We start from the raw sequence: 276533 nt of genomic DNA, 5'->3' as shown, positions 1-276533 counted from the left end.
CAGGATTTTTATTGAGTCCCTCTAAGAAGAGCCAAGATTTTGGAGGAAATCTCAGAGCTATCAGAGGAGATTCCACACATATGGAGACGATTCCAGAGAGAAGCATTTTTTAGCACCGGATGGCAGCTGCAGAGCCTGTTACCCCAGCGAGGGGGCTGTGAACTGAACACGTACGTCAAACAAGGTAGGACTGAACTGTACACACACAAACAGCTCTGAGGAAAGGGAAAAAACATACCTTCCTGTGTACCAGTCTCACACTTGAGTAGGGTTGAAAACTGTGATACTTAAAGAGATATTGACCTACATAACTTGTTTTTTATTCATTGTTTTTTTATGTGTGCACAGTTTATTTTTAGTTTGTTATTTTCTGAGTGAATATGTGAATACAACTGCAGTGTAATTTGAACTTGGAGAGCCCAATTATTTATCACCTTTTCTAAGCATTCAGTATATGCAGCCAAAAATCTATGTATGATTCCTCTGTTTCTGTTCTCTGTGGTCATCCATCCTCTTTCTGAGTCTGGTCAATCTGTACACATGCTTTTAACATCCTCTTTCCCATACTGTACTTAGTGGTAACACATACTGGTTGCAAATGCACCCCAACATTTCATCATGTGACAACTCTTGAGGCCACTATTGGGCCAGAGCTCCAAAATGTGTCATACAAGGAGAGAGACAGGAAAATGCCAAACAGCTGTTGTGTAGCAGGTAAAACAAGGCTTTCAAAGTGAGATAAGTGAATATTTACTGTCCACTTTGGGAAATCTCTAAATGATGCTAGTGACAGTTCCAATAAATAGCTATCTAGTTGGAGTTAAAGGCTTCTGCAGTGCAGTCAGACTAGTAATTAACCAGGCTGGTTAATTACAGACAACACCTCACCCTGGATAAGTGATATCTGGATACTGTGTTGGGTCATTGATCCACGTTTGATGTAAGTGAATGCTCTGAACTGGTGCTACGGGATCTTTGTGCAGCTTTTGATACTGCTGATAATAACACTCTGACTGAAAGGCTTATGCAGAGGGTATGTGTCTAAGAGCGCCCTGGACTGGTTCTCCTCTAGCCTCTAAGAGGAGGAGTTTTTCTACGTCACTTGGTCCCTACTTGTCTGAATCTGCTGTTTGTCTCTGTTGTGTGCCTCAGGGTGCTGTCTTGCGTCCTCTATTATTTGCTTTGTATATGCTTCCCCTTTTTCCCATAATTGCCCAACTGCCGTTAAGGACTACATGGCTAACAGCGTTTTATTGCCAAATGCAGATAAGACTGAGGACCATATCATTGCTTCAGAAAGCATGAAGCTAAGGTTGCTCAGTTCCCTTCCCTCAGCTGTACAGTCTAAACTGAGAAATCTCTGCGTTAAATTTGATATTTATTTTGATCAACATATTTAATTGCTGATCTGAAGGCAACTTGTGTCTTCCATTTAAGAAACATCGCCAAACTCAGGTCTGCTGTATCACAACCTGAACCAGAGATGATCAAGCTTTGATATCATGCCCTTAACGTGCAGTGGCAAGTTGTCCCTTGACTGTCTACAAATGATCCAAAACGCTGCTGCAGACTTTTCTGACAGCATGGGACATTTGAATTTGAATTTCAGCCTATAGATTCATAAATCTATTTTCAATAATAGATGTTTTCAGTGTGAACTGGAGGCATTTCGGTGCAATCTGGAATACAAGTTATTGTGGCAGAGAGAGGAAGAGGCAGGCATACAAGTTCAGATAGCCAGAATTCTCATGGCCATGGTAACAAAAAAATTAAACAACAAAATAAACACATTTCCACTATAAATTTATTCAGAAAAGGCAGAATTGTTGCATAAAATTAATCAAAATGCAGGCAAAGTGTTTGACATTCAATATTTTCTGGTGTAGGACCCCCCTTATATGTTTCCCGCAATCTTGAAATGAAATGTGATCCCTTGCAAAAGATAATCACAGTTATTATAAATGAACATGAATATTACAGGTAGAATTGCTATTCGGGTATTTTGGAAGGTGCAGTGATCCCTGCAGTGAGGAAATTGTCATGAATATCAAACAAAATGAGCAGAGGCTGTGGAAAATGCCACATGATTGGGGAAAAAAGCAGTTGAAATTACAAATGTTTTATACATTTTGTTTGCATGTTTTGTAGTAATTGTTGAGTTGAATGTGAAATCTCATGACCAATTAAACCCCCAACCTAATGCACCAGTCTGATGTTTATAAAATAGCTTGGTTAAAGTTTCAGTTTGCAAAATGAATTATTGTCATAATTTAAAATAAAATGGTCATCAAATAATGCTATCATGTAAAAGAAACTCTCACCCAGAGTCTGCAGATGTCATTTCCTCAAGATTACGCAAGAAGAAACTAGAGCAAAATGCACCATTTAAAAAAAAAAAAAAAAAAAAAAAAAAAAAAAAAGAAAGAAAAATCATTCATTTGATCCCAAATTAGCTTATATATAAAGAATGGGACAACAACAGTAGTGCTGAAAATGTAATCATTACAAACAGTCATCTCATAATTGTGTTTTATTGACATTTTAAAAATATTGCGTAAGTTTTGCACAAATCTGTAAAGGACACCTGCCTTTTGTTGGATCCTTGTTTTGGTCGTGTGTTGTTGTGTTTGCGGTGTCTCCGGCCCTAGAATAAAGATTTGTTTTAGATGTCTGCATTCTCCTGCATGAGGGTCCTTCTGCTCATCATGACGTGAGGCAGTGATTTTGTACTCTAACAAACACTGATTTTTAATCACCTTAAACAGTGCAAACTATTGGCATTCCTGCAGTGCTGGTGGCCACAGCCTCAGAACCTGCCCCCTGTCGCCTGCCCTCCTTCTGGAAAGTGCACCGATTTGTGACATCATATGCAAAAAAGCTACAAACGTGTGTTAATACTATCTATAGACTGAGTGTTTTTCGAGTATAGACGGACATCATTTTGTGATCAAACATAAATTTTTGCGCAAGGAAACATCTCTAAGCCCAGGCAATTATAAATGGACTTCAGTGTCAGGTATGTAAAAATAGTACCTTAAGAGAACATAAGAGAACTTAAGAGAACATTTCTAAAGAAGAGACTTCAAAAGTCCCCATCAAATGACCACTGCACTCTGGAGTGACTGGGACTGCAGACACACTGCTTCTCAACATCTGCTGTTATCTTCTTTAACAGTCAGAGTGTATCTGTATCGAGGCTGCATGGCACATTCAGATATCAGTTACATCAGTGTAAAAACTGATAAGAGTCATATTGTGCAGCCTGTGACTCTCCCCGCAGAGGCTGAATGTGGTTTGAAGGAGCATGGCAGAGAAAGTTATCTCAACATCAAAACAGATCTCAGGGAGGCAGATTCAGCATGAGTGAGAGCGATACAGCTTTGGTCTCATCACAAGAGTCACGCAGACGTGGATGAAATAATGTGTGCAATCATTTCTGCTCACAGTCCGCGGAACATCAATACAGGTCCAATCAAACGGACAGTGGCAGAAGGTAGAGGCCACGAATAATTACGATATTACTGAGGAGATAAATGTCTACAGTCATTGAGAGTATTGACACAGAATTGATGAGACCTCTAGAAAGCATGCATGAAATTGATCGCTGTGTAAGCGTGAGTGTGCGTGTTTGTGGATGATGGATTTTGGGAAGATGTCAATGTAGCCCTCCATAAGTATACTTGTATGCAGTTGTGGTGTGAATGTTACTCAAGCTCTCGCACTACAAAATTGTAATGCGTTTTTTAATGCTACTTCATACTTTACTGCGCTAAAGATGGGGATGCATACCATTCACTTTACTGCAATATATATATTTTTTAATTTTAGTTACTGTGCATATTTATATTTTTTATAAAAAATATAAATTAACTTATAAATGATGACATGCTGTTATAGGTTAATCTAACCAGCACTATATACAACTATTAAATGTATCCCCACCTTTATGGAGCAACAACAGTGACAATACTTTTTGGCATTTAAAGCAAAATTTGGCATTCAAAACACAAGCACTGAAAAAAATCCACTGAAAAATAAGACAGGCATCAAAACTATTTTATTTCATTTTGATATTTTATGACTTGAAATGCTCAGTGTCAGTTTTGAATAATTTTTCACAAAATTTGCATTTCAATGTCTTTCTCAGTTTCAATTTAATCACTGTTTTGGTATAAAAAAGACACTTAAAAAATGAAGAAGAATATGAATGAAGAATAAATTCACTAAAAAACATTAAGCGATGCAAAATATATTCAATAATTATCTTTTTTTTCCAGTGCTAATATTTCCTTTTTCAATGTCCAACTGAACAAAAATGAAAAAAACATTTTTATTTTTGCTGCTATTTTTCAACAATAATATTATGTTAAAGATATATGGCTTCTTTAATGTCCTTAATAGAGATATTATTCTTAAATGTTGTTCACAAATTTGTAAAAAGAAAATCGATGTTGGTAGGCATTTCTCTTCCACATGACAGGTGGAGCTGATAACAGCATCATGCGCCTTGGATTGGTCATAATTAAAGGCCACTCTAATGTGTGCAGTTCGATCACAGTGCCAAAGATGTTACACATTTTTTAGGGAGCGTGCCTCTGGCATGCAGACTGCAGGAATGTCCACGAGAGCTTTCGGTGTCTGTGAGTTCGGCAGTACATCCAACCATGACAAACTGCTGTCAGGTCAAGACTTGGTGAGCATGTGATTTGAGCATAAGAACTTCCCAGAGACAGTTTCTGAAGGCTGGTGCAGAAATTCTTCAGGCGTACAAACAAGTTATTGCATCAGCTGTTAAGGTGACTGCTCTCACATGATCTTGCAGGTGAAGATGCTGGATGTGGAGATCCTGAGCAGGTTTGGATACATGTGGCTTGCTGTTGGATGTACTGCCAAATTAACATAAACAACATTACAGATTGCTGATGATGTGACGCAAAGACTGTGCTCATGGACAACAGCTCTGGTTGACATATTTGCATATTTCTTTAAAAGAATATATTATTTTTCAATTTAAAACTTTTTTACTTTTACACAAAAAAGAATTTGAATGCAGGAATTTTGCTTGTATTTCCACACTCTACTACTAATTGTACTTAGATATTATTCCATCACTGCCTGTTTGCTTGTCTCGAGGGCTGGTGACATTACAGACTTGTTTTGTTTGTGCCCACAGCTCTGCACATCAAACCCATTATTAAGCTCCACATGGCTGTTTTTAGTGTTTGAGAGTAAAAGGTGTGACGTGTCCACAGCCTGTTAATTCTGTAAACGGTCACACTGTTAATTTAAATCAGTAAACCATTTAACCTTGTAATACCATAACATGTTCTCCTGACACAGCCAGCAGAGCAAACTGCGCTGCTCTGAGTGACCACACGATGGCAGTGTGGAATCACATTTCACCATCAAATCCACCGCAGTGCACAGGAGCTGCACCGTGCAACAAAGCATGAAAGCAATGAGATGCACTCACATGTTGATGCACTGAGGAAGTATAAGCTTTTATCAGAATTTATTGGCAATCCTCTTTCAATATTTTAAGCGGATTACATGTGTGAGACTTGTGTGTGTTTCTTGTTAGGCTGTTGTTTAATTGTCAGTGTTGCCGTCCTGAGGGAGCTGCAGGTTCCACACACAGGGGGAAACATGCAGAAACATGATGCTTATTAAAGAGACTTTCAGCTTGGGTGATGGATGATTGTTTAAGCTGATTGTTATGTTCCAGTGTGGACAAGCAACCTAATAAATTGATTAGACTAAAAGACGAATCAATCGATTGATTGGTTGATTGATTTCTCTGATGTTTCCTGACAATCCCCTACAAATAATAGAACTGTGATGTAAAAGAAGATTTTTTTTTTTTTAAATTGCACTTCTGCCGCTTTAAAAGCAATAGTTGATGTTTCATTCATTGTACATTTGTGAATTTGTGATCTTATTGACAGTGGAGACTTATCTCTAGTAAAATATTATAATTTAAGCATTTTATTTGGTGTGAGTGCACTCTTATGTGCATTTTCTTTTCACACCTTTGACTTCAAATCCTTTATTCCATATGCACTGTTCATTAACAAATGCATGAGTGATTTGAAGGTGGTTTTCTGCTTTCAGAAAATGTGCACTGCATGTATTTTTTAATGGGACATTGTTGAACAACATGATATATTAAATATATTTTTCCTGAGACTGTGTTCTGAAGTTTAAGTGCAAGCAATAAACAATGAGTATGTGAAATCATCATCAGTTCTAAGATAAGCAGAACTTTTCTTCTGTTTTTCCTGCAAATAAGGCCCAACGTCTGCCCAGTCTTTAGAAGAGAATGTAGGCGTTGTACATTTCTGCTGACCACAGATATGTTAGTTTGCATGCTTCACTTATATCATAACGTTTAAAAAGTGCCGTAGTATACAGGCTGACTTTGTAATCAGGAGGTGGAGGAGATGCTGGATGGAGTGACACAGAGGTGAGATGCCCGCCAGCCTGCAGATCACTGTTTGGTCCCAACAGGGAACAAAACCTTTGGAGGTTTAGGAGGTCATTTCTGTGATTCCAGCAACTTTTTATGTATCAGATGTGACGAGTGGCTGTGCTTCTGGCAGCTTTTTAGTCATCAAATTTGGCTGTTTTGTAGCAACCTGTTGCTTTTAATGTGGCTGCTTTTTAGGCTCCAAATGTATGTTTTGTAGCAACCAGTCGCTGTGCTTCTGGTGGCTTTTTTGGGCACTAAAATGGCAGAATGGCAAAATCGAGTGTTGGAGATATCAGCTATAGAGATGTCTGCCTTCTCTCCAGTATGATGGAACTACACTCTGCTTGTGACACTCAAAGAGCCAAAAAAAATACATTTGAAAAACTCAACAGCAATGTCTCTTTTCAGAAATCATGACCCGGTTGCTCAAGCTGAATCCACAGATCTTGCAGTGGCCAGTTGCTGTGCCTTGGCGGCTATTTAAGCACCAAACGTGGGTGTTTTGTAGCAAGCCATCGCTTTGCTTCTGCAGATTTGTAGGTACCAAATGTGGGTGACTTATAGTGTCACATTGCTGTGCTTCCATTGGATTTTTAGGCACCAAATGTAGATGTTTTGTAGCGACCCGTTGCTGTGATTCTGCTGGGTTTTTATGCACCAAATGTGGGTGTTTTGACCTTCTGCTGTGCTTCTGGCAGCTTTTTAGGCACCAAATGTGGGTGTCTTGAAGTGACCAGTGGCTGTGCTTTCAGCAGCTTTTTAGGCCAAACATGGGTGTTTTGTAGCAATCCATGGCTGTGCTTTTTAGGCATGTACATCTGTTTTTAACAGATATTTCAGCTTTTCCTGCAGGGATTGTACCCCCAAATCTGGTAAATCAAGCCCAAACATGCTTTTTTTTCCTACCCTTGGTTTGCAGAAAGGTACAAAATTGTTTCTGGCGATTGGGTTGTCAACACACAATCAACCAGAAGCAAACACTTGAAGCACACAGTTTCACAGCAACCCTTTAAATGTACACTGCTGATACAATCTGAGCTGTTACATGACTAGTGCAGACAACCGAAATTGTTAAAATAGACACATCAAAAATGCTTTCTTTGTAGACACTCAGCCAGTGCAAAAATTGTGAATAAGTGAGTGTTGTAAGTATTCTCAAAATCATGCCATTCAGAAGTTAAGGCATTGGCATGATGAAAAGTTTTTAAACTGTAGCATAAGCTTTAATTTGTCATATTGCATTTGAAATGACATAGAATCAAATGAATTTAGACCAAATTGATGGAAATGTGCTGACAAATAAGAGTTACAAAGGGAATATCTAAGAAAACAAGCAGCAGTATGTCAAAAAAACATGTGGTACTCAGTTAAATTATTCACATATAGATTAAACTGTAAAAGAGAAAAACTGTAAAGAAGTCAAGAAAAAAAGCTGATCTGGTACAAGGGGCTCCAACCTTCTCACAGCTACAGCACTAAATGTAGTGTTACCCACTTCTTATAGCCCATACCCTGTCAATCAGATTTCAATGTAATTTGCAAATTCAGACCACTGGGACCATAATCCTGTAAATTGAATTTCAATCAAACCTTTTAATCACTAGGCGTTTAGCTCACTATGTTTAACACACACCCAAGTTTTTCATAGCAGTGTTACTCGTAGGTCTGATGATGCCCACGGGTTATTTGAAGGGCTTTCAAAAGCTCCCTACAAATTTGGATGTAAATTATACATTATTTATTGAGTTGAGGTTGATGGAGATAAATGTTCCAGTTTGGTAAGAAGGGCCAAAAAGAAATTTTAGGAGCCTATTTTGTAATTATCTGCTGTACTATGAAATGAAAGGATCTTTATCCAAACCTCACTGTGTGCCAAATCTTTACCATATATATATGTATCACCCCAGCTTTACAATTTAAAGAAATTTCTCACTTGTGGTATTCAAATGGATCTGATAAGGACAAACAGTTGAGGCGCATGTGGTGCTGTGTCACACTGCAGAACATGCGCTGCATCCTGCAGACATTCTGACGCGTCATAGTAGGAAAAGCACAGGTGTTACTAATCACATTAAGGATGGCTCCTTTCTATTCAGCTGTGCCAGTAAGCCAACACAGTGTGACAGTGAGCCAGCATGCACAACACCAGGAGTGTGAGACATAAGAGGCTAAATGTACTGCAATTTAGCCATCATTCATTTCATTATTAACAATTAATAATCATTATAAATTGTTTCTCTTACTCCAGATTTTCAGTGTATCTTTTGTGCAGAAAAAACAAGCACCGTTAAATGGCCAGAACACCCCCAAATCAAAAGCACAAATTTCCCTCTTACCAGTAGTGCTATTTATCAGTCTAGATTGTTTTGGTGCGAGCTGTCGAGTGTTGGAGATATCAGCTTTAGAGATGTCTGCCTTCTCTCCAGTATAATGGAACTACACTCTGCTTGTGACACTCAAAGAGCCAAAAAAAATACATTTGAAAAACTCAACAGCAATGTCTCTTTTCAGAAATCATGACCCGGTTGCTCAAGATAAATCCACAGACCTTGTTGTGAACAGTTTGATGTCGGAACAATTTTCCTTTTAGTGAACTTCAGCCGCCAACTGCATCAACACTCAGAAGGAAACATGCATCTTCTGCTCGCTCACCTGGAACAACATGTTCTAATCCCAAGTTGTCACATATTGCCACTTTGCAGACTTCCATATCTACGTTACATTCTAGGTATCCTCCTGTGTCTGCTGTTGATTTTTGAGGACTCCGCTATGGTGATGTGAACAAAAGCACATGGTGGGATTGGGATGCTGCGCTTTGTTATGTTTAGGGAACAAAAGCACATTGCATCCAATGCAGTGACGTCAACAAAAGCACATGCCTACGATCAGGCAGCACGATTGGTTAGGTTTAGGCAAAAGAGGCACATGGTAAGGTGTCAAAAAAAACCCAAAAACATCACTTTCAGATGTTAAGGGGACACTGGACACCTGGGTTAAAGTCCGGGGTTTATTTGATCCACCCGGCGCCCCTCCCACTCACCCTATGGGACCCATCTGCTCCTTTCATTGCATCATTACCGGTACCATTCAACCTGAAACCATCCAGAGGCGTATCATGCAGATGCAACAAATTCTGTCCGCTGGTGTTCTCAACTAACGTTGTCCATCTGCATATCAGGATTATAATATTATAACACCACAAATAGTTCTGTCCAGCCGCGTTCTCAGTTGACACCGCGCATCATAAAGTCGCGAAAGGTGACTTTTGGCATTGGGATCTTTTGCGGAAATCAGTGCAAAAGCAACAGTATCTTACAGCTCAGCCCAGGAGGACGCCATAAATGTTTACATCTCACACTGTCACAAGCCTCTCATCCATTAGTAGATCCACAATTCTGTCCTCATGGCAATATGATACAGACGTCTTTATGGCCAGTATCTCCAACACTCGTCAACTTACATAAAAAAAAATCTGGACTGACAAATAGCACTACAGGTCAGAGGAAAAATACGTACTTTGGATTTTGGGGTGAACAGTCAGGTAGCATGTTAATGATATTGCTTCTATTATTTAACACCAGCATTTTATTCCAAATCATTAGTTGAAGGTTAAAATAAAACTCCATTGTCACATAAAGGTTCAGCTGCAGACCTTGCATGTGGGGACCTCAGGCCTGTGAGCCAATGAGGAGAGAATAAGGTCCCAAAATGTGAAATGCACCACTTTCTTTTCTGCTACAGAAGTATAGATGCAAATAAGCTTCTTTTACATGGATTGAATTCTTTTACACTCTCAGTAAGTGGTCGACAGAGAATCAGTTGTAAGTATAAAAAAAAATAAAGAAAGCTGCACAGAGGGTGAAATGTTCAGGTTTTATTTGGGCAAACAAAACTTATAGACCTTTGTAACTAACCTGAGCATTTTTAATATTAGCAAAGAGCGGGAAGAAAAATACAGGGGCCAACCTAATGGTGATATTAAACACTAGTAAGCTAATATGCTGTTCAAAATGAGCTTGTTGTACATGGCCCTACGCTCACTTTATCCCCAAGGAGTACATGTGCTCTTAAATGAAATAATTTAGGCGCACACAAAGACATTTAGAAGCACAGTGAAAAATGTTCAAGAAAAAGATTGTAGTACATACTAACATTTTCTCATGCATATTTATACTTCTTGTGTGCTTTTTATCCTTGTGTTCAATTATGATGTGAAACACCAGTGTTCGACTGCTGAAGTGGAAGACTCACCAGGCATTGGCCTTAAAATATTGACATGGCTTTTTTTAAAACTTAAAAACTGAATTTTTGAAATTTTGACACATTGAAAACTGGGTTTGGAACAGAACTTTTTTGAAACATTGAAATTGTTTTTTAAATACTGACACTGATTTGACATCTGTTCTGTGGTACTGTTTTATTTTCCTTCACTCAGCATGTGTGTGTTTGTTTCAGAATAGATTTTTTTTAAGATTATTTTTTGGCATTTTTGCCTTTATTAGATAGGACAGGAGATTGCTAGTGTGAAAGGGGAGAGGGGATGACATGCACCAAAGGGCCGCAAGCTAGAATCGAACCTGCGGTGGCTGCGGCAAGGACACTGCCTTCATATATGGGGTGCCCGCTTTATCCACTGAGCCACACGACGCCCCGTTTCAAAATAAATATAATAATAATAATGATAATAATAATAACGATTTTGTTTTTTTTGTTCCTATATTAACTTACATGCTATCATACCAATACATTTTTTAATATTCACCTTTTTCTTTCTTGAAACCAGCTGTGTTATCACAAAAAATTGTGGGACTTCAACGATTAGCGGCATGGGGAAGAAAATTACTGCACAGGTTGTCATCTTTACCTGCACACTGTGCTCGTGGGTAATTTTCTGGTTTGCTAGAGCACTGCTGTATATAATGATTTTATGTTTGTCAATCAAGTCAAAGAGCTTTTGTATCTTTATCAGGAACGAGTTAAAGGATAGTGGAAAAAAAAAAAAAATATATAGTTTTATTAAAAGCAAGTCAATCCCCATAGACCTTCATGTTAAAATGCTTAACTTTAATGTAGATATAAACATATTTACAGGCTAGTACTGAAAACAGTTTTTATTTTAGGTAATCTCATCATTCATGACAACTATATGGGAGATTATTTTTTATATGACTCAACCAATTACATTTTATTAATGCTTAAAATTCTGTGTAATTGAGAGTATCACCAAATGTGTAGTCTCATACCCCCCCACACAAAATTCTGCTAACATCTGGCTTTTTTGATGCAATGGGAATGCGTATGATCAGCATTCAGACCCGGGTTTTTATCGCCTCCTGCTCCAATCGGCATTCATGAGAACACAAAACCCAGGTAATGTCAACTCCTTAACCAGCGAGCTGCAATGACCTGCCACAAATCACTGTCTGTCTCCTCATAAGCTGTGCTAAAACATTATTCCAAGTTAGTCTGCACCGAGTTTGAAGGAGAGACTAAACAAGTAAGAGGTATATAAAGAGATGAAACCACAGTGAAGTTTCCTCAGACCTCTGTTCCTGCTGCTGTCTACTGTTTACCTGTTCTCAGGCCTGTCTGTGACATCACACAAACACACCAACAAAAAACTACACGCACTCACACACACACACACACACACACACACACACAGACACACAGACAGGCTGACTTCTCTGCTTCAGCTGTGCTCTCAGGTCTGCTACTGGCAATAGGAATGTATTCCATCGCCTATATTTAGCAGGTTAAATTGTGTCTTGAAAACCTGCATGCAAATGCTGATTTTGGTGGGCAACGGGTATATGAATCAGATCGTTTTTCATGTGCACCTCTGTGCATGTGCACGTGGTATTTTGAGCCTTGACGTGTAAGATGATCATTGCAACTGTAGACGCATACTGACATGTGTAACCACATTGGTTTTGCTGCTGAAATTTGTCAGTACACAGACTAAATATTGCTTGATTTTTGATGCTATTGATGTACGTCTTTGTTCCACTGTGCAACACTCAAAGGAAAGGGAGGCACTTGCCACAGCTGCAGAAAATAAAAATAAATCATGAATGGTCACGCAAGAGCTCCAGACAGATTTTGTGAAACGTGTTTTTTTAAGGATTAAATTCAAAATTTAATTGGCAGTGGCAGCCGAAAGATGCACTTTGATATACAATGAGGCACGTTGTATATTTTATCTAAAGAATGTTGATTTTTGGTACTAACCACTTAAATTGTTTATTTCAAGGATTAATATAGTACAAACTGTATACAGCTAACATGTAGTACGACACATTACACCAGATTGCACTATTTATTTATTTACTCGTCAAGGATGTTTTTTATCTTAACAACTGCCAGATTGGTTGATGTTTCCATCCTAAAGCTTGCTGCGGTTGGATATGCTCACACTCCAATTTCTTTGACGTGTAACTATAGTAGGTCAACATATGAAGAATTTCGGCTGCTGCAATTTAGCAGACTTTGATGGACTTTGCCCCTTTTGATCATAGTATTATGTAATTTGGTTGTTTAGTCGATGTGTTTATCTCACAAGCTCCATGAAATATCATCAGCACCAGATTTGAAGCGGGTTATTGCAGTACGCCTCTGTCTGCACCCTTTTTTTTTTTTCTAATTTACCGTCTTCACAAAGTCAAACCTATCTTTTCAACCCAAGGAAGTCTGAATGTGGCCACTAAACAGGTAACTGTATGTAAAGTGAGGAAGCGGTTTCACAATCTCCGCTGTGGTTATCATGCCTTCTTCAGTTATTCAGTCCTACACAATCAAACAGTCCTATCAGATGGGGCACAAAGTCCTATCGAATGTATTTCCCCGCTCGTTGTCATGTTAGAGCCTTACTCACTGCCTCATCCACCGGCACATACACAGACACATACATACCTCTATCCGCCCCCCACTTTGACCATCTACGAGATCACATCAGAATGGCAACATTTAGTCTCTATTGAGAGCCCCCGTGCTGGGCGTGCTGGAGTGATCCCTAATCTGCCCTGGGATCTGTGTTTCTCCCCATGGCCTGTGAGCACCATGTAATTGGGCTCAAATTGGAAGCAGGATCTGAGCTTGTTTATGTAACAAGCATTTGGTGTGATAAGGCCACTGTGCTGTCTGTCGCTCTGTTCGTTTGTCTGTCTCTTTTTTCTGCTGACTTACATCCAGAGCTCCAGGCGAGTCTCTGAGGCATCAGGAGCGGCCACATTTTTATGCCTCTACGCCAGCGATAGCCATGGCCGGTGGCATTATATTTTCGGGATGTCTGTCCATCACAATATCTCATGAACGCCTTTAGGGAGTGTCTTCAAATTTGGCAGAAACATCCACTCGAACTCAACGATTAACTGAAAAGATTTTGATGGTCAAAGGGTAAAGGTCAAGGTCACTGTGACTTTGTCGCATTCTTGTGAATGTGATATCTCAAGAACACCTTGAGGGTTTGTTCTTTTTTTTTTTTCTAATTTAACACAAAGGTTTGCACTGAATGGATTTTGGTGGTCGTAGGTCAAAGGTCAAGGTCAATATGACCTGGCATCCATCTCATTCTCGTGAACGCCTTATCTCAAGAACACCTTAAGGGAGTTTCTTCAGATTCAATAAAAATGTCCACTTGGACTCAACAGCGAACTGATTTGATTTTGGTGGTCAAAGGTCAAGGTCACTGTAACTTTGTCTGTCTCGTTCTTTTAAATGTTGTATCCCAAGAAAGCCTTGAGGGAGTTTCTTCAAATTTGTCGAAAACATGTGATTAGACTCAGCAATAAACTGATTAGATTTTAGTGGTCAAAGGTCAAGGTCACGGGGACCTTGCATCCATCTCATTCTTGCAAACATGATACCTCAAGAACACCTTAGGGAATTTCCTCAAATTTTACACAAACGTCCACTTTGACTGAAGAAAAGAGCAATTTGGGTATTGTGGTTGAAGATCAAAGGTCAAACTCAGAAACAGAAGGGGAGACATTTGGTCAGATACTGAATTGGTGACGGTAATCTTGAAATTGTGCTGACTGCAGAGATTCTCTGTGCTGCTGGGGGGAAGATGTGTGTGAAACACTCTTTTTTCACAGAAATGGATGTAAACTGAAAGAGAAACTTGACTGGTGAGCAGAGGCATACAACCCCAGGGCAGTAATTCTTGTAGTTGGTGGAAATCATTTCAGGCGTAACCAACAGCAGAAATTAACAACGAGGATAAGTTTGTATGGTCAGGTAGCTTGGAAACAAAAGCTTTATGTCCTCGTGATGTCTTTTTCTCTGTGTGTCTCCCCCTCCTCTACCTCTTTAGGGGGATATTTTCTCAGAGGTTATTTTAGTGGAGCAGCTACAACCTGGCGGTGGATTTCAAGCCCATGTTCACGCGCTTGTTAAGCCTATTCCTCTTGGTATGTCTCTCTGCCGCTCCGTCTGCCTGTATTCTTTTGTGTCTGACCTCAGAGATCTCGCTGAGAGCCCATGATGAGTCATAGCTCAGTCTGGAGCCTCTGCATCACAGTGGGGAGCCGGGAATACAGAGCAGCGCCAGCGTTTTACCAACACACACATGCACATGGATGAAGGCGGACAAACACACAGAGGGGCAGGGAAACTGACTGGAGGACAGATTCACGAGCAACATGACAGTGCACTCGTCCAAATATGCAGAGAGGAGAAGTGTGTGTGTGTGTGTGCATTTCAGATGAAGCTACAGAGACGCTGCGGTAGAAGGAGCGTTTTCAAAGGTGAAGGCTTTGACAAGGTGTAAGCTCAGGAGCCATACCTTCCAATTAACAAAAAAAAAATATTCATGGACACACACACGCATGCACACTCACAGACATTGTTATTCATAATAATGCCTCATCCCCGGCAGCAGATTATCTTATTGTCTAACCCTGATCCTGTAATATGCAGCACTGTGACGTTCCTGTGATCTTATTCACTTTTGCTGGAATCGTCAAGAGCCCTCCGTGTCCCTGATTAATTTCACTCTGCGCCGTGATTGAAATTCACGCTACCACCTAACACATCGCTGCATTAAGACAGTTTCCGCTGTTGTATCCCTGCCATCTCTCGCCGCACAGTATTTGAGTTTCATCTCTCTGTGACTAAAGAGCGTGTTTTCCATTCTCCCACCCCTGCACCTCCCGAGACTGCAGCGGGATCTCAAAAGAACAGCATGCTGTGATGTATATTTCAGCTACTTCCTTCAGCAAACCCTATCTTAAAACCCCTCCTTTTTTCCCCCCACTACCGCTCTTTTCTCTTCTCCCGCTTCGCTCTTGTGCTGCAGTGGTGGCTATGTAGTCGTGACACCGACCCTGGAAACTGTTTAGCTGGGGAGCTTCTGCGTCGGCGAGGCTCTTTTCTCATCTTAAACAAGTTTCCGCCGCTACCCTGATCAATGACGGGGGTTTGAGCTATGTAATAGAACGCATCACAAGTGAATAAAGGGGTGCAGAGATGAGAACTGTCTTCAATTTACTCAGGTGAGCCTTACTGGGAGTTTGAATGTATGCGGCCTCCAGCAAGCGAAAGCATAGAGATGAGTCATGATTCACATTCTGGCTCATACTGTAATATACCAAATGTCCTGCAGCAACACAATACAGTCCGTGAATGAAGCCAGGTGGTCTACTCACAGTTGCATTTAGTAAACAAATCAGGTGTATTTGAGCATGCAGCACCTGGGTCTCAGTTGTAGAGCACACACTGCCTGTGAACTCACTTTAATACTGCAGTATGACTGCAAGGTAGGAAGAAAGGAATAAGGTTAAACCACCTTTGTGGATGTCAGCCTGCTCATGTCTGAGCACCTTAACGCACACACACCTGCAGACCAAGTTACAAACTCAAAAATGTAGTGGATTTAGAGAGGTGCTCCAGAAAGCTAGTATTGCACTGTAACAAAGTTTTAGGACTTGCAAGGGATAAATTTTGTTTTTTTTAATAATTGATAAAATTTGTGCAACAGAAGCTGAGATATCCATGTTTAGTTCCCAGCATGGGTTAAGTTCCAAAGCAGCTGGATCCTACATTTCCCATGATGCATCTCTGTGTTCCTAAATTGATTACTGCCTATGTCTTTGAGACTGCATGATACCACTTCCAAGCACCAAATCTTGGCACCACTTCACCCCAGTCATAAAAAAACCTTCACTGGCTCCCTGTCTCCCAGCAGATTACCTTCAAGATCCTGGTCCTCACCTTCAAAACCCTTCACCTTCTGCCCCCCCTTACCTCACTGCTCTCCTTCCCCCTTACCAACCCTCACGATCCCTCAGATCTGCCTCCGCAAATCTCTTCTCCCTCCCCCAAGAGATCCGTGACTTTGAGTCCCTTGCCGTCTCTCAGTCCTGCCTCACCCATCTCTTGACTCTCATCTCACTGCCTACACCCCACCCCCCCCACCCCACATCTTTTTGTTTGTTGTTTGTAAAGCGGTCTTGAGGTCAAGAAAGGCGCTATATAAATCCAATGTATTATTATTATTATTATTATTATTATTATTATTATTAAGCAGGCTTTTTTGGAGAATTAAAGGTTTGCCGCCCTGAAGCTAAGATAATCTCATTATGACATCATTAGGGTTAATTTTTTGGGATAGGGATATTCCCTCCAAAGCTGCTGAAGACATTATCAACAGGCTAGTGTGTACTCCTCATGACTTATCTATGCTGGTTGCATGGTAACATAGTAGTGACAACAAGACTGTAGGAAGTCGCTGTACCTGAAAAGAGTCGTCAGGCATGTCAATTTGTGTTTCCTAGGACACAGAGGAATGGCCCGTCCTCTGCCTTACTCTGCCTCTGATTTGCTTACTATGGTAGTCTTACTCAAACCCTAGCCAAGCTTACTCCTCGTGCCTGAACCTAACTCCCCAACCAACAAAGGCAACAACTACTAGCTAATCAAAGAAGAGGTAGGGCAGGCCATGCCTTCGCTATTCCAGGAAACACAAATTTGCTTCAGACACGTATTCCCCCATATATCACAAAATATCCTCTTTACACTTTATTTTTTTTATTTTTATTTTTTACAGATTAAATAGATCTGATACAGTGTGTTAATTAGTGAGCCTTAGAAGTGCTGGTAGGTTGATTTTGGATGGAGCCAGGCTTGCGGTTTCTCCCTGGTTTCCAGTCTTCTGGCTGAGCTAAGCTAATTGACTGTTGGCTTTAGTTGTATGTTGAGCTGAAAGGTATCAGAGTTGTAACAATCTTGTCATATAACTCTTGGAAAGAACACAAACCATGGTATTTCCCAAAATGTCAAGATATTGCTTTAAAGCTGTAATAAGTAACTTGTAATGAAGTCATGAAAAAAAAATCAGTCATACTGAAACTATATTCACACAGTAGTACACAAGGTACATAATCTTTGAAAAAAAAATATGTTCCTCTGCCTCCTCTTAGTGGAGGTACTTTAATTACGGTACTTGAACAAAAGCAAGTAATTAGAGCCAAGAAGTCTCCAAAGCTGTCAGTCATAAAAATCACTGCTTCTGAATTGTGGTGAAACTGAAAAAGAAATATTCAAAAACATACTTTAGTGTACTGTTTAGCAGTTTTACAGTACAGAGCCCTCTTGTCACTGGAGCAAACTCTCACTTTACAGCTAAACAGTAAACTCAGATATTTTTCTGAAACTCTTTTAGGTGAGAAATAGGCAGTGCAGCTACAGGGTCTTGATTAATATTCGAAGCAGTTCACGAGCAGTGATTGACATAATTGTCAGCTGCTTTGGAAACTTCTCTGCTTTGATTAGTTTTTTTTTTTAACATCGGCAGTAGAATTTGTTTTATGGGAATTTGGTGACAGTTCCATAAGATCTGACAAAAAGTTATTTTCATTTAAATTAACCAGTGTAACTTCTTTTAACCAAAACCTGGAGCCTCCCATAAGCTAACCTTCAAAAAACCTATGAGGCTTTAGTGCGAGGTTCTGCTTTACATTTTCACTCAGTGTTAGAAATCTGAACCATTTGGATAAAAATTGAAAAGGTGACACTATTTTGAATATACACCATTAGAAAAGCAACAGGAGCATCGTTTTTATGAGCTTTTCGCTGATTCAGAGCAGTTGTGGGACAGGCAGCAAGTGGTGTTAATGTTTTTCTTTCACATTCACACTGAACAAGTTTTGAACATGTCATTAAATCAGCGGAAGAGCCCTACTCACAGTAGTTGGTCAGAATAGAACAGAGAGTAAATGACCATACCAACTCTCCAGTACTAGGTTTATCCCTCTGGACAAGGATGAATTAATCTGCTGGGGCGGCCCATGGGCAAAAACTACCTTGAGGCCTCTATGGTCCCCTCCCCATACATACGTTCCCCCAGCCTATTCTGTACCATATTAATCCTTCCATCCATCCATTTTCAATGGCTTATCTGGGGCCTGGTTGCAGGGAAAGCAGGCTGGGCAAAGTACTCCAGACAACCTTCTCCTTCCCCCATCATTTTCTGGCTCTGCCTTCGGGCCTCCTACCAGTTGGACATGCCTAGAACACCTTTAAGGGGGATGATAGGAAGCATCGTGATCAGATGTCCAAACCATCTCAGCTGGCCCGTCTCCACAGGAAAGAGCAGCAGTTCTACATCAAGCCCCCTCTGTATGTCTGAGCCCTTCACCCATCCAATGCTGAGCTCAGCCATTCTCTGGAGGAAACGCATGTCAGAGGCTCATGATCTCATTCCTTTGCTCACTACCCAAAGCTCATGACCATAGATGAGTGTTGGGATATGTTGAACCAGTAAACAAAAAACTAGTAAGCAAAACTGTGGCCTTAGGCTTAGACGTGCTGACTCTCATTTCAGCAGCTTGACACTTAACTGCAAACCACCACAGTGCACGCTGGAGGTCACGGTGTGATGAAGCCAACAGAACCACATCATCTGCAAAGAGCAGAGATGCAATTCTGAGGTCCCCAAACTGGACCCATTCCTTCCCCAGCTGCACCCTAAGATCCTGTCCATGAATATCACAAACAGAATCAGTGAAAAGGAACAATCCTGGCAGAGGCAAACACCCCCCACAAGACTCCCTGTAGGATGAGGTCATAAGCTTTCCCACACATGTAGGCTGGATGGGCAAACTCCCATGACCCCTCCAGCAACCCTGCACGGGTGAAGAGCTGGTCCACTGTTTCACAACTATAGGACGGATTCCCCATTGGTCCTTCTGAATACAAGGGTTGACAATCTTAAAGCCTCCTTTAAAGCACAATGCCAAGAGCCTTCAGCATCTGAGGGTGAGTGCCATCCTCACCTGGTGTCTTGACACAGACGAGCTTTTTACTACCTCAGTGACCTCTGCCAGGTATATGGACGAGGTCTTCAGAGTCTTCACACTCTAGCTACTCCATGGAGGACGTTAAGACCAGGGTCAGGAGTTCCTCAAAATGTTCTTTCCACTTGTCAGCAGGTCTTCTCCTCTGCTGCAACCCAGTACCATTTTCAACCATGCTTCAATAGTGCATATTACCAAGCAAACAACATACATCTTGCTAGACAAACAATTTGGGGACTTTGGGATCTTTGGCTAGATTTGGCTCTGGCCAGTTTGCCTGCCCCCAAGGATGCACCTGTAAGGTTTTGCCTCAAGTCCATTGGTTTTGATACTACAGTACCATACGGCAGCAGAAATATTCCACTTACACACACTGTGGCTGTAAATATCTTATTTCCTTTATGCCAACTGCAACATGTTTCCATGCATTGCCTTTCTTTGAAAACTACATCTATAAAGAGACATGGAGTCTATGTAAAGATTTTTCAAGATTAAAAAAAGGGCATCATCATTCATCATTAAACAAGGAGCAAGACATAATTAATCGACTACAAAAATCTTTAAGGAAAATTTAAATTAAATTATAATACAATACTAGATTAGAGCACGGGTGCACATTCCCACTAGACACACACACACACACACACACACACACGCGCACAGACCTGTACTTCCCATAAAACACAGTCATTGGCTTCTATTTTCTGCATCTAAGTGGATTTCCCATGATTTATAAGAGGCAAACTGAGGGATAAAAACAATCCACAGAGTCGAGCTCCTCCAGATGACTACAGCTTTCAGTCTGAGGAGCTCTGTAGTAACTTCTTCTCAAGTGTTTACCGTACAGATCTTCATCTGTTTGATCCCACAGCATCATCAAACTCTTTTAGCTCAATCATGTTTAACTAAGAAGATCCTTTCTTGAGGAAAAAGGCAAACAACTCTGAAGATGCTCATAATAGTTGGGCAGCTTTTGATCAGCCTGTTTTTTGGGTTTCCTCTTTATACACCAGGTGCCCTGCCGAATATGGCATTTTTCCTGCTTTTATTTCATTTTGTATAAAAGGTTTTGCTGCTTAAATGAAAACTGTCGTAGGAAAGCATCATGACATGATGAAGATCAAGGTGAGGCATTTTAAGAGTAAGTAATAAGAGTGCTTTTCATGGAATTTGAATCTTCTTTTCATGAAATTCAAACACACATTTGAGGTTGCTGAGGGTGAGCAACGGCATCTTTCACGCCTGCGCAATTTCTCATAAAGAACCTTTCAAAATGGCTTCTTCCATGTGAGACACAGGAAGGTGTGAAATGTCAAGAGACTGGAAAAAAAAACAACCACAAGGAAAGCAATTCCACACCTGCAGAATTCATATGTCGTCTTTGTTGCTACACAGATGCTGTTGAGATTGTCAGCGAATGCAGCACACAAGGGGGTGAGGGCAAAGAGTGGCAGCCGAAGAAGAGAAAAAAAATCTATGTTCTTGAAATCTCTCATATCACATTTCATCGGCAGTCCGTGCCATGTGTTGAGCTGGAGAAAATGGAGAAAGTGGGTTTTTATGGCATACCCCTGTAGAGTAATCAGAAGCAGTGGCTAAGCAGAAGTGACAGCAGCGGTTTGGGATTAGGGTCAGTAGCTGCACACAGCTCGCTGCTGAGAGAGAGAAAAGAAAAGGGGAGGGGGGGTGTACCAGTGGGCAGGGGCCAGCTGGCGGAGGGATGGCCTCGAGGCCTGGGTTAAATCAGAAAGTTTAGGCGCCGTGTTTATCAGAAATAACACATCTGCAGCTAAGGCTGATTAACCACCCACTCGCTCGGAAAGGGAGGTGCTGTGGTTTTTGACTTGTGCGCAGGGCCGCGTTAATTAGCAGGTGTCAGAGGACTTTTTATAAAGTGAAGATTATGACAGGACCCTGTTTCACTCTGGACTCTGTGTGACCTTCTGCTCATTAATGGGGTGCTGCAATCAAATGTTAATGCTCCCGTGGGGTTTTGGATAATGTTCGGCCCATAACCAGGGCACTCATGTAATGCAGCCATAAATGCTAATATTTGGCTTTGGGTGACACTCGTGATGGGTCTAAATCCTTTTGCAATCAGTTTATTTTGGGACAGAAACTGCACAAGTTCAAGCAAATGCAAAAGAGTAGAACACTCTGAGATTAGAAACGGCACTAGCACTTCCTCCTCCACTCTACTTACCTCCCAGTGTCTATAAGTCTTTATTTTTATTATCTATTTTTTATTAAATCAGGTTAGTCCCACTGTGAGCACACTGACTTCCTAAGGAAGAAGAATAAACTCTCTTTATACAGTGTAGCAGACAAGATGGGACAAAATGAGGCAGACGAAAAGACACTCAAGAGCAACTGAAACTGCCTCTAAAGAGCGAACATAATGAAAGCCTTGACAGTCTCCGATGCATTCACCCGATGTAACCCGAACAAATACTTTAAATTTACTATGACTAGTCGGTTCTTCGATGCAGAGGAGAGGAGATTTTACTGTAAAAATAACAGCTGTCATCAAGTATTCAGTCTGAAAAACTCTGAGGTTTGATGTGTGCATTTTTAGCATCTAGAAATCATTACCATATTAAGAGAAATGGTGCAGAGAAACCATATCCCCCTCATGTCCTTTATGAAAGAAGCAATGATTATCCACATGGTGACTTTATTTGCACACATTAAATCTGCAACTGCCTGCGAGGTGAGTGGGGGGGTTGTTTGGATGACTTGTCAACAAAGGAGACGTTGGTCTTATTTGTCATACCTTACGACTAAATGTTATTTAACGTCAAGGTGACATTGGCACGAGGCATTTGGAGGACACTGGCTTTAGGTTACTTAACAAAAAAACCTAAGTATTCTACGTTATTGTGATGTTAGGATTAGACATGGAATTATTGTTACCCAGAGTGGAATCTTGTAAAACTTGACAACCCAAGGCACCCACTGGTACAAACTACGTCAGATTAGCCTGTCTGGAAGGGGGCTAAATAATGCTCCATGTGTTGGCCAAATTTTTTCGAGGTAGAGACCGGCATGTCTATTTTTAAGAATGAAAGTGGGTTTTATAGGTTCTCAAAAAAGGTTTTGTTCTTTACAATCAATGTACTGATTCAAATTAAAGCAGTACATTTTTATTTTAAAGAAGAAGAACAACCTGCCCTTTTTGAAGAAGATTGAAACACCTAACACATGAATAGATAAAAGATGATTGTTGTGGAACTCAAAATGTTAACTGTGATAGTATAATTGTATGTACATCAGATAATTAGTAATATTAACTGTAAAATAAGAAACAAAGTATATCAGTATGCGATTCCTTAACTCCCCATACTGACATATTTCTCAACAAGTCCATATACTTCACCAGCATAATAGAATTCCGGAAATTCAATTATGTCTTTTTGTTTTGGTGTACCACCCCAAGGTCTTTGCATACAGCCTCTTGCCTAAAGCAGCCGTCAAACCTTGAAGTGCTGAAGCTCGCACTCAGTGAGATCGCCGCACAGCAGGGTTGTAGCTCTGAGTTGCCAGGTCCCTGGAGAAAGACTTTGACAGGAAATGTTTTAAGCTGGTCCACACATCATATACAAACCAGGCTGTTCTCATGCATGAAAAGCCATGTACCTGAATTTGTACATATCCTACCTAATCAGTGAGCCAGTAATTTTAACATACTTACTTTAACTTTAACTTACTTAAACATACTTCAGCCGATTTGGTGGAGCAAATTTTGATTCACTACATCTTCATTAAAAATGTGTTGAACTCACTCAGCCAGACTGAGATACCTCTACCGTTCAGTTTAGATTTTTTTATGATAAAAAAATTCCACAAGATGTCGCTGTGTCTTTGAACAGTCTGGCTTTTCAGTTCACCTCTTACAGGAGGTTAATAACAAAAAAAGTCACTCAAGACATTAGCGCTGTGTGGTGGGACTGGGTGGAAATCATATTAGTGCTGGTAATGCTACTAATTCCATAGTTACAAATTGAGGGAAACATTTTACAACATTGATAACTCTTCTTTTTATTTGTTATTTTGATTTTTCTTTCTTTCTATTTTACCACTACGATGAATGACAATCTCAGCTGTTCGGTAGAGGCTTATGGGCCTTAAAACAGATTTTTCTTCATCAAACGGCATTTAGTCCGGTTGAACTGAAAGCAGCTCCTTGTGCTTCTGTCAGTATTTTCTTCCTGTCTTCAACCTGATCTCACAGCTTTCTTGTTAATTATGGGAGTATATTAATTTATGCTTATTACAACTGCAGACTCCTCCTTTATAAGTTACAGTTTGTTTGTAGCTCAGTCAACATTAACCAAAAATACCATGAACTTTGTCACAAAAATAATTAAAGAATCGATTTGGCAGCATGTTTCAACATTTACAGAACAATCATGACATTTTGCAGTGTATGTGAGACCAAGTTGGTGCGTTTATTCTCTCTCACCTGTTTGAGTTGAGGTTCCTGGTGACTGCGGGTGTCGCTTTCTTTGAGCTGAAAGCAACATTTTGATGTTTTACAAATTTGCAAATTCAAAGCACTTATATAATTTCTTTGAGATTTTCATGTCTCCTGTCGAAGAATCAGTGTCATTTAGGCTTTAAGACCAGTGACTCTCTACACCTCTCTTCCTTTAAAGGAATTTAATCAACAAGAAATAAAAGTTTTTATTTTTTATTTCAATAGATTAATTGCATAATTTATCAAATGTCTCTTCACTGTTTTCCCAGAACGTAAGTTTATGTCTTCAAACAAAAAAATCCAAAAATTAAACATACACTTTTCAATATTCACTAATAGTTGACAAAGAAAAGCAGCAAATACTTACATTTAAGGTGCGGTAATCATCTGTGACATTTTCGGTTGATAATTGCGTAAAAATCACAATTGTTGGCAATTTACTTAATTCCAAATAACTAATCAATTATTCATTTTTTTCCAACACCAAGTTAATTTCTTTTAAATTGCATACAAGTGTTTACTGTTTTTAGAAGTTGACAAGTTGTGTTTTCTTTTAACTCACTATATAGTTTTTAATAACCAGTGCAGAATTTTAATGTTACTTTTCAGTGCTCCTTCATAAAAATTGGTGTGAGGCATGTCAGAGTGTGCTCTTAGATCACATTGATCAGAGCAGTGTAGGAATATATGAATGTCGGATACCCGTGTAAAGGGTCCCAGCGGAGCTAAAACACAAGAATTTAATGATGCATCGGTGCAGCGTGGGCTTTGTGGAGACTGTAAGAACTGTGATTGGTCTTCTGTGGCAGCTGCATGCTGTCCCTTACATGTTTCCAGCCTTAGGGATTGTTTATCGCATAGACTTATAACTTCACCAACTTCGAAAAGCAATTTTCTCTGAAAGAACAGGTTGAAACAAAACAAGTAATCTTTACCTTTTCTGTATTGTATGACACATTTGCATTTAGTGATATAGCAGAGCTATTCCCAGTATAAACCCTCTCCTTGCCGTGATTGTCGTTCCCTGTGACAAAACGAATAAAAGCATGTAAAACTTCAGATACATAACAAATGCACAGCACTGCCTGATAATCCACAACACATCCATCATGTGTTGCAGCGGCGCTACAACAGCCAGCGGGTTAAATATCTCTCAGTGAAATGAATAGCAGAGTGGATATTGTGGGATTGGTAAAAACAAATGGGAGCTTTACTGTACACTGAAAACGGAATTGATTTTTTTTTTTTTTTTTTTTTGCTCCTGTAAATACAGCTAGCATTAAAGCTTGTTACAACATCCACAATAAAAGCCGTGCAGCTTTTTGTGCCACAGTATAGATTTAGAGGTACATGTGTTGGATTGCCAAAACAGGGAAAAAGAATCTAACAAAAACTGAACTAAAGCTTTCACAGTCTGTGTCAACAAGTGAAGGACTGAAGTGCTGATGGAAAAACATATTTACCCTCTTTGGTTAAGATAAAAACAGAGAAATAGTGGGTAAAATACAGGATACATACTCAAAATATTCTCCTTTGTTTGCAGTTATGCATCAAGTGTAATTATTTTGACAATAATCCACTGGACAGATGTGATTTTCCTTATACTATAGTGAAGGGAGTTTTTTCATTAGAGGGATAGTTTGGATTTTTTTCAAGTGGGTTTGTATGGGGTTCCTATCTATGTATATTCAGAGTATTACATACAGTAGTAGATGTTAGTCGGCACGCCTGGAAGCTAAACAATGTACTGTTGTGGTTGGGAGTCAGTAACAGAAGATATTTGAGACTACTAAAATATTCCCACCTAAAAGAAAGCATTACTGGTTTAAACGTACACTATATTAAAAGTATTTTCATTGCTTCACCTTTCTGTCAGACGGTCTGTTTTGACGGGAAAGCTGGTAACAGCCTCAGTGCTCCGTCTATGTTCTCGTCAAAGCCACTGGACTCCGTTGACAGAAATATCATTTTGGCGCATTGAACAAAGGAGCTGAAGGTCTACAACTGTCTCGATCAGTTAGTTCGTGTTATTGTGTGATTTTGATGAATCTGAACTAACACTTTGAAATGCCAAAATCACACAATAACCAGCCAGTTCTAATTCCAAAGTAATCAAATGCTTTTTCAGTTATTTTGGCAATGGACACAGATGCCAGAGCCATCTTTTGCGCTGTATGACACACTGCCAGGTGGTGTAGTTTGTAACATTGTCAGACGCAACCTTTTGGGGTGTTACAATCAGGGGAGTCGCCAGAAATTCTGGGCCCCATGAAAACATATCTCATTGGGCCCCATCACCACGGCCCAAGCCAACCTTGCACAATTGTTATAACCACACCCGCATTATACAATGACCCATTAAAAGCAATAAATAAATATAACTTTGTTTTACACCCCTGAAAATTGTGGATCAAAAGAGTTAATGTAATGTTTCTTCAGCAAGATCTGATATTTATTTTTACAAACACAGAGACACATTTTAACATTAACATCACATCCCTGCTGTAAGTTTGGAATATACAATTTACAACCACTAGAGGCCTTTATGTTTACCTGGACTGAAAATACCAACAAAAAAACAAATAAATCACAAGTTTGACTGCCTTGATATAGCAGTAATGAGTATATGCCTACCATGCATAATATTGCCCTTCAGACTGCCCACCTCTTTAAACAAGATTATTTGAAGCCAAGTGACTTGTTGAATAACGAAGGCTTATTTGTTATAATCTGACCCCTCAAGTGAAAAACCTCCAAAAACTAAAGTTTACTTTCAGTCAGATTGAGCCACACTTGATGCTATGACCCTAAAACTGGAATTATTCCCCTCAGCTCTTAGTTTACTTCTTTAACACTTATGGAAATAATCGTACTTGAAATTAAATACACTGTGTTTTGGGGCATTATCAGGCTTTTAAAGCTAGTGCAAAGTCAGTTATATCATATGACTCTAGAGATTGTAATGAATCCGTTGATATCAAATATGTTAAGCAAGTTCACCTGGAAATTGGCTAAATATCGTTTCAAAGTTGACTGACTTTACCGCGAGGTAATATTCATAAATATAATGTCATATGAGATTGCACCTATGATGCTGAGTAATGTATTAATATAATAAACTTTTATGCAACAGTTTGTTCCGGCCAAGTATTTTGATTAGTCGAGAGGCATTTCATGAGTGCTGATATAGGAGTACAGCATCACTGGGTTGCATGTATCACTCCGCTTCACGGCCATTCAAAATCTGTCACTTAGTTAGTGAGTGGACACACACACACTGCAGCGACAAACTGTCTGATCAAACTATCTGAATCTCACAAAGTGTCTGTTAACAGACTCTGATTTCACTGAAAACACAGAAATAAATGTTCATGATACGAAGCAGCTGCTCTGTGCAGAACATGAAGACCAAGCTAACACAGATCAGCAAGAAGCGTGCAGGAACACTCGAGGTCGTGTGTTGTGCTATATGTCATCACGTCTGTGATTCGGTCATAGGCATGAGGACGCAGTCCCAGTGCCGAAGATAATCGAGCACAACGTCACTCCCTCTCGTGTGATATTGCTTAATTATATAAAATGCAAACACAATCCAAGTTAGACTCATGCAGGCTGACTGCCTTGAATCTAAATTGCGGGTATTAGCTTAAACCATTCTTAAACTGTGTAAGGTGTGCCCACCTTTCTTTTGAAAGAAACTCCTTTTTTAATACCCTGACATCACTAACTCTCTCGCGGCTTCTGAGAGACTCCACATTTTTTCCAGAAAGGAATTCCTCATGTTAATTTATTTTTTCTCAGACAATTTTAGTTAACTATTGAAGTTATAACTTAGAGAGAAAAAAATGAAAATAAAAAAATAATTTTTATTTCAGGCCTATTACGCTGCTAGTAAAGACGTAGCACAAGGAGCTGGAAGGTCTTTACAAGGTGGGCGGGAGGGATGGTGAATGGGATCAACGAATCCTGCAGTTCCACCTAGGAGCCCACCATTCGCTTCCTGTATGAATGCAGAGCCAAACAGTGATATTTTTTTCTAAACCGAACCATTTGACCACCCATGTCTTTCTTGCCTAACCATGTGATTTTCTTGACATCTGCGTTGATTGAAGCATTCCAAAATGTCAACAGCAGATGCTGGAGGATACCTAGAACATTATATGAACATGCAAAAGTCCATTGACAAAGCAACGGTATGTGACGACTTGGGGTGAGAGCATGTTGCAATATCACAAAACGAACGGATAGAGGCAGCAGTAGACCAGCAGCTCCTGTGTTCAGTGACGTTAAATGACCATTTTTCTGAGTGGAATCTGGCTTTGAAGTGAGCAACATAACAGCTTCATTTTCCCGTTGGAAATCACTGACAGTAAGATAAAGCAGTTAAAATGTTCTTAATATAGCATGCACTCAAAGTGATACTGATTTTTATAGGTGGGACTTTTTATGGGAGGCTAAACCTCCACAGAGGTAGATTGCTTAGCTTCCATGGCGGACACAAGGCTGCTTCTCCAAACTAGGGGCATGCCAACCGCCATCAACTGTATGTAATATACTATCTATGGGTAATGACCTCATACAACCCCAGTTCAAAAATTCTGAACTGTTCCTTTAAGTTGGCAGTAACTGACACTATCTTCTACTGATGCTGGAAGAAATAAGCACATAAGATGAAATATGTGACTAAATCATTCGATTTAATTTTATGTGATACTTGGAGTGCAATACCCAGAGACAAATATCATGTTTACATTTAAATCTTATCCACCCTCGTGTGTTCTGACCCGGAGAAAACAAATCAGTCATCGCTTCCTCGCCGGCTGTGTCACCCTTGACTGTTACCATCTCGACAGCAATCTAAGTGAGATTTGGCAGCCGCTGGGCTGCGCTCGCCTCACCTCGCTGAATCATGATGTATGATGTTTATATAGCCATAAAATCCCCTCCAGAACTGCGATGCTCACTGCTTCCCCTAATTAAGAGCAAGTAGATATAAACATAGACACAACCTCACACAGCGAAGGCACACATTCACAAACAAGCGGATACACAACAATACGTGCGTGACATAAACACACAGGAGGGTGCACAAAGATGCACACTCACATATTATATTAGATAGATATCACAGTTAGTGAGCGTCAGGTTTCCGGTCTGTAAACATCAACAGAAACATATTAGGAAGAGACAGATGCCTCCCCTGGTACTCTTTATACTCAGACACATTAACATGAAGCTGTTGATCAATACAGTGTAAACCCTTTAATATTCCCACTCAAGTAATACTACCTGCCTGTCTCTTCAATTCATTATATGGGATTGCAGGCATCTGGGAACAGTAAAAGCAGGGTCAGTGTAATATTTATAGTTGGGGATGGGAATGTGTTGAAAGAGCTATGATTTTATTGTCAAAGCAGTGAAGTGTGTGCGTGCTGCACAAACACCTGGTGCCGACATGCCTTCATCACACACAAACACTCAAAGGAATAAGACCAGTTGAAGAGGAGCCATCGCTAGATTAACTTGTCATTGAAGTTGAGGGCAACAGTCCTCTAGGGGTGTCTTATCCTTGGGCAGATTGGCCTGCTGGCTGCTCCTCGTTATTTAGTGAGCGCTTATCTGCCACTCTGGGTCCAGAGAAGTGAACGAGGATGGGCACACATAACTGCTACCTTCAATATGTTACAACAAATAGACTTTAAATGCCGTTTAATCTCAAAGCCTTAATTAGAAAAGCGGTGTTTCCAATGTGGCATGAGAATATTCTTCAGTAAATAAGGGAATATGAGATGTACTACATGTCAGAAACGTTTGAGTTGATAAAATGTTGTTCAACGCCATTGATTATTTAAAAGTGGATGTTGAATCAACATTTTTTTGCACAATCAAAGTGAATATTTGAGTTGGTTTAGGTTTGCACTCATATTATTTGGAGTACAATTTATCAGTTAGTTTTAGCCACTTTTTTAAACCATGTGTCCATTGCATATAGCCAACTATTATACATCACCCATTACTTTTAGCCAACTTTTCGTAGTTACAATTTATTTTAGCTAACTATTTCACACGAATCATTACTTTAAGCCAACTTATTCATGTTATCCATTACGTTTATCCAACTACTTATCCATGATCTCATATTATCTATCACTCTTATCCAACTATTTCACATTTTTATTACGTTTATCAAACTATTTCACATTTTCATTACATTTATCCAACTATTTCACATTTTTCAATACATTAAGTCAACCATTTCACATTATCCATTACTTTTATTCAACCCATTTATACATTATTTTTAGCTGACAGTCTCAAATCCACCATTTCTTGCTGTAGCCAAGTATTTTGCATTGTCCATTATTTTCAGCCAACTTTCATTCACTAAATCCATTGCTCAACGCCAGCTATTTCACATTACCTTCTACTTTCAGCCAACTAATCCACATGTTCAATTACTTTTAGCCAACAGTTTTACATTATTCATTACTTTTACCCAACTATTTCAAATTTTCCATTATGTTTATCCAGCTATTTCACATTTGTCATTACTTTTAGCCAACCATTTCAAATTTTCCATCACTTTTATCCAGCTATTCAAACCATTTATCCATTTGTATTAGCCAACTACTCCAACCGATTTTCTGTTGCCAACTATTTTATGACTTTTTGCCATCTTTGTCTCATTTCCTATGACTTTTAACCAACTATTTCACATGATCCATTACTTTAGTCAGCTCTTCCGCGTTTTCAATTTCTTTTAGCCAACTATTTCACATTATCAATTGCTACCAGCAATCAGTTACATTATATGGTTCAACATGTAGATATGTATGTTTTAATGAGATCCTAATTTCTGTTTTTTAAAATTAGTTCTGCTACTCCCAAATCTATCTGCATACCCCCTGTCATCTGCAGAGGTAGTTGTGAATCCCTGCTTTAAGGCACCATGAGATGACACAGTCAGAAGTGAGGTACATCTCTTCTCAGCCCTGAGAGACAAGAGAGCCTGATGGGTGATAAAATGCCTCAGCATCCACTGAGTTGGAAAACTGCAACCTTACTTGAAACTGACAGGTGTCTAAAAGCACTTGCATGACAGAAGCACAGTAATAACATTTCAATGAAAATTGTGCAGCCTGAGTAAAGGTCAAGCTGAATTTTCCATCCCACAAGATGTAGACGAGTTGTGTTACAGGTGAGGAATGAATGAGATTAAAAAAAAAAAAAAAAAAAAAAAACAACAACTGAGATTCTGACCCACTTTCAGCTGACGGACGCAGTGTAACACAAACATTTTTTTGGCCTTTACTGTGTAGTGTAAGGGTGGGTATAAAGATACTGGGCAGCTGCTAGTTCATGTATATTTATCAACCTTCATTTAAATTAGCCCCACATATCAGAACAACACTTAAGCAGAGGAGATATATTTACAAGACGTACTGGTGGTGAACACTGAGGGAGGGAGTGTGAGATTTAGATCAAATACATATCAAAACAGATTATAAATGACTGGGAATCTCATTTATTCAATCACTTTGGATCAGTGATGACTCAGATGTGCAGTAGAACTTCATTTTTTCTGAGCTAATATGAATCAGCAACTTCTCTCGGATGCAGTTCGAATTTGTTTATCCATATGAGTCAGAAAAGAGACAGTTTTAGGATGCCTAAACAGATTTAGACGTTTACACAGGGGGCCAGGGGTTTAGTTTAATTTGGTAAGTTACCGAAGAGGAAGTGGGTGTACTCTCCTATATATTCTAACTTTTTTTTGGTTGACAGCTGGATATGTTGTTAATAGCCAGAAAAAAAGGTGTGTATAACCTGTAAACCTAAATCCTCTACTACAACACTGCCGAGGGTGTCAAATACACCATCTCTTTGTCAGACCCTTCAGGCATGGGATGTAACCACCCAAGGCACCCTTTAGACACACCAGGTGCCAAACTAACTTTAATGTTAACCAATCTGCTGCAGTACTAGACAAATTGAGCAAGTGATGTGGTATTAAGGACAGTCAACCTGCATAAACACAACAACACCACTGCTGAGGGCATCAAATACCATCCCTTCGTCATGCCCCTCGACATAGCATCTCAAAACCAAAGGCACCCATTAGCGTCAATATGAGATACACTGGGCTCTCAAATAACTGTAAAGATAACAAATCCGCTGCAGTACCTGACACTAAGAGCGACTGATGTAGAGAAAAGAGCGAGAAAATCAGTGTAGGGCGTGAGGAAGAAGAGGTTGATGGGTCAAACTTTCATCCAGAAGACCACAGTTGATGTCACTTTGGGTTACGTAATAAACATTTTAATTTCAACCCAAAGCATTTATAAACCTAACCAAGTATTTTTGTTGCCTAAACCTAACCGTCACCATCTCACAACATTCAACCACAGTGTTTTGATGTGTTTCAGCTGTGCGTCTAATAGATGCACTAAAGATTGCCCTCTGAGATGCTGAGGGGCGTGACAGTTTGCTGTTATTTGATGACCTGGAAATAAGAAGGGGTTCATAATATAAAGCCATGTCAAGGCTGCTTGTGACCTCTCATCACAGGTTGCATGTGCATGTATTTTGAGCAGAACGGAAGAGAGATTTTCTCCTCTTGGATCACTTTTTTAGAGTAGTTTTAGAGGCCTGGTGAGGTAAACCATGCAGAATGTAGAAAAGAGTTACAAAAAAAAAGAATATCTTGTTGATTATGATGATAAAATGATAAGTTAAGACAATTGTAAATTGTTTTTTAATGAAATTTAGCTCTGTAATTTCATTGTTCTCCTCCAACAAGGCAGTGCATTTTAAAAACACTTATAATAGATTTCCAGCACTCTGCACAAACTCCAAAGACCTGACACCTTTGGCCTCTCAGACTGTCGAAGGGCAAGCTAAACTGGGTAGACCTATTGTGTTTATTGTTCACAGCCGTCAGAGGATAAATGTGGTCAGCTTCGTACAGACAATCAGCATATTCAATTAGTCACATATCGTCAAAACACATTTTTCTTAATGTTTATCAATCCATGACAGAACTGGCTGTTTTTAGCTATTATCTCTTATGACTCATACATCTGGACTTAAACTCTGTTGTTGTTCTTATAGTTTTCCTCTAATTGTAAGTTGTGTTTTTCTTGGTGGACTGGGAGCAGTCAGAGTCTTGATTGGGATGTTACTGGCCCGCTTTCTCGTCTGTTCAGCTCTGTGTTCCCAACACAATGACAGGATGTGATGTCACACAGTACCAGTCTCCAGGCTGCAGGCACTTTGGGCTGGGGCCTGCTGGCATCTTTGGTGCAGTGGTGGCCAGTTACCCACAAATGAGGAACCTATAAAGAGCTCGGTTGCATACAAAACCAGTGTAGGGGAATCGAGGGCTCAGAAGGTTTATTTCAATCCATATTTAGAGTGTCTGGGCACTTCTCTGTGAATATGCTTGTGTAAATGTAGTTTATTTTTGAATGTTTAGTGAATTTCTTCAATTTTGTTGAATGAAAGGAGGTCAAGTGTGCTCATTTGGAGTCTTTCGATGCTGAATTAGTTTTTTTCCACTGGAGGCTCTGAGAATAGCTTGACCTCTTGGTGACTGACCAGCAGGCACATTAGACATGTCAAGCCTCTTTGAAGATAAATCCTGTTGGACCGTCTCCTTGGAGACTGGGACAGACAGTGCGGAAGTTATTTCAAAAAGTAAAATCAGAAAATGTTTTTCTCAAGCCCAAAAAAGACATTTATTTTTCGATTGGCATGTCCTGTCATTGTGCATCAGCAAGTTCTTAAAGGTATACCTGTTGTCTCTCGACAGCTAACCGTAGGTTGCTGTTGCTTATGTCCAAAGCCGAGGCCCTCCAGAACCAGCTTTGCAAGTGACGCCAGGGAATCAGGGTCAACATTTTGCTTGGCACTCTTCCAGTGTCATGAACTGGAGGGAGTGAAAGGGAAGGGAAAGGAATGAGGAGAAAAAAAAACGAGAACAGGAAAAAGAGCTAATATTTTTAACTCCTGCAGTGCGTCACTGAGATGTATGGGCCCGTCTGCTGAGGATAAGAGCCGCCAGAAGGAGAAGTATCCTCAGCCAGGATCTTTCATCAGCGTCTGAAGTCATTCACAACATGCAGTTTGCCTCAGGTTATGTTTCCATGATGTCTGAAAGAGGTAGTAAATATCTCCTTGTCCATTTTTATAGCTACATTTTTTATAGCTTTTCTCTTCTATGTATATACAAGCCTGAAATGCTGTGCGTGTGTCTGAGTGAGCCGTTTTCTGTGCATCGACTGTTGATTCAGCTGGAGCCTCCCGAATGCCTGACAGCCAACTGACATCCTCTGTCACTGGGCGCCGGTGCGCAATCATGACTCAATAAGCCCAGGAAATCAGGGGAGAGCGAGAGAGTGAAAAAAAAACACACATCAGGGCCGAGCAGAGCAGAGAGCAGCGGAGCAGAGGTTAGCCGGCCTCGGGGGTTTGAGGACTCCGGCGCTGCAGCTTCAAGTTACATCCATCTTGTTCCAAGACCTCCCTGGAGAGTACAGTATGTGTGAACATGAGAAACCCTTTGGGGTGAGTTGACTTTAAACAGGGTTAATCTGCTCTCCATAGGAACCTATTGCCCCAGAAAGCTAAGCACACTGCACATGTATATTTGGTCAAAATCAAATTACCACTCAAGTCTGACTTTTTGGCACCTGTTATATCACAGATTGTGCAATAGAAATATATTTTCCTTGAAAACAGCATTGCAGTAACTACAAACCAGCTTCAAAACAAGACAAACTGCCACTCTGACTTTGTATTGCTGCCCACTTTGCATTAACTAGTGTACAAGATTGGTCTAACTCCCAGGGCATCAAAATATGCCACTCGGGCATTGCTCCTGGTATCACAATAATAGCGCCCGGGGCACCGTTTAGTTCTGTGTGAGATTTACCGGGCTTGCCACAAACTCAAATGTAACCTTTGTGTTATTGGGAGACGCTCAGAGCAATGGATGCTGTTTTAAGAGTCTGCTGATGGTGGGTGGATGAGTCCAACAAACACCAGATTTTGATCCAGAAGACAAATGTGTGAAACCAGCAAACAGCATCAGTTGTGGCATTTGTGCCCCTCAAAACTGGGCATTAAGCATCACACCAGTATCTTTACAGCTGTTTTTTATTTTCTTCTTTCTTTCTTTTTAAGTGCCGCTCCAGTTGTTCTACTTAAAGCCAGGTGACACACCGCTGGCTTTCCAGCCGTGTTTCTTTCACTCAGAGCCGGGTGTTTCTGGCAACACAATAGTGACTTTCCAGCTGTGTTAATGCCTCTTAAATTCTGTTTTTTTTTTTTTTTGCAAATACACACCGGTACCTTTACAGTCATGGTAGTTACAATCAAAGCCAGATGTTTTGTCTTGACACACTGCTACATCGTTGACTGAGTTTGTGCCACTCAAAGCCAGGTGTTATGTAGCGTCACACCTTTCTAGGCGCATTTGTGCCACTCAAAGCAAAGATTGCAAACCTGCAATCTTTCCCTAAGCATAACAGAGTAGTTTTGTTGCACAATCAGTTTTTACCACCAGGCTTGTGCCACTTACAGTCAGAGTCTTTTGGCAACATCTGTACATTTCCTCCTTTTAATTCTATTTTTCATTTTATATTTTTTATATTGCTTCTTTATTTTTATCTCACATCTTATTCTATTTAAAGTTACTATTTTATTCTTTATCTTGTTTTGCACCAAAACACCAGGTTAAATTCCTTGTATGTGTAAACGTACTTGACAATAAAACCTGATTCGATTCTGATTCTGGTTTTGTTGCTGACCCCTTTTTTACTGCCGACCCGTTTTGCGTTGAGATACAATTCAAAAGGCTGCCCCAGGTATCATTTATAGGCTAGCGCCCGGGCTTCTGCTCGGTAGGGGAAGAGTACGGTAGAGATCACCTTTGGTGTCAAATGGACAAACAACCTGACAGCTACAGCAAGAGCTAACATTGTGTTTAGTATTAGCTAGCTGGTTTGTTAGCCACAACTAGACCTAACTAAATCTAAAATTTAATATCCTTTAGCTTTCTCCCTGTAATGTAATGTCCATTATGATGAACTGGCATTTTGCATTACAGTTTGTTATTTAAGAGAACTGCACAAGTTGGTACCCAAGTCCAAAACTAATAGGTACACCAAGCTAAACACCTGCTAGAGTAGCAGTAACCCCCCTCTGATTTTCAGTTGAATTCACATGACTTGGAGTGGTTAAGCAACCTTTGTATCTACAGATATATTCAAATTATTTAGCACATAGATTTCAATAGGCTATAAAAATCAGTACATGGACAAGCAGACACAACCAAAAACAGCTCTGAAGACAACAGACTCATAATTAAGATTGATCTAGCTTGTTAAAATGGATAAGAGAGCTAAAAGAAGGCATTTTGCTGGAAGAGCTCTTGCATCCTAAGAAGAAAATTCAGGTATTTTGCCGTTAACTGCAGATTTTTATGTTTTATGGCAATGATTTTTTGGGGGAAAATGGCAAAAAATGAAACAGTTTCACAGTTTCTGTAGTTACTGTTCTCTGCCTATGCAGGGCAGCAGATGTCAACGCAGGACACCATCAGGTGCTTGCCCCCCCCCCTTAAAAACTGAAGATGCCATTAGCCCAAAGACCTCAGCACCCATCTGTTGAAGCACCTTTTGCAATCCATCCTTCATTAATGCTGTTGCTCACCAAATTCCACGCTGAATTAGGACTCTCTTCTCTGTGGCGTAAAAAAGTGTTACTTGAGCCTGTCTGTGAAAAATATGTCTATTTCAAACTGCAACCATTAACGTTACATTTTCAGTGAGGTCAGAGAAAGTGTGTTATGCTCGATAATTCCAGCACAAACCAGTCGTAAAAATCCTACAGTTGCTCAGAGGCCCACTGCTATGGCATCCAAAAAGTTAGAGGGACTGACATCTTTATTGCCTCATGACAATTACGTAACAGAGGTAATAAATTCCCTGCTTATTCATGTGTTAAACTTATGTAGCTATTTTAACAGTGTCCATAAAGTCCTAACATGTTGAGAGACATATTTCATTGAAACCCTGCCTGGTTTCGTGTCTGTATTTTGTAGAGTGAAGGGAATTAATTGACATGAATAGTAAAACAAAAGAACGTTGCTAAAATTCTTGTTGCATTTCAGTCAATATAACATGTCAATGGTCCAGTAAGTGAAGAATGAAGCCCAGACAAGGGTCAATAGGAACTGCAGATTAGTAAATGGAGACAGATGGGCGGGGATTTCCTGCCTAAGAAACCAAAAAGAGACTATCGGAGAAAAGTACTCGGGAATGAGTTTTGTACATTTTCTGCCGGTGACAACATACTTAACACTATCTAGATTTTCCCAGTTTGGTAAATCTCCATCTGGTACTCCAAGCAGTCAAAATGAATTATTCACAACTGCATACAAGTCTGTTTTTACCTGTAGTCAGCTGCCAAATACTCAACACATGCTGAGTGCTCAGCAGCGCACTGATCTGAGATAGCCCGAGACACCATCCAGTCTCTGTGCTGGAAGTGGATTTACTCTTTTCTGCCAGTTTGGATGATTCTTGTTGGTACATTATATTGATATGTTCACTTTCACTGCAACTGTGCCAAAAGGCAACATGGGCAGCAAATAAAATACAGGTATGATAGCTGCTCTGCCTTCCAGCTGCAGAATCAGTCACTAAATTTAATAAGAGGAGCCGTCTCGATTTTCTCATAGAGGCCCTCAGATTTAATGAGCTCAGCTCTTCAAGGCTCTCTGCTGTTTTAGCTCATCTGGGAATGCTCTATGTATGACCCTCTGGGTTTCGAGGCCATGTTTTTTTTTCTTTTTCTCCCGGGCGATGCCAGCCACGCCCCTCCTCCTTGTGCCCACAGCCCGCTGCATCCTCCCAGTCTTTGCTGTGGCAGAGCAGCGGCGGAACATTCTGTGGGGAGGCCATGCCGCACGAGCCAAATAAGCGGTTTCGACCAATTAGAGAGCGTTTTGAGCGCTGGGTTCGGTTTGGATGGCAGACTGAGGGGCTCACGAGAGTGCGAAAGCGTTGCAGCACCCGGACGCAGGCGGTGGGGGAAAAAAAAAAAAAAAGGCCACCAGCTCATCCTGACCATGAAATGCCCATGAGAATGTGTCGCTGAAAAGCCCAGAGTTGCTTCGCTCTCTTGGCGAGCTGTCTCTTGGTGAGGCAGGGCTTAGCTGGAGGTTCCTGTGGTGAGAGACATATGCTTTCTTGATTTCCTCCTATCCATCCTCTTTGATGGGGGCGGAAAAACAGAAAAGAGACGTTTCTGTATGAAGGCTATGTCAAAAGATGAGTGGATTTGCAATGAATTAAGGATGGTTAAAAAAAGAAGCACTTACTGGGAGCGCAGTGTAGTGCAGCAAGCGGGGATGGGCCGTGATACTCTCCCACCAAAGTGTCCGGCTGTAAGCCTCGCTCTGCAGCAGCGAAGAAGACATCCCCAGAATGAGGCAAAGCATGTCTTTTTAATAGAGGAAGAGAGAGAGAGATGAAGAGAGATCCACCGACAGGCGTGAAATATCTGCCATGGGAGAGTCTCAGCTCTGACTCTGTGATGACCTATCTCACCACTGAGAACAAGTAGCAATTATGCTACAGAAATGGGCATGATAGGGCAGGCTATGGGAGCCCTGTCTGCTGCCCCTTGCTATTCTAAGTTTACAGCCGTCGAGGTCAGAGTTCACATGCAAGCCGGCCCTCAGGGCTGCTTTTAGATTCAACCTATCGGACAATACATCTTTGTTTGAACTAAGTCCAAAATAGTTTCTGGTAATATATGCTCAGTTGAAATATGTTTTTGCTTTTCAGTTTCCTGTTCATTGTTTGTACTTTAAACAACGAAAATCCAGTGAGACATAGTAAGAAACCCTTTGGTCTGAGCACCCCATATTCTAAACAAATGGTTCCAAGCTGGTCCAGCCACAGGGTCCAGATTTCCACAGAAGTCCACACATCAAAAAATGACCATATACTCACTTTTATTTCACAAAATTTAAGGAACACGATGTATAGAACACATTAGAAGAGCTAACAGAAATATCACTTCAAAGTAACAACTCTGTGGCAAAAAGTTTTTTAGAAACTTGACGTGTGTGTAAGTCACTTGCAGTCCAATCAGAATGAACCTGCAACCAGCATTTAGACTGCAACCCACCAGGTGGGAACCACTGTTTTAAAGAACACTGCAATTTAACCCTTTTAGAGTCCAATTATGTCCCAAACACAAAAAAAATATATTGTAATGGTGCATTTCCACTTTAAATTGACTGATAAATCATTAGCAATTTTTAGCAATCTCACCACATAACTCTCCTAATGGTAAAAATGACAATAAATGGATTTAGTAGACCTTTTTCAACAAAAAAAGTGAGATTATTTATTTTTTAATGGATGGTTAACTCAGTGGCTAAAGTTGTGTTTTAAAACACATTGAATGTTTTATTTTCCAGTCTTTGTCATCATGACTCAATACATCCTTTCTGAAGTATGCCGAAAAACATTCTGAGATAAATATTCTGTAAACATAATCAGCAAGATGCATTATAACCTGATTATTATTTCATTAAGTGGAGTCTTTAATGCAGGCAAAGACAAGTAAACATGACTGTCTTCTGTGAAAATGACCCATGTACGCTTTTGTGCATGTGATCGACGCTGCATTGGGGACTTGTCCTGGCTCTGATTGGTTGATTTCATTCAGGTGCAGTGAATTCTTGCAAATATATTGGAAGCATGAGGGAATCCGCTGTTTGTTCGCTTCCCATATGAATGTTGAGCCAAACCATGATGTGTCTTTCTACACCCGAACTACATGCTTTTTTTTGCCTAGACATAACCATGTCATTGTGTTGCACAAAAAAAAAATATAATTAAGTTGTCTTATTGACGTATAAGTTTATTTTGACAAGACGCAATGCATTCAACAATTCTAACTTGACAAGCTGCCCCAGATCATCAACAACGGATGCAGGAGGATACCTAGCACTTCGTTTGTAGAAGTCCACTTAACAAGCAGCAATATTTGAGTAGTTGGGATGAGAATGTGTTGGTTTGAGTGACAGTTCACACTAATATGACAGTGAGTTACTTTTCTGGATGATATCTACTGTAGCTTTTTTTCCCACACTGGTGGGACTGTTTGCATGTGTCTCTTTTTCTCTTTTTCTATGTTTGCATACATATCGTGCCCTTTCCCAGCTCTCTGACATAGATAATACTGCACACAGTCCAAGAATATCGCACATGATGAGTAAAAAACAGCAGAAATTTTATTTTTTTATACTGCAACAAAAATGTCAACAGAAATAAATCTGTTATTCTAAGGTCTTTAAAAAGAGAAAAAAAACCACAGGAAGACATCTGTACACCCAAGGAATGGCGTGATATCTTTCACAATCCTGTTCCTTGTTTTAAAAGAGAACTGAGATGAGCTCAAAGGTGCGAGTGTGTTTTGTGCTCCCTGCTGGCAGATTGTTTTCAATGTTGTGTTTCATAAAAGTCTTATTTTTAAGACTGGAAACATGATAAAATGACTTGTTGAAATAGTATTTCTTTTGCAGTGCCCTTCCTCTTCTTCCCCTCTACCAGGAAACGTTCCCATGGTACTTCATCTCCTCATTGGGTCCCCACTCACGCAGGCCGGATTATGGATGGAGACTAGAATACTTATAAGGCCGGGTTCACTGCTGCACCACAGACAGAGCCGGGCTACGTAGCCCCCATCGCTCCGCCAATACTGTGTGTCAAAACAACAAAATATAAACGCCACAGTAAACAGCCTTGGAGCACTTGGAGCCAAAATAGCTTTTATTTGTGTCAAACTTACTGTTGAGGCTCGGCAGACGGGAGCGGAGTGACCTCCATCGACGCTAATGATGACAAACGAGCAAGCTGATGAAATTTCACGATGATCGTATTGAGATGTGAAAACAAGCGAGGAGTTTATGTGCAGCGCCTTTATGAGACTTGAGGGGAAACAGTGATTACAAATGAATATACTCAACTTCTTGTCCGCAGCCTCCCTTGAAAACAATTTTGAGAAAAAGCTGTCATGTGCCCGGATTGTAAATGAGGTGAAAACGACTGGAGCTCAAACTCATTGTTGGCATCTGGTTTGTGATGCGGTGCTGATATTCTCAGGCGAGGGGAAAGTGGAAGACGGCTGTGTGGAGGCAATAACAAATCCACTCTCTCATAAAGGGCTCTCAGCAGATTAATTCCAGTAGTCTCTGTTTAGATCGTTATACATGTTCCAAACCTTTACAGAAGTCCTTGTGCCGTACCCTGGTGGTTGGTGGTCAGTGGGTCCACCCTGCTGCTGTAGGAACACTAACACGCCAGCTCACACCACACCGTCCTCCGTTCTCAAGTTTAAAAGTAGCACTGGTTTCCCCGAATCCTCTTGGCACCTCATTATAGTGAGTCTCAGTTTATTGATGGTAAATTCATCCCAGGACCCCCTTTAACTAGGAGAGGAAGCCAGATTGTCCAGCGCATAACATGTAATTAGCTTTTTATACCGCCTTGTCGCTGTACTTGTTGCTCTCTGGTTAGGATAAGCATTGTCACTTCCTTTTTTTAACACATTTTTTGTGTAGTTTTGTGTAGTGTACTGAAACAGCAAACAATTTTGGGCCATAAAAGGAATGAAATTATTTTGTATTTTTATTTTACTATTGCTTTTCAACTATAATTGAACCCCCATTGACCACAATTACTATTGATTATTGTTATTTGTTAACAAATATTGAGCAAGTTGTTGCATGCCATTTTAGAAGTTACCTGGCTGAGTTATCCTGCTAAATGCAGTACCTTCACCTAGACTTTAGTTTCTGGAATACAGGTGTCCGACAGATGGATATTGTATAAATAACTAAAGCAGACATTCCTGCACTTTCCCATGAATAGTAGTTTTTATTTTTTTAATTTTTTAAATTATTTTTGGTTAATGTACGACCTGTGAACAAGCAGGAAGCTTTTGCAATACACTCAGCTGAGTGGCATTTTTTGTCCCAGGAGTAGAGACACACTGTCCCAGGCACCACAGGAAATTGACTTCTTCTAACGGTATAACCTGTCCTACAGTCAAAACACATTATTCAAGAAATACCTAATGCAACAAGTAAAAATATGCACACATAACCTATGAGTTTCCAAACTGACTGCTTCTGTGTATTATTTGGTGGTGTTAAATATTAAGGCAAAAGAATGCCATTTATGTTAATCAACTAGTGATGCGCAAGTCGACCCACAACGGATTGGTGAGCTTTTTACAGATTTGGATGGGTCAGAAAGTGACAAAGCAACATTCCAATAAGTTATTAATAAATTACGGAAACAATGAGTGCAATAGTCCACTTTCCACCTTCTCTTTCCTTCTCTTTGCCACTCGCCCTCTTTCTGAAACGTGCCAACACCTTGTAGAATACCAAAAGGCTCAGTCTCTTTCCTTGTCCCTGTTATTGTCTCAGTCCAGTTGTTCTCAGTCCTGTTTGGGTGGTTGATTAACCTCGTCTACAATAGATGAATTTGGAGGGCCAAATGAGACTTACTGTGTTTCTGCTGAGTTTTGAGGATGTAAAGGACTTTAGTAAAGAACTGTTTTTTTTCTGCAGTGAAACATATATTTTGTAGGTGTCTTTTTCCCATCTCTTGTGATTAGTCGTGTATTGCAGGGAATTCTGTTTCTTGGGATTAAATTGTCATGCTGACCTCAGAGTCTAAGTCACCTCCTACATCTCCTCTTCCTTTGTTCTAGAAAGATGTTTTAAAAAGTGCTTTATAAATATATCTGACTTGATTTGACTTGACTTTTCTTGACCAAAATCCTCTGGGCTCTAAGCTGGTTAAAAGCCATGGGCTCATGTTGGTGTTCAGTGTGTCAAAACAATACATGTCACAGGTGCCCAGTGCCCATTCGCATTTCATCAAACTTCCACCAGCACATGTTAATAGTAGGGGGGGGAAAAAAGATTGAGTGAATATTCTGATTTAATGTCTGGACAACTTATTTCTGACTAATAAAACAAAAATAACCTTCATGACCTTCAGGGATTTAGATATGAACGTGTCTCACTTTTCACAGCTGAGGTTGCTAAGAATGAACAATAATCTACACAAACAGTTAAATTACTTTATTTTATGTGTAAGAAGCAGCAAGTTGTTGGTGTGCATGCGAAATGCTGACCAAGTGCTTTAGACAAGGCAAAGGAAGTAAAACAGGAAAGAAAGATGCCCACCTCATTGAATACAGGCTTTTATGATACAGGTCATGTCCTCAGTATTGTGTTCGGGAGTTTTGCACAAATTAAACATTGATTTCGATACTTTTTCGGGATCTTTTAAGCTGTGGTAATTTATTTTTTGTCTGCTTGGGGGCAGTTCAATAAACATAACACTGAGGAATTATCATCTTCAACACATAATATGATGCACATTTAAGCAAACAGTTGGCATTTACATATCTAAAGGACACATAGCAGCATTAAATCAGAACTGAATTCATGTTTTTAATCCCTTGGAGAATGAAGTCCAATATTCACTCTCTTTTTAGCTCTTGTTTTGGTCTCCACCAACTCCTGTGGGGAAATACTTCATTACGTAGTTGCTAAATGCTTCACTATGCTGGGTGGGTAGGGTAGAACACTTTTTTTTGTTAATAACAGCTGCCTAGCGCATCCATAATTGACACTGATGAGAACAGTGAGACTAAAACAAAAGTAGTGGGCCTTAAAACCAAAACAATGTGCTGGTAAAATGCACCTACAGCTGAAGAGCACTGTAGAGTTTGGTGAAAATAACAACCTTTTTGGCATTTTATTTTAAACTATTTTTTAAATATGAAATAATAACATGAAATAAAGGGACTTAGTATCTAATACCAATGATATGTAAATACTGTACAAACACACATTTGGTTTTAAAAAGTAATTTCAGCTTTGCATTTAAATTACAATAAAAAAGTGTGTCTTTACTTCCCCTGCAAATACATAAAAAACACAAAAAATAGAAAAGCTTCCTAAGTTCAGGTATAGAAACAGCGTGTCCATGTATTTGAACCTCAGCTGACTGTCTTCAGGCTGAAACACCGAGGGAGCGTTCTGGCCTCTTTTTACGGCTTCACACCCTACAGATAACACCACTATTAATGACCGTGCTATGAAACTACAAACCACCTGTCACATTTGCTAAAAGCCAAAACATCACCTCTTTTACACTACACCAACAACACGGTCCATAAAACCAGAAGAAGCTCAAAATGCCGCCGGCCTTTATCCCAAAAGTCATGGAGTAGTAATGAGAGTCTGTCATCCTGCTGTAGCCTGGCCCCTTCAAGTGGAGCAGGTAAATATTTAGTGAGGACTGTGATTGCCGCCGGCCATGGCCTATTCATCTCTGTCACCACGTAATAATGGAGAGCCGTGAACACTAATGTGAGAGAGGGAAAACACGAGAACATGCTCTGAGGAGGCTCACTGTTTGCATTGCTCCCATACAATTGCCTCCATCGCTGCATTGTGCGCTAATGAGTCTTGATCTTGAGTTTACGCCACGATCTGGAGTCGTTTTTAACGTTTACGCTAAACTGTAAAGTATTTTATAGTTTAAATAATGTTGTTTGTGCTGATTAGTGATCCCTTTCAAAACAGGCCGCCGGTGTGAAAATACAGCCGCTGCCAGAAAGAAAACCTTTATAGAACGGGCTCGTGTTCATGGTTCTGTTTTCCATTAAGAGCATACAAGTAGCTCAGTGAACAGCCATGGCGCTCGTCCAAGGAAATGTTTCTGCAGGCTCCATTAAAGATGGATCACTTCAAATGGTAATGTCAGCTACGCCGGGTGGCTTTTCTATGGCTTCCCGGGGGTCAGCTGGCGGGAAGATCCTCCTCTGCACTTACACTCACGAGGTAAATATACATCTGTGTAAACAAGCGTGAGTGACAGTCCGAGAGGGCGTCATGGGAGCACAATAAGGAGGGAATAAGGCCTCCATATGTGGATAAACACAGAGGTGAGGGATGTGTTCTCTCCTGCTCCTGTGGGGAGAACGGAGTCCATGTTTGCCTGTCAGAGAGGAGAATAGGGAACACGGTGGGAGCGGCTTCAAATCCTTCTTTGTGCTCTCAGGCCTGCGTTGGAGACAATGTGGATAATGAGGGAGGAATTTTGGCGCGGGGTGCAGCGCACACACACACACACATGCAGGGGAAGCACCTCTCCCTGGCCCCGGGGAGCCCAACCAGCCAGCTGTCTCAGCTTCTGTCTCCCCGGGGCAAGACACTTTATACACAGGATTCACCATCAGCATACATGACTGATGTCACTGAACACGCTGTTGTTCGAAACCTCCATCCTGTTATAGTAACAAGTGTCACTTCTGGGCGTCATTCTTCGCTTTTTTATGTCAAGAGTGCTGGGGCTGAAATGGTTTTTATTGGCACACAGTGGTGTAACAAAGCTGAAACTGCATTTCCACCTGTAGTTATACCTCTCTATCATCATGTATCATAGGCAGACGTGTTTATTTCCAAATCACACTTACTTTCTCAGACACTGCAAAAGGAAAAAGACACTTCTTAGACCATTAAAGCACTCTTATCTCTTTCTTTTTCGACCATTTTTCTAATATTTCAAGTTCAGCTCTAAAGAAGCGAGCCATTAATCACCCCCCACGAGTCCGGCCTTGTGTTACTGTGTCAACCTGGTCACTTTCCAACTCATATTCTTTATTTATTGCCATCGTTCAAAGTGAATGTCAGGTTTACAAGTGTGTCCTTTGCTCGTAAAGCGCCCGATGCCCGCAGCAGCTTCTCATTGCAGCTAATCAAAGTGGAGCAATATGGCTCTTGGTATATTAACATGACGCTGTAAAAAAAGAGAAAAAAAAGACTTTCTTCTGAAGGACACTTGGCAAAAAAGAACGATTTTAGGATTCTGCATTATTCATCATGTATCCTCTATTTAACCAGAAAGGTCCCATTGAGAATACAATATCTCTTCTGCCAAGTTCAAGGTCAAGATGGGCAGCCAATTTAAAAAAATTTAAAAAACGTACAGATGAGGACAGACAGTTTCACAAAAAACATACCAAGACCAAAGACTGTATAAAATAATGCATGTAGCTACCTAACAACACCCATTGTTTTGTGGACTGCTGTTTGAAAGCCTTGAGTTAGGCATTTCGGCTGTTGCCGTCTTGTTTTTTTAGAGCCAGAAGTGACCATATTTGGAACTATGGCAGCGAGACCGCCTGTGTCTCCTCCACTTTCACTGAAGTTAGTGGCTAAAAAGAATCAAAGGACATAATGGCACTTGTTAGATGCGATAACAATGGTCTGTACAAATTGATTTTAAAACATGTCTAGAGAGGGTAAAGGTTCAGTGTGCATTGTAGCTCATCCCAAATTTGCAATTGGCTTGAAAAGCAAAGGCTTACACAGCTCTGTTTGGGTGGTCAGGAGCATGAAAAGATCGTTCTGATGACCTATAGCTACTAGAGTAATATATCTTTAAACTGGATATGTATCGCGGTAATTTATCTAGTAAAGCAGGGGTGTCCAAATTTTTATGATTAAGGGCCAAACTAGATAACGTCAAAATAACTGGGGGCCAGCTGCTCCTCACATCATCGGGAGTAGAAAAAAAAATCACATACAAATAAGACAACCATAACTATTTCATCTTTGAGGGAAAAAGTATTTCAACGTTCCACTGCTCCTGAGAGTGCTGGCCCTGGCTGTCGACTTTATGACTTTATGCTTATTTTCTGTAGCATTTCTGTCTGCAACTGCGTAATCATTCATTTGCATGTTCACCTTCTGTTTGTGAAAAAATATTAGTCCCACCTGCGTAGTTGTTTATTGGTGCATTGTCTACATACTGTGTGATAGTCCTGCCAAAGAAAAAAAATGCAAGTAAACTTAACCGATTAAACAATATTGTGTGGCACATATAGTATATTTGAAAAACAAGCCACGTGCCATTTAAAATCAGTCCGCAGGCCCTGATCGACCCTGCGCTTTGGACATGCCTGCAGTAAAGCTTTTGGAAATAAACATTAGTGTATGGATTTTTCTCACAATAAAGTAGAAGGTATTATAATAGAAATATTTACAGCAGGGAGATAACCACTGTAGACTTGTTATGAAACAGTTTTGGAGTATCACAGTGATTCAGAGGTGATTTGAGGTTTAGATCATTTTCAGTTTGTGTACAGGCTGCAGAAAGTGGATACAAACAGTTCCTCCTGCAGCTGTGCCCGAGTAAATGAAGAGAATAAAACAAACAGCGACACTTTTCATCGGGGCGGTGTAAATGTTTGTGTCTGAGAAATCATGCCTGACACATGCGGTGCGCACTGCTGCAAAGTGGGGCCCAGGGACCTCCGGGGACCCTTGGGAGTGGCACAGTGGAGAAATAGATTCATTCCATTGTTATTTCATCCTGAGACCTGGATCAGATATTTGCTTTCACTTTTGCTCCATAGGAACTTATGTGAAAGGAATGAGAGGAAACAGGGTTGTGTTTTGTGGTTTATTGATTTCAGATGTTGTGAAATGTGTGTCTGTGGCCTCGTGTGTCTGTTTGGGGTATGGGAGCCCACGCTGGAGTCTGACAGGACTCGGCGGGGAGGGACTTTCTGGACACTGCGCAACAAGTTAGGGCGCAAGAAGTGGATGATAAGAGTGAATAGCTGCGCGGCATGCAGGAGCACAAACAGAAGACGGATCATTAGTGGATAATTAGGTACGATTTTACCACCTCGAGCACATTTTTCATTCACACATGCTGCAGCTTGGAAAGGATGTGTCGCAGGAAAGTTTGTCCGGACTTTGAAAGCGCGCCGTTGGAAGTTTTCCCGCATGTCACCGCACAGCAAACACTTTGGAGGACTTATTATGACACAGAATGGCAAAGATTCACCGTTTCACACCTCTGGTGATTTACTTTCCTGTCGGGTTTGAAAAGAAAGTTTCCAGCTGTTGGGCACGCAGCAGGTGACCGGCGGGGCATGAGGTTTGGACTGCAGCTCGATCACAGGCTGTGCTTGACGGAAGGCGATGTGAAATGGTCCCGATTTGTCCCAAAAGCTGGGAGGATATAACTTGAAAGTATCTATAAAAGAATCTCAGTCCACCATGAGAGTGCTGACTTTGCTGTGCGTAATAGTCGGGCTGTGGGAGTCGAGCCTGAGTAACAGAAACTGTCCGGATCTGATCGTTGACAGCTGTCACTGCTCGGCGGAGAGGTCCAAGGAGCTGAGCAGGCAGCACGTCCGAGTCAAAGTCGTGTGTGATGATGTGGACCTGATGGACACCCTTCCGCCCAGCTTCTTACCTAACAGGACCGTGTCCCTGTAAGTACGTTGCACTGCCCACCTTACCTCCTACCTGAATTAGAAGGACAGTGTGTGTCCCAGGGAGCCCAACCACAGGTCACTATATCAACTGTTTAGGAATATATAATGATGACAAGTCCAAAGTTTCGTGTTCTTTTTTTTTTTTTTTACTAAAATGGGGATACTGTCTAGTGGATGGGATTTTTCTTGGGGGCCTTAGAGCTCTCTAAAGGGCCCCCGGAGATCCTTAAACCCCAGTTATGGGACCTAAATGCATTAAGTGTTATAAATTGATTCCACAAGGTTCAAGAGTTTTGACACATTTCATTAGTAATCTTTTTTTTTTTCAGGTCAAGTGAGGTTTAGAAGGATGCCACACAAATGAAATGAATCAATAAACTGCAGCTTACTTAATATTATTCCAGAAAAATATTATAGTACAATGACACCCATAAGCAAGGGTGTACCTTTTAAAAAAAAAAAAAGCTGTGGGGGACATATGTGAAATGGAGGATTCTAGGGTCCTCCGCAAGAAGATTTAAGTTTCAAATACTGCATTTTGGTGAATTTTCTGCACTAATTTGTGCCGCTTCTGTATTAATTTATGGTCTAAATACCTTAAATTTGGTCAAAATAAAACCCCTCAGCTGCTTTTTATTGAGGGAGACAAATGCACATGTTCTAAATGTAGAGAGGGATGTGTCCCCTGCAGCTTCCATGAAATCTACAACATAGGTTCAAATACCACAATACTGATGCTAAATTCACCTCAGATGCCTCACATTCAGAAAGCATAGAAAAACTAAACTAAATGGATAACTTTAATTGACTAAGCAAAAGTTCAGGTTATCACAGTGGCATTTTGTTTTATTTTGTATTATACAAAATCAAAGAGCTACAAATAATTATATTAAGGACTAAATCTAATTTAGTTTCATAATTAAATGCCTTTCTATACAATGTAAAGCAATTAGTGATTTAATTGACAGGAAGTCCATTGACAGGAAATAAATTGGTAACAACTCTCTCCATTGATTAGTTGTTTAAGTCATTATATATGAAAAAAGCCAATGCCATGTTTGCAGCTTCCAGCCTTTTGAATGTGACAATCTACTGCTTTTTGTGTATTATATCATTTTTTAGGAATATAATAGAGTTTTGGGTTATTGGTCATTTAAAAAAAGACATTCAAAAGATGACACCTCAATCAGATTTATTGAAATTGTAGATTAATATTTCTATAATTTATCTGAGCAATCTCATTGAGATCACAATCTGTTTTGCAAGGAAACTTCACATTCAAATAGCAGAAACAATAACAGATATTTCCAGAGTGGTCCAGAATGAAAAGTTTAAATTCATCCAATGGTGTGTGATGTTATATGTAATTCATTCTTTTTATTTGGTGGACAGAAAATATAAAGGCGACCTTCCCAGATTCACTTGTGAGGTATCAAGAGTTAAGCAGTTCTGGGATCTGCTCTGATGAACAGTTTTGAATGTGGCAGCTTTAGTGGGAGACATTTATAAACTAAAATGATAGTGTGTAGTTCTCTTCTTGTTCCTGGTGAGGATCAGACTACTTTTTATATAGTCCACAGCCACTCTGTCTGCACTGTAAGATCTCGCTGTTATTACTGAATTACTGATGGCAAAGAAAACCACCCTTATTGGTCCCCAGAACCCACATTTGAGAAACGCCGTCCCCGTGTTCGCCACATTAGAGCCTCACCTGTCTTGTGTTGTTACCACCTCCACATAAATCTTTTGCCTTTCCCCGCGCTCTTTAGGGATATTATTTGCATTGTATTCAAAGTTATTCAAACATAGATCTTGTGCTTCGACGGGGACTTTGAGAAACCTCCCTTAGTATTCATCTGCGCCTCTCTTGTAGATGAAATAGCACTTCAAACAGTCGAGGGGTTGATAACTTTCCCCACACGTTCCCCCTCTCTCTCTCTCTGCAGGTGCACAGATTGACTGCTAGATTAATAGACTGTTTTATTCTTGGAAACTTGAGGTCTGCCTCTCGGAGTGTAAAAGCAAACGCTAAATGCAAAGGCCCTTGACAAGTTACAGCCGACCACTAATTCTGAACTAAGAGCACAGTTGATTAATGGTAGCACTTTGCTTACTGCAATTTATTTGGAGTGCTGTTTGCTTCCGTGTAGGCAGGGGTGCTTTTGTTCCTTTAAGTGGAGAATGGTTAAAGGCTTTGTTTTGTTTGCAGCATTTATCAAAGCGCGGCGGTTTTTGGAGCTCGCAGGTACTAACGAAGTTTGATTTTTAAATTGGTCGACAGAGATAAACTAAGACTTAAGGTTTTACCTGAAAAACATCCAGAACGTATCAAACCAACTGGAGCTTTGAGCGTCAAAGAATGACATTTTTTTTCTGCGTTCACTTGAGAAACTGTTGTGATTAGATCAGTACAAATAAGTCTATTCCTCACTCATTACTTGGTGAACTAAATCCGACAGCCGAGCCCTCTCTGGACAGGAAGCAGTTTTCCTGCGTTAGGAAATGTGACCTTTGTCAGGCTGAAGTGGCCTCCCTGTTCGCTCTTTTGTTTAGATGTGCTGTGCAAATAAACAGATATATCAGGGGAAGTATGCACATACCGACACCCCCCCCCCCCCCTTGTAGACTGCCCGACAAATCTCCCAAATATCTCCCCTCATGCTCCCTTCATTTCTCTCCTGATCTCGCCACCTCTGAGCTCCTCGCGGAGCCGTTTCCTCAATGACAACTGCGTCACGTTCAAATACACTCACCCAGATCCAAATGCCACCTCTAATTAAAGCCGCGGATCGGGCTTTGTCGCTTTTCTTTTTGCCTTTTACTATTGCGTCTATAAAATGTTTATGAGGAACAAACCTTGCAATAATGCAGCGCCTTGCAAATGCCAAGAAAAACAACTTAACAAGCAAATAAAAGAATATTAGCATAAACAAGAAAGATGAAAATGAACTGTATGTAAGAGTGTGTCAGTAAATCCAGCACAACGGCGCGGCTCTATGCTAACTTTTTTTTTTCCTTCAAGGAGCACATGTGCTCTAAAATGAAAAACTTTTTATGGGCACTCAAAGAAAATTAGCACAGTTTGAAAATGTTCCGAAACGAAGTTTATTAAACTATTGGTTCTACAATACAGTTTTTTAAAGATATTTTTTGGGGGGCTTTTATTGCCTTTAATTGACAGAACATTGTGAGCATGAAGGGGGGAGAGAGGGGGAGGCATGCAGCAGGGGGCTGAGGTTGGTTTTGAACCCACGACCGCTGCTGTGAGGACGCAGCCGCTGCACATGGGGCACTGCTCTATCCACTGAGCCACCAGGCGCCCCTGCATTCAGTTTTTTTTTTTTTCAATCTTATCCTTTTTTGATGTATATACACATTTGTTTCAGTACATTTCATTTCGATAATAGTGTATTATGTTGAAGGCGAATCTGAACAAGAGGCAAGAGCAAAATCTGAGGCAAAATTATTCAAATATATTGAACAAGTCATCACCACAGCCTCAGCATGAGAATACATTCCCTCTGGTAAGCTGTGATGCACTGCTTATGTCTAAGGCTTTTATTGTGAAGGGTAAGAGGCAATAAAAAGTCTGCCATCATGGTTCAAATTATAGAGCAGCCGTGTTATTATTTTATAATCTTCATAAATATGGATACAATGTTAGCTAGCAGCAGACAGACCACAAGTGATAGTTTAGGTTGATGTCCGGTGCAGAAAGTGGGGCAGCAGGTGTGTGTGAGTGTGTGTGATATGGGAGAAACTTAGGAGCAGCAGAGCTCTGCACCCTTAAATGACACCAAATCATAACAGAGACTTTAAACAAAATTTAATTACATGACTTTTTTGCCACAAATAGTAACTCTCCAGAGTGGCAGTTGACCCTCTGAGATTTTCTCGCCAAACAAAAAATATAATCGCATTTAGCACTTTTTAATGTCGGACCCTGCTCGTGAATATCCTTCGCCGGGTTCTTCCTCTTGTCTCCGCCAAAATAAAAATGAATGCGCTTCAGTTTTATCCATGTAGTCAGCTATTGTATCCTTACTGTTTTTGCAAGCCAAAGTCGTTTGTGCGTGACTGTGTGATGAAGGTGCTGTCACTGAGGTTAGTGTCCCCACTTCCTGTATCCCTCATTTCAAATTAAAAGCCCTTTAGTTTAAAATAACATTTCTGTGAAGGCGTTTCTGGTCTTCGCTTACTGTGCTTCCCACATTATTTTTCTTAATTGCACTAGGGGCTTGTTTTGGATACCAATCATTAGTAGTATTAATACGACCAATACTGGATATTTGGAACCAATATACATTTTCAATAAAAATCTAAATCTTTCTGTCAATATTTAGAATTTAGAATATAACAAACTCCAACATAAAACTTTGTTTAAATTCCTCTAGCAAATGTTTAATCAAAGTGAAACTTCATATACAGCAATTTAAATTGATTTATATACAATTTAAATAAAAATGAGTAAATAAAAGTAGCTCCCTGAGGTTTTACAAAGTAAAAGTTCCTCCCACACTGAAACTCTGGACTTTCTAATTAATTTATTTTATTGCCGATCATAAAGATAAAACGCCGATACAGATAATTGGCAAAATGCCAAATGTCGCCCCCAATAGTCTGCCAGGCTGATAATCTGTCAACCCCACATTGCACATATTAATTTTTTGGCAAATTTCCGAGTGAATTGCTCGCACTATAAAGCCTTGAATGGCCTCGATTAACACTTCTGACTGTTTTCCTTATCGTCCACGGGAGGAATCGGGAGTCGAGGAGTTTGAATCTGGGCCTGACAGCTCTGTTGACCTTGGGAACTATGTGGTGGAACGGTTTCAATGCAGCAGAAGCTCCTCCTCTCTGCAGAGAGCAGCAGCTGAGATTGTAGCCGACACCTGTCTCAGGCTGCGCTCTAACAGGAAGACGCCCCGCTTGTCCAGGAGAGACGAGGGACAGATTGTGGAAGAGACAGGGGGATAAAGTGAAGATGGGAGATAGACGTGGGGAGGCAGTGAAAGAGCCATGAGAGGAGTAGAGGGACTGACAGAGAGGATGCTGGGAGAGTGGGGATGGGAAGTGTTTGGTTAAAACGTAACCTGATAGCCGAGGCTGACTGAGATGATGTGGCAGCCACTAACACGTTGTTTGGTCGGGGAGGTGCTTGTTGCACAGTCACAGCTGATTGTAGCTGAGCGTCTGAGACTCTTCACTGCTGGAAACTGCATGCAAAGAGAAACACACTGCGCACTTACATAACTACAAACTTCTTACAAACTTCTCATAAAGTGCTACAGCTGCTGCTGCTTTCGCTCTTGCTGAGCAACCAGACCTGTTTGCATCATTTGCATATTATTCTGACTACTTGTTATTACCTGCTGAGTGTAGCCAGCCCAGTGTGTGGGGTTTGAATTGACTTTAACATATTTTTACACAATGGTGGCAGATCCAGGAGTATTACTCTGTGCTGCAGTCAAAAGTCTTTTAGTACAACACAGGGTAGTGTTAGTGTGGCACCTGGATTTGATATTGATCCTTTGAAAAATATCTATATTAGTTGAATTTAGGGTTGGGAATTGATAAGATTTTATTGGTGGCAGTGCTATCATCAATCATGCTTTTCATCTACTCTGTTATTGATCCCTGATAAACATTCTGCATGAAAAAAAAAAGTTTTTTAGTGTCTTTGCAACTGTTTTATTTTCTCTGATTCTAAACACGCGTAGTGTAGGATAGGAGGAAAAATGCATTATTATTTACAGTAACAACATTACAAGAAGTATTGTTTAGGTCTGAGCGAGAAAATAAAATCTGATATTTTTGACATTGTGACCATGTTGTGGGATTGACTATAAATGCTTTCACAAAATCTTTACACAATGAGATAATAATAAATAATCATCAGTAATAAATATGTAATGACCACATGGGTAAAGGCAGATAACAGAACAGCTGCAACTGTCTGGTAAGTTCAGAAAATTCAATCACTTTACTGCAATAAAGCCTTTAAAACCAGAAAAATACAACACATTATGTTATCCAAAATAGGACAATATATAGTCTTATATCATCATAATAATATAGCATCGATAAATTGCCCAACGCTAGCACTTTTCTCATCTTCCTCTCCTAAATGAAGCCAGTTTTTGGACTTTTTATTCCTCTCCATTATGATTCAGTCTTGCTGCAAGCTTCCAGCAGTGTTGACCCATAAGTTTGACATTGTTTTGAAACTGAAAACTGTCAGAAAAAACATGCAGACATCAAGAAATGGAACTGATAAATTTGAAGGAATCTAATTCTGATGAAATGGATATTGTGGAACCAGTTCTCAGCTTGAACTTCTTCTCAGTACCCATCCCTATTTGAAGTCAAATTTTAGTCATTAGATTAGTTACTTTTAGTCTTGAGACGAGCAGCTAAAACATCAAATATTATGCAATAATATTTCTTTTTAGTAAGATCCTAAAAGTAATGTAAAACTGACAGTAATCTCTATTTTTATTTGAAGAATAGGTCCCATTACTAATTGTATTCGACGAGGGTAGCTTGTGCTGAACCTATAGAGAATTATCACTCTGGTTCCCCCCAATTTGCTTTACATGACTTTCATTTTTTATTTTTAATGGATTCTGCTTTTATGTTTCAGAACTTTTTCCATTATGGTTCATTGTTACTGCTCTCATGGGCATTTTTGTCTGAAGCAGACAGGTTGTTCATAGTAATACAATTAAAAAAAAAAAAGTGGTGTATTCCAGCTGTAATTTAAAGTGGGATTGTGCACGTGTTTAAGCCTTTAATCTGTTTCCAAGAATTGGCAACAGGCCGAGTGGCAAAATCAACCTCTGAGAAAAGATACTCTCTGGGAGATGAGCAGCTGTTTTTTCACATCGTGGGCTGCAGACCAACGCACGAATCTACTGAAATATGCCAGCCATTGGGGAAAACTTTTTTTTTTACATTAATAATAATTATCGAGCAAAAAAATGTATTACTTTAAATCATCATTTACACTTTTTAAGGTTACTATTTCTTAGATTTTGTTTTGTTTCCTACTTGAAGAAAAAGAAATGACACTTATTTTTCATTTAAATCCTCCTTGAATTGTGGTGTTGCAGCAGTGCAGGAGAGATGCAGTGCTTCTGATTCACTGCACTCTCAGCTGCTGGAGGTGATTAATGCGTGTTCTCTGATAGAACCACGCTAAGCTCATCCAAAGCTCGCTTGTCTCCTTTTTTTCGAAGGAGTGAAAACAAGGGCATTTGGTCTGGACCCAACCCAAAATCTGGAGGTGTTTGGCATAAAGTAGCCTGCTCTGTGGGCCCTCATCACCGTCATCATCATCCTTCCAGAGACAGACAGGAGGGGCTGTTTGTGGTGTCTAGAGGGAAGCGATCCGGACGGGACCGTGGTCGGCTCCAAACCACTACAAGAACATGTCAGTCATCGTTGCCAGGGTAGAGAGAGACCCAGGAGGCACGGCGGGAAGCACTGGCCGTAAAATAGCTGCTGGTTTTACATCATGTGCTGCGGCGCTGTAGGTGGACACTGATATCATCTGTAGCATGATCAAAGGAGTCAGGGGCTAGTATTGATCCGTGTGAACAAACACGTCAGACCACAATTCATTTTCTTGTTTCCTTTTCCTAAAATGGCTTTCTGCATTCTCTCATCTTATTTTTTTTGGTATTGCTATAAATATAATTCTGTGTATTCTCCCCCCCCCCACTCCTCGTCTCTTATTCACTCCCTCTCTCTTATTTTCCCTCGCTGTTATTCCTTGGGGGCTTTTTTCTCGTCTGCCGAGGTGCTGTTTGTGCTCTACCCTCTTCAGAGTTCTGAGTACTTCTGCATGAATATTTCATTGACATGCACACATAGCCCGTCCATATTCTCCTGTGCATTACCTCCGCTGACAAATCCTGCCAGTGCGCACACATTCACAGCGTAAAATGCCCTAAATGATATGTCACGCGTATACATAGAGAGCTGGCTGTTAATCTAAAGAGACGTGACCAAAATGACCCCGATAGAATGTGTTGTATCAAACATCCCACACTGCGAGGAGTTCATGCCAATCTTCCCTTTCTCTCCCCGTCCCTCCGCTGGCTCCTCTCGCGCTTATCTCCACTGATATGGAAGATTTAAAGAAAGCAAAAGGTTCATCTTTAGATGAGTGCACTCTTCGATATCAGTCGACTAAGCCCCAGAGAGTATAATACTTTTAGATCCCCGGCACTCTCACCTCTGCGGTAGCTAAAGCCAGGAACATTTGCCCTTGAGTTATCCGTGCGCTCAGGAACCGTGGGGTCAGGGTCCGATCCTTAATGTTGTTGCATGTGAGAAAGTGTCTTAATAAGCATCTATTGATTAATCTCTTTAACAGCAAAGGGTTAGCACTCTGTCAAGCCCTCAGCCAAGCTTCTGCAGATGTGTATTGATACACCGCTCAGTGCGGGTCTGCCGGCCTTTAGATTGGCTGCCTGAAAAGGCTCTGTAACTAGCGCTCATGTGGTGTGCTTTAAAGAAACAGCTGATCGGTTTTGCTTTCGGCAGTAATGATTCACTTATCGAGAGTTCATGACCGCAGGGGGATGGAGGAGTCTGTAAATTCTGCCATACAGCCTTGAAAAACCAAGAATGTGTCCAAAGCCAGACTTACCGTCTAAAAATATTAGGTAAAGATAAATACAGCGTCTGCCAAGGATACGTCTGCGCTCTGCTATCCCTGCCTCCTCCCGACACCGCCGAGTAAAAGTTACTTAAAGCGGTCATAAATTTGAGAGCGGAGGAGGTGTAACTTACAGCTTGTTGTCTTTTCGCCGTTTTCCGACTCATTGTAAAACAAGGTGATTAAAACCCTGATGTGTGTTGCTTCTGTAGCAGGGTGTGATCACAGTGGGAAGCGTATTAGCTGTCTCACAGGGGCCTTGGCAGGCCTTTATCAGCGCTGCGTGCTGCTGTGTGTGTTCACGTGCTTGACTGTGTGTGTGTGTGTGTGTGTGTGTGTGTGTGTGTGTGTGTGCATGCTGTGTGAATAAGGGAGTCGCAGTGCATGGGTTTCGGGCTGTATATATAGAAGTCTTGGCAAGTGTCAGGTTGTATATTTGTCACTGAAAAGGCCCCCGCACCTCGACCACATGAGACCACGGTTCAATCAATGCAAGCCATTGATATTATGTGGTTCTATCACATGGTGGTGAGCGGGACACTTTTAGATCACTCATGACTCAAAGTTTCAGTAGCAAGCTGTAGGGTGTTAAGAAAATGCCCTTAACCCTTTGATACCTCAGTGAATTAGCCTGTTTCTGTCAAAAACATGGGACAAGGGCGACAAGCAATGGGACAAGATATGGGCCCAAAAAATAGCAAGAAAAAAAAAAGTACAAGAAAACTATCTGCAAATAGGCAAAAATAAGAAAAGAAAAGTGAAAAACAAAAATGTGGTGAACAGAGATTGGCTGTTTTGTTCACCTCACCAAAAAAAAATGTAAAACCATTTTTAAACAGGGTGATTATTATACGCTCATGCTGAAAAACAATTCTAGGGTTTATGTTCGGCTGTATTTCCTTAACCTGAACTCACTATTAAATTCACCCACTGTATGGAATCTGCTTTGGTTTAACTTTCACCACTTTAGTTCACTTCAATTTTAATCAACTAAATTCAAAGATGTAGAAATCTGAAATGATGTTTCGTTGTATACAGGCACTAAAAGACTGAGGCTACTGATGCAGAATTATTAATTTGCTGACTTAATATGGCAAGAGTCTGAGAGCATTGAAAGAGGCATGATGCGACCCCAACCCAAATTTGGGGCTACATTTCCCAGGTGTTCACTTGCTTCCTGTCAAGAGAGGGGAGTCGCTGCCTCTCCTTGTTTCCCCTTTTTTGATATTAACAAGAGCTCATTTTGTGCCAGGTGGAAATTCAGCAGTGGCACAAAATGTAAAACTGAAATGTGAAGGTCAGAAGAGACTCCAGTCTAAGTTTGCAATAATGTATTTCATCTGTGTACCACCAGCTAATTAACCACTTGGTTTCATTTTTAGCATCAGAATGTTATAACCTTAACAACCAACACATCAGTAGGTAACTCCTGAGGCAGTGTCTGTTTCCTGTCCAAGGTCAGTGTTAGTAGAAATGAAATATGTTGTTTTGGTTAGCTGTGTCTAGTAACTCGATCTTCTAAAATAATACATCCTTTGGGCTGTTTGAAAAGAAGTGGCTGGAAACCTTGAGGCCAACGGATCCAAATGTTTGTAATAGTTCACATTGCGATCTTTACTCCACTTGGTCCTCATGATTTGTGCGCTGGATGGCGTCCGTTGATGCTATTTTTGTTTCTGTTCTCCTGTAATAATATAGTTGGTTGTCTCTGGTGCATGGCAGCCTGGCTACGTTCTAGAGCGCTGACTTTTTAGTTGGACCTCACAGAAATATCCCAGCTGTGGTGTGGAGGGAGAATGAAAGCCAGAGCTCCTGTTTTAGGGATGAGTTGATATGGATCTCACTGGCTGTGTTTAATCACTTCTGTAGCCTCAAAGCTTAAGGACTGAAGCATAGTGTGACTTTGGATTCATGGCTGATTATATTCATTTTCAATTAATCTGTTGATTACTTTGTCTCTGAAATGTCATTAATAATATTTTTTTAAAAAAATACCCATCGTATCTCCCGAAAGCATAAAGTTAAGTCCTCAAATTGCTTGTTTTGCTCAACCAACAGCACTGGTTGGCAATGGTTTTTTAGTTTACTGTTATGTAATACCAAGTGATGCAGCAAGTCTTAACATGTGAGAACCAACTTTTTTTTCCCATTTATATTTTAAAAAAGTAGTTGAATGATGTGTTATTATCAAAATATGTGTTCAAATACTCATTATGTAATTTAATGCAAAAATGAGCATTATATGGCTCGAAAAAAAAGAATGTATCACAAGTGCAAAACTGGCAGAAAGGAGCAATACATTATATAAATAATAAACATCTTACAAAATCAAATGTAGTGGTTGTAGTTTCAAATTTTTCTTGGGGGGGGGGCAGACCCCCTGGCTCGCCCAATATGCCTCCATAGCTGTGGCCTTGGATAATCTGTCTGACTCCATGAACTTTTTAACCTTATAATTTGGAGCACAAACACATTCTATGGCATATGAGGGAACTGTGAAAGTGCAGCATTTACAAGCTGAACCTGTGGTCAGACGTCTTGTATGCTACACGTCTGGCTGTGGCTCCCGCTGACACGCAGTTAGCAATGACATAAACCATTTGCTGCAGCCCACAGAGACAATGCTGAATCCGTGCACTCCTCCCTCATTGAAAGCAGCTTATCCGCAGTGAGCATAATTGATAACGTAAATAGAGAGTTGGACGGACGCTCCAGAAGTTTGTCAGGGGCTGTTTACACAATGTTCAATTCTGTTTTTCCTGTGATTTCCTGGACGTTACGCAGAAGCCTGAGATAGGCATGCAGAGGTCGGCGAGCAGACGCGCACGCACAAACACACACACACATGCACGCAGCATAGCACAGCACAGGACACGCTTGACTTTGCACAAACAGAGGCTGCCTGTCCCTGAGTGGGACGTCCGTCCGCAGAGGGAGGTGTAGTGGTCTGGGGAACAGAAGGGAGACCTGGGACAAAACACAGTGACAGCACTGGTATCTCATGATCTCAGTGTTGACTACCTTCACTTAATCACACCATCCATATGGGGCTTAAAAAAAAAGGGCTTGAAGTGAGTCTATTTTACAGTTAGGCCCTGGAAATGAGTAAATTTCACTGGCTGCAGAAACTGGGACTATAATGAAGGCTTTGGTTATTTTTCTATAAATCTGTGTGTGAAATATTGTGAAATTGACCCACTCAGGCGTCCAAGTAGTTTCTCACCATGTCCAGTTGACTCCATGCTGGCTCATATCTGCTGCAATTTTCTGCTCTCGGAGAGCTTTGTGTCAAGATGAATCCAAACTGACAGAGCCCCAGTAGGATATTGATGTGTGGATCAACAACAATAAAAATCCATATGAATTGTTGCTTACTCACTTTTTGCCTCCCTAAATGGCTGCCTGTAAATCTTGCGGTTCATTCCCACACAGCTTAGGTAGAACTGTTCCGACTGATTTGTGGAAAAAGAGGTATTTTGGCTCACTGAAATTTACAAGCTCTCACATGTCTGACTCTTGTTTGCCAATCTCCAGTCCCCGAAGAGCCATTGTCCAATAGAAACTGTGACGAGCCACAACAGGCCTATGAAGCTTTGGATTTCTCAAACATTAGCACCTCTGTCTGAGGCCCCCAAGGAAGTGTGCTGTGCTTTGAAGCAAATTTTCGTAGTGGACATACAGTGGAATTACAACTTTTTTTTTTGTCACATGAAGCAATTGGGCCCAAGATGACTTTTCCTTGTTGACTGACATTGTAAAAGAGACATTTGTAAATCAGTGGACATTTGTGTTAAAATTTCAGACCTTTTCAAAGTGACTTGTTCATTATCAAATAGCGTTTCAAAAGTCTAGAAAAGCTGCAACCCATTAAAATCAGCAGAGGGCTAAACTGTTACACCTGGAATACACTGCATGTGTGAGCAGCACATGATGTCAACCTCACCAAAATGCAGCGCTGTAGCTGTGACGTTTCTGCAAGGCTGTCTGGTACTATGAGTACTGTATTTCCATATATTCCACCGTTTCTCTAGTCTAGCCGCTTGTCTTGCAAAAGTCTGCAGCGTGCCTGCCCTGTGGGCCCAATGATTTGGAAGATCTTGGTAATTTTGTACTCAGGATGTTGAACTTCTTTTGGCTACATGCAACACTGTGCAATATTCATTCGAGTGAACAATGCCCCTACCCGAATTCTGCAGTTCTCTTTATACATCCTTTATCTTGCTAATTAGCCTACCTCTTATAAGGTAAAAGGTAGATTTATTAGTCACTTTTTAAATGTAGTTGAAAAAAATGACATTAAAATACTATAATGAGGCTTTTGGTTATTTTTCAATAAATCTGTGTGTGAAATACTGTGAAATTGAACCAGACTTAAGTCTTCCAAGTAGTTTCTCGCCATGTCCAGTTGACTCCATACTGGCTCATATCTGCTGCAATTTCCTTCTGTCAGAGAGCTTTGTGTCAAGATGACGATAACCTAATATTATTTACAAAGACACGGGGCGTGATATCAGCTAACTATAAATTATAGGTACTAGGCCTAATCACGCCATAGGCCTACATGACCAATGCTGCTCCTTAGGCTACTTTATGTCGTCTAGATGTTAACATATTGCCTGTTACATTTAGCTTTATTCTCTGTCTTTTAGCATTATATCCAGTAGATATCTATCGTGTGCTTATTTGTAGACCTTTATAGATTCCTCATACTGAAACAAATCAGTGGAAAACATTAAAAAGTCAGTTGAAGAGTTTTCAGCCAACGGAGTCGTAGCATTTTTAGCTAAAGCAAATATTCTGGCAACATCCGTCATTTCAACCGATAAAATTGGTTGAAATGAAAAGCTTGCCTGAGTTTATATCTAAACCAATTAAAAAACAAAAACTATAAATTTTGAGTGATATTTCTGCCTGTGTTAACGCTGTAAACTGCACATGTGCCTCTTGCTAAAACAGGAAGCCTGACAGGCGTAGCAACAGTAACTAAGGGAGGCTGCGTGTAGGGATCAGTCAGTTATCTCATCTAACTGCTACAATTACATGTAGCCTATCTCCTATGTGTATTGATCTGGCTCTGCTGATTTTGTCCTGACATGCTCAGCACTATCTTTTACGATCTGACTTTTGGACACTAGTGCTTTTGTATATGTGTCTAATTCTGAGGAAATTGATATTCTCAGAAGTTCACTTTTGGGGCAGAACCAAATGTAAATACAACCTTGGATGTTGACATGAATTTGCTGACACAAGTTTGTGTCCATCCTGGCCTTTCGCTGAGAGGGGACTTCCTAGTTTCAGCCCTGCATCTTGTGCCAAAACAACTGTTATCACTCTGGGGGAGAGATGGGTACTTTCCCCCCAAAAGAATATGCAAGCTTGTTAAAGTAACAAAATATACTTACTAGAAATGTGCAAAATCTGTCTTTCTTGTCTGGTTTTGTGAGGAAAAAATGCACAATTTTCATACATTCCTGTGACCAAATTGACCAAATGTTTCTCATTCTCAGTCTATAACTAGCTCGCATGTGTGTTTGTGCAGTGTGAGTCTTCAGCGTGATGTTTTCAGAGTACACACTTCCGCTCTGCTCCCCTAGCAGTTTGGCCAGCAATTTGCCCGTTCAGCACAATGCATTGTGGGATCCCACTCCTTAATCCTAGGGTTAAAATTGAGTGTACGTTCTCTGCAGCCATAACGAGCGCTCAGTCGTCACAGAGAGCGGTGACACATCCCAATTACCCCTCTCTATCTAAACCTGAGCGATCACTCCCAGAACCTTGTTAAAAGAAGATAGGAAAGTGGTGGGGGATGGTGACGAAAGGATCTGACCTTGCGCAAGTGTGTGTGTGTGTGTCTGTGTGTGTGTGTGTGTCTGTGTGTGTGGGGGGGTGTGGGTGGTCATATGCTGACAGGAGATACGCGACATCACACATGCAAAGAAGCGCTCTGTGTTGCCAGCAGATCACATGGGCATGCACAAATCCACAGCGTCACGGAGACAGAGCAGCCCTGCAGCGGATGATTTAAGAGCTGGCTGGAGCAATCAATATTTCAGCAGATATGAAATCTAGAAACGCCGTCCAAGGTGTATTTAAAATGATGTGAATCTGGGCAGTAGAATAAGCGCAATATAAATCATTAGCCGCCAGTCCTGTTGGAATGTAGCTTACAGCTTTGTATGAAACTCTGTGTTTTTGTGGGGTGTGTGAAATGAGCAGAAATTACAGATCGCTTTGTCAAAGGTTACTGTGTCATAATTACAACAGGAGACTGTGAACAAACTGATATATGGATCTGATAAGATGTTAATGAATTGGAATCAAATCGTGCAGGATGTAAAGACCGAAGGCTGCTGGAAAACTCAAAAAACTGTCCGACCTGATTTTTTGTCACAACCTCCTGCTTTAGTCCTCTTTCCAGGTGAGGCGCAGTTCAGCTTGAATACCTGTACTATCATACTATATAGTATGTCAGAAAAAGATTTAGTATGTCCCAATACATCATTTTTCAAATGCAGTATGCCAAAAACACCATGATGTTCTTCCACATCCTGTCCGATTTTGCAGTAGCCTTTGTAAACCAGCATGCTTTTGTAGCTATTCTAACCCACAATCCTCTGCGCAGTGGAAGATATGTCACATCATCTGAGCTACAAACACATAAGAACTTGTTATCTAATGCTGTGACGATAGATGACAGCGCATGAAAGTGACTAATGACCAGTTGAATAGCAATGATAAGAATATAAATTGTTTAAGTGATCAAAGAAATCATAAAGATAACCAGTGACAAAAAGAAAAAAGGGAAAAGACTGATATAGAAATGCAGATGTTGGTTAATTTCACTGAATATAAATTGTTAGAATTTACAATGTATGCAGATATAACTTCAGACATACATTGCAAAGTAGCAACAGCAGAGCTCTGCAGGTTGACCTCAGTCTCTGACAAGCTTGGTAAATGGCATTTGGCTTTATCGTCATGGTAACAGATGTATGAGCGAGAGTGTCAAAGTTCAGGGGGCGGTGCTATGAAGAAGTAGCATATCTGTGTGCGTACTTCATGCAACAGTACATACTGTGTAAGGGCAGCCGCGGTACCTGCTAAAGGTAAAAAGAAAAACTGTGATTCAGAACACACTAATTGTCACTGTCATGATCATAGGTTTTGTTTGTTGTAGTTTATTCTGTTTTACGTTGAAGTCAAGATCCTCAAGTGTCGTTTCTTGTGTCACTTCCTGCTTTTGTGTGTTTCTCACCTGTTTTATGTCACGCCTGTCTTCTGTCAGTCTCGTTAGTCCTTCTCTGTTCCCAGAGTCTTCCCTGCACACCTGCTCTGTTTTAGTCTTGTATGCTCCACCCGCTGTTGCCTGCTACACACTTGTTGACAGCCAATCCCCATGTTTCTCTCCTTGTGCCCGTGCCCACCCTTCAGCCTTTCTTTTGGGTGATTAGTTGTTTTCTCAGCCTGCGTCACTACCTTCCTGAGTTCATCTTTGCTTTCATTCTGACAACCCCGTTTGTTTTCAGATTCATTTTTGGTTTTATTTTAAGTTTTCTCGCCTGTCTGTTTTGGAGTCCTGCATTTGAGTCCTCATTTCAACTGAGACATAACAATCACAGTAAGTTGTGACAGTGAATGTGCGCAAAGACTGGCACAGAAGTCATTTTAAGTCACTTAATGTTTGATAGCTTCACCATTAACGCATGCCCGAACGCACTCTTGTTTTATCTCTGTTTTGGTCTCCACAGCTTGCTTTTGTTGCTGTGTTTACCACTTATTTGTTAAATTTGTCTGTGTATTGTCATAGATACGTAAATTATTTTAAACAGTCTAATATGCATGCGTGTAGTAGAAGAAGTAAACTTTGAGATGAGTTAAATAGATCGACCAATACCTGATTCATCTATCCGGTGTCAGTATGGGATTGTTGAATTCCGACTGATTGGTGCACAGATGTACATGACGTCACCTATTTCTCACTGAGCGCTGCACCTCAAACCAGCGAGAAGAACTCAGACAAAACAGCACAGACTGAAAGCTCTCAAGAGAAACATGTGGTAACACTGGTAGAAAATGTTGTGAGAAGTGAGAAGCTGATCGAGAAATTCTATTTCATGACCTTTAAACTTTGGGTAGTTTATGAATGCAGTTAAAAAAAAAAAAATCATTGTTTCTGTTTTATTGAATTTCATCTCGTTCATTATTTGCCTTACGGAAAATATTTTGAATCGTTGGTAAGGATTTACACACAGCTAGCTGCCTTTGCCAGTAACCAAACACATGTCTTTATCCTCATGTGGTGCACGGCTCTACCTGTTAAGTCTTTTGGCATCGCAGTGTTTGGACAAACAGTGGAAGTTATTAACTGGGTGGACGAGTAGACCGGACACTCCAGCAGCAGGTAACACAGGCCTGATGTGGTCTAACAAGTCACTGTGGGATCAAATCTGCGGACTGTACTGTACGCACTGTAGACTGTGTGTTTTAGTGTTGTTAGACTTCCTGTTTAGTTAACAATATGTCATTCTCGTTTCTACAAGACTTGGGTTTTGTGGGTTAACCCTTTGAATTCTCAGCAAATTGCCTTTTTTCTTATAAAAGCATAGAAAAAAAGGCAATGAGAAACTTAAACAAAAATGACTTTTAAAAAAGCAAGAAATTGGTAACAAGTTACAAGAAAATTACCTGTAATTAGAAAACAAAGACAAAAAAAGTAAAAGTAAAACAAAAGACCTGAAAAATTCTAGAATAAAATACAAATATATGCAATTTGAGGATCGGGGTATGCCTTATCATTTTGTCTACGATAATATTGGCATGATTTCTAATTTGATGAGATTAATTCATATCGTGATAATGGCAGAATATTGGTGGGAAAATAGCAGCACATACAGGTCCAGGTGGAAAAAACAGCTCCGTCATGTATATATATACCATTTATAGATTGAAGACAATTTATATTTGGAGATTATTTGGATGTGTATTTTTTGATCAATTTTATTTTGTTGCGATAATATTTATACAGAATCTGGATCTCACTCTGAATTTCTGTTGTTGTTTACAAACTAAAGAACTGAGAGATCATTTTTGCTCATTTTTACTGATTATTTGAAGGTGATCTACATTTATGTTGACATTTACATCTGTAACACACTCATGTTGCAAAATTAATATTTAAATATTCTCAGTATTTTCTGTCATATTGTGAAGAATATTGTTTTCGCAAAAAAAACCTAGAATATCGTGATAATATTTCACAGCCATATTACAGAGACATTTCGTGTCATGGTGCTGATTCCCTTTTTTCTGCATGTTTTTGAGAGAAATCAAACCAATTTGCTCAAGTTTCAAAGGTTTCAATTCTTGTGAAAGGCGTCTGAAAACTGTCGATTCAGGTTTCAAAGGTTGAAGGTTAAAATTAGAGTACTCATGATTAAGGGGAGACTCGGGGGGGAAAAAAACAGAGAGACACCTCACAAGTATAGTCTGCATCGGTGCATGTGTGTGTGTCTGTGTGTCTGTGTTTGCACTCTGGTGTATTTGAGGGAAAACTCAAGTCTTGAGGCCCAGTGTGTTGAATAATGTGACACAGTTTTGTGTGTTTGTGCCTTGCAGTAACACTCAGCACGAAGTCCTGTCCAAGTTCTCTTTTTCGTGCTGGACAAATGCATAATTCAAAGAACATATAGTTTTTGTGTTCAGACATAATTCATTTAAAAAAAAAAGAACAAAAAAAAAAAAAAGGAAACAGCGACGACTGTCACTGAAATAATCACAATGGAGGCGCTGCATCGCCTCTGAATATTAATTCATCACTTAAAGATCCCTGCGGTGCGTTTCATCGATTCGTTTGCTGTTGTAATGTGAGCAATGGATGGTTGAATTATGCTGAAGCGGTGTTTCTGTAGGGCTTTTCTATCAGGCGGATATTTTGACATGGAGGAGTGGAGCTTGGGTGTAGGATCATTACCCATCTTAACCACCAACGTCCATAAACAAGACAGACGTGGTCAGGATGAGTAATTTGTATCCGCAATCTCATCAGACGTAAATCCTTGCCTTTTGCTGGCATATTGACAGTCAGAGGATAAACAATTTATCAGTGATTTTATAATTTCTCCCGCAGCTCTTTTTATATGTGCTTTACTTGTTCTGCATTCTCACCTCATCTTCTTTCCCTCATATCTTTTTTTTTAATTTTTGCCCCTAAACAGAAACCTGAGTAACAACAAGATCTCCCTGCTGAGGAATGGCTCCTTCTATGGCTTGGCTGTCCTGGAAAAACTGTGAGTACTTAAATCAGGCTCTCTTTGCTGCTTTGTCCTCCCTAGTGTCCTAATAATTGTTGTCACATCAGCTGTATTGCTCTGTAGCAGTGGTAGAAGTATTCCGATGTTTTACTTAAGTAAAAGTGCTAATACCACACTTTGAAAATCCTGTTGCAGTAAAAGTCCTGCTTTGACAATGGTACTTAAATAAAATATATTCAGGAACATGTACCATGCACCTTTTTTTAAGTATGCAGTATAGAAAAACTAAAGTACAAATCCAAAAATTCTAAATTATAAGGGAAATAGAAAAACACTCAGAAACCCCACAAAAATCTTTAAAAAAAATAGAAAAAAACACCCCCAAAAAAGCTCCTCAAACATTTTTGAAAAAAAAAACACCCAAAACCTGGGAAACTCAAAATACTAGTGTTACTCATAACACTAAAATAAAAAAAATTAAAAAAACAAATTAAAAAATAAGAAAATATATTTTCTGTCTATCTGCTAATTGATTAATCAATCTAATTTTGCAGCTGTATTTGTATAAACAGTTTGGTAATTGAATTTATAACATAAAGTCATATTTTATAAACTCTTTATGTTTTTAATGCAAAAATCTCACTTTGTAAAGTAATTAAAGCTGTCAGATTACTGCGGTGAGATAAAAAGTACCAAATTTCTCCCTTAGATGTAGTCCGGATAAAAGTATAAAGCAGCATAAAAAGTAAAATACTAAATTAAAGTACAGGTACTTCAAAATCATATATGAGTATATGTACTCAGATTCCACCACTGCTCTGTAGCAGGGAAAAGGCAAAGAAGGGGCACGGTGGGAATGAGGAGATCCTTGTTTAGGGGCTTACCCTGCAGAATTCTTGGTTTTCACCTTTCAGCCCTCGCGTTTAACCTCAATTGCCGCAGTAAATTTCTTGAAAGGGATAATATATAGCATCATATAAGGGCCTAATGCAGCGCGCTCCGACAGATGGACTGACAGCGCCGAGTCCATGTTGATGAGTCCACATCATATACAATGTCCCGGAGGGGTGTGTGCGTGCAGCCTGATGATGAGCTCAGTGATGGCTGTCTTTTCACGTCTGCACCCCCCTGAAGTCAACTATTGATTGCCTTCACCTCCGTCCAGCACCAGTGATCACTGCTCCTCCACCTGATGGTGACACTGACATGGGCTGATGATGAGGAAATCACAGAGGGGCCGAAATCACACAGAGAGGAAGGCTTAATAACTCTCCCCTTTCAGTCAATCATCCTCAGATGTATGCGCTTATAATCGTGCATATTAAGCTCACACACACACACACACGCACGCAGGCGACTGCTTTGAATATTATTCATCGGCCCCACGTCTCCCTGACAGTTAAATTCGGATTGTAATGTCAGTGGAGTAATTCTGCCCCGCTTCCACTTCTTTTTGGGTGGCTGTGTCACCGCTCGACCTACAGGATGATGTCACCTGTCTCCCCGGGCCTTATTAGCGCCATTAAACCGCTCCGCCGTCATCCACTCTAGCTCTGGAGTGATGGAGCTGATTGTGAGGCTTTAAAGGATGCTCAGCCAAAGGTTTGTCTAAGCTGACCTCTTGGAGCAGCGTTTTGCGGGGCCTATCCCTTCCCTCACCTCGCTCTCTGGGTACAGCCTGTCCATCCGTCCCGCCACATGCAGCATTTGGCAGAGATGTGTCCGTCGCTAGCAGTCGATGCCAAGCCAGGTAGCCTCGGTGAGTTGAAAGTGGCGGCCAGCTGTTCTCTCGTCTGGCCCGGCCGACTGCCTGCCTGCCTGGCCGGCTGGCTGCCGGACTGGATGTGAGGGTTGCGGTGAACTGGCAGCTGATTGACAAGCTTAATAACGCATGGGTGTGCGTTTGAAGCACTCGTGCTGCAGCTGTGGACCTTGTAGGGCAGGAATGGAAACATGGTAATCCCAGAAAGAAACTTTTTCTTTGTATAAAATGCAAATAAAACCAGGTTCTCCTGATTAAAGGGCTACTTTGCCCAAATTCCAAAACTTATTTTTGTATTTACTTCTGGTGGTATCTTGTTATGCAGATATATTTGGTTGAATTTTTTCGTGATCTTGAGACATGCTTCTTCCTCAAATACGAAGGAGGTGAAAGAAACTTAATTATAAGTTTTATTTTGTTTTTTTAAAGTGTGTGTGTCCCCTCTCTAAATTTGAAGTTTTTTTCAGGTCTGTAATCACAGTACAGGCAGAGCTCTTGGTCAGTTCTTTTTCCTTCAGCAGCAGTTTTTTAAGTTGCTGGGTGGATAATTAATCTGTCGATCCAGTCAGAGCTGATCACGTTGATGAAAGGAGCAGACGCATTGAACCGTAAATTTTCGCTTTCAATGAACCTGATGTTCTGCTGCTCCATCTGTGCACAGAGTACATGTTACGTTCCGAGAGTATGGTGCAGTGAAAAGTATATTATTTATTTTATTTTATTATTAGGTATATTTATTTTAACATTGACTTAACAGTCCAGTTGGTAAAAAAAGAAAATCTATTTGTGGTGGCAGATGTTTTAATCATGGCAAACTGGTACAAATAATTGTGCAGGAAACTGGGGGTGGAGATCTTGCATTGTTAGGTATCTCTAAGGGTAAGACGGAAAATGCTAATTTTCTGCTTATTTAAGCCTTAAATCAAAGGTCAGAGGGTGTAAACCTGGTAAAGTTGCATCATCTTTTAGCATCTAATCAGTCCTCACTAGTTGCTTCATCCATATACTTATCATCATCATCATCATCATCATCATCATCATCATGGCATTCAAGTCAAAAGCACATCAGCAACTTTATTAATCTCCCTCAGGGCGATGCTCTTAATGTGATTTGCCTCTATAGCCGAGGAAGTGTCCTCTTAATGGAGGGTCCCTGTATGTTGGATGATGGCCTGGATCCCCCCATATGGACACAAGCCCATTACCATCGGCCAAACTGGGTCCCATGGGAGCAAAGCGGGAACAAAGCCCATCACTGTTCTCTGGTCAGGACACTGAATCTAGCTTTTGCCGCTTCATCATGGGTTCCCACCGCAGAGGCGCTCAGTGTGTGAAGAATCTGTGAGAAACGGATGAGGCTGGCATATTTTTCATACTGATCACACTGCATCAGATTTGACGCTGGTGTGATGATGTTTCTGTAGATATTTTGGACTGGAAATGCATTGAATCTAGAAAATGTAGAATTATTTTTTTTTTATTCGGAAAGCTTGGAACATATGCAGGGTTTCCCACACATTCATTTATTTGTGGCACGACTAAAACATCTGCTGCCACGCAGTGAAATGTCCATATTTAGAGATGAAACAGAATGATCAAAAAAAAAAAAAATCACACAAGTTAAAAAAAAACACGTTTTCTGACTGTTGCACAATCTCACTATACTTTTAACCCTTTGATATGTAAGCAAATTTGCTCAATTTATCACAAAAACGTGAGGGCTGAAAAAAAGATAAATTAAATAAATAAAACAAATAAAATAATAAATAAAAAGAAATAAGAGTTATAAGAATATTATCTGAAAATAAGAAAAAAGGAAGAAAAAACATAAAATAAAGAAATTACCTCAAGAGAGTGCTAAAAAAATGTACTTGTTTTTCTGTAACATAATTTTAAATATTTAATGAAGAAAATTGTAGGAATAGTTTGCAAGGCACTTTTTGCCAAGGTGCTTGTTATGGTTTTTCTCATATTTTTTTGAAAGAAATCAAAGCAATTTCTCAGGCTTCAGAGGTTAAATGCTGATGTCAATCCATTTGTTAGACAACAACATAGACAACTATAGCTCAGAATAATATATTCATATAACCAAAACTGTGTTTTCAGATTGTCAAGTATTCCCTCTGATCCTTTTGGCTTACAAACACATTGTGTTTTTTACAGCTGTGGTTATTTTTATTGTTGTGGTGGTGGATGTGACAGCCGCTTCATCCTCGGCAGACCGTCTAAATGTTTTTTCATTGAGAGCAGCGGGCTCTGTGTGACCAAACATTACTTATCCAGCCTGAGGAGTTCAGAGGCTGGCTGAAGAGACAGAGTGGACCTCGACACGGGGCAGAGACACTATCAGGATTCAAAGTGGCGTTTGCAATTGCTCACTCTGAAAAGTAGATGTCAGAGGAGGCGTCCTTTAAAAAGTTTCCTGTTGTCCCCTTCGCGGAGGTGGCGTTTATTCAGTCTCCCTCATGAATGCGTCTCCTTGGGAGGTGATTGATGAGGGCATGGTGTGCGGACGCGTCCCTCTGGCTCATTGAGCATCAGAATGTGTGACAGATTGTGAGAGAAGAGTGCAGGCGGGACAAATTCAATGATCACATGATCAGAGAAAATCGTGTTGACCCAGAGGTTATCACCAGGTCAGAGGTCGGAGGTTATTAACAGGGCCAACGGAAAAAAAAGAGCATTATTGACCTGTTTGGATCAATAACACTTGATTAAGGAAGAGGATCACTCAATCTTAGATTTTAAATCGTGTGTTGCTTTGTCAATCAGAAATCATGCCCTGATATGTAAGTAAGAAATAATTTGTACTTAATTGAGTTTCCTAATTATAAAATATGGGTATTAACATTGAATTATTTTTTTATACTTACTTATGGATGTGTGCTTGCTCATTGTTCCCTAATGGTGCCTGTTTTTATTTTTTTTTATCTGTTTACCTGAGAGGACATGAAGTAAGATGAAGCATTTAATGGATCTAAGCATAGTCTTGAAATATGAATGGTTTTATTGTTGTTTTAGCATCGCTGGGTCACAGTTGAGGCAAAACATGTGAGCACCATTACTGACCATGTTTGGAGAGACAGAGAGAAGACTTTTCTGGGAATTTACACAAGGAGCAGTTGGATGCTGGAAGCCTGATAACTTCATAGAGAGATTTACAATATTTATTTCCATCTCAGGAGTTATTCCATGTTTTGTTTTGTTATGCTACTTAAAAAAAAAAAAAAAAAAATAGCAAGAGAGCAAAAGGGCCATGCATCAAAGGCATCTCCTGGAAGAATTTGCTTCACACTCTCCTTGAACTTTTGCTTTGTTCTGATAGAAATATCTCACACTGATGAGAACAGTAGTTCCAAAATAGGACACAGTTGCTGAGCTGTTAACCACGACTGCATCATCTTCACAGTTCAAGGTTTCTTGGAGCGTTTTTTGACTCCATCTGCTGTAAAATTGCCTCCGTTGGCTCCATGTGACTCATTTAATTTTGTGAGTTGGCTGAAACGAAGGCGCCCGCACAAAAGTGACGAGCTTGTTTTCACTCCTTTCTGTAATCTCGGAGAAAATCACTGCAAATATCCCATAAGCACTGCTCATCCACCCGCGAGGAATAAATTGCACTCCAGCGGTGTTTGAGAAATGTTAATCATCGCCCCAACTGGGTTCAGACTGTTGAGACGTTTAAGTGTCACAGACTTTTTTTTTTAAACCCTGTCTGACTTTACATATACTGTAAAAATGTATGCAAAATACTACTTGCTTTACTTGATTTGTGTTGACAGTTTCAAATAGGCTATTTGATTGTGCTGTATGTCTTGCCAAGAAGGTTGAATAATTAATGCAGGCCACAGGCCTCCAGCCCTTTAGTGTATGTAATGTTTCTATAATGCAAACACAGATAGAGTACAAGTCTGAAGCCATTTGATGCTCTGGCAGCGGCAGCCACAGGCCTGTCACAATGCGTACACATTCAGCCTGTTTAATTGGACTGAACTGTCCGAGTGTCCACCTTTTCCAGTGAGCTTTCAGCACATATTAATTTACAATCCTGTAGGTGGTTTTCTGTCTCGGTGAGTGTTTGCTGTAATTCGGACTGTGCAGCCAGGCCCGTCCTCAAAGCATCTTGCAAACTGACCCATGAATATTTAACACATGAATAAATGGTTTTAATAAACAGATTCCACATTAGCATCACAGTCGGTGCCAATATATATGTTACACTTAGGCTTGTTAATGTTAGAGTCAGTTAGAGATGAGAGAGGTGAAGTAAAGGATATGCTGCATGATTTTTAACTCCATTATTGTGAAACTGAAATATGTTGTTGCTATATACCGTATCTGCCTCTGTCTCAGTATCCCCACTTTGTGGAGAATCAAAGGTATGTACTTGTAATTAATAATCTGTGACTCTTGGAATTATTTGTTGATCAGTTATTTAATTCATAGCACAGTCTACCGCGATTCAGTTAGGGCTAAACGCTAACATCTGCATGCTAACATGCTTACAATTACAGTGTTAACATTTTGATGTTTAGCAGGTATAATGCTGATCACATTCACCATCGTAGTTTAGCTTGTTAGCATGCTAACATTTGCTAACCAGTACGAAACACAAAGTAAAGCTGCGAATGATCGGAACGTCAGTAGTTTGGTTAGGTATTAAGTAAGGTATTTTCTTTTGAACAAAAGAATCGCACAAATTAAGACTTAAAGTCTGATGAAAAGTTAAGGGATCACCAAAGTTATTACAGTTCAGCCTAGTGAGGACATGGTTACATATCATGGTAATCCATCCAATAACTGCTGAGACATTTGACTCAAAAAGACAGATGTCAACCTCATGGCAGTACTAAAGATAAATTCATGTACATATTTCACTGAAAAAAAACAAAAAAAGGACTTATAAGTCCGCTGCTGTCTCTTAAGGAAAAGTCAGACTATCGACCAAGTCAGTATGATTCATCCTCTGGTAATCATGAATGTCTGCACAAAATGACAAATCACCAGAAAAAAAGGTTGTTTTGTATTTCCTACAAACCTCAGATACATTACATAAGTATATTGTTCTGTGAAATGTTAAAAACGTAACGTTTCTCAACAGCACCGTGGAGAGAGCATGATTAGGTTAGGAACATAAAAATGGCTTTGACTGTGGTAGGGGGGAAAAAATCATGTTTTGGCTTAAAATACCCAATTTTTGGTAGCACAAAAGCTGCTGGGAAAGAAAGGTCAGGTGATTTAACAACACCTTGGTTTGGTAGGTTAACTGCTGCTAAAAAAAAAAAAAAACTCTACAATGTGTTGGTGAAAAACACACAGGTTTGGTGTATGAGTTTGCAGGGGAAAGTGGCCATGTGTTTTTAAAAACCACACAGGTTTAGTGGCTCAAATTCTGCTGGGAAATGGTGTAATGTGTCGCCAAAAAACACCCCGGTTCAGTGCCACAAAAACCGCTGACTAGTCACTGTAAAGGGTTGCCAAAAAACAACTGGTGTTGTTTGTTGGTTTTGAACCGTGGTCAGCAGCTTGGCAGTCTCGCAGATGTGACACAGCATACATCATCCCCTCCCCAGAAAAAGTCAGCCCATATACGATATCGCTTTAAAAAACATTGGTATGAAACATACAAATGTAATTTATCCATGGTTTGCAGAAACGTACAGTGCGAACCTTTCCTGTTACAGCTGGGCTGAAAATTTCATCAAACGTCTTTGAAAACTTGAGATTTTTCAGTGTGGAGGAAAGTAGTGGGCAGTCTGACCTTGCCCTCTCTAGAGTCACAGCACCTGTGTGCTGAGAACTCAAGGTGATGTCTTCAAATGTCTTGTTTTGTCCAACCAACAGTGCAAAAACCCCAAAATATTCAATATACAACAATTTTTAAAACAGGCAAATGGTAATATTTGAAGGAGCTGGAACCAGCAAATGTTTTGCTGGATGAAAAAACCAAAACAATTTATTATCTAAATTGCTTCAGAATTCTGTCAGCCGACCAAATGACCAAATTGTTTTGACTCTACTCTCAACTCTCCAGTCTGAAATATGTTATAAACTGGATGTAGTGTATGTGTGTGTGCTCTGACCTGAGCCCTTTACATAATGTGAGATTCTTGTTGTTTACAGGAAACAAGTTGGCTTCACAGTACATACACACATCCAGCTGTAGACCCCAACATGCCACTGAGAAATATGATACGAGTTATACTAATGAACGTACTGTATGTCATCGTCTCATTTCATTAAGTGCGCGTACAATGGAGTACATCACGCAGCATCACTTTCCATTTGGAAGAGTGCCCGAGTGGCCGCGGCAAGCTGCAGTTTTATTTGCTTACGTACTTCATGTAGAATGTGACCTTTTGCGAATCTGATTTTGATAATGACATCAACATTGAGATCTATTTAATGAGACTCTGCATGATTAAATACTGTTTGCTCACAAAGAGAGAGCAGCACCGTGTCTGGAGGCTTTGCCTGCAGTATTGTGTGTGGTCTGGTCAGTGTTACTGCGTGCATTTTTTACCCACACCCAACACATTTGTGTGCGCACACCTCTGCTTCAGTGTGACTGTGTGATGTGGTAATCATCTAGATTCAGGGAGGAATCTGCCCATTAGTGTCACATAGTGAGCAGGCTGATGTCCTCAGGGTCACATGGCTCGGGAGAAATTGAGCAGGCTAAGATATACAGTGCAGTTTAAATTAATTGGGAAGCACTTCAGTAGCTTTTCAAACATTAACCACAAACGTTGGAGTTTATACTGAGGGCTGCTCCTGCTCTTCAAACAGGCAGGGCCGGGGGAGTAGAAAATGGTTATTGTTTAAACATTCATCTCATTTGAGCTGCTCCAGCTGTATCTACAGTGGATATGTGGGGCAAGTCTCCCCAAAGGTAGTTATCATTTGTTTGTACGTGTGTGTGTGTGCATGTGTACCGTAAATTCTCAAATAGTGGCCAGGGCTTTTGTTTACCTCGGCTAAATAGAGAAACAGGTCTTTGTTTGACACAGACTATTATCAGAGGCACTACTTAGATTTTATTTCCCCTGTTCCAAAAGTATATTTAATATACTGCATTCAGAAGACTCTCTGTTTTCTGATTTGCTGCACTTTACTGTTAATATTCTGTTGCTTTCTGCTCTTACTGCAAATGCTGTGCTTTCTATGTCTGTTTTATATTTAAAGCCTCATATGGCAAATTCTCGTCTTTTCCCTGGAACGTCTGTATTGTGGTATATTGGAAATGTGGACTGTCATTAACAGCTGCATTTTAAAGTGCAACTGAATAATCAGATTGAGAATACAGTATTTCTGCTAAAAATAAGCCAAACTCAGACTAATGGAGTGGTGAGTGTTGTTGCACGGATGGAAATAATGTCGTGGAAATGTAGATTATGCTGAATTTATTATGCAAGTCGTAATGGTACCAGTCATTTTGCTTTTTTGTGACCTTTATAGAAGTGCTGGATTTTATAGGAGTATTTATGGGTATGCTTGTGAGCACGTGAACATCAACTGCAGAACATGTGTCATAGTGTGCTTTTGCATTAGACCCCTCTATAACTTGTTGGGGTCTTGTTGGAAAGGTGAAGTTGTATGTAAATGCAAATCAGTATGTATGCACAACAGTATTGGCACATCATTGGTATCAGCAGATGTTGGCTTTAAAATGAAATATTGGATATATCTATTGTGGGAGGACCACAGTTGGGTTACAAATCAGTACACTATCGATATTGTGATATGAGGCTAGACATTTTCTTAGATTTGGAATATTAGATTTGGGATAAAGAAAATTTGCTTTTACTCACCTCTGCAGCAGCTGCTCCTCTAATCCATTGACCTGATCAGATTAGATCAGCTCTGATTGATCTGACCAGAAAACTGATCAACAGGAAGTCTTGAGTGTGATCACCAAACAGTTTGTTCCTCAATTTTTCATCCAGTTACTGAAACTCAACAAACTGCTAGTGAGGAAAAAGTAAAATTCGAAGAGATCCGCCCTGCGCTTCATTCATGAACGCACAAAAATTCTCAGAATTTAAAAAGCGGACACAGAATCATCCGCAAGGAACAAACACATGCAAAAGATTGTTTGCTTATCCAGCAAACCCCCCAGTAGTCAGTCCTAGAACTATTGCAATATAAATATTGAGGTATTTGGTCAAAAATATTGTGATATTTGTTTGTCTCCATATTGCCATGCCATACTATGGATCCACTTTGTAAAGAAAGATATATATTTTGAGGTACTCATGTCTGCTGTACACTAATTGTACAGTTTTAAAGTAAAAGTACCCTATTGATTTGGGCAGTTTTAGATACGTTGTCCTTGTTTAGCATGTTATTGCTCTACTCCTGCAAGTAGCGATGACAGAATAGAAGCTAGCTTGCTCTACAGAACTGCTCAGCACAAGTATGACATACAATATTTCAAACTTTTACTTACACAAAAACAACCTAGTGTCGTGTATGCAAGGAAATGCTGGCATGACTTAAACCTACCTTGGCAGCTACTTTTCTCTGTTGTCTTTCGATTGCTTTATTGACCTTTTATTGTTGCCAGGCCCCTTCACAGGTTACTCTGCACTTTCAGAATCCTGCATGAGCCTAAATTAGACAGTTTAGTGGCTAACACAGCAAGGAGGTTCAGGGTTAACCTTAATTTTATTTGTTGAGTTCACAGTATACCTCCCACAGTCGAAAGACAAGCAACCTAGGTAAATTAAAAGCTCCGCAGGTGATCAACTGTGTGTTGGACTGGTACTGTATAGATGCACCCTCACTGGATGTGCTCTGGGATTGGCTCCAGCTCCTTGTGATCCTTAACAGGACAAATGGAAACAGATCTGAATGGTTGTTAAGGTAGCTTATGTGTTGAGTTTGATTAAATGAAATATGCATCCTCGAGGCCAGACCAGTTGGGAACCAATGGTAGTGTCCTTGTTTGTGTGGGTAATACAAAGTGAAAAGACAGGGAAAAGGGGAGAGAGACCTCATGAACTCATCAGTGCTGCTCTTTCCTAAATGCAAATTTGGTATTGTACCAAGGGCAAGTTAAGTAGTTAACGTGTTAAGAATAGGGCAGGAAATGTTATCAAATTCTGCCTAGGGTCCTCAAAAAGGGACAGTGTACATTTTTTCAGTTTGTTTCATCCTTTTTGTAGTACCAGACATGTGGAACTTAACTGAGGACATTATGGATCATGTAAGGGTTCCAGCAGATCCTTAAAAATTCTTATAAGGCTTTAAATGACTGTTAAAATGTCTTAAATCTATCTTATGAAAGTCTCAAAAATGCTAAGACATTGTTCTGACGTTGTGTTCAAAATAACTGCTAATATCTATATTGCAAATAATTTACTGGATGCCTCTTGCATTAACGTCATGCAGATCAGCATAGAAGAACCTTTTTTACATTTTAAGTAGATCGATTTACTTTTTTTTAATTGACCAAAACGGTCATGCTCTTACGTTAAAATAAACATTTGGGAAAATAGTAGTAATGTATGTCAGTTCATGTGTTTTCCTTAATTTTTTTGTCATTGTAAAAATCGGTCTTAATTTCAATTCCAAGTGGTATTAAAACGTCTATTGAAATGCTTAAATCTAACTAACCTTCAGCTGTAGAAACCCTGCATACAACACCATTAATCACAGACAAAGATGCAGAAAGGGGTGCTCAATGGACTTTCAAATAGTTTCCTCTGATTGTTGAATCTTTTTGGCACCCATTCTGTTGTATTATGTTGCCCACCCCACCCGTCTGGAACCTCAGCAGTTTATAACACAGCCATAATTTATAACATTTATTTGCAGATATTTGTTGGCTCATGTCTGATGGCTGTAAAAGGTTGTTATGTTGCCTTTGATGCCAAACTTTGTTTTATATGCTTTTAAAAAATGACCTCATGCAGGAAGCCAGTAACTCACTATTATTTTCTAGAGAATATTATGATAGTGACATATAATAGCATCTGGAGGGGACTCAGACATACATGTTTAAATTCCAAGGACCCAAAAGCATATTTCTGTTCATTCATTTTCAACAGACAGTAGTGCAAATGTCAAAGACCACTGGTGACTTTGGCAAACTATTTTCATTATAAAATAAGGGACATTTTTTATTCTATGAACACTGACAAAACACATTCCCAAAAGGCCACAATAGGCTCCAAAACTGAAATGCAACCCTTATGCTATGAAGCTGAAAATACTGAAATAAACTGAATAATGAAAGAAAATGTTGTGTGCATTAGAAATGTTTCAATTAGTTCCACCTTTGTGGTGCTCTAAGCTATAATCTGGTATGATGCATAAAATGGTAACATTTATTTTTTAAACTGTAAGTGGTCCCTTTTAAATGAAATAAATACAGTTTTTGGGCAGACCTTGCAATTGTAATTTTTGGTTCTTGCAACAATCTACATACTGTTTATCCTTTGTTGGTCTTCAGCATCATACTGTGACCCCTGTACAGTAATGGTTCAGTTCGAATACCTAGTTTTGATTAATAATAGTTTTGGTTTAGGTGAAGGGGGGTCTTTCAGGCAAATGGTAACCCCTAATTTCTACCAGAATCAACATCACGATAATTAATCCATGGAGTGAATGGAGTTGTTACTTCTTCTGTACTGATATAATGCGCGTGATTCTATAATTACCGTGGGAATTCCTCAGTCTCGCTGCTCCGGCTGATCCTCAGTCTCGCCGTGCTGGACTCAAATTGCAACCGGTGGGAATTGTCGGATGAGGGAGCATGGAGCAAAACCGCAGTGGAGCCATAATGCAATGCACATGCAAGTGGTGGAAATGGTAAATAGATAGCGATTGGTATTGCGCTCTTCTAGTTCTCTGACCACTCAAAAGTGCTTTTACACTTTGTGTCAAATTCAACTATTCATGGACTTTCATACACTCATGGCCGAGCTTACCATGTGAATGAACTAACCCACTAATGGTATAGCCTTCGGGAGTGATGAGGGGTTCAGTATCTTCGACAGGACGTTTGTCAGCCTTCCGATTAGTGGACGACCCGCTCTACTACAAAGGTCATTGGAGTTCTTACAAAGGTGTCCCCTATGATTGTCTCCGCTCTTTATGTACATTACAGAATTGGATTCAGCATTCCTGGATACTCTTAGTACATTTTCTGTTTGTAGACCCACTGAGCAGTGGCCTCTGCCCTGTCATACGGCCATCAGTCGAGGTGGAACCTTCGATAGGGTGGTTCTGAACATTCAGCACATTCAAAGAGGGTAGAGTGGTGAGCTGCAAGACAGTTCAGGATAAAAGGAGGTGCTGCAGGCACAGCGAATGACCTCTTGACCTCCACCCTCCGCCTGCTCTTTTGTATCGTATTGTACATGATCAAAGGCAACTTTGGATGACAGCGGAGATGAGAGCCAGCCCTTGGCCAAACTGACTGGACCGGGAGGTTAGTCTGTCAGGAAGGCAACTTCAGTGCTCTTCCTAAGGCGTGCTACACCTCGCTGTGTGAATGACGTCTCCTGGAGGATGTCTACAGAAAGTCTCATTAGTAATTCCTTCTTGTGAAAAGTCAGCAGAAATAGAAAGCTGGTGTATTCAGGTGCTCAAACCAAGCACACAGATTGCATCAAATGCCAGATTAAAAAAATAACTTGTTAGGTTGTTTTTTGTCAGATGACCTTTGGTGTGGTCACAACCTGGTTGGACGGCTGTTGGGGAATCCTAATGGTGTGTTTTAACCAATTTACACATGATACACATCATTAGCCTCAGATGAGAGTCATTTTTCTGCCGCTAATGATGGCTCGTCTTCTGTATGTGTAACGAATGCTTTACATTGACCAAAAGAAACACCAGGTATTGAAACACAACCACACTTGTGTGTTGTAGACATTCTTTATAGAAAATGGGCATTATTATATGGTTCCTATTAATCATTCACTCTACTAAGTGTATCCTGGTGAGTTATTTAGCTTCTGCTTGATTAGTTAGAAGGGAGCATTTTGCTACCATTGGTCAAATAAAGAGTTTAAGCATTACTTTTATTTTCACTTTGGGACTATGGTTATGGCTTTGATTGTCCTATTGGGCTAGTTTTGTTTCTTTTGGCTGGCCCTGGTCTGGCCTGTATGACTGTTAATTTAAAAAAAAAAGAAGTTTTGTTGCTCGCATTTGGAAAAAGGCGCTACCCTTCTTCACATTCTCATCACACTGGACGTACAGTGCAAAGTTAGAGGAAACCAGGGACACAATTTCAGGAAGTTTTCTTTGGCCTGCAGAGAAAACCAGAGAGGAGATTTTTCTGAGATCCATTTTTAGTAGCGTTGGAGGTTTCAGGGGTGAGCGGTGGGGGTGGATGAGGAGCGCCGGGCTGAATGCTCAACATGTGTGTGCTTTTACGTCTTGGCTGGATGTGGTCTGGGTCTTAAGCATGCAGGAAATAGTGTGTGCTGTCCAGCTAACAGGTGCAAGTTAACACAATAATAAATGGCCCAGTGTTTTGAAATTGGAATAATACATGAAGTAAGGTTAAGTGCTAATTAGAAGTTAATTAACGGATAGCAGTGTTACTTAACACTTTGAAACCTGGGCAAACTGCTTTCAAAAACACAGTAAGAAGACAATGGGCACAATGAGAAGAAATGACTCAGAAATTAGCAAGAAATTAGTAAAAATTACCTCACAATTTGCAAAAAAAAAACCCCATAAAACAAACAAAACATTATGAAAATAACATGGGAACGTTTTCAAAAAAAAAGAGGAAATGACCTGAAAAACACTACTTAAAAATTAAAATAATTCTGTACAATAATTTTATATATTTACTTATAATAATTAAAAATACATTTCTCTGAACAATTTCAAATCTAACCAATTTGGTCAGATTTCAAAGGTTTAATTACTTTTGAAAGGCGTCTGAGAGCAGCACAAGAAAAGTGATGTTGACCAAGGATTTAAAGGGTTAGTTGTCACTTAGAATAAGATAGGATAAGATAAGATTAGATAAGAACATACAAATAGTTTAAAAACTTAACAGGGAAAATGCTGTGGTCCACACTCGATATTGGTTCCAGCTGTCCTTACGCAAGACTACAAACTTTCTTGAGTCCATCCCTTTATTTCCAACTAGCAAGCCATTATTTCGTGCACTGTGCTCTACTGTGTGAACAATGTAAACATCCTCTTCTCCATTTCAATGAATCATGTTTCCTTGGAATGTTTATACGGTCAGCAAGCACGAGCTCAAGTGAATTTCGTGTCAAAACCAATGCCTGCCCGCCACTTAGTGTCAGTGCACAGACAGACAGAGACACAGGCAGACAGATATGTAGATAGATAATAATCACTGACTTAACTGTCGTCTGACTCTTTCTCTCTCTGTCTCTCTTCTCCAGGGACCTGAAGAATAATTTGATAAGTACAGTGGAGCCCGGGGCCTTCCGTGGTCTGCTGGCTCTGAGGAGACTGTAAGTATGATGAAGCCTTGTAATAGCCTTCTCCAGGGGACACAGGGACAAGTCCTCTGGCTTTAGAGACAACGAGAAGGAGTGTCTAAAGTACAGAGTGAAGAGAGGACTGAAACATTTAACTGATGCGAAAGTGTTGAAACTACTACTTCAGTTTTTTTAAGCCTTCTTTGTCCAGGCAGTGCTAAGTGAGGCCACAGTGCCCCTTCTCAAGCAACATTTCCATGTTAACACAGACACACTGACATCTCGGAGCTGCCTGGTGTGACCAGATCTGCAGGATTTAAGGGTTTTCATGTTTTGCTAGAGGGCACAACAGCAGGGAGATAATTTGTCATTCACTTTGTCCGTTGAGATTTTGGAGATTAGAACCACTGATCTTATGCCGCTTAGTGTGTCAAAGAAAGACTTTGTAACCCTTTGCTAAAGGCTCACTGAATTTCCCTCGATTTCCCATCATTCCTGATGCAGTTTCTCTAAGGAAAAATCAGAGACATGACTCAGTTAAAAATGTTTGACAGAAGCAAAAGTGGAAGAGATACATAAAGTCAGCAAGATGAAGCAGAAATCCGTCAGATGGCTAACACAAGCCACCGTGGAGAGACTCTAGATGGACTGCTGCAACCTGCAAGAAGAGTCACCAATGGAGTCAGCCGAGCTAGTGCGGAAGCTAGCAGTCTGATATGCTAGCATGCTTGTTTCTGCTAGCTGCCCACTATTCCGGTTTCCCAAAGATCATTTATTCATGGCAGCCCAGTCCAAAAAAATAAAAATCTGCCACCGCAAATTGATTTTCTATTTTTGGAGCCAGGCCATTCATTCGGAGTGCTGTTGAAAAATGTGTGCCGTTCAGTTATTCGTTTCACCACCCCTGGAGCAAAGAGCATACTCTGGGCACAGATGGAGCAGCAGAACATAAGGAGTATTGAAAGTGAAACTTAACTGTTCACTCTGCTGGGTCTAAAAGTTTGCATTCACTCACAGCAGCTGCTCCTCTAGTCCATCGGTCTAATATGGTCAGTTCTGAGGGAAGTGATGAACCAATTATCCACCTCACAAGTCACAAACTGCTGCTGAGGGAAAAAAGAAGTCATGGAGAGCTCCATCTGCGCCCGGCAAGAACCTCTGGATTTTGAGAGGACACAGAATAGATACACACACATTTCCAAAAAAGAAAAAAAAAAACAAATACAAAATTTGATGTCATTGTTCCCTACATTGGAAGCCTTTCATTCCTATGAAAGTTGCTCAGTGGTGAAGCATTAAGCCAAAAAAACTGATCTTCAATCTTAGGTTCTGGCTGAACAGCTAACTTCTGCTGGCTGGGCCAGCAACTTTAAGCCCTCAGCTAACTCGATTGGAGATAAAATCAAATCATGCACAGATGTCTCTTGCACAACAAAAGTCTATTGTAAAAAAAAAAAAAAGTCTTTTTTCAGACCCAGTGTTATCACGTGGAAATTGCTGTTAAGTGGTTTGGCCAAACTAACCCCAAAGTTGTGGCCTGGTCAGGCTTTATTATAGTAGTAGTTTTCATCAAAAAATAAATACATAAAATGGACACATTCCAGTGAGATTTGATTATAGAAAATGATGCTTGTTGTCCTTATTAATTTATATGGTGTTGACCTGTGCTGTCTTTATCCGTTTTTTTTCTTCAGCACACCTTTTAACTGAGCTGGTGGAAGTCGTTTGGTGGGTGACAGACCCAAATATTAACGAGTCAGTGATAATATCACTGTAGTATAGAAAATTATTCAACTTTTAATGTTTTCCAAATCTGATTGTATTCCGCAGGGAGGTTAGACCTTCTACAAATCATTAACTTGTTTCTTAAATATACGCTTCATTTGAAAAAAAACAAAGCATTATTCAAATGACAATTTATTGAAATTAAATAGAGATCTTAGAGAAGAGAGATATGGCAGGTTTAAGGACAATTTTGTTATACACTCTTCTACACTACAAATAGACAAGGCTAGTTAGAAATTAGCCTGCTGACATTGAGGAGCCTCCGTCTGTTGTGTGACCCTCACCTTGCAGATCGTAGCAGTCCATTGAAAGTCTCCCATCTACCATAAACTACAGGTCACATCAAACCAAATACTGTAATGGCAGCACCCCAAAGTGTACCTCACTGAATTTACCAAGAGTGAGTTTTTTCTCATGAGTTAAAAGTTTTATTTGTAAAAGAAAATTTGCATTATTTTCTCTTTCAAAAGCCTCTTTTAAGTTTGGAGTAAATATCTCCAAAAGGCAGCTTTACCACTCCACTGTTGAGAAAATGACAGCATGCATATTAATTGGAACAAAGCTTCTTTATTTCGTCAGGTTTTTATTAACAATTTCCAAACTTGGACTTTCAGTGTTACATAAGACTTGAAATGTCTCATGAACTTGCATTGTAAACATGCACAAAGTAATGATTTTGAAAGTAGAAAAAAGTAGAGTTTTTTTTCTTTGTTTCTGGTTTCTTTTACGAGAGTAATTTTCTCGACGATTGCTCTCGTCCTGGCTTTCTACATATAGGCATCAGAGTGAGTGACATGATTGCAGCCTGATAGTTAGTGGGATCCGGGCTGGCAGGGATGCAGGCAGTGAGTTAGCTGTGCTGATTCGGGGCGCGTGTGCGCCAAGCTCGGGGAGCAGCAGAGTGCTAATTTAAGTGCTCCCCAACTGGTGATTACTCGAGTGCTCTGCTTATTTTCCCACAGCTGCTCCAGCAAAGCAGCTCTTTAATTACAGAGTGCGAGGGCACGGAGCCACGGACGCGACAGTGCTTAGCCACTCGCACACGGAAGCCCACTGCATTTGCACGTGGGTGTGTATGTGCTTGTGTGTGTGTGCGTATGTGTGCCAACAACCGTTATATGAAGAGTAAAGGTTACAGAAGATCAGGACAAATATTCCAGGAAGTTTAGCAGATAAATGAACACGGTTTACTTTATTAAAAAAAAAAAGCAAACATAAACACAGACACTAAAACAGACACATATTCCAACTGCTGTCTCTTGTGCTGATTAGAATATCAGTAAAATTGATGGCCGTTCTTCTCCTTTGCCTTTTTTTTTGTCCTTGTAGGGACCTGTCCAACAACAGGATTGGCTGTCTCTCGCCTGAAATGTTCCTCGATCTGGGCAACCTCTCAAAATTGTGAGTGATCCCTAAATTAAAAACATGTGTTACGCTGCTTTATGCTAAATTTCTGTCTGTTTAGAATATGATGTTTGATGTGAATTTAGTACTACATGGCACAGCACAGGTGTGTGGCTTCAGTGCATGTGAGGAGTGACCTGTTTCTGGATAAATGTCTTTATGTCTTTGTGTTTGATCTTTTCCAGGAATCTATCTGGGAATATCTTCTCCACTTTGACTGTGGGACTCTTCACACATCTCGTGGCTCTCCGAGTGCTGTAAGGCAAATTTATCATTTATTTAATGCATTCACTCACCTCAAGTTGTAGTTTTAAAAAACATTTAAATTTCTGTTGTTATGTTAAGGATACAGTCACAAATTTAGGCTGTTTTTATGCCTCTGCTCCAATAATAGCCAAGGCCAGAGGCATTATGTTATCCGTCTGTCTGTCTGTCTCATTCTCATGAATGCAATATGTCAAGAGTGCCTTGAGGGAATTTACTCAAATTTGGCATGATGAACTTATTAGATTTTGGTGGTCATAGGCCACTGTGTCCATGCATCCGTCTCATTCTTGTGAACCCGATATCTCAAGAATACCTCTAGGGAATTTCCTCAAATTTGGCACAAACATTGACTTTGACTCTATGATCAATTTCTTAGATTTTGGTGGCCAAAGGTCAAGGTCACTGCGACCTTGTGTCTCATTCTGGTGTACTCATTATTTCAAGAAGGCCTCAGGGGAATGTCTTCTTGGACATGAGTGCCAAATTTGAATAAAAGGCTTAGAATTTGATGATCAAAAGTCAGTGGTCAAGGTCACCATGACCTCACAAAAGATGTTTTTGGACATATAAACTCAACAATTCATATGTAATTGTGACCAAATTTCACAAAAATGTCTTATAGGTTAAAATGATGAAGTGATGTCATTTTATATATAAAATCTCACAGATAAACTTCCCTGTATTGTAATGTTTTGCAAAAACGCTTTTCTAGCCATTATTCAATGTCATACCACTGGAACAGAGGGATATAGACATTTGGTCAGATACTGAACCGATGGTGTACATCTTCTGTGCTGGGGGAAGATGTGCGTGAAGCATTCATGTTTTCACAGACATGTATGTAAACTGTGAGTGCAGATACACCTGGAGTGTGAGGTGGTTATTCTAGTCATTACAGATGTTTTGACTGATTATAGCAGGGAAGGCACAGCTGGACTAATGACATTAATGATGGATCTGTCGGGTGGGTTAGTAAGCAGTGAGTCAGCATGCACAACGCATAAGTTAAATAAAACCATAATTTACGGTAACATTTACACCTGTGTTTCCCTGTTGCTGTGACAACACAGGATGAAGGAAGTCACTCAAATTCAGTAACACAAGTCACACAGGTTGTAGCTAACTGCACGCTGGTTTTCCCACCAGGCACTTCAGCACTGAGACTTTGTTCTGTGACTGTCAGCTGAAGTGGCTGCTCCTCTGGGCCCGAAGCAGCTCGGTGAGGATTGGCAACGACACGGTGTGTGTGTTCCCCACCCATCTCCACGGACTGGAGTTTCGCAACCTACGTGAACAGCAACTTAAATGTGGTAAGGAATCACAGTATTAGTGTGAGGTTAACATAGAGGTGCCATGTTTGGTTATTTTTTTAATTATTTTTTTTCTATTAAAGCAAACACTTTATTGACAATGTGGTGTGCAACATGAGAGAGCCTACTGTGTGAGTAAAAATGAGATGAAAATAAAAATACCACCAAGATTTTTAACATTTCTGCAGTTAAATGTATTTTGTTGCTGTCATTTAGCTTGCATATTAATTAAACTACAAAAGCTGTAGGGTTTGCACTTAAGCGTGTTACTTGCTGTACTCTTAGCTAGCTAATAGCATAGACATATATACGTAAACGCCGCATTGACAGTGTTGGCCCGTTGCTGTGATACATCACTGTGTCCGCCATATTGGATGTGGCAGCTCTGCCCTGTAAACAAATACAATTAGAGGTAAAAACTGTGGGTTTTCTGAATAAAAAGCATTAACGTTTACCTTTAACTGATTCTGATGAATCGTTTTTGTATTCAGTGATTAATATACAATAATTTAGACAAAAAAAATTAACAAAGTCTGCTAATCAAAATATGAAACTGCAACTGGCAGTGTGTCTGCTCTCTTTTTTTTTTTTTTAGCAGTGAAGTGATATACTCCGAAAATTAGGTACCCTTTTTTTATTCTAAAAAACAAATGTAAACAGGTAATGGGCTACTATTATAAGTATGCACAAAATTTTATGCAAGTCAGTTATCCAAAGTTTGGTCAATATCATTTTTTTGGCATTAAACTTGATTTTCAAGACAGCAAATGAATATAAAACAATAACAAAAAGCAAAGAACAGACAGCCATACAAACATTCAGCACCAGGGGATGATAAAAAAAAAGGAAAAAAAATGAACCAGCTGAAAATAGAGGAATATGAATTAAAAAGAATACATACACAAATAGAATAAAAGTAAAGTATATGTTAAAATTAAATTAACATTAAATTTTGAGCACAGATTTCTCGTATTCACAGCTTTTATACAGCTTGAGGTATATCGTGTTCTAATGTAGGATTCAGCTTCCTTTTTGAGGGGATGAAAAGAGGGTTTAGTTCTCAACTCCTGACATTTGTGGATATGAAACCTTGCCAGTAATATGATAAGGTTACAAAGTGCTTGAGATGATTTGACTGGTTAAACAAGTGAAGGGATTTCCGTTTCCTCTTCGAAATATGATGAAAAGTAAAAATAGGATGAAAAGTACCAGCATAATTAATACTAAACACTTTCTGATTCAAAATTCAAAATTACTTTACTTGTAGTGGGCATAAAGAGACATACGCAACATTTGTTTATATATATTCAGGTAGGAAGCTCTGCTCATGGAGATAAGTTAAAACCCTCGGAAATTAATCGTCTTGCACAGCTTTTTTTCGGTTTTCTTTCCAGCCTGGCAGATTGCTGCCACATCCAGTATGGCGGCACAATGACGTACGATTCAGTGAGCAATGCGGCGTCTATGTATATATGTCCATGGCTAACAGTAGTTTGTTTTAGATTTTGTAGCATGTTGCTCTAAATACAGTTTCGTGTGAAATAAAAACAGTCCAAATATATTCTTCAAAGAGAACAAATGTAATGTCTTAGCACGTCCACTTTTATACTCAATATTCTCACTAACTGATTGAGAAGTGTAATATCTTATGCAAGCTTGCATAAAAATTATAGTCATAATTGAAGTCAGAGAACTTAATATTTTTCCTGCGTCAGACTGAATTTGAATCATCAAATTGATATCCTGCCCATAGTCCCCAAATAATGTTCCACAGAATTAGCACTTTTGTTAATTAGTACATTAATAGATTTCCACCTGGCATCCCAGGTGAAAATTATTATTTGAGTGTGAGGCCAGAATGAAAGCAGCAGGTCTGTGAGTTTTGAAATCATCTGTTTAAGAGACAGCCAGATAGGAAATGCCTGAAAAGTTTACTTTCTCTGAGGGGAAATATTCTCACAATGTGAATTTTATCAAGAAAAATAATGACAGAATACAGCATATAAATGCATTTTGGTTTTGTTTATGATTCACAAAGGAGGCTGCAAATGCATCTTGATTTAAGATAAGCAGGTCGCAAATGTAATTGAATACAATTCCTGAAGGGATTAAGGCCTGGGAGAAATAATAGAGTAACAGTCAGGGAAGTGGATTCTTATATTTCAGAGAATGATGCCAGGCCTGTGTGGTTCTGTTTGGTGTTTATTAAACACATGTAAATATACAACATGATGTCATTTGGTTTCCATGAAATTCAAGATTTTTCCAGTAAGGGGAAACTCTTGACATGCATGTTAGTGTATCCCCTAATTTATAAGCAAGCAGAGAAACATTTTAAATCATCATACCTGTAAACAATAGATTGTAGGGGATATTTTTTTCTCTTAACTTGCTGCAAAAAAACTAGAGATGATGGCATATTTACATTTAATATGAAATTGACTTGTTTTTAGTATGTATATGGTAAAAAATGCACTAATAACTAAGTAACATACATGTTACTTGTTACTTGTCTTGTGTCAATTAGCAGTTCAGAACTAGTGGATATTGGGAACTATATGCAAAAGATACACAATAGCACATCTGTGTCAGGACCTCCCGTGTGACTTGACACTTATTTTAAGTTGTGAAGCTTCAAAAGAAAGACGTCTTATTTCATGTTTGAGTCTTTTGGCTTTCATGACGGTATGTTCTCAACTTTATTTTGGGGTAAAATATATGATTTTAAGGTTTAGACTTTTTGTTTGCATGAGTGTGCAAGGTCCTGTACGGGTCTGTGCCTGTGTGAAATTTTGTAATGTGGAAACAAGGATAGCACTAATCTGAGTTTAAGCAATTTGATCTGGCTTTAAGACTTCTAACGGGACATCCTGACTCATTTTTTTATATGGTCATCCCATCCGGGTGCATTACTGCAAGTATTTATATTTCATAACCTACTCTGCTACTTGTAGCTACATGCTAACATCGGGTAAAAATCTTACCTTTGTTGCCAGTGTTGTAAATTTGTCCTAGATTTGGGATCATATTCCTGCTGGAACATGTCTGGTTGTCACAATTTTGGTTTAGAAGCTCTTATCGTGGATTTTTCATGGTAGAAAGTGCTGTTATATTCAGGTGCAGTCATTCCTTGGCTGCAAGCACACTGCTACATGTAGCTAGCCTACATGCTAACTTTAGGGAAATACATTAGCTGATGTTGGTTGCACAGTTTTGTTGTTAATTTCCCCCTATTTCAAATCAAGTTTTGGCTGGAACATGTTCGCTTGTGTTAAGAAGCTTTTATTGGTGATCTTTCATCTTGAATGTGCCATCATACTCTAACTATTACAGTTATTCTCATGGCTGCAGACAGGGCTTTTTTGGGAGGGGGGCTTAAAGATAAAGGTGCTGGGGTGACCTGTAGCTCACCTGTTAGAGTGTGCACCCCACATGCTGAGGCCTTAGCAGCGGTCGGGGTTCGATTCCAGCCTGTGGCCCTTTGCTGCGTGTCACTCTCCCTCTCTCCCACATTTCCTGTCATTCTACAGCTGTCCTATCAATAAAGGGAAAAATCCCCCCAAAAATAATCTTTTTTTAAAAAAAGAGAAAGGTGCTACAAGAGAGCATTTCAGACAAAGGGTGAATACAGGTGTTTCCACACAGACAAAGTGTTGTTTGAACAATGAAGCCTGCAAACATGTGCTAGTAGAAACCTAAAAATCTAAGTATGAACCTAAAAATGAGCATAATGGGTTCCCTTTAAGATGGATGTTTTGCTGCACGCTAACAAAAAGCAATCTGTAAGATAAGGGGTATCTTTACACTTTAGGTACGCCTCCTGAGACTTCTCATTAACAAGAAACACTTTCATTTCACTAACATTGCATTTTCAAGTGATTAGCACAATTAGAACATGATTAAGTAATCTATTCTGATAATAGGTTCCCCTCTCCAGTGTTATCTCTCCACCTGCTGTGAACTGTTTGACAGGCCTGATATAAAGCAGTGATTTAGTGCAAAATTGCCAGAGAGAAAGCCCCAGGCAAAAATTGTGTCTTGATACCATCCTTGTGCAGTCTTTTCCATATTATGTGCCACTTGTGTTGGGGGCAGCAATAGTCTCAAGAGCCAGAGGAAGAAGCTTGTGCTACAGAAGTCACTCGTTCAAATCCTCAGATCAGCCGAGGAAGTGCCAGGAAAATAAATGAGCTGTGCTCTCCTCTGCCTCTCAAATTTCTGTCAAAGCTCTTTCAGTAAAACATATAATACTTGAACTGGTAGTCATACTGAAGTTGCTCTGTGGCCAGCTTTAAAGGACTGCAGTTGAGCTGGGAAGTTGCCAGTTGTGAAAATGTCTGAATATGCAGCAGGAGGATGGTGGAAAAGATCAGGTGTGCTCAGCAAAACCTTCCCTATAATTATAGTTTTGGAAAATGGGGGGGCCCTTTATCTGAAAACTACACAGCATGGTGTGTGTTTGCCCTTACCTACAGCAGAGAAGCAGAAAAACACAAGAAATGCTGAGAAAGACAAAAGGAAAGAAGACTGCATTGCAAGACTTGTCCGTCCTTGTTTCTTTTTCACAGGGGTGCAGACTTTTCGCTTTTAAGCAAAAGTAGCTGTTTTGAAACAAAAATAGGCCATTTATGTGATTTGTGCAGATCCGAGGAGATTGAAATAGAATGGGGGAGAAGGTCTGTGAGGACAACGTTCTGGGGTGAACCAGGTGAATGAGGTCGGGCTGCTGAAATGAGCATACATCGCTGCAAGAAATTAAGTCCATGCATTTTGTTTTGCATTTACCATGCATGCAGTAGGGTGGCCTTTCACCTTTCTTTGATTGACCCTCGCTGTTCACCGTCGCTGCAGTTATACTCGCTCTGTCTAGCTCACAGGTCAGCCTGATTAGCAGCAGCTCTGGTCGGGTACCACAGAGGAGAATTTGGCTGTTGCTGCAGAGACAGTCTGCGAGTATGTGCTGGCACTTTGCTGTAGTAGATCAGCGCAGTGGTAGTCCGGTTAAAAGTAAATTTACCGAGGAGCAGCGCTTCTCTGATAAGGAATAAGGAGAGATTGACAGCACCTGTACACTGAGCTGCAGTGGAGGAGAGTATTCAGATCCTTTACTCCAGTAAAAGAACTAATAATACCACACTGGGAAAATACTCTACTATACGTAGGTGGTCCTGCATCTAAAATTGCACTTAAGTAAAATGAACTATGCAAGTGCTATTACTAAATAGGGTTGGGTACCAAAATTCGGTGCCAACATAGCACAGATTCTTATACAACTGGTACCAACAGGAACGAGTCATAATGCAGATTTCGTAGCCTTATTTTGGTGTCAGATTGTGTGAATAATGAAACAGACTGTGAGTGTGAGTGAGAAAAATAGAGTGAGCTAGCAAATGTGTGTGCAGGTGAGCACAGATTAATAATATAAATATGTATGAATTTTAGTATACTTAGACTGAAAACTATGCTGTAACATTTTTTAAGTTTAACTTTGCCTTTGCAGATTTAGGATACCCAACCCTATTAGTAAAATATACTAAAAGTACTTAATGTAAAAGAAGTCAATGTGCAGCAAAATTGTTCCTATCATTGTTTCCCTGTTGTTTTTTATTTTTTTTGGATGACTGCCACTGCTGCATTAATTTGTATGTTGCGTTATACTGCCGTAAATGTTTAGAGTTGTGCTCATTTGAACTCCTTTGTATCAGGTGGTTTCATCTACAACAATGCATTGTGTTTTGTAAGATTATTACATGATTGTAGCGTGGCTGAGAAACACGGATCTCTAAAAACTCTGAAAAACAGCCCTGTTTTCAGCTTTGCTACAATTTTTCCAGCTGATCCAAGAGGGGTTTTTAGAAAAGTGATTTTTTTTTAAACATGCACACTTTATGCAAAAGACTTTTAAAGCTAAATTAATTTTAAGACTAAAAAGATCAATATAGACAATGTTGCAACGGGTGCATCAAACAGGGTTTTAAGCAGAACAAAATGACCTCTTTGCTGACTGGAAGCTGTTAGCTACAGTTAAGAGAAATCCAAGAGTCTTTACTTTCTTTTTTTTTATTTCTCTGAAAGACCGGTTACAGACAGGCAATCTCCCCATGCCTCCCTCCCCGTCTCCCCTCCGCTGCTCTATCTCCCCGCTCTGTGCCGCGGTCCACAGGGGAATTGTATCTCATATGTGATAGAATCATCCTCCTCTTCTCCTTACATCTGGTTCACGTAGGGGATATTGCTGTGGAATGAGAAAATCATTGGTTAGTAGTGCCTGTGTGTGTTTGTGCATGTGTGTATGTGTGAAGTGAGGGGGAGGGCATTATATGAAGATGCACTGTATGCATGATGCGAAACAGTTTGCAGCAAAGTAATGAGGAAAAATGTGTCCCAGTCTGCAGCATACACATGTCCTCCCACCTGAAGGTTTTTTTGCGTACACAGACGGCGCCGTCCCGAGACGTCTGCACCACAGACACTGTGGGGTTATTCTATGTAATCCTAATTGTATGTGTTTTTCATTTACACAGAACAATCCAAAGCAATTACAGGGTAATTCTGTGCAGTCCACAGACAAAGAGCCATGAGTGGAATCCAGTGGCAGGACGAGAAGCGCTCCTTTCAGGCCCTAAAGCGTCCATTATGGGATTACAATGATAACGTTCTGGGCTCCCTGCTCTCGCCATGCTTGGATCCATCCACCTCTCAGCACAACTCCATCTTACAATACCTCATTCATTCACTTGGCAGCAAACAGTTTTCAATTGGACACAGCATGGTGCTCTGACAGCCATATTTTTTAATGTTATTTGATGGTTGTCATTTTCATGAGGCTTCACTTTGTTAGGGAATGTCGTCCAGCCGCGTACACTGGCCAGGACCTTGTTAAGGCTGCGTGGATGGGATATTGCTCAGCACCTGATGCAAGGTTCTTGTTATCAAGAAAAATGATGGGATAGGACAAAAATATCCCTTCTCTACGCTCACACCTCATTGAAAATATTAATATTTCTCCGCAGAGATTTTCCCCCATTGTTTTTATGAAGACATGTCACACAAGATGCATCTGTTTCTTTCTCCAGCGGCCTCAGCGTGATGGGTAGCAGATGTCTGCACCGTACATTCCAGCAATGAGCCCTTGTCCCCGCGCTGATGCAGGTCGGGTGCTGCCTGCAAATGAGGGGGAACAGAGGAGCGCACGAAGCGTCCTGCTAGGATCAGGTGCTTCCTGTGTTGAGGTCAGGGCAAGCGTCTGTTGGACTCATCTAGCTACGGCCGTCTGGTTCTTTAACACCGCTGGGAGGGGAGCCGCAGCGCAGACATAAAGTCCGGAGCACATGGCATATTATGCGCTGCAGGACAAGCCTCTGCTTTCTAAAGCAAGTATTTATTGCATGATGACACAGCAGTGCAACTGCCCTTTATGGGCATTTTGTCATTAAATGAAATTTCACATGCAGGCCCGTGTCTTTTAGCCTGTGGTGCGCCTCTAATGATTTAATAACATTTAATATCATGAAATAACCTGACAGTCTGTCACAGGGGTCTTTGAAGTTCAGCCACCTTTTTAGGAGTCAGTTGCTATAAGAAAGGGATAATAAAGTGACTCTAGAAACAAGTATCAGTCTGAGAAACTATGAAAAAAACAACGTCACAATCACATTTCAAAACTGAAATCTTTTGTTGTGTTAATAAACAAGGAAAGGAAATAAATCCATCAATCACCGTTCTTCTATCCAGATTTATATCCATCCATCTGTCATTTTCACCCCCAAAAAATCTTTTCCACAATAACTGTAATGCTAACTGAGAATTATGGAGCCTGGCGTGTGCCAGCATGTGAGTAATTATTGACTTTTCAGAATTCAGGGATGATTAATAAATTGATAGATTTAAAATGTTTTTACAAATTGATGAATTTCATTTACATTTAATGATGCAGCACAGCGGGAGCTTGGATTGGCCTCAGACTCGAATCACATCAAGCTCCTGTTGTCTCTGTGGAGGTTGGACATTACATTTTCAGTTGACATTACTTGTTCATGCTATGTCATGACTTTAAAGCATGTAACTGTTAACTGGGACACAATGGCAAAAAACTGAAGGTGTGGCAGGAATGAAGGCAAACCGTTAAGTAAATCAGATCATACAAAGTAAAAATGTGAAAGTCTTTAGAACAGTTTTCATTATCCTGTTTTAAAATTCAAAGACATCAATAGACAAATTCAAGACAGAACGGAGAATTAGAATTGCTGCCTGGCAAATGTATTTATAATGTGTAAGACTGCAGTTAAAAATTAGGCCTATAAATAAGCTTTTTCTTGTTTTGCAGACACACTTTTGATGAACGATGGCAGTCAGCTTTAACTACGGTAACAAATACATTACGTTTCCTGTGGCTGCTTCACAACAAGAGCCGTTTAATGTGAAGCAGACGCGGTAGGATGTTTCATTTGCATCAGCAGTAACTTAATACAGCTGTGATATGGAGTGAAGAGAGCAAACAGTAAACTGTGAGACTGATATCAATGAGACTAAATAGATTACATGCATGCAGTATGAAGGCAGGCTGAATACAGAAATAGAATCAAACTGGGCTTTGGTTTAATCAGACATTAAAAGGGGACATGTTATACTCATTTTCAGGTTCATACTTGCATTTTGGACTTCTACTGGAACATGTTTTTATGCTTTAATGGCCCAAAAACACTTGAACCTCTATCTTGAACACTCCATTTTAGCGCCTCTATCCCTGAGCACCCCTCCCGAAAAAACCCAGTTGACTCTGATTGGTTATTGTTTCTCCGTCTTTCGTATCATGCCGTCTCTGCACTGCATCGCCATGAAAAATATCAAATTAAAGCTTCTCAACAAAACAGGACATGTTTCAGCAAAATTAAGATCCAAAATCGAGGAGATATAAACAACATCAGCAGCCAAGATTACATATTTGTCTGATGTTAGCGTGTAGCTACATGTAGTAATGGACTTGCAGGTGGGGAATGACTATAAAAGGAGAATAGCAACACTTTCTACCATAAAATATAGACTATATAAGCTTCTAAACCAGAATATTCACAACTGAACATGTTCCAGGAGAAAAATGAACCGAAACAGGGAGAAATTAAGAATATCAGCAACCCAGATTACATATTTCCCTGATTTTAGAATGTAGCTGCATGGAGCAGTGTAGACTACGTAATGTGAACACTTGAAGTAACGTAACCGGAGAATATGAGCATACAAAGAAATACATCGCAAACTAATGTCATCTTCACTTAAAAGTAAAAAAAAACATTGGAATGGGGGGCAGTATTTCCCCTTAAAATGTCGTTCTACTGCTGTGTCCATACAACCGCAATATACAGCCATCAGTCATAAATAAAGGCAACTCATGACTGACAGCAGAGCAAGAATACAGCCTCTTAAAATAAGGCTGCGATCTTATGATCTTCATGTGTGTGTAGTTAAAGGAACTTATGGATCGAACACTGTAAAAACACACACCAGGCTCCACTGAGAAAGACTGCAACTGGTAATTAGTTATCTGTATCCTAACAAAGCCCTGGTAGTCATGGTGCATCAGTGTTTGTCGCACATATTGAGCCACAGTGCTAATATACTCACGCTCGCAGATACAGGCATACATATCATTATGCCTCTGTCCCTTCCTTTCCTTCTACTACACACACACACACACACACACACAACCAATAATTGCATTTTGCTCTGGCAGTGTCCTACGGCTGAAGGCAAGCAGCCACACTCTGATCCTTGGCTCAAAGCGTTGTTTCAACAGTATCAGCATCAGCCAAGTCAACAGTCAATGGCCCCCATGCTGTTTCTGCTGTGTGCCACCCGCGGGAGATAACAAAGCCTCAGCCACTGTCGCCGAAGACTATCATAGAGTCTTAGCACTCTAACAGGGTCGGCTCGAGTAATTACACAGAGATGTCATCATGGAGGAGCCAATATTAGTGACAGATTTTTAATGTTACTCTCCAAAGCATGGCACTTATGATTATGCACCTGTGATTATGAATTACTTATGTAGAAAATTGAGGTCAGAGCTCTGCATGTGTTAATATCCATGATTGCTTAGCGGGTTATGTATTACCATAAATACGCTGGCTGCTCTTTTCGGCTCAAAAGAAGTGTTAAGTTGTGGGCTGTAGACATTCACCTGATATGGATCTTTTAGTGTTTTTTTTTTGTTTTTTTTCAAACCAATGCATGGAGCAATAAAAGACTTTATGACCCCCTATATCGAATTGCCTGTCAGCAGCAACATCCACAATTGATTGGTATACAAGCGAAGGCAAAGCGCTTGCTTACGCTGCTCTTTGGAGCACGTCCAAGGAAATGTCTTGTATGAACAAACCAAAGGAATTCCCGAGGTGGTAGAGGGAGCTGGCAAAGCACATGGCTAATCCTGGATCAAAAAAAAAAAGATACATGGCCAGTACAATGCTCACCAAGCCAGGAAACACTGGCTCATCATGATTAGGAACATTGTCTTGTATGTTCTGTATCCGCGGTATGATTAGATCAATCATAGCCTGAGGGATTTTCAATCAAAATCAAACCCCCTTTTCATATTCTGGCACTGAGCTAAACACTCTCTCCTGTTTTCTAATCTCATTCTTATCACTATTCTCTGGCCCAAAAAAAAAAAAAAGGCTTGAGGACTTAGCCAGCTGCTAGGTAAATAATCCTATCACTGGTGTTGCGGCAGGTTTCCATTGTGAACATGTAAGGAGTCAAGGAGAGTCCAGGGCAGCGCTCAAGGCTGTTCTTCTTTATCAGCTGCTGTTCATCTCACACAGCAACAGCAACAACATGTGGTAACGACGGGGGGGAGGGGTGTGACCTTGACAGAATGTGTCTGTGCATTCGTGGGTATGTGTGTTCACAATATCTCAGGTGCATGCACATGCGTTTCTGTGTAGGTGCATGGGTTAGGGTTAACAACAACACCAAAAAATGTAATTACTGTTTTGGCCTTTGACATGCTAAACACTGTCAATGCCCATTCAGCCACAGTGGTAGAATTGATATGAATCTGACTTTCGTCCATCCATGTAAGTCTGCAATTGACATTTTAACATATTTGCTAGATAGGCAAACTTCTCCAGCAAGAGCAGCTACATGAACCCCCCTCTAGCTACAGGACTCCCTACCGTACCTGAACACCACTCCATGATCTGCCCCCTTTGCTCCTTGGCCCAGAAGCTGGAGTCCGAACAAAAGTTAAGAAGTTAGCAATGAGCTATGTATGAAATATTACTTTAAAAGTGAGATGGTTAAGGTTAGGGTAAGGGTAATGGGAAGGATGCATCTTTTACTTATAAAGTGAATCATGTCTTCATGTATCATGAATTAGCCAGATCACCAGAGCTCAGTCTCTGGTCTGTTCTGGTGGAGCAAGCATAGCTCTACTAAAACACACAGCAACACCTAATGGTAGATAGATAATTACTGGACTGTGAACAGCCGGTGGCCAGCAACGGCAGTAAGAGACTGTGGGGAATAACAGCATGTTTTTCCACATCTAACTTGGTTATTTAAGGATTCATTTTGACTAAACTGGAGCTGGTGATTGTTGGAACAGTGAAGGTACTAACTAGATTAATAGCAACAGTAACGAAGATGGTTTGTGTGAGTTTTGTTTTGATTTTATCAAGTTTGAATCAGGAGTGTTGAGCTAACAAGGTTATTAAGCTGTGTCAGTCTTCTGTGCCCAAGAGAAAGATTAATTAAAAAGGTGTGTAGTTCTATTTCTCTGTTTTTTTAAATGAAATAGGTGTGAAGATATTACTTGTCTTCACAGTTTCTGGGTTTCTATTGTGTATTAATATGTTGTAAAAGTGTGCAGCTAAGTGGTGTGAGCTCCAGCGAAATTTAAGGAATGTGTGAAGATATGAAATATTGCATAACGTCCAAACGTGGTGGCTTTGTCTTATATGACTGGTGGGTTTGGTCTGAGGGACGTGTCGTGTACACGTGTATCTCAAATTTCCACCCAACACCGATCCTCTGAAACCTCGATTCTACATTTATCTTCTTCACCCAAGGATGGAAGAATGACCTCTGTCTGTCTTCCTCTGCCTTCTCTCCTTGTGAAGGGGGAAGGGAAGGTTTACAAGCTGACCTTCCTGTTTTATCCTCTCTCCGTCTTCCAGAAGGACCTCTGGAGATGCCTCTCTTCCAGCTCATCCCCTCCCAGAGGCAACTGGTTTTCCGTGGGGACCGCCTACCTCTGCAGTGCACCGCCTCCTACCTGGACCCTTCGGTGGAGCTGCGGTGGCGTCACAACGGCCACATCGTGACCACGCAAGAGGATCGGGGTGTTTACGTGGAGGAAACCCTGCTTCACGACTGCTGCCTGCTCACCAGGTACACACAGAGGAGACAGCAGGGGGAGGCAAGGAAGGAGGATGGATGGGGGGAATGTGAGCTGTGAGCTGATTAGCTGCTAACTGGCCTGTTGCACTGACACACGAGGGTGTTTTTAAGTCCAACCATGCAAGTAGAGTCAAAATACACCTGCAAATAATCTGCTGCATAAACAGTCTCATCATGTTACACAGAGAAACACGCACATGTGCACTTGCAGACAACGCAGATCAAAGATGTTCATTCATTCACACATGTTCACAGGGGTCACACACAGATGTAACATATATATAAACACAGAGAGACGTCCCTCTGTCTGTCCCTCACTCACCCATAGGGGCTGTGATTTACCTTTTGTTATTGGCGCCCTTGATAAGGATCTGAAAGGACAGGACAGAATTGGCTTGGCAGCATGCCAACACCTCAGAGCAATCTGCGGCTCGTCTCTAGAGGTTGGCCGACCAGCCGCTCCCCCAGCGCCAGCGCTTGCTGATCACACACTAAAGGGAACAGATGCTGAATCATAATTGCGGTGATAAAGTAGACTGGCAACGCTGGTTTTGCACATTTTTTTGATAGAAGACATTGCCGCAAGCCTCCATCCCCTTCCTGTCTTTGTTTTCTAGGTGGTCTGCGGCACGCGCGCGTGTGTGTGTGTGTGTGTGTGTGTGTTACAGTAAGTGCATTTGACGTAATGCTGTGGCAACAGGGCTCAGATGCAGGAGCACATTGCTGTTGATTAGTTTAACTGCTGCCTGCTCTTACTCGGCCACTCTAACATAAATATTGATGGAGTGCTGACAGAAATATGTATCCCTGTGTCAACAGGGCCAGGACGCCTCTTGTTGTGTGGTTTATTTGGCAACAAGAATGCCAGCTACTTTTCCGCTCCATTTCTGGGAAGGTGTACCATTCCCCTGACTAAAAAAAATGCTACAAATATCAATATTTTTTTCTTTTCATTATGTACCAGCTCTCTGTTTGACATTCTCAGTGATCCCTGTGGTGAAAGCGCTGCCTTGAATAATTGGATTACAGCGAAGAGAGAGAACTTTTAGTGAGCTTTCAGTGTCTCAGCAGTGATGTTTCTTGGCATGGACTTTTTATTGAGGCATTAATCAATAAGGGTCAATGTAATACTGTGTCATTCTCTAGTCATTGCTTGCCATTATCAACAGCGGTGAGACTGAAGTACTATACTTAAAGAGGAACACTACCTAAATGTAGAATCTCAATATGTTCATCCCACGGCCTTGGAAAGTTCAAGCAATATACTGTATGTGAATATGAGCTACTCTCTCTCAAAGCTAGAAACCAGAGAAGTGAGTCTCAAACTTGTACCCTCATTGGGTATTAAAGCCAGGAGCTGCTCCACAGACAATGGCTGGGAGCCTGATTTTGTGGACCCACAGAATAACTTTTTTCTCTTGTATACCCAAATGAGCTTCTTTCTATTGTGGTGTTCCTCGGTTGTTAAACATAAAAAGTTCTTAAATACTCAGAACTTTCCTCTGGCTGCTCTCAATGTCATCGAGAACAGCTTTCACCAATCAGTCTGTGGAGCAGCTCCAGACTTTATACCCTATGACATCAAAAATTTGAATTTTAGCACTCTATTTTGGGGATTTTGGAGAGAGTTGTTGATGTTTACTCATATTTTTGCTCTTAGGCCATAGGAGTGAAATGTTTAAAAGGCCCCCTTTAAGAACAATTCTTATTTTCTTGATTTTTTTCAACTTTATGCAACTTTATACTTAATAGCCTAATTGCATTTTAAAGACAAATATTGCACTTCAAAGACAAATATTGCACTTTTTAATTGCCGTTTTATTTGACAGCTTTATTAGCTAGTTATTCACAGATTTAAATTGTACATAAAAACATAATCAGCTTAGTAAATATGATGCATGTGATGAGTCACACCTAGAGGCAAACACTGCCTATCTCCACCACTCTCTACAACAACACCTGCTCATAGGTCTAAGCAGCATTAATATAACCTAAATGGCATTACATAACAACTTAATTAATATAATACACGTTTTGAATAATATAACACTGTAAAAGATACTTTCCTGAGTTAAGGTTTAGTTGACTATACATATTGCAGCGTTTCACGCCATGTTAAAGCTGCCGTTAATAAAGGCATGTAGAGATCTCAATAATCTCTGACTGGTACCTTCAGTGTTGGAGTCAAACACATTGTAGCATGGGGTGAAATCAAAGCAGAGACTTTCACAAACAAAATTATTGAATATTGATCCTTTAAATGATGCTTTATGTATTGATACCATTTTCAACAGCAATTACAGCAACAGTAGACTGAGATTTACGCCTGAAATTACTGTTTTCACACTCAAAAGTCCATCAGAGAGAAGATGAATCCTCATTGTTGATCATTATAAGGACTCCTTATGTAACTGACCCTCTGTGTTTTCTGTGTACTGACTGGTGACGTCTGTGGGCTCCTGTTCCAGCTGTCTGCTCCTTCAGCCCCATCAGCACAGACTCTACAGGTCCCCGTCTCTCCCCCCATTCAAAAATGAGTCTCCCAGAATTTTGACTCTACTTTTCCAGCTCGGTGTCCCGACGGACATGATGAATTTCTCATTGCTCACATTCTGATTAGGGCTCCGCTCGCAATTACCCACCGCTCTCCTTTTGTATGCACAAATAATGCAATTCTCTCCCCCCAAGTGGAACCCATTCGGGTCATGTTGCTCTTGGCACCAAAAATGTCTCCCTCCTGCAGAAAACCTGCGAGGAGCAGACATCATTTCCATAACTGATGAGTGTGTAACAGAGCTGGATCCAACAAAAACAATCTGCCGTGACTGGGCTGAACTTCACCCTTCGCCCTGAGCTCAATCTGAAATTGCAGCGTTGAGAGAGACGTGTGGGGGACATTAAACTCCTGTGATTTCACTGGTCCGGCACTCGTTAAGATAAAAAAAAAAACAAAAAAAACTTAACTAATGCTCTGACCTCTGACATGCCAGACGCTGTCAGTGCTCGTTTAGCCACGGCGGACAATATATTAGTCATTACGGCCCATGTTCATGTCGTTCACCTTGGATAAATGTCCTCTGAGTCAGTCAGCCTTGCCCTGCATGCCCCATCAGAGGGGAAAGACTGAATACACAGGATTTAGCGTGTGGCTTAAAGCCCTCGTCTGGATTTGTCGCACAGTGTTGCAGCAATGCGAGCGGAGATGCCAAAGCCTCAGTGAAGTGACCTCTTTGAAGGTGAACCCAAAATGTTTTGCGGCTGTTTTCTCAGCTAAATTCTGCTTATCCCGCTTTGGGCTGCATCGGGCAAACGGCCAGCGTAGACATTCAAAACATCACACGCTCACTCAAACGGGCATCATGTTATGAAATATGCTTTGTGGGGTTTTTTTGTAGTTTTTGTGTTTTATTATTGTATCTTTCAGCTCCCTCCCACTCTCACTCTGTGCCGTGTCATTATAGCCTCTTATTCACTGGCGCAGGTGGGCCGATAAGCTGATCCGTTTACATTGCTCACAGTGAGCAGCGGCAAAGAACCAGGCCCCATGAGGCCCGGTGGTTCTGCGATGTGGGCCAGACTCCTGCTGAGTAATGGTGTCAAGCCAAACTCCAAGTATTAGCGATGCTAGCGGCAGCAGTGGGACCAGCCTGTGATTCATGTTTCATTAATCAAACATTTTAGAGCCCTGTAGCTAGCTACGGCAGACACTTTGGATGTATCTTACTTAATCCTCTCCATTTTTAATCAGGCTAATCTTGCACAAAATGAAGAACCTGGTTCGGAAATATTACTGAGGGCAAAGGAAAAAAAGGAAAATGTATCTCTCTGCCTCTTTCCTGCTGTCTCTGCTGGTGTTCTCCTCAAAGCTCTTTCTGTTTTCTTCTTTCTTTTTCTATAAAAGTCTCTGCTTCTGCTTACAAACATTATTTCTTCAAATTTACCTCTCTCTTACATTTCTCTCCACTGTCAATGTGCTGTCATTAAATCCCCAATTCTGTTGCACTTATTATTTTTCCCTCATTTTCCATCTTGAATTTACTCTGTTTACAAGCTTTTTTGGTTCTTAGGAGACTAAGTGAAATAATGACCACATATAGAAAATTTTGATTTCTGGGTTTATTACTTTACTGCTCACCTGTTTATGTCAATAAACTCAAAAAAAGCTCTTTTTTTACACTGAATGTGGTTTGAAAAGGATAAAGCAACATGATGATTCACAGTCTGCATTATATCCTCGATAGCTGATACCAGTGTCGATTTTCTTTATTTGTTCCCCCTTTAGGGAAAGGCAAACAAATAAATTGACATTATAAAAAAATAACTGAACTGTTTCAAAGTAATTAAGTCCTTCATTACACTATTTTTAAATAAACACAATTTCAATCAAGCAAACTTCAAAATAACCCTTTATATCTTTATCATTAAAAAAACTCCCCCATAATCCTTTTTAATAGGGTTGCACAATAATATCGCCATGCCATCGGTTTGGCAGAAGTTGGCTTTAAAATGAAATATCAAAATCAACATGATGAGTTTTTCCAATATCACAAACCAGTATATTTTTTTATTGACAAAGTGAAGATGTACAAAACATCAACCCTTAGTTGAAGTTTTTTTCTTATTACGCACAAAGAATGAATAATACAGATATTGAAAAGCATTGTATTTTATGTCTCCATCTGACGGTTGGTCATCATGATCAGAGTGTGCATAATATGATGTTAATTCCACTACAGAAGAGACTTGATGATCACATAAATTGTGGGGGGAAAGTGTATGTATATATTGATATTGGTATCGGTTACTGGCCAGATGAGTTGTTTTATATCGGATATTGGCAAAAAATCCAATCCAATTGTGTATCCCTACTTTAACTGTTCAAAATATACCATAGTTCCCTTTTTGATACGGAATTTATGTTGTGAAAGCATCAACAAATTATTCTTTCAAATAGCTTTTATTATTTTATTTTCTCACCAAAAACTGCATTGTGCAAGAAGACATTTGAACACATCATGAAAACATCAGAATTATCTTCACGTAATACTCATTTTTCACTGAATAGAGTTTGAATGCATCATAAAGGAACTCAGTGCAACATCTATCAGCTGTTAGTTGCCACCACGGCTGCTAGCGGCTAATATTAATTAGCTCTCCTGCCATTTTACGCATGGATTTGTTGTAATTATCATTATCAGGGAAACAATAAGGTGCATTCTCCGACGCAGCGATAGTGAGTTTACTGCATACTTTAATCCCAAAGGCATTACAGAGAAGATCTATTATTTACATGACGTTATCAAAAGTGGAATTTTTGTGTTAGTGCGACTAAAACTGGACTTTTAAAACACGTCATGTGAGTCCAACTGAAATCATAACAAGTCGAATTACTTGAAGTCGGAGTGACACACCTAGATCATGTAGTTCTTACTCTTTTATATTTATACCTGAACTGGACCTGAACTAGTGTAGGCGTTCTGCGCATGCTCCACAGTTCCTGCACTGTGCTTCGACAGCAAAAATCAAACAGCATAAATTTGTAAAAGAAAGCCGTGAAAAACAAAAGAAAAGGAAGAAGGCAAAAAAAACAATACAAAGATATCAACAAAAAGTAGTAGAGAACGTACAAAAATAAACAGCGCAGAAAAGCTATCCATGTTGTCTCACAAGCTGTGATGAAGCACAAATTCACCACCGAGCAAGCTTTGCATGAAAATGCCCCAGCTTTGGAACATTTGTCGGGTAGAGGGGACAGATTGAAAGTTTACAGTCCCCTAAGCAACATTATGTAAACAAATTGTTAAATATCAGCGTGCAAGCATAAATGTTCCTAATGAGTCCTCGGGGAGCTGCTCCACAATGGCGCAGTGTTAGTGTGGATGTAGGTCAGTGCTTTGTGTATGGTTTATGTGTGCCCCTGCCCTACTGCTTTTCACATACCGGAGCCATTTCTTCATATGTTTGTTATGTGAGGATGACCTTTTTTTTTTCTGTAAACTGGACCGGCTGTTGGATGGTTTCCTCCGCTCTCCTTGTTTTGTCTGGGTGCAGCAGTTCAGCGGGGACGTTTGGGATCAGGCTGCAGCAGATTTTGCCTTCACTAGTGAAGTTCTTGTTTGGGAGGCAGGCGGTGGGAGACAGGGAGGGAGGAGCAAAGGGAGAGGAGTGGTGGGCAATGTGTTTGTGTGTGTGTGTGTGTGTTGGGTTGGGGGGGTATTTCCCTGTGTATTTCCCAGCATTCAGACAGTTGGCCCATGTTCAGCGATGATGTAACTGTCCCCTCTGCAGACTAGTCATGGTTAGAGAGGACAAGTGCAGCAGCTCTGTCACACACGCCTGCATGCATGTAATAATACTGTTGCAATACACATGCCAAGCACACCATCATCATCATCATCATCATCATCATCATCATCATCCATACAAATTCACATTAATCTGTTTTACTTTATGTATTATACAAGGTCACCCATTGTTCCATTCATCAATTATTATGTAAACATTCACCAGATGCTTTTGAATACAAACATTTGTGCTTTAATTTAACGTTGGTATTAATCCCAGAACCTTTTCGACACACCTGGGAAACTTTGTTAGCTTGGAGTGAAGTCAGAGTTCATTAACAAGTGTGCCATTTAAATGTATGCCCACATCCAGCATCTGAAATTAGCTCACAGATCACATTTTTAGGCCATGTAACCAGTTATCTGTAGTGGAATATATTTTAGAAGTATCCCACCAACGATGTGCATATGTGGGAAGTTGAAAAATCTATTTCATGTATCATATGCTGGAGATGATTCAAAAGTTCAACTAACAAAACAAAACACTACAATTCCTTTAAGTCAAAAAAGATGATAATATTGAATACTCACAAGAGCAGTCAGAAGGCAGACATGCAAAAACAGATAACACTTAACTTTGATAAAACTTTGGTCCAACAGGTAAGTTAAAGAGAAAATATAAAAAAAATCAACAAAAAAAAATGACACAGCGTATGTCTTTAAAAACAAGCAACACAGATAAATACTATACTGCAGTAAATGCTCACACATAAAGTTCAATCTTTTGTGACAGGATATATGAGCCATGAGGCCTTTTTATATTAACCCTAGCACCCCCGTCTAACAACACTAACAGCACTGCCGGGAGTAAACAAAACACTGCAGGAGCTTATTACTGTAGCATGTCTCAGGTGGTCTGTCCCCGCTGGTCTAAACATGTCTCTCGATGTCTACCCTCACCTGCTTATTTTCACTAGTTTCTGGAAAACCGACGAGGTCATTTAATTCTGAAGCATTTGTAGTTTGAGGCTGTGTTATCGATGTAAAGCTAGAATATATGGCTGTGACTCAGAGGTAGAGCGGGTCGCCCTCTAATTGGAAGGTCAGCAGATCCCCGGCTCCCCCGGGCATCATGTCAAAGATACAACACAATGAACCCCAAATAATTCCCAATGCTGCGTCGTCGGAGTGCGTGTGAATGGTCACAGTGCAGCAGGTGGCACTATGTACAGTAGCCTCTGCCACCAGTGTGTGAATGGGTGAATGTGACATGTAGAGTAAAAGCACTGAGTGGTCAAAAGACTAGAGAAGTGCTGTATATGTGCAGTCCATTTACCATTTAGAATAGTGTACTCAGAAGTAGAGTTTTTGTTCATTTCTGGTTTTTCTATGAGTGGATCCTATTCCTGTTTTTTGTTGTTTTTTTCCTGAGTGTGTCCCAGCTTTGGCAGGATTCGGTCTTAGCACCGTTGTCTCACAGCAAGAGGGAGTGTGTGTGGGGTTTGCATGTTAGCGTGCATTTTCTCCGGGTTCTTTGGCTACATCCCGCAATTAAAAGACATGCAGATTAGATTTTGGTGACTTGAAATTGTCCAAATGTGTGAAGGTGTAGGTGAGTGGCCGTCTCTATGTGTCATCCCTGTAATACTCCTGTCCAGGGTGTACCCCGCATCTCGCCCAATGACAGCTGGGATAAGCTGCAGCCCATGCACTCCCATGAAGATAGACACTCACTTGCATTGTCACTGCCAATAGTTACAGACTATTCCACTGATCTGCAGGTGGCGGTGATTTAGGGTGCAACAAAGCACCAGCAAAGGAAAGAAGATGACTGATTGCAAGGACATATGGGTGTAAACAAGGATTCCAAGTTTTGTAGAAAAGTAATAGAAAGAAGATGCATTCAGCTTGTTGGTCATCATCACTGATACACAAAATCCACTGAGGCCAATAACACTGAACTTTTGTTTAATAATGAGAGAACACCACGTGACACTTTTAAGTAAAATGTGCAGCGTTTATTGTGAGCAGCATCAAGTCATTCATTTGATTACAGTTTATAGAAGGTTACGATGAAAAATGTTAGCGATTTTAGACCAGATGATGTGGAGAATAAGAGAAACACCAGCCAGATACCGGAAATCAGATGCAATTCTGGATATCAAATGTCTGGCAATTTGTCGGCTGGGCTTTGCTGGAGCTATTGTAATCCCTAGCGGGGTTATAGCTCTATCAATCGCCACCCGAGCACCGTTTATAGAAACATTTGTTTTGATGAAAACAGATTTCCACTAATAATCCTCTGCAAATGATCTTTTTTTTGTTTGTTTTCAATCTTGTTGAGTCTGTAGAGGAACATCTTGAATGCTCAAATCCCTCAAGTTCCGCACCGCTAAATCGATAAGCAAAGTGAAAGATCTTGACTAAATATACAGTATCTGTTACAAGGACATAAACTGGTATTTTCATCCCAATTTCATTATCCTGTGTGACAATGAAAATCAGTTTCAGGGTTATTCTATGAATTACTGCCATCCGGATGTAATAGTCTTGTGCAAATAGAGTCTAATAGAGTCCGATGTGTCATCTACTGTATATTATCAGTTTAGATTAGGTTTTCAGACAGCACATGTCCTCATTGTGGTTTGTTATGTAACTGTTGCACTGCAGAGGCAGGCTGATAGCTCGACTGAGCCCAGAGGGTTTCAATTTAAAGCCCATCCACACTTTAAACTCAAGTTGCGTCCTGTGGAAGAGGGAGGGTGTTGTTTTAAAGAGGGAGGGGGACATAGAGACCGAGAGAGAGAAAGTGAGTGAAAGAGGGAGAGATAATGTGTGTATGAGGCAGAATGAGCATGTGAAAGAAAGGTAACACTTAGGGACATCATCACAGTTGGAGAGTGACTCATTCCTACAGTAAGATTCCTCCAGCGTGTCAAAACTTTTTTGAAAGCTCCTGTCCAAAATATTAAATGATTGTTGCAAAAACTCTTCTAAACTACCTTAAAATGCCCAGATGTGCTTTTCAGACAACTTACAATGTACTTACATGCGAGACGCCTCATATGCATTTACAGAGAGTCACACTTGAAACACACACACACACACACACACACACACATTTGTTCTCTAGCTCACAATGTCGTCATCTCAGTCAAGCGTTCAAATCTGATTTAGGGGCCTTTTAGAAAAGCACTCAGAAAAGACAGCTTTAGTGGAACACAGAAGATGAAATCAGGACTTATTTTATTCATTTTCATAACTTGCCTACAGAAAGTCATTGCGGCAAAGTCGGTACGCGCAACGTTAACAGCATTCTTTGATTCCCGCTTCTCTTCTCTCACAAAACAGACAGCGGTGGGATTTTAAGGTATACACAGGTTAGCTCTCTATTACATTCAACACCTTCTTTGTTACTTTGTATAGACTGAAAGCATTTGACTGACAGACTTCATGAAGTGTTAATTTCTTTTGTTGGCGTTCATATTTTGTTTCATATATAAACACATCAGATTCTTCATCAATCAATCACATTAGGGCTTTAAAACTGATTGTTGTATTTCGGGAAATTTCGATATGTATGTGTTATTATGGTACCTCAGGCATAAATTCACAAGGTAATTTAGGAACTCAGCGACCGCTGAAACCTTTAACACCTGGACTGACATCAATTTTCTTGTATTGCATTCGGACACGGTTTTGCAGCATTTAACCGGAGAAAAATTTGTATGGTGTCTTTCAAAAACACAGTAAAAACATAATGAGCAACTGGACAAGAAATGTCATGCAAACAGCAAAGAAATTGGTCTGAAAATAAGCAGAGAAAAAAAGAAAAGAACAGACAAAAAAATCAAACAGACAAACAGAAAAACAGAAGAAAATATTTATTTGAAATTGATTTAAGCCATTTCTGCTTTTGTTTTTGTGCTTATTTTTAGGTAATGTTCTTAGAATTTATTAATATTGGGGTCATTTTTGTTAATTTGCTTCTTGCCCTCTTCCCATGTTCAGGTTGCAAAGGGTCAGCTACATTAGTTATTCAATTTCCACAACTGTGACCCCTATAAGGACTTAATTTACGCGCCAATGTTGATTAAAATATATTCTTATTAAAAAAGTTAGTCTACTGTATTTGGTGCTGAGGAGAATGAGACTAAAAACACACGACAAAATGAAACGTGATTGATTTTTATCAAAACATTATGATGAAAAAAACACTGACTGACTTGTAATTTTATTCCAGTATTTTACATAAAATTGCCTGAAAATTTGGTGGTCACTTGTTGAAAAATCTGTGTAATTGGCCCCCTTCCATACATTCATATGGGTTGGGTTCTGCAGTTCTTTGCAATAGTCCAAACACATGGAGATCAGGTGAATCTGAAACTATAATATTTGTGTTTATGTGTTATTTCTAATGGGCCAGGGTGTTTTCCTGCCTTTCCCCCCTGTGCATGCTGGGACCGGCTCAGGCCGAAAATAGTTGTTCTAGTAATAAACATACCGAGAGAGAAACGGGTGGCGGAGAGAGAAGCAGACAAAAAGAAGGCATTTAATGTTTCTGACTAATATTTCTCTCCCATCCTCTGAGAATCGTTTTCTGGGATTACAGCTCCTCCACATCCGAGCCGCTCAGCCACTAATCATCTTTACTCTGAGAGATTGTACTTTCTTGTCCGGCGTGTCGCTTATAATTTTTAATGTCAACTGTCGTGCATTCTCGTTTGTGAATAATTGTTCCCTAAGTCGCATTTAAAAACTTTATACAGAATTGCGAGGGTATACTGTGACTTATATTAACAACACACGCAGCTTAATTGAATCACGAAAATAGGCATTAGGGGCAAAAATAGTGCACATAAAGCAAATTTGACTACAAATGAATTGTATGTAGAAATTAAACAGTTGGCATTTCTGAAGGAGGTAGTATTTCCATGGTGATAATGCTGGTTGCTAAGCAATCTCCGCCTTTTTTTCCACAAGGAGTAAAATCCTCAAGATTAGTCGCCTTGGCAAATGGCCTGCATTGGCTCTTTGTCACTGTTTCACCATCCTTTGTTTAATCAGGCATTTTCCATTGAGATAGAAATCGCTGTGACAAAGTAGGAAAGATAAGCGTGAGTAATGATCATCTTAAGTCACGGCCAACATTTTAAGCCACTGCATACTCATACAAGCACGAGGGTCTCTCAAATGGATTAGATTTTGTGAGGCGCACACATACATGCACACACATTTCCGTGGGCCCGTCCCGAGGAGGAGCATCCACTGACTGCAGAATCCTTTAGATGTCACCCTAACCTTAACCCTCCCACTGCATGACTAACTTTAATCCTTAGCCTTATCCCCACAAAATAATCCAAACCACCCCAAATTTAAGTCCAAACACAAAGATAATCCTCAGTCTACAGTTAACCCTAAACCCAGGACCAAATCCTAATCCAGCACCTTGTCCAAACCTTTTAAGGACATTTGAGGCTCATAGGAAGAAGTCCACTAACACAAACACAAGCGCGCGCACACACACACACTCACACACACACACACACACACACACACACACACACACACACACACACACACCACACGGACACGTAGTTCTCACACTCTCAGTGAAAACGCCTCTGTTCTCCTCCTCCAGTGAGGTCATCCTTTCCAACATTGACGTGGGCATTGCTGGCATCTGGGAGTGCCTGGTGACCAGTTCCCGTGGCAACACTTCTCAGGAAATGGAGATAGTTGTCCTGGAAACATCAGCGCCGTACTGCCCCACTGAGAGAGTCACCAACAACAAGGGGGACTTCAGGTGAGTCACCTCTCAGCGGTCACATATGGACGCTCGACCACGTCGGTTCAATTCCAAACACTGACACCTCCAGCATCATGAAACAAAGAGGTCTTAAAGGAGTAGTTTGACATTTTTGGGAAGTACACTTATTGACTTTCTTGGCAAGTGTTTGTTGAAAAGACTGATAGCACTCTCATGTGTGTACATTAAATAAAGCTGCCGGCAGCTTAGCAGACTGTAAACAGAGGTAAACAACTAACCTGCCCATGTCCAAAAAATCCACCTACCAGCACCTCTAAAGTTCACTCATTAATGTAATATATCGCTTATTTAATTTGTACAAAAACCAAACTATACAACTGGTTTAGGGGGGTTTATTTTTTTTTAGCACTGCAGCCTGCTAAGAAATGTGGCATGCTCCGTCAAAATCAGTCAACGGCTCTTGGTTTTTGGTCAATTTGGGGTTTTGTTTTTATTTTAAATTAACAAAAGCTTTGCTCTCATGAAACTGTTTTTGCCAAGCTCAGATGATAAATACAGTTTTGAAGCTTGAAATTGTGCAGAGCTAGGAGCAAATACTTTACAAAAGCAAAAAGCACTCGGGTCAGGTCAGGTGCACTGAAACTTTAAAACCCATCAGCTCCCCACCAGCGACTCACTGAAGCTAGTTCTAAGAGGCTTAACATCAAAATCTGAATTTCATGTTAAACTTTTGTCAAAATGCACGTCCTACACATCGTAAGCTCGGTTAGATTCTCTACAGTTCAGCTGTCATTCCAATTTACAAAAACCATGAGCACCAATATATCATTCATTTAGATTTACTGGTTTTGTAACAAAATAAAGACGCCTTTTTCTTGATTATCTATATTCCTTTAGTAAGCAAGTGTTCATCGATCAAAAGAATCAAAAGGGTTTTTAATAACATTGAATCCAAGTCGTGAATTTTGTCGTGTGAAGTTCAACCGAAAAAACATTCTTTTCTCGTTTACCTGCACTGTGATGTTGGGTATGCTTGTTTTTGTCAACTTTCTAGCTACAAAATAAAAGCATCTCCAGCTTTTCTGTGTATTTTCCACTCTGGGAGAGCCCCTGCAGTACAGCATGTGCTCCCAGTTTAGAAGACAAATGGGTTTGCTTTACTTTTGGCCCCTCTTCTTCAAACTTTGGAGTCCTTTTTCTCAAAATCATGGCTCAAGAACAGTCATTATGTGGTGTGATGTATTTTGCTTAATATTTGGAGTATAAAAACAATACTAAACAATACATCAGAAAGCTAAGGATTTACTCTTTCCAGCAGTGTATGAAATTGAAAATGTGTTTTAGAATCAGTGTGACTAAAAAATGATCAAGCAAGGGTCGAGTGCAACCTGTAACATGTCCTTTTTGTACACATCAATGAAAGGAGATACAATGTATTAATTGGTGAGCCGAGAACAGAAATAGACTAGCTGTTTCCCCATGTGTCCAGTCTTTGTGATCTGCTAACTGCTTCATATCGGTAGAAACATCGGTATCAATCTATCTAACTCAGAAAGAAATCAAATACGCCTATACTGCAATGATTTTCTTGCCTTAAGTTAAAAAAATAGGATGTTATAAATAAGAACATCCCCGAATCCTAAGTGTAGTTTTCATTTACCAGCTAGTTTTGTGTAATTAGTGGTAATGGACAGTAATAGCTGGTTTTCAAAGCTGATACCAGGAGGTCTCCAGCAAAATAAGGCAAGAGTTTAACCTCACTATAATTTAAGTCACCAGTTCCAATCACACAGTCTACTGTATAAAATTAATACTGTAATCAGTGCGCTCGCTCTCTGCTATTATCTCTACATGTTCAGTGCAGTTGAGGTACTTAAGTCTGTTTCCTGCCGCTGTCGTGCTGCTTTCTGTTCCACCTGTCAAGAAATCAGCCACACCTGGTCTGCCTCGCACCAGATGTGGCTCATTAACTCAAAGACCAGAAATGAGTGTGTAGTGGTTCACACTAGGAATTATTTTCCAGAAACCACATTTTTTTTCGGGTTTTTGTACTTTTAGCATACATCAGGTGTATGAAACAGCATCAAAATAGAGGATGTCCTAGAAGCATCCTAAAATCCTACAAACTTGGCAAAATCCAAGGAATTTCCTTGGTTTTGTACTTTTAGTATACATAAGGTGCCAGGGTGCATATAACAGCATCAAAATAGAGCTTATTTAACAAAAGAAAGTTCCAGTGCAGGATCCCCTGAAACCAGGATATCTTAAATCATAGAAACATGGTAAATCCTAGACATTTCCTGAAATACTAAAAATATCCTGGAGTCCTGGAAATGTGCTAAAATCCTAGAAATTTAAAAAAAAATCCTGGAAATGTTATGAAATCCTTGAAATCTCCAAAAATCCCAAAATCTGGCTAAAACCGAGAAATGTCCTAAAATCCTAGAAACATTCAAAAATCTTAGAAAAGTTCTGAAATCCTAGAAATGTTGTAAAATGCTAGAAACTTGCTTAAATCTACAAATCCTAGAAATTTCCTAAAATCCTTGAAATGTCCTGAAATCCTCAAAACATCCTAAAATCCTAGAAAACTGCTAAAATCTACAAAATGTCATAAAATCTGAGAAATGTTGTAAGTACTAGAAACATCCTAAATCCATGAAATCCTAGAAATATCCTGAAATCCTACAAACATGTATCGGGCTGCTGGGACTGGCCCCTGGCCTCTTGTTGTTTTGCAAAGTGGCCCCCAAGCAAAGCAAGTTAAGTATATCTGCAGTGAAGCCCAGACATATATTGAATAATAATTAGATATGTGATATGAAAACTCCCACCAACATTATGGCTCAGTATAGCACAGCTTTACAGCAGGACTATAAAAAAACAGGAGCAGTTGTTCCCATGACTCAAGTTTCACATAAAGAGGGGAACAAAAACCACACATCTTCCTGCCCTCCATCCATCCTCCTCTTTTCTGTCCTCCACTTCTTGTGACCACCTTAAAACCTTGTGGTTGTACACACACACTCTCTTGCTCCACCTCTCCTCCCCCGCAGGCGTGCTGCTGTCGTGTACGCTCCTTTGTAGCCGCTGTACTTTACAGCCCCCTTCCAGTGCAGCGAGCAGCGAGGCTTTGTTTCTGCCGGAGCATTGGAGTAATGGGCTGGAAAATGAGCCCCCTATTTTGTTGGGGGCGAAATTAACGCCATTTATTACTAAGTAGCTGCTGCCGCTGCGACAACATGGATGGAGACAGGGGAGAAAAAAATGAGGATGGGGGTGGGGAGCGGCAGCATGGCAGGTCTCTAACAGATTACCTGCCTCATGAGTGCGCTGCTCCTTTATTTTCATTGAGTTGAAGTCAAAAGTGTTAACATATTAAGCATTACTTCAGCTACTTTTGTGCGGCAGGATTTAAACGTTTGCTTAAGGAGAAAGTGTCAAAACACAAGATGCATGTTTTCTCCCCTGATTGTAGACAAATTGATCAGTATGTGTGTGCACAAACAACTCTTTCCTCAGGCTGCACAGAAATAAGACCTCTAATCTGCAAGAGAGCCAAGAAACAAAACCTGGAGGGTTTTTATTATCTTGGAAAATGGAGGCTAAAGTCGTGGACTCTGAATGTTTGGCTGACTTTTTACACTCAAACGAGCTTTATTTTATTGAAACACTAACAGGCATTACCCAGAAAATGAAAAATTCCCATTTCCCGTAAAATCACCCCAGCCCCTATCACAGGTTGGTCAGTAGAGCAGCTCATGGACTTGGCTCTTGACGACATTATTGACAAAGACTCATTTCTTGCTTGAGAGGAGACTTGCTGAACTTTGCATGGCCATATGAACAACACTTGTAATTACTCTTTTAGGCTGGATTTCTCCCTCAGGAGGGAATGGGCAGGTTTCTTCTGCATATATACATCTCTCTTTGTTGTTTTCCATCTGTGGGAATTTAGTGTTGCACTTTCATAAAATTCGGGAGTTGTGAGAGACAAATGAAAGAGTTGATGTTCAACTTTGAGCAGCAAAGGCTTAGATATCTTGACATTTATGACCTGGTATGACCCAGCCGTTTATGACTGCCTCCTAAGTTCCCAAGTCTTTCACCCTCCATGCCTCTAGTTTGTTACAAAAGCTTTCTGTTAAAAATATTAATCTTGGGGCACCCGGTAGCTCACCTGGTAGAGCTGAAGCCTCATGTACAAAGGTGGTGTCCTTATCCCATCGGCCGCTGGTTCGTCTCCAACCTGCAGCCCTTTGCTGCATCTCTTATCAAATAAAGGTAAATAAGGACCCCAAAAATAATGTTAAAAAATAAATAAGTAAAAAAAATCAAAGGCATAACCACAAAAATTAAGACAGCTAATTCAGAGACACAAAATTCAATATTAGCCCAGTCACCAGGAGAAAACGTTGGCATTGTAGGTTTCTGCAAACCGTGTATACATGACAGTTGTATGTTTCATATGTATTTTATCAGTTTCCAAAGTAACGTATTATATGAGCTGACTTTGTCATACGGAAGTGGAAGGGATGGTGGATGGCATGGTGCTAAGGCGAGACACCTGCCAAACTGCAGAGCAATGTTTGTGACCGACAATCAACTAAACCGTTTTTTTCACTGTTTCCAGCGGCTTTTCAACAACCAAATGTGGGTGGTTTAAGCATCCTATCACTGTGTTTCTATTAAGGAAAGTGCCACAAAAAAATGGTTGTTTTACTGAGTATTCACTACATTTACTGCTGGATAGAGCAACAAAAAGCAGTCGTTTTCTTTACTGAGAAATCGCTGTGTTTCCTCCCTGGTTAATGCCAAGAAAGTTGTTGTATTTTACAGACATCACTATGTTTCCTGCTTTGATAGTTCCAGGTGTTTTTACAGAGACATCGCTGCATTTATTTTAGCAGGAACAGTGCCGCGAAGAGCAGTTGGTTTTCACCAAGTCCTTGTTGCATTTCCAGCTAGATAGTGTCAGGGAAAGTAGTTGTTTTTTTACAGAGACATCGCTGCGTTTCCAGCGGGGATAGTGCCACTAAAAGCATTGCATAGTGCAGTTGGTTTTTGTGCCTAAACCCAACCACACGTTAACCACAGTGGTGTTAAAAATGTTAAGTTTCAACATTTCCGCTACAAAATAATGTATAATTGAAACATATTCATGTGCACTGCCAACATTTATTCTGGTGAGTTGGTTGGCATTATACAACTGTTTTCACAGGCAGTAGTCTCCCCCCATCACAACTGAACTAATCTTGATATGTGAAAATTGGTGCCGTTCTTCTTTTAGTGCATTCTGTCGTTAAACCAGAAACACAATGTTTAGTTTGACTGCGCGCAGAGTGGAAAGACAATGCAGTAGATTAATAAAGTTAGCAGCCAAAGTTAATTAAGTCAGAAATCATCACTAAGACAACGCATTGTTTCACAATCAACTATTAGAATCTGGCAGTCTTCTGCAAAAATAATTAGAGCTAGCTGTAAATCAAATATGCAAATTAATAATTTCCTAAGTACAGGGAGTATGAAATTGCCATCTGGTGCAGTGATTGTAGATTGCTAAACTCACTCCATTGCTGATATCTCGTGTGGCAGGTGGCCAAAAACTTTAGCTGGCATCCTCGCCTTCCTGCCGTGCGCTCCCGCCACCTTTGGCTCTGCCCCCCACCCCGCTGGCAGCGCTCCTCACCCCTCCGGCCAGAAGGAGAAGAAGGCGTGGCGGAGCTGCGACCGCGCTGGGCGGTGGGCTGAGGAGGACTACACTCAGTGCCCGTATGCCAGTGAGCTGACGCGTGTGCTGCACGAGCTCACACAGGTAGAAACACACACATATTCACACATTCTGTTCCACAGTTTTCATTCCATTGTCGGAGCATCAGCTCTGATTTTGCAAGTTAATGCTCCACATGTTGACTTTTACATATTTGCCAGCCTACTCAGAGTGTTTAACAGAACTATTTGATACCCTCATATTCCTAGAATACAGAAACAAACCTCTTTACTGATTCATGTATAGCCTGCAGGTGTTTGCAGATCTGTACGTGTAAGCCTTTATACACATAATGCAAACTGACTGATGTTTCACTCTACATTTCTCAGGGGATTGCTGTACCACGTTAAGTTCAAAACTACATGCATGACATCAAATGGCATTACGGTGATTTATTATTTATTATATGTTGTCGGAGCTTTTTCATGTTATGTCTCTGCTGAATTGTGGCGGTGGACTGTGTGATCGTCGTCTCTGAACGCTGCTTTGAATTTGCCTTTGTGTTCCAGATTACTATTAATACCACAAATGCTCAGCCGTTAGGCCAGCAGTTAGTGGCGTTCACCAGCAAGGCGGCGCACTTCACAGACGTCATGGATGTCATCTTTGTCACGCACCTGGTGGAGAGACTGACGAGGCTGGTGGAGAAACGTAGAGACGTAAGAGTGAACGCATAGATGCGCCATAGTTTTTTTTGTTTTTTTTTTTTATTTGATTTGTACTGACTTGATTTATTTTGGGCATGTACTAAAGAAAGTGGAGAGCTTCATACAAAAAAACGGACAAGAAGTAATGTGACAGTGAAAAACATAATGCAAAACAAACAGTCAAACACATGATGGCTTTGTTTACATACATGAGAAGAAGTACAATTTATTTAATCCCATCCCTTCTCCATAAGTCATTGAATTTTTAATAACATATTTTGTTATATATTTACACCCATAATTAACTTAACAAACAGTATATGCATACACCCACATACACAGAATCAGATATCTACAGTTTTCATTATTATATACAGAAAACAGAGGAAGATAAACAAATAGATAATAAATAATAAACCAGATAAATCAGTAACCCCTACAAACATACTGATGAATGCCGTAATACATACAAATTTCCAGTTTAAACACATCTGTTTCACTCAATCTGTTGCTGCTTTTTTCTGCTTTATGTTGGTTGCTGCTCATATTCTGACAATATTCATGACTGTGTTGAGTGACAGTTTTCTGAATGCAATAATTTGCCGTCGATGAGGTTTATCATGTAAACTTTTAACTGGAGCCCTAATTAGGCGCACAGGAAAGGACACTTCAGTGGATGTCAGCCACAGAGGTAGCGGGGGCTTCCCAAAAAGACATGACAACACGTGGTCGCTCTGGCTTCAATCCTTCAATCGATTCCAGACAGCTTAACTTTTCACCTCATGTGCTTTCCTCTTGCCCGCGGCGGCGTCGGACCTGAGTGGCAATCATAGTTATGAAGACGCATCTCTTTTTTTTTTTTTTTTTTTTTTGGCAAAGCCGCGTTCTACCTTAAGTGAACTCCCCTTTCCGTCTGTGGCCGGAGGCAGTCTGAGGGGCTTTACGTCACACTGAAGGTCAGCTTTTGCGAGGGGAAGGGTGTCGAGCTTAGTCAGTAAAAAGAATCAATATTAGCTCTCACTTGTCCAATTACTCTTCATAGGTCACTCGGGAGGAGATATTATTAGGAGATACTTAGAGTTTTATCATTCCTGAGACAATGCTGATGAGACCACCCTCATTCATCCAATAAAGAATAGTCAAATGAAGCAACAATGAAAAGTACAGTAAGTAAATAGCGAACTGCCATCCCAAGGAAGCGATTATGCCCCATTGGAGCCGCTAATCTAAATTAAATCTCTCTATAATGAATGAAGCCACCATTGCCTCCCTCACTATTCTGACTGGAGATTATAAATGTGCCTGTTGTTGCGGATATGATTGATGTGCACGATGAGTCTGCCTTGCCGTGTGTGTGTGTGTGTATGTGTGTGTACAGTTTGTGTAGTTGCATCCATATCTGCTTGTGTTTCCACAGCTCGGGGACTATATATCCGACATTGCCAGCAACATGATGCTCGTGGAGGAGCATATCCTGTGGATGGCGCAGAATGAGGCCCGGGCGTGCACTCGGATCGTGCAGTGCGTGGAGCGCATCGCCGACCTGGCGTTGACCGGAGACAACCGGGTCATTTCTAAGGTACAGCCAGGCTTTGAATCACCCACGCTTACGGCCACACTCAGCCAGGGCAAAGGTTGATTATCTGACTAAATGTCCCGTAGCTTTACCTTTTTTCTTGCAGCCCAGAATAATGAGAAGTTAATTTGGCTCGAGCAGATAGCTGGAATAAGGCAAGAGAAAGATAAATTGCTTCCTTTGTTTCTTCTCGCTTCCGTCTATTTTTTTCCCTCTGTGCTGTCACTTGGGATAAAAGCATCTGCTAAATGACTAATATAAAAATCTCCTTCCGCCACCACTCCCCATCTGTGCCCCACTCCCAATTCCTGGCCTCCCCCTCCCCAGGTGTCTGCTAACATAGCTCCGGAGGCCTCTCTGATCCGCCCGTCCAACTTCCTCAGTCTGTCCTGTGCCGCTCTGGACATTCTTCATGAGGCAGTGGTGGACAATAACATTGTACATTTACTTAAAGCCTCTAGAGGCGTGGCTTGAAATAGTTAGAATGTGCACATTATATTAAAGTTGCGTGTCTCATTAAGTTTCGCCAAAAATCTGAGTGAAAATAAATGTTCCCAACTATAAGAACCTCCTTGGATCCCACCTTTGTCATGAGGAAGTACAATATCCTCCTCCAAGGTGGAATGGAATAGAACTACTAAGCAGCAGAAAATGGAAATACTCAAGCTAAGTCCAAGTACCTAAAATTGTAAGTTAAATGCAGTACTTGAGTTAATGTATTTAGCAACTTTCCACCACTGATGAGGACAGGGCATTTTTAATGACTTGAAGACTGTAGGAACAGAAAAAAAACAGCTGTGTAGAGACTCACAAATGGCAAGTCAAGGTAAAAGGTAACATTAACTGTTTTAAATAGTGAGGATAATTGAAATGTGTACCTTTAAAGATAAGCTGTGACCAATGTTGTCTTCTTATGATAGGACAGGGCAAATGAAGAGTTTCATCTATTGTACATTTTTATTCCCTTTTTTTTAACTATTTGTTTTAACTTTAAAAACTTAGTGTCCAGGCTGATTGAACATTCTAAGCTTTCGGAATTCAACCCTTTGAAACCTGAGCAAATTGATTTTATTTCTTTCAAAACATGGGGAGGGGGCAATGAGCAACTTGCCAAAACATGACCCCAGCAGGAAAGCAATTTAAAAAATAGCAGGAAATTAATTTTCATAAATGTTATAAGAAAATAATCTGAAAATAAGCACAAAAAAAAGTGTTATAAAAAGAGAAAATTATGACAAAATTGTTTAAAATTCATACATACATGTTGTACATACATGTTTTTTTGGTATCACTTATATAAAATGATAGTAAATATAAATATAGTTTCTGTTGACGCTTTTTTTCAATAAATTTTCAACTAATTTTAAGGTAATTTCCTTGTCACCTTTTTACTAATTTCTTGATATTTTGTGGCATTTCTTGCCCAGTTGTTCATTGCCTTCCCCCCCAAGTTTTTGTAAGAAATCAAGTCTGCTCAAGCTTCAAATGGTTAGGAAGACAAGTTAAAATGTTACAGAATTACCTCAGCTTGTCCGTCCAAATTCTGTCAACTTGAAATTCTAAGGCAGCCTGGACACTAACATTTTTTAAGGTAAAACAAATAGTTTTTATGATGTAAATATGTCTGCCACTCTTCCCCGCCTCTACACCACTTCTAATTCTTGGCTTCCCCTCCCAAGGTATCTGCTAACATCGCTCTGGAGGCCTTTCTAATCCGCCCGTCTAACTTCCTTGGTTTGTCCTGCACCGCACTCCAACGCCCCCCCACATCCGCCACGTCGCCCGTCCCTGACAGCCACTCCCACGCCGACAAGGACGCGAGCCGAGAGCGTGATGCCGTGGGGGAATCGTTGCTCAACTTCAAATGCCACACTGTCAACAACAGCGGCTCGCCGGCCAGTCAGCTCAGCAAGGTAAGGCGCAAGTTAATAAACGGTGTGAAACTTTCCTAAAACATGCCACTCCGTTCTTCTCTCTCTTTACAAAATCCACCGAAACCAGCCCGAGGTCAGGAAACAACGTTCTCTGACTGCTTTGCTTTCTCACTCCCGGCGGGGTTCTTCTTTTTTTAAAGGCCACACACTTTTGTAATTTTTTGACACCGTGTTCAAATGCAGGAGTGGGAAAAGAAGGAGGGAAGATGTTCTTACGGAGGAGAAAAGAGTGAGAAATAAAATATGAGAAAGAGAGAACAGCTTGTACAGCAGCTCGTGGGCACAATAAAATGAATTCTCCAACACCACACAGTTGAAGCATGTGGGAAGGATTACCACCTGCCCTTAAGTCTGTTGTTGCCTATTTGTCCCGGCGATATGACACCTTGTTTAGATTCTTTGCCACGCCGTAGATCAGCTCGTGATAGGTGAGGTTGTAGCAGGGGCAGGGCCTGCAAATAGGATGGTAATGTGGGAGTCAGTGAGCTTGGGCCACTCCCATGTGATGAAAAAGATGGCCTTGCGTCGCTGTCACTTTAAATCACCTTGGCTCCAGTTGTGGCCGCACCAAATGAGAAATCAACAGACAAGGGGGGACTGTGCGTGTGCAGACAGCAGGCAAAACATTCAACTCCCCTGGCGCTCAAATGGCATAGTTGTGCAACATTTGAACAGTTTGCACCCTCTAGCTATTCAGTCTGCCAATGAATTCATCAGTGTGCATGTGAGCGCGCCCTGTCTGTGCATGGAAATGTGTGAGAGAGTGTATTGGGCGTGTGTTTGCCTTTCGGTCTGCCTGCTTATTTTATTTCCCTCATCTTCGTCTACTTCTCTGGTGCGACGGTGTCAAGTCTCAGCGGTTTTGTCAGCAATTATAGCACTTAGTTGCAGCCCCAGGCTGTGTGTAGAGTGCGTGTGTATATGTATATTAGTATGCGTTTCTAGGAGTTGAGCAAAGTCAGCTGCATCATGGGGTGGACGATGCTGCAGTTCTAGAGGCCACTCCACAAATTTGCTCAGAATCACTATTCGATGATTTCCAGATGGATTTTGTCAAATTAGGAGGCAAATGTGGGGAAAAGTTTTTCTTTTTGAGAGCACGTCTCCATGCCTGCACTTCATAGTTGTGACAGGTTTCTCTACACTCTAGTTGAATCCAGAACAAAAAAAAGCTGTTGATTTCGCTGTGCTAAAGCCAGGTGTAGGGCATAGCCTCCAGTCTTGGCACTCTGTGTACTGTGTGTATGATGGATTTGGCTTTTCACCAACTGTAAATATGACAGGATGCGGTGATGTCTGGTGCACTCCAAAGCTTCTAATCATTGCCTGATCTCAAAAAGAGTCTTTCTTTCAAAGCAGCCAGATTCATATTTAAGAAAAAATACTCCTATCTGTCTATTTTACAGTCTTTCTGTCAGTGCTTGCAGTTATTTTTGGTGTTAGTTGTTAAATATGTGACTAAAATGAAATGCTTCATTGCAAAGTTGCATTGTAAATGCAGTAGTAAAGTGCAAGCAAAAACAGTATTAATATTATAATTATTATTGCTGCGCAGGGGACGGTATTTCATATATTGATGTAGAAATTAGCATATTTAATTTCAAGAATTATCATTTTTGTTTGCTTGTTAAAATGGCTTTATGCAAAATTCAGAGCATATGAGTTGCCGGCACCTAGCAGCGAACAGTGCTAACTTAATAAACAGCACTAAACAAAAACAACAGTGCTGCCATTGCTAGTGGTGTTAATAAGGGGGGAAATGGGGTTCAGCTCTGCGCTTCTGTGATGATGCCGTTCCGATGTTAGCAATAGATAAACAATAAACACGGCAATGAGCTAGCTAATGGGAGACACGTGCGTTAACATGGATGAGCTTACAACAAACCACAGAGAAGCTCAGATTGCAACACACATAGGAAGTGAGACTTCATTCTCTGCTCAAGGTGCCATTCGTTCACTATATCTTTACACAGTGTTGCCTACAGAACCTTTCATTCTGATGAAGTGTGACTTGAGCTATGTCTGTTCTGATTCCGAAGTCATCAAATACCGTTGCTTTGTCAATGATTTGGCGTCAGACATCGATGCCAATAGCTACCTTTCGTGAGTAACGATACACCCCTGGGTAGCATTAGTTTGTAATGTGGCTGGACCACGTTTCCCATGATATGCCACTGAACGGCTGGATGGCGTCTGTCACAGTGATATGATGTGCCACTGGGCAGCGTTATTTAAAAATGCTGCCACTGATGACAGTCCCTATAGAATGGGAGGGAAGGAGGTGGTCCAACAAACCCCAGACTTTCAAGGCTGGTGTTCGCTTCCTTTATGTTCCTATATGTAATATGTGATGACTTGGTATGAGATCGTGTTGGCTATGTGGTGCTGGTGTATCTCTAGGTTGGTTTTGGTGGTCTGAGCAGGTCTTAGTCAAAGGACAGTGTACTTATTAATCCAGTTGTCAGTTAGTTATATAGCAAATATGCATTGCAATGTGAAACATTAGTGAAAGATAAAAGTGACTACCCTTGCTTAAAAACTGTATCTACTGTAGCATAGTCAAAGTATAACCTGGTGTCACTTTTCTTGTCCTCCACTTGCTCCGGCTCATGACGCTGTGCTTATAAATCCAGCTCGTCATGAGGATAAAGTCTTGCTCCAAGCTCATCGCCTTTTTGCTTTACTGCGTCAGATGAATTTCTCGCCCAAAAATTTTGACTTGTACACTTCTTTGGCTCAGTTCACGCTTGCTGTGTCCAGCTCACCAGTCTACATGCAGTGATGCTGCCTGTAATCACTTTTTTTAACCAAGTAAAATAAGACAAACGTCTGTGTCTTTGCAATTCTTGCAACAGCACAAATGTGCCATCTTAGATGTTTTCCATCATGTTATACAAAAAAGGAAGATGTGTATTATTTCTCCAGACAGTCAGTGATATCATGACTATATCACCTGTATTGCCAGTAAAAAAATAAAAAATAAAAAAAAACACTGGTCTTATGTATATATTGCCTACTTAAAAGACTATGATGGAGACTATTATTCACTGGGTAGTTGGCATGGAGGTGTCAAAATAATATGACTGCAGAACATTAGAGGCTAAAGCCATAATGTGTCTCCATTAAGTTAATCTCGGTTTAACAAGGGATGTTGACTAAGAACATCATATAAATGAAGTACCCAGTTCACAGCAGGATTTCCGGGGAGTGCTTGCATGTGGCAAGAGGGTCACACACATTCAATTTTTAATCAGACTTAAAAGGTGCTTTACTTGGCTATTGCCAGAGTGTGACTAAGACAATACAAGTATAAACACGTTAAGAGCTTTGAAGAGATGTCAATGCAGCATTTTTCTGCGCAACAGTAAATAAAAAGAGATATCATTGGGAGGAATCTTGGCTGTGCTTAGTTTTGGAAGTGTGCTGCTATAATTCTGCATTTTGGCTTTTATTTCAAGAGAGACAGCCAGGTTTTCTGGTTGCACTCTTTTTTTTAAAGGCTTGATATTTGGGTAGGTTTTTTTTTAAGAAAAAGAAGAAAAAAAACCTGGAAAGGTCAGTTTTTGAGCGTGAGATGAAGAAGTGTAATACTATTTCCACCTCATTTAGCATGCAGAATGAACACAGCTTGTCCTCCCTGGGCGATTCACACTCTCACACCTACAAGCTGCCTAGTTTCCACAGCTCCTGCTCCCCTGGAACAGTTGTGGGGTGAAGAGCGGCGCCCTGCTCGAGAGCACTTTAATGGTAATTGTTGAGGGACACGAAAGTGACTTCAACAGCTTATAAAAGGGCTCTAATCTATTGGATGTATCACCACCCTGCAACAATATCTCTCTCTCCCACCCCCCATTCCCACCTCTCTCTCTCTCTGCCGTTCACAGGGCATGTGGGAAAGACTTTGCCAATTACTGATAATCTGGGAAAGTCTCGTAGGCTGAATACTTAAGCTCATGTTCTGGCAACCAGTCACACATAAGTAAAGGCAAGCATAAGTACACAAAGAATTCATATCCAGTTCATTTTGTGCTTTGTAACTTTGCAGACCGTGCGTTGACAAATGTTGAAATTGCATCATGAAATACCTATATGAAGTCACATATAAGTCGCAAACAGGTAAATGTCCTCTTTTTGTTCTCCATCATGTTCTCATTTCGACCAGATATTCATTCATTCGTATTCATTCCTTCATTTTTCATATTTTCACATTCATTAATTCCTTGCTTTTTTTTGACGGAGAGAATGGCTTAAAGAGTCATTGAATTCATTTGTATGACATAGTGTGCACGACAGGAAAAGTTAAATCAATATGTAAGGAGTCTGAGGTGAAAGAGCGACAACGCAGCTCAGGATGTGTGTGGATCCGTTTTGACGTAGTCTGAAGCAAAATTTCTGATAAATTCACTGAACAGCTGGTTTTGATCAAGAACGGAGGTGGAAGGGTGGAGTCGGGTCGCATCGATCTGACTCTTGAAAAAAACAAGAAAAACAAACGGCAGCAGACAAAGGAACAGTATTAACCACAGAGGTCATTGCAGCATCTGGTTAAACTGAAAAGTGTCATCAGTCATCACACTGCGTTGGAAGCATGAAATGAAGAATAAAAACAAAGTAAACACAGTAAGCATGCAGATCATTGATCCTTATTGAACTTTTACTAAGCTTCACATAGACACGAGACAACTGAGGCTACCTCTCCTTCACCAACACACTTCTTATTAATGTTATATTATTACCGTACTGTGAGCAAATCAAGAGGTTAAATAACGTGATTGGGGGTTTGATGTACTGAAATGAAATTAATAATCAATTTTAATTGCATAATGCAAATGTCAAGAGTCAAGTGAGCGATGAGCTCCTTGCTCATGCTTTGCCACACATCAATTGAATACTACGTTAGTACTGGTAGAAGCTCAGAGTATTCCCTGCTTTAAAGGCTACAGCCTGCCTGATAAATGAGATTAATGTGACCTGAAGAGCTTTGCTTTAAAGACTAATCCATATCTGCTTTTTAATTGTGTTTGTTAAATGTTGATTCTTTAATTAACACTATGTTTTTTGACTAAACAATTGGATCCCTTTAATCAACATTTAATGCCTTGTTGAACTTTTGCTGCTGATCTTGACATAATTTAAGTTTTGGGTTTTCTGCTAGTTTCCTGCAAACAGTGTGCAAAGAAACTACAGATTAAAAAGTTTTCACAATCAGGCTATGTTGAAGGCAAGAACATTTAAGACCAAAGTATATTGAGACTGAGACCAGACCAAGACTTCCTCAAGTGGAGACAGAGTTCCAGACCCAGACCAGACCAGTGCAGTTCTACACTGCTTGCATGGTGTTACATTTGAATTTGAGAGTCTTAATTGCCACAGACATTTAATCTGATTTTATGTATTGATCTTTTAATTTCTAAAATGAGTTAAGGTCTTCTTTGTGAAAGTTTGCGTTTCTATTGCTACAAATCTATAAACCCATTATGTAACCTAATGCTTGACTTCACTTTACTTTAAACAACTACCTGTTGTTAAAATGTAGATTACCTAAATCAGTCTCATAATCATATTCCTACATAAAACTTACCTTTACACAGGACTACATGAATACTTACACTTAGTTGCAGTGTTGAATAGAAAAATTGTCCAAACATCAATCTCAAATACGGTGAAAATGATCTTGAAAAGTTCTTAAAAAGACACTGAATTTAAGTTTCTCATACCTGCAGACACCCTGGCATGTCACATGAACGATAAAATGTCGAACATACAAACCGTAGGCACTTCTCAAAATGATCTTAAAGATCCAATTCCCCGTAAAAACACCCACATTAATCACATGCTTATATGTATCTGTACCATTACAAATGTCTTGGTTAAATAACCAAAAGATATTGTAGAGGTTTATTTTACATGTTGGAATTTTTCTTTGTTTATCACAAGCAAATCACACTTCTACTAAAGAGCTGAAATCAACTGATGCATTTTTTTTCATCACTCATTTTTTTGCACAGGTAATTCAGTGATAATCCAGCAGTTGTGGTCTTGACAGGTCTTTAAATTAAATTCCTCTGTTGAGGACCAAGACAAGGCCGAGTACAAATGTGATTGTATCTGAGACGGGAGCGAGACCTTAAAAATAGTCTTGAAGTGACCATCACAAGTACTGCTATCAGGGGACCTATCTTTGGTTGGTACCCATCTTTCACCATCTTGATTATGTCAAACACAACCCTGAGCATGAGATACTATTTTTTAGGGCTAAGACTCATCTAGTGCTTCCAGGGCTGCCCATATGCGAACTTTTGTGTCCTAGAATGGGGAGGAAATGGCCCGTCTTACTCTGCCTCTGACTGGCTTACCCTGACATTCTCTCTCGAATCCTAACCAAGCCCACGTGTCTTTCCTAAGCATAAGCAATTAAGCCAACAAGGGCAAAAGGTACTAGTCAATCACCGAGAAAGTAGGGCATGGCGTTCCATTGCTATCCCAGGATTTACAAATTTGCAGTCTATATATATATTACCAGAGTGGGCGTCCTTGCTGCCCTGGGGTCAGCTCACTCTTCGTGGTCGGACACTGCTTAGTGTCGATGCTCCATTGACATTTCATTTTCAGAGTACTCAATTTCAATAACTTAACAAAATTTCATAAGGAAAAGTAGAAACCTCCACCATCCGTCTTCATTGTGGCCCTCAGAAACATCTCAGAAACGTTCCACATCATTCCTAATCGTCTCTCTTAATTACTTCAGCACGCCCCCTTTCAAACTAAACTGACTCTATGCCTACTCTATGCCCAGCCATGCAAGGCTGCCAATAGGACAGTTTGCTGTGATAATGACTTGGTTCCGTTGCCTTACAGTATTGTTGACACTGCTGCTGAAGTTGTTTCATCTCAGACTTTTTCCAGCGCTCGAGGCCTTACATAATCTTATATTAAAATGCTCAAAGTGTCATGCGTAAGTGTTGCCATGACAATAAGTAAACTTCACATCGTTCAGCTGAGACAAATCTCATAATTGTGGGTCTCACAGCAGGCTGCCTAAGCCAGTGTTAAGTTGAAGGATGAAGGAAAGCTTATACACCAACTAGTCTTTAAAAAGACGCATCCAATTTAAAACAGAAACCAATGTGTGTTTGAACGAGGCAGTAGCACAGATCTAGAGGGAGATATCATATCAGATCATCTAAAATAACAAAAGCAGCCACTCTGAATAAAGAATGAAGGTCTGTTGTGTGAAAGTAGCCATCTTTTCTCTCACCAGGAAGGTGGCACGTGTGTTCACAGTGCAAATTCGCGGGATAAATACATTTGGTGTATCAGGAGGAGCACAGAAATAAATGCACGTAAAGCACACGCACACGCTCTCCTATGACTCATCAGTCAGCCTGTCTGACACTGCTCAGTTTAACAGCACACTGTGAAGGCTGCAATAGACACACAGCACCACCGCTTGTTATCAAGCAAAGGAGATTCTACAAAGATGCAAACGGGCAGAAAACTAGGACTAAGCTGGGAAAACTCATCACATAATCATGACTCTTATCTAAAAAGTGTCGTTTTTTGGTAGTTAATCAAGTTTAAGCCAGTTTTTGTTTTTTTGTTGTTTTTTGCTTGTGTGGCGATGAGGTCGGGTGCAGTGCCTGATCCTTGATCGGGGTAGTGGTTCTGATTTTTACAAAAAGGGGACAGAGGATGTGCACCAATTATCAAGGTTTCACACTGCTCAGCCTCCCTGGGAAAGTTTATTTCAGGGTGCTGGAGAATAGGCTCTAACCGACTGTCGAAACTCAGATTGAGGAGGAGAAAACAGAGTTGGAGATGGACAGGTGGTTTGGGGCGGCATCCTGAGTGATGTAAGTGTTGCATGGGACTGGAAGGCAAAGCTCTTGGTTTAAAGGTTCATCTACATCCCAACTCTCACCTATGGTCATGAGCTTTGGGTAGTGACCAAAAGAATCAGACAACAGGCAAGCAGTTAAAATGAGTATCCTTTGTTGGCTGGCTGGGCTGAGCCTTAGAGATAGGGTGAGGAGCTCAGACATCTGGAGGGATCTCTGGGTAGAGCTGCTGCTTATTTGCATCGAAGAGTGTCAGTGGAGGTGGCTTGGGTGTCCAAACTCTCACCTATGGTCATGACCCTTGGGAGGTGACCAAAAGCAGTTCTAGTCTACCCTTGAGGTTAGACCTAGAACACGCTGGAGGGATTATATATCCCGTCTGGCCTGAGCAGGCTTGGAGATCTCCCAGGCAGAGCTGGAAAGCCTTCCCGAGGAGATGGATTTCCGGAGCACCTTGCTCTGCCTGCTGCCCCTTCGACATTGCCCCAAATAAGCCGATGAAAACAGATGTAGGACTGGATGCATGTTGTTTGCGACTATTGTATTGACATATTAGTAAATTGTCAGACTGTAATTTGTTAAATTACAAGTGAATTGTGTATACAGCGCAATAAATCAGTCAGTGAAAGCCAAACTGGTTGTGTGGCGTTGACATACATGTCTTCATCGACCGACGTGTCTTTGCCAGCAGCAGCAGCCAGGAGTCTGAGTGTCATTAACTAGAACAGTGGCACACAAACTTTTTAAGAAGGGCTTTAAAAGTGATTAATAGGCTAGCTCCTAAACCCCTCCAGACTTCCCCATAAACTCAGCTTCTTTTTCAGGCTGTTCCTTCCATCCTCATGTAACTGAGTGACTGGCTGAGTGATCTGCTCTCTGTCTCACTCTGGCAGAAGCTCAGCACCATTTAGAGCCATTTGGGTCCAACTGGACTAAGACACACAGCATATGGGCCTGCTGTGCTAACACCTTGCCAAAAAGTGGCATAATAAAACACAGCCTTATAACATCGGCACCTTACATAATGCACTGTATTGCAAAAAAGCGTTTGTCTCCTGATTGATTTTCTGTATTTTCACAGGTACATTTTGTCACATAGTTAAATATCTTTATAGAGGAAGGTCAAAAGAATCTCAGCTGACTGTATCTTTTTCCCTTTTTTTCTTAGATTCTTTTCCTAGGTTGAATTAAAAAAAAAATGCACCATAATGCCCCTGTTGTATATAAACCTGTATGGACATAAAATTGGAGATATCATTATCCTTAAAAAACAAACTTCAGAGGGTTTAATAGAAATCATAAATCACCTGAGTATCATGAGCATCCCAGTGGTCTGATGTAATGAGCCCAGTTTGGACTGTGTGCCATCTCCTCCTCCTTTTCCCAATGTTTCTTGTTGTTCTCTGTCAGCTATTAAATAAACACTAAAATACAGAAAAAAAGAGGAAATTTATATATCTCTCAAGACCACTGAAGCAGCAGAGTACTCCAACCTGTAAACACAATAAAATTTACTGAAGCTACCTGGTGTTAGAGGAACGCTTGTGCTGACATCTTCCCTCTGTAGATGTTAACAGTTGTAAAATGCAGATGGGTAGCAGGTATATTGTTAACCATGTCCACCATCTCAGTTTGGCATGTTAGCACTAACATTAGCTAACTAGTGCTAAAAACAAAGTGCAGCTGTGGACGATGGAAATGTAATTAGTTCAGCAGGTGTTTGACCCTTAACTTTTCATATTGGGCCAAATGTAAGCTTTTTCCCAATACTTTGATACTATGATGGTATAATCCATCCAGTAGTTGCTGAGACATTTCACTTAAAACCCACAAATGTGTGGCACAAGTAGAAAGGTTGGGGAATTATCAAGTCATTAGGGTTCATCCTTAAAAGACCGTGGATATCTGTACTAAAATTTTGCCAATCCATCAAGTAGATGTAAATAAAATAAAAGCAAACAAGCCTTATGCAACTGTAATGAACAAAAAAAAAGGAAGCCTATAAAGCAGTCTTGATAACAAATACTCAAGCCACTTAAACTTAAATATCACATGATTGAAAAGTGGTAGGAAGAAGTACACACTTATTTATTCCTACCTTATAAATACATTCACATCCTACATAACAGACTTCACAAAGTTTATATAAAAAACTCTGTAAACAACTATCCCTCTTTTATATACACCAATAGTGTGTATGGATCTTTTGTCTGATTGTAGCCTTAGAATGATTTTTTGATTCAGCACCTGTAAAAGCTTTAGGGATTTGTTTACCCTGCAGCTTTTTTGCTGTAATTGAAACCTTTGACTTGCTGCTTGAACTAGATAAAGAGTAAGGAAATCTCCAAAGTCACATGGATGCATCATCTTGGCAACATGGATATTTGTAAAAAAAAAAAAAAAAAATCCATAGCAGTTCATCTGATAGCTGTTGGGAAATTTCAGTTTGGACCAAAGTGGTTGATCAACTCACCGGATGACATTTCCATGAAGCCACACTACTGGCATACCCAAAACATCCATTTCTGTTTGTCTGTATGTAGGTCACACATAATTGAAGGAGATTATCTATCGACCTTGAAGAAAGCAATCAGTTTTATTGTTCAATCATCATCAATTTGTTATGAATTTGTCCTGATAAGTGTGCATACTCAAGTCATGCCTGAATATCAACCAGAATATTCAATTGTGCATTTGATTTTCCATTTAACTGCACTTAGTAAACTAGGTGTAGCAATTACAGTGTCAGACTTGACATTTGCGCATATTATTTATACCCTCTTTAAGGGGCTTCTTTCCTGTCTTTCAGTTTGAGAGCATGACTCATTGATTTCACATTCAGATTTTGAAATGTTTTCCCTCAAAACCTTGTTCCTGCACTGCCAGCCGCAGTGCTAGGACTAATCTGAGTAACAGCAGCAACTCAAATTGGCGGGACGGTCCGGGATGAGACCCTTGGCTTGCACTGGCTGAATTCGAGTTGCTTCGGCTTCTAACTGAAGCTCCGTCTCTGGAGTTGATCTTCTCCCGATGGGGAGTGAGGTGGAAAGACGTGCTTGCTGCTCTAATTCTTAATAATAATAATTGTTTTATATGTATTTATATTGTCCTTTTCTAAATACTTCAAGCTTTACATGAAATGCCAAAAGAGAACCAAGACAAATACAAAATAAAGAATACAAAATACTGAACGACACCTACATGAAACACAAGAACAAATACAAATAACAGAATACAAATATAGATGGTATTCTTGTCTCATTTTTGGTCTGGTGAACAGTAAATTCATCAAATTCAGTGCCCCATAACGCTGTTTCCCAAACTACTGCAGCTGCCATACTTTGCGGGACTTGCGTGAGCACTGTTTCCATGGGAACACAGCTGCTGAGAGTTAGGAGGACGATGTAGCTGTTATGGTTGAAGAAAAGCTACAGGCATGATATAATATTAACTTTTCTTTTAATGTGAAAATCGTAAAGGACGCAAGGGAGGTAAATACTGTATAATAAAGCATTGGAGGGTGAGCACAGATAAACCACGGTAAAGAGTTACCACCTGTTAGGGACGCTCAAAGAAGCAGGGCGAACATGCTAGCAACAAGGCAGAGATCATTTCATTGGTCAACTGCACAAAAAATCGGAGGGCAGACGAGAAATTTGATGTTTGATGAGGATACAGAAGCAGCCCGAGTGCGAGGAGAAGAGCTGAAGCCTGAGTGCAGGAAATCTGTGCAAGCAACATTATATCAGAGTGCAAGCATACCGTTTGAGCAGAAGCAGAGCAAATCTAAGCGCAAGCAGGGCTATTTGAGTGCGAGACTAGGGTTTTGAGGGAAAGCATTACAAAATCTGAACGTGAAATCAGTGAGTCATGCTCTCAAATTGAAAGACCACGCTCTTGAATAAAGATAGGGGGGGAAAAAGCCCCATACCTCTAACATCAAACAAATGTGAGAGACATCTTTTGTTCCTCAGATCCCCACTCGAATTTTATTTTCACATCTCTCTATGTAGAGTATCTCACCCACATATTAATATTACAACACCGCACAAATGTAGTATATGTAAATGAACACACATTTTTTTTCGATAGTCACGGAGTCGCTTACTCAGTTGCTTTTGATCTCAGGCCACATTCTTATCAAGCACATACTGTTTCAAAGGTCTGCTTTAAACCCTAATTGGTAGGGAAAAATCCGACATAACGAATGCTTATTGAACGTTCCCAAAAAGTCACCGTCAAAATCTGCATGCCTTCTCTGTCTTCACACGCGGTAGAAAGTTGGCTTTGACACTCCGGCTTCAAATATTTAAAATGTGAGCACTTTTCTGCGAGAATTTGTGAAACAAATTTTTGGCACAGATTAAAATTGTCACACTTTTGAAGCTTTCTTGGGTGTTTTGAGCTGGAAAAAAAAGGTCAGGTGCGGTGACGTGTTCGGTGCCAGGTTCTTTATATTAAGGTGATTGACAGTTTTCATAGGTTATTTATGTTGTAACTGCGAGAGTTTTGTGCGACTGTTCAAAACAGTCTAATGATTGATACCCAACACAAGCAGCAATAATTCTGAGGCACAGAAACTATATTCCTTCCTATTTCCTATATTTTCCAATATAAAATAAGATTAAATTATTAATTATATCCATTAAAAACTGGTATTTTTAATTTGATAACAGCATTTTATTAATCACCTCAGGACCCCTCAGATTTGTCTCCGAGTGGATCCCTACATGTAATGATTTAACAGTCGGCCTTGAACTTGTTGACATACATCAGGTAAAAATGTGATTAAATTTTTTTTAATATATATTGTTACTGAGCATCAAAAGTATAAATTATTAATATACACAAAAAGGGAAAGGCAGAAACACAATGCTTACTTTTTTAATCAACCCCCCTCCACACCCACTGCGCTGCCTCAGGCAGCAAACAGAACAAAACAAAGCAAATATTAAAGGAAAATAAAATAAGATAAGGGAAGATACTGTATCTAAAGGGGGGGTTAAAGGTTTAATTATAGGTTCAAAAGAATTCAGTCAAACTTGTCAGGCATAATATCAGGAGTGTCAAGGAGTGATTGAAACAATTTGCATATCTTTTCAAAGTTACTGAAGAACCTCGAAGACAGGACCTCAGTTTTTCCAGCTTTACATTGCCTCTATTGGGTTGGAAATGAGTGACTGCCTCAAGTGAAGGAGTTCAAGTATCTTAAGGTCTAGTTCAGGAGGGAGGGTAAAATTGAGTGTGAGATGGATGGGTGATTTGATGCAGCTTTAACAATGTACAGGCATGACAAAGGACCATCAAGGTGAAGAGCGAGCTGAGCCAAAAGGCAAAGGTCTCGATTGACCAGTTCTTAAACATTACGACCCTCCCCAATGGTCAGTGACCGGGAGAATGGGATTGCAGACACATGAGGCTGAAATGAGTTTCTTCTGTAGGTTGGTTGCACTCAGCCTTAGAGATGGGGTCACAAGCTCAGAGACGATGGCTGGATGGAAAACCTCCTTGAACCTTGATGCTGCTTACAGTTTAAGATAATTGAACACCTGACTGGCAAAGCTGTGAAGGTCATGGCATGCTGTGACCCAACTGAGAGCTCCTTGTTTGGTGGGATACCAAAAATGATTTAGATCTGTCACTCACTGAGTTTTTTTGTCATGTTCCAAATATTATAGACCGAAATGTTGTTAACATATTTGTACAAGGTTTGCTGGTGACTGACCACATCTGTTACAAACATCTTACATTGTAGTATATATTTAGTCAATCTTATAATAAATTCTGTGTGGGACCAGCTCAATGTCGAGCACAAACAGAAGACGTTCACCTGCTTCTCTAGCTGGCTGGGGGAAAACAAAGCAGGCAGAGTCCATGGAGTTGTAGATGTGTGAAAAATGTTTCTCTCTGATTGGTGTCTACAGTCAATTCATTTTTAAGAGGAAATTTGGGGAAAATAAAGGGGTTACTCTTTCTGAATAAAACGTTTAATTTAAAAGAAACTAAAAAGGTGAGATGTTGGTAGCTGAAATGTGGTCGCTCATCAGCAAAGTACATTAAGATTTCCTTTTTCATGACGGCTGTTTTGCCCCTGTTGAAACAAAATTAGAGGATCTGTATAGGTCAAAACATTTAAAATTGCCTCCATATTTTTTAACCACTGGACTACTGCTGATGGTAGAGACAGGCACAGGTTGGTGGGAGGACAGCTTTGACTGTAGTAAAAATCTCAGTTGAGGATGCTTTCATTTGGGTCAGGGCAGGCTGGTCAATGCTTCATTTACCCATCCAGTATGAAAGCTTTTCAATACTGGCTGTAATACTGTAAAAAATTGGGAAGGGCAAAGCTACCTTAGAATTTAGGGGAGGTGCAAGATTTTCCTCTGCCTACTCAACGGTTTATTGGCCCAAAGAAAGTTAGACCTTCCCTGCCTGCCAAAGACGTTGCCCCATCGGTCATCATCTATGCTGATCGCTGGATCCTGCTCCCATGCTTCTCTAGTTTGATTTGGGAAAAGTGAGCACTAAATATTCACGGAATTATGGACATAAGAAATATTCTCTCTTTGCATGGGGTCTAGAGTCAGAAGAGTTTTGATTAATGTTTTAGAAACACACTTTGGAAAATGTGGACACTGTTTCTGAATGAAATGTCTGAAATTTGGTTGACAGGTCAACAAACCACATAAAGATTTACTTGTCATATAAATTGTTCACTGATGATATGTCCTTGTTGAACCAAAACTGAAATGCAGAATCTATGTTACATGGCTGAAAACTGAAGATCTGTGTAGTTCAAAATGTTTTCTAAATTGTCTCAATATTTTAAGAGACTGAGTAACCTCTTGGATAACACTGATGGTGGAGAGAGACATTGGTAGTTGGGAGCACAGCTATGACTGTAGGGGATATCTGAGCGGAGGATGCTTCCATTTGGGTCAGGGCAGGCTGGTCAGTGGTTGATTTGCCCACCCAGTATAAAAGCTTTTGGATATTGGCTGCTCTATAATACTGTAAAAAAAAATGGAAAGGGCAAAGCTGCGAAAGAATTTAGAAATCTGCAAGATACTCACCGGTTTATTTGGATGCTGGAAGAGATGAAGACATTTGGTTAAAACCATTTTGATCTGACCTACCCTGCCGACCAAGGAGCAATCCCCGTATTTCACATATAACTCCTCATATTTATTTGTCAACAAAGTATTTTGTTTGTCTGCTTTACATCCAAAAATAAAACCCTTAAATCTCTAATTAAAATGAGCTTTAAATAAAAAGCACAACTTTTCTCTGCATCTTTTCAGCATCTAACCTGATGACAGCGCATCTGCCAGCTGACCTTTAGTTGCTATCACGCTGTTTGATACCACAGTGTCACTTTGTTTGGAACAGATTCGGAGCTAATTGTGCCTAAATTACAGAAACATATGGCATCTTATCCTATTTCCCAAGTCAGTGGGCATTATCCTTGAACTGAATTGCCGAGTGTATGGTTCATTGAGGATGACAGTTTGGGACAATATTTACCACTTTAGATCTCCCTCTTCCTTGTCATTGACAGGTAATTAGTGGAAGCCTTTAGGCTGAACGGGTGGAGTATTCCCACCTCCCTCTCTCCTCAGATAGCCTCTCTCTGCTCCACAGAGCTCCACTGCTTTTTAATTACAACCACCCGGCTGTGCGTGGGTGTGTGTTTGTGTTTGCCTTTTTTTATTTCATTATTTCGGGGGGGGGTATGTGGATGTTTTTGTGCTATTTGGTGTGAGGGTGTGTTTGGGATGTGTGTGTGTGAGTCAGCCACCCTCCAGGTTAAGACTCTATCAGGGGACACTGTTGCAGCAGAACAGAGCCGGGGGGCTGCCGCGCAGTAAACCAATCCTCTGTGTCAGCACAGGCATCTAAGACAACCGAATATGACCCAGTTTGTCCCGATACAGTAAACATGGTGCTGTATGAATGTGAATGCTTAATATCTCGATAATTTGCTTCTAATTGGAATATGTTAAGGATGCTTTGTGTACAGCTCGCTAATAAGCTACGGCGGATTTCAAGTACTTAACTCCGACACGAACAGTGCAAGGACTCTTCATTAGCTTGTGGACCTGCATGGAGGGGGCACAGATTGAGGGAATCTTCCCTCCATATTTGACATGCAAATGGCTGGGGGGTTAATTGTATGGGTGTTAAACTGCAGTGAAGTGTCAAAGTCAAATGGCAGCGGGCATTAACATTGGATGGGTATTAAGGTTTTATTAGTTCATATTATGCTTGATAATCAACAGTGGGTGCGTTGTGCGTGTGTGTGTATAAATCTGAAAGCTTGTGTGTGGCATTATAGGTAAAAATATTTATATATGTGTGCTTGCATCACGCCGTGTTTGCAAAGTTATGAATATGAAGCATTCACGTGCATGTGGCCCCACACGCATGCAGATGCATTATACTCCACAGTGAGAAGGCATATAGAAATTTTACTCCGTCCCTGAGGAATCGCATCTTTTTTCTTTTTCTTTTTTTTTCCTCTCTCTCTCTTTGCAGCTCGCTGAAACAAACAGGCCTGTGATGCAGCAGTGAGAGGCCTTGAATGCTAAACACATCATAAGAGAGGAAGGCAGTTGAGAGGAGGAGGAGGGTGGGAGACAGAGAAAAGGAATTGAAAAAGAAAGGATGCAATAAAAAAAAAGTGTCATATGAAGGGCTGGAGACAGACAGGTGGACATATCCAGGAAATAGAGAGTGAGGAGTGAGGTGGTGAGACTAAGCAGGGAACAAGGGAGAGTGATCAGAGCAGAAGAATGAGAAAGAGAAACTGTCCTATCAGTGGCTGGAGATCAGCAGGCCTTGGGGACTTTTGTCCATTTCATACTGAATGAGAGACAGAGATTTATTTCCTTTTGTAGAGGAGCAGAGGACTTGATCCTTTACTTCCTGAGTATGTCCTGAACAAGATGTCCACAACTGAATCATTTGTCCCAGCAGGGTTAGGGTCAGGGCAAAGGTTAGGGTAGGGGCGTAGGGGGTGGGAGTTACACTGTTGCCTAACTGGATACAACGCAAGCGAGTGTCAGTGACTTAATCTGTTTGATGACATTATTTCCTATTGGACTGTCATAACTGTCCACGAGTGAGACAGTGCGATACAGTGCAATGCGGCACGCCATTTTGAGCAACAATTTTGGGGCACGCCCTGTTTCTAATTTATTCCTGTTGCTTGCATTGACAGTGCAGCAATGGAGAAGAAATGGCTTTAAAATGAGGATATCTGCAACAACTTTCTCCATTTATCTGCATAAATTATACCTTTGTGCTATAATCTAGTGCTGCACCATGAAAGTTGGAGATTCGACTCATCAGTCAGAGACCCGTCAGTCGGCTAAGATTGCTTCAAGTCAAGCAGCCGTTTTCTGCTTCCTTTTTGCTAGTCAGCATGCTCTGTAGTGTACTTCTGCAGACAATTTGGTCCCCAGATTTTGCTGCCAAGTGAACGCTCTTGATTTTTATGACACTGATAGAAGCTGCAGGTGACGAGATGCAGGGGCACTAAAAGGAAGAGAGACTGTACTGAAAGGCTCTGAGGCTAAATTCTCTTCTCTCTTCTGCTTAGAAATGGTGAATTTGCAGCTCACAGCAGCTAAAAAAGATACAGTCTGGTTTTTGTTTGATAGCTAGTGTCGGCAAAAAATGTTGTGGACCTACTACCCATTGTGAGCACCATTAGCTTGTTAACTATATTAGGTGAATGCCACTGTCACGTTGAACATCCAACTGAGCCTGTTCAAAGTTTATATGGAAAAAAACTGAATTGTTGAATGTCTGTATTTAACAGCCGAATCTCATGCAACTTGTAAAATTCTGAGTCGGGTAGAGCCTTACTATAATCCCTAAAAAGGAGGAGAAAATACTTAGATAGTAGAAGAATGAAACATCTCAGTATTTAGAACTACTGAGGGATTAACCTCAGTCATTACCTTTTTAAATTCATTATATATGAATATCACATCACCAATATGAGGTGTAATAGCCAACTCACTAATGGTGTAAACTATAGGACCGACAGATTCTTGTCCTGGCCGATTATTGGGCATTTTGCAGATTATCTGTACCAGTGTATTATTTTAATGATTGCAGATAAAACTAATTAATTACAAAAAAACGTGCATAGAAAGTGTCACCATGGGAGGAACTTTTACTGTACAAAACCTCAGGGAGATATTTTTATTTATTCATTTTTCAATTAAAATTTTCACGACTTTATAAAAAATGATGCTGGAAACTTGCTGTATGTCAGATGTCAGTTTTGATTAAACATTTGCCAAATGCATTTAAACAAAGTTTTGTGTTGGAGTTTTTAATATTCCAAATTCTAAATATTGACAGAAAGATTTCCATTTTTAGTGTATATCGAGCCCAAATATCGGTGATTGGTTTCATGAACTACTAATAATCGGTATTGGCATCGGCCTTATCGTCCTTGACCATCATCTGTCGACCCCTACTATAAATTAATCAAAAAAAAAGATGATAATCAGCATAAATCACCATGTTCTCAATAGACACATTATTAACACTGGCAGATAGTGACATTTGTGTGTCGGAACATAAAACAGCAAACTTAACTCCAAACTACTCAGTCCAGCAAGAGGCATGATGGGAATGTGGGCGTCGTTACAATAAATTAGCATCTGGTGAATGTATTACAAAGTGAAGATGGTGGTATTATAGGGTGTGGAGGCTACAGCAATGATATTTTGTTATCCACAATAGTACTGTTATGAATATGGATAATGAGGAAGTACTCGCCCATCTTTTTAGTGGTAATGTCTTGTGCACATGTGATGGTGGTTTGTTTACATGACGTGACAGAGTTCCATTTTAATGGATGCAGTGTGGATGGAGAAGGTGTGATCAAACGCAATGTGACATGATAATCTGATGCTTGCATTTAGTTAGGAAATGGTGTTAGGGTCCAGGTTGACCCCTGACCCATCGTCTTTGATAATCTACCCATCTTTCTCTAACTCTATAATAAGAACCAATGGAGCACCCACACCTTTACTTTTCTTCCTGCCTCACCAGTTTCTTTGCTTTCAGTTGAATCACGCTGGATCCTCTGCTCTGAACTTCAGTGCAGTGCTTACCAAGCTACTCTGTTGGCTCTGTTGTCCAATGCAGTCTTTCACTGCTGCACAACAATGTTTTTTTCTCACTCTGCACCACACCGAGAAGATGAATGGAAGTATTTGCTCATCACTGACTGTCCTTTTTTTTTTTCATACGTTTAGCCAAGATCTAATTTTCTCTGCGATGTGCCACACTCTTATCTGCCGAGCCGTGCCACATTCCCAGCCAGCCACGTCCTGACAGCTACTGTAGAAGTGACAGCTCCGGCCTGCCCACCGCTTTAGGAAAAAATAATCCTTTGAGAAATAGGTCATTTTCAATTATATATTGTATCTGCATCTGAATAGTGTCTTCTGTAATCATGTCAAAGAGAGTATGGTAAAGATTTCCCCCTGCCCGTAGCCGCACTGTAAACCTGCATCACTCACAGCGGCATCACCTCGATTGAGCAGAGAAGTTTCACAGTGTAATATGAAATGGAAAACTTCAGCTCCGGAAATACCTTTTAAAACGGTTTTGAAAACTGGCAGCGGAGAGATATTTGGGTTCTGATTTCACAAATCAAGGCAGGTAGCGGGAATGAAAAAGCGGGGATGTCATTTCGGCTTTCATTTCAGTGCTACAGTATATTTATACAGGTCGGCGCAGGCCACAGAGTCGACTCTATTCAAAGTCAGAATGTTTGCTGGGCTCTGTTATGAGACAGACCAAGGGCCAAAAGGCAAACATATGTTTTAGGGATACTTACAGGTCCAGTGAATAGGATTCAGGGGAATATATCAGCAGAAAAGGAATATAATGTTAATAACTGTGTTTTTATTAGTTTATATTCACCTGAAAATAAATAATTGTGTTGTGTTTAATCGTAGAATGAGTCAGTTATATCTACACACAGAGCGGGATCTCATCCACAAATTCTGCAACTTGCACCACTATGTTTCTACAGTAGCCCAGAATGGACAAACCAAACTCTAGATAAGGCTATTAGCATTCTCAAAACTGTCATTTTCAGCCTGCAACCTCACTGCTAAATGGCTCTAAATCCTACCCCCTTGACCTTTAATTCAGCTTTAACATCATTTTGTGTACCTGGATCTCATGAAATTCAATAGAAATATGCAGTTGATTTTTTTTGTCATAGCAAAACGTTGTTTTTATGATATTTAATCAGAGGGGATTTTTTTTCAAATTTAACAAGATTTTCTATCAAGTTTGTTAACATTCAGTAGCTGAGGTAAAGACAAAAAACTCATATTATAACTGTAACACCCCAAGTTCTGCTCAGCCTAGGGATTTTTGTTGTCTGTTACCCTCCTCTCTCTTCTGCCTGCAACTTAAACAAATAAAGACAACGTAGAGAAAAAAATGTACCGTGTGTGTGCTTTAGCTTGTCTTTTAACAATGGAATATTATGTGCATGTAAACATAGTGCGAGATGGGGCATTTGCCCTTGGCGGGGGGCTTTCTGAGTGTCCCTCTCATTTGCATTGCTTGCCTGTTTAGTGAGTGTTAATAGTTAAAAGGCTAAGTGTCAGAACTTGTGTTGATGGCAATCGGCCGCAGCTCAGTCATACTGGACTCTCAGAAGCCACCAGCACCACCCACCCATCTGCACACCATCTCTGCATTACCACCAACAGATACCAAGCTGACAGCATGTGCCAGTCACATAATATCCATGAACGTCACTACTCAGCGCAGATGAACTAGCGGCGTTCCAGTACGGTGACTTGCTTACCGTCGTTGTAAGAGTGGCTGGAGCTAAACAGACAGGGAGCCTGGTTCTCTGGTCCTGTTGAGACTGCTTTGCCTCTGTCTGACTGGTAAATAGATGGTCTCGTGTGGCTAATCAAAACCAAACTGCTGATCAAGCCAGAAGCTCTGTGCTGTGTTCACCGTGCCCTCTGAAAATGATAATAATCACAGCAATGATGGTGATAGGAATCGTCGGCGGTATTATTACCATGAAAATGTTTCGCCACCAAAGAAAGGCATACTGGCACATCTCTAACTGTGATGAAAAATTACATGTGCTGTTTCATGTTTTCACTTCGCTTGTGAGATTACATGGTTGTCTATGAGATGAGATAATTATTCTCTGCCACCTGAAACCCGGACGTTTTCTCATGCAGACTGAAATTTGAATATTTTTTTTCGGGCTGAAAACAGGGCTGTTTTCCTGGAGAGTGGATGCTGATTTTGTTGATGCAAAGGTTTTCTGCCAACAGTGGCAATATGGTTCATGTCCCAGTGTAACTCTGAAAGTGAATGAGCAACATCTTTCCTCCCTAAATAACAAATGAAGCCAGCACTAGAAGACTGGCCAGCATTGGAAGCCTGTTGCATTGGGCAGCTGCCAGCTGTTTATGTGTGTCACTCCAAATGTGAGGCAAGACTTTGCAGTAAAATCCCATGTGTGCTAAGCAGAAATTTGTCTTTATATAAATATTATGGGGCTATATATTACATCTAACAGTGATTCTAGCACTATAAATGACTTTCTCAACTTCTGTGACAGCCGCTGACATTTCATCTCTGCAGCCAGTTAACCGTGTCTCCAGTTTGACATGACATTAGGTCATTATGGCCTTGTCATAACTTCCTCCTCTACTACAGTCAGATGGCATTCATCATCCCCTGCCCTCTCATTGGCACTTACTTGACCCTTCGTTCGAGTTATAAAGAAGCATGTTTAAGCATCGGCATTTTCCCATCTAGATGCCAGAAAGAGTCCCGCATTGCATACTTGCACACTTGTGTGATTTCTTGCCCTTTTTCTCCGTCTCATAATCCATCAAACGCACACTCATACAAATGAATACGTTAAATGCCAGATTTTAACGTCAAATTCAGTTTTACATGAGATTCAAATAGTGCAGAGATTAAAGAACCACAAGTGTGTGCGTTAGTGTTAAACCTTCAATCCATTAGATGCCGTTTAGAACGCTACAGAAGTCATGCTCTACTTCCTACACAAACATTTGGCCTTTAATATAGACCGAATCACTGTGATGTCGCACTGACAACAAAAGTCACTTCAGGGTAGAAAACTGGTTACTATTTTGAACTGCGGAGATACGTAAATTTGGCAAACTTTATTTCTGTTGTCATTTTTTTGTTGTAACTGTAACATACAAAGACCTATGATTAGACATGATGGTCCGAAACCATCTGACGTTTCTGTTGTGCTTATTTTATGAACTGTTTTGCTTTGCTAACATCTTTATAAACCACAGCTACCGCTACGGGAGCTAAGCAACGTATTGCTGTGAATGGGGCCTCAGAAAAACATATTTTAGCCACCTAAAAAATATATATAATTTTAATTGTACACTTAATTTAAATATTTGCTCTGCTTTACCTAACACACTAGCTGACCGAGGCAGCGGCAAAGCAGCAACTCCACCATTTGGTGGTGTAAAATGACTTTTTCTGAATGGGGTTATGTGGGGTTTTTTTTATTAGCTTCAAATCCCCATCTGTAAGGGCTGTCTTACGGCAAGGTTCAGTGTACGCCATTTTTCAAATATAGATACTCAAAGTAATCAATTAAGGCAGAGTTTATCTAGAGCCATTTGATTATATATATATATGTTACCTGGCAGTTTTCTGCTTGGAAGTAAATATTTCAAATGAACATTGTGATTCGGTCTGTTTACTGTTTTATAAACATTTATTACAGTAGTGTAAAGCACACAAATCCAAACACACACACACACACACACACACACACACACACACATTTCAACTATTCCTCTCACTCCCTGCTCTCCCTCCTGCTGCCCTCATCCTTCTTCTCTGGCTCTTTTCATGTGGCTAAAAGCAGCAAATGCTGAGCCAACTGGCTGTGCTTGCCTCCCATGCCTCCCATGCGCTAGTTAATCTGGCCTGTCCTGCTTTATCTTCCACCTTTGCTTCTGGTCTACAAATCACAGCTCAATTGACTCCCGTTTCTATCCTCCTTTCTCTCCTTCTACCCTCCCTCATGTCCTAGGTGCCTCCTCCTAAAACTAGGATGCAGCAGCAGGGAGTCCTTTGCTATTCATGTCTTCTATGTCCACGCTCCCCACACACCCCACATTACCCCCCATGTTTCGCTCAGTCTGCTGCAAGCTGCTTTTATCCTCTCATCCTACAGCCTGCGCTACGTGGGGTAATTAGAGGTAAATTAATAGAGTGTTAGGATGCTGTAAGAGCAGGTTGCCCAAGGTCGGGGCCAGCAGTGTATGAAGAATGCTAGAATTAACACTGACTGTTATCTTGATCTAATATGTATGATGTACTATGCTGCCTCAGGTGACGCACACAAAGACAGTCTGGCATACCAAAGCATCTCTGCAAATTAAAGCAGAACAGCTGTTTATTTGACAGCCAGCATCCAAAACCCATGTAAACACTGCAGCAAAATGAACGTTGAGAAGTTTTCAACATGTTCGCATCCCAAGCCGTCACATATTGCCGCCTTGCAGTAGACTTCTACTGTCTACCCTATATTAGGCTTTAGGTTTCCTTCTGCGACTGCTTTTGACATTGCGGGATGGCGCTACCATGATGCCAACACGAGCATACCGTGGGAATACACTGCATGTGGTTATGTTTAGGCAACAAAAGCACATTGCAACCACAACGCCTGGACAGCAACATAACTTGCTGGCACAGATGGTTAGGATTATGCAACAAAGGTGCAGATAGTTAGGATAATGCAAAAGAGACACATGGCAAGATGTAGGAAAAAAAGACATCAGAGGACATGGAACATCAGAGTCCTACATGAAAATCAAGGGATTGTTTGAGTGTTCTGCAGTCCCTCCCTCTCGACCTAAGGGGACCTTCGTACTCTTTATATTCTGTTGTTACAGGTAGCGTTTCCACCTCATGCAATCCAGCCACGTATTTTGCGGATGCGAAGGGTTCCATCCAGATGAGTTCTCAACTCATGCTGACCCTCACCGTATCATGCTGATGCAGCAGGTGCATCCGGCAGTGTATGTTAAACTCACAAACACTTTGGTCAAGCCACTTTGTCACCTTGCTCGTCCAGCAGTGTATTATGCAGATGCGAAAGGTGGCTTTGCTTTGCAATCACTGCAAAAGCGGCAGTATTTGACTAATTCAGAATTGGAATGGGCTGAAATATCTTTTGGACATGAGCGTCAGGTAGCATCCTGTATTGCTTGGGTTGATGTTGAACTGTGCTTCTTCCTACATGTTGCTATGAGATGCTCGCTGTAGAAGTTCAGACATATGGGAAATATATGTTGCACCTGCACTTTCGTCATATGTGTGATGCATGTGTCGGGGACAGCATATGCTGCTGTGTTAGTGCTCAGACAGTGCAGACATATGCAAAGGATCTAAACTGTGGGAAGAAGCCTGTCATTGACATTCCTCATCATTATGTGAAACTATACTTGCAAAGCTAGTCTGTCTTTGCATTTCATTTTATTTTTTTGTGTGAAACAACAGCCATCCCTGAGCTAGCGAGGCTAATGGGCTAACGCTGTCAATATTTCACGTGATATTTTGATTCCAGGGCTCACTTCCCAATGTGCAAATGTCCAAAACAAGTTCCCTTCTTACACTTTTTAGTAAGAGCACTGTTGCTGCATCCTGGGCTTAGCATTGCCCAAGCCAGTTTTGATATTTTTACCTTTGTGTAGAGGAGAAAGTTCCACCTCATTTCACTCTGCCCTCCAATAGCAGCTTGGGACCTGGCAAAACCTCTGTCAATATATATATTTCCTGTTTTAGATATGCTATGTGCTAGGACGCCTATTCCGTAAAGAGAACCAAAATTGAAAAGATTGTTAAAAGATGTTGCTGAAGGACTGTCACAGTTTTCACATTTTATTTCATGTGGTCACATCTTGACCATATACATCAGTGTTAGCAAAGTGCTGGTACATTAGCCAGCTAACTTACAGAAAGCAGCAAGCAGATAAATATTGCTGAGATATTTATGAGATGACATAAAATCGTCAGCAATAAAAAATCAAGGCTCAGGTTCTTTTGTTTCTATTATCTGTTAGACTATGTGCTGCCCTGAAGTAACTTCCTACAGTAAAAAGCTACTAGGTCAGCACCATGGTGCGTATTCAGTAATAAATTCACAGATAGAATACTATAGAAGGGGAAAGGGGGAAACATACCCAACTGTGCAGGAGAAATGTTGACTGATGCAAACAATGGATGTCTTTTTCCCTTTTTTGCTGAAAGTGAGTCATTTTGCCTTGTTCACAAAAGTTAACATTGTGAATTCATCCTTCCATTGCATGCTGTAGTTGTTGCTGTTCACTTCTTGAAGCAATATTGCCAGATGCCCAGGACCTTTCTAATACACACTGCAGCACTCGGCGAAATTGAACTGGCGTCACCATGTTTCTTTTTGTCAACCTTGTCCAAACTATTGGCGTATAAAGAGAACTGATAAAAGTTTCTGAGGTGGGACTCCACTAATCCCTATGAAAGGTGCTCAGGGGCGCATAAATCCCAAAAGGTTTGATTTCTGTATGTTAAAATTACCTGATCTTTAGCTCTGCTTCCACATTTTGGGGCTCACAGAGCTGGCACATAACAGACTTTTGCAATCCAAGCTGGTTTAGCCCTCTGCTAATGTAAATAGGGGTAAAATGGTGTAATCCTGTGGCTCTCAGAGACTTTTGAAATGGTTTTGGACTGAATCCCAATAGTGAATAAAGTCCATTTGTGGGGTCTGGCAGACTCAAAAAACAATCTACTACATCACTTTGACAGTGTAAGTCTGAGGCATCAAGTGACAAACCTGGATGTTGTAATTCCACAGTTCAGCCACTATATCAAATTGAATACTCTGTTCCTGTGGGCTTGTTCTGATAGCAATGATAACTAAGGGGGGCTGGACTTAGGATTGGCCAGTTATGGTGGTTTCAGCCAGACCTTTCGAGAGATAGGCTTGGCTATACGACACAAGATGTGCCACTTTGTACCTGCATGAATGGGAAGCACTGAAAATGCCTGCAGGCTCAGCTGCAGTCTTTTATTGGGGAATAAAATCTGAACATTTTCATGCACTTTTGAGAAAAACACATCCGTCATTTCTCACGTAAATCTTTTCACCTTCCTCCTGTGAATCACTCTCCTCTGCCTTCCTTCCTATCGGTTCAATCCACATCATGTGTTGGGGGCAGCAGTCTCCTCTAATAGCCGTGAAAAGGAGAGAAAGAAATGACTTTTTTTCTAATTTCTCTGCAGTGTGTTTGCATGTTGCACCATCTGTGGAGCTTCTGCCGCTCTCTCAATTAGAATTCTTAGATCAACGAGATTGGAGTTTTACTGCACCGCCAGTGTTTGCTCAGATGAAATCTGCTGCAAGAGCACCGGCTTTCACAAGTTGTAATTACAGTAACACTGTGCTCCTCTCTCTCTCTCCCTTTCTCTCTCTCTCTCTCTCTCTCTCTCTCTCTCTCTCTTTCTGTATATTTCTCTCTAATTATTGTCATTTCTCATGTGGAAACGGTAGTTTTCACCCCCCTACTGTATCTGTTACTGCACTGTGCAAAGCTGTAAATTTGGCATAGCAGTTACGAGTCCTCCCACGGAGTGTCCATAATTTGGGATTTACTGAAACAATATAAGCTGCTTATTTTTGATGAAACGTGTGTGTGTGTGTGTGTGTGTGTGTGTGTGTGTGTGTGTGCGTGTGCGTGTGTGTGTGTGTGTGTGTGCGCGCGTGTGTGTGTGTGTTATTCAGAGTGGAACAAGCAAATGGGTACACACGCTGAGTGCACACACACATAGTCCTTAACCCATGTTGTATGCAAGGTTCTGAAGGTATCCCTGCGTCCTTAGCGATGTTTTAACCAAACGCACCAAACCTGTATGTGCTTAACAAAACAGTTCAAACAAATTCATGTGCTCGTTTAGTCCAGGGTGAGTGCTGTGAGGACTCAAGTGGTCTGGTTGTTGTCCAAGTGAATTCTAGGGAGATTTGTTTATAGTATGAGAGGAAAGCAGACCAAACACACTTGATTTTCTAATGTGCATTTTTGCATGTATTCAAAAGCTGAACTGCTATTGAAACCATCTGTTCACCAAAAAGGGATCTCCTATTTCCATCTCCCTATTTCCATAAACAGTACACAGTATATGTTAGTACTGCCACAAGTACTGCTAGAAAAAAACAGGTACATGCGAAAATAAAATCCTCTTCAAGGTCTTAATATTGTAGCCCATGTTGTCATGGTCTCATCCATATACTTCCACAGTTGTTTCATTAATGTAGTGGATATGTTTAAACCGTTACCAGAAAAACACTGAATTCTGTTTCATGTTTCCTGCTGCGTGACAGTTCCTAGTAGGCATGTATGTTATGCCCTCAATTCATATAAGTATTTTAAATAATCTATGTGTGTTTGCTTATGTGCAGCATTAAGAAATATAATGCCTGGCAAACACATTTGGTTAGGGTTGGAGAAAGATTGTAGTTTTATGTGGTTTGGAAAAAGGAAATCAATAAATTCATGTCACACATGGGATCTTGCCCACCACCACAAACTGATCTGATCTCAGAGAAATAAATGAAATGACCATGACCTTTTAACACCACATTTTGTAGTATGTGTTAAAATTAGGTGGATGGATCAAACAAATACAGGACTTTCATCGAGGAGGCCACTATTCGTGCCCCATGTGAAACTAAAACTCTCCGTTGACTTCTTTTAACTTGACGTTCTTAGGTCCTTTACATAGTTACATCATCTTACGGAATGCACTTACATCACTTTAAGACATGTCTCATCCTTAACAAACGTAGTTATTTTAGCGGAAGCAAGCACAGGACTCTCAGATGGCTGTTGATGTGTGAAATTAAAGTCAATATTGACTTCTTAACAATGTACCCATGATGCATACATAAGACATGTAGTTATTTTAACAGATACCAAAAACACGCAAACAGCTGTTTGTGTCCTAAGTGAAACCAAAAGTCGAAGTTGACGAATTTTAAGTTAATATACCTGTGTCCTTTATGTACTTAAATCACTTTACGATGTACCTATGTCTGATACGTAACACACATAGTTATTTTAATGGAAACCACAATCTTTTTCTAAAGCTAACCAAGTTGTTTGGGTGCCTAAACCCAACCGTGCCACCGCCACATAAAGCGGTGTTAGGAGGCAGAGATCATTTCTATGAAATCAGGTTGAGAGAAAACTGCTTTTTGCATTACCACTCATCAAATGAATACTTTGACAGGCAATACCATCCTATAACATGCATACCTTCAAACTGTCTTTAAAGTTCATTTTTACAGCTCGTTTGATTTGTAATATACTAGTGTGCAAAACAGACCAAAACCAAAATATATTGTATAATGCATCAAAACAATGTCAGAGGCCTTCCTTTAGTCTGCTGTGTTTAGACAAGTGAGAACATAATGTGAAGCAAACATTTGAATTTTGGTCCTTGTGATATTTCTAAGAGAGTCTGTTTTCAAGAATCAGAATGCAGTCTTAACAAACTGTTATTCTGAGGTCTCGGGGTTTAATAGGAAATATATTGATGTTCGGCAGCCAGCAGTTGCTCACTCTTGGAAACCATAACATTAGAAAATGAACTGAGGACAAACCACTGTCTCAAATCCATCACACTTAGATTAAAGTTACAGGAGCCTGGATCAGATTTGTTTTGATTCCCTATCTACCGAGATGACAGCTCAGCCAAACTCTGTCTAGTTAATGAGCTTCTTCTGAGCCTGTGGACTTTTGTTTACACACAATGCTTAGAGACTAATTGTGATCCTAAATGAATTAAACACAAAAATATCTGCGCTTCAGGGCAAACAAAATGTAGGCATTATTGAATATTTAGGTTAATGCATAGCAAGAGCTGCAGTGCCTAAAATTAAAATTACAGATGAACATTATGTCAAATATTTTCTGTGACGGTTTTACAAACTGGCTGGTTTCTCTTAAATCTGTCTCACAGTAACACTTAAAGCATCTTAACAGTCTTAAATGAGGCTTTCCAAGCGTTGCGGACAGCTGTGGTGCAGTAGTTTACAGCTGTATAACAAATCCCCACCTTGTTTTCCTCTCAGCTCAGTAGCGCCATACATTATACAGAGGGTGATGCTGCATCCTCAGAATCCACAATACATGTATTATTCTGTGCTATGACGGCAGAAATCTGGAATCCTCAGTCTTCATTCACACTCACCTCTTGAGTTCATCGCTGCGTCTGCCCACCCACTCCTGCTGCAGTCTTCTTCTCCCACACACTCCTTCACAAACACCCTGTTATCACTTTGAGTCGGACTCAGAATGCACATTAGCTCTCCCCCGTAACACAAACACAGAGCCTTTGCTGTAGTTTTATTGTCCAGAAGATTTAGCGGTCAATATGTTTCAGGCTGCATCAGGGGAATACAACATGACTGTAGCTATAGGTAGAAGTGTAACATGCATTCAGGAGTAAATTGCCCATCCAGTTGTAAGTGTTTAACCTGCCATTTATTATCAGCGTCTCTGTATTAGTATGTGACGTCTTGTTTCTCTTGCGCCTTGCATGTCATTATGCATTCTGATCCAGATTCTGTGTGATTCTGGTGATACCTGCATTGAAATGGCTAGCATGTTGACTCTGTTCCGTGTAATAGCTACCTGCAGTAGATACAGTATGGAGCTGGAGTGGACCGCAGTAATTACAATAGAGGAGACTGATCCTGCTCCACAGGCCTGGAATGTTAATGCCTTATCAGGCCTGCTGCATACAACTGCAGCTGAAGGAGGAAGACAAGGGAACCGATCTATATTTTTTTTTCCAGCAGCCTTAAAAGTTGAAATCAGAGCGAACGTTTTGGGGTTTATGTCGTCAAAGCTGCATTTATCACCACGTTGGTGGATGTTTATTGTGTATTAAGAGTTTTCTCGAAGGACAAATAGAAATTGCAATGCTGAAAGATAACTCCCCTTGTCTTTTATTGAGAGCTGCCATCTGTCTTCTTATGCCTTGTGTTAAGTCACTTTCAAAAATACTCTAGAGCAAGCACAATTGCATAAAAAACACTTAGATTTTCTGGCTTGAACCTTACTCTGTGTCCTTTATTATTATTAGCTTGGTTAAAAATAAACATACAAGCGTAAATTACATTAAAGATAGTAATTTATGAGAAGTTTCCATTTATTTTTTCAAATTTAGCGTGCGATTTGCCGCATTTGCTCTGCTCTATCATACTCAAAGGTTAAGGTTATTTATTTATTTTTTTCATTGTTCCATGAAATCCCATTAAAAGACCCAAACCAATATTAAAATGATCTCTCCAGAATGCCTGTCACTCTCAGCTCCAAGCCAGTTCATTGCCACTGAAGATCTAAATCTTTTTTTTTTTGTATACTTTTTTTAAGGCCGTTTTGCAAGTGCATATTTACAGTTATGTCTTTTAACAGGATTTGTATACAGTTATAAAAATACCAGCACATTCTCACCAGCATACTGATGCTCTGTCAGTGGCCCTCTACATGAAAATCTGATGTGTTAGGTACCCCTCTTGTTACATGAATTGTGTCTTTAAAAAAAACAAACTCTATTTTCACTGGAAATGTACAGTCTCTGCTTCTTAAATGCATACAGTATCAAAAAAAATAAATAAAAAAATAAACTTAGAACATAGATCACTAGTATAGTATTCAAAACATAGCACACTATCTTGTCTTTAAAACAACTTCATTGACTTCTGATTTTACATGGGACATGAATAGCAGTCTCATGTCTGAAAGTCCAGACTTTGTTGGACCCATCCAACTCCACTCCTGCCAGCCCTGTGTGGACTTTCTTTCTCCCCATACTCCGGCAGTTGCCTGAAGCATCTAAAAATGCCACTGCCTGATGCGTCTCACATTGCCGCTGAAGGGTGCCTCAGTGCTTGATCAAGCATCATTTGACAAGTTGGGAGTGAGACCAGTAAAATTCACAATATCACCAGCCTCATCCTTAAATGTATCCATTCTAATCCTCAAAATCATACTGTTCAGCATTTAATTGCAGATAATCACAGACCTGGCCTGTGGTCTGATTTTCTTTGGTCTTTGTTGCGTCTGACTGCACTCATAAGACCTCTCCACATCTTTTACGTCAGGTATGATAATACTAAATTATCCACAATTCATTAAAAAACATAATTAAATTTCTGTTGAACAATATCTGCTAACAATCCAGATCACATTGTGTCAAGCAACAGGCCACCGTGATTAACTTCTTTCTTACTGCTAATTAAAATCAGAATCCTAGCGCACTAATTACCAAATTACAATAAATACACAGGAATTTGTCTTGGTGACGCAAGTGGAGAAACATAGAAAGCAGGGGCCAGGAAGTGGTTCATTTAAACAGGTAAACAGAGCCCGAGTTCCAATATTATTCCCATCCAGTCTACACCTGTCTGACTGTACTGTCAGAGAGAGGAAAGGTAGACTTCTCTAATTATCTTTGCTGCTGTGAGCTTGTTCTTCCTGTTCATCCCCCTCTCACGCGCATTGAAGTGTGTAACCTTTTCCCCAGCTGTGTAATCCAGTGTGGCGCTGCTCTGTGTTCTCCTGAAGAGCATAAGCAACTCCCAGCCCCACTAATCCACACTGGAGCTCTCAACTCTTTCTATGCACAGCGCCCGACTCCAATCCTAAGACGAGGGATCATCTGTATGTATTTGCCAGCAGCTCGGCTCATCTCGTTAGCTGACTTACTTTGCATTCACGCTGCTTCCAGCCATATTGTTCTGCTACAGTCTGATGACTCAAGGTAGCTGACAGCCTTCCTCACATTGCTAGGATTCCAATTCTGGTTGGGAAATACTGTATTCTCTACCTTTGTGTCCATCAAAAAAGTAGTCAAATGTAGATATATTCATTCTAAAAATATCGGAATTGGCAATATTAGAAGGTGTGACTTTTTTTGTCACATGACGTCAGTCCTTGACAGTAACTACCGCCCTCGCAGCTACTTTGTGCTGTAAAGCAGTTAAGGCTGGTCTATATATCGATATCTATCGTGATTTGAGACTTATCGATGTCGTCTTTTATTTTAGATATCCTGATATTGTAGGATTTGTCTTTTCCGCATTTTTAAAGGTTGCATTACCGTAAAGTGATGTGACTTTTTTATGTATTGGCATTGTGTAAATAATTCATTAAAGCATCAAAAGTCACCTTGATAATATGATTGCAATATCTATATTGAGGTATTTGGTTAAAAATATTGTGTTATCTAATTTTCTCTATATTGCTAAGCCCCAAAAGCACTCCAGCAGATTTTCTAATGAATCTGACTTTGTATGGGCTAACAATACAAAACTGACAAAATTAAGAATCCTTTAAAATATGCAGTATGGTAACTAAATGTGCTCGGCTTTTAGTGTGCTGTATATATACACTATTATCCCAAAATGCAATGAGAAAATAAAATGGAAGAAATACTACATTCAAATAGTCATTCACTTTGTGAACTGTGATGGTCAGCTTTTGCAGCTAACAAAGAAACAAGTATTTAAACTTTAAACTTTTTTCTTTGTCTTCATGAAGTTCAAAGGCTCCATGTGGAGTGTTTGACCTGTGGTAGCACCACAGAGCTCATATCGTGCACAAGGCAGCCCACGCATGTGTGCATGCACACAGATGGCACAAAGCACATTTTTGCCAAGACCATAGTCTATAAAAAATAAAGGACATAGAATCAGTATCATCACCAATTATTTTGTGGACTCAAGCTTTGAGTTCTGCATATTAGCCGCCCGGTCTATTTTTTCTTGTTTGGAGCCAGAAGTGATCATATTTGGATGGAGCGGGTGGAGTTTTGGAGGAGCCTGAGGATACCTCCCTGTTACTTAAAGCGCCCTGCCTTTACTTAGGAATAACTTCAAGTCATAATAACATGCATAATTGTGTAAAAATTCCCATCCCCCGGAGAATTGATTTGAATGTTGAAATAAAATATAGTGACCAATTTTTTATTTTGTTTTTGTACCAGGCTGTCAACATGTTTAATTTCTGCTCGGAAAATTGGTCATTTTAACATTGGTTGCTATGGGGATAGACTCACTTCTGGAGCCAGCCTCAAGTGGCCATTCACAGAACTGCAGTTTTTGGCATTTCTGCATTGGTTTCATTTTTTATCCCCGGAGACTGATACTGGGCCAATAGTGGTGCTTTGGGCTAAATACTATTGTCAGCAATGCAACATGCATCCATTGAGAGTGCTGACATGGTGATATTTCAAAGTTAATGTTTACCATGGTCCCCAACTTAGCTTTTAGGTAACAAACACTAAACATAGAGGTAAAATTTAGCGTGATGGCATTGTCAGTTTTACAGGTATTTGGTTAAGTATTTGGCTTGATGACACTAGATAACAAGCCAAAGGGTCACCAAAGTGCCTCCTAATCATCCTGTAGTGTTCATGAATGTCTGTGCCAGCTACAGCAGGAAATGTTGGAATATTTCAATGCAAACTAAGGTGGTGGAGCGACTGGCTAGCATCCTCCATCCCCCTGACTTCATGTGGGGCTGGCTAACAGTGAAAAGTCTTCAAAGAAAAAGAGGGATTTCCATGTAATTTGGCTTCATCCCTAGTGGCCTGCCCTAAAAACAGTTGAATCTTAAAGAACAAACTGTACGCTAATAGCATGTAGTATGAACTTAGGACTGTGTGATAGTGAAATGCTGTGAAACACTGGTAGTAGAAGATCATTATTTGTCCCAGTGATACTGGACCCGATTGTTTAGAGTTATTTCATTGTTTTGGAATTAGAGCAATACGATCAAGACTAGAGCTGATTTGTAAATGAATTAGTTGGTAGAACAAAGCTTCTCCTGTGGCAAAAAGTATGCTTAGAAACCTCAAATAACACATTTATTTAAATAAAAAAGGTTTTGATCCCAGCTGAATCTTTCTCATGACAGGTTAAGTTTGACCTGCAGTCAGTCTGCAGGCTGTACTTTAGTATTGACAAGCTCTCTCTGGTGACAGTGCTCGTGGCGTGTTTGGGTTGAGGTTTGGTCGGCAGATGGGTGATTTGTGTGCGTCACACACAAGTTTGGGGGCGGGTGGAGGTCACAACAGTTTAAATAATTCATCCCAAAGGTCTACAGAACAAGGTGTTTCTGACTGGATTGCAGTAGCTCTCCTCTCTGAGCTGCTTCGACAGAGAGCCAGGCAGACAGTGAGATGTGTTCCTGTCCAGGCCGCCGGACAGTGGACGTTCATAATTCATGAGAGTTTGATAAGGAACTAAAACCTAAAAGCTTTCCCTTACTTAGACAAAAAGCAGGTGACAGAGAGGGAGAGAGACGAGGAGCCAGATGGCGGAGAGGAAGGAGAGTCCATCAGGCGGATAAAATTAAGGCGTATAGAGCAAAGGCACCGAAAGGCAGAGGAAAGGTGAGGGTAATTATAAATGTGGAGGGCCGAGAGGAAGAGACAGGGACAGACAGAGGTAGGCATAAATAAAGCATAGATGAAGGAGGGAGAGAGAGTGAATTTAAAGTGTTTTCTCCGTCCCTTGAGAGAGCTCAGGTAGCCATTCCAACCACATGTCCCAGGATGCTGTTAGCACCACAAGAGAGTAAAATAGTCCACCACTGAGTCCTCCTGCACAATAAACTTGCACCAGCAATACCTCAACACAGGCCCAGTCTTAGAATGCTTTCAATGAGGGGGACAGTAAGAGATATTGGTGGGTAATATGAGTTATTCTTTAGGCGGGTGTAGATAAATGTAGATAAGTTGATAAGTTAATGTCCTAAAATCCAAGAAATGTCCAAAATCCTAGAAATATCCTAATATCCTAGAAATGTCCTTAAAATCCTAGAAATATCCAAAAATCCAAGCAATGTCCGAAAATCTGAGCGATGTCCTAAAATCCAAGAAATGTCCTAAAGTCCTAATAATGTCCTAAAATCAGAGAAATGGTCTAAACCCCCAAAATGTTCTAAAATCTGAAAAATGTCTTAAAATCTTAAAAATGTCCTAAATCCTAGAAATGTCTGCAAATCCTAGAAATGTTCTAAAATCCGACGAATTTCCTAAAATCGTAGAAATTTCCTAAAATCCTAATGCAAGTTGAGTATCCTTGCTTTAGTGACAATAATCACTCAAAATTAGAATGTTTTTGGGACTAAAGATGTCTGTGTTTGGCATTAGTGGGACAGGTGGAGCATTTGAGGGGGGGGCACTGCCTACCCATGCCCATACCTGGAACCGGCCTCCAAACACAAAATACATTTTTCACAAGCTGAGGGATTCTGAAGGACATGGCCCATAAGATCATCTCCAGTTGAATTTAAATAGGATGATTATTGTGGATGACAGATAGATAGATAGCCTTCAATACCCCTTTAAAAAATAGAGAAATTGTGATATTTTTTCCCCCGTCCTCTGTCCCCGTAAGCACTCTGGTTTTTCCACGTCTTTCTGTGCCTGCGTGTCCCTGGCTCTGCTTCAGTGGCAGTGGGCGATCATTAGAGCTCTTTGCTCCTGGCAGCCGCACAGTGGTCCGAGGATCTGGCTGTTGTCTGGAAAGCCCGGAGCACGAGGCCGCAGCCAATCCCACCGGACTACAGCAGGAGAGGAGGCGCGAGCCACGACTCCCTTTGCAATGATTGGTGCATTGTTTCAAGGCGCCCGCTGCCTGGCAGATTGACGAAGTGGGATGCATTGAAAGAGGCCGATAGGAAGGGGAGAAGGTGAGCAGTGAGGGATGGAAGAGAAAAAAAAGTGGCTGCTGCCTGCTGCTCTTTCAGATAACAGGTTTCTTTGCAATCTTACTCCCAGTTTTGGAGACATTTGATGAGACCCGGGTGATTATCAGTAAAGGGTCCGTGTTATTTACGGTCTTTCTCAAGAAAACAGAAATTTTAGGTTACTTAAAGGTTTGTTTTTTTGTAGTTTCGACCATTGTTTTACCATTATGATAGAATTGTACTCACCAAAGCAATTGTCCAATCATTGCTTAGCAACCATGACCAGGCATGACACGTTTTTTGAGATTACATCACTTGTAACTGCTATCTGTCATGTTTCAAGGTCTGATTCACAACAGATATTATGCCATTGATAATGCAGTGCAAACACACCCATAAAGTTGTCACCTGACTCCATTTTCCCTTTCTTTGCATCTGATATCAATCACCCATGTGTCAAAGTACAAATGTTGCCTTTGTGCCAAGAACACAGAGGGCAGAGTAACAACAGAGAGAAAAGTAAAACAGAATTTTTTGACTGCAAGCTACAGGACCTCATTGATGAGATCCACAGGTGTAAGGGCTGTGCATCTTCACTGGTCTCACGATTTGATTCGATTATAATTTGTCATTGCATCCATCTAATCCACTTTCTCCTCCTGCGACCGGACATTTGCCAGAAGAAGGCTTGGTAGAGGAACAGGTCTTGGTGGGTCATCCTTGCCCTGATGCTGGCTCTCTTCCATCTATTCTCCTGCCTATTCGGTTTTGTTTCTCTCCTCTGGTCTTACAGGCCGCCTGACGTAAGCTGTTGGTGGAGATCCTCTTACACTTCGTTGCATTCAGTCCAAAGCCCACACAACCTTTCAAAACTTTGATAAGTGCTTCTCTATCGTCGAAAAGTCGTGCTTAAGCAGAAGGAGCCATGGAAGCGAAAAAAATATAGCAAAATATAGCAAAAAAAGTAGGAAGGATTTGAGAAGCTGCATCTACATGTGCTGCAATCATTATATTAATGCACATGGCTAAACACAAGCAGTCACCTAGCTCTGTTCTCCCACAATTCTATGCGACGTTGCTACCATATTGTGCTAGTTGCTACCAGAAAGTTCTTTGAACTGTAGAACTGACAACTTAATTGTCCAGTCGCAGCCAGAAAATCAACAAGCAGTGTTACGTGGCTAATTTTTTTCGATTGTGTGCTGTCTCTGCATCGTTGCAGGATCATCCCCATTACATGCATTTTAGAAACGATTGATTTTAACACCCCTATCAGGCATTCCTCAAATCTTGAGGCAAGGTCTTTAAATGTGTGAGAGAGAAAAACAGTATTTGGGATTTAAAGGTTCAGTGGGGAGGATCTAGGGTGATATATTGTCAAAAAAGGAATATATTATTCATATTTATGTTTTCATTAGTTTATCACCCCAAAATAAGAATCATTGGGGTTTTCATTACTTAAGAATGAGCTGTTTTTATCCACATACGGGGCGGCTCCTCTTCCATTCAGTGTACCAGACAAACCAAACACTTGATTAGGTGACTCTTTATTAGGCCATTCATGTATTCTTCTTTATTTTTATGCTGGAAACTGCAGATTTCGTACATACTTGGCACAGGGCATACGTTTCAGGTGGTTGCAGTTTGTAACCTTACTGCTAAGAGCCACTAAATGCTACACACTTGATCTTTGATACCCTGGTTTGTAAGTGCTGTTGATATTTTCAAACCAAGTGACAATCTCCAGAGCTGAAAAATGAAGCCAACATGCAAGTGCCAAAAACTGCAGTTCCCTGAATGGCCTCTTGAGGCTTGCTCCAGAATCAGTCACTTCCTATAAACAGCCTGGTAAAAGTAACTGTTTGGTCTCTATAGGTCATGTCAGCATTTATGAGAATATTTGGGGGTGAATTTTTGTATAACTCACCTGTTTACTTTTTTATTTTATTATTTTTTAAGACTTTAAGTTATTCATATTTATATATTCTATGGTTACCACCAGCTCTCTGAAGATGGTAATAATTTTACATAACTCTGTTTTTCTAGATGCGCTAATTTTTATGATTTGGACTGTTTTTGCAAAGAGGCTTATTTGCATAGAAAAGGGGCAATATTGTGCCAAATTTATGGATATTACCCAATTTGAATACAAACAGCACAGGAGCACTGAGATGCAATTTGCTTGGCAGTGCAGTGAGGGGTGCATTTAGGGGTCATCGTACAAATTTGAGGGCATAAGTTTCAAGGAGTATAACATGAATAGGCTTTAAGCTGCAAGTGGGAGATTTCAACATATAGACCCAGGAAAACATACATTGAACATTTCACCAAGGGGAAAACCTTGCTGAGTACATAAAACGTTTTGCAATGTCTCCTTAATGACTCATATTATGGGGATATTGAGCTGGGGAAAATAGGTACGCTCCAATGCATTTCACACTTTGCTGGTGCTTTTGAGTATTACATGGTTTTAGCTGCCTCAAAAGCTGCACAAGACTGTTGTGAATTGGCCCATCGGCATTTACAGAGTTTAGAGGCTGGTGTCATCTTTTTAAGCTTTTCCAAAGGCCAAAACGCAAGAGAAAAAGTCTAAGAAAGGGATTAACCACATGTTTGTCACTTTAACCCTTAGAAGTACTTTAAAGTTGTAGTATAGTCATAGTAGTATACCAACATATATCAATTTGTGACAGTGGAACGAGTAGTATTACCAGCATTACTATAATTTCCAAGCATTTTTACAACTACAGTCCTTTGAAAATGTCTCAGAAATTATGAAAAAATCATACTGATATGATTTCTTTCACCAAATATATAATAGACTAACATTGAATATATGGTATTAACAACAGGGAATATTCATCTTTTTTTTATTTCATAAAAAATGTAAATTGATTATATATCATCACTACCTTTACCATAAAAGGCCAACTCAGTCGTTAGGTAAAATATGGTTTTAGACAGTAAAAAATCATACTTTCAAATTGTTTTCAACATATTTATAATGGATAACACTAAATGTATCATCTAACAAAAATGAATGATCAGAAGTTTGTTCATATTTTAACAAATAGTCATTTTAAATTTCAACTTTCTTTCAGCTTTGCTTCACTACTTTCACCATAGACGGCCAAATCAACTGTTGGGTGAAGCATGTTTTTGAAAAAAATATTTGACCCTTATTTTATTTTTATTTGATTTGATTTATTTTGTTTTATAAAGTTACATCAATCTGCTCATTAAGATCTCTGAAACTATAACGTGCCCAATTAATAGGCCTTTCCTTGAAAATCCCCTTCACACTCACACACACACACACACACACACACACACGCATACACACAAAGCCCTCGACTTCCTGTAGGAGGTGAACTAAAAAGACGTTGTTTAAAGTCGCAGCCACATCTAGTGGATTAGCATAACAAACCTAAACCGAATGGTAGAGATAGCTCAGTGAGGTTGAGTTGAATTCAACACATTTTTCAGTAAGATTTATTGACTTAAAATGTGCTCTACCAAATGGCTGAGCAGGATGTTAAAGGGTTTATGTAAGCCACAATCACTAGCATGTCTGGCTAAGTAGCTTACTACAGTAAGAACTGAACATTTCTGCAAAAATGATAATATGATACTGCTCTGTGCACGACTGTGTGTATCAGTATATGAAAGTCCATAATGCAGTCTTTTAATTCTGCGCTCATTGTTTAGTGTGTTTGCCCGGCTGCTCTGTGTCTTTATGGGGCAAGCGGCTGTATGAAAATGACACGGCTATGTGACACGGAGAGCTCTTATTTCCTCATTCCTCAGGACATGTACTGTCACATCCCATTATGGCGCGGCAGCATTGGGAATAGAACAGGGCCTGACAGACTGAGATGAATTTAGATGTAGCGATCTTGTCTGGGATAAGCTTTAATAGATTACATTTTATGGTGATGCGCCCTGTCCCTTGTCGCTCAATGTGCACTTATCCTCTGAGCTTTACACATGCATGGCCGCGCACACAAACACACAATCCCAAACAAACACACACCCGCCCACTCTCTATCCGTCCCTATCGCTTCCTCACTGTCTATTACTCTGTCTCTCACTTGTCGCTTCATCACAATATTACGCCGTGGTGTTTGGCTCGCGCTCTCCACCTGTGCCTCCTCTCTGATGAGATTTGGAAGCTCCCTGAGTGATGCGTCTGTTTGCTTTGACATTAAGGAATCAGGTGGGCTAATGTTAACGGCACCATAATTGCACAGATTGAATACGGTGTTGTTCCGATTCGCCCTTGTCTCTCCACTCTATTTTTATCAGGACAGGCCCCGGGGCGACGGGGTTGTTAGCAGCTAATGGTGGCAAAGCAACAAAAACCTCAAATTACATTTGGCACTGGGGATTTAATGGTTCAATAAAAATCAGTTTTACCCACCACTGCCCTCCTGCCCACCCGTCCCAACAGTCACGAGCTCTCCCACTCCACTCCAATGGCCTCCTCACATCTGTGCGCTCCAATAACACTCCTGATGTAGACCAGCTTTTTTATAGCCGTGTAGCTATCCGCACTCCAGATCGCTTTTCAATTAAGACAATTGGCTCCAGATGATGTGGCTTTAACTTGTTGGGGCATTGATTTTCAGCTCAGTGCCCCCGCTACCCTTAGTTCACGGTGAACTCCTTTGATATCAGTGAGCACCATATCAAATACCAATCTGTCTTCCCCGAGATGAAGCCTCCATCAATATTATTGTGGTGAATGGTTTTATTCCAGGCGTGGGTGAGTGACTTCATGCCTGTTGTTTTACTGTACCTGAGTGACCTTGGTGAAAACGGTCAAACCTCTCTCTATAGTGATTTGATTTATGTCAGTGTGTGTAAGACAGCATGAATAAAAATTGGATTTAAAGTGAAATTTGGAGGACAAAAAAACTCAAACTGGATCACTGATGTAATTCACTCAAGTACACATTCACCATATTGTTTTAAAGAATACTGTCATACAGGGATGTGTGCAGACATTTTTAAGGGCTGTTGCTCCAACCTGGAAATGAGAGATATGATAATGTCACTAACTACTAATCAATTTTAAATTTGAAAATTGTTTTCAAATTTAAAAATTAATGAAATTAAACAAATGCACACTGTTATATCTCTCTTCCATCAAAATTAGTGCATGTACCTTGTTTTTTTAAACATGCAAAACCAGCATATAATAGACCATAGACTTATTTCCCCTTTCCAAGTAGACCAGAACTGCCTACACTGCTCTGCAGCCCTGTTGTGTTTGTACTGGTGTGCCACATTCAAAGTCATTGAGAGGCCAGAATACAGATTGGTAAACAGTAGAAAGCAGCATGGAGGCCAGTGAAAAATTATGGTTCTTACTTTTTTTCTCTTTACATATTCAGTCTCTCACTGAAACTCGGTGCCAACTAATTTGGAACAATGTTCAAGTGCTGCTTGGGCGGGGACAAACTGTGTTTTATAGCAACCTGTCATTGCATTATGCCAGTGTCGGGGCTTAAATGGACACGTCCCCCTGGGTGTTGTTCCATCACTCTCAAATCAAAGTCGATCGACCTTTAAGCCAAAAAATATCTATGACTACAGCAGTTCAACCTGGGAGTGCTGGCAGTGAGAATGCCAATGGTAACCTTTTCCATTACATTAAGAAGCCAGATGATAGTGGGTGTTGTTTTTTTTTTTTTTTTTTTTTGTGCAGTGGGAGAAAGGGTGAGGTTGAAAAAAAAATCGCATCCAAAGTAAACCTGGTTAATTTGAAAAGTCTTTTTCGGTACTGTCAAATGTTTACAGATCTTCAGAGAACAACCAAATTATGCAAATATTGTGCTTGCTTTACTTTACAGCCACTCAATAATTGCTGGTGAAGCACATAAATTACACTGGAGTGGGCTCTGTCAAATTCTGAATTTAAAAAGTTTTGCTAGAATACAGAACAATTACAAAATGTCAGAAAAGATTTTATAATATTCTCTTGCCTTACCATCCCATATTTCACTTTATTATTAGAGGTATTTTAGTTAATCACACAAGGTTCCCAAATGCTCTCTGACTTGGAGCTTTTGGGGTTAGCCCGTTACAGCACATTCTTTAGCATCATGGTAAAGGTGACACCCATTCACTATACTATGGTCAACTTCCCATTAAATTAATTAATAATGTAGAAGACAGTTTCATGACATTTTCTATTCATGTTATCTGCTGGTAGTCTGAATCCAGCTCTGCAAAGTTGCGCTCCCCTCAGCTGCCTCCCTCAGCTGCCTCCCTCAGCTCTATTTTTGCTGGCTCTGTCTTGCATGTAGCTTGCTGGCTTTGTGTTAGCCAGCTAGCTCGCGAGCTAAGACTGGTACATGTGACAGCATAATATAAAGTAATAATACGCGACATTATGCAAATGTGCGAGCTGTGCATTGTTCGGAAGCACATGTGGAGATTTTTATTCATAGGGCATCCGATTGGTTAAATCCTTCATTGTTATTTATTCCCACAATTTAAAAAGACTCAACCCCCAGGAGCCCTCAACAGTTCTAGGCAGAAATTCTAGTGTACAGCCTCACATGACAGGGTCACTTTGCGTCACATTCCGTCATGTTTTTATTATTTTAGCGATTACTACTATTATTATTAATTTTATTTTGCAACAATGGCAGTAAATATAAATCTTTTTTTCCTTCAGTTCAGCCAAGGAGGTTAAACAGACTGGTGCTCGGACACCTGCACACATCTCTGTTATCATAGCTTCTGAACATGAAGCAAAAACTGTTGTTTAAGCACTCATTCACTCATTTTTACCTCCTGGGGGAAAACCCAGTGAGACCCCGTCCAGTCAGTCATAATTTATTCATTAAAAGCTGTTATCTGATTATCTTCATTAATCAGCATGGTGTGTTCCTGTAAACAGTACGTGAGGACAAAGAAGAGATGCACCTGAACTTGTTTCCAGCTCCTCACGCCTGCGGCGCAGGAGAAGAGCCAGCAAGATTTTGGTTGTGAGTGAGTGCGGGCGTCGATTAAGAATTTATAATGTGAGAAGTGGGGGTGGATAGGGCCCGTGTAACAGGGGACGCTAAACAAAACAAGCCAGTGCCAAACATGGAGCCAAGCCTCTCCTAGAGCCCATGAATAATGTAGCAGAGGAAAACACTACATTCTGTTGTCGCACCGCAGCGGCAAACAGACAATTAACATAATAACAGAGACGCACACACCCATGCAAACCACACAGTGGAAGGTGTGCCCTCACTGCGCAGGGTACTACTAATTGTGACTAAGCGCTGCAAATGAACTGGGTTTACATTCAGGTGAAACAGACCTCAGAATACAGTATGAAAAGGAACTTTATTTTTTCTCTTTGTTGGTCGTCTTTGCAGACTTTCAGTTTACCCCGCTTTGAAAATCTGTCCTCCAAAAAGTATCTTTGTTCTATATTTATCCTAATGCCCTCATTCTTATTCAGTCCAGGCCTTCTCATAGATTTCCTTATTCAGTACTTATTTGAATGGGATTTTCAAGGCTCCTCTCCTCCCACTGCCAGTGCAGGACTTTGGTTATCATCACTAGGCGGTGGTGTAGTATCGCTGGTGTTCTCCTCTTTTATGTGGGTCAATTAAGACATTAGCCCATTAAACGGGGTCAAATTTGGGGCAGGGTCAAATCCTCTTTTTCTCTTTACATCTTTGAAGTCCTAAATCTTACCTAAACATAGCCCAATCTAATATTTCTCTTTCTTTTATCCTTTTTATGCTTCTGTGCCTGCAATAATGGAGGCCGGAGGCATTATTTTTTTGGGCTGTCCATCAGTCCATATATACGTTAGGCAGTCCGTCCATCCGTCAGTCCCTCCTTTCTTGTGAACGCAATATCTCAAGAATGCTGTGATGGAATTTCTTCAAATTTAGCACAAACATCCACTTCAACTCAAGGATGATCAAATTAGATTTCGGTGGTCATAGGTCAAAGGTTTAAGGTCACTGTGACCTTGCATCCATCTCATTCTTGAAAACACGTTATCTCATGAACACCTCAAAGGAATTTTTTCAAGTTTGGCACCAACGTTCCCTTTTACTTAAGAATGAACTAAATAGTTTTTCGTGCGCAAAAGTCAAAGGTGAACATCAGTATGACCTTGTCTGTCTCAGTCTTATGATTGTGATATCTCTAGAACACCTTGAGGGAATTCCTTTAAATTTCGCACAAGCGTTTGAGTGGACTCACAGATGAACTGATTTGATTTTGGTGTTCAAAGGTTAATGTCACAGTGACCTTGCATCCATCTCATTTTCATGAATGCAATATCCTAAGATGGGCTTGAGGGGCGTTTCCCCAAATTTGGCTCGACCATCCACTTGAACTCACGAATGAACTGATTAGAATCTGGTGGTGATGGGTCACAGTCATGTGACTTCATACAACCTTTTTTGGCACAACTCAAGAATTTATACACTCAGATTTCATGCAACTATCTCATAAGATAAAACGATAAAGTTCTGTTTCCAGAGGTCAAATATCAATTGTGACACCAAAATGTTCTGCTAAAATACTTTTCTGGCTATTATTCAATGTCATAAGTCAGGAACAGAAGGGGAGATATTTTGTCAGATACTAAATTGGTGACATTAATCTTTAAACTTTGCTGATTGCACAGATCTTTTGTGCTGCCCGGGGGAAGATGTGAAGCATCCATGTTTTCACAGACATGGATGTCAACTGTAAGTGCAACCTGACAGGTGGAGGCATATAACTGCGTGACAGTATTTCTTGTTCAAATATGAGCTACAGGTCTACGATTGAGTGAATTAAACTGAATTATAAAAACATGTTTTAAGCCTCAATCCTCAAACTGAGATGATTCATTGTAGCATTTGATTTGTTTGTAATAAAAAGGATTAATTATCTGCATCTCCACAGTAAACAGCATGCCCTGAAAGCTGTTATCCTTAAGACTTCAGATTTCTTTTTCAGCAGCTACTTTGTCAGCAATACAACAGAGGAGCCATTAGTGTATCAGTTTTACAGTGCAACTAAACAAACTCACTTTGTTTAAATAAAGATTTCAAACACAATACAACTTCTTGCTGCACACTGAGCAATTAGTTTTCCACACAAAAGCTCCTTCTCAACTAATGGCATGCTACAGCAGCTCCTTCTTGTTCTTTTACTCCCTTAAACAAATAAAAAGTGATCAGCTGTCAAAATAAGATGTCCAAAAAAACTGTTATTTTGTTTTGTAGAAACATTTTAGACAAACAATGGTGACAATGGTGGATGCAAACTGGTGACAAATACATTTGTTTCCAACCTAACTGCTAGATAAAACATTGTGGGTAAAGGGTTTTTTGGGGGGAGTTATTCCTTAGTTGATGTGAGGGTCTAAGGGCAGAGGCATGTCGTATGCTGTAAAGCCCTCTGAGGCAAACTGTGTTTTGTGATAATAGGCTATATAAATAAAATTGATTTGACAATGGTTCTGCAAACCACGGATACCTCACCTGTATATGTTATTATAGCAGATTTGTTAGTTTCTTTACATTTCACAGCACTGTGGTTAACATATGGTTAAAGTTAGCAGCTACAGGAAAACTGCTAAGATGTGCCTACATCAATGCTTCCGTAAGCTGTTAGTCCGAAGAATGTACGCCCTCTCACCTCAGACACAATTTCTCTCTGGACCCAAAGTGTCAAAATTTCTAATATTTAATTTTGAACGGTGTCCGACATCCAGTTGTCTCTTTGCTGAAGCCACTCATGTCCCCTGGGCAAATCATAACTTTGGGTCTGCTCGTCTGCCACTCCATCATAAGCCCAAAAAATGTGGGCTCTTTCACCTTAGACACAATTTGTCTTTGGAATTAATGTGCCAAAATTTCTCATATTTCCTTTTGAATTGTGACGGACATCCAGTTGTCTATTCGCTTCACATCTGTTCATGTCCCCTGGGCAACTCATAGAGTTAGGTCTGCTCATCGTCCTCTTCATCATTAGCTGCTGTAAAACTCCACCCCGATGGATATGCCCCCGCAGTGGAAGTCTCTCACATTCAAGATATTTTATGACTCTACAAAGCAGTTTTAAAATTGTCCTGGCAAATTTCTGGTCTTTCTCAGCCTGTGCAGCCTGTCTGCACCATTGAGTAGCACCTGATGCTGCAAATCTCTCTCCAAGTTAGCTGCCCATGAGCTGACCCCATCCCTTGTACTTTGACCTGATGTGAAGATGTTATTTCAACAGATGGGAGAAATTCACACATTTAAAACATCTTTTTTTTCATATATTTTCTGACAGACACCTTATGATGTGCAAATGTCAAGGTAGCCCATGAGTTACAGTGACAAAGCCAAATATTGACAAACTGTGTTGTTCCACCACTTGTCAGTTGGGGGTGCTGCAGCATCCTCAGCCACCACCACCCCACACCCTTGGGTTTTGTTGTTTCTTGGTCTTAAATAGTGGTCTGCACTTTGGCATCTTGCTTAGACTTCAGGCTATCCACCATCCCCTCCACCTCTCAGTGACAAAGTCCAACACATTCTCATCCCAAGTTGTCACATATCGCCGCTTTGCAGTGGACATCCGTGCCTACATATTACCCTCTAGATATCCTTCTGTATCTGCTATTGATGTTCTGGGATGCCGTTACCGTGATGTCAAGAAATGCACATGGTGGTATTATGCTGCATGTGGTTATGTTTAGGCAGCAAAAGCACCTGCTGACACAGGTGGTTTGGGTTAGGCAAAAGAACCAATTGGTAAGGTGAAGAAAAAAAACATCCTGTTTGGATGGAAAGCGAACACTGGATTTCTGCAAGAAAGTCCAGAGTGTGTTGGATCCATCATCCACCCCTCCCGCCTGCCTAACAGAGACCTTCATGCTACTTATGTTATGTCGTTACAAGCAGAGTTTCAACCTGACGCTGTCCAGCAGCGTATTACGCGGCCACGGCAGGTTCTGTACACCAACTGTACACTTATCATGCTGCCATGGCAGGTGCCGTTAGTCAGCATATAATAACACTGTGAAAGCTTCTGTTCAGCTGTATTATAAGTTGACAATCACCAACGGTATATCATGTGAATGCGAAAGGTAGCTTTTGACTTCACCATCTTGCACTGAAAGACAAAGACGCTGGTACTTGAGGGCTACAAAGTCAGCTCATATACTACATCACTTTAGAGATTTTGATATGATACTATGAAACATACAAATGTAACAAACAGAAATGTACAATGCCAATTTTTTTCTGGCGTGTGGGCTTTTGTTTCCTGTGACTGATTCACAGTTAAAGCCACCCTGTGTTTTGCCAGTTGAACATCGGTGAGTGAACAGTGAGGCTGTTATCAATGAGATCAAATTACAACCATAACACTGGGTTACATGCATACGTTGTTTCCTGTGAACTGACTCTTATGTATGAAGGTTACTTGACTCCAGCTTGGGAATGGCGGATTCTGCCACTAACAATAAAATCTTCTATTTGGACAGGCAATTTCACAAAGTAAATGCAATGCTGAAAAAATGTCCACCGTAAGTAGTATCACAAACTGGGTTGTTATTTTGTGAAAATATTAGGGATGTATCTGTTATATTATTACAACAGTCTACACCCACATCCAGACCTTACACTAGAAATATTTACTCTATCGGCAGCTCACAGTTTGAGCTTACTCAGGAGCCTCTGGCTAGTGAGTAGGCCACAGCGAAGAGACAGAATATGGATAAAATATCTTACCATGGTTTTACACCGACAAGAATCTCGTCCCCTCTAGGAGCATTGATTGACAGCACCTGTTTACACACACTGAGCTGTTTGGGGCATGTATCTGGGTCCTGCAGCCCCCGGAGTGTACTTTGGCCTGGATTGGCAGCTCTGGAAGGAGGTGTAGTTGTAAATGAGAAGGTAGATGTGATCCATTGTGGCCTTGAGGAAAGAGATGGATGGCAGAGTGTGTTAGGTTAAGTCTAGTAGATATAGACCTAGGCTGGAGTTCCCATGGGGAGCCAACAAAGGTCGATGATGTTTGGGATCGCATGAGGAGTTAGTACTCTGTTATCCAGCGTACCTCTCTTTTTCTCTCTGTCTTCCTGCCCTCCCCTGCCCTGGGACCAGGGACTGAGGGCTGTCTATGGAAGGTCATGTAGATAAGGTGGAATGTTGTTCTGCGGTGGAGATAGGGAACTGCTGCAATTACTGCCGCATCAATGGAAAGGCCTTTAAATATCTGCTGCTCTCAGAGGAGAGGAGGTGGGGACAATTGCCAATTGCTCCCTTGTTGCATTGTAAAATCTCAACAAGTCATTTAATTTTCATTTCTCGACTTTATTCTCTGAGAACATGTGAGCGTGTCTGTAATTTCTCCCCAGATATTATCCAGTCTTTTCTCTTTAAAGAGTCTTTAAGAAGCATGTCATTTTATTGTATGTTTCCTATGTTTTATCAGACTCTATCGAGATGCAGATTTTAAAAAAAAGAAAAGAAACCCGAGCATTTACATAAAATGTGATGCAGAAATTGTGTCCAACAGCCACTCACTAGAGAAAGAGGACAGCAAATGCATTATAAAAAGGCAATATGAAATACATTATTAAAAAGCTAAGATCTCATTGCTTCAAAATCACTGTTGGGAATAAAAATCTCTCATTTCAAACAGGCTCTCTGTCTGTTCCATTTATAAGATGTCTGGCAGCAGTAAATGGTAGAAAAAAAAGACTAATAAGGGATGCACATTTTAAGGGATTTCTTTAATCAATTATTGGGTAAGTTAATGATCAATACTCAGCTAATCATTAAAAAAAGCACTAATTTCTTGATAATTAATCAATAATAGCAATTAAAATGCTGGCATGGCTGCTAATCACCACAATAGCTGCATAAATAATGTATTTGAGCAAATATGTAATAATAATTTAGATCGATAAAAATGATTGCCTTCACCAAAAATTGCAGTTGTCGCTCTCCTTTTTGTCAAACAATAAATGGCATGATAAGTTGAAAATATTTCATATAGCAAATGGTGCTGCACAGCTTGCAGGTTTCATTGTAGGACAGTGTAGATGAAAATAAAAATGCTGGTAAGATCTTGTATCAAAAAAAACATATAGCCTTCAACAGCATACAGCTGTTACTAGCAATCATAAAATAAGTTGTACCGATCTGTCCACTTTTACCAACCCAGAGAATCTCTGAACATTTCATGTCCAACAGTAAATTGGATTTACAGCTGAAGAGGTGGAATGTCTCTTCGAAGTCAAGTCAAGTCAATCTTATTTATATAGCCCAATATTACAAATGGCAAATTCGCCTCGAGTGGGCTTTACAATCTGTACGAAATACGACGCCCTTTGTCCTTAGACGCTAAGATAAGGGGGGGTAAAAAAGTAAACCCTTTAGCGTGGAAAACCAAATGGAAAATTGCTTCAGAAAGAAGGAATCCCTCTCCCAGGACAGACAGACATGTTAAAGATGTCCTGTATACCAGATAAACTAGCACAGACCCCCATTACAACTTGCATTAAAACACATTTTGTATGATTGGATTGCAATCAAATAGTGCTTGACCACATTGAGGTGGAATTGCACCCAAACTGCACTGAGAATGGATTATGCTTTGATCGGCCAAACCACCTTCAGAGTGGTCAGGGACACTTTGTGATCACATTGAACACAAGTGTAAATGCAATTGTATTTTCAGTCCACACAAAACAACTACACTGGCAGAGATACCTCACTGCACAAGTGTCTCCTTTCAATTATGTCAGACATAAGTATACAAGCAAAACCTGAAGCTAAGCCATTTACGAGGCAATGCCTAAGCAAATGGAGGAAAACAACAACTATTTGGTTTTCTGCGCTGGCCCGAGTGATCTGATCTCAATGTGAACACTAAAGACATATTCATAGAGAGTGCAATGTAATGAGGCTTAATCAATTCTAGATAAATTCTGGATATGAGATACACTCTTTGAAACCTGAGCAGATTGGCTTGATTTTTTTGTATAAACACCAGAAGAAATCAATAAGGAATGAAACACAAAATGACCCAAAAATTAGCAATAAATAAGTCAAAAACACATAAAATTACCTGAAATTCAGTTAAAAAAAATAATAAGAAAAAGTAAATTAAAAATCAACAAGGAAATGTCTTGGATGACATTATTTTATATATGTAAGCATGATACACTATGACACTATGAGTCACATCAACCATTTCACACACACATTCATACACAGGTGGCAGAGGCTACTGTACAAGGTGCGACCTGCTACTCAGTTTTTAAACATTCATTCTAACCCAGTGGAACAGCCATTGGAGGATGTTACAGAGGCACCACCCAAAGACCAACCTGGTACTGCACCAAATATTTCTGACAGCTCGCACTCACTTCTTAGATTGTGACTTTATATATTTTCAGTCAATTAAATCATTTACAATGATAAACAGTTTATTGTTCACATTTCTATAACTAGCATATAAATATTATCATATTATAGCACAGCATTATGAATATGTAGACCTCTCTGGAAACAGTACTGAACTTTTTAGACAGATATTTAGCTTTTCTCCAAACTCTCATAATGACACAGTGCTTAAAAGGTTTGGGGATCTTCAAGTCAAAATATTGGCTGTGACATTACTTTCGACTCCTCAGCGGTGGTCTTGTCTTGTGTGGATGACGGACTGCTGTAAATGTTCTGTGTATTGTGCTCATATGGGACAAAGTACAGGTGATACGGCACCTCTGCAGCATGCACTTGGGCGTGCCTGCACGTATGCATACAAGCTTATCCACCGATTGTTTCACACTGATTTAATTTCTCACGTCGTCTCTGTGCTGCTGTCTATCTCTGACTCTCACTCTCACACCTTAATCCTGAATCTGAGGAAAGGAGGTACCTGAGGTGCTTTAGCTGAGTGAAAATTACATTTACACTGACATGGAAAGGCAGGTCCATCCCTGGAGTGGAACTAAAGTCTGGCTGGTGCTAGCCGCTGTCAAGCATCCATTCTCATACAAATCTCCCTGGAGGCTGCAGGTTTGCAGCTCACTTTTGAGCAGCTTGTTTGAGGGAGACATGTCACAATCACCTCTGTGGTCTCATTCAGCCGCTTTCTCATTGTCTCACTCACAACCTTTGGTTGTTTATGCGTATGAGTCAGTGGATATGACTAAGCTGATGCAGCACAATGCAGCATTTGCACATTTTGCTCCTCTTCACCTGTCTGATATGATTGAGTTTGTTGAGATCTGCCTTGCACTATATGCACTAGTGAATTGCACCCACATTTATTTTGTTCATATTTAACCTTAGTATAAAAACATCCATAAATAGTGCAAAGAAAGAAGTTGTATGCCACATATAACTAACAAGGTGGAAAACAGAATTTCTGAAGTATAGTAAATTAGGTCTGATGTTATTTAAAAAAAAAAAAAAAAGAAAAAAAACCCATTACAGTTGATCATAGTACTGTAGTTTTCTGGAGTTTGGACCCATGCTGGGATTGCAGTTGTTAGAGATGGTTTAAAAAGCACTAATCAGTATGTTTTATCCGTTTTCAGTCAGATAACCTTTTGCAGTGTGAAAGGTGTCACTTGTAGTGATTAACCCACAGAAAATGATCACCAAATTCTGCAGTTTCCTTCAGTTCAATTGAGCCTTTTTTTCTGTTTTGGATCATTGATGTGTTTTTCTTGACATTAAACTCTGCTTTCATCAACCTGATTTCCATCTGCTGCAGACAGCTGTTTTCAGTGATAAACCAACTGTACACTACCTGCCTAGTGCCAAACGGGACTGGCAAACACAGTGGAGTAGATCAAGAGCCAGATATGTCCCTCTGTAGTTGGTGGAGACCAAAACAGAGCTCAAAAGAGACTGAATTGTAAAGCACTGACCAAATCGTCTGAAACACAACAACAAGTTAATGCAAATGTTTCTTTGTGTCAGCTGTAAATGAAAAACAGTTTGCTGACATTAGAATGATGTGGTTATGTGTGGTGTTTTCAGCTTTTGCTGCCTTGTTCCAACTGTTGTTCAACCAACAGTCCAAAACACTGATATGCAGTATAGTTCACAGAAGGAAAGGCAGTATATCTTCACATTTGAGAGGCTTAAAAAGTTTGGAATTGTTACTTAAAAAATTACTTTTAAGGTGGGGTGTGAAGGATGTAGTGGCATCTAGTCATGAGGTTGCACAACTGAAACTTCTCTTCTAAAGTGACTGATGCGAAAACGCAAATAGCCCCCTCCACAGATAGTGTCTGGTTTGTTTGTTCTACTCTGAAACGACACTGTGGACTTTGATATATCAAGAGACCAGGATACAGCATTGGAGGCGGGACCCTGTTTATTCCTATGAAAGTTGTTCAGTGGCACATGAAACCGAAAAAGCTTGATTTCTGGGATTTGAAGTCATCCAGATCTTTCACATTGTGGGGCCATAGAGCAAGCTTTAAGTACATTACATGTTATTTTTTTTGGATGTTGCATTCTACTGCTGTAGATGTTTAGGGTTGTGCTCATTTTAACTCATTTAAATTCTATTGGATAGTTTTAACTGAAAGCAATGCATTGTGTTTTATAAGATTATCATATGTTCGTAGTATGGCTGTCAGTTCAAGCACCGTTAAGGCACCGGTGTCATTTTGAAAATATCATTTCAGCATAGGTATTGGAAAACAAAGGATACCCATCCCTACCGTCACAGCAACGAACTTCCAGTTAAACCTTCTGCTAATTTGAATGGAGATAAAAATCCTGCAGCTCTTCCAGACTTTTTTAATGTTATCTGACCGAATGGATCAAATTCTGATTCTAAAATGAGTCATATTATGGGGTTGTGACGTCCCAAAAAAATGTTTCTACTGATTTGCAAATGTGTCTTCCTCAACTGGCCCAATGGCGTAAATTGTAATTCCATATTTGGCAACCATGTCTTAGGTAACGAAACACACCAATTATGAAAACTATATACTATATCTTCCAAGACATGCCCCTAAATCCCACATTGTTAAATGGTTGCCTACATTTCTGATGATTGAGTAATCACAGTATCAACTATTTTTTTCAGCATTAGCCTGAAACAAGTGATGCACGTAATGTTTACAGCAGCAGGAGCCATGGTCTGACTTGAAGAAAAAGAGGAAGAGCTGGGCAGTCAACATAAGCAATACCATGGCTGCACAGTCTAAGAAATATGTCAACTCAAACTATCAAAAGATAATTTAAGTAAAGTCCGCCGTAAACTGTTAGATTGACGACTAAACTATTGGAAAAGCACTTCACAAACTGGATAGCAAGCACTTAGCTCAGTCCTGTCAGCATTTTTTTAATGGTGATCTAGTGGACGACCTCTTTAAGGACACAGAAACCTAAAGTAATATCACTTGATTACAGGAGCATTAAGCAGCTAGATTGACTTTTAAATGAATTTGAGGTCGAAGCAAGGAGCAGATCTTCGTATCCGCCCCAACACAGCTACGGTCCGATCTCTCGCCGTAATGACGCCTTGATGACAGCGCTAACCTCTTCTGAAGAGAGTGGCTGAGACAGACTCACTGCCATAAAGTGACCAATTAGCTCCCACCCCTGAGATCCATGTAGCTCAGATGCTGGGACGTAGCAGCGGTCGCTGATGGCATATGGCAGGCTCTTTAGTCTGATGGAGCTGGAGATGGCCCGCAGTGGTGGCCGGGGGGTCAAAGGATCGCAGGCAAACAGCGAGATAGTGTCTCTCTCAGGACAGAGGGGAGAGCAGCAATGAGCTTGTTGGTATAAATCACCCCCCAACACACACCAGTGTTCCCTCCACCATTACCACAGCTGAATCCCACTCCAGTCTGACACTGGAGAGGAGAGTCAAGGTGGAGTATGTCTTGTGCTTCTTCATGGAAATGCCATGCATATGTCTATGCATACATTATAAGGTTTATTTAGCTGATAGTCTTATTGAGTTCAAGGAGCTCTCTAAGGACATTGCTGCAAAAATATCCATATTTGCAAGACCTGCAAGATGGATATTTTAATTGTTTCAAGAGACAAGTGTTTTCAGGATATCAATTACAGCCAACAAATTATGGTGGAGATTTTTTGAGGAGATACTTATGAGGCACCAATTAATTTTTTACCTACTGGTTTCATACTACTAGGTGCACAATATTATCAACATAAAAACAGTTTAATGTTACACCCCTCACACAGCAGGCTTCCATATAATGAGGGTTATCTCCTACATGTCTTTGTCATAATTGTGGTGAACTGTCACTTAAAAATAATGACCATTACTTGAGGCGAAATTATTTGTGCATTCGAATACTTACCCCGTATTTTGTCAAATAAACTTTGAAAAAAATATTGTGATCAGGTCAGCTTGGTTATTATAGTTAATTAAATATAAACAAAAGAAAAAACTAGGTGTAAAATATATGTTTAGTAAACTGAAATTAAAAATTAGGCTTTTAAAAAATGTACTAATGAAACTCACTAAAACAAAAATTGCACAGAAAATGTTTTTTGTCAAAGAATAGTTCTAGTCTTTGGTCATATCTCATCAGCACAACAAGCATGAGGAGCCAGTGGTTTTAGTGACTCAACCTCAACTCAAATCTACCTCCCTAACCCACGGGACCACTCAAGACTGCTTCCTTCTTAAATTCTGTCAGCGCATTGGTCATTTATTGCAGCCCTCCAAAATATGCGCGTTATTCACAAATTACTGGCTCACGGTAATGTGTGATATAGTCGAATTTTGGTGCATTTCTTCTGAACTTAATTGAGAATATCCACTTTGAAAACAAATTGAAGCTAAGCTGAACTGAAAACAAAACTAAAAAAAAAAACAATGAAAATAAATGAAATTTACAAAACCATAGTTGCTCTAACTGAGGTGTTATCAGTTAGATCCCAAAAATACCTGGCTGTTCCCCAGTATTTTATAACCATTTAAAGAACATAACAATTTTATGGCTATAGACCCCATTTCCCAGGATTACCATGTTTTTTTCACAGAATTGATCATAATCAATTTTTATGACAGTATAATTGCTTACAGTGTGTGTGTGTGTGTGTGTGTGTGTGTGTGTGTGTGTAAATATTTAAAAACATTTGAATGAATGATATTTTAACTAACGTCATCACACTGTTAGCATTTGTTGTGCACGTGATATTAATCAACCAGTGACCAGTGTGCATCACTTTACTAAAGCCAGGCAAGAGACTGGGGTTTTTAAAGAATGGATGATAGTCTTCAGTGAAAAAGAGGCTGTGTTCTCCAAACTAAGCCGGAGAGGTAAATCATCGATTGCACGGTCCAACTTGGAACAAGCACAAAAATCAATCAGAAACAATCGCTTCAAATCTCTTTGTTCTACCTTTTCAAGGCTCCAGCGCTTGGATCAGGGATGATTGTAGCATTCTGAAGCATATGTTAAGCAGGGCGAAGAGACAAAGGTCAGTGGGTTGTTAACACCATTACTTTACTTGTTTCCTAATCAGGGTGAAAACAAATCTCTGATGAATGACTTCTCCCCCTCTGCCTCCCTCCATCTCCGTCTCTCTGTGGTCACTATGTACACTAAGTGGGATGGCTAATAAGTCCCCATTGGGTTACATGGCCGGCTCCCAGCTAATCACTTTTTGAGACAGAATCTTCAAAGTGTGCCCTCTTGTCTGATGCTAATCTGGGCCAAGTGGGGGCTCTGTAGATGGATGAGTGTGTGCTGTGGGTAGATTGGCTCGAGTCAGCTCTGCTCCATCCAAATCATCTGTCTGTTTATTTTACTGATGTTATACGGGTGACTGTGTAAAAGCCTGATAAATGGACTTCTAACGCTGACGTTATTATGTGCAGCCATTAATTATAGATACTGACCTTGGGCCTTGGTCAAAGACAAGTAGAGCGTTGCATTCATTTTTACATGCCTGGAGACAAATACAGAGTACATAAGGATAATGTGTACAATTAAGTAGAAGTTAATTAAAAGAGTCATGATGGGATTGATCCTAACCTATAAAGAGACAGCACTATAAGGTTCCCACCAGAGAGCAAATAAAGACTACAGCTTGCAGAGACTGCAGCTTTTTGGACACTTTAGCTACACTTTGTGGCATTTTTGCAGTATAAATTGTTATCCATTGTACTACTTTGCATTGAGGCTTTGTATATTTGCAGAAATTGCATAGTTTTGATGTCCTTGTCATTTTTCATACTTGCAGATGTCCAATGGATAACATAGTTCTTCCTTTTGACACCTTGGCAGTGTCTCAACACTTGTCCATAAATACTCAAATGCTGCAAATAGATAGTAATGCATTACTTCTCCTTGCATATTGTTGCTCTGTGTAGTCCTTATACTGTATGTAGCAGATATGCGGCCCGTTATAATGACATGAAGAAGAATGTGTGTAGACTTCACATCAGCTGAATTTTCCAGTCGACTGAGAGAACATTAAGACTACTGTTTAATTAATGTAAGCATGCCTTTACATCAGTGTTCTGCTTCAGTTTGTCATTAACTCAGATGTTTTCAATACACTAAACAGCATAAAGACGCTCATGTTTACAATAAGTTCAATTGTTGCTCTTCTTATGTTTCTTGCTCATTTTTAGCTTGTGTTTGACAACTAGTGAGGCGTGTTTTGGTTGTTTAACAGACAGATTTCTGCCAATATCTTTTTTCGTCTACTCAAGTAGACGAAAAAAGATATTTACCATAGTTGCCAATTCATTTTCTGTCCATCAGCTTATTTCAGCCATGTTTTCAGCTCTGCTGGCTGGTATACAGTAGCTGCATAGCTCTCTCATGATGTGGCGTGTTCTGTCCGAATTGATTAAATTAATGGCAGCTCAGTGGCAAGCGATGCTGTCACCTTACAGCAAAAATGTTCAATCACGTCTGTGACCTTTCTGCGTGGACCCAGGGAATCAGTGTTGGCTTGGATTCCCTCCAGGTGAGCTGAGACAGACTTTAGCACCCGTTCACTCTGATCAGGAATATCAGGCATAGAGGTGAGGCTTAAGATGCTGAATGTGTGTTCCTAATCCCCCACTGTTTAAGTCTGTTCGGGGCCCTTTCTGGAATGTCATTCCACATTTGTCTTTCCCCTCATTTGCTGTTAGCTTTTTACTGTCTAATAATGTCATAACCCCCCCCCCCAAAAAAAAAAAAATACATAAAGAAAGCATTAATCATCAAAAGAGAATTAATGTTTGGATGTAGATATGTGATGTTTCCCCTATAGTGCATTTTTATCATCATTTTATGTATGTGAATCCACAGGTCTACTTACTGCCTACACAATGCATGTCCGGTTGTTTGGATCTTAGCTGGACATTTTAATAAATTTAAAGGCACATGAGCATGTCACTAGTTCAGCCCACCTCTATTAGCACATGGCCTAGGCCAGGCCATGTTACTGCCATTGTGACAAACAGGCAGTAGATTGACACCAGTTTATCACTCCTGTTTAACAGATTAAACGGCTGACGAATCGAGTGCAGATCCCGGGGGGATTTCATTTGCTCGTAGTAAGCTCAGATCATCATCTTTTTTTCATCTTATTAAGAGAATTGCCATTCCCATCATGACCATCGCCATTATGGCGCTGGAGAAATTGCTGCCTGCCGGATCGTTAGAGTGATGGTCCTGATTGAGAAATACATGCTTCCTTCTGCTCTTTTCAGTACATGTATGAGTCAATTGGCTCTGGTCCCACTGTAGCTGGAGGGGGGGCTGGGTAGACTATGGATGGGACCTTCATTGATCAAAACATTGAGGGGGATGGTAGAAAGCTGAAGAGTCAGAGTGAGCTGACTATGGTAATGCTTCAACAGATCGATTAAAGGGATGTGCGTTTGAGGCACAAGAGCGCTCCAATAAATCCCCCATCCTACCCTAGCTCACGTTGAAGTGTCTTGAATCCCTCAGCATGACCAAGACGGGGAGACTGGTACAGAATACCAAACAGTAGCTGTGGACAAACACATCAAAAGTGCATGCATTCAAATAAAATCTGGTAGATGAAACTACCAGTTGTTTAATGGCAAGATTTGTAACTGTTACATGAAAAATGTGCTAATTTGCTCACATCTGAATTTCATTTTTCCACTATTATATGCAAAAAAGAGAATTACATTTGAATGAGAGGAAAACTCAACTGCAAATCTGTCTTTTGGGTATCAGATTCTTACCACTTGTAGGCTATAAAGGAACAGTTTGACATTTGTGAAATATGCTCATGCCCAGAGTTGGATGAGAAGATCAATACCACTCAATCTGTCTGTGCAGTATGAAGCTGGAGCCATCAGATGGTTGGCTTAGTTTAGCACAGAGACTGCAAACAGCAAGAGAGAGCTAGCTTGGCTCTGTCCAAAGGTATAAAGATACACCTGACAATTCCTCCCAAACTTACTAATTAATAGGTTATATCTGGTCTGTGTAAAACCACATTTTGTAGTTTTTATGGGACTGCTGATTTGAACTCTTAGCAAGAAAGCAAATAAGATTATTTTTCCATAATGTCCAAACACTCCTTCAAAAGTGACAGCTTGTTCCTTCATCAGGGACAAAAGCAATTCAGGTTAAGGGTTGTCTACACAAGAGGAGTTTCAGTCGTCTGTCTCACGCATTTCTGACAGAACAGATAGGCTTCTCCATTAATCAGTACAGCTGTCTACACAGACTACATGGCATATTTGTACCCTTCGAGTCTTAGTTAGCTACAGTACTGCCAAATTGCAGGTGACCTACACTCAAAAAGTACTAACTGAAACCTACCAAAAACTGTGGTGCATAGATGATTAACCACAGGAGAACCAATTCAAAAGAGGTCCTGAGAATAGTCAGACCTGTTGAAAAACCCGAGGATAATTAAATCTGATCCAAAACACAACTGAACTGAATAGAACTGGTGACACTGGTGCAAACACTGGTTGCAGCACATTGCAGAGGTGGGACGAAGCCATTGGTTTGTAGATCACAAGTCTTTTTCTAGATCATCCAATGTACTACCAACTCTTAGCATTCCAGCCTTTGTTCCTCCTGCTTGCCTACCATTTCCTGAAAACAACTTTCCAGACTGATTTCCTTTTTCTGAACTCTGCCTTCAACTTTTTACCAAGCAAATGATTAATCGATTGCTTTCAATTGCTTTGCATGCGTTTGAGTCCATGTCTCCGTGTTGCAAAACCATTAAAAACTTGTTCCGAGTCAAAAGTATATTTGACGTCAAAAGCCATTGGACAAAGTCGAGTTGCAAGTCTATTTTGAGTTTGTCATGTCAAGTAATCAGATTCATGATGGAAGTCCTCAAGTCATGTGACTCTAGTCCACAACTCAAGTAGGATCTGCCACTAATTAACAACCAAGATCCACAGCAATTGAACAATGCCTTACATGGCCCTAGTTAGAATTAATAAATAGGGCCATCCATTAAACACAAAACACTGGGGATTTAAATCTTTAAAGAACTGTAAAACAGAAGTTTGCTTTGCTAAGCTATGAAGAACCTATTGTGTTTGCAACACATTACAAATCAAGCTGAAGTATTTTCTATAGATTTTACATTTTCTTGCCCCAACGTTTTGAAGCCTAAACTTTTCAACAGGATATTCTTTAATCTGTAGAAAAGTTAATAATATGTTTATGGCAATGACAGTGTGAGGAAACACAACCTTTGCTGACTTTAAAATGTGGAGGCTAGAATTTTAATAAAGCCAATGTTATGTGACTAAGCACAGTGGGCGAAAGCTTTATTCTGGGTGGGTTTGGCTTGTGAATAAACTTATTCTTTTTTGATTTGGCTTTGCATCACATTCACACTCTCACAGACACCCATGTCTACAGATTGCTTAACAGAAGCTTGTCTTTATCTGAGATGTTTGGGCAACACTGAAGACCGGCTCACCTCCAGATCCTGATTTGCTGTTGCTGTTACTCCTCTGTCTTTAATGTGTAAACTGTGAAGGGCTGCACATATTTTTCAGCTCTGGTGTATCATGACTGTACCTTCACAAACCATATGCAATAATAATGTACAGGCAGAGACAAACAATATAGGAGCGTAATAAACCCACCACTGGCCTGGGAATGAGTTAGTCATTTTTGCCGGCGAGTTCATCATCACCCTGATGAGAGAAAGATGACCACCAAAGCCATTACAGTTTTATTTGGTGCAGCTGAAGGATTAGTAGGAAGGGATTAATATGGTGAAAGGAGGCCATAAATATACGGCGCTCTCCTTCTCCCCCTTTCCTGTGCTTTAATTTCCTTTCCCAGATCCACTAGATTTGCCCTGGCAATGCCCATGGGCATTTCTTTTTCAGGCAAGAAGTTAAATGTAAAATAAAGGGAACAGGCCACTGAAGACAATCACATCTCTAGACAATGCTAATGGTAGCTTAAATACCTTTAAGATAAGCAATGCCTCATTTTTCTCTGGATTGATATTTGAATTTGCTGTGCTGGTTAACAAAATCACTCTTTAATTGACAATTAACACCTTTTTAAGCATGTAGCACTACCTAATTGTTCTCAGCATCATTACAGTGTAAAGACTTCAATGATGATTTGCCATTTAATATTCTCAGTGCAGTCTTTGCATTTGTGTGTGTCCCGATTGGTTCGCTGCCTCCCTGCTGCAGGGTTCAACTGGAAGCAGTCAGCTTGTTGCATCATCTACCACAATAATAGGACCGTCGACGTTATGATTCATTCCAAAGCTTTGTTCTCTCTCCTCAGTGTGATTTGTCTTTGCTGTGCAGACAGCGGCGACTCTCGGATCCAGCATCTTATTCGTTTACACAACAGCAGGTGTGTGTATGTGCTGTCACTGTTCAGCATTCTTGGTTACATGCTCTTTTATGCATGCCCAGTCACCTAGCACTTGGTCATTTATTTTCCATTCACACTGGTTTTCCTGCGCCTTGGCACTAGCCACGCCCACCTTTTCAAGGCAGCTCAGTTCACCTGTTCCTCATTTCTCACAGCCAGCACATAAACCCCAGACTCAAAGTCGCTTGTTGCCAGATCTGTCTTCGCCACTCCGGCAAGACTCTCCAGCACTTTATCGCAGACTGATCTCCCATTGCCAACCTTGCCTGCTAATGACGTGCCTGTTTTGTCTGATTCCGGGTAAACACACCAGCTGTCTGTCCCTGACCATGGGTGCTGCTTCTGTGTCCTTGACTCTGGTTTGGCTACAGTATGACTGTCCCTGTCTGTTTACTTGTGGTTTCATGTGGTCCAAAGATCTTAACCTACAGGCACCCTTGCACTCCTTATATTACATTGTTACTGGCAGCATTTCAACCTGACACTGTCCTGCCATGTATCATGCACACGCAACAGGTTCCATCCGTCCGCATATCATGCTACCGCTGCAGATACTGTCCAGCCATCCATTAGCGTATAATAACAATGCGACCAGTTCTGTCCAGCCTCTTTCTCAGCTGATGCTGAAGGGGTTTATCATGCAGATGTGAAAGGTGGCTTTTAGCATCTGGATTTTATGCTGAAAGCACTGACAAAGCTGCAGTATTTCACAACTTCAGAAAGAGAACGGACTGTAGTACTTACCTGCTGGCTTCTTGATCCTCCACCTGGCTTTGGCCTACTTTGCCTATCCTCTTCTGGTTCATCTGCTTGGACTTTTTACCTGGTTCCGGATTTTCAGCTTCCACAACTACGTCCCCTGCCTTCTCATCCATCCTACAGATGCCTATTGTTGAACTGAACTGTGTTTGTTGTTGGGCTAACACTACCGCTTACTCGACTGCCCAGTTCGGCCTTCCAAACCAGCCCGACTTTGTTGAGGCGCTTTTCCAGAGTATTGAACAGCATTGTGTGCAGTTTAATTGCCCTGTACCTGCTGAATTGTAACAGCAAACGTCATCACCAGCTGTTCCCAGTTTCCTCTGTGCTGCAACCTTGTCCTTAAACCAAGTGTTAAAGGTGCAATGCAAGAGTTGATACACCACCGCGCAGGAGAAATCCTACAGTGCTCAGTGCTTTGGCTTGTGTAAAAATACCGTCAATGAGCGTCTCTCAGACCACTCTATATCTTGCATCATCACAAGAAAATTTACCCTTTCCTTGGGGTTGATCAAATCACATATAAAAATTTAATTGCGTCTGCTTTTTTTTAAATCTTTGAAATCCTTACAGTTTGATCTCTGCTGAAGACAAGGTTGAGAGGGTGCTTAATAACGTTCCCAAGTGTAGGTCTGCAGCCAGCCATCTCACTGTAGCATGTTGGACTCTAGTTTCGCTGATGAATGACCCCCAGCTCCCCATAGTCATGCATATTCATGCATACCCATGTTGATGTAAAGGCACTTAACACACGAAGTGCCCGCTAGCCCCCTGCTCTGCCTCTGTGGAAGGAAATTGTTAAGTCACTCAGATTCATAGGCAGGTTACCATGGAGACACTTAGACAGCTCTATACCTTCTTGCCAGTGAATCATAAATGGGAGGAGGCACTATGGGCCAACATGCTGTATCTCAGTGGTTATTACTATCAGTGAACACACACTATACATCATGCCAAGGAGACAAGATCTTAAATTTCCTCTATGCATCTGTGTTTTTTACAACATGAACTGTTGGGGTTACACTCCGCAGCATAATTATTTCATTGCATTTAATTCATCGAGTTCACCTTTTCCCACTCAAACTGCAAGCACTGCAATGGCACATGTTTGCGAGATCAATACTCGGCTTTGGCTCGCCAAAACGGAGAGATTGTCATAAACACCACACAAGAGGAAAATCAAATAGCGGCTGAAAAAGTAATTGAATTATTCAATCTGCACAAGCGCACACACCAGTTCACATTCATTTCACCTCCGAGCCGAATCTCAAATTACAATCTGAGAAAGGGGCCCAACGAGACCGCAATTGTTCCACCCTCCTCTCTCTTCAAATGGAGATCTACTTTAATCACGTTGTTGGAGTGGAATGCACACTTTCTGGTTGAATCTACGCCGGCAGCGCGAGGGACGGACGAGCTGTGACATTTGATATTGGTGCAGTATTTCTGGCTTATGCAGCGTGTCTGAAATAACACCAGCCGACAGGTGCAACAGAAAAGAAAAATCTATTGATGAATTAGGGGCGCAAAACAACTTTGATTGTATCACTGTCATGTCCTTTTCTCCGGCGGATCAATGACCCAAAATAAGTGAAGGCTAATCTGGGAGCAATTGAAAAAACAGAGCTCTTGGATGTACTGAATTAAAGGGAACTCATACGTTTATCCCCATGGCCTAATCCAAAGTTATGACTGTGTTTCACCTCCCGGGCAGTGCTCGCACACCCACTTTGTGTGATATCCAACTGTTATTGCTGCACCAAATGACCGTCCATTAATCCTGTCTCTCATGCCCTGCAGCTGAATCAAACTTGAGAAGGATGAGCGTGGGAGAGAGAATGTGGTGATAGTAAAACACGACCTGGAGCGACTCCAAAAGGACCACACAACTGTTTGTGTGAGAGCTTGTGAAAGTCTATCTCAACCCACGGTAAAAAGGTATATTGTTGTGGACCGAACGCTTACTCTTTTCTTGGGATTCCAGTCAGTCTTCTTCACAAACACTCCAATTATAGCTCGTTCAGCAGTATTCAGAGAGAGGTTGTTGGTGAATAAACAGGTAATGAATGGTTTAGAGAGTGAATGAATACATGAATAGATAAAAGGCTCTGGTTTTGTCATTGGCTCTCTGTAGGCGCTTGGAGAGCTGTTTCTTCACCTCCAGTGGCCAGGAATATGAATGTTATTTACTCAGTGACGCATTCAAACCTTTATTCTGTCTGCTCATTAACAGTGAGACGATAGAGACAGATGTCATGTTTTCAGTATTGATTTCTTAAAACATAGTGAGATGTCTAAACAAAATACTTATTATGAAGTTTCTTTTATTTTCTGATTCAAAGCCTCCAACTAAAATCAGAAGAGAAAAAAGACTGTTGTCTTAAAAACCATTTCAGTTGAACTGAAATGTAAATTTTCCTCAAAGACAACAAAGATTGATTCATGCTAAAGAGTTATCTCATCCAAACTGCAAAAATCATATTCTCTCAAATACTCCTAGTGGCATCCAGCCATGCAGACAGTTTTGGTTTTATTCATCCAGGTTTTTAGAAAACCAATTGCAGCGGTCGTTATTAGAAGGTAATAAAAAAGGTAAAAAAAAAAAGTGTGGGTGTGTGGGTGTGTTTTACTCCACTAATCTCCAGATATGTACTCAGGATAACAAAGTGCATAAACCCAGTTACTGATAAAGAGGAATTCATGCATGAAGTAAGGAGACATTGGCAGTCTCATTTACATTTAAAAGTAATTTTATTTTTTATTAATGGATTTGGCCCGCTGACTACATTTTACAACATTGTACCTCTGTACCTACCTGGCCATATTGTGTTTTAATTATATTCTTAAAGATAATGTATGTCACAGTGATTGCAGACTAAAACTTTGTTATTTTTTTAAGTTTGACTTTAAAAAACAAACCCTGACAGTGTCATTGATTTCATCCATATTTGCAGCTATTCTTCTGACACTATCATTCATGGAAGTAGCATACTTTTTTGGCTGTATAGCAGGAAGATTGTGTCCGTTGCTCTTAATCAGGCCCACAAAGTTTAGATTGGATTAGTAATTTCCCAACTGGGAATCAGCCATCATCAACAATGAAGACAAAAACAGATCTATTGTAACTGCTGAAAAAAATGGAAATTTGGCCATTAAATCAGAGGTCTGGCCTTTATACGGTCTCGTACCCCCCAGAAATACATTCATAAAGGATGAATCCGCACTTTCTGATTAATATCCAACACCAACATTAAGAGGCCTCCTGCATTAAAAGCTGCATTAAGAACTGTTTTTTACTATGTTTCTAACTATGATGCTTCAGGTTCCCCTCTGGCATCAGTGTTTGATGCATTGGGATGGAGTGTTAATCTCTGGTTGTTATATATACTAAAGTGTCCTTTCAAATTAACTTCTGTATTCACTGGAAAGGCAAGTTTACATTTAACATAAGTCAAATGACATGTATGAGACATGATGTTAAGTAAAATAAATAACCTCAGCATTGACTTTTGGTTTTACACTGAGCATGAACACCAGTCTCTCGAGTGAAAGTCCTGCGTGTTCTTCGACCCATCCACCATCTTTCTATTATGCACACTTTTCATAATATGTCATTGCCACGGATAGGTTTACACTTGAGTTTGTTTCAGTTGTCCAAACCATAATTTAACCATGGTTTCTTTCCCATCACTACTATCTTTCCCTCATCTTAACTATTCTATAATTGTCATGCACAGACAAAAGAAAAAGTAATATCTCCTATCTTTAAAAAGGTTGAGATTGAACCTAAAATAAAAACATCGTTCATTCACACAATCCAGATTTTTTTTTTCCGCAGAATCTTCCGATATGAACATTTTGTCTGGCTTTAAGAATGCTTTCCACAAACCGTGTTCCTTTCACTGTGGATAAATCTACAGACCTCACTGTGAATAGCTGCCATTGTTCTGCTAGTTAAAGCTTAAGATTCATTGGGGGATATCTTTCAATCTTTGCACATTAAACAGAAACTATCTGGATGTCGTGATACCACCAAGGTAGAATATGTTATTTTGGGATTTGGGTGAACTGACCCTTTGAGAATGGATGGGCGATGACTCATATGAATGTTTGTTTTTTTTTTTCTTTGTGTGCCCAAATTGTTTCTTATCATGACAATGCTGAATGAAAATATGTGCTTTCAAGAGACACTCTGCACTGAGTCACAGTCATCTTTGCCTTCACTAATAATGGGCATGTCGGCTGCATTGACGTGGTATCAGGAGACTGATGAGACACACTTTTATGATACAATTCTAGGTACGCAGGAAGATGACAACAGCCAATGAGTTTCTGCAGAGAATCATTTATTAGCATTAATTAACACCAAAAACTTCCCTCCTAAGATCTGTTCTGTTTCAAAGACTTGGCTCCTTTTGGCTCATTATCTACCACCCCGCAGCTAATGTGTTAGTTATGCTTTTACACACAATAAACTCATTAATCTGTAATCCACAATGCCTTTTTAGTCAAACAATGTTGTCCATCTGTTGCAGCCTCTTGAATGGTTTTGTTCAGACCCATCGCTGCGATGTGACAGTTTGAGTCAGAGCTGACTGAGGGGAGTGCAGCTGACAGCTGAAGCACATCCCTTCCTTTCCAAAGAGCCTGGTTTCCTGCTTCAAATCTGCTCAAATACCAACCCCCCCCCAACCCTCAACCAGCGCAACCCGTCTGGAGGAAACAGACTCTTGTTGGCATGGCAACCGCGTAGGGCTGTGTTTAATTTCTCTTGATAAGTATTGCTAATAACAATACAATATAATAACACTCAAAAGGAGAACGCCTTTCATGCTGCAACCATGGCAATCACTTCAGTAGAATTATGTGTCCTTTGTTTGTATTTTTTAATGTCAGGCAATAAAAACGCAAAAGTAGCTCCTGCAGAGGCATGTGCACCAGGTCTCACTAAATGTGTGCAAACTGATTTATTGGTAGAAATGACCCAGTGAAGTTCTCCGATGTCTACCTGTTTGTCATGGTCACTGTGTCTTTGACCACGTCTGGGGTGACAGGACTGCCAATGACTACAAACACACACACACACAAAAAAAAAATTATGCAAATCTCCCATCCTGCTCGTCAGCAGTTCTTCTCGGCTGGGGCCGAGCTCAGCAGGCTGCCCTTTAAACTAAATTCATTTCATTTATAGTTAATTTTCAAGTTGCCGCCTGCGCAAATAAATAAATTTATCTCTCCCACAGATATATCTACAAAGGCACAGAGCCGTAGCTTTTTCTAATTTTGGATTATGCAATAAAAGCACACTCGCTGGCTCTTAATTCTCACCTCTTTGTCTAAACACACATCCACAGTAATCCCCCCTGTGAAGTCAAGGAGCCACGTTTAAGCGTGATGTTTATGCTGTGATTTGGTGGCTGCCCCGGGTCACACGGCGCTGTTGTGTTTTGCCCTGCAGGCTGTTTTGCAGCTTTGTGGTTCAATCAAGCAGGGCCCTGCATCACGGAGCAGGTGGAGGAGGATGGAGGAGAGAGGGAAGGAGGAAGTTGGAGAGGGAACAGCCTGAAATAGGAGCTGACATTCACCTGGATGCCCTCTGTAAGGAGAGGAAGAAGTGGAATAAAAAAGGGAGAAAGAGAACGATCCCGAGGCTAGAGCGAGAAACGGAGGGGAGCGTGTGATTATGGTTACTAAGGCTACAGCATGCTGCCCTGTTGGAAAGGCAGGGGCTCGGAAGAAGGTCAGACGGCTGAGGTACAACCAGCTAAATCAACTCTGAAGTGTGAGGTCCCTGGTGGCGTTGGGGTTGAGGAAATGTAGCTGTTTAGGTTGCTCAGGAGGAACATAGATTGTCGCTTAGAACGGGACCTTGCACACGCCGTGGCTTATAGCGCACCCTCTGGGCTGTAAATCCCTTTGATACGCTACATAAAAGGGGATAAAAGATGTAAAAAGAGATGAGGAGACAAGTATACGAGATAAGATTTCTTTTTGTGAGTCGTACGCCTTGAAACGTTCCCCAGGGGCGTAGGGGTCACCTGACGTGTGTTCGCCGTGTGAGAAGGGACCCCTTATATCTCCCGTCTCTCGATGGTCACCGAGGCTCAACCCCTCTCCGCCTCTGTCTTCTGATGTCTGTATCTCATGACGTCTCGGAAACAGACTGCCAGGCTTGAGCTGTTTGGAGAAAGGAAATGATGCAACATAAATTTCAAGGCAAGGATTCTGTGTCTTTCTTCCTCCCCGCACACATACACACACCGCAGGATGAAAATCAATAGCCTTTCAAGTGTGAGTCAATGCAGAAACTAATAGCGAACTAACCCGATGCTGTAAAAATCACCACAGGCTCTTCACACACGGTTGGTGTAATGTAAAGACATTGTGCTTAAGCACGCTGCTGCTCTTTATCACCTATGTAGCATTATTTTCCACAATAATAGAAAGGCCAGAGAAACAAAACAACCCAGACTCTTGTATCTGAGGAGGCCACAAAGTCTGTCATTGCTACAGTGTTAGGAATGTCAATGGTTAAGTGTTAATCGGTTAACCACCACTGAACTGCGCACCGCTCAGGTTTGGCGGGAGCTAGCTTGCAATGCCACTCATGTGCATTTGCCACTGGTATCCAGGCCAGCAGAAAGTGCGTTGGGCTTTGAAGCAAATTTTTTCTAGCTGCCTAACAGTGGAATTACAAACTCTGAGTCTGTCATTTGATGCTATTGGGCCCCCTACTTACCCTGGGAAAGGGATGTCTGTATATGAGTCAAATCCCTGCAAAATGACTCAATTGACTTATCGGGATCTGATCACTTTGGTCTGATAACACCTATTCCAGTTAGCAGAGTGCTAAACCGGAAGTAGTCAAACTGACCGGCAGAAGTTTCTAGTGCACTTGCTCACTTGGGCACTTTGTTTCTGCATTTTAACGCAGCCTAAATGCAGCACTAACGCTCACTGGGACAATGGAGCACTGAACTAAAAAGAAAGGCCTTTTGTATGTCAATTTTGTGTTTGTCAGTTTTTTTCTCCTTAAAATGTATCTGCTTAATTACCGATTACTGGATATTGGGCTGTTGAAAGCAAAATTAACATCCCTACACACATTTAACAAACACCACAACACTGTAGCCAGCACAAGAAACATAGGAATGGACAAAAGAGCTCTTGTTTAACTTGATTAAGAAATTTGGCCATCTTTCACCCTGACATTGATTGGGGCTGAACGTCTGACTAAGCAGCTCCCCATTAACTGTAAGGGCACTTTATGGGCATCTACATTCATCTTGGGCAGGAAGCTTCCCTCCCCTCTAGGCTCAAAGCGCTGATCCCCCTCACGCTGCGGGGTGACGTGATTGAAAGCCGAACAAAACATTTGAAAACACAATCATTATCTTTACTATGAACACATCATCAGCCTCGTCATTAGCATCATTCTCAATTAGGGCCGTTTAATGGATAAATTGTGTTTTTGCTTTTTCTTGGAAATTGTTCACGGTGCAAAAAATGTGTTAATAACTTCAGTTGATGAATAAACAATTTCAGTGTAATCATCAATAAAGAGGATATCAGCCTCTTCTGGGTACTGGAGTGTCTCATACTCTGATGAAGGTCACTGGCCAGAAGATTAGCAATTTTCTGAGTAAATATCAGCTGGGATCATGTGTGCAGAAGCCTCTACTTTCCAATAATGTGTTTTTGCCTGTACATGTACCTCTTCTATGAAATATTGAGCAGATCAGAGCCGGTGCAGTTCTATCACCTGATAGGATGCATGGAGTGTGTGCGGATCTTATATGCTGACAGCACCACTCTGAAAGCTTTTTTTATTATTAAACTTGATCTTTTGGTAGGGTTAAGTGCCGTCCGTACTGTCCTGTAAGTGCAGGTCCACACACACCCTTTAACAACATTTTGTCCACCAGGGGCGTCAGCTCACTAATGCATGTGGCAAAGTTCCTGCAGCTGTTATCATGCAGCTCCAAAAAAAAAAAAAAAAAAAAAAAAAGGCTGGTTCCTGATTTTTAGCACAGATTTTCTTGGGACAGGGAAGGCTCAGAATTCCTGACTGCTCATGTGCAGTTTTGTTTAAAATGCAAAATGATCACAGTGGATCTCGACTCTGATGGGATTTTTGGGTGCTCAGGGGATCCTTGGAGGGGTTTTAGTGACAGCAATAAAAAGCAAGTTTTACACTTTGGATTCACTTGTGCTCAAAGATGGCGAGTTGTCTACACCTTGACATACAAGCCATGCCTTCCTCCCAGAACCCCCTTTTCACCCATAATGTTCCCAAGGATGTTTTGTTTTTTTCTTTTTCGGGGGGGTTCCTCGGTGTTTATAGTCGGTGAAAAGAAGATAAAGTCAGACCGGTTGTCTCTTTAAATCAAGCTGCAGTGTTGATGTGCCCTCAAGCTGAAATGGTAAGAACCATTTCCACCTCTGCGGCAGGGAGCCTGACCAAATAGGCGCACTAGAGCGCTTCAAACGTGATTCTCATTCCCTTGGTCACTTGTGGTTTATGGTCGCCTCCACTCCTGGAGAGGAAAGCAATTTGTCAGTCTTTTTCTATGGGAGTTTGTTTTTTTTCTCTTTTCTCCCCCCTGCGCATCTCGGAGACATTATTTAATTTTTATTTTCCTCTCTTTTTTTGTTCCATCCGCAGAACTCAGTGGCAGTCGCCTCAATCCATTTACCGCTGGCTGGTACGCCTATCTCCTCCTCTGCGTTGCAATCTGTTGATAACTCCACTTGCAAGCTGCAGTTTATTGTGTTTCGCAATGGGAAACTCTTCCCTTGCACGGGGAATTCGTCAAATCTCGCCGACGATGGGAAGCGTAGGAGCGTTTCAACACCAGTTGCTTTCACCAAATTAGGTAAGAGGAAATCCATTTTTATCATCATGCCTGTGATGTCAACGCTGTATGTATTGCCGACATGCTTACACACACAGACACACAAACACGCGCACGCACGCAGTCTGGCAGTTTGTTCTGCGCAACATGTTGGAACACGCTTTGCAGACATAGTGTGCCAAAATACATCACTGTTTATTTGAAATGAATAAAATCACTGCATGCACATCAACATCACCGCTGCATTTCTATCCCTGGAGAGAGAGAAAGAAAAAAAAATTGAAAGTTCATGCACAACACTTCACACAAACAGTCTGTCAACTGCAGCGTGACACTTGAGTAATGTCTGCACAACGCGCGTGTTTGCATGTGAAACGTGCGCGCCTTGTGTCCACGCTTCTTTTGGCCACTTTCCACTTGGCTTCCTTAATTGAATGTGTTTCTTTTTTTTTTTTTTTGCTTTGCAGATGGGTGCAGCCTCGGGAGCGCCGTGCACTCCGTTACTATTGCTCTCAGGCACTTCGCACTGGGTGTAGACCCCACCGCAGCCTATTGGGATTTTGACCTGCTTGATGGACACGGTGGCTGGAGGGCAGAGGGCTGCCACATAACAGGCTCCGGGGGCAACACGACCACTATTCATTGCACCCATCATAATAACTTTGCAGTGCTAATGGTGAGTAAGTCTACTGTAGTGTCATTCTTCTTTTTTTTTTAAGCCCCACCAATGCCCCCTCACATAACGCGTCTCCCACTGCTTAGGGCCTTTTATGGATCAAATGCATCTTTTTTTCACACCATGGAATAGATGGAGTCACGTGTTTTAAGAGGCACTTCATGCAGGGACCTTTTAAAGGCTTCATTTATTGTTGCTCCTCAGCAGAGGGAAAGGATTTGTCAAATGCGCTACGGGGGATTTATTGGCTTTGGAGTGTGCGCTACGCTAAATACCCCCCCACCCCCCACCCCCCCATATCCTGGAAATGAGAAGTTGCGTTGTGTTGTATAGTCTGCCACCTTTTTCCAAAAAGCAGCACAGCAGCTGAAATAGCAGCGAGGCTCAAGAGAAGGAGCGCCTTGTCAGGAGCTATTCGCCTCCGAGCGCAAGTGGTGTGCTAATTGGTTGCAACCATCGAGCGAGCGAAAAATGTTGGACTGTAAAGCGTAGCATCGCTCATCTGTGTCGCTCTCAAGTTGGTCTCGACGGCGCCCGAGATGCCTTCTCCTGACGACGTCCCCCTGTTCAAATTGATTTCATGAGGATAATACCAAAAGCGCAATGGCATCGCATCGCCCAGTCGCTCCATAGAGCCGCTGCGCCTGGTCCGCTTTTTTGGATGAAAAGAAATCCTCCGGATGTTTACCGAAGAGTGGGATTCGTTAGACTGGGAGGTCAGTTCTCAGCAGAGCATGAAAAGTGATGTGCTGCTTTCCGAGTTACCTTTTTTTACCTGCATATTTTATGAAGCCGCTGTTCAATTCCGTTGTTGTTCGTGTGTGGAAATAAGCTGGCTCGGAGAGAGAGAGAGAGAGCAAAAAAAAAAAAAAAAAAGAGCCGCATAGGAATGAGAAAGAGTGGGGTTCAGAGGGGTAGAAAAACGGCATGGGGTGCTCTGAGGGAGAGAGCGGGGTGTCTGTGGAGAATACTAAGCTGTTGTCAGATGGGGAGCAGATGTCAGATTGTCATTGTGCATGTATTTGTCTATCAAACACGGGGTTTGGGGAGGCGCACCGTCAATGGGCACCTTTTGGCTGTCGGAATAAAATGCGAGATCGGTTGAATTTGTCAAATCTCCCCGGCTGCACGTTAATGATTTGAACTTCAAGACACGTCCGACAAGTAGAAGGTAGTCATAGCGATGGTGGAAAGCCGTCACAGGGATGTCCACATCGTGGTCTTGTGCGAGCGTTTGCGCCGGGGATTGCGCGTCTACTAATGCAGTCACCACACCCGCCTGGTCTCTGCAGTGCCCGAGAAAAGGACCCTTATTTACGGACTTGTGACATCATTCTCCTGATGGCCTCTTCTAAAACACTCAATATTTGCAACAATGACCCTTATGGGGTGGCTTCTGCAAGTACTAGACCTGTTGCATAATCTTTACATGTCAAACTGAGAGGAATTGCTGCCTGACTGCAAGTTGACCATTTTTTTTTAATTTACAGTATTTGCAAGTGAGGAGGCTCCATCAGTGAAGCTCTCATTTGTCATGAGTTTTAAATGAAAGCAGGCAATAAAGCAGCTTTGGTGTTGTGGAGAGAGAAAAAAAATCAGGGTAACAAAGTCTATACAACCAAAGTTGGATCTCAGCTGCTGTGACAAAAAGGTGACAGCAGCAGTGCTTGAGGTTTTTTTTTGCGAGTGTGAAGTGTGCTTTGTAGCCTGATCTTGGCAGTCACATCACTATCTAATATAGCTGTATCACCTTCCTTGCTTCTAAATGATACAGCTGAATTCCTCCTTAGATCAGCTGTCTGCAACACACAGAGTAAGAATCCATCTCATGGTGCATCTGTGATGTGGAGCAAACTGACAGAGGGTTTCGCCACAAAGCATGACAGCTTTGAAAGATGAATAATGCAACAAAATAATTTAAAAGAATATGTGTGTGTATTGGGGGGGTAGATGCCTTTCAATTTGCAATATCCAATTCCTGTTGATCCAGGCCCTTTCACATTCACTTCTTATGAGGCGTGTGTGTGTGTGTGTGTGTGTGTGTGTGTGTGTGTGTGTGTGAAGATGATTAGTCTACAAATGGCATGACAACCCAATACAATTGTCCCTGGGGACTGAGGTTTTGGGATATAAAAAGCACTTTAATGAGAATCTTTTTGACTTGGCTCAGAAAGAATTACATGGTGGAGAATCTCCCTCCCCTGGCTTTGTGATCAGAATGCCAAATAACTGACTTGGGACGGCATCTGTGTGGAAAAACTCAACAGCAAAGCTTTTGTTTGGGCATATATTACACTCCCCCCGCGTTGGATTTTGGAGCTCGGCAGGTGTGATAAATGCATCATTTTGTTTCTCTCGCATTAGAAAGCAGGTCAATTACTGACCTGTTACACTAAAACTGGTGATACTGATTGTTCGAGATGTGGGTCAGCTTTTGAAAGACAGCATGCCTCTGCTTTGGATTTTTTTTCCTCCTCCTTCCTGTACTGAGCTGAACTGTTAGAAAGCAGCCGTTCTAGATTTCAGCACCGGGGACAGTTCCCATGCATTTCCTCATCTCCCTCCTTCTGTCCCGCCTCCTCCTCCCCTCCTTCTGCCTCCCGCAGCCCTGTGTCTGTCTGAGGGGAGGGCTGACTCACTCGTTTACAGCAATGCAGCCTCATCATCTGTCTTCATCACATTGACAAGTCTTGTCCCCCCCCCACCACCACTACCCCCAACCCTCTTTTTGACCCCCTCCAAAAAAGACACACCTCTTCTCTGCAGCCACACTGTGTACTTCATGTTCTCATTGTCTCAGTAGTGATTAGTTATTTATTTATTCACTGAAGTGATAATGTAGATGAAGGAGTTCCTGCATTTGATTGCAGCAACGCTCCAGTCTGTTTAATATGCAGGAGCAGACCTTTACAACGAGAGACACACGGAGGGGGTGGCTGGCTTTTTGTACGCATCCAATCATAACAAAGGCCCTAAGGCTGCAGTCCAATAAGGGGTGAGCTTTTCAGAGATGTATTCCCATACACTGTACAGAATCTAATGAATATGTGAAGTGAAGTGGATTCCTGGAAGCAGGAGGCTCCTCTGGTGATGCCTCTGCATCAGTTACAGTAGAGCAGGTGACGTGTTGTGTTGAGTTTCATACAGTGGGGCTGTAACTGTGGATGAAGGTTGATGATGGTTTGCAGGGTAGATAATTGAGAAGACAGATAAAGAGAGCAAAGGAGAGTCTAGTGGTGGAAGAAGTACTCAGATCTTTTACTTCAGTAAAAATACCAGTACATTAATGTAAAAATACTACAAGTAAAAGTTCTACGATACGATACCATACAATATGATACGATACGATACTATATGATACAATATGATATGATGTTTATTTTGAGTTTACTCTGAAATTCCTTTTGTGTCCTTAGACCTTCTTATCTGGGCTTCTAACTGTTATTTAAAGGGATCCACAATCCTGCATGATATCTTAAAAGTTAAATTGTATGATATGATACGATACGATACAGTATGATACAATATGATGCAACTTTATTTTCAGTTTGCAGTAAGGTCCCCTTTGCATCGTTAGACCCATTATCTGTGCCTCTAACAATTATTCAAAGGAATCCACAGCTCTACACGATGTCCTACAAGTAAAAGTCATATGATATGAAACGATATGATACAATACAACCTTATTTTCAGTTTTCACTGAAGTCCCTTTTTCATCCTTAGACCCACCTACTATCTGGGGCTCTTAACAGTTATTTAAATGAATCCACAATCCTACAAGAAATCCTACAAATAAAAGTCATATGATACAATACAACTTCATTTTCCGTTTGCACTGAAATTAATTTTTCGTCCTCAGACTCACCTGTTTTGGCCTCTAACAGTTATTTAAATGAATGCAACTGAGAATTTTAGTCTGAAATTTTCTTTTTTTTTTGGTGGAATTGCCAACAACACATAAACATCTGAAATGTGACAAGGGGCTACAACTACACACTGCTGTTCCATAATGGGTCTCAAACCAAAATGTTTAGCAACCACTGGTTTAGAGATGCAGTATGTAAGTCTGGGAAAATATTGTTCTAGGTCATCAAATACTGATGCTTTTGGATGTTAGGAGGATGAAACCACCATCCCAAAACATTAGTGTTTGACAACCTGAGAATAAGTCTCACATCAACATCTTTCACCAGAGCTACAAGCATTACTTTTAATCATATATTGTTTAGTTTAAATCTATCTATGAAATAACTACAACTGTTAAATAAATAAGCTGAAAGTGAAGGTATTTTACGCAGAAATGTATTAGAGGTATCAAGTAGCATCACATGAAAATTCTCATGTAAAGTACAACTCCAAAATTGTCGTTAAGTACAGTACTAAGTAAATGTACTGAGTTATTTTTCACCACTGGACTGGTTTGAGTTGATTTTTAAATATTAGTAGGATAGAAAGTGTCAGTCTTATTACAGTGGCGATGTGGGTCACACCTGTTGTTTCTTAACAATAGGTCTTAACACTTTATTTCAAGTTAAATGTTAAATGTTACTGAAATCCATTAGCAACACCTCCTCTCTGTTTTATTAGTGGAGTAATTATGGGCTGTGACAAGTGATTATTTTCATTTGAGATTAACCTGACAATTATTTTCTTAATGAATGGTTTTGTCTGAAATGAAAACTAATCGTGAAAAAAAATCTAATTTTCTCAAAGCCCAAGATGATGTCCAACCAACAGTCCAAAACCCAAAGAATTTCAGTTTGCAATCAGAGCGAAGCAGCAGCTCCTCACATTTTAGGAGAAGGAACCAGAGAGAAATTGGCATCTCTGGATGATTTATGACTGAAACAAATATCAAAGTAGCAGATGGATTTCCTGTTGATTTACTAAACGACGATCAAGTAATTATTGTAGATGCTCACATCTTTGAAAGATGTTTTCTAAGCATCTAACCTCAATGTGAAATCATTGCTTCATTATTTCTGGCATGGTGCAACCTTGTCAGCTGTAATGATATTTTTTTTTCATTTTTCAGGTCCACTAACACGACTACTATGTTTTTGTTTGTTGGTGTCCGATAGCAGGACTTTAATAAATCTGGCCCACAGCAGAAAAGGCAGCTTTATATAGCATTTTAATAATAGGATTTTATTTCATAAAAATGTTCTCACATAGTCCTATTGAGCTCACTTCTCATTCAGCCCATTTGCCAGGATAACATGTTGTTATTGTACACTGCAAATGTGCAATGTGTTCAAATCCCGGATATTTTACTTTTGCACATTTCATGCATCTGATATTAACATTTATAGAGTGACATGGTTTAGATTACATGTACATATAAATTTCTCATTCAGAGAAGGAAGGTTATGGTGCAAAGCATGAGACCTAAGTGAGACAACTGACACATTTCCAGGCATGTTTGTAGCGACAAAACGGATATTTTTTCACAATTTAAAGAGACATTTACAGCTATGTTTGTGGTGACAAAACGGGTTCTCTTTTCACGACGGGTTGGGACATTTCTAGCTGTGGTGACAACACTGGGTATTTTTTAACAACATGTTGGAGAATTTCCAACTGTAGTGGTGGTTACAAAAACGGATGTTTTTATCAGCATATCGTGACATTTCCAACGGTGTTTGTGGCGACAACAGACTTTCTTTTCATGATATGTTTGGATATTTCCAGCCATGTTTTTTGGTGACAAAACTGGATATTTTTCAATGACTTGTTTGGACATTTCCAGCTGTGTTTGGGATGACAAAACTGAGTATGTTTTTCACAACATATTTGGGCATTTCCAGCCACATTTGTGTCAACAAAAGGAAGTATTTTTTAATAATACACATTTCTAACTGTGTTTCTGGCAACAAAGCAGGGTATTTTTTAACAGTACATTTCCAGCCCTGTTTGTGGTAATAAAACTGAGTATTTTTTCATAACTTGTTGAGATATTTCCAGCTGTGATGTAGCGACAAAAATATTTTTTTTTTCACGAAATGTCTCAGCATATCCAGCTGTGTTTGTGGTAATAAAATTTGGTATTTTTTCATAACTTGTTGAGACATTTCCAACTGTGATGTAGCAACAAAAGCATTTTTTTTCCACAATCCATCTCCATTTCTAGCCATGTTTGTAGTGTCCAAACAAGGTACAATGCTTAAATTGAAATATAAAGCTTCAACATATCAACTACAACATACAAATCTGACATATCCATATTTTGCAGAAAAATATTATTCCAGCATTTACTCTGGCCTTTGGGTTGTCTCATCCTGAGCCTTCATGCCCTCAGTTAGAGTATCTGCTGTTTAAAAATGGCCAAACAGGCCACATTTCACTTGTCTTCGCTGCTGCACCTCCATCTTAAACCAAACCAACCACGACAGGATCCCATCTTGATACATTAGTTCTCATTGGCTGAGCCTTCCACAGGCTCGATACCAGTGTGACATTACTGCTGACTGCTGGAGCTGACCACAAGGTCTTGTCTCCCGTGCAGAGGAACAAAATACAGCAGAGCGACTGTGAGAATCCACCCGTTCTTCAGACTGCTTATCTTGATGAGGAGGAACACACAAATAATCAGACTGCTCTTAACAATATATCAACTTATACTGTGTTTTGGTGCAAAATCTTTATTGCCTACTCAGTCACTGTTATTGTCACTCAAAGGGTACTAACTTGGAGGAAATGAAGGATGAATGGATGGCATAAGGGTAGAAAAGATGAAATTAAAAAGCCCTCTGTGCTTTGGAGGAAAGGAATCGCCAATTGATTGTGAGCGTATTTATAAAGAAAACATCCTTTAAAGCGAGTTGTTTATTCAAATTCAATCCACAACGGTGCTTTCTTGTTTAGCAATTTATGGCTGATAGACACATACTGTAAGGATATGTGCTGCTAATATAACCTCCCGGCAACCTTCAGATCTTCTCTATCTCAGTCGCAGTGTTTGTGTCTCATTTTCCCTGTCTGTTTTTCAGCATATGGCAATCTCTGAGCTGTGTGTCCTCATTAGTCCTTTGTCCACATCCTCGCCCAAGGCAGACATAATGAGACAACAAGCCAGTTTTTATTGTTCACCCACAAGCACGCTCCAGCATTGGCGGGGTCAACTTTATCCTCATGCTGTGGACTTTTCTGTCTCTGAGACATGTTCTTACTAAAGGAGCTTTGGTGTGTGTGTTTAAGGAGATGAAGGGATTTACAGTGATAATGATGATGACCTGTTTAGATATACAGCCGCATCTCACAGCACTGTGTTGGCATTTTCTTTTGCACTTTAGTGGCAAGGGAGGAGGAACGGGGCGATGACAGAGCGTGATATCAATAGAGAGGGGCAATGTCTTGTGGTTGTGTGTTTGTTAGCTGATAGTGGATTAAAACGAAGGAGGTTTGTGTTAGAGGAACAGGGAACACAATACATGCGTCTTAGCCTCTGGAGAAGAGGCTTAAGACCCTGACACACCATGCCGCCGGTAGGCTGGTGGTTAATGTCAGGCTGTCGGTGTGTGTCTGCCCTAGTTTTTACGGTGTGTCCCACACTGTTGGTTTTTTTGTTGTTGTTTTTTTGCTGACTCAGCATTTTCAATAAGGAGACAGCAGAGCCTTCTGGTGGCAGTACAGTACACAAGAAGAGAAAGAGAAGTTTGGTAAGAAAACAAACAACAAAAGTCAAGAGGAAGTGAGATCTTAACAAATACCTCGTATTAGGAGAGGTCTTTTTTTTTAAGCCATTGAGCTCTTTAGCTGAAACAGTTGTTTGTGTTATTGTTTACTAGCGCACAGCAAAAAAATTGTTTGTTCTTTCAACATCTAGTTGTGTTGTTAATGTGCTAACTGACTAAGCATCTTGAATACATCCAATCAACCTTACATTTTTAATAATGATTAAAGACTATGGCCACATGCTGGTATGGAGAGGTACTCTCTCTCAAGTAGGTACAAAACATAGCTGTTAATTTGCCGTTGGCTGTAGTCTTTGTGGTGTGTTCATGTGCAACATTTTGGCCATGACACGGGCGACCTGAGGCAATGCAACAGTTAGCGTTTATCACTAAGTTCTTTAATCTTGGTTTGGTGTGTCTGGGTCTTAATAGACAACCTCACTGCGATGCCAAGTCTCAAGGAAGTCACTAAAACATCTGTCGCCACATATTGATTTTATATTTCTAAAATTGGACAGGTCATTAGCAGTGCTCTTGGAATATATATACTGCTGGGTTATTCATGCGCACCATACTCTTGTAGCACAGTGAGCGGTTTGGGCACAGACGGAGCAACAGAACGTCAGGCAGAGTAATTGTGCTGGGTCTAAAAGTTTACATTCACTCGCCACTTCAGCAGCTGCTCCTCTCATTTATTTATTGATCTTATCCACACTACAACTCAAACTCCTCAAACTGCTGCTGAGGAAAAAAAAACGTCTCATGATGAGATTTACCCGGAAAAGCATCAGAATTTAGAGAGGTGACATAATGGTACAAAAGGGATACACATTAAAAACAAAGGGAGCTTTTTTGTACAGATTAAACAAGCAAGGTATAGTGTGTAAATAAGTGAGCTTTAGAGATCCTTGTATTTTGATACCTTTGGACAGAGCCATGCTACCTGTTCCCCGTTTTCAGTCTTTATGCTAAGCTAAGCTAACTGTCTGCTGGGTTTACTTCATATTTGGCAAACAGACATGAGAGTGGCAATGATCCTCTCATCCAACTCTCAAGACAAGACAGCAAATTGGTGTTTTTTCCAGAAGTTTTGCACTGCACCTTTACCATGATTCTGGGTTAAATGAGAGATGCCACTTCTGTACACTTGCTAAACGCTTAATAAATGTGAGACATGACTTTCTATGGATGCAGAGTAAACCACTAATCTAAGTAAAAGTGCCCACATAGTTTTACAGGATGTGAGTAATCACTAATGCATAATGTGTTTGTGTTGGTGTTAAGCTTTGTCATAATTACGCAGCTTAAGTTAATTCTTAGAGCAAATGCTAATTATTTGCAGCCCACTTAGCATCAGCTACCTTTCACCCTTTTACCCCGCTTGCACTCGCTCCGAACGTGGCAGCTGACAGACGGGCACTAATCCACCTCAGTCGGCGAGGAGGCAGCCGTGCGAGCTTCCTCACCAGCCGCTGACTTAACCAGTTACACTAAGGGCTTAAAGGTCTGCGCCGCGCTGTGTGAACTTAACTGCACATGAGTCAAGGTTTGGCTTAGGTTAATATTTAATACATGCACTCATGTTCCATTTGTAAGCATTAACTTAAATTTGATGTCAGGCATGATTACTTTAACGCAGGGGGATTGCTGTGTGTGAAGGGAGTGTGTGTGGTGAAACCACATCGCCATTGCAGACTCTCCTCTGTTGCTTTAACCTCTCAGTGTTTGCTGACTGCGGTTTTGGTGTGAAAGGGGAAGGGTCTGGGCTCATCCAGCAGCCCCCCCACTTTCCCCTGCACTCCCAGAACAGATTGCTGTTGGCCAGTAACCTGACATGTGATGCAGATTGTTTTCTCCCTGACTAATGAGTTCAGAGCGCACAGACCACCATTTATCTGAAACATCAACAGTTTTGCCCCAGCACTGCTGGACTGAGCTACACTGTAAAATCTGACAAGCTGATTTTACTTCAAAATCTAGGACACGATTGCCTTGAAAAATGTAAATAAATGTAACTATTAGTCTTAATTTATGTTTAGTTTTTATCTAATTGTTAAGTTTGCATAAAATTGAGTTATATTTACCTGATTTTGTGAAGCAACTTGAAAATAAAATCACCCAGCTAGCAATTTTTGGTTCTAATAACATTATGAGAACGGTACAGTGCAACCAATGCAATGTTTTAGTAACATTTTCTATTAGTTTGCATAATGCTCTGCTTAAAGTTAGGGTAACATCCTCTATAGAATCTCTCTATATATCAAAAAATGTTAAAGTTTTTTTTTGTTGTTGACATATCACATCACATTACATCCTCAATAACATTTTCTGAATGCTGCTTTGAAAATATTCTCCCTTGTTCTTATGACATTGTGGGTACATTTTATGAATTAGAACTATTATCTGTGGTAACATTACATCTTAATCAACTTTTAACCTGATAGGGACATTTGCTTTTCTTTAAAAGCTTTATTGTCTCTTGTAGGTAACATTAGCCAATGTTGTGGGAACGTTCCCTGCCAGCTGGGCAATCTTTCTTAGTTGTAGCAACTTCAATAAACTCAGTTTACTGTGCTTTTTATCTGTATTCTGCTGGTTGCAAACTAGTGAATTATATTTGTTGTTTTTGTCTTAAACAGAAGAGAACTAACAGATCTCCTAAATTCATCATGGGGGAAATCCTTTCTGTGACGATCAAGTTAACACTCAGAAAGAACAAAGTAACTCCACTTGTCATTTATAAGTGAAGAAAACTTTACCAAATTAATTAAATACAGCTAAATTTCAAGTTAACTTAACAATTCGATGTAAAGTAAACATTAAGTAAGATTATTAGCTATATTTCCCTTACTTTTTTAAGACAATGGGTCTCCAAGATTATTATTAGTAAGATCAAGTTGTCAGATTTTACAGTGTACTATTGGCCCTTTTCCCCAACGCTCTGCAGTGGACGCTCTATTTTTAATGCAGTGTGTATCCCTCTTTGAGCCTGGATACAAATTGCATTGCTTTAACCTATTGTTATTCAAATTATGTATGCTCCTCAACTGAGTGTATGACAGATTATAATAGTGCTGCTCGCAGCAGAAGGGATTGTTGCACTTAATGTGTGCGCCTGTGTGTTTATGTGAAGAAAGTTAATAGGCTACGCGATGGTCTCATGGTTTTGATGTTGTTTATATACAGTCACTGATTAATTGGCAGCCAAAACTGTGCTGCGCTTTTTCTTTTTTGTACAGAGAGGCAAACCGCTTGCTTGAAATGTAAAACTGTCCTTGCTGACAAGCAAGTCTTTATGAAAGATAATGATGCAGTTGCATTTTAATTTTATTTCCAAGTTGATGATTTTGGCACACATTTTCTCAGACAATTAGGGAGATATGAACACTTGGATGAGGTATAAATGAGGTTTTTTTTTTCTTAATGGCAATACTGTGCGGACTCGCTACATCTGCCACATAGTCTCTGATTAAATGATTCAAATGAAGCAGGTCCTGCTTGTTGTTTGAATGTGACAGATCTGACATACATGATTCATGCCTCGCAGTCGGTACACACAGTCTCCACCAAACAGTCCTCGAGCAAAGGCGGGGGGAAAAAAGAAGTGTTCACATCATAATATGGCATCTGATCTGAAACTGTCCGCGTTCAAATGTCCCCCCCCACCCCCTCCTCTCACCAGCTGTTCCCTAGTCGACAGTGCGACCCTCTCTGAACCCCAGAGACAGCTTGGTAGAAATGAGGGCATGCCGTGTAAACAGCCTCCCTCTCTATCTCTCTCTCTTTTTTTCTGTCTGTCTCTTCCTCCTCTCTCTCTGCCTCAGTTTGAGTTTCTTACTTTCAGTTGCGTTGCTGTATTTGTGCTCCGCGTTTAACCGAACCGGACAGCACCTCATTTGCACAATGCTGGGCAGTCTAGACAAACACATTAAGAGCTGATTTTTTTTTCTCTATTAGGGCGATGTAGAAAGTGATCCAACCCTGTGGCTGTCCTCTGCATGTCCACCTCGGCGGTTTCCAGCACGTCCGCCTCTGCCCCTCCATTTCACTGCTGCTGCTTCTGCCAGGCTCCGATTAGCAAAAGTTTATCACAAAAAAACAAACAGAAAAGGCCAAATGGTCAAAGGCAACGGTCATTTTCATAACAAAGTTGCAAAATTAAGCTCTTGCAAGTGGTTTATTATGCATCATGGCCTTTTCTGCCACTACTAATCACGATCACGGTGAACTCCTGACTTTTAACCTCATGGCGCTTTGTTTAAGTGTGTTCTTCTCCACAGCAGTGCCCCGCAGTTGCGTCTTTTTTAATTCTACTGTACGGGTGTGAAGCTGCTGCTGCTCTGGTTCTAATTAGGGAGCAGCTACTGATGCAATGTGGCCCCCTGTGCACTTGTAGGGGGAAGATAAGGACAGCAGAAAATGAGACTTGCGTAATTTTGAAGGGGGTGCGATAACATAACAGTCGAAGGGGTATATCTTTAGGCAAGGTCTATTAAGAGCCCTTCAGATTTTTATTAGAGGTCTCACCATTTTGGATTTTTTTTTTTTTTTTAGGATGTGATACGAATATATATGTGTCAGTGTTTTCATGCAGGGAAGTATTCTCTTGTTGGCTTCTCGGGGCTGCCAAGGATTTATTAGATTACATCCAACCTTGCAAATTGTTCACAATTTTCCATTTTTTCATATCCAATCACGGACTGCAAGAACACCTGATGATATCTGGGACAGATTATTCCACAGACGGGGCAGGCCAACCATGCATTTGTGCTCTCTGATAGGACGTGCCGAGAACTAGCAGGAACCATACATTAAACTGACATTAATGATAACACCAGTGATATTCATTTCTTTCCGTTTTCTCTACGAATCCAATAAAAAGGCCAAAAACAACAACATGTTTATCCTTCTTACAAAGAATTGTCTGTGAGCCAAAGCCTGATATACCTGTAGCTTATTCCTCTGTGCCATAGAGCTCCACTGTTGTCCAAAAACCACTGAAACACATCAGTGAGCCTCACTGCTCAGTCATTACCGTAAACACACACACACTGTAGTTTATTTGGAGTCCATTTAAATTTAACATCCTGATGTCATAAATACTCACTAGTGCGTAATAATCTGCAGCTAGAAAGAGTCCCTGTAAATGCTCTATTCACTCCTGTTTAAAATTTGCATAAAACTGCAGTTCCCAGCTGGAGGAAAATTACAGAGTCTTTTTCAAATAAAGACACTATATATTTATTACCAGTTTTAAAGATATATGTCTTTGTTATAGGTATATGGGCATTGGACTGACATAAACAACCTGGGAAAGTGGATTGTGGTTTTGGTCTTTTCATAGGATTTGTTAAATTTGCCCAGGTTTCAATATGTACAAATTTTGGTGCATTACTTTTCATAGGAAAACCTCCAAACACTGCATGAGAACAGCCTGAACAATGAGAACAGCACAGAACAAAGCCAGCCTGACCTTTGAAGGAGGATTAGAAATGGCCATCTCGGCTGCTTGGATTTTACAAGGGGATTGATCATACATCAACAGGGCTGTAGAGGGTGTAAGATAGGGCTTCAAAAGTCAGATTTGTTTGCATAGCACAGTATCACATACAGGGTCTCACAGGGCTTTACAGGCCCGAGACAGCAACAAGGAATAACTCCTCAAACAACCTCAGCACAGAGGGGGGAAAAAAAAGAGGAAATCTCAGGAGAGTCTATTCAAAGAGAGAATTCTCCTCTTTGGACAGCTGGGTGTTCAACAGCTGCTGTAGGTGGTAAAAAAATGGATATTAAAATGAACAGAAAGTAATAGAAGAAAAAAGAAACACAGTGCAACAATGGGATTATAATTGAACAATGTGATCTGATAAAAGGAGTCCAATTATGTACGTCTAAGGAAAGGGTCCAAAGAAACGTGTCCATGAAAGATTCAAGATCAGTCATAGGGTGCCAGCAGGTTAGGATCGGTGTGTAGTTTGGAGGAGCAGCAAGGTAGTTTGAAAGATTGGGGAGCACCGGCTGTAGATAGCTTTTCCTTGATGCTGCACAACATGAGGAACAAAGTTAGCTTGATGGATGACAGTGGAGATTATTTTTAAAAGGAATCTTTCTCCATTGGGTTTATCAGCAGCGTTGAGTGGCAATCGGTCCTCAAGTGTTTTCTCTGGGCATCCATCTTGGTATGAGCTCATGTGTACTGATGAAGATATGCATGTCGGAGTGAATTACCCATCCATAGAATGGGCCTTTCTATCAGCGAGTGAGCGATGCGCTCTGGTATCAAAGGTGAAAACCAATCTGGGCACTGAAATTCCCCTCCCCCTTTCACTGTCCTGACACTTCGCCTTTGCCGTACAAATGGCCCTAATGAGATGCAAACATGTAAATTGCTGTTGGAGGAGATGGAGCGTCCACTTAGGCCTAAATGGCATAGATAGCACAACTGTCAGATGGTAAAATGGAACTGGGCTGAGATCACGGCGAGCAATCTGTAATCAAAAATGGAGGAAAATTGCATTGCGGTTGGGGGATATAGGGATGGGAAAAGAGGCGAGAGATCTAAGTCAGACATACAGTAGTTTCCGGGGCAGAAGGGGTAATGATTTACCTGTCTGTTCTCCTCTCTCCATCTGTCTCCACGCTTTTTGTCTATATAATCACTCTTCATCTCCTTATCTCCCCTATCGCTGCTTTTCATTGTTGTCTGTTAGATGCAGGACATTCTTCATGCTTTTACTCAGTGCACGGTTGACTGCAGTCATTCGAGAGCATCCCTCACACCCCTCTCAGCACCTTTGTCTCTGGGGTATATGTTGCCACAGTTAGGGAACATGCCAGCAAAAGTCCAGCACTGGCTGCACTTTCTCTTAAAATGACAAGGGCATTCAGTTTTTTAAGGCTTTTATTTTGCCTTTTCAGGGAGTTGGTGGCACAGTCTTTACCCACTGGCTATCGGTCTGACAATGATAAGTCTCTGAGGACAACAGCCATAATTTGTGAGATTTGATTACCCAGTCTCACTGCCAACTTGTCAAATACTGACACTTGGTCAGTGGGCCCCAGAGTCAGATATAGATGCACAAAGGCACCCTTCAGTGGCGGTATGAGACACACTGGTTGATGGCATATTTATACGCTCTGATCAGCTGCCATAGTATAAAGAGCAAGAAAGCTGTCATGGGGGAGAGAGAAGGCAGACGTGTCAAACAAACTCTGGACTTTCACCCTGGAGACTGCTGTTTGTATCCCTTGTTCAGCCAAAAGTCATCCGAGTTATTTTATTAACAATGTGGTGTGCTGTGCAGTGACATATTTGACAAAACATATGTCACATAACGTGACAAGTTAGTAACACACACACACACATATTTTAAGCCAAACCATTATATTATTTTTTCTAAATCTCACCACATGCTTTTGTCGGAAATAAACCTAAAAACAAGGCTAAGCAGCTTTATTTTTCAAACCACAGGGCGTTTCAGAGTGCTTTTTCAGAGCAATAAAACATATTAAAGGATAGAGACTTATAAAAGAGTAAAGAGGAAAGATATGAAAGTAAAATAATTAATAAATGATTTGATTTTTTTTTAAATCCCCATGAAATATCAAAAAAGCTGACAAGAGGTACACTGATGAAGATTGTTTAATACAAAGATTATTTAACAGTTTTTTATTATTTTACTTCATACTGTGTTTTGATTTCATGCATTTTATTGAGTGGAAATTATACATTTACAGTGAAAATTTTAGCTTATTTTGAAAAGACAAAATGTATGTTATGAGTTTAAATTAACACTCCTTCCCTAAACATCCAAAACTGATGCTGGAGGGGTACCTAGAGTATTATAGTTTGACATGTAGGGCCACTTATCAAGCATCAATATTTAATGAGTTTGGAGTGAAGATGTGTTGGATTTCGACGTAACAACAAGATATCCCGACCAAGACTTCCTCTTTCATGCACTAAACATGGAAGAAGTGAAACCTATAAGCAAAATAATCTTTCTCATGCCTTTTCTGGCATACAATTTCTATAGTGAACAAAATAGTGAACATTAACTCTTACCCATTTTTCTAGGGACGCCATGGAACTCCCTCAAGGACTGCCGGGGGTCCCTGGGCCCCTTGTTGAGAAGCACTTGGCTAATTCACCATCAAACAATAGACAATAGGTTCAGAGGTTCCATTCCGGGCAATGTGTTCCACCTCTCCATATGGACTGTTTTACCTGCTGCTCAAATGTGATTGGTCAATACCACTCAGACTACAAATTAGGGTCTCAAACAACATGAAAAAAAAAAAAGCATTCGCACCTATGAGACTCACATAAAATCACACAACAGTTTTATAAGTCACTAAAAGTAGTGACTGTTTGGCCAGAACACATTCGATACCAAAATCTTGTCCCACTGGCTGCAGATTCTGCATATACGTAGTGTGCAGATATCCGTTCATAGAGATTACTGGTGGCAGGACCCCATATCTGCAAATGTGCACTGTGGTTTCTATGGCAATGCTAATAGAACCATGTAATACCCAACATTAGAGAAGAGCTCATTGGAGGAGCTATTTGTTGAGAGGTTTGTAACTGGAGACAGACAGAGGGCATGTGAAAATGGTGGACAGCAACAGATGTGTGTGTGTGTGTGTGTGTGTATGTGAGAGAGAGGGCTCTGCAAAGGCACTAGCTCGGTGCAGTTAAGCACCACACACGCAAATGTAAGCTTATTTACCCACTGAGACCTCCATTGCCGGAGAGCAATGCATTCTGCTAGAGAGGCTGTTTGCATTGTGCTGCTTGCAGATGCTGGCTTTACAGTCCCTCCTCTCTGCTGCGCCGTCTTTAAGTGTTAACAGAGCAGAACCTGTGGAGCGCTGCCCTATTCTTATCTATTGTTACAGGGGGGGAAAAAAATGGCATGTTTTGGTACAACGTATCGACCGGCGAGTGAACGAGGTGCGGACCGGTGTAATGTATGCTCTCACTCTGTGTGCTGAACAGCACGCCGTCTCAGGGACCTGAGGAAAGAGCGTGAGCAGTGTGTGTAAGAGGGCTGAGGTGTTTCTGGCATGCGTGTGCTTAGATAAGCCCTCGTGTGTGCTTTATCTGTGACTGTTGAGTGTGTGTGTGTGTGTGTGTGTTTACGTGCGCACATGTGAGCGCACGCAGACCCCAGTCTATTGAGCATTCTGTGGCATGTAGCGATTGGAAGAGATGAGTCACCCCGCTCAGACAACACCTACCAACCGATCTCTCTCTGCCTCTCCTTCTCTCGTGTGCACACACACACGTGCAAAGACGATGGGAGACATGATGTCGGCAGGCAGAGTATCACGCTTGCTCATACAGTCACTTTAAAACAGAGAGGTTTGTCTCATTTCAGCCTCTTTGCTCTATATTTTAAAACAATCTTCCTGTAGATTTACTTTTATTGATTCATGTTCCCAGACTGAGGAGATGGAAGGTTTTCTCATATGTTAGGAGGAGCAGGGTGGTGGCTTGAATGCCACATTTGGATTGAAAAATCTCAACATGGAATCAGGGTTAGGGTCAAATGGAAAGATTTGGTTCCAAGTTGGCTATACACCTGGATTTACAAAAGTCTTAGATATCATACAGAATTTTTTCTTGCTCCTTTTTATTATCAAAGAGCAAGATGCAAAACATTAAGGTCAAATTTTTCTCATTTTAGCCAGCACCAACTGTCACTTTATGGGTTGAAATGGCAGATTGTATCAGCAGAGGGTACTTTACAGTAATTCTGTGAGTAATCTCAGCAGAATATAAAATGAATCTTGGATTTTGTCATCATGCACTCAGCAAGCTGGTGTTTTTGTTTTGAACAAAGGTCATTTGTGAAAGAGTAAAAGGGGCAGCAGACCTTGGTGTGAAATCAGTAGTGTGTGAGTTGCGTACTGGTTTCAATAAATGCAAACACTGGACATTACGCTGGCATAAATATCCCACAATGCAATGTGGAAGACGACAATTTTTACATTAAACAATGGTGGACAGAGACTAAGACAGCCGTGTAATAACAGCAAGAATTTAGTTTTGATTACACTTTGCTCAGCTTAGTATGTTTTGAATTCATTTTAAATTGCCAGTAGTTTTGAGGTTAGCATGGGTTACCATGGTTACATGTCTCCAACCAGCAAAGAAGCTCGAAGGTAGGAACATAATAATTTACAGATCAGTACGCCCAAAAAGATGCATACTACTTTTTATTTGTAGTTGTGCTGGAGGAACTATTTTGCTTTTTTTTCACCATCTCTATATTGATAATGCTATGATATTGTAATGTTGACTATTGTAAGATTAGGATGACACAGTAAGATTTTTGATGAATAATCATGAATAATGTATAATAATGACTAAAAAAGAAAAGTCTGGTTAGTTCAGATGATTTCTTCACTTTCCTGTAATTTAGCCTTTGAAACTGGGAAAAGACTAAACGTATCATATTACAATATCCAAATTCTAAAAAGATGGATTGGATATCTAGTGCATAGTATGTGGTATTGGACACAATGCTAGCCTTGTTATAGTTATTGACTGATTTCAGTCAGCTGGGGACTTTACCTTACCAATTAAACTTCACACAGAGAAAACAAAATGTTATTTTTTCGAGGATCATATAACGCAAATCAGTTCAACAGCACCACAAACTACATTCTCCAAAATGATCATTCATTTGCCTTTCAAAATCTTTTAGCCAAAAAAAGAGAACATTTTAATCTGCAGGGTGAGTTATACTGCAGGACTGTTGTGTTATGCTGCATTATTTTTATCGAGGTATGCTTAATAAAATGGCAACTGAGAGTATATTCAATAAGGAATGTGAAAAGAATTTGAATTCAGTTTTAGATTAAGATCTGATGCAACGCTCTTTATAGCCCAGCGCTGCAAAAAAAAAAAAAGAAAACCCACATCAGTGTGTCAGAGAGCTTTTGAGCGAAGCGGAGCTCCTCAGTAAACACCAGTCTGTGGTAAAATTGGGTAGCTCCCAGTAGCCATGTGTTTTTACTGTAGGAGTGTGAAAGGAGGCATCACGCTCAGCAAATCATCCTTGGATAAATAAAAAGAAAGCAAGAGATTAGAGTCATTCCCGCATCTCCGTTCTATATTAAAAAGCTATCTTCTCCCTGCTTTCACATTTGTTCATATTGATTCTTTCTGTTTGCAGCAGACGTGAGTGCTCACGTCTCTTTGTTCCAACTGTAGTGGGGTTTTTGCCTACAGTGAATTATGAACTTGTACTCTGTTTGCAAGGTTGAGCAGAGCACAAGGCTCATTTATTTGATAGTCACGCTTTAAACATCTCCACAGAACAGCGATTACAATAACTTTTGTATAGGAATTTGAATAGCCTAAAGCTAAATACAACACTTCTAATCTGAGGCTCTAGAGAAATTAATGCTAATGAAACAATGCCCCCTTGATGTTTGAGGAGATAAATACACCACGACGGATGCGTCTGAGCCTCAGATGACGGCGCTCATCTGGAGGGCTCCTCATCAGCTTGTAATGTTTGTTGATTTGATGGATGTGTGCTTGATTCCACGTGATTTGATTACTCTTTTCACGGTGGGCCTTGTTTGCCTCCGCTGTTGAACACTCTCCGGGCGAGGCGGCTGATTACCAGCACGACCGTATCTCAAAGCTACGAGCTGAGTGACAGCCACAAGGTGCAGCTGAAACACTGATGACCTGCGTTAATGGCGCAAGACCATTTTTTTTTTCCCGACTGTTGTCAAGTCCGGAGGTTATTCCGTCCCGCCACCGTCTTGTCTCTCTCCGTTACCCGCCGAAGAACGGGACAAGCCAGAGTGGGTTTGATTTGCACACTCACTCCGGTTCTGTTCCGGCGTTCACGCGGCCACTCAAGGATGATAAAATACAGTACTGGATGGGAGCTGGGAGCTGGGCGCCCGCAGGCTGTTCACTAGAGGATTTTAATTTTGTTTTTCTCTCACTCCCTTTTCTCTTCCCTCTCTCCCACAATGTTTGTGCATTCTTGCGTGCACCAATGTGATTACAACGGGGGGAAAGGAGCACATTTGCGAGGACATATGTCACAGATTGGCTTACAGATTCTGCGGCATCAATTAAAAGCAAAATGCTTTGCATTTGCAAGAGTTTGGCCTCTGCAGGTTCATCATAACTGATCACAAGGCTGAAACAAGAGCCTGCGATTCCTCTCACATCAGCAGTGTTTTTGTCCCATTTTTGTTTTGCAGGCCTGATAACCTTGCACCCACTGTGCCTGTGCGCTGAGATTATGGATCAACTTTAATTGACTCTGGTAATCTGATTTTGGCATGGGGAGGGAGGATCCTGGATTAAAGTTGTAACTACAACACAAACAGGGGGATCAGGGGCCTGTTTAGCCGCAGAGGCTAGGGGACAATGGAGGCATGTTTAGACGTAACATGCCAGCGCTAATCCAGAATAGGCAAAGCTAAGCTGCCCTGTGTGGTAATATTGTTGCCTCTGTAATGAAATGCGCCATCAGAGGGCTGGTCACATTGTCCTGCCACACACAGACACAGTAATAAAGTGGCCAGTGGTGCCGTGATGTAATACGATAGCAATAATGATAATAGCGGAGGAATCGCATTTGAAGCCGGCTGCGTCTGTCCCCAGCTGACATCCTGCTGTTCTGCAAAGCAAGAGTACAACAGGGAAGAGTTGTTTAGAGCACGCCGCGAGCTACGCCAATGGCCTATCAGTCATCATGACAGCCGGGTCAACAAGGGAATTGCAACTTTACAGTGTGTATCTGTTGCACAGCACGGTGAGATCTATACATAACTGAAATGTACAGGAGTCAGAGTAAAAGTCCAATGCAGCGACGCTTAAACAGAGACACAAATAGAAAGAGACACAACTGTAAAGGAATCTGCACATGCTGTCCAGGAAATGATGAATAACAACAGTGCAGAAACCAGAGGTGGAGGATGTACTCAGATCCTTTACTTGAGTAGAAGTACCAACACCACACTGTAAAAGAGGGTGAGTGTTTTCGATGTTTTTCTGGTGACAAAACTGGGTATTTTTAATGACATGTCAGGATATTTAAACATTAAGGGGCATTTTTCTGGCATCAAAACCAAGTTATGTTGTGATTTTTAGAAAATGTTTTGTTTTCTGGCGACAAAACCAGGTATCTTTAACGAGGCATTGGGACATTTAGCAGATATCCTTCTATCAACAAAACCACATATTTGTAGGTCGTTGTAGGGAAATTAAGCAACTGATTTTCTGTCAACAAAACCGGTACATTTAACGAGGCATGGAAACATTTAGCATCCATTCTACTGTCTACAAAACCAGAATTTTTTAAACAAAAGATAGGACATTTAGCAGCTGTTTCTCTGTCAATAAAGCCAGGTATTTTTAACATGAGATAGGGTCATTCAGCAGGAGTTTTCTGGCAACAAAGCAAAATATTTTTTAACGAAAGGGTTGGGAAATTTAAGGGCTGTTTGGCTGTCGTCGAAGCCAGGTATTTCTTTAATGTGGGATCAGGACATTTAGCAGGCGCATTTCTAGTAAACCAGGTATTTTTAACAAGCCGTCGGGACATTTAACAGCAGTGTTTTTTGAAAAAGTTTTGTGAATTTGAATCTAAAACAAACACACACACATAAAAAAAATCCTTATTTGAAAAGTAACCAGAAACAAAAGCTGTCTAATAAATGTAGTGGAGTAAAAGAAATAAATACTTTTGCCTCTGAGATGTGGTGAAATAGAAGTAGAAAGTGGCCTAAAATGGAAATACTCAACAATCTTTCAAGATTCTCAAATTTGTGCTTCAAGTACAGTGCTTTAAACATACCTAATTATATTCCAGCACTGGCATAAATGTGAGTTAGTGTTCAGTATATACAGTGTACATCCTGTTCTCTTCTGAATGTGCTGCAGCAGTTTGCCTCAAATCACCCCGGGAGCATAAACAGTGCCTCTAGGAGCCATATGAACAATTTGTTCAGGGCACCCTGTAGTCCGCCTCACCAGTCTTTGTTTGGGTCCATTCGTCTGCTGAAAGGGACAGTCTCCCTTCATCCCTCTTCCCTTTTCTCTCTATTCTCTCCCCCAGCTTTTTTTTAACCTTTATTTGTCCAGGGGAGGGTTCTGCTGAGCATGCATGCTCCATTCCAGCTTTGCCCTTCTTAGCTTTCATGCTCTCCTGCTATATATGCTGCCCCATAAAATGGCAGGTCCTCTATTGTTGGCCTCTGAGCAGCTGTTCAGCACCTTGGACAGGGTACCTCTGTAGTAGCTGTTGAAGAAGGGTTGTTAGTCATTCACTTTCTGCCAGCCAGCCTGCTTCTTCTCAAAGCTTTAGGCTACTGTTGTCCTTGCTTGACTGGTCTGGATGCTGCCGGGTCCACTAGCACTTCTGTTTGTGTTTGTTGAGCGAGCTTACACTTTGTAAACAATTTTACTATTGCAGACACATTTCCAGTGTCAGAACATAATCATAAGAGTTTTACTTCAGTTGGTGTGCGCTCCTGTGATCTTGGTCATGTGGCGTAAGGTGGTCATAAAACTTAGTCCGTTTTAGTCAGTCTTTAACTCGCCTTGAAGTTCCAACAAAATCAAACACGTTTAATAGCATACGTTATTTATCTTGGCTCATGCAAATACTAAAGTTCAATGACATGAACATTGTCAACAACCAACTCTTCAGCACCAAACAGGAAGCAGGAAACCAAGTAGATAGTAAACACTGAAGGGGCTCCAGGGAAGTGCAAGACTGTGAGAAAGTCTCAGCTCTCTTGTAATGTGGAAAATGAGGAGTCATGAAGTGATCAAGAGTCCGTGTTTGGTGTGTATCTAATCCACCGACTGACTCCTATTTTGTTGAGAAATCTTAATTTCCAAAACCATTCCCACAGTCTCCTCCCACCAAAGTAGCAACCAACAGAGGCTGGTACCAAGTTAAGGAGTTTCTAAGGTTCTGTGTTTTTGTGGACTCATGGAATTGTTAATATGTCATATTTTTTAAAGGGAGTTTAGCGTAACATTTCCTACTTGGAGCAGTATGATTATTATCTTTAAAGAATTCTAGTCCTGCACATAGTGACCCTGCAAGATCCCCGGTCTTAGCAAAATCTTAGCGTGTGACCAAAAGCTCACAGTGCCTCTGGATGTGAGAGGGTGTCAGACTCAGGTCTTTTCAAAATGTTTTCAAAGTCTTCTCATATATGGTTGGCATTAGTCCTCTGAAGCTGTTTTTATAGTTTTTGTGTTGCTGTTGATTCAGTGTAGTGGAGCTGCACTAAACGAGTGATCAATTATAAAAATAGTTGCAGAGTGGTTTTCTGTTTGACTATTGATCTATTGTTTCAGCTATATTTTGTCCCACTTTTGTGCTCCGCAGATTTTGATAATGTTAACTTTTTACATCTGTTTCGCATGCTACAGGCCCGCAGCTGATTTTTCCTCTTTTTTTTCCAATTATTCCAATTTCCTAAATAACATAGTCATTTGGTCTACAAGATATTAAAAAAATAGTGAAAATGTCTGTTACATTTTTCCATATTCCACAATGACATATCTAGACTGCCTGTTTTGGCTGATCAACCATCCAAAATGCAAACATATTCACTTCATACAAGATAGAAGACAACCGGCAAATATTCACAACTGAGAAGCTGAATCAGTGAATATTCTGTGGTTTTGTTTAAAAAGATGCAAAACATAATGGATTATTATAAATGTAATCTTCTGTCAACTTACTAATTCATTAATTATCTGCTGCAGCTCTCGTGTGAATTAATGCAGTGAGCATGCAATGAGAAAAAGTCAGGACTTTTCTCATGTATTAAGAATGATAATTATTTGCCGTCATTTATAATTGCAAAAACTAGGGAGTAATCTTTTTTAAATTCACTTTGTTCCAATGACACTTGCTAGATGTAGCATTTGGATGGGAACACAGGGGACATGTCCTGAGTATTTAGAACATGTATTCTCCCCACCAATAACAACATGAAAGTAGCAGAGGACCTTTATTTTGACAGAATTAAAGACATTTACGACATAAATAGATGCAGATAAATTCACCAGAAAGCAGGATATTAATTGTTTGGTATTCTTAAGGTTTGAAGAACCCCAAGCCCCCTATATATTCCCCCTAATGTTAAAAGGAAACCTACATTCTTGCTTGTTCTAATCAGTCCTGGGCTTTCTGCAAGCTCGCTGTCCATTCCTTACAGTAAACTAAAAAAAGCAGGCACTGACTCATCACTGGAAGTTTTAATACCCCCTATAGCAAGAAGTTAAGACCTCAGCAGGCCCTGTGTGTGTGTGTGTGTGTGTGTGTGTGTGTGTGTGTGTGTGTGTGTGTGTGTGTGTACGTCCGGTCGTACTGCTCAGATATGAAGACCTTTCCTTCTTCTGCAGCTTTCGTCACACAAGATTTTTTGCTCCACCATCAGCAGCTCAGCTGTGATGGCGATGTCAGTCTGACTTGCTTCACTCAGATGCCTGGGGACGGTACACTCTGCTGTTAGCAGAGCTTTTAGGCTTTTAATAAACTCAAAATGTGTTTCAAGCATGGAGCACATACACAGTGAAAATAAATTAAGTAAACTCAAAAAGAGCACATAATGACATTGTTTGGTTTTCACTGTGTTAATGGACTTTACTGTCTCACAAAGCAGTGTTTGACAGAAACGGAGGAGCTGCTAGAGACGGCGAGGAGTAAAAGAAAAAAAAAAAGATGGCAGACAGCACTGTGAATAAATCAAATAAAAGATAAAGAAATGCAGCACTTTTATAAAAATGTTTCTAAAAGCTGTTTTTTTTTAAATGTTTTCTAAATGGACAAACGTTTAAAGTTGCGGTTGCCATCTGCCTGTGCACTCTTTGTGCAGAATACATTTATTTTGTGAATAGTCAAATTCAATTTTCTACTTTTTAGTAATAAGGCACGGGGGTACATGTATGGTTTTGCTGTTAACCACTTCTAAGATGCATGACGTCTTGAGCAAAGCAGCAGAGTGACGCTATGGGCCGCTGAGCTTTATTTGTTGGGGTGAGAAATAGTAAGACTCTGGAGGCGAGAGGTGGACATTCCCAGACGACATTATAAACCCGGTGATGATGATAATATATCCCATGAGAACGCTTGACTTCCTCCCTCACACCTAAAGCCATTTAACCACGGCTGCCGTCACTCACCATGTGACGCCTGCCGTCACACTGAGGCGCTCGATATGTCTGAGCACGGTTTAGTTTTTACCGATGCAGTGACTGATTCCCGCGGGAACGTTTTCTCTTTGACCTTTGGTTAAGTTGATGTTTGTGCGCGGGGTTATTTTTCATGATCTAAACCCATATGAAGTGTTATTTGCTCTTTAAGTATATAAATCAGCTTACTGACTTAAAAGCTTGGTTGTGGCAGGATTTCTTGCTGATGCTTCAGGCCTTGATTTTTTTCCAGCAACATCAATTCATTGAGCTGTAATTAACACCCGTTTTCATTGTCCTTCCATGACATCGCTCCGGGGACAAATACAAACTTAATAATTCCCTGTAAATCTGCAGCTACCAAATTATGAGAAGCTGTTTACAATTTTGGAATATGTTTGTCGTGTGTTTTTCCCCCAAAAGGGCCACCCCCTCGCTGTCCTTCCCTTCTCTTTGACACGTTTTTTTTTTCCTTCCTCTATCTGTCTGTGTGCTACTGTGCTCCCAAATGATGCTAGATTTTATTGCTCAGGTCTAATTAAAGTCATCTCTCCAGCTCTTCTCTTTATCCCTCTATCTTGTGATCTTTTAATTTTCTGGCCAAGCTACAAGCTGCAAACTCATAAATGTCTGTCATTTTTAATGATCAATATTTTTTTTTGTTGCATCGCCTTTTAAACTTAGGCAAGATTAGTTCTTCAGAGATATTATGCTTGGTTTTAAAGCTGCTCTAATCAATACTTTTTTTATTAGAAATGGATCAAATACCTACATGTATCTGGAAGGAGTCTGTGAGAAAGCCTCAGACAATTATCACCCTACTGCAAATCCCCTCAGCTCTATGTTTTGTTTTAGCACTTTTTAGCTTTTAGTTCTGGTTTTACCCCTGATAACTTCGTTTAAAAAAAAAAATTATCATTTTTGCTGAAATTGTCACTGTATCCACGCAGTAAGTAGTACATGAGACAGATCATCTGTGGAGAAAAAAAAATCACATTCTTCTGCCTCTTCCTGATGCTTTTAATGGCATTTACACTGCACATTAAAACAGGGGTGTGTCTAGGGTGTGGTCTTAGGTGGCACGAGCCACCCCTGAAATGTGATTGGTCACCCCAGGTGCCACCCTGTTATGACTGGCTGTCCAGTCAGTTTGAACAATTTGAGGAGTAAACTGAATTTTCTTTTATAGGTGGAATTCAGTCTAAAACCTGAGAGGCAATAATGTACCAGAGAAGTGCCCGACTAATTTTACATATAGATACATTTATGAAATTGTTAAAAAAAAAAGTTTGTTCACACGGTCTTATTTATTTGAATTTTTTGGCCCATTAATTTTGTTGGCACTTTACTTGCTATTGTATTGTTTACATTTGGAGGAACATTTGTTCATACTTTATTTAACAAAGTATGAACATTTGTGTGGTGTGATCAGTGATCAGTAGGTCTATTTCTCTTTTAAACTAATGAGAAAGTTTGTTACTCAGCCACCGTTTTAAAAAAAGTTGAGCCAAAACACAGCACAGCCCACCAGTTAAGAAAAAAAAATCTGTGCGAGTTAGCATTTTCTCCTGATGTGTAAATTTCCAGTGGGTGCCTTGGTTTCTTCCCAAAATCCCAAAGATGGCACATCATAACAGTGGCAGATTTATCACTTGAAATTCTTGTTGTTTTTGAAACAATAGGTCCTTGATTTCAGAGGAACACAAAAAGCAGGCGTCTAGTTTCTAGCCACCAATTTGACCACCTGATATTACAATTGTTGCGGGCAGCTTTGATCAGCTGTAGCAAGGTAGCTAATTTAACTAACTTTAATGCCGAGAGTTAGTTGAGAATGTCTTCACTGGCTGAGAAGAAAATGTTTACATTGTACTTTTCTCTTACTTTTTCTACTTGTTTTTGCAAACAACAAATACGTTATATTCACACTTATTGTGAATGTGAAATGTTGTTATTCAATACATTTCTAAAGTGATGTAGTATATGAGCTGACGTTGTCATTTGGAGGTGGGAGTTACAGTGGATGGTGGGATGCATAGTAGGCAAGACTGCAGACATCATTCCAAGTCGCAGACCACTGTTCAGAACCAACAAACAACAAAACCAGTTGTGATTTAGCGAAACAGTGCTATGTTTCCATTTACTTATTTGGCACCAAAAATGGGTGTTTTGTAGCATCTGGAGATGTTTTACCAGCGCATGTCTGGACACCGAGGTGTTTTTACCGGGACAATATGCTGAGTCTTACATTAGATGTGAATGTGAGAGTAGCTCAGGTTCTCTATATGTGTCAGCCCTGCTCAAGGTGTACTCTGCCTCTCACCTATTCTGAGCCAGAAAAAGACTTAAGACCCTCAGGAGTCTGTACAGAGTAACTGGGTATAGATGATGGATGAGTAGCATGTTTTTAGTGCATCAGAAGTGATGCATTTTATGCAGTTTGCAATAAAGACCCAGTGATCTCTTGGAAGTAGCAGAAGTATCAAATAATAATACCTCCAACAAAAATAAAAAAGCCACCAAAATTCCCTTTTATAACTTGACTTTAAGCCTTTAACACCTGGATCAGCATCAGTTTTCTTGTGCTGCATTCAAATGCCTTTTATGAGCGTTCAAACCTCTGAAACCTGGAAAAATTGGTTTCTTTTGCAAACATGGGAAAAAAAGATCCTGTGAAATCTCCAGAAAACTGTTTATAATTCGTAAAATTTGATTTTAGATTATTTTTTAGCAGGCGGGTCATTTTCTCTTTTGTTTTTTACTTTCTTGAAACATTTTACTAATTTCTTGGAAATGTTTGGGCCATTTCTGTTTTAGTTGCTCGTTCGCCTTCTTCCCATTTTTCAAAGAAATCAAGCCAATTTGCTCAGGTTCTAAAGGGTTAAATCTTGGCTCCAAATCTGTCCCTTTCTTTTTTTCCCTTCAATTCACACAGTAAGGCCTTTATTAGACTGATGAGTGTTAGACCGAGTGTGTGCACCACACACTCTCCTGCTCTACATCTCCCCGGCGTCGTGTCCCCCAAACCTTTTATTTCATCTCGAGCCACTATTTTACAACCGTGCTTATAAATACCCGTTGAAGGTCACGACCTCTCACAGGCCCCGACAGGCTCATCAGCCTTTGGATAAACACAGATAGAGAATATCCCACTTGGCTACTCACCAAGACAGTGATGGAGTCAGACAGCGTGCGTGTGTGTGCGTGTGTGTGTGTGTGTGTTTGTGGGATCACTTGCAGACAAAAACTCACAGGGAGCTGGTGAGGTTATGGAGATAAGGTGCTCTTTATTTAGTTATGTCAACATGACGGAGCCTAAACTGTGACATCACCGCCGAATGAAACAGGTGGACAGATTTTAGTTTGTCTTGTGTCTTAATTGAAGAGATCTAAAGGATGCGATAAATTTAAAAGTTGTCTTGACTTTGAGAGTTTTAAGCCGTAGCTGTCAGAATGTGTGCTGTGAGCGTTGAAGGAGTTTCTCGTTGAATAAATTACCAAGCAAAATGGACTGTGATGTTGATAAGGGCTTAATGAGCGTCTGTTAACAATGTGTCTCTTAGAGACACAAAAAGCGACTTAACTTTGTTTTCTTTTCTTTTTTTCCTCCTTTTTGCCTGGCTGCTATCCATTTTTGTTTTGCTTTTTATGTTGGCTGACTAGGAAGATTATGCTATTGTTGCACTCAGTCGCTCCGACTAAGAGTGTCTGCTAAATGCCTGAAATGCAAAATGTAAATGCAAAGGGGAAGAATATTCACTCGACAGGGTTGTTACTCTTTTATGCTGATTTGGACGGCGTTGTGACTCCGAGACATTTCCTTGACATTCATTTGTATTTCGCTCGCATATCTCGTCGGCGCAGTTTACTGTGCCTATGCATGTGGAGAGCTCATCATCTCCGTCTTTCGGGTGGATTGCCAGGACTGTGCAGGCCTGGCTCTTGCTTGCTGATTATATTTATGATACTGTATTTGTGATGACTTCTGTCTGATCCTCACTTTGTCCTCTTTCCCTTTTTCTGCTTTAGGATCTGAAGAAGGTGCTGTCTTTCCCCCCGTACCCAGGGGAGTTTCTGCACCCGGTCGTGTATGCCTGCACGGCGGTCATGTTGCTCTGCCTCTTCGCCTCCATCATCACGTACATAGTGCACCACAGGTAAGAAGAAAGTTGCTGAAGTTTACATTTTAACTTCACCTTAAAGGATAACTTCGGCATTTGTCAAGCTAAACTCTATTGTCCCCTTTTTTTGTTTCTAAGTGATTGGTGTAAAAAATATTTTTTGAATTTGGTTCAGTATTGAGGCCAAGGGCTACAGCTGACAGCCACTCAATGCCTGCAATGTAAGCAAATGGGGCAATTGTGCACTGTCACTGATCATCGATTAAAAGTGGTTATTTTTTTATTTTGCAGGAAGTCAATGACAGAATAGCGGAAGACCTTAAGTGGTAATTAGTGTGTTGTGTTGGAGTACAGAAAGCACAGCTAAGTGTTATCTGAAAGATTTTCGTTACGTTTCAGAGCAAATTGTGTCCTTGAGCAAGACTTAGACACAAAAACAAACAGATCCAAGAAAACATCAGGTAAAGAGACACTTTTGACATATATTAAAACAATATTAAACTTTAAATGACCTACAGTGAAGGTGCACAACTGCCCTATTTGGTTACATTGTGGGCTTAACAAATAGGCTTTAACAAAAATTAATGTTCACATCAGATGCAAAAACATGGGAAAATAGGGTCCAGGTTAAAAAATGCTCAAATTTCCCTTCAATTTAAAATGACACTTGACCAATTTGTAACTAGCTTTGCATCAAAACAATGTGGGTCGTATGTTTGGTGGAACTGTGACCTGATGAACACCCACCACCCCACAGCCACCAGAGGGATGCTGTGTTAAGCTGTAATAGCAAAAGTTTACAAAACAGCAAGTAGAAGCCAGACTGCTTCCTGCACTGTGAATAGCAGCAGCCTAGTTTCACACGTACCAGTTTGTGTGACATCAACCACCAGCAGGAGTGTTTATTGGTCTGGTGCACCGCAGTGCATTCTGGTAGTTGTAGGTTTTCTACCTCTTGAGCAAAAGCATCCTTTTTTTCTGTTTTCTCTGGCCATATAGCGCCAATTAGGAAAGTATTTGTGTCTTTCCTCAGCATAGACATCCTATAAAGAGGCCATTTTCCCAGCAGTGAAATGCATCTTTAAGCCACTAACGTTGCTACATCTGGACACTTTTGTAATCTCTCACCTTTTTTCCTCCATGGTTTGCGGTTTATTTCTGACTCCTCTGTCACAGATCCTGGCTGTGAGTCAGATGCTTTAGGCTGGCGTAAAGCACTGCAGCCTGTCTGGCTAAGAGGATCTAAAACACATACACCACTGTGCGCGTGTGTGTGTGTGTGTGTCTGTGTGTGTGTTTGACAGTCATAGCAGAAATGTATGCTTCTAATACATTCCTACAGGGCATTTAGGCCACCTCTACTCGTGTTATTCCATATGGAGATGAACAGAGGATGGTTTTCGCTCTGTGGCGTCTGTCTGCTCGTCTTTGGTTCATCTGTTGTAGATGCTGCTATTAAAGCAGAGGGAGCCTGACTGGCATATTATTTCAGCACACCAATTCATCATCTGTTTTTCTTGTAGAGCATCAGTCACTTTATCATGTCCATGGCAATAATGCAATATTATTGTAATAGCTCCCCATCCATTTTAATATAAAGGAAATGGGAAACATCTAAAATGTCATATTTGTTAAGAAATATTGTTTTATTCCTAGAATAACGCAGTTGACTGATATTTTCTTAGACAGAAGTACTGGGTTTTATTTATCTTCTCATGTTGTTACTGTGACTAAAGCGCAAAATGCATGAAAGTGTGTGAGCACACAGCAGCAGTTTGAGTTTGCATCCATCTGTGACACCTGGGGCAGAGACAGGGTGCGTCCTTCTGCAGTCAGACGGTGATGACAGCATCTGGGGCTCCAAACAGCAGCATCACTTATACTGTCGTCTAGCACTGCAGTATTGACTGAAGGAAAAATTGAAACTGCAATACAGGCAGCAGGAGCAATTTCAAAATTGCAGAAGATTGAGATTTTTGATTCGAGTGAAATGTAAACAGTTTTCCAAACGCCACTGGAGATTCTGGTGTTGTGTGCAGGATTTGTGTATTTTAGTAAAACTTTATGCAAAATAAAATACACAACCATGACATTGTTGGGTTGGTTGGAGGGTGTGAAGACATTTTATTTGAAATGAGATATAAAAAACTGAGCCCCCTTTAATGTATGGGAAAAAACATATATTAAAAAGATCTCTTTAAAAGGAATCTTTGAAACAAACATTGACATTATAGGTGCTAAACTAAAATAACTAAGTCATCATTGTTGAATTTAAGTGTAAACAAAGTTACATAAAGATCTAAAACGGCTGTTTAACAGGTATTATATTAGATTTGCAAGCTTATATTTTATAAAGATGGGGCCTGTCTGCATTAAAGTCTAAGATTTAGCATCTTAACTTTCACCCCATTACAATTTATATGTGAAAAATCATTATTTGCATTTATAAACATGCAATGATGCCTTTTGCAGTTTTGCCAAATGTATTAATATTTCTTTCAGAGCGAACTAAATGTGTTCACACGCATTAGTATTCTGGTCTTAAGGCTGGGACACATGCTGTGTCTTTTACTGCCTGGAAAATGCGAGGTGGGGCGCTGGGTTCTACTCCCGTGCCTAGTCTGTGCCAACTTTCAAGGGCGCAGAAGCAGGTTGCGCCTGATGTTGCTAAGCAACCGTAACCAGCACCCGAATCTGTAGCTGAAGCCTACTTAACCAGAAATGCAAAGTTCAGAGTTTCTTCTTCCAGGCGTTATTTTTAAGTGTGTATTTGGCCTAAAATGTTGTCCATAGTACTCTGGTATCTCTGGTGAGCCCTGCACTAAAATGACTTCTTCTCCATATTTACAACAGACTGATAGTTATGAAAGAAAGAAAGATATCCACTGGCTGTGATCGGTTGTTCCTGGTCACATAACATGCATTAGTGTTTTTGCATTTCAAAAGGTTACCTCAGAGCACAACCGTTGCTCCCTTAAAAACTGGCATTCAGGAACACTTGCTTGCCGGTGTTGCTTTCTCTTTTGAGCAGGCCTTCTGCCCATCTACATTTAAACTATAGATTTGATGGCAGAAAAAAAAAGCGGCGTGTATGTGTCCCTTTTTCTGGTTTTGTTCATTTTTATGTCCCCCACTCCGTACATCTGTACCGTTCTTGTCAATTTAAAAACTGAAGAATTACTTGAGGGAATCGATTCAAATTTGGCACAAATGTCCATGTGGATTCGATGATGATTTGATTAGATTTTGGTGGTCATAGATCTTTTCTTTCTTCTGAACATGATATCTCAAAACTGCCTTTAAGGAATTACTTCAAATTTGGCACGAACATTTACTTGGACTCAAGGATGAAGTGATCAGATTTTGGAGGTCAAAGTCACTGTGATCTTAAATCCATCCTCCTTCTTGTGAACTTGATATCTCAAGAACATTTTGAGGAATTTTCCTCCAATTTGACACAGTAGTTCAACAAGACTCAACAATGAACCAATTAGATTTTGGTAGTCAAAAGTCACTGTGACCTTGTGTCTGTCTCATTCTTGGGAATGTAATATCTTCAGAAGGCCTTCGGGGAGTTTCCACACATTTGGCACAAACGTCCACTTTGACTCTGAAAAGAAGTGATTTGAAATTAGTGGTCAGAAGGTCAAAGTCACGGTCATGGTAAGCTCCACAACATGTTTTTTGGGCATAACTCAAGGATTTATATGCTAATTATGACAGTTTTCCACACAAATGTCAAATAGGATAAAATAATGATGTAATGACATTTTATATCTAAAAGGTCAAAGGTCAACTTCACTGTGACATGATAATGTTTTGCAAAAACAACATACAAAATGTGCTGATTGCAGAGATCTTTTGTGCTGCTGGTTTTAGATGTGTGTGGCATCCATGTTTTCAGATATTGATGTAAACTGTCACTGCAACTTAATTGGTTATTGGTTATGTAACTAGTTGGGATATGAAGTTGATATGGAACATGAAAAATCTAGTTATTTAAATCCATGTATAGACAAACGTAGCAATATCCAGGTTTGTGATTGCTTGCCTTTGGGTGTGTCTTCACCTGCAGAACATGTTTACATGCAACAGTAGCCTATTTCTATGGGAGTGCTTCAGCAAGCACTAAGACCAGAGGAAGAGCTTACCCTACTTTCTGAAATCAGGATAAGGTGTTTACATAGGTGAAACATAACTGGTATACTTCAAAATATGATACTTGCATGCATGTAAACACACCCATTCCTCACAAAGTGCTTTTCAGAGCTAAAAGACATTAATTCCAATCCAAACCAGAGAGAAAAAAAGCCCATATTTAAGATATGAAGCCAGAGCTTTTGTGGTGTCTGTCACACACAAGGGAGGGTTAGAGGGTTTTTCTTTCAACGGCGCTCACATTAACAAAATCCAACACCTACTCATCCTCCACACCTCCCTCTAGGCACTCCCCAGCACTAAAACACATCTCTGTTTAGTAACACTTTAGTTATGTAGTATCACTCCAGCTGACTGACAGTATCGGAGCCGCAAAGCCCCGGGACTGCGTGTTAAATGGGCAGAATGTGAGGGAGGCTGTTCAAGAATAGGCACAGTAGATTGTGCATGTTTGAATTTGTCACTTTCTCACTGCAGCTCGCTGACACATACACACATGCATAAATATATGCATAGGCTACAGCATGTGCTGTTGGTTCTGTCTCTGCCAGCAAGATGGAATCTGATCTGTGATTATGGGTGCAGGGCTGATATGTGATGTGTGAGCCTCGCGTAACACAGTGGTAGCTATCATGTAGGGCTGAGTATCGTTTGATAAATTGAAATACCAAGTAAGTTATACCATTAGAGTAATTCATTTTATATGTTTTTTTTCTTTGCTTCATTTGATACCCATCATGTGAATGGAAGCATTCAGCTGTGTTAAATGTCACCAGATGCCACTGGCGGGTAGTATAGCCATACTTTTGATAAATAGGTTCCATCTTCACATGATAAACTGCCAAATCTATCAAATAGACCACCCTCGACTGCACCATACCACGGGCTGTATGGGTTGTACGTGCCATGGTGGGGGGCCAATCACATTAAAAAAAAAGAACGCTTTGATTGGCAGTGAGCAAAACCATGCTAATAGTCTTTTTTTTTTTGCCCTATATCTGCATACAAAAATGACCAAATACAGGTAGTACTAGATTGTTTTGATTGATACCTTAAAGGTATTGAGTGCCAGTACCCAGCCCTTGCATTATGTCTTTGAACCCAGAATCCTTTGGCACAATTTGTGTCAAAAGTGTTCTTAGAGATTCATTCAAGCCTTTATTTAAGACTTGGGAAATCAGTTGACGGAGACCCTTATTTTCAACGATGCCCAGCATGAACAATGACTTTAAAAACAAATAGTTGCAATTAAAATATACATGATAACAGCACACAATAATAGCATGAAAAAAAAAACTAAAGATAAAGAAAAACAGGATAACAAACATGCTGTGGTGTAGAAGTGCAAATAAAAACATTTAAACTCAAGTAAAACATGATCTGAAAAAAGGCATTTAAACAGCTGTAATGGTGGAAGAGTGTCTAAATTTAAGTTCTTTTGCAGGTTATTCCATTAGCACACTGATGTCACGCACATACTGATGGAGTCAGATGTCAGAAGAACGTAGTCTTTTCAGTGCTCAATGATACGAAACGAGGACAAATATTAAAACAATTTAGAATTTGTAGGATTTATCCTGTGACTTCAGATCTTGTTACAGTTTGGTTTTTGCCCAGATTGCTGCGAGGTGGACAACTATCACATTGTGCTGGTAGTGGTGCTACTACTAATGTGTTAATAGAATTACTCTGTAGGTAAAGAGTTTGTTAGCAACTGACACAGGATGACTTTCCGTGGTAGAGATGCCAACATGCAAAGACATGTTGCTTATATGCAAAAAAAAAAAAGAGAAATAAAATTTAAAAAAAAAAACACTCAGTAACATAATTACACTTTCTGTTAATGCAAAGCATGATGGGAATCTTGGTGAAAGAATTACTTGCTAATGATTCCATGAGAAGGAGAAATACAAAAGAAATGATAAAAATGTACTGCATACAATTTGAGATGTGCTTATGCGGTTAATAATGACTATGATTGTGCGAATTTGATCATGTTTAGAGAGAAGTAATGGCCCTAAATAAACAAACTAAGTATGAATATATACTCTCATGCAGAGCTGGGGGCGATAGTTCAATTAATTTATTTATCAGCTTTAAGTTGAATGATAATGGCAATTTAATCATGCTGTTTTGTGTGTATTTTCCATCCAGATCAAAGATTCACAGGCAACAAAATAAGATACTTAAAGCTCCTATGATCAGTATGTTTATATTAAAGGTTCTGTAGGATTCAGGGCATTAATAAAGCACTGAGCCATTACTTGCTATGTAAAGATATAGTGGAGTAATGTTTCTGTTTGTGTTATAATCCAAGCTGCTCTCTGCTTTGTTGTGGTTGGTGTTTATCCCACTGGCAAGCTCAGTGCAACCACTTTGCACCACAGTTGTTACCAGGGGCTCACCCTCCAGGCTAACCAGGTTTAGACCATAAGCACTGTTGTTTAGACCTGTTTTTGAAGTATGCACAGTTAGCTGCTAGCCTATGGCTCAGCCTCCATGTTATGAGCCAGATAATATATATACTCTGAATCTTGCATCCAGGCCCTTCAAAAAGGGTCAGCTGACTATGTCTAATCTAACTCAGCTCTACAAAGCTCTATAGCGTCTTTTGACTCACCATTTCAGTTTTACAGCCTCTACTGTTTTAATTCAGTTTCATGGCTCTCATCAGTGTCCTTTCCAGCTGTATCAGGCAGCTGTTTGCTGTGACAAAGCTCTGATAAGCCCACTGTACAACACCTGCTCTGCAACACACATCAGACAGACATTAGCAGTTTGATGGTGAATATAGCAGAAAATTTAGCAGCAAAAGAGCTACATGTTTTCTTAGGAGTTGGTGGAGACCATAGACTCTATGGACAACATGACAGCGCCCCCAAAAGTGTAACTTTTCGATCTGGATCACCCCCTGGTGTCTGGCTGCGGTATAGGTCATAAAGCCCTCCCCTCAATGTAAGTGAGTGGGATATAGGCCAAACTAAAAACTCAAAGTACACCAAATACATTTTTCCAAAAGATGTTTTTTGTCACTGAAGGTAGTTCTTTTCAGCATGGTGTTTGTTTAAGTCATTTGTTATCATTTTAATAAGTTTGTTTTGAATGAGTTATTACATTCCACAAAAAAAGGATTTTCCGCCATGATCGACAGCTGTGTGTGCCGATCCATGCGCTCGCATTCAGTGGGGCTGCTTGCAATTTGTTGGACGGGTGTTTTGGGTGGAACTCCCCCATCGTGGATGTTGCTACTGCGCAAACTCTGGCTCCAAATGAAGTCACCAGCGCAATGTGGCAGCGGCCATATCAGGGATATTTTAGCCTCACTTAAGCATAGCGGAGGTTAAGTGGGAGTGTGTCGTCCAGGTTTATATACAGTCTAGGCTGGAGACCAAAAGAGAGCAAAAAAATAATTCCCCACATATTATAAGGAGATACTTTGTCACTGTCATGTTAACAGCTTGCTCCGATCCTCAAGTGGCCAGAAAAAACTGTTTTGAGTTTTTGTGTGATGTACAGTTTATTGCCCTAAACATAAATTACATTTTATATAGGTGACTTGCCAGATTTTTATACATATATTAGTATCAGGGATATTTTTTTATATTGTGTTATTGATTTCAGCCACACAGCGCAGGCCTGTTGCTGCCAGGTTGCTGCCTTTTCTCCATCATAATTAGCATGAAACCACTTCCATTCCTCCATTTAACAGTGCTGCTACCTATGGTTTATGGGACTTATCAGCATGTTTGGAGCGTGTCTTCCACCAGTGAAATGGCTCAGTTGACTCTACCCATTGCATAATATGTCATATTATACTGTGCATAGCTTTATTGTCCCTTACAGTTGGCTCAGCAGTGGGTGCAGGGTGAGAGAGCAGATGCAGAGAGAGGACAGTTCCCCCCCACCACCACCTACCCTCTGGGAGACGGGGATATGGAGGGTTGCCAGGTTAATGTACTTGACCCAATGAAAGCCCAGAGCAGAGCCTATGAAAACCCCCTTCCAGGGAGGCCAGGAGCCGGCCTGATTTATGGCCTCTTTGCTGGATGGAGTTCAGCACTTGGACCACGGCACAGGCATCGACAACAGCAGCTTTAACTCTCCCTCCTCTTCCACAGAGCAGTGAAGCCCGGCCCCAGACACGCCTCATAGCTCACTGCTGAGCCACTGCTTCATCTACAGTTGACTCACGTGCAGCCGGGGCTCCGCTCCTCCATTTTGGGGAGTGGAGATTTCCAGAACAAGGTTATATAATTTCAAATGGTGACAGTGACTGTAACCATGTAGGGAGGGAGCTGACACAGGAAAATAATTAAATGAATGGATGGTCTCTTAATTCGCACACTGCAACAAATATGTTAGTATTGTCTGTCCTATTTAGCCTACTCTCTAACAGCTAGATGGAAAACTGTAATGTGGGTTAAGTGACCTGCCCATGACTGTGTAACCCTGCGGCCGATGCCATATTTCACAAAGTGCATATGAGTGCATAGTTTCACATAGTGAAAACCTCAATTAGCCCAGCCAACTGGAAGCGATCTCTTTTTATTTTATCATCAAACCAGCAGTGATTCATGTTTCTTTGCATATACCTCCGCATGTATTGTGCAGTACAGTATGCGTGTAAGCTCTTTTAAGAATCAGATCTGTGAAAAGCCCTCCGCCTGAGGTCCATCAACCAAAATACAGATTATACAGTTTGTAGGAAGTGTAAGCATTTTCTCATCTGACAGTTTAAATTTTAAAAAAATACATTCAAATTATTGTCTTTCACAGCATACACGTAGGGTTCGACCTTTTGAGAAGTTGTAGATCGTGAAAACAAATCTTTAAAAAAAAAACACATAAACATTCCTGTGAACACTATTCCTCTGAAGTTCAGTCAAAATGAACTTAAAAGCAGTACGTGTCTGTCAGTGAATGGCATAGATCTTCTTTGAATGTTTGTGTTGTTTAAGCTCTGCATAAAGGAAATCTTATGAGAAAAGCATTTGTTTTTTGTACAGTCGCCCCAAAAGTGAAAGACAGCAGCATGGTTTCAAGTTCTACTTATTTCTACTAGATAATCAGAGTTCACATTTTGACTTTTAATGTTGACTCAAATTATTCATATAGTCTCGATTTTATTTTAGATTCTGACGAGTGTACTCTTTTATTTGGATTAAATTAAATCTGCAATAGGGGCTAAAGTTTGAAAATCCTTATTTGAGTGTAATATTAGTAGATTTTATGAGTTCATGTGGTAGCATGATTGATGACATACTCAATTAAACATTTGTTTACGGTAAAAATTCACTCTCTTTTGAAGTGTATTTGGTCAGTCATAAAACCTCATGTTGCTCCTAATGCACAAAATAGAGATTGATAAGCACAATGTGGTGTAATTAAAATGTTGCAATGTTTGATTTGGTAACAACCATAAAAAAATAAATGGTATGTGACATAAAAAAACAACAAAAAACAGGTCCTTTAAATAATTTGCCTTAAAGGGACAGTTCATCACAAAATCAAAAATGCATGTTTTTTCTCTTACCTGTAGTGCTATTTATCAATCTAGATTACTTTGGTTTGAGTTGCAGTGTTGGAGATATTAGTTGTAGAGATGTCTGCCTTCTTGCCAGTATTATGGAAATATATGGCACTTGGCATGTGGTGCTTGAAGCGATAAAAACACTAATGGCGTCTTCCGCAGCTGAGCTGTAGCGTCAGTTAGCTCAGTAGTGCTAGCTGAGTTAGCAGTGATGCATGCGTCCGTCTGTCCAGTGATACAGTTGGTGGGTGTATTTTGATAGAAAGAAAAAAAATCCTACATGAAACTGCTCACAACAAGGTCTGTGGATTATCTTGAGTAACCAGGTCATGATTTCTGGCAAAAGACATTAGTCATGTTTCAATGTATTTTCTTGGCTCTTTGAGCTCCACAAACCATCTAGTTCCATTTGATTGGTGACAAGGCAGAAATCTCTTGCTCTACCAAAAAACATCTAGATGTAAAATAGCACTACAGGTCAGAGGAAAAATATGCATTTTTGATTTGTGGTGAATTTTTTCTTTCAACTCATGAAAAATTTGTTTTTTTTGTTCAATTAATTATGTTGAACAACTTGGAAATATTAATGTGAATAGCTACCTTTCAAAGATGAGCCAAGGTCGAAGTGTTTATCAGTACACTTGAAAACATTCCATTATTCAGCACATGTCTTTGCAGCAGTGTATGTAATGGCTTGTTTGCGGTACTCAAAGTCTATGAGCAGCATTCCCCAGGCACTCCTGTGGTTGTTAATCTATATGGCAGTAGCAAGGTAAAAGAAAAGGAGGATTTATGCAGACCTTGTAAAAAAAGGCCGTCTTAAATCATACCCGAAGTGACTGATGGGCTATATACCTCGAAAACCGAATCTCAATGAGGTTTTACTTTATGATAAACCACGAAACATTGTGGGGTATGGTATTCACCTGCTAATTACTTTGATTCTTGTTCTCTTTTGGCAGCGCAATCCGCATCAGTCGGAAGGGATGGCATATGCTTCTCAACTTCTGTTTCCACACGGCTCTGACCTTTGCTGTGTTTGCCGGCGGCATCAATCGAATCAAATACCCCATCATCTGTCAAGCAGTAAGTGCATTCCCTTTTCATTCGTCCCACTCTCAATGCTTTCCAGAAAATTGATTATGAATGTCTATTCAGGTGTTGGCAACCAGAACCAGAGTGCAGTATGTGGATGTATAGTAACCCAGCTTTATGTGTCTTTTATGCTTCAGCTGCATGTATGGTCGAGTCACTCTTTCAGTAAAGTGTTGACACAATGAGCCCCGATGATTCAGGCTTTCACGTCATGAATGCATTCACTCTCTGTCTCTCTATTGTCTGTGTCCACTTTTGTTGCCTGGGGTTAGTGGTGGGTGGCGTAGCCAAAATGTTATATCATTTTTGTGGAAATTTTTCAAAAGTGGCAGTGTACAGACCATTTTCTGCTCATTAGAATTCCATACAGAAGTGTTTTTCCATGGAGGTTTAACTTTGCACTTACCATGTCGCTGTTTGATGACTTTAACATAGGTATTTTAACATTTTTGATCCATTAACAATTTGGGATTAACCGTTTGAAACCTGAGCAATGCAGTTGGATTTTGAAGCAATGCTCTTTATGGATGTCAGTCTGTTGATCGGTTGCTTGTTCTGAAATATTTAAATAACTACTGGATGTATTGCCATGATATGGTCCCTAGAGGATTAATCACACTCCACCATCAGCATGTCAGAGTTTTCACTTGTCCCGGTATCTCAACATCTATTAGAAGGATTTGCAACAGATATCCATAGTTTGCAGAGGGTTTTGTTTATTCAGGGAAAATTGACTGAGCAATTAGCTCTTTTACAGCGATGCCCTTCAGGAGGCTAAAAGGATATATAATGCATGACAGTAATAAATTCAATAAAAACAAATAACTAGCAGCAATGACTGTCAAAAGTGGTAGATTGCAATAAAATCTGTAAGAAAAAGGGTGGACAAGATTAACTAGCAAACCAATATGCAACTAGTGAAAACAATGCACAACAGAAAAACAAATGGTAATAATTCTGACAATAAAAACAATAAATCACGATCATGTCTGTGAATCAACCACAGCAGGAGCAACGTACTGTACATCTAACATAAACTTAAAATGACAGACACATTATAATAGACACCATTTCAATACCTCTTGTGACATACCCAGTTATTTGGTGCAAAATAATAAAACTAAAAAGTACTTTACTAAGCTCAATACTGATCTGATGTATCCAAATTGATCGTCATTTAGCTCTAATAATCAAGTCACATACTGTAGTTTTCTCATATTTTATGACTGAATACCTGCAAAATTAACAACTTTCCCATGAGGACCACTTGTAGATGGTAAGATGGTAAACAGTTTACTTGCGAAACATAGGCATGTTGGCACTGTCACTGAGCATCCACTCACATTAGTGTTTTGTCAAAGCGTCTCTAAGCCTAAGTACACCCTTAAAGAGCCTTAGCTCTGAGCATGGCTGTTTGATCTCCATCTTGTTTAAGATTGTCTTGCATGTTGACTCTGTGCTCTTTCATGTGGTTGCAAATTAGCTTCACCTAAATGCAATTACCAGCAAAATGTTGGCATTGTTTTCAAACCCCAGATACATTACATTTGTATGTTACTATGTGGCAGAAATGTTGAAACAACATTTCTCTACATTCCATTAACGCTGTGGTTAGGTTTAGGGACAGAAACCACTAGGTTATGTAAAGAAAACATCATGTAATGGATTAAAATACTCACTTTTGGCAGCAAAGTCCCAGCAAAAAATGTAACATTGTCTCTCTAAAAATAATGGCTTTACATGGAACTATCCTGGCAGGAAACACAACAATGTCTCAGTAAAAAAAAAAAAAAATCGTTGCAGTATTCTGTCCAGAAATATTGCATTGTCAAGGTAAAAAACAACCACTTTTCATTGCAGTATTCTGACCGAAAATGTGACATTGTCAAGCTAAAAAACAACTGCTTTTCGTTACAGTATTCTGGCAAGAAATGTTGCATTGTCTAAAAATAACCGCTTTTTTTCTGTCCCCGGTGGAAAAACAGCAGTGTCACTGTACAAAACAAAAGCTTTTCATGATATTATCCCCTGTGGAAACACAGACACGGGTCACTAAAAACACCCATGTTTGGCTGTTAAAAACAAGTTGAAAACCCAATGGTCTCGAACAGTGGTCTGCAGCTTGGCAGGCGTGTCGCCTTGGTGTCATGCCATCCATCGTTCCCGACAAAGTAACCCCAAATAATACATCACAAGCGCATCTGTGGTTTGCAAGAAAATATAATGCCAACAATTCCTCTTGGCGACTAATTACCTTCACTTCCATCGACCTTCATCTCTTTGCTTACATGAAGTATTTATATTGGTGCAGCTTGTAAAGGTGATCTCTATAGGAAACACTCAACCTTTAGTCTGCAAAATATGAATAGAAAAAGAGGAAAGATGGCTTTCTGAAGTCTCCTTGGATCATCGTACATGCAATACCGTCTCCCACTGCCCGAGATGATGGATAAAGAGGAGCTGGCCCCATCTTGTGATGCAGCGGTGTGTCCCCTCAGTTGGACTCTTTGACCCTTTGCAATCAGTGTGTTTGGCCACATGGGTGGCGCCTCCATCTCTGCAGCCAGCAGTTATGAATGAGTGAGCGAGGCTTGGTGAGGGACATGGAGATTTGGGATGTCAGGATAGATTTGGAAACAGGTCAGAGAAAAGCTTTCTTGCCTGCTGGCCCATCACTATTTTTAGGATGTTATAAGTCAAAAATGGAGGCGCAACAAGGCGGAAGACCTAGATGTGTAATAAATACAGACTGTCTATAACGTTTTAAAGGAACTGGAAAAAATCAAAGTGTGTTGTTGATGGAAATACGCTGTAAAACATTTTTTTGTTGGTTTTTTTTTGGGGGGGGGTTTCCATCACCAGGCACATCATGTGTGAAAGATAAATTAATTAATTATTAAAAAACTACACATTAGAAAATCATCAATGTCCTAATATTTATGCCAAAAAACAAGCTGATCATTTTTTAGAGTTTTAAATTTTAAGAAACATGTAACACTCAAGTGTTTTAAATTCCGTAATAAAATCCATTTGTTGGCTACAAATTACTTTTAAATTAAATTATTGTAAAATCTAACTTTATTCCTGTAAAAAAAAAACCTACAGTAATCTAAATTCTACAAAGAAATATCATTATTTCAACATATTCTTACTTTAAAATCAGCTGTTTTCTGTGGTCCAGTGCTTTACACAATACTACTGTAAACTGAACACTGTGTTATTGATTTTTTTATTTACAGTTTTATGATGTTATGATTTTTACAGCACTTTGCTGTTAACTTCACATACATTTTTTTTTTTTTTTTTTTTTTTTTTTTTTTTTTTTTACAGCGGAACTATTTTGGAGAGACGGATAAGACTTGACATATGTTTGATGGTGTTGAAATCTGTGTCAAGATGAAAGTCAAAAAGAGAGAATGTGAGAATGAAATTGTAATGTTTTCTTCTTTTTTCTGGTTACTTTTTCACATGGTTGGAAAGCCATGTGGTCTCTGTGGATTTCCTTTCCAGTTGATTGATAGCTGGACCTGTTCAGGTTGTGAGCATGAAACGTCAGCTGGAGCCGGGCATCCTCCACTGTCAGCTCACCTGAGCGGGGGTGCATTTGCTGTATGTAGCCACAAAGAGATTGATGTTCACTTCTTTTCTACTTTTCACTCACGCTTTCAACTGCCTTCGCTCACACGCTGTTCACTATGAACTGGCCTTGTTCGCTGCCTTTACTGTGAGCTGCAGCCGGTTTGGGACTCAGCTGCTTCTCCTGCTGTCATAACCGCTTAAGGTGGCCAACGTATTACACAGAGTAAAGACTCCACCTCGACATGCTGAAATGCAGAGCGTCATATTTCATGCCTGAGCCTCCTAGCACGAGGCTCAGTGACAGGGAACTCTGTAAGGAGTCACCATTCGTGTCACGGCCGTCAGGTTTTTCTCAAAAGGCAGCTTCGCTCTCACACCTGCTGCCTGCTATTTAACATCCCGTTAATCACCTTACCACATATAGTAACTATTTGACTCTTTACTCTGCTGACACTCATTTTAAGGATGTGGCTCACAGTCTAAATACTCCCCACCACCCGCGCAAGATCAGAAGACATCAAAATGCAGCTTTAATAGTGTGTTAATACTGAAAATGATCATCATTTTCTAATGAGGCATACTTTATAGAAGGTGTATAAGTCATAGCTTGAGCCAGACCAATAAATTGTCAGTCCTGTATTAATTACAATTATTTATTGGCACTGGATTGGCGGATGATAAGTAACAAGAAGTTAGAGCACAAATGGCGAAGATTTGTTTAAGGCACTTAAAGAGCAATGCAATGCTAAATTGTGTAAACCAGAGAATAATCTCACCTTCATTTTCCAACTGCAGCATGTTTGGTACAAATCTCTGTTACATTTTAAAAGCTAAATTGAGCATCTTCAGCTTCAGTAACATAAGATACTCCAGAGTTAAATGAATATGCAGGCATGGTTAGATCAAAATTGGGTATGGCTTTGCGAATACCCAGTGATACAGTGCTGTAGGAAATGGATAAATAAAAACTTAGCCACATTTTTTGGATATGTCGACATAGTTTTTCACCAACTAACATTGAGCACACTCCCCTGGATTGGATATTTGCCCCAAATCACATTCAATTGGCCCTATTGCAGGATGAGTCAAAATGTTTAAATGTCACAAAAAGAAAGGGATTTTGATAAAGCAAAACATATAAGTGAGTTTGTATATATGTTCCTACAGAAACTATATATTTGAGTCATGTTTAATGTAATATCCAGCCAAGCCACTAGGGTGTTTATTGCACTGGCTATAGAAAACCCCAGTAATGAGAACCCGGAAATCTGTTAGCATTTCAGCATGTCCAGTTCTCTCATTTCGAAAACATGGGTTTCTGTTAAGAAGCTTTAAATAAGATCTGTGGTTAACACTGCACTGCACTTTTGGCTCTTTTCTTTAGCAATGCGGGGGGTAAGCGGGTGTGCATCGTCCATCTTTATACAGTCTTTGGTGAAAACAGACCAGAGAGAGAGAGAGAGACACAGCTGCAGCAGAGCCAAAGTGGCGCACTTTTAAATCAATCAGTTTTATCGGCGATTATTAAAATAAAACGCAGATACAGATGATGCCAAATATCAGCCCCAATAATCAGCCAGGCTGACCCCTATTCCAAATGTCAGTGACGTCTGCTCATGTGGCACACCTCCTGCAGTTCGAGTGCAGGTGTCGCTGGCAGTGCCGTCACGTGGCCCTGCTGTCGCTCTTTAACTTATTTAACATTCGTTCATTTATCTAATTTTTTTATCCCAGGGCCTCTGCATGTTTCTTGCTGCTCCTCCTTTACCCAATCACCGCTAACAGGACAACTCTCCACAGATTTGGGCAGGAGCCCAGATTGTCTGCTGCTCCGCTGGGATGGAGGCAGGCCCCACCAGACACAATTTGGGATAATTACAGGACCGCTCGAGGAGATGTGTGATCGCACGACGCACACGGGCACACATACACGCCGAAATGCACACACTCGTACGCGCACTGCCTGCTGAGTTCTCTCCCCAATCATCCCACCTCCCCTCTATACACACACACATACACCCCCCTCCCCTTCCCTCCTCCCAGGGGGACACATAAGTACATGCTCTCCCTCCGACAGAGGGAACTTCAAGGAGCTCTGAAACTAGCTCTGGCAGCTCTCGCAGCACTTCAAGCATGCACTCCCCACCCAGCCCTCCACCCCACACCCTCCTCCCTCCCTATCCCCACCTGCATCCTATACTCCTCCCGCTCTCTATCTGTATGCCACTCTTCAGTCTTGCACCGCCTCCCCGCCCATTGTGGCACTGCCGCTATGCAGCATCCGATGTCTTTACGGCCTCAAAGTCAAAGTCATCTCTGATCTCTGTTTCTATCTTTTCCTCCAACAGGGCTCGTTTTGTCATTGATTTGAGCAACGCCCCGGCTGTCACACTACATCTTCTGTTTGCTTGTATTAAGCACAACAGCATGCAGCGTATCCTTGCCCCCTCCCTCCCCCGCTCTCACCTCATCTTACCTTAGACCATCACAATTTGGATGAGTTGATTGTTCAGCGAGTGTGACCACCGTTAAATAACCTATTAATTTAGCAAAGAGCTCGGCTGAGGATGTGACCTAGATCTGAGGTTACATCCAACTGTCAGCTTAAAGATGCTTTACAGAGGATTTCCTCATTAGTGTGCCACTGTGAAATTAGTTGTGACGGCAAAGTGGGAAAAAAAAAAAACTCTACATATTACAGTATCTGCAGTGATTTGCTTTGTACTTCCATTGGGTCCAATTTGAGTGTTCCTGAGCTCATTCCCCTCACATGTGAAATGCTTCCGGTAGACTGGTTACTTATGCATCTAAAACAGTAGGGAGCCGATATAATGAATACAGCCATGGAAGACAGCTTAGAGGGACCTTTGAATTTAGCTCACTGTTAGTATATGCTAAAGTTGTTAAAACTATTCATCTGACAGTGTTACCTTTAAAGGAAATTCCACACTACACTAAAGGTGTTGTTCTAAATAAACTCTAAATAAACTAAAAGTGCTGAGGTGTAAAGCTTTGCAGAGAATGATGTCAGTGAAGTCAGCCACACATGTCAATAACTGAATAATGGAGTGAGTTACTCACTGTTTAAATAGCAACATATTAGGTCCAGAACAAACAATCGGTTTGTTTTGTCCTTCAGGCTGTTAGATGAGCTCGCAGCTTATTATCTGCATTGTTCTGTTTTGTATTATAACTCTGTGGCACTATTGCTTTTGTGCTGTTTTAAACTGTTGGCAGTGGGTTTGTACTGTGTACATTGTTGTGCTATTAAAGGGACAGTTCTCCTTGAATCAGAAATACATATTTTTTTTCTCTCACTTGTAGTGCTATTTATCAATCTAAATTGTTTTCAGTCTTGATTGTTTTGCAAGAAATTAGTAGATTTAGATTTTGTATTTAAAGCAAGAGCAAATAGAAAAAAGCTAGAAAGAATCATCATGATAAATATTTAAAATATATTAATTATTTAAACACATTATTAGAATTTTTAAGATTTTTATGAAGGTAATTTCCCTGTTTTTTTTCACTTTCTTTTTCTCTCACTTTTTAGAATCATTTGTCAGGTAATTTTCTTGAACTTTTTAATAATTTCTTGCTAATTTTTGGGTCACTTCTTTTTTTCCGTTGCTCATTGCTTCCTTGTCATGTATTTGAAAAAAAAAATCAAATCAGTTTACTCAGGTTTCAAGGGGTTAAGTGCAGAAAAATGCACAGCTTGTTGTGGTGACTTATTAATTTTACATTACACATTAAGTCACATCCTCTGTCTCTTCCCACTGAAGACATCAAGACTTGACTTGTATCAAACATGACGTCTTTGTCTTTGTCTTGTCACATCAGTTCCTGTTTTACACAAATGGCCATGAAGGGCACTTACCTAGAAGCACTGCAGAGCTCACTGGCTAACTGCAGTTAACAAGTCGACTGTATGTTGTTGTATAGTACGTGTAAAGCTGTTAACACTGTGTATTAATACTACAGAGAGACACATTTGTTTAAGTGGCCTCACATGTAGTATGCAAAATACAGAATTACCCTTTTGCTGTCACGATTTCATGAGTCTGAATCAAACTATTTTTTTACTGGTGGGCAGTTTAATGAATTCATGCATCATTGACACCCGTCCTGCGTGATGTAAGAGGGAGTTTGAGGTGACAGAAGCTGTGGCTTTTTAACAGGGACACATTGATCAAGTTTTCTGGGGCTGTTTCCAGCTTCCCGTTGTGTTAACTGTGTGATCATTGTGCTGCTCACTGAGCCGATCACTCACTGAAATTATGTATTTTCCCAGATTTTTGCTAACCAAAGGACATCAGGTGAAAGCACACTGCAAACTGTGAACAGCAAAACATCAAAATAGGACTGAACTGTCTCAATCAACCTGTCCATGTGCTGACTGATTATGGGGCTTATCAAAACATACTGTATGTAGCCCTTTAAAGCATGATCAAATTGACTTGATTTATTTTATTTTTTTTTAAAACTTGGGTGGAAGACCAAGACAACTTAAAAAGAAATTGCCCCAAAATTAGCAAGAAATTAGTAAAAAGTACACAAAAAAGCTGGAAAGTTTAAAAAAAAACGACAACAAAAACAAGGAGACAACCTGAAAAAAGTGCTGAAATAACTTTAAATATAGATTTTTTTTTAAATCATAGATTCCATACAAATCGTGGGCCATTTCTGGCCAAGTTGCTCATTTCCTTTTCCCCATAATTAGGACAGAAATCAAACAAATTTGCTTAAGGCTCAAAGGTTTTAATACTCTTGAATGGTGTCTGAATGCAGCACAAGAAATGTGATTTCGATCCAGGTTTGAAATGTTATCTCATTTAATTCCAAACCTTTCTCACATACACTTTTACTTAAATTATACTCACGAATAAGTATGCTTTTGCAAATTTAGTGTTGAAACAGTGAAAGGGAGTGTGCAAAATGTGGAAAAACAAACAAATGAGCAATGTTGTAGTTTTTGTGGTGATACTGGTGTACTACTGGCATTGTGGGTTACTTGTCTGAGATGGCAGGCTTCTTGTTGGATTTCCCATTTGCTGTCCTGGCAGATGATCTGGGTTTGGGTTGGCATCATTACTTGGTGCTCACTGGCAGTCTGAGATCAGTGGGTGTGCTCATCATGGGATTTTGTATTAGAGTTGTGTTGACTGTCTCTTGCAGGGTTGTTGCTGCCGGTAAGGTGAGAGGCGTCTCGTTAATCAAACTATGGTTTTCACTTTCTGGTCAAAACCAAAAGTGTCAGCTGATGGATTGAGAGGACGTGTTGGTAAATGGCCAGTTTCTTCCTCGTAGTCAAAACCTGATGCACTGCTGTCACAATTACTTAGAATGGCATTTGTTCAGCCAAGGGGATAATTGTATTGGTGCAAGTTGCCCCTGAGGGCTCATCTTGACGGAGGATGTCCAAAACCAGATTTAAAGTCAATCTAAAATATAAAGAGAGAATCATACATGGGGGCAGGTCACTGAAACTGTATTTACAGACTCCTCAGAAGTTCATCTGAAGGACTTTGCCATTAGCACTTCTGGTTGTGCCAAGTCAAACCATGCTGAGTTGTTTACATTACCAGTTTTAACCGGGCATGTTGTGCCAAGTCACACCAAGTCGTGCCCAAGATGGCTCATCTCCAGAGTGCCCAACCGCCTCAGTGTGGGTAACAATAAAGACATGCATTCAGAGGCTACCGGCAGCTACCAACCAACTTTTAAGGTGGATTTTTTTCTTGCATGTCACTCACTGCATGTGTAGACAATGTGAATTAATCAACACACCTTAAATGTCAATTTGTCAACTTTGACCATTCCATTTGTTTTAATTGGCTTTCTTGCATGGGATACACTTCAGTGATAATTGGATATTCAGGGGCTTAAAAAAAAATCATGAATTTCGAACAAATTATGCAAAGTGTAAATATTCTATCTCCTCACTTGGAGAGAAGAGGTGATGTTGAGCGTTGTTCTAGTGCACTGCGGCAGCAGTACACTTATGCTTCACTGACACTTAAAGCAAACTGGAGGAGATGGCATCTGGTGTACGTTCATGCAGTGCTGACAGAAAATTAAAAACGCTGTCAACAGTAAGACAGTTGTTGACTGCAAAAATGCTAGCACGGCGGACAGAAAAACGAGCATCAGTTAGAGACACACCTTTACGTGGGTAGCCCTGCTGCAAATCCCTGTCACGCCTAGTCAGACCAAATCAGGCCAAGCCAGCACATGTGCATTAAACAGACCTTTTCAAACGACAACATAAATGAGTTCACTAAATGAGTCCCTCTGTATCTCCTGTTGGAATGATTGTTAATGCAGTAGCTGACAGGAAGTAAACAGTGACCAAAGCCGTTGCCCTAGCAACAGAATAATAAAAAAAAGGTCTACAGTTAGAAAAAATGGGATTAAATATGTTAACTGGATATTTGTACGGGATATGCTTGAACCCTAATATGAAGACTGTAATTGTGTGGTCTGTATTAGATATTTTGAAAAACAGCCCATTTGACAACATGGCTGTAGTGCTTTATTTATTTGTTATTTAAACTTAGGACATAGCTCTTCTTTGTGGGTGCCGTGGTCTTTTTGCAATTACTACCAATGACCAAAGCGCTGTGCCTTTTTGCAGAGCTCTTTTTCATGCAGTCACCAATAGCTGAATATCTCAGAACCTTACAGAGGCGCTGGTTTTGTAACTGCTGCGCCTGCAGCTATTCTGTCTATCCCTAACTGTATGAAATGTCAGTCGGAAACTGCCACAGTGGACAGAAAAGCGTATCGGCCAGGCGCTAAATAATGCTGATAAGTGCTTTTATCATTGTACAAGTAAGCTTGTTGTCAACCCCTATGCTGACATAATGTTAGGTTAGTTACCCAGCTAACTTTTTTTCATGCAGCGTTGCAAATATGGATGGGGATCGTTAATTTCTATTGATATTGATATCATTATCAAGACTCAGTAATGATCCGAGTCTTTATTAATGCCACTCTTGATACTTTCCTATTATTTGGTGGAAAGATGAGGCAACAATATATTTTTTTTAACAGAACTGGTCTTGCTGTTATTGCTTGCCAAGTGACTGTTTCTTTTAGATTAATTGGAAAACAAATTTATCATCCAAACAAGTGTGTTTTTCAAGTTTCTTGCCAAAAACTAAATTTTCGATTTCCTTATGTTACAGTTGAACGCCTCATGATAACATTTTATTTACCTCTGCCTAATAGCCGTTTTACTGAGCTGACCTTGAATCACAATGAAATCTTGCACAACCTCATTGATTTAGCGAACTAGCTCTTTTTTTGCCAACTTGGATTTCAACAATGGATTACTATACATTAACTGACGTGACTTGTAACAGAGTTTGGGTGTGCTTATTGCTGCTGCTTTAAGTGGATGATGATGAATACTGTGCCGCAGCAGCAGCTGATGGAGTTGAAGGAGGTTGTTTTAACCCGAAGACAGTCAAAGGTGCTGCATTCAGGTTTAGTTTGATACAGACCCACGGGACTCGATAGCAATATCAATAAGCTTTTCGGGTGTTCAAAAATATGGAACTGGGTCCTCAATAGAACCGGATTTTTGATCCTCATCCCTAGTTGGAAAGAGGCGTTCCCCAGAACCCAAGAAAAACTCTATGTGGACATGGGTCCTTAATCAGCCAGTTCTGATCTCTGTGTGCACCCCTACCTGTACCATTCCTGTTCATTTGAGAACTCCTGCTCTTGCCTTATTTCCATATTACAAACACGCTACCTTTCTGTCTGTTCTCTGCACTAATGAAGCTCTGAAGTGTGTGAAACTCTGCCGCAGTGATTGACTTACCACCCGCTCTTTGCTCTCTCAACCAGCTCAAGGACACTTCCAATTAGCATCTGGACTCTGGTACAGCAGCTCCAGTCCCTAGGCCTACCAGGCTGCAGAGGAGCCATTTGATTGGGTGTCTCAGGTTGCTCACCTCATGAACAGACTGACTGGGTGGAGAAAATGTTCAGCGCATTTTAATTTTCTCCCTCTGCTCTCCTCTTTCTCTCTCTTTCCTGTAACTCTCTGCGCTCTTTCCGTGAGCCGGCAAAGCCTTTAAACAAAGTTAGATCAGTTCCCCCCATTCAAACATAATTCATGAATATTAAAACGGGGGAGAGCAGAGATATGTATACAATACATTTTGGAAAACAATCACGCGCTGATAGTTGTCAACGTGACTATCATTTATATTCAGATTTGCTATTCGCAGAGCACACCTCATGTCCTCTAACTCAACTGATAAGGAGCTGCTCAGTATCTGCCAGTATAACCTCACCATAATGCTCTTATCCCAAACAACCTTGATGATTCAATAGCACTTTTTGAACCTGTCTTTCCATTCTTGTATTATTGTCTTTAAGTGGAGGATGAGACAAAGCAGGCAGGTCTTGAAGGAAAACGTCTGTGGAGACACCCTTGGAGTGACATTGATGATGAGTTTGAGAGAGTGACAGCTCTTCCTGAACATCTTTCCTTTGAGTTACAGGAATATAATCGAGTCTGACAGTTTTCACAGAGACATGCTGTACAGTATATACAAGCAAAAGTTCACAAAAGTCAAATAAACATCTTGACGTACCCTCTTTCGCTCTCTGTCAGGTCGGGGTCGTGCTGCACTACTCGTCGCTGTCGACCATGCTGTGGCTCGGGGTGACAGCCAGGAACATTTACAAGCAGGTGACCAAAAAGCCGCCGCAGAGCCAAGATGGTGACCCGCCACCGCCCCCTAAACAGCCCCTGTTGAGGTAAGCACGAGCATCTTCCCAATCCTCCTCAACCCTGACTGCCATGAGCAGAAAAGCACATAAACGGCTATGTATGTGTGCATATGTTTCTTTGTAATTGTGTGTGTGTGTGTGTGTGTGTGTGTGTGTGTGTGTGTATGTATGTGCGGCCAGTGCTGTTGATCTTCTTTGCGCTGTTATTGCTGCTTGCTGTGTGTGTGTCTTCAGAGGCCAGAGACTGGTTCACTGCACCATTATTAGCATCCTTATTTCATGTTTTTCTATCAGTACATGACCCAACTGAGACTGTGAGATGTAAGTAGAAGTTTTATACAGTCGAGACTTTTCCTCGACCAACTCAGCAATATGATTTTAAGCTTGGTTTGAGAAGTATTCTGGTTCTTGACTTGAGTAAAAGTACCAACTAGGGATCAGGATCAAGACCCGGTTCTATTGAGGACACGGTTACTTTTTTTTTTTCTCAAAATCTGTAAATCGATAACATTTGAGCTTATCAATATTGCTGTCAAGTCCCGTGGGTCCTGTAATGTAACATTACACTCAAGTCAAGTTACGTTATTTAAATCCAAACACTGATCAGCACACATCAATTATCCAATAAAGTTTTTGAATATAATTGAATGGCCAGCAAACATTTATTTAACCAAGCAAAGAGGAACACAACCTCTATGGCCAAGCACATCAACACTGTGCATCAAATCAAACCTAAAACTGCAGAGCCTTCAACTGTCTTCGGGTTTAAAAGAAAAGAAACAACTCCTCCAGCTCTGTCGGCACAGCCAGCACAGTGTTCACCTACTTTATAAACTTTGTAACACGTCCCATCAGTTAAAAATATCAATCCAATCTTGAAACCCCAGTTGAAATTGGCAGAAAAAAGAGCTAATTAGCTGAATAAACGAGGTTCCATAAGATTTCATTGAGGCCAAGGTAAATAAAACGTTGTCGCGATGTGTTCAAATGTAACATTAAGAAAAAGAAAATTTTGTTTTTGGTGAGAAACTTGAATAAAACAGTTGTTTGGGTGAGAAACTAGTTTTCCCAGCAATATAAAACAGCTGGTAGAGATGGAATAACAACCTGTTTAACAACCTATCATATCGGTTTTTAATACATAATTAAAACTACTGATGCCAAGATTTTTCAAAGTCAATATCTAAATCAAAATATATGAAAAAAATATTTTGCCTTTCCACCAAATAATAGAAAAGGATTGATAGTGGTATCGATAAGAACTTGGATCGATCAATAAACATTAACAATGTACATCCCTAGCATCAATACAAAAAAACAATGTTCAGCTTTAACATTAAAATCACTGACAGATGAAGAAAATGGCAGTCAGTATGTTTACATGCAGTTAAGCTAAGGTATGATTACAGCTCAATTAGGCTGTTTAATTGGACTACTGTCCTCGTCCCAGTAGAGAAGCACCAGGGGACAATCCATTTATTGACTGGTGTATGTCCAACTCCGTCATGGTGGGTGGCAATATGTCCTCTTTCAGCTAGGACCTTCTTTTGGTTGACCTTTTACATCACATATCAAACAAGTTAGCAAGCTGTTATGTTTTTAATGTACATCTTAACCTGGAAAGTAACTAAATATTACTAGTCAAATATTCTGAAGCATGAATACAAATTCCGTAAAGCACAATGCAACATTGGATTAAATACTTATACTGATGAGTAGTTATACTTTATTTTGCACCATAAATTCTTGCCATCGAATATTGTTCACTTTTTTAAAAAGAATTACAAATATCAGGATGAATATTGTTGAAGTGAAGTGTGTATTCATTCATCGGTGTGTTTGTTATTGTCGTCCTCTCGTTTGTGTGTGCGGATGTGTGTATCGACTACATATTTAAGCAAGTCTTGTTGATTTATGCTAGCTTACGTAATGTTTTGCAGGTGTTTGCTGGCTCACGTTTCCTTTAGACGGAAACAATAGCTGTACACAGAAGAGTTATTGCATTGTTTATCTGCAGAGACGTCCACAGCTAGTTTGCATTTTTTCAAGCCTCTGGCTTTGTTCACTCTGTAGTGACATAGCTGTCAGCTCTTCTGTTTATACCATTTTTGGCTCTCCTTGTGGACTTCATGTCATGTTAAGAAATTGCATTTTTAATCTGAGTCACTGTCAGCCACGAGGGAAGAAGTGTAGGTTTAGAATGGCGATGTTAAGTGAAAATTGAATGCCTAATTAAAGGAGCTGAGTGAATTCCCTTTTAATCAGTAGGTTTTATGGTCTGAGGCCTTTTTCGCTCAGACTCACCTGTTTCAGGTGATATTCAAGCTGCTCAGCAACAATAACTCTGACAGAGGGAGTGGTAAAACACTGATGAGCATCTCTATAACATTTCTGATCAGCCAGTCAAGTTAATATGAATTAGTATTAATGTCATTCATCAGTAGAGCTTTTCTTGCCTTCCCCTGCTGTGCTTGTCTGCACATCACACTATTTTGGGATCCTCATGAAGTTCAGAAAAAGTTTAACTGAAGCAATTTAAATAACGCGACGGCTGGTCAGAGGGAACTATACAGGACTGATAAGCAGCTGTTTTAATCTCAGTACCAAGTTGATCTGACTTAAATAGTCTTGGAAAAACGTGAAGTCACAATAACTGGAAATCTTAATTACTTTATATTTAAGTGTTAAGTTTACTTGAAATTTAGCTGCATTTACTTAATTTTGTGAAGTTATTGCAACTTAAAAATGACAAGATTAATTACCTTGTTTTTTCTAAGTGTTAGCAGCTTCAGTAAACCAAGTTAGTTTGACTTAATGTCAGGGTTTTGCCAACGATGAAGCCAGGAGATCTGCGAGTTCTGTTTTGTTAACTTGTTTGAGAATATGCAAATATGATACATTTAGCAGAATATAAATAGAAATATCTATCACAGTATACTCGGTTTAAGTCACAAAAGCTTGAAAAGATGGATATAATTAAGAATTAACTGACTAGTGTGTAACCAGCAGAATCCAGATAGCATGGGTAAACTTGGTTTAGTGAAGTTGCTAAAACTTAGAAAGATTGAATGAGTTAAACTTGTCATTTTTAAGTTGCAAAGACTTCACAAAATTAAGTCAATATAACTACATTTTAAGTAAACTTAACGATTGGATATAAAGTTGACATAAATTAAGATTAATAGTTATAATTACATTTTTCAAGGCAATCCTAGATATTTTTTTAAAAAGTAAAATCAACTAGTCAGATTTTACAGTGACTTTTAGATACAAATAGGATTATAAATGTGAGTACTACAAATCCTCAAGATCAAAGATTACTTTATTTGTCCCAAGGGAAATTTGTCTTGGACATTAAGGCGGCCACATAAAAATGCATAGTGCCGAAACAGACATAAAATGCATAGAACAGACAGGTGCAAACATAAAGTGCATTCAAGTATGTGTGACACAGCCTCTCATATTACACCCTCTTTATGTTCTGAGTACACTGATAGAGGGATGAAAGAGTTTTTATACCTATTCAGGTATCCGCTCCAGTATTTAACTGGAACCATATAGTGTCTGTCTGATGGAAGCAGTTCATGTGCTGAACACAGGACATGGGATGGGTTACAATGATTTTACTAGCCTTTTTTTACTTTAGACTTTTCATTTTCAAGCACTTTTTCTATTAATTTCCTTGTTTGCTTTTTTTTTTTTAACTTTCTCAATCTTTTTCATTTTTTTTCAGTTTTCTTTTTACAATTTTTTACAATTTATTGCAAATGTATGGGTCATTTCTTCATTTGTTCCTCATTGTCGTCTTCCCATATTTATGAAGAAATCAAGCCATTTTGCTCAGGTTTAAAAAAAATTATAGGTGAAGTTGTTTGCTCAAAGTGATGGGTAAACAGTTAAAAAAAACAACAAAAAAACAACAGCGAACATGACAGATGGTGTTGAGTTTGTCTGATAGGGATGTGGAGTTACATCACATACAAAAAGGTTAGGAACCGGAGCTCCAGCCTGACAATGATGTATAATTTTTGTAGTTTTTAAACATTTTGAAGCCTCAGATCCTGCAGTTTTCCCACAGGTACAGATCCACATTCTTGCAGGCATTTGTCAGAGGAAAATGTCTGGAATAGTTGAACTGGGTGTGCAGTAAAATGTTTTGGCTCAGTTATTCTGTTTGAGGCTTCCTACCCTGCGAGGCAAAAAAGAATGGAGGGCAGATGAATGTCAGAGGAGGAGGAAGACGGAGGAAGAAGCGAACGACTTAAACCAACCTGTTACCATGGCATCACCCCCATGCTATAACTAATTACCTCAGTCACCCAGGAGGCTGCTGAGCCAGGAGCTTTATCACAAATCTAAATGCATTTAGCCTTTTGACCCATTAAATTCCTATTTGCTCAGACACACACATCAGATTGAATTTCTGCTTTTTGTGATTTTCTTTTTTTAATTTCTCAACTCATTCTCCACTTCATTCCTTTTCTGCTTACTCGCGACTTTTGGCATGTTTAAGAGGATCAGCTTTTGGACACATGCGGTGCTCCTCCTCTGTGGTGAGAAGGTGCTGTGTGAGCTCTTCTGCACAACGCAACCGTTGCCGCAGAGCTGCACTCCAGAAGCATCAACCAGAAATCCTTTTAAGGGAAGGTTTGAGAGCAGAGATATGGAGGCAAACAGAGGCTGCACCGTAACAAATGCCTGTTTGTCATTTAATCTTGTATTCGCCTTTAGAGAGTCATTTTCTTTAAAGCTGATGGGAAATATGAAGTGGCTGTTTCAGTTGCCGGATTTTTTTCTTTTTCTTTTTTTTTTATTTCATTAAAAAATATTTGGAAGAGGATATGGAGGATGACCCCGGACAAAAATGATTTACACATGTGGAGCTGCACTGAATATGAACCCGACTTAATATGTGCTTTTAGACTTGCTTTCTGTGGGCTGTTTTAGAGGATTATTGCGACACATGTTGAAATCACATGGATATTTATTACCCATATACACAAAGTTTTCATTGGTTCAGGGGTTCCTGATGGCATTAGCCAAATTTTAACTATTTAATATTATTTAAATTTGTTAAAAAAAAAAAACAACACAGAACCAATAACTTGTATTATCTTGCAGGGATATAGGGATGTGGACTAACTATTCAAATGTATTAACATACAAACAAACATACAAATTTACTTTAACTAACTGTGTTTTTTTTTTAACTGCTACATTGCAGGTTCAAACCTTAGTTGTGGGGGTCCTTCCCCCGTAATATGCCGTCAATCATTGGGCATATTAGTCACAATATGAACATGCATTTGCTGGTTTATTTACTTTTTTTGTGAACCTCAAACCTTACAGTTCAAACTAATATCTATAAAAATCTATAAATGAGCAGTATGATATGTCTGACATTATTAAAATCTGCTCAATAATATTGTCTTCCTGTAGAGTCACTGAAAAGCGCTGAGGATAAGGAGCCCGCCAGATAAGGATCCCCTCACCCTATAAACGGCACTTTCCTTGCAAAGCAAATCCTCAGACACCTGCGTGATTGGGGGCTTTAATGTAGAACGTTCTCGAGGCTCTCCCATCATGCACCGCTCTTGTGAATGAGATAATTTGTCTGGGGGCAGGCGGAGGGATCGTGTGGCGCGGCAGTCGAGTTGATCCACAGTGATTGACTGTAATGCTCCCCGTCAGACAGGCTCATGCAATGAGACTTAGCAGCTGGAGACAAATCAATTTCTCCTCTGAGCCCCCCCTCTCAACAACCGACCTATTCCTCCTCCTCTACCTCTTCGCCTGTCCCTCCTCTCCTGACAGGATCTGATGGCGGATCCAGCAGACCATCACACTGACCCTCTGTCAGAATTTTGCTACGCCGTGTTGGACCGCACACGTCAAACGCCTCTGTTCATGCCATTAGCTGACAGTCATCTGGCCTGATGGGTGCAGATCATTCCTATAAAGCAACACTTGACTTTGAAAGAACATTTTCTCTTGTAGTATAGAATCCCCAGCATCTGTTGAATGTCACCACCAGCATTTCTCCCCAGCTGTCAATATTAGGAACTTCAAACAGGCAATTTCAGTTCTTAAAAGCCCATTCTGAGACAGAGAGTAAAATGATATCACATAGATCAGCTTCTCTCTGGTTGGGGACGCTTCAGAAAAGCTACTCTTAGCTTTTGAAAGGAAAATGGCTAGTTCCAGTGACTGGTGATGCATGAACTATGAAATAAGTGTATTAAAAAATGAAATGGTCCAGTGAGGTTTAATATCTCTCTTAAAATCACAAAATGGCCCGACACCACTGGAGAGAACATTAAATGAATACACTAGACTGTTACACTTTGCATTCTTAAAGCAATTGTTTGATGTTTTCAGAAAATTTGGTTGTTTGCTTTCTTGTCGAGTCATGAGAGAATTGAAGCCACTCTCATATCTGTCCATTAAATATAAGGCTACCACTAGCAGCCAATTAGCTTAGTTTAGCTTAATTTCTGGAACAGAGTAGAGCAGGGTCTCAACAGGGGGCAGTGAGGTTTCTCAAATTGTTTCTCAAAAAGCCCTGAATCTTTTAGAGCCCTTACAACAAACTTGTTATATCAATTTTGTCCCGTTTTGTGGGTCTGTGAATGCAGCACAGGTGGAATTGGCGGCTTTTTTCCCCTCAGCAACAGTTTAAGGAGTTTGAGTCATGGAGGATAATTGATTTAATCAATCAGAGCTGATCAGATCAACGGATGAGAGGAGGAGCAGCTGGTGTAGAGTAGAGGCAAACTTTTAGACCCTGCACAATTAATGGTCAAGTTTCATTCTCATTGTGGCTGGCATTATGCTGCTCCATCTGTGCCCGGAGTACACTCTGCGCTCCAGTAGAAATATTCCAACAGTGCTCCTGTCGAACAGTCTGGCTCCAAAAATGTAAACTCAAGATACGGCTTAGGAGGTTTTAAATGAAAGTTGATAATATGTTATGTTTTAACCAAATTCCCACCATATGTTATGTAGCTTAAAAACAGTAACTCTTTTTAGGGGCAGGAGTGAAAATGAGTCATCCTCAACATTTGTTGTGTTATGGTTTCAGAATGATGAAGACAGTTGGTGTGATGTTCAGTCAAGTTTATGTTCATGTGTTTGTGTCCAGTCCCTGTTTTATTTTGAAAGTGCTCTCCTTGTTTTTAGTGTTATTTTTCCTTCTTGAGGTTTCCGGCCTTTGTTGATTAGCTCATGTGTTTCACCTGTCTTCTTTCACTAACCTGTGTTTGGTTGGAACTCAGCCCCTTTGTATTTAAGGCCCACTTTTTCCTTCATTTATTTGCCAGATGTACAGATGTCATTGTTGGCTTTGTGTGTTCATGCTCTCCAGCCATGTTCTCATGTTTGATTCCCTGGTTTTTGACTCTCTTGTGTTTTATGAACTTTGTTTCATGTGTAATTTCCCTAAACACATTTTTCTGCCTTTGCCGACTGTCCTCATGTTTATGAACCCCAGTCACCCAAGATTTGGATCAGATAAACTGTTCATGGTGTGTGGTGCTTTCTCTCCAACTGAGTGCCAGCATTTTACTTAATTGTTACAGTTGGAGAGCAATTACACACAAAATAGGATGTAGGCTGTACAGGATGATTTTTTTTTCGTTGATAACCATTATGTGTTTCCCAAATTATGTACAGATTTTAGGCCCTTCCATTTTCTAAAATACCTTGAAAAATAGTGCATATGTCTGCTGTGAATGGGGGAAAAAATGCCCCTAGCCCCCCCTGAGTTTGGGTCTAGACCCAAATGTTTACAACATCTGGCTCCTTCCCTGCACTTGAAACAGAGGGGAACAGCTAGCTTGGCTCTGTCCACAGTGTAACAATTTCTGAATAACCAAAAAACAGTGAGGCACATAACTCCTTATGTAACCACAACCTACAAGTTTTTACAATTTTTGTGCCAGTTAAACGCAATTGAATGGGTAAATTACTGAGTTTTAGAAGGGCTGTTACCTTTGTACAGGGCCAGATTAGCACTTGCCCTATTTTCTAATCTTTATGCTAATCAAAGGTAACTGGCTGCTTGCATTAGCTTCATATTTAATGGTGATGGTATGGATATGGATAGAAGTTAGCAAATGTGCATATTTCCCCCCAAAATTAATTACTGCTTCAAAATTAGCTCACTTCAGACATGCAGGAATTTACTTTAAGGGGAGTATATTAGGCATGGGCAGTATCTTAGTATCACATTATACCAGGGTATTAAGAAATCCCCACAGTGTGATTTTGAATACCATCAAAAATACAGACCCTCATCTTTCTTTTAACTTTCATTTAAGATGTTTTTGATGCAGTGCAAATCACATACACTGGAGGTTAAGCCCGGGCCACACTGCATGCGTGAGCAGTGTGTGTTCACATTAGCAGCGTTTGTTGTTGCGGCGCTGCTGCAGAGCTGCCTTCTATTAAAACTACTGTATTTCCACAATTAAAAGCACATACTCCACTCATTTATGAAGCCATGCAAGCTACTACGGGTATTGTGTTTCCTCATTTTCCTCATATCTGTGACAAATGAAGATTATGAAACTGTTGTAAAAGCTGATATAGAGTCAACATAATTATCAAAAAAAACACTGTCTGTTTTTGCCAAAACTATATGTGTTACATTGAAAAAATCAGCAAGACTTAGTTTCTCTAGATGTGCCGCAGCTGAGCAGCACTGCTCACGCCATCAGTGTGGCTCCTCTAACATGGTAACATGGGGACCAAAAAAAAAAACCCCAAAGCAACAGGTTCCACAACATGGAATTCTTAGTTTCAGTAAAAGAGAGAAACATAAATATAGCAGGTGTATGGTTGCATTTCTCTGTTTTAATAGGGAAAATTGGTGTAAGAATATTACCTTTAGTTGACATCTCGTGAGTGTATTGTGTATTAAGTTGACTGAAAATGGCAAGACAGCACACTGATACACACATGATGTATACCCCAGTGAAATTCCAGACAGGTATGAAGGTAAAACTATACCGTCCAAGCCTTATATTACTGTTGCATTTTTTAGCTTTACCCATAAGCCTTTGCCCTGTGTTGGAGCTCCATGACCATCCGTTGTCCCCAGCTGTGCTATGTATATCCTGGACCAGGTCCAGAGAGAGGACAACTCGTAGTCCCAAATCAGAGGACAGCGCATAAGCGGAGGAACAAGGATGGGAGGAGAGAGTCACTGTGTAGCTGCTGCTGGCTAAAAAGCACTTCAGGGTCTATTTATATCAGATGATTGCTGTTCCTAAACTCACTCAAAAAGCACAACCCTGCATACACAGCCATTTTGTTAGAGTTTGAAGGCCGTCTTTAATAGAATGGCCAACAGAAATGTGTGTGTGTTCACAGATGAAACGGCAAAAGAATTTTAATGTGAAGGAGCACTTTTTGAATACAACAGAGCATGTAGATGGTACTTAGATCACACGTGATTTGCATTTTTTTGCATGGACACTACATGTGCTTTGTTGGGGAGAGGCCTGCAGGATGCACAAGCAGGCTTTCCGAGAGGGGGATAAAGGGGAATGAAGCTTATAAAGCGCAGGGTGCTTTAACATCCACTAGTTCTTCTCATTTATGCTTATCTGGCTGACGGGTGTGTAAATGGCTTTCTGTTGGAGGAGAGTCCCCCGGGGGAACCGTTCCACTCAGAGACAGTGACAGGCCGGTAATGCCGCCACCACCATCACCACCCCCCCTCCTCTTCCATCCACCCAACCTTCCCTCGCCAAACCAGCCCAGACAAACATCTTGATTGTAATTGAATTTTTGCGACGGGTGCTGTGTGACAGAGGACAGATTGGGAGAGAGAGAGAAAAGGCGAGGAAGCTGAGGATGAAGATGGAGGAAGATGGAGTGGTGGAAAGGTTACGGCAGTGACAGAGGTTGAGATTGAACTGGCAGGAAGAGGAAATAGCATAGTGTTATGGAGGAAAGTGGATGACAGTGCAGAGAGCGGGGACAAGGACAGTGCAGAGAGGGAGCTGCTGGGGATTAGCTTTGTTCCTGCGCTGAATTCTAAAGGCTCATCATATGTATACTGTGACGCAAGTGCATTGTGCAGACACTTGCCTTCATACTGCGTGTACCTGAAGAATTAAAACGTGTATTCACGAGGCAGCAGATGAGGGCCGAATCATCCCAAGCCGACATTAGAATACCTTTTTTTTTTCTAAGAACTTCCAATTTTACACCACGTAAGCATAACTAATCATGGCGATACCACAGGGAGGTACAGTCGTGTCAATGTTAATAGCATGGCAGAGAAAACAGCGACATAGTTTTTTCTTTTCAAAGCTCCATGCCATTGTTATTGTCATTTTTTCACAGTCTGCTGCTGAACTTATACTTCACAGTCTGATACACCTTGCCTTGTTTAATTGCACCTTGCAGACGTTAAGCGTGGGGTGCTCAACACTTTTGAAGAGTGTCAGCTGACATAAATGACGTATGCAATGGTTGCACGACCCGACTTTGCACGTCACGCACCTGGTGATGTTTATCGCAGACAACGTCATATTTCATCGCACAATTTGATTTGACTGCCGTCGCCATGGAGATAGCAGTTTTCAATTTACACTGACTCAGACCTGCATTCAGTAGGACACTCTTCAAAAGTGTCAAGCACCCTGCCATAAATCAAGCTATGATGGTTTAAATTGCCTCACTCATTAAGTATGTTGACTTTTTTGTGTGATGTATTGCTATTGCTCATTTCCTCTGAAGTTTAAGCAGCATTATACTACTCGTTCCATTAAAAGTACAGCATCTGCATCATTTTGATGGTACACTGACATGGAACAGGGCTTGCCCACCTGCATTACAAACACCTGCTTCTGTGCTATAGCTGAATTTCCATCAAAGTCTTTCAGTATAGTACCTATAGAGAGAGAGTTTCTGTCGATGGGATAATAAAAATAATGGGTATGTGCATTGACTCATTTTCAGGCAAGAGCAGGGGGGTGAGCACACTGAATAAAACTCTGACACATTTTTTTTCCCCAAATGTGGATTAGATTATATGCAGTTCACATAATTCAGTTGCAATTAATATACATTTTTTAAAGGTGTTAAGATCCATTCATTACTAAAAGTGTGTGTCACCCAAGAGAGACAGTAAAAACAGATGGACTGGTCAAAGTTGTCATACTGAAATTTAACGTGTGTTGATGGATTCACATTGTCAGCTCATGCACTGAGTAACATTACAAGTAAACATTCCACCTTAAAAGTTGCTGGCAGTCAGCCCGATGGATTTTGATGGAGCCATGAAGTATTTTTTTCTCAGTCTGTAGCTACTGCAAGAGGCTACAAAACATCCTTTCATTTTATAGTTATAGTTAACTAATATATGAAAACTTGTCACAGTATGAACAGTGGTTAAACCAGCCACAACTCAGTGTCGATTCTCTACTGACCAATGAAAAGACTGCAGGGTTTTGTTGCTCTAACTTTTAGTACCAGATCTGTGTGCTAGGTACACTGAGCAGAGGGGTGACAAAAAATAGGAACAGTTCCAAAGGTACCAAAGGGTACCATCAACAACTTTTCACAATGGAAATGCAGAACAATGTGTACTGAACTGAACTGAGCAAAAGGCCAGAGATAAAGTAAACAAAAAATAAATTAATTGGTTACCATTTAAGTTACCATTACTCACAACTAACAACAGCCAAACAGCCAAGTGTACGTCCCTGTCACTGTTAATCATGAAAGATTCCAACATTGGCTGTAATGTTACCAGCGTCATCATGTCACAGTTTTTTGGATGCATTCAGATGGTCAGCAAACTGTGTATGTGGGCTGAAATGTTAGCAGTATTTCAGCAAAACTAAAACATTCTTTCATTCCTGTATTAGTGTTCATCTTCGTGTCACAATTCGTGTGCAGACTGTGCAGAGTCATATTTGTGTAAACCATGTAATATTACACTGCCCTGTCAGTTGAAATAGTTCTTTTCGTATTTACTGGTTCAGTTTGTCAACAAATGCATGCGCACAGATGTCCACGAGACTCTGTCAGACAGGGATGACTCAATAAGGTTACAGCCTGCATCTTTCATTAATTACATTAGCAGGAATGCACATGCTGCTCCTGGATTGTGGCTGCTTTCCTGTTAGCCCTGAGACAGAGTCGGTAATTGTGCAGGCATATGTATTCAGGAATTATGTGCCAGTCCAAAACTTTAGGGGCGCCAAATCCCAAAAATATGAATCAGCATAATGTTGTTTTAACCCCTGGAGCAACACTTCTTCCCTTGTGCTGCTTTCAGACAAGAATTTAAACCTAAAAAAGGGAATTAGGGAACTGGAAGAAATTTGTGGATTTAGAAAAGCTTTGGAAAGAATGTCCAGAAAACTGCATTTGTGATCATTATTCTATTCTTTAAATGTATTTACAGAATTATTATAATTTTTGAGCTGGTTTTTTTTTGGGTCATAGGGTTAATAAGCCTAATATTATATGACATATGTTATATGTGATAAGAATGTCTTTTCTTTTTTTTTTATTTTGTTGAACTGTATCTATAACAATCTGTCAAAGAGCACAGTTTCATTGTAGGTGCCAGGGAAATTTAATTATTCTGTAAATGAAAGTAATCCCATTTCCTACCTGTAAACTCCTCATGAACCTCATATGAGCAGTGCTTTACCAAGCTTTTCATGTCAGTGAGCGTGGGAGAGGAGAGTTTGTACTGCTGCTGTCCTGACAGCTCTCGGGAGCGGCGCTGCTAACAGGACAGCTGGTTCTGAGGGCAGTGATGCCGTAACAAAGGTCGGAGTCAGTTCTGCTTGAAAGGATGGACAGAGGAGGGTACACTAAAAAATCTGACAAGTTGATCTCACTTCAATAATCTTGGAAACAGATTGCCTTGAAAAAGGAAAGTAAATATAACTTTTATTAACTATTAACTATTATTACTATTATTATATTCTTAATTTATGTTTATTTTATATCTTATTCATTTACTCAAAATTAAGCTGTATTTACTCAATTTTGTGAAGTTGTTTCAACTTAAGAATAACAAGTGAAATTGCCTTGTTATTTCTAAGTGTTAGCAACTGACTTAACTTGATCATGACAAAGAGGATTTTGTCAATGATGAAGTTAAGAGATCTGTGAGTTCTGTTGTGTTAACATGTTTACAAAAATACAAATATGATTGACTACTTTGCATCCAGCAGAATACAGATAACTTAACTTAGAAAGATTAATTTAAGAAACTTGTCATTTTTAAGTCGCAACAACTTAAAAAAAAAAATCAAGTAACTATAACTAAATTTAAAATAAACTTAAGATAAAAAGTGAACTTAATTTAAGACTAATAGTTTCATGTACTTACATTTTTCAAGGCAGTTGGTTTCTAGATTTGTTTAAGTAAACTCAACTTGATGGATATAATATAATATAATATAATATAATACAATATAATATAATTTTACAATGTAGCCACAGCTGACTTCTTGCATCTGATGTGAATTCACACCTTTAGTCTTTGAATGTAAAGAGGAAACCAAAGCTACTTACTAGAGAATGTTTGCAGGTTTGTCAGTCAGGATCATTGCAAAGTATCCCAATCTAAGCTAAAGGTACAATCTCAGAAAGAAGGCTTCTACAAACATAAGTGTATTCATGTTGACATCTGGCTGTAAGAAACTCCTGATGCTTTGCAGCCCAAAACTGAATCTAAATTCAGTGTCTCCTTCTGCTCAAATGCAGGTTTCTCTCCACATCTCCTGAGCTGTTATGATCAGCAGATGCCACAAATTGCAGCAATGAGCGCTGACAAGTCAATCATGCTTACATCGTCGAGAAACAGATTTGTTTTCAGAGTAAAATTCACGCTTTGGTTTGCGGCAAAGAAAACAAACTGTAGGTGTGATCGCACCCGTGGAGTGTGATCATCACAAACACATTGACAAGCTCAAAAGTCATATTTGAGGAAAATGGGGGGATAACTGACAGATATGTTCTCATGCCTGTTCCTGGGTGTCATTGTTTGTTTGTGGTGAGCTTCAGTCGCTGCACCAGTCTGTAATCTTATTTTGTCTGTTTGGATCGTGTGGTTATTATCTTCCTCTTGTCTAAAACTGGTTCTCAGTCACATTTTTGACAGCATGCTGTTGTAATCCAGATGTGAGATTTGTAAATGCCTTTTCACGCCAAACTTTCTTCTTTCTTATTCTTTCTGCGTCTGTGTGTCCCTCTGTCACCTCGCAGATTTTATTTAGTCAGCGGTGGAGTGCCCCTCATCATCTGCGGGGTCACGGCAGCCGTCAATATAGACAACTATGGCAGCGGGGAGCAGGCGCCGTAGTAAGTCGGACATTTGTTTCTGCTCTCAAGGTTAAATAACACACTGTGTTGAAGCTTCTAAAACAAGGTTATATGTGTATACAAAACGTGGTTATGTTTTCACTGTGTAGACAGCATATGTGGGTGTTAAAGCTAAAGGTTTCATTGGAAATTATTAAACAAGTGGTGATATTCTGCAGGTATTTAAAAAATGTGAGCATAAATCAAAGGATTAACATGCACTGATACTCGTGTGTGTTGCAGCTGCTGGATGGCGTGGGAGCCCAGCCTGGGAGCCTTCTTCGGCCCCGTGGCCTTCATCGTCCTGGTGACATGCGTCTACTTCCTCTGCACCTTCATCCAGCTACGGCGACACCCCGAAAAGAAGTACGAGCTCAAGCAGCTGACGGAGGAGCAGCAGAGGCTGGCTGCCATCGATGTGCCGACTCACTGCCACCAGCAGGGCGCCGAGCCCGGAGCTATGGCAGCCCCAACCGGTGGTGGCCACTGTCCTGCTGGCTGCCCAGGCGTTCCCATCAACCCTGCACTGCTGGCGAATGAGCACTCCTTCAAGGCTCAGCTACGAACGGCGGCCTTTACTCTTTTCCTGTTTCTGGCCACGTGGACTTTCGGGGCGCTGGCCGTGTCACAGGGCCACTTCCTGGATATGATCTTCAGCTGCCTTTATGGTGCCTTCTCCGTCACTCTTGGCCTCTTCATCCTCATCCATCACTGTGCCAAGCGTGATGATGTCTGGCATTGCTGGTGTTCCTGTTGTCCCGGACGACAAGCCAACGCCTGCTCTGGCGCCCATGGGCCCGCTCAGGCGCGGCCCAAGGTCAATGTGAATGGAGACACCCCCGGGCACGGCCATGGTCACAGCCACTGCCACCATGACTCGCCATGTCCGGGTAAAGCGCTGATGAGCTGCAGTCATGGCAGTATAGGTCACTGTAAACACGCCACTCTTCCGTCCTCGCAAAATCACGTAACGTGTCTGGCGCCGGTGACGCCGTGCTGCGCCGCACTGCATAGCCAGCAGCTGATGGAAGAGGAGCCCGCGGCCACACACGTGCTGCTACATGCCGACCCAGAGGGTTATCGGCCAGGGATCCAGTTGCACCCCTGCTTAAAGAGCAGCAGCAGGACTAAAGGCCGTCACTTTAGCCGCCGGGCTGGGGCCAGCACCTGTGGGGCGGCGAGTGAGAGGGAGTACGCCTATCACATCCCTTCCAGCGTGGACGGAGGCAGCGTGCACAGCTCACACACTGACAGCCCGCACAGCACACATGAGCGTCACGCCCACGTCTGTCCACATCTGGCCCACGAAGGCCACCACGATGGGCATCACACATGCCACGCCGCTGCCGCCACCACGCACGAGGCCCTGGCATGCCATAATCCCTGCCACAGGCACATCTGCTGTGCCAAGGCAGACCTTTTCCCTTCCTTGTGCCCGGCAGAGGCCGGCGACACGGGCATCTTCCTGTGCGGCTGCGGCAAAGTGGCCGAGCAGGACCCGATGGCGACACATCACCATCTGGAGATGCACGCCCCGCGCAGACAATCCTACCCCCAGAACCCACCCAATCAGAATGGGATTCTAAAGGGGGGCCTGCACGAAGGACTCCTGTTCACATCGGACAGCACAGGGAATATACGCACTGGACCCTGGAAGAATGAAACTACTGTGTAGTGTGGAAAACACGGGAGATAGGCAGCACGCCTCGTCCCGCCAAAAATAAACCCTCGCCTCCCTTTCTAGAATTTAAAAAAAAAAAAAGGAATTGAACATTTTAAACATCACAATCAGCGTGGGATATTTTTATTTTGATGTCCTCATGTTTCTATGTGTGCTGTTTTACTGTACAGAAATCTGATACCATGTAAATGCTCCTTGAAGAGCGAACATACACAAAAACAGAACCCAGAAGAATTTATGAAACGTGTCGCATCGCGCCATCAGATGTAATTGAAGGTATTTCCACTGTTCCATATTACTACAGATCTCTCTCTATATATATATACAAGAAAATGAATGGTTGTATGTATGAATATGTGTGTGTTAGTGCTCAAAGGCAACACGCTGCAAGATTTTTTTACACTTTGAATCCATCCAATGATGACAGTGAACCTCCAGTACTTTAACGAACTCTTGGCATCCATGTTTTAGACGACTAAACCAGCAATTTTAGACTTCATGGGTATTTTTGCCATTCAGTCAAGCAACTGTGAACATCCACTAGAGATTTTCTAAATAATATACAAGGATACTGTCGCTTGCCAGAGGTGTGTGTGGATGCCAGTTGAGTGGTGAAAATTCAAAGCAACAGAAAAAAAGAGACGTGAAATTAAGCATCCTCTTCCAGGTTGGTATTGATCGTGCTGTCTGTATGATGTCTTCACTGTTGTGTTCCCTTTTTTTGCTGGAGAGAAGTAAATAACGGCAGCATCAACAGCAAACAGCGTGGCCGTTGTGAATAGAGAGTTGGTGTCATTGACTCATTGGATCCAGTGCAATTTTTTATTAACACTGTGCCACAGAGAGCCAGGTCCTCACAGCCAGTTCATTTCCAGACTAGTGTGCAGGTTTTTTCATTTGTTTCTCAGCTTGCACATGCTATATCAGGCATTAAAAAATGAGCAGATGGTTCTCTTGAAAAATAAAACAAACATTTTAGGAGAAAAATGTGAATGTGATTACAAAAAGAAACAACAAGCTGCTTTTGGAAAATTGCCTGTTATAGGTGTAGTGCTGCCGGAGTGCACCAAATACCACCATGTCCACTTTTTTCTCAAATTTCTGTTGAAATTCCAATATAATTTTTTAAAGATCCAGTGATCACTGAAGTGTATCTCAGCAGGAGAGCCATTAAAATCAAGGGACTTATTGATTTGGTAAGTAAAATATTGTATCTTTAAACTGCTTTAGTAGTTTAAAAAGTCATTTCAAGATAAATTTTGGTGTGGTAATACTCCCAAACAGGGTTATAGGCTTTTTAGTTTTTAAAAATCCTGTAACGTTATCCCCAACGTTATCCTTCTCGGCTCAGCTGCCTGCTCTACCAGTAGACACTGCCCTCTGTTGGTGCATGCTGTGCACTACATTGCCACAAAACAGCATCAGTTTATATGAATGAGAAGCATCTGTATTTTATTCATTTGATGATGATAATTTAGGCCCACTTCCAAAACAAAATGTATCTGAAATATGTGAAGGTGCACAAGTAGCTACAATTTGGACAGGCAACAGCAATGAAAAACAGTGTTAGTGTTAGGGGTCCTGAACTTGGTCTTTGAAGAGATTATGCTAGATGTAAATAGTTGTAAACAGCAGTAAATGGAGTTTGCTTTGAAGAGCATCTCCAGTGAAACTACGGCTAAATACTACCATCTACTGAGATAAAAGAGTATAACAGGACTAAAAAAAAATGTAAAATTCTCAACATGATGAAAATATTCAGAAAATTCGTCCAACGTTTGACTTTATAGAGACTTATGTTACCTTACCATCGCTGTTACATAACCTTTGAAATATACCACAGCTAAATTGTGCGTGAGCATGTCATTGGTGTGCTCCGGTACTTAAACAAATAGCACTACACCCTTGCTGCCTGTGACCAACGTTCTTTTATTTTCCCTCTTAATAGAATTTAATAAAACATTTAACCAACCTCACCCACTATTAGCTAAAGCCTCAAAGTGACACATGGCAGCAATTAGTGCAAATCTAGTCACTGTATTCTTTATTTATTTTTCACTCGTCTCATAAAAGCCCCAAAGCATGCACGCCTTGTTGTATCTAGCCATGTGCTGTATTTTAACTGTATAAATGAATGCCCATCCATAGACATATTTGCCTTGCAGCTTGCCATGTATCATTTTTGTTACACCCTTGAATTAAGCTTAACTCCCAACAACTACTGTACTATTCCCCACTGGTGATCTCGATTTAACAAGGCTAAGTTTATCTGAGAATCCAGTTTAGAAAGTCAGCTCGTGGCTCAACGGTTCTGCTTTGGTAACTTGTGTCAGGAGAGGTCGAGGTTGAAATATAGATCTTTTATCTATGTTTTTTCTTTATTTTGTTACCATGAAGGTCACATTCTCTTTGAAGAATTGCCACTCAAAAGAGAAGGCTCTGTATTGATCTAGCAGCACTTGTTTGTTTTATGAATGATGATATTGAGTATGATACTCCTGGCAAAACCACTCGCAAATTTCGTCAGAAAAGCCAACCCCCCCACCCCCCGAAAAAAAAGATACACCCAAGCAGGGCATACTATAATCTCACAGCAAAGCCCTCTCTCGCGAAAAAACCACCTCGGCATGCACCGTCTCTTTATCCATCCTGTGCACTCTTGTCTGTGTATATAGAATCAGTTTCTGATGAATTATTTTATATGAGATTTAAGATATTTAAGAATAAAAATAAGTCTATATGTAAAGAAAGTTGTATGGGGAAAAAAAACCTGACCTCTCAATGTTAATGCTCAGTATCTGAGTTTAGAAATGTCATTTTTTTCTTCGTTTTCTAATGCCTTTTCTTTCTGTTGCAAATTGAGTTGAATTCATAAAGTATGCAGACTCGCCGTGTGTTGTGAGTTTTATCCTGTCATATCAGAAATAGAAATGCACTACCCATAATAACATTTGGCCTGCCAGAGTAGAATTTGTCACTTATGTTTATTATAGAAATGTTTGTTCAGACAGAACTGTTTGAATTAAAAAAAAAAAAGTGACAAGACAAAAGAGAGATATTAATGTGATACTCCCTTTATTTGGACATCAGGCTATGACTAGTGGAAGGAGGCCCTAGTAGACATCAGAAGTGATGCATGAACCTCATAGCTTTGCACAGGGCCACGAGTTATTTCCAGGGTCTGAGACAAAATGGGATATTATGGGCTCAACTTATGAGTTATAAAACAGTGGCCCGCAATTGATCACACAGTGTGGGCTCCTTTGAGCTACCTTAGATGCTGGCAGTCAGTGGCCCTTGGCTTTATAGTTATTGGAAAGGGATTTGTAACAGTATCACAACGAAACATTTGAAATCTCCTGCTAAACCCACATTAAAGTGAGAGAACACGGGGCTAGGTTAATTGCTGTACAACATGTGTATTTGCTGGTGGTGGTTTCTTAGAGGCAGCCTGAGCTTTTTCAGTGTCTGTGAGACGATGTGTTCATGGGCCACGGTAGGCCAACTTCTCTGTTGTCATCAGTAGCAGATGTACTGCCCTAAACAAGCTTGCTGACTTAGTTTCAGCTCACCGGACGGCTGCTGGAATTCTTCACCTGTGGTACTGTGACAAAACCTAAAGCCAGTTTTCACTTTTTTCTACATTGACACAGATTCCAATAAATGTATTTTTTCACCATGCAACGGATGAGAGCATCTTTGGCTTGTGTTTGTGTGTCCGCCACGTTTGTGTGTGTGTTTGTGTGTGCATTCAGCTTGTATGACGATGAATGTGAGTGAAAGAAAAAGCCTGTTTTTTTTGTTGTTTTTTTGTCTCAATTCTCACCGTAATGTGTTTATTTCTTCTGACAGCGTGATGGAGATTGAGATGCCTTACAGAGCCACCACAGGGGAGGAATTCAAACGATAGCAGGCTTGACTGCCGCTGTGTGTGTGTGCATGTGTGTGTGTGTGTGTGTGTGTGTGTGCATGCCCAGACCTTGTACACATACATGCACAGGCATCCACCTATGCACACATCGCCCAGGAAATGAGACAGTGTGTCTTTCGTGCATCACAAATCACACCCAGGTTTGACAGGCCATGAAACGCCTGAACACATTTAATATGCAGCTGGATTTTTTTTTCTTTTCCAAGGCCGCGCCGCTTCCCCCCTCCCTCCTTCCCGACCATCAGATTATTCGTCTGACTGAAAGCCATGTGAAATGTCAGAGCCCATCTCTCGTTCTCTGTCTGCTATGAAGACCCAGACTGAACATGAGTACTGCAGGGTGTCCATTAAAGGTGAGTCATTGACGTCTGAAGCTAGTATCTTTTCAAGAAAAAAAAGTGTGCTGCAGTGTCAAATGAGCTGCAGTGGTGATTATATAGATAATGAGGATAAGGCTACGATGGCTTTAATTACCGGGGGTGTCTTTGAACCAGTGAGTGTGTTTTGCCACAGAGATGCTGTCGTTGTAAAACACAGAGAGTCAGTAAAGCAAAAGGATGCTTCTTCACCATGTGGTTGTAAGACAGCAGGCCGCGGTAGGTTGGACCGCGGTGATTGGCGAAGGGAGAAATTGGCCCAGGATGGCATCTGTTTCATTAAAAATTCATCTGCTTTTAGTAACACAGATGTGTGTTTATGATACAATTAACTGTGTTTTAATTTCGTGTTGTAATAAATAGGTGTGTAAATACAGAGCATGTGCAGAGTGAGAGGGAGACCAGGGCCGTAGCCAGTAGAGTCAACACTGGGGGCTCCAAATCTGTTTTGGGCACCCCCACCCAAAAAATAATCAGAACTCCTATTAGCCTATACTCTATGTAATTTATCATACGCAAGTAAAGCTTTACAGTATACTATACCAATATGCAACAAATAAAAACCACTACATACACATGAAACGTACTACAAACAATTGGCACTAGACCAGTTTTCCCCTTTTTAATACATTCAAAAGTAATGAATTAGAGCGATAGAACAATGGCTAACATTGACTGTACCAAAGCAGTCAAGCAACAGCTTTTCTCAGGGTATGGCAACATCACTTGTAAAAACCACACACAGAACAGCAGTGCACTGCAATAGAAGAACCAGCATTAATAGTGCAGGGAATTTGTCTTTTTTTATGATTATGATTACATTTGAAAATGATTATTTTGGACAGTAGTGTGTACTTGTCTGTCATAGCATAGAAGATTTTGTAGGATTCCACATTAAGTGCAGCCATTCAAGATCACTGTGACTGGCAACCATCCCATTTTTTAGAAAGCAATACTTCAGGAGAGCATTGAGGGAATTTTTTCAAATTTGCCACAAACATCCATTTGAACTCAAGGGTGACCCTAATAAATTTTTGGCATTCAAAGGTCAAGATTACTACAAATTTTGCAGTCTTGTTTACATGAAAGCAATATCTCGAGCTCACTGAGGAAAACTCTTCGAATTTTGCACAAACGTCCACTTGGACTAAAAGACAAACTTAGATTTTAGTGGTCCAAGGTCAAGATCACTGTGAGTTTTGTCTGTCCCATTCTTCGTGAAAGGGATATCTAAAGAACGCAGTGAAGGACTTTCTTCAAATTTGGCACAAACATCCTGTTGGACTTAAGGGTGAACTAATTAGATCGTGGTGGTCAAAGGTCAAATGTTAAGATAACTGTGACCTCACAAATCATTTTGTCATTTTCGGGGGTTGTAACTCCAAAATTCATACATACATTGTGACTAAATTTCACACTAATGCCTCATGGGTTAAAATAATAAACAGACGGCATTTTATATCCAAAAGATCAAAGGTAGACTTCACTGTGACATCATGTTCTGCCAAAAAAGACATCTGTTTATGATTCAAAGTCAAATCTCAGGAACAGAAGGGAGACATTTGCTCATACACTCATTTGGCATTAATAATATTTGGTAACCACCTTGACGCTATGTTGATTGTATAGATCTTCTGTTCTGCTGGGTTTGAAATGCGTGTGAGGCATCTATGAATATGTAGCTTCTTTGCAGCAACATCCATATTTGTTGCATTGTCTACTGTCATAGCTACATCCAAACAAACATGGATGAAAACTGCAAGTTGACTGGCATGTGACTGTGAGGCAGTATTTATTGTCTCTATATGTATTTTTTATCAATATATTGCGGTATATTGGGAGGGAAGTGCCCCCCTCAAATATATATTCTAATTACTGTCTTGGGGGAGACAAAGTGAGAATCTGCCCCACAAAAAATAATTAAATAAAAACATGTGTGCTCCTGAGAAGACAATAAGTGGCATGCATTTTTTTCCTGTTGGCATGCATGAGTAATCAGATCTGGAATAACAAGCAGGGATTCATACATGCAGCCGGATCTGATTTCAATGAGTGTTTCACATAATGATGTAGGAGTCGCACATGTGATGGGGGCATGATTTCAGAGTCTCTTTGTTGGCCCATCTCTTGACACTTGCGAAAAACGCTTTTGTCTTTCATTGACAGAGAGTGAAAGGTGTTTGTTCGAGTGTGTAGATCTATCGGGCACGCAAATGGATTATGTTTTTCTTTAATGTAGACACATGTATGCTTTGTCTTACGTAATCACAAATCATCTCCAATTTCTTATTGGCCGTGTTATCCTGTCTCTGCATGCCCTCGGCTCCATCTCTCTCTATGTTCCTTTCTGCATTCGACATGTTTAGTCGCTCTCTCCCCACCCTAATAACGAAGCCTGCTCCTCCGGCTCCAGCCTTGGCAGACAAGACTTGTGATAGAAGGCTGTGATCGTCATGCTAATGCCGTCCTTGACTTAAATAACATGCCAGACTCACAGGGCGGGAGAACGAGGCAGAGCCGCAGAGTGAATGGAGAGAGACAGAGAAAGGGGGGGATTTGAAGGGATAGTTTGAGGCTTACAGGAAGAGAGGAACAGAAGGAGTGAGGTGGCGAGATCAAAGAGGAAGAGAAGACAGAAAGAGGTGGGCAAAACTTCTTATTAGATATCATCACTTGGGTTCTTGGAAGCTACATTTCTAATGGGGGGGCTGTGTGTGTGTGTGTGTTCATGAAATCTTCCCTTGTGTTGGGATGTGTGTGTGACTCAGTGTGTGTCCAATGCTACAAACTTACAAGTGCTGTACATAAGACACAAATTTTACACATGAATAATAACTTAGTCATCTTTGGGAGCACTGCTTATTCTGTGAACACTGTTGTATAACATTTTCTGTGGCTCTAAAGGAGCTTTGACAAGTCTGAGAAAATAACCCTAATGATGTCATCAGGGTTATCTCAGGTTGGACTTTGAGGCTCAAAGTCCCCCTCCAGACACATTTTAAAGTATGTAATAACACATGCTAATTCTGAATAGGGCCACAGTAGAATTTGCTTCCTTTTTTTTTCTCATGAGGTTGACCTGAGAAAGCAGGTAGCATCAAGATGGCGAACCTTGGCATTTGAGGTAAAATTCAAGCGATACAGCCATGCATTTTTGAGCCTCAGTCAGACTCAAATCAGGAGTCTTGCTGTGCACCAAAATCAGCAACTAGCAGACCATAGAATGGCAAGTACAGTTAGTTTATTTTATCTGCCTATGTTATTTGTTATAGTTCATTAGCTATGATGCAAACTGGCAGTGGCTGACTCAGCGGTAGTTGTTGTGAAACATACAGTACTAAATATGCAATGATGGGCTGTAGGGTAGATAATGAAAGAAAGCGGTCTGGTTTACTTTTTTAAAAAAAAACCTATACATTCTACCATGCCTGCCGTCAAAACTTTCACCCTGTTAATGCTAACTGTGACAAGTCTGCTTTGCACTGCACGTATTAAGGCCCTGACACACCAGGTTGATGGTTAGCCATTGGCGAGCCCTAGTTTTTGAGGTGCGTCTCAAAGCGTTGGCACTTGTCGGTCAATATCAGTGTTTTTTTTGCAGATTCAGCACATTTAATATATATATTATCGGTCTCACGATTCACCATGCTGAATCAGCGACAGAGCCAGTCGAGAGGAATCACTCCGATTGGCTGTTCAGCTTAATTAAATCTGTGTTTGGCCATTAGCTGTCTTTGTGGTGTGTTGAAGTGCAATTTTTTGGCTAAGACACGGGCAACGCTAGTCCTTTGATGTTGGTTTGGGGTATCTGGGCCTTTATAAAAGATGGCTTTGGTATAAGTGATGTGCCTAATGAAGCTTGTCCAGCTTACCTTCTCATTCATAGATTTTTGGGAATTGCACAGACACCACAGCCTCCTGCAGAGGAATGTGAAAACACCTCTCCAGTGACAAACTTGTCACAGATGAAAGTCAGTATAGTCAAGGTCAGACATTTTAGGGGACATAAACAAAAGAAAAACACATTTTTGAGTGGAGGCAGACTTTAAATATTTAATGAAAAGCCCAGGGACTTGGAGTGTAAAAGATATGGGAATTTACATGGCAGGAAGAATCTAATGAAAAACACTTTTGCATATAGGTCAATGTAGGATTTTGACCTTTTTTAAATCTTTAACTTTGCAGCATCACTAACTCTGGAACAGTTTTAGATACTCCTTTCCATTTTATGCTACTTTATACTTCTACCTCTCTGCACTTTTTACACAGCTATCTGACAGCTGACGGATACTTTGTAAATTAGGATTTGACATCTAAAATATACTGTTTGATTTGTCTAAAAGAAAAAAAGAATTATGAAACTACCCAAACCTGTATTATTTAGAATAGTCAAACTTTAACTACATTAAAATGCTGCGTATACTTGAATGCAACAATCCAGTGTGCAATTAATATCATAACATGACACTGATCATATAATGAATGTTTTTACTTGGATATTTAAGTCTATTTTAATATATTTTTAACACTTTCATCTGTAATAGAGAATTTTGACACAGGCCCTTTTCACAGTATTCTGACATGTCACAGTAGGTAAAACACAGGTGTAAAAAATGTCATTGATACATTTAACGGCTGAATTCCATTTAGCCATTTCAGTTTCAAGATTGTGGTATTGTAAATGCTGGCATATATTATTAGTAAAACCAGTTGTGGTGAACATGTTCACCAACAATTGACCATTTGCACATCAAGTCAACATGTAACAACATTAGCATTCATTTGACGTTGTGATTCTGGAAACCTGGTGAATATAAGTCAAATGATTACACTCCTTTTAGTTTAGTTTTGGTCTCTACCGACTGTTGAAAAAGATGTTTGGCTCTTTAATTTGCCACATGCTTCACTATCTTAGCTTGCTGCACAATGCCACCTGTAATATAAGAACTAGTAGCTCAGCTATATATCCAAAGACCTGAACACTTCCACCCCTCCACTGTACGGTAGCGTTAGCAGTGATGCAGTCATAGTGACACAGTTATTGATAATGACGTCCACGCCTACAAAGCATGCTGCTCTGTCATCCTACATATTCACAGACACAGCCTGCTCTTCCTCACTCAGACGTGTGTACTGTAGCTACTTGTTTGCCTGGCGGGCAAAGGATAGGATGTATGCTAATGCAGTGCACAGGGGCTACAGACATGGGAAAACAAAAAAACAGCTCTATTGGTTTCATTGCTTGTCATAGCTATGTTTCGCCTCAGTATGTGTCTCCCTCTGCAGAGGTTGCCTTCCAGCCAATTCCTATCTCTCAGCTTCCCTCAAGAAGACCTCTGAAGACTTACATTGCCTGTCAAAGCACATGAAAGTAATGAACAAAAACCCCAACCTATTTTACCAAGCTCAACCCCATTCTGCTATTTCACAGTGGCTTACTGTCAACACAGCCGCACCTGATTTTCAGTTTATGATGTGACAATCCGAGGAAGCTTCTCATTCTGGGGGGGAAAAAAAAAAAGACTTTGACGTCTTGGTGAGTGACACGTCTGCATATTTCCTTTAACTTGTTGTCTTGTCACAGCCATTGGCCCCTGCTGCGCCGCTGAATTTCTAAATGCATCAGATCCTTTGTGAGTATTGTGATGCGTGCCAAAGACTAACTCAGGTGAGTGTGAATATTACTGCGCTCTCTAACTCAAAGCTGTGTGTTAGGTTCAGAGGGAACCGGTAGCTGCCAATCTGTGTTGCTCCATGTGTTTGACGGTCGCCCCCCCCCCAGATCCTCTTTTGTTATTTATAGCTTCCTCGAATGGTGATGCAATGTGGCACAACTGGAAAGGAGCAAGGAATCGTGTGATGGTTTTAATGCAACAATCCAGTGGATTATGGTGGCCTAAGAGGCTGCTGCTGCAGTCTGTAACATCAAGGCGTGAACATGACAGCCAAGCATGCAGGGATGAAGCTGGCCAGCTCCCTCCTTCCCCTCCTCCCTCCACTTCTTCCTTGCTCCTTCAGAAGAGAGAGAACAGGACAGCTGGGGACGGCATGGCGGGCAAAGGACCAGGGAGCAGGAAGGAGAGTTGAGAGGATGGAGAGGGAAGAGTGAAGCCAGGAGATTACGCTACACTAGCCGTTTGTTAAGGCTGTGTTAAATCCTGCATGCAGCTACCAGTAACCAGTGTCTATCTCCTCTATATCCAGAAGATGAAGGTTTATCCACCAAACAGAAGTTTGCAAATTGAAATAGTTATCCCTACTCATAAAAACCATTGCTGCAGTGATTATCAGATAGCTTGTTAAAAAAAAGGAAAAAGCTGCAAACAACTCTGCACAAGGGTGCCAAGTGAAATCAAATGTGACACACCAGTGTGCTAAAATGTGTTGGTTATATACATTTTTTTCTCTAAATTTTGGTGTTTTGCTGACTTTACTTTCTAGAAGAAAAAAATCCAAGTATTTGGTATTGGCTTCCAATTTTTAATCCAATTTTTAAGCTTAGTAAGTTCAAATAAGACTGCTTTTGGACAAAATTCTGTTTTGTCCAAAAGCAGTCTTATTTGAAAAAAAGTTTTTGTGACGGCGAGTTCCCAAAAAATAGTGAAAGGTTATCAAACAAAACAAAAATGTAGCTGATTAAATAAAATTGTTAAATAATTAAGATATGTTGTTAAAACAAATATAAATCTTTTTTTCTAACCTTTAAATCAGTAAAAAAAAAAAGATTTTTTTCTTTAACTTTAACCAGTTGATGAAGTAAAAAAAGTATTAATTTCTTATGTTTATTATTTACGAGCTCATTTAAGTTTTCATCTTCATATTTTTTTTATTATTATTATTTTTTGCTCATCAAAACACACATTTAATATTTTGCCATTCCCCCACATTTTTACCAAGCACATTTCCAATTTTCTTCAACACGACCAATAACCCTATACGATATTGACATGGGCGGGTCTGTGTATGAACCGATGACATATATTTCACATTCAACATATATTTCATAACAGGTAAAAGAGGGACAAATAGGACAAAATTTGCAGAAAAACTCCCACACGCTAACTTACTAATCATAAATTAAAAAGTTATTGCAACCTTTCAGCGACGTTTCATCCATTAAAACTTACTTACTGACTCACTTGTTTATTCATTTATTCATGTATTTTCGCTAGTTAGACACTGCGTCCATGTGTGTCCAGGGCAAAAGGTTGGTCAAGGAAAGGGTTAGGCAGCCTGTGGCTCCAGTGAAAGGTAAATATGAAAACACCAAACAGAAATCCCTCTACAGAGTAGCCACCTTGTGGTTCAACAAGTTAAAAAATGCACATATAGACCTAATAGTAATGTTGACTGTCTAATTTGAACTTAATAGGCTGTGCTACCTTCATTGTAGGGTTTTCACCCTTTTTTTTGGCCAGAAGTGGCTCTTTTGATCATTAAGGTTGCTGACCTCTTGTCTAGGGGATGAACATGTAGCATTAGCAGTGATGCCACCCACCTGCAGCTAGCGTTCATCATTTCATCACACCAGATGATGCAGGGAATGTTAATTACAGCCAGGGTAAAAGCTTTTACTGCCTTTTGTCAGGTCCAGAACTCTTAAAAAAGCATTAGGACCTTAATTTAGGGAAATTACATTAGCAGACAGTAAAGTGGCACTGCACAGTGTGCTGAAGGGGTTAAAGGCCATGAACTCCAATGGCTCCAGTTTGCGTCCTTTGTTGCATGCCACTCCCCATCTCTCTCTCCTCTCATTACCTCTGTTTATGTCTAATAAAATGAATAACAACAAGGAAAAAAAATAAGGGTTATAGTCTTAATTTTCAGTGAGTGAGCTTCAGCATTTCTAAAATCCTGGCTGTGACAGTGGGTCCAATCTTTCATTTTAGACTCGATATCCCCTCATTTAGGATTCATAGTACTGACTGTATGCTCCAGAAAGTCAATCTGTCATCAGATTCATTTGTTTTCATGAGCTTGGGGAATCTCAGATTGCAAATGTGCCCTGGACTCTCAAAGGCTTTAAGCATGTGGTTAAATGTGCAAATGTGAGAAGCCTTCAGAGAGCTCCTCAGGGTTTTCCTTTCAGTGTGCCACAAATCGAGCTCTCACTTAAAGAGATGCTGTGAGTTGGGAAGAGATACTGACATTTACTCACAGAAAAGAAACCAGGCAGTGACATTAATGCATGATGTAACGTAGCTGGTAGTGGCTTCAACTGTCAACAGGGCAAACGCAGTGAAACATCCGATTGCCACTCCTGTCTTTAGTTTCAGAGTTGTGCTATTTTCTGCTCTTTATACAGGAATACCATCTAGTGGTTAAAACTGGTAACTGGAGGGACACAAGTGGGTGTAACTGCCTTTATTTACAGCAGCTGTGAGTTGCAGACAGAGGTCAACAGGCAGGTTAATGCATGAGCTGTGGCTGCAGAGGGATTATTCTACAAAGGGAAACTCATCATAAACCAGAGGAGAGACTATTTCTGCTGCCTCTATTGACAGACAAAAAAAAAAAAAAAATCAAAGATTATGCAAATGATTGTGGTCAAAACATTAGTCAGTTTGAGATTTTCACATGTATGGAAGTGTAAGCTTGATCTTGTCATCACAAAATACTGTCTTGGCTAGACACACTGGAGCATTGTCTCTCTAAATCGCATCCCACAATAGATTTTTTATTAAGTGAAAGATTAGCCAGCTGAAGTAATTAAGTGTTCAGATGGAGGTGAAAAATGAGGGGCCTTTGCTGAACTCACCCCCCACCCCCACCCCCCCCCACCCAAATGTAAATGTATGCAGGGATACACTCCAACTCCTTCCTCTCTGTCTTCCTGTGAAGCATTATCATATGGCAAGTCCATGGACTGAGTTCATAAATGTTTGTGCTACTGTAACATATCAAGTCTTGCTGCAGCTATTTAGAGATTATGCCAGTAATATTTTGTCTGCGAGGCCTGATGAATATGCATTTTTTCCCCTCACTGACTTTTATGCCTGAGTACTTCCTCACTCTCACACAAGCACACACACACACACAGGCTTGCACAAACACACATTTGAGCACAACACCAATCCACATGCATACAATACCGTTTATATGCAATAATGCAATGCAATAATGCACTTTGCTAGCAATGCATTTTTCATTAAATTTATTGATTTAATACCATTGTGCTTAATATAGCCAGTAATTTAATCTCTTTAAATAATTTGTATGCTTGTGTAAGATTTTTTTGTCAATGATGAAAATCTGGTAATTATTATTGAAATATTTAATATGCTTAAACGAACCTTTGTCTCACATCCTCAAGATTATAAAAGCAGTAGGAGAAAATAAATGCAAAAAACAATGGAAATAATACAAAAATGATGAAGTAAACACATTTCTATATTAAAAAAAGATAAAGGAAGTACAAACTAGAATGGAATATAATAAACTACAGTACTCATTCCTTAACCCTTTGATACCTCGAGCAATATCACTTTTCTTGTGCTGATTAGACATATATTACAAGTATTTAAACCTTTGGTCCCTGAGCAAATTGGTGCGATTTCTTAAAAAAAAAAAAAAAAAAAAAAAAAAAACCGTGAAAAAAGCAGTTAGCAACTTGCTAAGAAATGTAAAATGCAAGATTAGGATTTCTTCAAGTCTTGTTTGCCGTATTTGTTTGTAAAACTTCTTCTCATCTTTTTTTTACTTTTTTTACTTTTAAAAGTACTTTTAAATTTTCAGCCTTAATTATAACCTATTTCAAAATAATAAGTTAGTAGTTAAAAATAAAGAATCAGTATCTCAAATTAATGGCATAATATTTCAAAATCATGAGATTTTTTTTTTTTTAATAATGACGTAGTATCTCAAAACAGTGATTTAGCAATGACAGAACATTAGCTAGTGCACTCGACTTTGTGATGGTGTGCCTATGTCAAAATACTATAGAGGCAGAGGTAGTTTCTTATTATGTTGGGATACTAAGTCATTATTTTAAAATACTAAGTCATAATTTTGCAATAGTGGGTCATTATTTTTTAAACTAAGTCAGTATTTTGAGAATGTTTCCCATTATAACGACTTAAAGAATATCTTTTTTTTAATCATTTTGGCATAAATGGGCTTCCATACCACCCCTCCTGTAAGCAGGAAGTAAAATGTTGCCATCCACAGTAGATTCTCTTCAACTTGAGTCCTGTTTTCTTTAGCCTATATTTGTTTACATTTCCAAATAGGCACCAATGAAAGTATGCCAAATGAACTATTAACAGTTCCTATTTGTTATGAATGGATTTACAGTAACAACTGCTTCTGGAGATACTGAAGAAAACTTAATGTGAAGATTCTCAGGTAAGTTCTGGAGTTTTCTGTGATTTCTAAATGGCTTTATTGACTTTTGGTTGCAATGGAAATGCCAGAAAATGATATCATTGAAAAGTCACACTGAATCTAAAAATAGGTCGTTTCTGTGTGTTCAGATTTGACTGGTGACTCAGAGCAGTGCTGTTTTGATGCAAACTGCAGGGCCAAATCAGTGAGCCACACTACAGAACACAGAGAGAGTCTCTTTCACCTCGAGCATTATATCTGGCTGAAGGGACTGATTTGTTTTTACTGACTAATTTGTGTAAGTGCCAATCATTTAGCTGCCACCACAAAATATGTAAATAAACATACTAAGCTATGTTTGAACTCAAAACATAAATAAATAAATAAGTTATGAAAATGACAGCCTGGGCATGAAAAGTGATTGGAAAAAGATTGCAAAAGGATGTTTTGAAGGGTTTTTTATTCTATGTTAAGAATAGTTTGAGCTGTTTTTGTTAAAGTCTGTGTTACTTGAGTATCTCTAAAGACTGGAGCTATACTTGGCAAAAACATTCAACACATTCAGAGGTTAAAACTTTAAATGAGTCATTGTGATCTGGATCACTGAACTAAAATGTGTTTTCCAAACTGTGGACAGATTGTGCTGCCCTCAGCTCCACCTCTGGTGACACACACAGACTTAAAGCTTCTCCTCTGCAGGTCTCAGTCCTGTTTATGGGAATAGCTTTCAACATCATGTTGTAACTACAGCAATCAAGACAGTTTCCATTTATTTTCTTTTGCCAGTGTTTGATTATGTAATTCCCCAGATATTACTGTAGGTCTACCCACTGAAAGCTTGTCACGCTAAATGAAATTGGAGGAGTTACAAGGCGAGCAGAGTTGCCTTGTAGCAAGTGTTTAACTGTGTGTGTCTATGTGTTTGCTGTTCAGGGGGTTTATGTTGTTCCCCTTCTGGCCAAAGGGGCCAAATAGGTTGTTTTCCCCTCCCTGCTTCTAAACAAAGTCCTGGGGAAACAGGTGTCACCATTGCTGTTGTCAGATACATTTCCCTTTGTGCTTGTCTAAACCCTGAACACACAGTATTTTCAAGCAGA

General features: G+C 40.3%; 1 protein-coding gene across 2 annotated transcripts; it reads left to right on the top strand.

Annotated features, from left to right (window-relative positions):
• The first annotated feature begins 47960 nt into the window (after positions 1-47960).
• LOC121954402 (adhesion G protein-coupled receptor A3) lies at positions 47961-264493 on the top strand. Of its 2 annotated transcripts, XM_042501884.1 has the most exons (19): positions 47961-48643; positions 67526-67597; positions 82709-82780; positions 85862-85933; positions 86122-86193; positions 87350-87513; positions 99690-99903; positions 111838-112002; positions 117562-117781; positions 118246-118395; positions 119801-119962; positions 121639-121872; positions 191815-192025; positions 192472-192680; positions 221583-221710; positions 232325-232448; positions 244666-244811; positions 259029-259124; positions 259368-264493. In XM_042501884.1, the coding sequence occupies exons 1-19, from the start codon at positions 48426-48428 to the stop codon at positions 260797-260799; spliced, it is 4161 nt and encodes a 1386-aa protein (XP_042357818.1). In that variant the 5' UTR covers positions 47961-48425; the 3' UTR covers positions 260800-264493. The 2 variants fall into 2 exon arrangements, with proteins under 2 accessions (XP_042357818.1, XP_042357819.1); XM_042501885.1 differs by lacking the exon at positions 111838-112002.
• The last annotated feature ends 12040 nt before the right edge of the window (positions 264494-276533 follow it).

This window comes from Plectropomus leopardus, chromosome 15, assembly GCF_008729295.1.
Source record: "Plectropomus leopardus isolate mb chromosome 15, YSFRI_Pleo_2.0, whole genome shotgun sequence".
NCBI classification, from domain to species: domain Eukaryota; kingdom Metazoa; phylum Chordata; class Actinopteri; order Perciformes; family Serranidae; genus Plectropomus; species Plectropomus leopardus.
This window is presented reverse-complemented; position numbering and strand designations above follow the sequence as displayed.

Coding starts and splice junctions, on each gene's coding strand:
- LOC121954402 (XM_042501884.1), top strand. CDS start 48,426: ATGAGAGTGCTGACTTTGCTGTGCGTAATAGTCGGGCTGTGGGAGTCG. Junction 119,963..121,638: donor ACAACCGGGTCATTTCTAAG/GTACAGCCAGGC, acceptor TCCCCTCCCAAG/GTATCTGCTAACATCGCTCT. Junction 232,449..244,665: donor ACCCCATCATCTGTCAAGCA/GTAAGTGCATTC, acceptor GCTCTCTGTCAG/GTCGGGGTCGTGCTGCACTA.